Source organism: Botryllus schlosseri, chromosome 3, assembly GCF_051294905.1.
Source record: "Botryllus schlosseri isolate E-star chromosome 3, Bs_hap1, whole genome shotgun sequence".
NCBI classification, from domain to species: domain Eukaryota; kingdom Metazoa; phylum Chordata; class Ascidiacea; order Stolidobranchia; family Styelidae; genus Botryllus; species Botryllus schlosseri.
This window is the reverse complement of record NC_137238.1, coordinates 34,398,166-34,682,408: the sequence shown is the minus strand read 5'-3', so window position 1 is coordinate 34,682,408 and position 284,243 is coordinate 34,398,166. Positions and strand designations below refer to the sequence as shown.

Below are 284,243 nucleotides of genomic sequence, written 5' to 3'. Positions count from 1 at the left end.
GTGCACTGGAAGGTGCTGTCTTAATCCGGAGTTCCTCGGAAAACCTAGTCCACATATGGGACATACAAATGTATTAGACACACCATGAATCTTTATGTGTCTGCACAGATTGCTCCTATACCTGAAGGCCATATCGCATAGCTCACAGGCATATCTTCTCAGACCAGCGTGGATGTCCATGTGCCGATGCAGACTATGTTTCAACGGAAAGAGTTTACCGCAAATATCACACAAGAAGCCTTTGGTGTCGGTGTGAATGTTTATGTGCCTAGTTAGGGCACACTTCCGGGCGAAGGTCTTTTCACAGACATCACATTTAAACTCTTTCACGTTGGTGTGAATGATCTTGTGCCGTCTCAAGTTATGTTTCTTTTGAAAAGCAAGCCCGCAAAAGTCGCATTCAAAGCTCGTACTGCCAATTTCAGTAACGGCCAGGCGATTTAAACATGGTTTCATTTCTTGACTTTGATGATCCATGGTAACTTGTTGGTAGATTATATTGTACGGATAACTGTGACGATTCGATCAGTCTTAAATTATATCTCTATATATATCTGTGAGAATACAGTATAAAATGGGTGAGTTCAAATGGTTAGGGTTTACTAGCGTAATTCTGCAAATAATCATTTCTAAACACAAACGGCCATATTGTTATAAAGTAGTCTGGTACCAAACACCAACAGTAGCGCTTTAATATATATTTGGTCTGCAGATACAGTGTCAAGCAAGAGAAGTGATTCAATGAAACAAAACCTGGTTGGGTATTATTACTGACTGAATGACTGATACATGCAATAAATCTAAAAATAAAAATAAATATGCTTCCGTGATTACTTGTGTATCGACAAATTTGACCGAAGCAGTCATTGGTTCTTAAGTATAAGAAGTAAAGGTGTAAATTTCTACTCAATTACAAGCAGTGGTAGCGGTTTACAGGACAAGTCAAAACAGCTTGTAGTGGATGTAGAACCTCGATTTCACAAAAGCACTGCAAATTAGAGGCAGGCACACTGAAACAAAAGTGACAGCAGATGACATAAAGAGAACGAGCAACAAACATAATATGGCATGCGGGGGAAGTCAAAATAGATGTCAGGTCGTGATAAGATGTCATTTCCGTGTAACAAATGAATTAGTCTATGGAATAATAATATAACAACACAACAGTAATTAAATATTCACATGGTGTAGGGATGCTCTTTTTGGCACATCAGCTGCTGTAACTTTATACTAATCAGAGGTGGCCAACCCTTTTGGCCAAAGCGTAACATGCAGTTTTTCGAACTATCGCGCGGGTCACTTGGGTGTTGATGACTTTTTTTAGTTGTCTGATACGTGCTAGTCGGATAAAGATAACGATGAATGCAGGAGTGATCTCGCTACGCACCAAAATTGCTGATATTTATGTCACAGAATATCAGTGTACATTCATTTACTAGTGTCAAAGTATAAACCAATGATTCATAAACTTTTTTGGGTTGTTGGCACACTGGAAAAGTTTTAAAACACTCACGGAACACTTACAAGAAAGTTGCTTTTTGTGAAACTATTACGTGGCAATGCAATGGATAATGGGTATGCTAAGGTACACGAACACATATACGACTAAAATGTGGTTGCATTGTTGAAAAAATATCCGCATTTCGTCTTTAATTCGAAGCTGCCTTTCACGTTTACAGCTATAAATTTCCAATAAAAAAAGGTATCTTAACATAGTCATGGAGATGGACATGGCAGTAAAATACTGATTGCTGTTCCACCCATGGTATATGATTCGTAAAAAGACAGATATAGCTCATCCATTTTTGTGGAAACAGGGATTAAAGAAAAACAAGGTTTTTTGTAAATCAATGAGTTGTTCTTCTGCAGAAAGATTGCCGGATGCACTATTTCCAACTGGATTGAATACTCATCCAAAGTTGTGAACAACAAATCCTGAGAAGGCATTGTATTGCATTGTAAATTGAAGTAAAAGAGGTGTGCTCAAGTTTTGTGGAGTAATTATTTTCAAGAATCGATTCATCAGGAGCGTGAAAAGAATTAAAGATTTTCTTCAACAGAAAGCGATTAAATTACACAGTGCTGCGTGAATTTTAAGGTTATCAGTGTATTGACGGTTCTTAGTGTACTTTTTGATGCTGAATTTAAAACTGTTACCCGTTTTCTTATGTTTGGCAAATTGCATTTGAATTTTTGAAAAGTGCCTCTTTCAGAGTTATGCGATTAAGATGCACTATTTCCAACTGGACTGAATACTCTAAAGTTGTGAACAACTGAATCTAAAGTTGTGAACAGCAAATCCTGATAAGGGATTGTATTGCATTGCAAATGAAAGTAAAAGCCGTGTGCTCAAGTTTTGTGGAGTAATTTTTTTGAAGAATCGATTCATCAGGAGCGCGAAAAGAATTGAAGACTTTCTTCGACAGAAAGCGGTCAAATTACACTGTGCTGCTTGAATTTGAAGGTTATCAGTGTATTGACGGTTCTTAGTGTACTTTTTGATGCTGAATTCAAAACTGTTATCCGTTTTCTTCAATCAGGTCTGGATGTTTGGCAAATTGCAATTGAATTTTCGAAAATTGCCGCTTTCAGCGTTATGCGATTAAGATTTGCGACGTCATGAAAAGGATTTGGCAATGATGATATGATGAGAAGTTTAGAAAATATTTCAATTATGACAAAGACCATTCCCTATAGCAGTGGTTCTCAAAGTAGGGGGCGGGAAGCCACTATCACCTGGAAAATTGTTCGCGCCTCGCGCGATTTATCTCCAGCTCATGGTTCTTCTATTGCCTGCACATTTTGAATCATAAACGGTCAAAATGAAACAAATAGGTGGACATATTGTTACGTTCAACGTACCGCAATACCCTAACTGAAGCAAGACTGCGTGGGCATTGCATGATGAAAAACTGTGATGTAGACAACATCGTCAGAATGAAGCAACACAGTGTGTCACCTGCAGTGTATGCACAACTTCAGTGTTGTTAGCCAATAACTGCTGCTGTTGAACGTTCTTTCTCCATTCTTGGCAAGTTACTTAGTAATGACAGACACTTTCTACCCGATAATGTAGGAAAGTAACTTTCGTTGTCCTACAAAAAATAATGAACTATTTCAATCATAATACGTAATGTAACTACTAGAATTCTTCAGAGGGCAAGATTTTGGTAAATTACATTTTTTCATGTAGAAATTTGTCAGTTTTTACGGCAAGAAAAGTTTTTTCAGGCCAGACTACTTCAAAAGGACAGACATTTCCAACCAGAAATTAAGATAAGTAGTAAAATTCTAAAATTATGTGGGAAAACACCTAAATTTCATACATTAGGCCAAATTTGGTCAAAATTAAGATTTTAAGGTCAAAATTTGACATTTTTTGAGTAAAAACGCGCCCTAGTTATGACACAACAAATGGTACTTAGTTTGTTATAATTCAAGATGTGTGATTACGCTGAAAGAATGATGATCCAATGATCCATGCACTATACACTATGCAGTAGCAACCGACAATGAACTTACACAATCTGTGTCAGCTTCATAGTTGCTTTTACTATCGTATAAGTGTCCGTCTTGTAGAACATAATAGTACAGAAACGTTGGCAGCAAAAGTGAAATCAATCACTTAAGTAAACGACGAAATTTAGTGTATAGCTTCCTACTGTATTTAAAGAATTATGATACCATTTAAATCATGCATGTATATTGTATAAATATAACACAGTAGTACAGAATAGTATTTATCAAATCGCTGCAACCTGCAGGCATCGAAACACTCTGGGATATTCATACCCTGCAATCGCAGTGAGGTTAACGATAAGGAGCTTAGATAAACCTCCTGCACACAGAAGTAAGGCAGAGCTGGGGTTCGAATCTAGTTCTATTGGTGTTGCGATCGATGACTGTGCCATTAGTTTCCTCCGTTTAGTCTCTATGTTTTAAAATTAAAGATTTATTGTTACGAGATACCGTGGTGGTATAGTTCACAGCCGCAACACCAATGGAGTTGCGGGTTCGAGTCCGAGCGAGGTCGACTCCAGAATTCCGACCGAAGTCTTGAAGGTTTATCTAGGCTTCTCCTCGCCATATCATCTGTGTAAGCGATTTCTTATAAAAGCCAAGAAGTGGGCCCTGCGATAAGTCGGCAGCGACGGAGTAAAAACAAAGAAAATTGGCCTGGTGTTAATGACGATAGTAGTCGGCAAACACCATGAATACCACGAACAACAACAACTACAAATACGAATTATTCCTCGTATAGATGGATAAATCCGTGATTAATGTATCGACTAAGGAATTCGATCCGCCGACTGGTGAAGTTGCCCGCCCCTGTTTTAGAACCACCCTTTTTAAATCATTTCGAATCCCAAATATTCTACCCTTGTAACTTCGCTTCTGTCGGTTAGATTCGGGCCGAATCTGCTACGCACCAAATAAATGTTCAAATGATCCCAAGTTATCTTCATCCTTGTTTCATCCAGGATTCAAATATTCCAATATACTTTCCGCTGCGTGACTGGACAGTGACCAAGACTGACAACGCAGCTTGAGTAACACTATTTTAAATGTATCCTCATGTGTTCAGAAGCAGTCGCTTTTCCCAATAATGACTTTCCGTGGCTTTCACATTCAAACTTCCTCTCTTCATTCGCGTGGGCGAGAAGATGTTTCCGCAAGTAAAGGCGACTCGAAAGCATTACTCCACATTCTGGACATGCAAAATGCCTTTCCGCATGTTGTCTAACGTCACATTGTCTCAGAAATTGCTTCCCGCATACTTCACACAGAAAATTCCTTTCATTACGGTGTATGAGATAGTGAGTTCGCATGTTGCCGCGATTCGAAACCTCTAGTACGCATAATAGACATATGAAATTCTCGTTGAAATGTACTTTCATGTGTTCGCACGTGATATTTTTTCAAAAATGCCTTTCCACATATTTCACATTGAAACTTCCTTTCATTCGTGTGCACTAGACGGTGCTTTTGCAAGTTGTTTTTACTCTCAAGACGTAGTCCACATACGGGACATACGTGATTCTCGGCAGACGTCTTAGGCACATGAATCCTCTTCATATGCACGTACAGATTGTTTCTCGAGGTAACTGCCAAGTCGCAAATCTCAAACGCATATATTTTCAAACTGCAGTGACGGTTCATGTGTCTATACAGATTCTGTTCTGAAGAAAACAGTTAAGAGCAAACATCGTACAAGAAGTCATTGGTGCCGGTGTGAACATGCATATGCTTGGTCAAACCAGCTTTTTGGGTGAACGCCTTTCCACAGACATCACATTCTAACTCTTTTATGGTGACGTGAATGAGTACGTGGCGTTTGAAGGTAGATTTTTATGGGAGAGCAAGACCTCAAAAGTCACAGGAAAACTTTCGTTTGTGTCCAGAGACATGCTTCTGCAAACCTCTCTCAATAAAATACATCTTGCCGCAAACATCACAAAAGAAGTCCATGGTATCGTTGTGTATAGTCATGTGTTTCGTCACATTATACTTACGGGTGAACGACTTTCCATAGACATCGCATTCAAACTCACCGTGAATGAGTATGTGCTGTTTAAGGTGATAATTTGATGGCGAGGCAAGCTCACAAAAAGTCACATACAAACTTTCTTTGGTGTATGGACACTTGCCTCTGCAATCCAATCTTAGTAAGATAAATTTTGCAGCAAACATCACATTCAAAGCTTTCCACCCTGCCACATTCAGCAATTGTTTGATGATTCGTACATGGTTGCATTTCAGTATTTGGAATTTCTTGATCCATGGCACCTCGATGGTGAAGATTCAATAGCGGGGTGATTATTACAATCTGTTTCGTCCTAAATTAATTCGATATTTATCTTAAAAACACTGTACAAAACGAACGAGGTCAAAAAGCTCATGATTATTAATTAAAGAATGGTTTCCATTGCACATTCTCATTCGGACATAAACCCTGACCATCCGTAATAGGATATCCAGATATTCCCGAATCGACTGCTAATTATTATCGTTCTGGTTATGCATCATTTATCCAAAAACACAATACGGCTTAACTAGAAACTTGGGTCTCAAAGGCGAATGGTATAACAACATAGCCACTTATAGGTCAGTCGATATTACATCAAACACACGAAGTCATTCAACGATACAAAATTGAATGCATGCATTAAGAGTGATCAGGTATTAAAAGCTTAATACAGGCAAATGATTTTTTATAAAATATAAACAATTCTGCAAATTATCACACACCGGTCGCGACGTCACACCGAAAGCTTGGTTGGATGCTTGCAATATGATTGGTAACCTAATTTACGATTTTCCGAGTTAGGGCAAATAGACGAAGTTGATATGCGACTGCCATTTTCAAGGACATGACAATATATGTCAAGAATTGCTTCTGACATGCATTCGCAGAAATCTCATCAAGTTAATTTGCTTTAAAACAATAAAAGTCTTCAAAAATTCCACATAGTTTCGTATACATTTCAACTGAAGAAAATGAATGCTTTCAGTACACTAGCCTGTAGTAACGGTTGCAGAACACTTGAACTAAATTTGAATGTACACTCGAGGGCACGGACTGCCTTGACGGATCAAAAGGGATCCCCAAAGACAAAGAGGTTGGGAAGAACTGTCCTAAATCTTCAACTTTGTTTATCAGTTGAATCGAAAATTCCAATCTACTTTTCACTTTGTTACTGTTGCACTGACCATGAACACTGGCACTGGAGCAGGGCTATTTGAAATGTATTTACAAGTGCCTAGAAACATTTGATTTGCTCAAAAATGACATTCTGCATACTTCAAATTGACAATTCATTCAATTTCCTTGTACTAGAAGGTGGTTTTGAAAATTATGCCTCCTCGTAAAACGCAATTCACATATGGGACACACAATATTATCATACGATTTGACAGAAGGGTATTTGGCACAACATGAATCTTTATATACAGATACTTCATCAATGTAAAGGCCATGCCACAAACTTCACGCTCATATCTTTTCAAATCAGTGTGGGCGGCCATTTACCGAGACAGATTATCTCTAAACGGAAAGAGTCTAGTGCTAACTCAGTGGGACACATTTTGGTGCAAACATCACATTTCAAGCTTATGCGGTTACTTCCACTAAGGTGCGAGTAGCGTAAGTGTTTTGGTGGTTACTAAAGGTTAAGAACCACTGCACTAGACATCGACTTGCAGCTTGGCCAGCACTATTTGAAATGTATTTTCATGTGATCAGAGGCATTCCGTTTTCTCAAGAATGCCATTCCACAAATTTCACATTGAAATTTCTTTTCATTATAATGCACGAGAATGTGATTTTGGAAGGTACCGCGACTCGAAATCCTTAATCCGCATATTGGACATGCGATCTTATCGTTGAAATGTATTCTATTGTGTTGTGCAGCGTCATCCTTTCTCAAGAACGCCTTCCCACATATTTCACATTGAAACTTTTTTTCATTCAAGTGCACTGGAAGATGATGTCTCAATCCGGAGTTCCTCGCAAAACCGAGTCCACATATGGGACATACAATATTCTTACTTGGTACAGCAGCGACAGTATTAGACACAGCATGAATCTTTATGTCGGTACAAAGTATTCCATGCTGTAAACGCCATTTCACACAGCTCACATGCATACCTTTTTAAACCGGCGTGGATATCCATGTGTTGAAACAGACTACGTTTCAGTGCAAAGAGTTTGCAGCAAATATCACACAACAAGTCCTTGGTGTCGCTGTGAATGTTCATGTGCGCGGATAGGCTACCCTTCCGGGCGAAAGTTTTTCCACAGACTTCACATTTAAATTCTTTCACGTTAGTGTGAATGAGCATGTGACGTTTCAAGTGTTGTTTCGTTTGAAAAGCAAGCCCGCAAAAGTCACAGGAAAGTTTTCTTTGGCTTCCCGACACGAGCATCCGTGATCCGTTCTTAGAAGAACATGTCTTTCCGCTAACATCACATTCTGAGCTTGCGAGTCCATTTATAGTAACATTCTGGTGATTCAAATATGGTACCATTTCACCATTTTGTACTTGATGATTCATTGTACGTTGTTGGTAGAGATTCTATTATACGGATGATCGTCACAATTAGATCAGTCTATAATAATCTGTGAGAACATAATAAAAAAGGAATGAGTTCACGTTGCTCATGATCATGAATTCAGCAATGAAACATTTCTTTGTATGACATACATAAATCAAGTTGAATAAGACGTCTCACGTCCACATTCGGCCACCCACAGTCGAAGTGTTCAAAACAAGGAGGGTTTCAAAGGTGAATGGACTATCTTGACCATGGTCTGCAGACATCACATCAAACACTCGAAGTGATTCGCCAACATCAACATTGATAAAATAGTGTGCATGCAGTAAATCTGGTTAAGCATTATCACTGGTTGTAGAGATGTAGCAAATCATTTCTTAAATATATAGTTGCGCTACTTCATAGGTCGTCTTGCTAGATGTGGTGAAAGTAGTCATTGGTACTCAAACGGGCTGATATCCCATCAAACACTTGTTGATATTCAATGATATATTCAATGTTACAAAATCGTGTGCCTGCAGTAACCCTGAATAGGTATTATAACAGGTTAATCTATGTAACAACTTATTCGCATATTGCTATAAGAGGTGAAAGTATAGTAATTGGTACTCAAATGAAAGTATATGAAACACTGTTTTTGTAGTAGCCCAACTAGCAGAGTTCATTATCGTAGTCAACCTTAAGTAAAGAGATAGATTGACAGCTTAGTCAAAACTTTGTATTGGTAACTTCACGGCAGTGTAGGTAGTGTAATACTATTGAAACTGCATGATCATGTTCTTCAGTCTGTTGAAACGCCACTATTTGTTTTTGGTATCTTCTACTACATGGCGGTGTTGAATGGATTCCGTTTTCATCAAATTGACAGAAATGCGCAACCTCGATTTGACACACCGACGTCATTGGTGTGTGTTATGTATCATGCTAAACAGTCTGAAAAGTTTTCACAATTCAAACTTTCTAATGTTCCCTCTTCATCAATGCTTCGGCAAATGACTTGAATATTTCAGTCTTACTTTCCATTTCACGACTGACAAATGTGAACAGAAATGGACACGCAGCTCGAGTAGCGCTATTTGAAATGCATTGCCATATGGCTGATCACATCTCCTTTTCTCAAGAATGCCTTTCCGCATACATCGCATTGAAATTTCCTTTCATTCACATGCAAAATAAAGTGACTTTTCAAGTTACTGCAAGTTAATCCGCATACTGGACATTCCAAATTCTCACTGATATGTACTTTCATGTGTGCTGTAACTTTATCTTTTCTCGAAAAGGCCTTTCCGCATATTTCACATTGAAACTTTTTTTCATTCAAGTGCACTGGAAGATGCTGTGTCAATCCGGAGTTCCTTGGAAAACCTAGTCCACATATAGGACATACAAATGTATTAGACACACCATGAACCTTCATGTGTCGGTACAGATTGCTCTTATACCTGAAGGCCATATCACATAGCTCACATGCATATCTTTTAAGACCAGCGTGAATGTTCATGTGTCGATTCAGACTATGTTTCCACGGAAAAAGTTTGCCGCAAATATCACACAAGAATCCTTCGGTGTTGGTGTGTATGTTCATGTGCTTAGATAGGTTACACTTGAGGGAGAAGGTCTTTCCACAGACATCACATTTAAACTCTTTCACATTAGTGTGAATGAGCATGTGACGTTTTAATTGTTGTTTCGTTTGAAAAGCAAGCCCGCAAAAGTCGCAGCTAAAGTCTTGTTGGTGTCTGGACAAATGCCTCTGCAATTCTTTCTTAGAAGAATACATCTTGCTGCTGAAATAGCATTCTAAGCTTGTACTGCCAATTCCAGTAACTGACTGGCAATTAAAACTTGGTTCCATTCCTTGATTTTGACGATCCATGGTACTTTGTTGGTACAGATTAAATTGTACGGAATATTGTGACGATTCAATCAGCCTTAAACTATATCTATCTGCGAGAATACAGTATAAAATGAATGAGTTCGAATAACCTGGCATTATAAATTCAACAAATAATCATTTCTCTGAACGATTTCTATGTATATAATAGAATAAGTCGACTCACATTCTCATTTGGTCACGAACGCTATTATATCAAAATTGAAAAATGATGTCGCATTTAATCACACCCAGCGTGAAGAAAATTTCTAGATCAATTACAGCTCTCAAAGATTGAATTACGTGTCCAAGGCCACAGGTTTGCCACCCATTTACTAGGTATACCTGCGTGCAGTGCTAAATTGCATGCTGGTAATGTCTCATTCAAAACATGTTACAGACAAACTCAAACTCCTCAGGGTGTCAAAGTCTACCGATATCGCATGAAATACGCAAAGTGATTCAATAACGGTTATAATAACTCATGATATAAAACCGTGTGCATGCAGTTAACTTGGTCCCTTGGTCAGGCATTATACCAGGTTACAGCATAAATTACATAAATAAAAAATTACGACACTCACATACACACACACCAGTATTCAGTTACAAGTAGAAGTAGGTCAAGTAACTATTACCAAGACATGCAAAGACTACTTAATGTGGTCGCAAAAATTCAAGATCTGAAAAGTATTGGAAAACGAGGCCTGCACACTGAAAGAAAGGCAACAGGAGATAGCATAAAAAGGACTATAGCGATGAAACTGAAGTGGTATGTGTTGGTAAGAGAATACATGTCAGATTGTGTTTGGGTTATCTCGTTCACAAACAAGATGGGCACATAATAAAGGATGTACGTTATACACTCTGACGATGACAGTTTTCACTAATGTGTCCCGACTCATGACAAATCACCGTTCAAATATGATTTGAATGAACCCAGAACAAGTGAACATTGAATGCAATGATTTGGACTCAGACTCGAATATTAACCCTACGACTTGAAGTCGACGCTCTGCTACCCGACTACGACGTGACTCCGTGGCAACTGGAATATGACGCGAGACAAAATAATTGAAACAAATTAATTGACTTCTCGCATGGAACCGCACGACTTGTTCACTACCCTGCTTCGCCTTGACTCGAAATTTCCAACCCACTTGTTCATATTGTGACTGAACAGCGACCTGCAGCTTGACCAGAACTATTTGAAATGTATTTTCATGTGATCAGAGGCATTCCGTTTCCTCAAGAATGCCATTCCACAAATTTCACATTGAAAATTCTTTTCATTCGCGTGGATGAGCCAGTGTTTTCGCAAGGCTCCCCGAGTCGACACGCTTATCCCACATACTGGACATTCAAAATTATTGTTGAAATGGATTTTCATGTGTCGTGGAACACTATCCTGTCTCGAAAAACGCCTTCCGCATATTTCGCATTGAAACTTCTTTTCAATCAGGTGCAGTGGAAGGTGCTTTCTCAATCCATAGTTCCTCGTAAAACCGAGACCACATATTGGACATGCAATATTCTTACTCGATGAAACAGCAGAGGTATTAGACACGCCATGAATCTTTATATGTTTGTACAGATATAGGTGCATATGCAGAAAATGCCTTCGCAATCCATAGCTCCTTGCAAAACCTAGTCCACATATAGGACATGCGATATTCTTACTCGATGTGACAGCTGAGGTATTAGACACGCCATGAATCTTTATATGTTTGTACAGATTGCTCCTCAATGTGAAGGCCATATCGCATAGGTCACATGCATATTTTTTCAGACCGGAGTGGATGGCCATGTGCTGATACAGATTATGTTTTAACGAGAAGAGTTTACCGCAAACATCACACAAAAAGTCCCTGGTATTGGTGTGAATGTTCAAGTGCCTGGTCAAGGTAGCCTTCTGTGTGAAGGACTCTTCACAGACATCACATTTAAACTCTTTTATGGAGGCGTGAATGAGCATGTGGCGTTGTAACGTGCATTTGTATGGAAAAGCAAGACCGCAGAAGTCACAGGAAAAGTTTTGTTGGTGTTCAGACACATGCCTCTGCAAACGTTTCTCAGTAGAATACATCTTACTGCACACATGACAAAAGAAGTCCTTGGTGGCGCTGTGTATAGTCATGTGCCGGGTCAAATTATACTTCTGGGTGAACGCCTTTCTACAGACATCACATTCAAACTCTTTTATGTCACTGTGAACGAGCATGTGACGTTTCAATTGAAATTTGGAAGATGTAGCACGCCCGCAAAAGTCACATGCAAACTTTCTTAGGTGCCTGGATACGTGCTTCTGGAATCCCTTCTTTGATTGATACTTGATGCCGCAAATATAGCATTCGAAGCTTACGCGACCACTTCCAGTAATGGTCCGTTGATTTAAATCTGGCTGTATTTCTTTATTCTCATTTTCATTATCCATGGAACTTGTTGGTATTGTACAAATAAGTATGACGATTAATCCAGTTTTAACATATATCTAGTTATCTGCGGTAGAACGGTAGACAATGAATGAGTTGAAATGGCTCATGACAATTAATTCGAAAACAAAAATTTTCTCTGTGTGGTTTCAATAAATAAAGTTGAACGAATAAAGTTGAACAAGTTGTCGCTACCGTTGCATTTAAAACGAAAATCAACTTAAAACAAACATATTTAAAACAAGGCCCTTGTTTGAAACATGTTTTTGATTTTTCAGCCTTGACATCAAGACTACTTAATTGTAACGTCACAATGAACTGGCAGTGACAATTGAAAATGTAGGGTAAATACGGCTTCTTCGGCGAAAAGGGCTTCCGATCACTGTCATAAACAGACCAAAAATATCTTTAATCAGGAATACTTCGTTATGATGCATTTTTACGGTCGGCGGTCATGATCATCAGAACACCCATTCTGTGCCCCTAAAAAACTGTTGAGCCGACAACGATTTCCAAGGTTCCAGCCACCTTACATCATATGCGTTGACTATTTTGGGTGCAAATCGTCTGTAGGCTCATATACAGCACGATTTTCCGAAAGTATTTGAACTGTTATGGCAAAATTCTTTTTTTCAAAATGGAATTTGTTCAAAACACCGTTTGTTTTAAATGCAACCCCGGTCGTCGCACATTCTCATTTGGGCACAAATGGTCATATAATTCTAAAAGAAGGTGGATAGTCACGGAGCATTGCAACTTTGGTCTGCAGATATTACATCAAGCACGTCAAGCAAGTTATTAAAGAGTACAAAATTATGTGTGCATTCAACCTGGTAAGGTTTTATCACCGGTTCAAAGAAGGAACGAGATCTAGAAAAATTGATGCTTCAGAGGATGTTACAGTAGTCATTTGTGCTCGAGTAGAAGTACCACTTTTTTCTACTTATAACTAGCAAATTCCAAGGTATGTTGAAACCAGGGCTGTGGAGTCGGAGTCAGAGTTTCGCAAATTCATTCCTTAATGGAGAGTCACGATTTTTTAGCACTCCTTGTAGTTGCAAATATTGCATCAAGCATGTGAAGTGATTAAATATCAAAAAATCTGTGCATGCAGTAAACCTGGTTAGGTTTTATCACTGGTAAAAAGGGGCAAAAAAATTGATGCTTCACGATGGTAAATTACTCGTGTACATACGCCAGAGGTTTTTACAGTACTGATTGGTGCTTAAGTACAATTACCACATTAAATTTCTATTAATAAGTAGTGAGTTCGAAAGATATGTCGAAATCTCTACGAGTGGGATTAGAATTGAGAGAGAGTACACCAGAACATGAAGACCTGTATCAATTAAACGCATGCACACTTGATAGAAAGTAACAGAAGATGACATGAATATGACTAACAGACGATATCATCCGCCCGCGCAGCAATTCTCAGTAGATTGAAAAATTGTTTTTTATCTTATCCAGCAAATTCGTAACAAATTTTAAGATTTTTTGCAGGAAATATATTTCCTGAAATATTCCGACAAGACAGCAAAATGTTCATGGACACCTTTATAACCACTCAAATATGGCGTTGTTAATTTACTCCCTCTAATTCGAGAAGGCAAAAGTGCACACTGAGTTTAGAGTTTTATGGAAAAACGAACCGACGAGTAGTTATTCACAGAAGCGAAAACTCCAACGCGGAACCGTTATATGCCGTTTACATGAAAAATATCATCGTATTGTTAGATGTGGTGAAGGTAGTCATTGGTACCCAAATGGGCTGATATCACATTAAACACTTGTTGTGATTCAATATTATATCCAATGCTCAAAATAGTGTGCATGCAGTATACCCGATTAGATACTGTACCAAGTTAATCAATGAAATAAATAATTCGCATATTTCTGTAAGGTGTTAGGTGGTGTTAGCATAGTCATTATTACTCAAACAAAAGTATATGAACCGCAGAGTTCATTATCTTCAATAAAAAGATAGACCGCTTACTTAAAATTTAGTATTTATAACTTCACAAAAGTGTAGGTAGTGCAATAATATTGAGACTGCATGATCAAGTTCTTTAATTTTATGGCAGTGTTGACCAAATACTGTTTCTACTAAATTTACAGAAATGAGAACCTCCGATTTTGACACACTGACGATATTTGTGTGTGTCATGTATCATGCTAAAAAATCTGAAAGGTTTTCCCAATCCAAATTTTCCTATGTTCCCTCTTCATTTTTGTTTCGGCAAATGACTCGAATATTTCAGTCTTACTTCCATTTCACGTCTGACAAATGAAAACAGAAAAGGACAAGAAGCTCGAGTAACACTATTTGAAATGCATTTCCATATGGCTGATCACGTCTCCTTTTCTCAAGAATGCCTTTCCGCATACATCGCATTGAAATTTTCTTTCATTCACATGCATGATAAAGTGACTTTTCAAGTTACTGCAAGTTAATCCGCATATTGGACATTGCAAATTGTCGCTGACATGTACTTTCATGTGTCTTGTAACTTTATCTTTTCTCAAAATGGCGTTTCCGCATATTTCACATTGAAACTTTTTTTCATTCAAGTGCACTGGAAGATGCTGTGTCAATCCGGAGTTCCTCGCAAAACCTAGTCCCCATATGGGGCATACAAATGTATTAGACCCACCATGAACCTTCATGTGTCTGTACAGAGTGCTCTTATACATGAAGGCCATATCACATAGCTCACAGCCATATCTTTTAAGACCAGCGTGGTTGTCCATGTGTCGATGCAAACTATGTTTCCACGAGAAAAGTTGACCGCAAATATCACACAAGAAGCCTTCAGTGTCGGTGTGAATGTTCATGTGCGTGGATAGGGTACCCTTCAGGGCGAAAGTCTTTCCACAGACTTCACATTCAAACTCTTTCACGTTAGTGTGAATGAGCATGTGACGTTTTAACTGTTGTTTCGTTTGAAAAGCAAGCCCGCAAAAGTCGCAGGAAAATTTTCTTTGGCTTCCCGAAACATGCTTCCGCGATCCTTTCCTAGAAGAGCATGTCTTCCCGCTAACATCACATTCTGAGCTTGCGAGTCCATTCATAATACCAGTCTTATGATTCAAATATAGTACCATTTCACCATTTTGTACATGATGATTCATTGTACCTTGTTGGTAGAAATTCTATTGCACGGATGATCGTCACAATTAGATCAGTCTATATTATTCTGTGAGAACATAATAAAAAAGGAATGAGTTTACATTGATCATTATTATGAATTCTGCAATAAAACATTTCTTAGTACGACTTCCATAAATCAAGTTCATTAGGACGTCTCACATCCACATTCGGCCACCCACACCTGCACTGTTTAAAACAGTGGTTCCAAACCTTTTTCGACCTATCGACCCCTTTTCAAGCTCAACAGGGATCATCGCCCCCAAAATTGAATGTAAATAAAACTGTGCATACAAACTGTAATCACCGGCCCCTTTGCTATTTTCGCCCCCTTGGTCTATTTCTGCCCTCCTATCGCCCCCTTTGTCATTTTCGTCCCCCTAGACCGCCAAATCGCCCACATTGGGAACCACTGGTTTAAAACATGGAGGGTTTCAAAGGCGAATGGACTATCTTGGCTATATGGTCTGCAGACATCACATCAAACACTCGAATCGATGCGACAAAATCAAAATTGACAAAACCGTGTACATGCGGTAAATCTGGTTGGGCATTATCACTGGTTGATGCATGTAGTAAATATTTTTTAAATGAATATTTGCGATACTCAATAACTCGTATCGCTAAATGTGGTGAAAGTAGTCACTGGTACTCAAACAGGATGATATCACATCAAACACTTGTTGATATTCAATGATATATTCAATGTTACAAAATCGTGTGCAATGTGCATGCAGTAAACCTAAATAGGTATTATAACAGGTTAATCCATGTAACATCTTATTCGTATATTGCTATCAGATGTGAAAGCACAGAAATTGGTACTCAAATGAAAGTATAGCACTGTTTTTGTAGTAGCCCAACTAGCAGAGTTCATAATCGTAATCAACCTTAAGTAAAGAGATGGATCGGCAGTTTAGTTATAACTTTGTATTTCTAACTTCACGGCAGTGTAGGTAGTGTAATACTATTGAAACTGCATGATCACGTTCTTCAGTCTGTTGAAACGCCACTATTTGTTTTTGGTATCTTCTACTACAGGGCGATGTTGAATGAATTCCGTTTTCATTAAATTTACAGAAATGCGCAACCTCGATTTCGACACGCTGACGTCATTTGAGTGTGTCATTTATCATGCCTAAATACATGAACAAGTGATCCCCATTGAAATTTTCCAATGTTTCCTCTTCATCCTTGATTCGCCCATGACTCGAATATTTCAGTCTACTTTCCATTTCCTGACTGACAAATAAGAATAGAAATGGACACGCCGCTTGAGTAGCACTATTTGAAATGCATTTTCATATGGCTGGAAACCTCTGCCTTTCTCAAGAATGCCTTCCCGCATACATCACATTGAAACTTCCTTTCATTCACATGCACGATAAAGTGACTCCTCAGGTTAATTTGACTCGAAACACCAAATCCGCACACAGGACATTCCAGATTCTCGCTGACATGTACTTTCATGTGTGCTGTAACTTTTTCTTTGCTCAAAAAGGCCTTTCCGCATATTTCACATTGAAACTTTTTTTCATTCAAGTGCACTGGAACGTGCTTTCTCAATCCAGTGTTTCTTGTAAAACCTAGTCCACATATCGGACATAAAAATGTATTAGGCACACCATGAATCTTTATGTGTCTGGTCAGATTGCTCCTATCCCTGAAGGCCATATCACATAGCTCACAGGCATATCTTTTAAAACTAGCATGGATGTCCATGTGTCGATGCAGATTATGTTTTAACAGAAAAAGTTTACCGCAAATATCACACAAGTAGCCTTTGTTGTCTGTGTGAATGTTCATGTGCCTGGATAGGGAACACTTCTGGGCGAAGGTCTGTTCACAAACATCACATTTAAACTCTCTTGCGTTGCTGTGAACGAGCGTGTGGCGCTGTAAACTGTGTTGGTATTGAAAAGTAAGCCCGCAAAAGTCGCAGCTAAAGTCTTGTTGGTGTCCGGACAAATGCTTCTTCAATACTTTCTTAGAAGAATACATCTTGCTGCAGAAATAGCATTCTAAGCTTGTACTGCCAATTCCAGTAACGGCCTGGCGATTCAAACATGGTTCCATTACTTGATTTTGACGATCCATGGTGCCTTGTTGACTACTGATTATATTGTACCGAAAATTGTGACGATTCGATCAGCCTTAAACTATATCTATCTGCGAGAATACAGTATAAAATGAATGAGTTCAAATAACGTGGGATTATAAATTCAACAAATAATCATTTCTCTAAACGATTTCTATGTATCAGGTTGAATAAGTCGACTCGCATTCTCATTTGGTCACGAAAGCTATTATATCAAAATTGAAAAATGAAGTCGCAGCTAATCACGACCAGCAGGAAGAAAATTTCTAGATCAATTACAGCTCTCAAAGACTGAATTACGTGTCCACGGCCACACGTTTGCTATCCATTTACTAGGTATACCTGCGTGCAGTGCTAAATTGCATGTTGGTTATGACCCCTTCAAAACATGTTACGGACAAACTCAAACTTCAGTCTCCAGAGGGTGTCAACAGTCAAAGTCTACCGATATCGCACAAAGTACGCAAAGTGATTCAATAATGGTAAACTCAATGATATAAAATCGTGTGCATGCAGTCAACTTGGTTAGGCATTATACCAGGTTAAACCATAAGTTATATTATATAAAAAATTACGATATTCACATACACATACACCAGAAATCGGTTACAAGTAGAAGTAGGTCAAGTAACATGCAAAAACTACTTAATGTGGTCGCAAAAATTCAAGATCTGAAAAGTATTGGAAAACGAGACCTGCACATTGAATGAAAAGCAACAGGAGATAGCGTAAAAAGGACTATAGCGATAAAACGGAAGTAGCATGTTTTGACAAGAGAATACATGTCGGATTGTGTTTGGGTTATCTTGTTCACATACTAAATGGGCACATGATTAAGGATCTACGTATATACTCTGACGTTGCCAGTTTTTACTAATGTGTCCTGAATCACGATAAATCACCGTTCAAATATGATTTGAATGAACCCCGAACAAGTGAACATTGAATACAATGATTTGGACTCAGACTCGAATATCAACCCTACGACTCAAAGTCGACCCTCTGCTACCCGACTAGGACGTGACTTCGTGGCAACTGGAATATGACGCGAGACAAAATAATTGACTTCTCACATGGAACGGCACGACTTGTTCACTGCCCTGCTTCGCCCGGACACGAAATTTCTAACCTACTGTTTATATTGCGACTGAACAGCGACCTGCAGCTTGACTAGCACTATTTGAAATGTATTTTCAGGTGATCTGAGGCATTCCGTTTTCTCAAGAATGCTATTCCACAAATTTCACATTGAAAATTCTTTTCATTCACGTGGATGAGCCAGTGTTTTCGCAAAGCTCCCCGAGTTGACACGCTTATCCCACACACTGGACATTCAAAATTCTTGTTGAAATGGATTTTCATGTGTAGTGAAACGCCATCCTGTCTCAAAAAACGCCTTCCGCATATTTCGCATTCAAACTTATTTTCATTCAGGAGCAGTGGGAGGTGCTGTTTCAATCCATTTAGGTGCATATGCAGAAAATGCCTTCGCAATCCATAGCTCCTTGCAAAACCTAGTCCACATATTGGACATGCAATATTTTTACTTGATGCGACAGCGGAGGTATTAGACACGCCATGAATCTTCACATGTTGGTACAGATTGCTCCTCAACGTGAAGGGCATATCACAGAGCTCACAGACATATCTTTTCAGACCGGAGTGGATGGCCATGTGCTGATACAGATTATGTTTTAATGCGAAGAGTTTACCGCAAACATCACACAAAAAGTCCCTGGTATTGGTGTGAATGTTCAAGTGCGTGGTCAACGTAGTCTTCTGTGTGAAGGTCTTTTCACAGACATTGCATTTAAACAGTTTTGTGGAACCATGAATGAGCATGTGGCGTTGCAATATGCCTTTGTATGGAAAAGCAAGACCGCAAAAGTCACAGGAAAAGTTTCGTTGGTGTTCAGACACATGCCTCCGCAAACGTTTCTCAGAAGAATACATCTTACCGCAAACATGACAAAAGAAGTCCTTGGTGGCGTTGTGTATTGTCATGTGCTGGGTCAAATTATACTTCTGGGTGAACGCCTTTCTACAGACATCACATTCAAACTCTTTTACGTCACTGTGAACGCGCATGTGACGTTTCAACTGATATTTGGAAGATGTAGCACGCCCGCAAAAGTCACATGCAAACTTTCTTAGGTGTCTGGATACATGCATCTGGAATCCCTTTTTTGATTGATACTTGATGCCGCAAATATCGCATTCGAAGCTTACGCCACCATTTCCAGTAGTGGTATGTTGATTCAAATCTGGTTGTATTTCTTTATTTCCAATTTCGTTATCCATGGAACTTATTGGTATTGTACAAATAAGTCTGACGATTCAATCAGTTTTACCCTATATTTAGTTATCTGCAAAAATACGGTAGACACTGAATGAGTTAAAATGGCTCATGACAATTAATTCGAAAACCAAAACTTTGTTTTGTGTGGTTTCAATGAATAAAGTTGAACAAGTAGACGCTAGGGTTGCATTTAAAACAATAATCAATTCAAATCAAACGTGATTAAAACAAAGCCCTTGTTTAAAACATGTTTTTGATTTTTTTAGCCATGACATCAAGACTATTTAGTTGTGACGTCAAAATATTGACAATTGAAAATGTAGGGTAAATATGGCATCTTCGGCGAAAAGGGCTTCCGATCACTGTCATAAACAGACCAAATATATCTTTAATCAGGAATACTTCATTATGAAGCATTTTTACGGTCGGCGGTCATGATCATCAGAACACCCATTCTGTGCCCGCACAAACTGTTGAGCCGACGACGATTTCCAAGGTTCCAGCCAGCCTACATCATATACATCGACTATTTTGGGTGCAAATCGTCTGTAGGCTCATATACTGCACGATTTTCTGAAAGTATTTAAACAATTATGGCAAAATTCTTTTTTTCAAAAGGGTATTTGTTTAAAACACCGTTTGTTTTAAATGCAACCCCATTGAAATTTTTTCTGATTCCTGTGGATGAGCCAGTGATATCGCAAGGCTTTCCTACTCGACAGGCTTATCCCACATAATGGACATTCAAAATTCTTGTTGAAATGGATTTTCATGTGTTGTGGAACGCCTGCCTTTCTCAAAAAATGCCTTCCGCAAATTTCGCATCGAAACTTCTTTTTATTCAGATGAATTGGAAGATGCCGTCTCAATCCGGAGTTCCTCGTAAAACCTAGTCCACATATAGGACATAAAATATTCTTATTTGGTGCGACAGCTAAATTGTTAGGCTCAGCAGGAATCTTTATATGCTTGTACAGAGTGCCAATCGATGTTAAGGCCATGCCACACAGACCACATACATATCTTTTCAACTCGGCGCGGATGTTCATGTGTCGAAACAGATTATGTTTTAGTGCGAAGAGTTTGCCGCAAATTTATACCCCCCCCCCCCCCCTATACTTACTTCATCAATTTCTCGCGCCCCCCCCTGAGAGCCTCCCGCGACCCCCAGGTTGAGAACCCCTGGTCTAGGCCTATTTATCTGCAAGAGCATAGTAAAAATAAATGAGTTCAGATGGCTCATGATTATGGATTTAGCAACAAAACATTTTTCTGTATGACATCCATAAATGAAATTGAATTAGACGTCTCACATTCACATTCGGCCACCCACAGTCGAAGTGTTCAAAATAAGGAGGGTTTCAAAAGCGAATGGACTATCTCGGCTATGGTCTGCAGACATCACATAAAACACTTGAAGTGATTCGACAACATCAACATTGATAAAACTATGTGCACTGTGCATGCAGTAAATCTGGTCAAGCATTACCACTGGTTGTAGAGATGTAGTAAATCTCGTTTTAAATAAATAGTTACGATACTCAGTAGCTCGTATTGCTAGGTGTCGTAAAAGTAGTCATTGGTACTCAAACGGGCTGATATCACATTAAACACTTGCTGTGATTCAATAATATATTCAATGCTACAAAATCGTGTGCATGCAGTATTGTATATAGGTACTGTACCATGTTAATCAATGAGACAACTAATTCGTATATTGCTGTAAGAGGTGTTAGCATAGTCATTGATACTCAAATAAGAGTAGGAAACGCAGAGCTCATTATCTTTAATAAAGAGATAGACAGCTTACTTCAAATTTGATATTTACAACTTGACGACAGTGTAAGTAGTGCAATAATATTGAGACTGCATAATCAGGTTCTTCAGTCTGTTGAAAAGTCAAAATTTGCTTTTGGTATCTTCAACTTCATGGCAGTGTTGACGGAATTCCGTTTCCACTAAACTTACAGAAAAGCGCAACCTTCAATTTTGACACACTGACGTCATTTGAGTGTGTCATGTATCATGCTAAAAAATCTGAAAAGTTTTTCCAATCCAAAATTTTTTCATCCTTGCTTCGGGAAATGACTCGAATATTTCAATCTTACTTTGCATTTCACTATTGATGAATGAAAATAGAAATGGACACGCAGCTCGAGTAAGACTATTGGAAATGCATTTTCATATGGCCGAAAACATCACCTTTTCTCAAGAATGCCTTTCCGCATACATCGCATTGAAATTTCCTTTCGTTCACATGCAAAATAAAGTGACTTTTCAAGTTACTGCAACCTAATCCGCATACTGGACATTCCAAATTGTCGCTGACATGTAGTTTCATGTGTCTTGTAACTTTATCTTCGCTGAAATAGGCCTTTCCGCATATTTCACAATGAAACATTTTTTCATTCATGTGCACTGGAAGGTGGTGTCTCAATCCAGAGTACCTCGCAAAACCTAGTCCACATATGGGACATACAAATGTATCAGGCACATCATGAATCTTTACGTGTCTGGTCAGATTGCTCCTATTCCTGAAGGCCATATCACATAGCTCACAGCCATATCTTCTAAGAACAGCGTGGATATCCATGTGCTGATGCAGGTGATGTTTCAACGGAAAGAGTTTACCGCAAATATCACACAAGAAGCCTTTGGTGTCGGTGTGAATGTTCATGTGCCTAGTCAGGGTAAACTTCTGGGCGAAGGTCTTTTCACAGACATCACATTTAAACTCTTTCACGTTAGTGTGAATGAGCATGTGGCGCTTCAAGGTTTTTTTCGATTGAAAAGCAAGTCCGCAAACGTCGCAGGAAAAGTTTCGTTGGTGTTCAGACACATGCCTCTGCAAAAGTTTCTCAGTAGAATACATCTTACCGCAAACAAGGCAAAAGAAGTCCTTGGTGTCGCTGTGTATAGCCATGTGCTGGGTCAGATCATACTTTCGGGTGAACGCCTTTTCACAGAAATCGCATTCAAACTCTCTTACGTCGCTGTGAATGAGCATGTGACATTTCAAATGATATTTGGATGATGAAGCATGCCCACAAATGTCACATTCAAACTTTCTTAAGTGTCTGGATACATGCATCTGCAATCCCTTCTTGGATAGATACTTCATTCCACAAATGTCGCATTCAAAGATTGCGCCTCCATTTCCAGTAACGGTCTTCCGATTAAAATTTGGCTGTATTTCTCTATGTTCCATTTCATTATCCATGGATCATGTTCGTATTGTACAAATATGTATGATGATTCGACCAGTTTTAACCGATATTTACAATGATCTGCGGAAGCATGGTGGACAAGGAACAAGTTAAAATGGGCCATGGCTGTCAATTCGACAAAAAACATTGGCCTGCGTGGTTTCCATAAACATAGTTGCACGAATCAAGTTGAACAAGCCGTCACAAACACTTATTTGGGCATTTGACATAGTATTATGAAGGAGGACGGTATCAAAGGCAAATAGTCACGGAGCATTGCGGCTTTGGTCTGTAGATATTGCATCAAGCGGCACGTGAAGTGATTAAATATCATAAAATTTGTGCATGCAGTAAACCTGGTTCAGTTTTATCACTGGTGGAAACGGGCAACAAAATATTAGAAAATTTGCTACTTCAAGATACTCAATTACTCGCGTACCTACGCCAGAGGTTTTCACAGTACTGATTGGTGCTCAAGTACAATTTTCGCATTAAATTTCTACGAATAACTAGTGACTTCGAAAGATATGTCAAACCCACTACGAGTGGGATTAGAAGAGGGAGTAGACTAGAACATGAAGACATGCATTAATTAGACCAGCCGTGCTCGACCTTTTTTGACACGCGCCACCCTTGGCGATGGTCAAAAAAATCCTCCCTCCCCCCTGACCGTCCTTACATTTATCATCATGTCAAAAAGAGCACATCATCTAATACAGAGGTGGCAACCTTCGTGCCCATCATGGCCGCATTTCGATTACTTATGTAGCCCAAGGCAGCATTCCAGGGCATAGTTGCAATGAACGATCTGGACGCAAAATACCTATGGTAAACTGTCCCTATCCATTCCAGGTGAACTCCCGACTATTCTACTTTTCACAACGGCCTATCGTACGCACCGAAATCGCTAGTGGCAATGTTATGAATAGGTGCTGGAAATGCATATTGTCGCGCCGAGCGCGAAATTTTTTAGAGCAGCGAATGAATTGTTATTTCTTGTCAATTCCTATTCCTGCTCCAATTAAGAAGGGCGTTACTGCATTAAAATCGAAAAATGAAGTCTTGTGGAATTGCGTGGAGCACGAAGAAAATTTCAAGATTAAATAAAATCTCTCGAAGTTTCGGGAGTGAATTTGTAATTGCAATTTGCAGGTCTACGGCTGCCAACCAATACTAATTGAATTAGGCGTCTACAGACGCATGCAGCCGTACGGGCTGCCCACCCTTGATCTAATAGTATACATAAGGTATATCTTACGCCAATTTTGAATGCGCAATCCAGTTGTTTAGTCTTTTATATTGCTGAGAAACTTCCCCAAACTTATTTGAAAATAACAAAAAAAAAACATTGAAAAGGATACCAAATAATTCCAAGGTAGGTTGCACTGAGACTGATCCTGATGCTGGTAGTGACTACAGAGAGCACCGCATCGTTCTGTACTGCCATGCTAAATTTGATCCGTTTTGGAAATGAATAAAAAATGCATTGATTTATAGCCAAATTGAGGCCAAATCCGGACAACCTATATTGCATCTAAGTCTGTCTTAGGCAGTGCAGTACGTCAGCTATCAACAACAGCTACCAAGCGCACAGAGATTTAGGCTACTCTCAAACCTATAAAGTAATGAATGACTTGCACGTAGGAAGTTCTCTAAATCTTCAAAGGATATCAAAAATTTGCTCAAATGAAGTTGAAGTCAGCCTATACTCCGTTGAGCGCGACTGCTGGAGTTTGAGTTTGGCAAGCTTTCTAGAATACGAATTAAGTTTAATCTTCAATAATGGTCTCTTCAGAATGGTTGTGAAACACATGATTAGTCACAATTTATACAGACATTGACAAAATTGACAAAAAATTCTTGCGCCCCCTCCCCCTGAGAGCCTCCCCCCCAGGTTGAGAACCCCTGAATTAGACGCATGCACACTGAATAGAAAGTAACAAAAGATAACATGAATATGACTAACACTGAAAATTAAATGGCTTGAATGACTAAGCACTGTGACATCATAGTCATGATGACTGTTTCACGACATTGACTCGTGTCAAATTAATGCATATTATTCCTTCAAAATCTGCACCTTGGTTCACCAATATCTCGCATATCTTGATCTACTTTCCAGTTTGTGACTGACAACAGTGACCGGTAACCACAACTAGCGATACACGAAACATATATCCGCAGCTTGATTAACAATATTTGAAATGCGTCAAGAAGCATCCGCTTTTCCGTATGTGTAATCCTTCATCAGTAGGATACATTATGCTGCAAACATCACATTGTAAGCTTATGTGGCCTCTTCCAGATGCCTTGTGGTGATTCAAATAAGGTACCATTCCGCAATCTTCAATTTGATGACCCATGATACATTTGTACCTCGCTTTAATGAGAATACGTAGCAAAATAACTCCAAATGGTATGTGACGGTCATTTAAGCAATATAACAGTTCTCTGCATGATGTGCATAATTCATTACCATAAAAGTCAGTCATTACACATTCTCAATTGGACATAAACGGTTGTTCTAAAATTTCTAGATACTCACAAGTCAAGTGCAGGTTTTAATTCCGACTCAATGGTACAAAATCGAGTGCATGTAGTAAATTTGGCAAGATGTTTCCCGGAATGACATATGCAATGAATTGGATGAATACATTCACTTCCAAATTATTCACACATCGCACAGACAAACATCACCACATTGATACAAGATATTTGGAATATGATCGATAGCCTAATTTATGATTCCTGAGCTTGGGCAGGTCAGACAATTTTGCTTCATAAATGCAGGAATGTCAGGGCTCACATGAATGGCCATTCGGGATGATATATCTAATAGAGCAAATTCATTTCAACTGCATGCAAATCATTTAGTCAGCGGATTTTTCTTAAATATTACGTTGAAGCAGTTTGAGTACTTATCATATCAAAGTTGTGGTACAAGCCCGACAAACAGAGTCCATTATCGTAGGCAATCCGTTGTGAGGACACATATGAGCTAAAGTTATCTCCTCGAAATCATATCAAATCGGAGATAATTTTGCTCTTGACATGCAACCGTAGAAATTTCATCAAGCCAATTTGCTTTGAAACAATGAAAGTTTTCAAACATTTCACATATCATGGTATAGGTTAATAATGAATGTTTCCAGTTTACACTAGCCTATATTTAATTCTCGCAAAAGACAGGTGATGGCTGCTGGAAACTTTCGCATAACTTGACGGACCAAAAGTGGTCTGCCTGCGACAACAACGTTAGGAATCCCTGCGAGCGACATAGTGTGATGGTGATAAGTCAGACTTCTCGATCGGTAGGCCGTGGGATCGATCCCCGGCCGGGTCATAGCAAAGACTAGAAAATTCGTATCCACAGCTATCTTACTAGGCGCTCAGCAATCACGGATAGCATGGAGGAGAAAAAAAACAGGGGCATAGACTAGGTGACCGCACGGTCGTATTGCTGCTCCGTCATCAAAGCATCTCGATGGTGCAGGCAAAAAGTAATATCACATATCTCTTTGTTCTAAATCACCAGCTTTGTTTCGTCTCGGACTCGAAAATCCCAACCAACTTTCCATATTGTCACTGTGACCAAGAGTGACAATAGTTATAGCCATGCGACTTGAGCAGCATTATTTGAAGTGTATTTACACATGCGTGGCAGCAGTTGATCTTTTTGAAATCACCTTTCGGCACACTTCACATTAAAAGTTCTTCTCATCCTCATGCATGACAAGATTACGTGTTAAGGGACTGGGACTCGAAACCCATAATCCGTATATTTTGCATTGTAACTATTTTTCATTTAATTGCATATGCAAAAAATGCGCTCGCAGTCCAGAGCTCCTCACAAAACCAAGTCCACATACGGGACATACAATATTCTTTCTCGATGCGACAGAGGAAGTATTAGACACACCATGAATCTTTATATGCTTGTACAGATTGCTCCTCAACGTGAAGGCCATGTCGCATAGCTCACAGGCATATCTTTTCAGACCAGCATGGATGTCCATGTGCTGATGCAGATTATATTTCAACGTGAAGAGTTTACCGCAAATATCACACAAAAAGTCTTTGGTGTCGGTGTGAATGTTCATGTGCCTGGCCAAGGTAATCTTCTGGATGAAGGACTTTTCACAGACATCGCATTCCAATACTCTTACGTCACCGTGAATGCGTATGTGACGTTTCAAGTCACATTTGGATGATAATGCAAGCCCGCAAAAGTCACATGGAAACTTCTTTAGGTGTCTGGACACATGCTTCTGCAATCCTTGGGCAGTCGAATGCATTTTTCCGCAGAAATCGTATTCTAAGCTTGCGTGACCAGTTCCAATAACGGTCTGACAATTCGCATAGGATTCCGTGTCTCCATTTTGAATTTGATGATCTATGGTACTTTTTTTTACAGATTCTAACGTTATCAATTATTTTTACATTTATCTGCGAGAATAGAATAAAAATAAATAGCTGTGATGTTTAATTCAGCAGCAAAACATTTTTATGTGTGGTGTCTATAAATCAAGTCACCGCACATTTTCATTTGAATACGAACTGACGTACTAGGATTTCAAAATATATGCAAGCTGAGTGTTTGTTTTCATTCTGGTTACACCTGCCTCTTTCAAAACACGATACGGCTCAACCAAAAACTTGGAAGCTCACAAAGGCAAATGGCTTCACCCACATTATGACGGCTTCGGTATGCAGACATCGCATCAAACATGCAAAGTGATTCAATTTTAGAAAACAGTATGCATTCAGAAAACCTGGTGAGCTATTATCACTGGTTCAAACATGCAATGGAATTTTCAATAAATAGACACACATCGTAACTTTGGATGTGTCGTACCAGTAAACAGAAGACTCTTGTTTCGTTGGCTTTTACTAACTCAAATCTCAGCGTGAAATACGACAGTAACTGTAACAGTCGCGTTTTAAGTAACAGAGGAATTGGGGACTAACGATTAGAAAAGCAATGATTGCATGATGCACGATGGCTTGAATACAAAAGACTTATATAAATCACCACAATCTCTCCCATCAATTGAAATTGAATACAAATTTGACACATCATCACATCAAAATCATTTCATCACTTTCTAACTCTATTAGATCGGCGCGGCATGGGTGTATGCGATGAATTGTCTTAAATTAGAGAAGTCTCAGTCTCGTGCTCTCTGTCACCCGACGGCTCGGCACAATCATTCGATGTCATGATGATTTCAGCACTTGACGACATATTGGCTCTCACTTCCGGGTTCTCCACATCGATTGTGGTCGGGGTTCGAGCCAAGTCTTTCCAGACACGGCGGACTTTCTTCCATCTTCGTGGCGTATTAGCGCGTACTTAGGATTCATATCAAGCAGTTCGACCGGGTCGCAAAGAGGTTCAGACTTCGAAGATCGATGAAAACGTTGCAACAGTTGGCGAAAAGTAACCAATCAGGAATCGAGGGTCCAATTATCGAGTGTCAAGGAAAACAAAAATATCATTCATGTGATGTCCATCACGGACCATCATGGTTGTAACCAAGTCACTAGGTTCCGAGTCACAAGACGATCTCACTTTTATAGTCACGTCGAGTCATTTTCAATTCACCTCTGAGTCAAGTCCGAGTCCAAGTCTACTAATAGATGGTTAAGTCTGTGTCATAGTGGTCTGACTCGAGTCCGAGTCATTGTGTTCACTCTTCAGTATTGAGTTCAATCCGATTCAACACACTTTTTTCCACTATGCTCGGGTGATACAGAATGGCCTGCATTCATAATATCGTAATTCCCCTCAGTCCGAACAGTTTCTGGCCCTATTTTGCAATTACCAGGACAGATACACGAAATAGCAATACTGTGGTGACTTAACTATTCTTCGAAGTTACAATGAAATGTCTGTTCTGGCCGTCTTACTCTCGAGTCATATGATTTGCTTCAAGTCATTTACAATCACTCAAGTCAATACATTGATTGTAGAGTCTAGTCATTTTACGCATTTGAAAAATGACTCGAGTCAGATCGAGTCACCTAAAAATCGTGACTCGAGTCATTACAACCCTGCTATCAATCACCACAACTTTGCAGGAGAGTAGCGTAGTTTGTCTTATAATATCTCCACCTCTTCATCTCATTGTACCACAACCTAGCAGCCAAAACGGTCAAGTTGAACCAATGCTGCATAGATGTGAAGTGTTCAAGCGTCCGATATTCTGTTCGGTGATACCATCGATGACCCTTTCTCTCTAATCCACTTTTCAAGCGACAGTCCGAAAACCATTCTATGGCGTTACAATTGCACTGGAGAGTTCTACGTAAGCAGGCCTGCAGCTGTATTGTCGTGCCATTATCGCCCAGTCATACATAGGACATCTTAATTTTGTCATCTAATTCTTGTTGCGTAATCTATACAACAAAAATGTCATCGGCTTTTACCATGTCAAGTTTACGTGAGTACATGATACCGCCTGCCAATATGTAATGCCGGTACATATAACCAACTAATTGGTTTTGATAATTCTGCTTTTTACTTGTCCATTCTCGTGTACTTGTATTTCATTAACCACTTTAACAGTAACAAGAGGTTTGAACAAGTCCTACACTTTCAAATCTTGTAATGATTTAATTTTTCTTCAAGACTTCAAAGCATCTGACAAACCTTTTTGGCTCTGCCGAGTGCACACCAGACGTAGGCAGTGCAATAACATTGAGACTGCAGGATCATGTTTCTCTTCTCTTGTTCTTCAGTCACTTCATACGCCACAATTTGTCTTTTGCATTTGTAACTTCACGGCAGTGTTGAACGAATTCCGTTTCCAGTAAATTTGCAGGAGTGCGCAACTTTTTGTCAACAGATCTGAAAAAGTAATCCCTATCCATTTTTTTTGATGTTCATTCTTTATGCTTGCCTCGCCATTGACTCGAATGTTTCAGATTATTTCCATTCCACGACTGACCCATGACCACGACTGACAAATGAAAATAGAAAATGACACGCCACTCAACTAGCACTATCTGAAATGCTTTTTCATATGGCTGGAAGCATTGGCCTTCCTCAAGAATGCCTTTCCGCATACATCACATGGAAACTTCCTTTCATTTAAATGCATGATAAAGTGACTTCTCAAGTTACTTCGACTCGAAACACTTAATCCGCATACTGGACATTCCAGATTTTCGCTGAAATGTATTTTCATGTGTGCTCGAATTGTACCTTTGCTCAAAAATGCCTTTCCGCATATTTCACATTGAAACTGCCTTTCAACCCGGTGCAGTGGAAAGTGCTGTCTCAATCCGGAGTTCCTCACAAAAGTTAGCCCACATATGGGACATACAATGTTCTTACTCGATGCGACAGCGGAAGTATTAGACACGCCATGAATCCTTGCATGCTCGTACAGATTAGCCCTCGATGTAAAGGCCATATCACACAGCTCACATGCATATTTTTTCAAACCGGTGTGGAGATCCATGTGTTGAAACAGATGATGTTTCAGCGCGAAGAGTTTGCCGCAAATATCACACAAAAAGTCTTTGGTGTCGGTGTGAATGTTCATATGCCTGGTCAAAGTAGTCTTCCGGGTGAATGCCTTTCCACAGACATCACATTTAAACTCTCGTACGTCTCCGTGAATGAGCATGTGACGTTTCAAGTCAAATTTGAATGATAAAGCAAGCCCGCAAAAGTCACACGCATACTTCCTTGGGTGTCTGGACACATGCTTCTGCAGTCCTTGGACAGTCGAATACATTTTGCCGCAGACATCGTAGTCCAAACTTACATGGCCACTTCCAATAACGGTCTGACAATTCGCATAAGATTCCAAGTCTCCATTTTGAATTTGATGCTCCATGGTACTCTGCTTTTTCAGATTCTATCGTTATCAATTATCTTTACATTTATCTGCGAGAATACAATAGAAAATGAATGACTGTGATATTTAATTTAGCAACTAAACATTTCTTTGAGTGGCGTCCGTAAATCAAGTCTTCGCACATTCTCACTTGAACACGATAGAAGTACTAGGATTTCTAGCCGAGTGATGATTTTCATTCTGATTACACCTGTCGCTTTCAGAACACGATACGGTCAACCCAAAACTTGGAAGCTCACAAAGGCAAATGGCCTCACTCGCATTATAACGGCTTTGGTATGCAGACATCGCATCAAACATGCAATGTTATAAAACAGTATGCATGCAGAGAACCCGGTTAGCTATTATCACTGGTTCACACATGCAATGGAATTTTTAATAAATATACACACATCGTAACTTTGGATGTGTCGTACCAGTAAAGAGAAGACTCTTGTTTCGTTGGCTTTTACTAACTAAAATCTAAGCTTGAAATACAACAGTCGCGTTTTGAGTAACAGAGGAATTGGAAACTAACGATTAGAAAAATAATTATTACATGATGCACGATGGCTCGAATACAAAATGCCTATACGAATCACCACAATCTCGCCACCAATTAAAATTGAATACAAGTTTGACACATCAGCACATCAAAATCATTTCATGCGGTCCCCGTACAATCCCGGACACTTTCTATCTCTATTAGATCGGCGCGGCATTGGTGTATGCGATGAATTGTCTTGCATTAGAGAAGATTCAGTCTGGTGCTGCCTGTCACCCGACGCCTCGGCACAATCGTTCGATGTCAGAATGATTTCAGCCCTTGATGATATATTGGTTCTCACTTCCAGGTTCTCCACATCGATTGTGGTCAGGGTTCGAGCCAAGTCTTTCACGGACACGGCGGACTTTCTTCCATCTTCGTGGCGTATTAGCGCGTACTAAGGATTCATATCAAGCAGTTCAACCGGGTCGCAAAGAGGTTCAGACTTCGAAGATCGATGTAAACGTTGCAACAGTTGGCGAAAAGTAATCAATCAGGAATCGAGGGTCCAATTATCGAGTGTCAAGGAAAACAAAAAAATTATTCATGTGATGTCCATCACGGACCATCACGGTTGTAACCAAGTCATTAGGTTCCGAGTCACAAGACGATCTCACTTTTATAGTCAAGTCGAGTCATTTTCAATTCACCACTGAGTCAATTCCGAGTCCAAGTCTGCTAGTAGATGGTTGAGTCTGAGTCATAGTGGTCTGACTCGAGTCCGAGTCATTGTGTTCACTCTTCAGTTTTGAGTTCAATACGGTTCAACGCACTTTTTTCAACTCTGCTCGGGTGATACAGAATGGCCCGCATTCATAATATCGTAATTTCCCTCAGTCCTAACAGTTTCTTGCCATATTTTGCAAGTACCAGGACAGATACACGAAATAGCAATACTGTGGTGACTTTACTGTTCTTCGAAGTTACAATGAAATGTCTGTTCTGGCCGTCTTAGTCTCATGTTGTATGATTTGGTTCAAGTCATGCACAATCACTCGAGTCAATACATAAATTGTCGAGTCGAGTCATTCTACGCATTTGAAAAATGATTCGAGTAAAATCGAGTCACCAAAAATTCGAGACTCGAGTCATTACAACCCTGCCATCAATCACCACAACTTTGCAGGAGAGTAGCGTAGTTTGTCTTATGATATCTCCACCTTTTAATCTCATTGTACCACAACCTAGCAGCCAAAACGGTCAAGTTGAACCAATGCTGCATATATGTGAAGTGTTCAAGCGTCCGATATTCTGTTCGGTGATACCATCAATAACCCTTTCTCTCTAATCCACATTCCAAGCGACAGTCCGTAAACCATTCTATGGCGTTACAATTGCACTGGAGAGTTCTTCTTACGCAGGCCTGCAGCTGTATTGTCGTGCCATCATCGGCCAATCACACATAGGAAATTTTTTCATCAAATTCCTCTTGCGTAATCTATACAACAAAAATGTCATCGGCTTTTACCATGTCAAGTTTACGTGAGTACATGATACCGCCTGCCAATATGTAATGCCGGTACATATAACCAACTAATTGGTTTTGATAATTCTGCTGTTTACTTGTCCATTCTCGTCTACTTGTATTTCATTAACCACTTTACCAGTAACAGGAGGTTTGAACAAGTCCTACACTTTCAAATCTTGTAATGATTTCATTTTTCTTCAAGACTTCAAAGCATCTGACAAACCTTTCTGGCTCTGCCGAGTGCACACCAGACGTAGGCAGTGCAATAACATTGAGACTGCAGGATCATGTTTCTCTTCTCTTGTTCATCAGTCACTTAATACGCCACAATTTGTTTGTTGCAATTGTAACTTCACGGCAGTGTTGAACGAATTCCGTTTCCAGTAAATTTACAGGAATGCGCGACTTTTTGTCAACAGACCTGAAAAAGTAATCCCATCCAAATTTTTCTATGTTCATTCTTCATTCTTGCCTCGTCATTGACTCGAATGTTTCAGTCTATTTCCATTTCACGACTGACCCATGACCACGACTGAAAAATGAATATAGAAATTGACACGCCACTCAAGTAGCACTATTTGAAATGCATTTTCAGATGGCTGGAAGCATCCCTCCTTCTCAAGAATGCCTTTCCGCATATATCACATTGAAACTTCATTTCATTCACATGCATGATAAAGTGACTCCTCAAGTTACGTCGACCCGAAACACCTAATCCGCACACTGGACATTCCAGATTCTCGCTGACATGTGTTTTCATGTGTACTGGAATTGTATCTTTTCTCAAAAATGCCTTTCCGCATATTTCACATTGAAACTGCCTTTCACCCAGGTGAAGTGGAAAGTGCTGTCTCAATCCGGAGTTCCTCGCAAAAGTTAGCCCACATATGGGACATACAATATTCTTACTCGATGCGACAGCGGAAGTATTAGACACACCATGAATCCTTGCATGCTTGTACAGAGTACTCCTCGATGTAAAGACCATATCACACAGCTCACATGCACATTTTTTCAAACCGGTGTGGAGATCCATGTGTTGAAACAGATTATGTTTCAGCGCGAAGAGTTTGCCGCAAATATCGCACAAGAAGTCCTTGGTGTCGGTGTGAATGGTCATATGCCTGGTCAAAGTAATCTTCTGGGTGAATGCCTTTCCACAGACATCACATTGAAACCGTCTTACGTCTCCGTGAATGAGCATGTGACGTTTCAAGTCACCTTTGGATGATAAAGCAAGCCCGCAAAAGTCACACGCATACTTCCTTGGGTGTCTGGACACATGCTTCTGCATTCCTTGGACAGTGGAATACATTTTGCCGCAGACATCGTAGTCCAAACTTACGTGGCCACTTCCAATAACGGTCTGACAATTCGCATAAGATTCCAAGTCTCTATTTTGAACTGGATGCTCCATGGTACTTTGCTTTAACAGATCCTATCGTTATCAATTATCTTAACATTTATCTGCGAGAATACAATAGAAATTAAATGACTGATATTTAATTCAGCTACAAAACATTTCTATGAGTGGCGTCCGTAAATCTAGTCATCGCACATTCTCATTTGAACACGAATAGAAGTACTAGGAATTCTAGCCGAGTGATGATTTTCATTCTGATTACACCTGCCGCTTTCAAAACACGATACGGCTCCACCCAAAACTTGGAAGGGCTTAAAGGAAAATGGCCCACCCACATTATCACGAATTCGGTATGCAGACATCGCATCAAACTAGCAAGACGATTAAATTTTAGAAAATAGTATGCATGGAGAAAACCTGGCAACGTATTATCACTGGTTGACACATACAATGGAGGTTTCAATGCATAGACCCACACATTGTGCCAAAACCTAGCAGCCAAATCGATCAAGTTACAACAATGCTGCATTTCTGCGAAGTGTTCAAGCGTAGAGATAATAAATCCATTTTCAAGTGTTCGATATTCTATTCAGCGAGATGATCAATAACACTTCTCTCTCTATATCCACTTTCCAAGCGACAGTCCGACAACTGCTCGATGACGTCACAGTTGCAATGGAGAGTTCTTCGTACACAGGCATTAACGGCCTGTCAATATAGAGTACATGGATACTTCTAATTCATTTTGCTAACTTTGCTCCTAGTGAAGAGAGTTGGGATGGGAGCTACGCAACTTCAATATGCAATTGATTATTATATACTCATATTGAAATAAACCCGAATATTTTCAGCTGACACTCACTCGTCAGGCGTAATCGTCAGCAACTAGTAGAGAATTCACAAGAATTTTGTACATCAATAGTCGAATCCCTAAGTATAACGTCACTGGCATAAAAAGTTCGTCATTTCCCTCATTTGTGTCTCTGAGTCGACAAAATCTACCAACCCAGGTTGATTCAAAAGAAGATGTTCGTGTGTAATATAAAGATGGTGCAATCCGCTTGCCGCGATTGCTTGAATCTCTTATTCCTGTCATGTCATATTTGGTTCAGGACTAAGCAAAAGTAGGAATGCGACTCATTTGAGGTGTATTAATTAAAGCCTTGTAGAAACTAATGGATTGTCAGAAGGCACAATTACAAGTAGAGCTAGAAGTACTCTCATTTCAAACTTGAACTGATTAAAACACAACTAACTGATTAATTATTACTTTATCGGCATCATATCGGCTTTTCACATCTTTGCAAGTTCGAAATGGGACAGGTTTTCATCCCCAAAGCACACCTCTGGGCACGGCAATGTTAGTAGTAACGACTCCGAGGTAGAAATGGCTGAGAGAGCATAACACAACAGCGCACCGGTATCGCGATTCACGTCAAGCGACGACGCTTGTTTTCTAGTTGTTAAATAACTAAATCATTATTAACCAGAACTAGAAACACTCACTTTTCGATATCCACAACTGGAACTAGAACTAGACCGCGACTGTTTAACGCAGAGGAGTCGATATTTAATCCAAGATAGCTAGACGTGTATTGGTCATGAACGATTGCAATCGGTTTGTATGTATAGCTCTTATTAATACGCACACATCAGACCATGTATAGCCTAATGTTGCAATGTATATCCTGCTTGAAGTGCAGATTGAACACGCAAAAATGTTTCCCGCAAAATTGAATTTGTAATGATGTTCGCGTGAGTGACCGCCTGAAATATAAACCATTGTATCTTCCGTTCTAGACGTCATATAACCGATTACAGTTATCTTCTATGACTTGTTGTTGGTGATACTATTCTATGAAAGTCCTTATATCGAAGATTAGCACGTAGAAGATGTTTCAAATTGACGTGAAAGAAGCATACCTTGTTACGTGAAAATCATGGCTGCGTAAGATGACCTGACTCGTTGCGGTTTCAAACAGATGTACAATTGCTTCAGGCAATATCAAATTATACATATGGTTAGCCATTATCCTGGCATATCCATCAATATCCCTATCATGGAGCTTAGTTTTGTATAAGAAAGCCGACACCAGCCCTAACACAGCACAACTAAGCGTGCGAGTTAGGCTATTTTTGTACCCGAGCCTGTGATAACAACATCATATAGAGGCAGTTATATATCTGTTTTAGATGGCACACGAAGTTACAGTTGGCTTCTATGACTACTGTTGATCATACATGGAACATTAGCTGTGTAGAATACAGTTCAAATTGATGCGAAATAAAGCAATGTATCACGTGAAATGACTTCCCGAGCGTATAAGGGCACTGGGCAGTGTCGAATAAGGCAATATGTGTATACTTACGGATCCCTTGCAGATGCAAGTTACATATAACAAGCAACTGGGGTTGATAACACTTCAATAGCATGGAGATGTATACTAACGGCAAAATTGCCAAGGCAGTGACTATGTTATGTAGAACTGGACGCGCGTTGCCTTCAGCGAGAATACGAGATTACGCAATCGATTACTCATCGGCGGCGGCCGCGTGATTGTGCTTATCATCACTACCTTTCCAAGATCGTAGTGCTGGGCTATGAAGCGCTATAGTAGCATCTAATGTCTCGTTGGAGCGTAGAAATTCATGCGGAAGGCAATCAGGTGGTCATATACTAAGAGAGGGCCTAGGTATGACGTCAGGAGATATAGAAGAACAAAATTTTATTTTATTTTCAAGAAATCGAGAACATTTTCTCGCATAACGCTATTCCGTCTGGCGTCTGAGCTGTGAGAGTATCTCAGACCGCTAGGCGGCTACTTAAGGTTTACGGCAATATATCGGGCGTCGATTTCAGCCATATGGATGACATTTTATCGTTTTTTATGTGGATGTAGTAAAATTTTGGTCAGTAGGCCGGCCGGTTACAAAGGGTTAAAAAACGACAGTTAGACAGCTAGATTGGTACTTTGCAGAAGTTTGATTATTATGGCAATTTTTTTTAAATGTCATAAAGTCAAAATTTTGTCAAAATCGTAGCGTTAGGTCAAAAATTGTCAAAATTTTTTACAAAGTAAAAATATTTTTGCAACCCGCATTTCGTTTGTATCGTAGATATTGCACTGTTGGTGACCTTATCGACATTTTACAGCTTTTTGCCTACTTCATAGGCCTACCGTTGTAGACAATCATTGTCTGCTCATTACAAAGCATAAACATTCAAATGAAACAAATAGGTTGACATGGTGTTCATCGCAATATCCTAAATGAAGAAAGACTGCGTGGGCATTGGTTCTTATATCAAGAAGCGCATGATGAAAAATTGTGATGTAGACACCATTGTCAGAATGAACACGGTGTGTCACTAGCAGTGTACGCACAACTTCAGTGTTGCCCGCCAACAAATGTTGCTGTTGAACGTTCTTTCTCCATTCTTGGCAAGTTACTTAGCAAGGACAGACACTTTCTACCCGAGAATGTAGGAAACTATCCTTCATTGTACTACAACAAATTTTTATTATTTCCACCATAACACGTGATCTAACTACTGTGATTCTTCATAGGGCCAGATTTCGTGAAGATAAGGTTTTTTCCATGTAGAAATTTGTCAGTTTTTGAGTCGAAAAAGTTTTTCCAGGCCAAATTACTTCGTAAGTACACACAGTTCCAACCAGAAATGATGAAGATAAGTAGTACAATTCTAACATTATGTGGGAAAACACCTAATGTGCACACGTTAGGTTAAAATTAAGTTTTTTAAGGTCGTAAAAATGTCAGAATTTTTAAGTCAAAATTTTCCTTTTTTTTAGGTAGAAAAAATCGCCGTAATGATTATTCATCATAATTTACTTCACGATACAACACTTACCTTGCCTTTCTTCAATTTCTTCACAAATCTCGAATCGTTTTGCAATTCTTCCAGTTCCTTATCGTCGAATGTCTAAAAGCATTTACACTATTATTCTACAAAGATACTACACAACACAACACAAACGATAGAGAGAAAATAGTGTTGTGACCGTGTTAAAAACCACAATGTGGGACCCACGGGTTCTAAAACGTCACCTATCGAACCCGTCAAAGTAGAAATTGAAAGGCCTGGAAAGTGCTTGTGCAAATATTTTGAAAAAGCAAATTTAGTTCATTGGTTGCACACTAGGATTATTCAAAAATAAGCTTTTTTTTTCAAATTTTTGCGGCATTCCAATAAAATCGTTATGTTGGTTAAAAAACGTTACACACCACGTTTGGCTCGATTCCAATTGGTAGATGTGAGGCTAAACAATGGCAATATTTCTAATTATATTTCGATTTTAATTGTCTTAATTGCATCGTACCATCCACACACTGATGCTAGACTGATGCCGAACCTTGTACTGATCAGAAGATGTCCCCTAATGAAGTGAAACTATTGAATGCGTGTAGCTGTGCCATCTGTTTTCGATTTAGCTTTTGGTCAGGTACGTATGAGCCAAGCTCAAGTGGGGTAATAGAGCAGATTACAATGCATTTGGATTGCTAACATTCAGGCTGCTTTTTTTACTAACGACGATAAGGAGGGCGTGATTTTTTTCACTATCATAAAGGGGGCCTTCTCTAAAAAAGAGAACCACTGCATAAGAACTAATACTAGATTCAGACAAGAATACTTGAATCATTGAGCCCATCCCTACCAATGACCATCTCCAGTTATAGCAGACTTACGTTAACGTACCGGTACTAGTATTGATGTTGCATTCTGCTCCGACCCGGATTTTCAGAAGCTCTCGTTCTTCATCAATTATATCATCCAGTGACACTAATTTTTGCTTTTGATATTGGTAGGCCTTTATGTGACAATCAGCATCCAAAACACAGCCTATACTACAAGTATCCATACTACAAACATAAGTCTTAATCCAATACCGTACTGCCTGTAAAAGTAAAATTGTAATAATATTTCGAAATTCAACAATTTTTTCAACACTTGTTTACAACAATGACGATCAAATATCCACTAATTTTATTGTTGATTTTGAAAGTGCTTTCCAACAGCTTTCCAATGATACCTTACACTTGATGATACCACCTGTTAGCCATGAGACATCTGCAACTAACACTGACGTCACGCATGAGTGCCTTCAAAAGTTATAAGTAAAAGCATGGGTTCGAAGGTCAAACTAGGCAGCCCCAGGTGTCAAAGAAGGTGAAAATGCATCAAGTGTGCTGTAAATGACCAAGTGTGAAAGTTTCACCCTCAACAGCCTTAATTTGATCGAATTATGGAAAATTTAAGTTACATGTATATATTTCTGCCATATTTTCCGCTTGAGAGATCACAAAAATGGCAATTTTTGGACGGTCATAACTTCGGTTCTAGTCAAATTTTTTTGATGAAATTTGGATTTCTGAAATCAGAAAACAAAGCTCTGTAAGCATGCCAATTTTCATGACGTTTCGTGAAGGTGGGAATATGGCATGTAGCACCTGAAATGAACTGACCCGTTAGCCTCCTTCAACTTCCTTTTTCTGTCTTTGTACTCTCTCCTCTTCAACTTCTTCTCGCGTCTCTCCTTATTTTTGGACCAGGACTTGTTGTTGACGAACCTCTTGTGGGCGAACAACTCCGGCTTTTCGTGTTCGTACTTTTCCAAAGCCAGACGACGGGCCTTTTCGGGATACTTGTCTCTGAGAATAGTCGAAATTACCCATAAGCAATGAAACTGATTCTATTGGCACATGTTAATCCAATATCCGTCATTGGTTCTTATTTTGAAGAGTCTCTTGGGAGTAGGGTTAGGGTGAAGTCATATTTTGTGATGCGATTGTTGATATCCAATGTTCTTTCCAATTATCTGCTAGGTGCTGACGATTACCCCTGACGAGCGTCAGCCGAAAATACTCAGGTTCCTTTCAATATCAGTATACTATTCAACTATGCATCTTACTTGTATTTCACTTCACCGATGTTGACGTCTGGGGGCTGGAAGTTGATCACCTTGCAGCCTTTCAATTCTGGCATTTTCGGCAGTGGCAAAACCAGTCTCTAGTTCCCCAAAATCCATGTCTGCGAGTGAACAGCGATGTAACATAACTTGACAACATGACCTAAAACTATGTGAGTACATTTGAGAAATCTAAATTTCGACTTCACCCCAGAGTAGTTTTGAGAGGCATCGGAAATCATCAGGACTGTAACCAAGTCACAAGGTTCCGAGTCACAAGTCAATCTCACTTTTATAGTTTTGACTCGAGTCGAGGCGAGTCATTTTCAATTCACCACCGAGTCAAGTCAGCTAGTAGAGGGTCGAGTCCGAGTCAAAGGCATTAGGTTCACTGTTCAGTTCAGTCCGGTTCAAACCACTTTTTTCTACTCTGCTCGAGTGATCTAGAATGGCTCACATTCATAACATAGCAATTTTCCTCAGTCTTAACATTTTCTGGCCCTATTTTCGAAGTACCAGGACTGATAGACTAAATACCATTGATGAGGTGCCTTTACTATTGTTTGAAGTTACAATGAAATGCCTGTCGTGGCTATCCCAGACTTGTTGCATTAAACATGGTTCGAGTCATGCACAATGACTCGAGTGGACTCGAGTACAAGACGAGTCATTACAACCCTGGAAATCCCACTTCTCAGAACTCACAGCTAGAACTAGAACCACTCAAAAACATCAGTTGCAGGATTGTAATGACTCGAGTAAGACTCCAGACTCGAATCGCATATTTTCGTTGTAAAAAATTGTAAGTTTTTGAGGCAAAAAAAGTTTTTCTTTCAGGTCAAACTACTTCGTAGGGACAGACGGTTCCAACCAGAAATGAAGATAAGTAGTACAATTCTAACATTATATGGGAAAACATCTAATTTGCATAGGCTAGGTGAAATTTGGTCAAAATTAAGATTTTAAAGGAAGAAAAATGTCAAAACTTTGATTTTTTAGGTCACAATCTTCCGTTTTTAGGTAAAAATAAATCGCCCTAGTTATAGCGCTGGTTGTTTTACCATCATTTTACTTCATTGGTAGTTTGCACAAGTCTGCCTAATATACACCGATAATAATATTATATATTAATAATATAATATAATTATTATATATATAAAAATTCACTCACCTTTGAGTCTAAAAATCAAACGCCTTTGTACCGCGTTCCATCATGGCGCGATCATTAATGCCGAGATTGCTAAGCTTGTCCAAATACATTTCACCGTCGGCGGCCGTGAAATCATCTTTATACTCCTGATTAGGAAGAGAGGATATAACTTTTCATATTACGTAGGCGGTCAGAAACGAAGTATTTCTACCAGGGTCGTAATCAAGTCACAAGGTTCCGAGTCACAGGTTAATCACACTTTTGTACGTTTACGCGAGTCGAGTCATCTTCAATTCAATCGAGTCAGTGTTGAGACTCAAATCCGAGTCCAATTCATGTCCAATTCACTTTTTTACAACTCTGCTTCAAAGATATCGAATGCCTCACATTTATAATATACATTATGTCCTCTGTCTCAAGAGTTGCAGGCCCTATTCTTCAAGCACAAATATTGATAGACGAAATAAGAATAATGCTGGGACTTTACTATTCTTCGGGGTTACAATGTCTCGAATCAAATGACTTGATCCGAGGGATGCACATAGATTGAACACGACTCGTCTCAAGTTTTCAGTATATTTCAATATGAGTATAATATTGGCGCTTTCTGATTAATCTCCATAAAATAGACCTAGGCCTGTTTGTTCTCCAGCAGAAATATCAGCGCGCTGCCTTGTTTGCCGATACGCGCGGTCCGACCGCAACGATGCACGAAAGCACTGAAACCGTACCGGGAACATCAAACTTGCCACCCGAGTGGTCGGTAATTATTCACGGAAACCTCGTGACTTAGAAAACTTACGGTGATGACTCGACTGAGTCGGACTCAAGACGCAATATTTTGCTGACTTGCCTTGACGCGAATAATTTTCTTAAAAACGGAGAATGAATCGAATGACTTGATTCAGGTTTAGTGTATCAGGGCTGATATTTGGAAAATAGGCCCAGAAACTTCATTTGGTGTCCGGATGCATGCTTCCGTAATCCTTCATCAGTAGGATACACTATGCTGCAAATATTACATCCCACGCTTACGTGGTCACTTCCAGATGCTTTCAGGTGATTCAAATAAGGTAACGTTTCTCCATCTTCAATTTGATGACCCATGACTCATTTGTACCTGTTTTGATAATTACTATATGTATCTGCGAGAATACGGTAGTAAAAGAATTTTCAATGGCATGTGATAGTCAATTCAGTAAGTAAACATTTTTCTGCATGGTGTCCATAAATCAAGTTGCACAAGTCATTACACATTCTCATTTGGACATAAACAGTCATTCTAGAACGTCCAGATCAGGGGTTCTCAAAGGGTGGGCCATCGCCCACTGGTGGGACACAGAGCATTTTGAGGTGGGCCACAGAGTTATTCAGAAAATTTCAGAATTATTGTGAGTCCAGTTATATTTCTTCTGTTATTCGCTAAAAATATATTCGTGTTATCTAATTATCCGTAGGCTACATAAAGCTTTTCATCCGACTCTGATTAGACGTAGTGGCACGTATGAAGTCAGCATGTAGGCTACAAATCGAAAACGTTAGGGAGAAACGGTGGCTTTTTCTACTGGCTATGACAACCTACGGCTAACAGCAACTAAGATAATTTCAAGCGTATAATAACTGGAAGATAATGCTGAAGTAACCTAGTATTCCGGCAGGAAGGCAATGAAGTGCAATTGATGTACAGATTTACTGTACTTCGGCAGGCCGTATTATTGCAAGCTAAAACTAGCCATAATTGCAAATTATTAGCAACTTCTGGCGGAAGTAAACTGCACCACCGCAACGAATCTTAATGGATTGAGGATTTATCGGATCGCATTAATCTTTGAAGTCAGTTTAAAATGTCGGGCCTGGAAATCATTGTACATAATGAAAGAGTCACAGGAATTGATTGTATCATTGGATTGAATATTCTGACATCGCAACTTCAGTTGTTTTGGTACAAGACATACAAAGTAGCCTACATCATGCATATTGAAAAATCTTTCTCCACTTCTCTGTAGTACCCCATTCACCAATGAATTGTTCGATGCGGGCCCAGAATGATTATAATATCCCCCACAATAGTATCACTTAAGTCCCAATCACACAGTGCGGGGATCTCATCATTGTGTTTCGCGACGCGAATGGAGCAGCGGACAAAAATAATCTACTTAGGAGTTTTAGCTTATGAACTACCAGGGCCATAACTGCCGCCCCGGCACACCCAATTGGGGGAGCTCGAAGGGGCCCAAAATTATTTCGTTGGTCGTTTGTTGGAGGATATTCAACTTGAAATTTTTTTCGCGCTTCGCGCGATTTCATATCCCGGGAGATCGACATTTAAATATCATCAGTTAGAGAAAAATGCGCATATTTTAGAGGAATAGGCATATCGGCGCTGTCCATGACCACGCAATAAACAGGATTATGACTCTAAGATATCAGGTGGGCCACAGCACATTTTTAAACCGGAAAATGGGCCACGGCCAAGAAAGGGCTGAGAACCCCTGTTCTAGATATACCCAAGTCAAATTCTTACTCAATGCTCCAAAATCGAATTCATGTAGTAATTCTGGTGAGGGGGTTATCACAGGATAATACATGTAACGAATCTTATAAATATATACACTAAGAGTGTTCAAAAATGACATTTATTCTCAAATCGTACTGGCTACTTGATAAAACTGTAAGGTTACCTAATTAAAGACTGCACACCAAATTTGGTTCAGTTCCAACCGGTAGCCGCATTGCTACAGGGAGAGAGAGAGAGAGATTTATTCATTATTGGGGCACGTTTTTGCAACTTTTACAACTTTTTTTTACAGTTTCCGGCAGCTTCCTAAATACTGGTAAGATATGTAGAATGCTGTTTTAAACTGTTTGAAGGAATCTTATAGTGCAACTTTTCGCAGCTTTTGTCCATTTTTTTCGTGCTTTCCATGCTTCACACTTTTTGCAACATTTTGCAACTTTCTCGATTTTTCATGAAAGTATGTTCGATTTTGGTGAAATACACGGCCAAATTCGACTGAAACACCGTAAATCAGCACCGAAGTAACGCTTTTACGGGTATTTCGGGAGCTGAGCCGGGAAATTGACCTTTTTTTTAGTCAACCGAGCAAAATGTGGTCAAAATGCAACTTCTGCAACTTTTTTTCAAAAATAAATGCAACTTTCCACGGATTTGACTGCAACAAAAACTTGCCCTATTCATCATCACTACAAAACCGCAAAATAGATTAAACTTCAGAAACACACGGACACGGGACACTACAAAAAAATTGGTTATAGTGTCAATTTCAAAACAAAGAGACGTGCATGATGTACAGTTTATAGAATGAGGGTCAATATACTTGATGATTGCAAGATGAAGCTGCAGCGAAGTGATCTGTTGATCATCGAGTCACCTGATAGGAGTAGATTGTCTATAAACTGCATCACATCGCACTGCGACTGTGAATTGTAAAACTGACAAGATAAATGTTAGAGCACATGTTAGGATAAACGGAGGAAATGAATAAAAAGTGTATCAGCATAGTGTCCTAAATGGTGTGGACACTGCGAGAGTGAACGGCTCACAGCATTTGGGTTACGTCATACTTTCCATTTGATCGAGTTTTGACGCAACAATTCTGTCTGGCAAAACGTGAGTAAAGCTAAGAAAAAAGAGCCAGACTCGATATTTCAGTATATCTTTCCATTTCACGGCAGACACATGAAAATAGAAATGGACACGGCACTCAAGTAGCACTATTTGAAATGAATTCTCATGTGGCTGGAAGCCCCTTTTCTCAAAAATGCCTTCCCGCATATTTCACATGGAACCTTCTCTTCATTCAGGTGCAGTGGAAGGTGCTTTCTCAACCAATAGTTCTTCGAAAAACCTAGCCCACATACGGGACATACTATATTCTTACTCGATGCGACGGAGGAAGTATTAGACACACCATGAATCTTTATATGCTTGTACAGATTGCTCCTCAACGTGAAGGCCATATCGCATAGCTCACAGGCATATCTTTTCAGACCAGCGTGGATGTCCATGTGCTGATGCAGATTATGTTTCAACGTGAAGAGTTTACCGCAAACATCACACAAAAAGCCTTTGGTGTCGGTGTGAATGTTCATGTGGCTGGTCAAGGAAATCTTCTGGGCAAACGTCTTTCCACAGACGTCGCATTCAAACTCTTTTCCGTCACTATGAATGAACATGTGACGTTTCAAGCTACTTTTGGTTGATAAAGCAAGCCCGCAAAAGTCACATACAAACGTTGTCAGGTGTCTGGACACATGCTCCTGCAATCCTTTGCCGCAGACATTGTATTCTAAGCTTACGTGGCCACTTCCAATAACGGTCTGACAATTCGCATAAGACTCCATGTCTTCATTTTGAATTTGATGATTCATGGTACTTTCCTTTCACAGATTCTATCGTTATCAATTATTTTTACATTTATCTGCGAGAATACGATAGAAAAGAGATGGCTGTGATGTTCAATTTAGCACCAAAACATTTCTATGTGTCGCGTCCATAAATCAAGCCGTCACACATTCTCATTTGAACATGAACAGACGTAGTAGGATTTCAAAATATAGCTAAACCGAGTGGTCATTTTCATTCCGATTACCTCTTTTAAAACACGATACGGCTAAACCCAAAATTAGAAAGGTCTCAAAAGAAAGCGGCCCCACTCACATTATCATGGCTTCGGTATGCGGACACTCATCACATACGCAAAGCGATTAAATTTCAGAAAATAGCATGCACGAAGGAAACCTGGCGAGGTATTATCACCGGTTGACACATACAACGGAATTTCAATACATAGACACAAATCCTAACTTTGGAAGGACTATCTACCACCACAACTTAGTGGATAGTAGCGTAGTTTGTCTTACAATATCTCCACCTTTTTTGGTCATTGTACTACAACCTAGCAGCCAAATCGATCAAGGTATAACAATGCTGCATATATGCAAAGTATTCAAGCGTAGAGATAATAAAATCCATTTTCAAGTGTTCGATATTCTATTCGGCGATATGATCAATAACACTTTTCTCTCCAAATCCACTTTCCAAGCAACAGTCCGACAACTGCTCTATAACATCACAATTGCAATGGAGAGTTCTTCGTACACAGGCCTGCATCAGTATTGTCGCGCCATCATCGTCAAGTCACATATCAGACATCTTCATCTTTTCATCAAATTCCTCTTGCGTAATCTATACAAAGACATAAATGTCATTGGCTTTTTGTCATGATATGGAGTACATAGATACTTCTAATTTGTTTGGTAACTTTGCTCCTACTGAAGAGATTCTGGGCGGTACATAACTTAAATACGTCAGGCGTCATTGTCAGCAACTAGTAGAGAATTCACAAGAATTTTGAATATCAACAGTCGTATCACTAAATACAACGTCACTGGCATAAAAAGTTCGTTATTTCCTTCATTTGTGTCTCCGAGTCGACTGTTATCAAAATCCACCAACCCAGGGTGTGTCAATAGAAGATGTCCGTGTGTAATATGAAAATTGTACATGCGCTTACCACGATTATTTGAATCTCTCATTCCTGTCATGACATATTTGGTTCAGAACTAAGCAAAGTAGGAATGCAACTAAGTTGGATTGTATTAACTAAAGCCTCTGTAGAAACTACTGAATTTTCAGAAGTCACAATTACAACTAGAACTAGAAACACTCACATTTCAAAATCCACAACCGGAACTAGAACTAGAACTACTAAAAAAACACCAATTAGTAAACCGTCAACCAGCTAGATTGGTACTTTGCACAAGTCTGATTATTCATCATGCCTTCGTCATTCTATAAAAAATAATGTATGTCACGATACAACACTTACCTTTCCTTTCTTCAATTTCTTCACAAGCCGCGAATCGTTTTGCAATTCTTCCAGTTCCTTATCGTCGAAAGTCTAAAAGCATCCCCGCTATTATTTGATTAAATTATACACAACACACAGAGATGTCCTAAAAAACATGGCGCTACTTCGATATACCCCTGAGAAATCAAAATTTATAATCGGAAAAATAAATTCGTTTTCGCGTTGGGATTGGGATGGGCGCTGTGGGTGCCGGGTATTAGGGTTGGAAGTTGGTTAGGGTATCCCGATATTAGGGTTTTAAGTGGGAGATATTAAGGTTGTGGGTGAGGGATATTAGGGTAGTGAGTGGGAAATATTAGGGTTGTGGGGAAGGATATTAGGGTTGTGAGTGGGAGAAATTAGGCTTGTAGGGGAGGGATATTAGAGTTGTGAGTGGGTTAGAGGATGACGGATGTTATGGTTGGGATAAAATATGTTAGGGTTGGGGGTTTCGGACGTTACTTCGGGGATTTTATCACCCCTAACCCTAATATCGCTCACGCCCAACCCTAATATCTGTCATCCCCTAACCCTAATATCTCTCACCCACAGCCCTAATATCGGGATACTTTTTACTGGCTCATTGATAAAATTGTTAGGTTGCCTAAAAAAAAACGATGCACACCAATTTCGGCTCAATCCCAACCTATAGAAGCATTGCTGGATAAGAAAAACGTTTTGGACTTATTCAGGGCTGTAACCAAGTCACAAGGCTCCGAGTCACAAGTCAATCTCACGTTCGTAGTTTTGACTCGAGTCAAGTCGAGTCATTTTCAATTCACCACCGAGTCAAGTCCGCGTCCAAGTCAGCGAGCAGACGGTCGAGTCCGAGTCATGGTATTATGACTCGAGTCCGTGTCCAAGTCATTGTTTCGACTGCTCAGTTTACGGTTAAAGGCTTGTTGAACCCACTTTTTATAACTCTGTTTGGTGATATCGAATGGTTCGCAATCATAGTATACTAATTGTCCTTGCATTTTCAAGTACAAGTACCAATAGACTAAATCTCAATAGTGTGGTTACTTTACTATTTTTCGAAATTACAATGAAATATCGGTCTTTGCCGTCTGAGTCTCGAGTCATATGACTTGGTTCGAGTCACGCGCAATAACTCGAGTCCAAGTCGAGTCATTTACGTACTTTGAGAAAACGACTCGGGTCAAGTTGAGTCATCAGAAAATCGTGACTCGAGTCATTACAACCCTGGACTTATTTAATAAAAATGAATATGAACTTTTTTATCAATTATACTGGCTAATCCATGGAATTGATAGGTTGCCTGACAGACTTGGACAACTAGATAATTCTAGTTGTCTAATTTCACTAAATTAGAGCGAAATGCCAGTAATCTAATTCGAATCTAATTTGTGAAATGTTGGTATGCTCTAATTCTAATTATAATCTAATTTGTGAAATGTCCGTATTCTCTAATTCTAGTTCTAATCTAATTATCGTTTTCCTGAAAATGCCTCTTTGTCCGAGGCATATTGCACTATTGCAGTGAGTTAAAAAGAATATCCCGCTTGCGCAGGGAAATCCAGTGTCAAGCCTCCATCGCATTACTTACACCGTGCAGTCATAGAAGATATTATGACGAATATAGCCTGCTAGAGTAACTTGTAGTCTGCGAACAGCATTCTAGTTTCTAAAACTTTACGTTAGTACATTGCCATTCTGACTAACATGGGCGATGCCCATGGTTACCATAAAAGAAGTAATATTTTATTAAAGTATAGTAAAAATCGAGCCAAGCTTGGTGTACAGAAGTTAACCAGTCTCATGTTTATGGGAATGCACTATTGTTGTTGTTTATTAAACAAAAATATGTGGCGCCTATCGCCTCACGGCCTTTCGCACCGCACACTGTGATTTGATGTGAACTGCATTTTGCTGTATTCATTTCCCATATACAATTTCATTCCATTTCCAAGTTTTTGCGAACTAAGTATAGCTCTAATTCTAATTCTAATCTAATCTGGAAAAGGCTTAGTAGCTCTAATTCTAATTCTAATCTAATTTGAAAAACCTGTGTAGCTCTAATTCTAATTCTAATCTAATTTGGAAAAACTGTGCAGCTCTAATTCTAATCTAGTTTGAAAAAAACTGTGGAGCTCTAATTCTAATTCTAATCTAATTCAGAAAAGCTGAAAATTTTCTAGTTGTCCAAGTCTGTGCCTGAACAAACGATTCACAACAAATCTAGTTGGAATTGAGTAAAATTTGGTGCGGAGCATCTTTAAGCCCACCTACCAATTCGAAGAAAGTAAGTATTTGTGAGCGACTCCAACCTCCAGTTACCGCAGACTCACGTTAGCCTCTTTCAACTTCCTTTTTCTGTCTTTGCACTCTCTCCTTTTCAACTTCTTCTCGCGTCTCTCCTTGTTTTTGGACCAGGACTTGTTGCTGACGAACCTCTTGCGGGCGAACACCTCCGGCTTTTCGCGTTCGTACTTCTCCAAAGCCAGACGACGGGCCTTTTCGCGATACTTGTCTCTGAGAATAGCCGACATCAACCGTAAGCATTGGAACTGATTCTCTATAGACATTTTTTAATCCAATATCCTTCGTTGGTTCTTATTTTGAAGCGTCTCTTAGGGGCAGGGTTAGGGTGATGTCATATTTCGTGATGCGATTGTTGATATACAACGTTCTTTCCAATTCTCTACTACCGTAATTTTCCATGTATAGTGCGCAAAATTTTACCGATTTTTTGCCCTAAAATAGGGGGTGCGTATTATACATGGGTACAGCAAGCCTTGAAAAAAAATCCCTCGATCAAATACTTGAAATCATCATGTTTGTTTAAATTGCGCATCACCTCTAGCCATTGGGCCCCGTAATTCTAATTATAGAGTGTAACGCGCTGCCAAATAGGGAAGCGTGTTGCCAATGAACGAAAAGCTTGTTTCTAATTAACGAGGGTCGTCTGCAAAGCATTCTTGCTCAGTTGGTTTGCAGTTTGTACGCGAGCGAAATTAGGTCGCCGATTGCTACAAGCGTGCGCGGCAATCCTTGTTGATTCATCGCGTCAACGACATGCCTGAACAATCGCATACACAAGAGGCCATGTACGCAAGATATAATCGCTTGCGTAATCAGTCGCATCTCCGACAGGACTGGTGCGCCCGACATAACCGTTGGCCTGAGCAATCGCATCTGTAATTGTAATAAGCCACGTGCCCAAGATGTCGTATGTCGCTAGCCTGAGCGAGCTATCGCGTCGCCGACCTCACAGGCTTTGGCTACTATCTACTCTCGTCAGAGACAATGCCGTTAATTGTATTATGATTAGAGATCATTATGTCATGATTGTTCAACAGTGACATCGCAAAACAGAACAACATCGAATAGTAAACCGCAACTATTCATATACTCATGTACTGCGAATGCAGGGTGCGTACTATACATGGGTACAGGCTTTGCCCCAGAATATACACGTCATTTTAAGGGTGCGTATTATACATTTGGGCGCACTACATTCGGAAAATTACGGTAGTTGCTGACGATTACCCCTGACGAGCGTCAGCCGAAAATAGGCGGGTTCCTTTCACTATCAGTATGCTATTCAACTATGTATCTTACTTGTATTTCACTTCGCTGATGTTGACGTCTGACGGTTGGAAGTTCACCACCTTGCGGCCTTTCAATTCCGGCATTTTCGGCAGTTGCAACAACGCGAAACCCGTCGCCAATTCCCCGAAATCCATGTCTGCACGAATATTTCAAAGTTTCACGAGCAAAAAAGCGGCCTGTACTAGCAAATGCTGGATTTGTAATGTGACCAGAGGTGGCCAGTAGGGTTGTTCAAAAATGACTTTTTTTCTCAAATTCAACTGCCTACTTTACTTGATGAAATTGTTAGGTCGCCCGCACACCAAATTTGATTCAATTCCAACCAGTAGCCGCATTGCTACAGGAGAAGAAAGTTTTTTCTCGACTTTTTAAAAATGAAATAAAAAATTTCAAAATTCTCTGTTCACCCCATGAAATTATTCAGTTGTCTATTGAAACGATGTTCACAAAATTTGGTTCAATTCCAACAAGCGGAAGCGGAGTTATGGATGTTGAAAAATTCGGATCTGAATAAAATAGTATTTACGGTGGGCACAACTATAATTAATAATTGACGAAGTGGTCGCCGTAAATGCTATTTTATTCAAATCCAAAATTTCTCGACGGCAATAAGTCCGCTTTCAGTGGTTGGGATCGAGCCAAATTTGGTGAGCATCGTTTCTATAGACAACCTAACAATTTCATAGGGTGAACAGGTAATTTTGAGATTTTTTTATTCATTTTTATATAATAAGTAAAAAACTTTCTTCCCCTGTAGCAATGCGACTACTGGTTGGAATTGAACCAAATTTGGTGTGCAGGCTTCAATTAGGTAACCTAACAATTTTATCAAGTAGCCAGTAGAATTTGACAAAAAATTCATTTTTGAACAACCCTAGTGGTCAGTCCTCAGTCTAGATCTACTTTTTTAAGTACAGTAGTCAGGGTTGTAACCAAGTCACAAGGCTCCGAGTCACAAGTCAATCTCACTTATATAGTTTTGACTCGAGTCAAGTCGAGTCATTTTCAATTCACCCCGGAGTCAAGTCAGAGTTCAAGTCAGCGAGCGGAGGGTCGAGTCCGGGTCATAGTATTATGACTCGAGTCCAGTCAAAGTCATTGTGTTGACTCACGAGTTTCCCGTTAAAGTCTTGCTAAATTCACTTTTTCTAACTCTGTTTGATGATATCGAATAGTCAGCATTTATGATATAATAATTTCCTCATTTTTAGCAGTTTCTGGTCGCATTTTCAAGTACCAGTGCCAATAGACGAAATCCCAATAGTTTGGTTACTTTACTATTCTTCGAAATTACAGTGAAATATCGGTCTTGGCCGTCTGAGTATCGAGTCGTATGACTTGGTTCGAGTCATGCGCAATCACTCAAGTCCAAGTCGAGTCAATACCAGCAATGTACGCACAAGTTCAGTGCTGTCAGCAAACAACTGCTGCTGTTGAAAGTTCTTTCTCCATTCTCGGCAAGCTACTTAGTAAGGACAGACACTTTCTACCCGAAAATGTAGGTAAGATCTTTCAGTGACCACAAAAAATTTGAATTATTTCTACCATAATGCGTTGTAACTACTGGAACACTTCGTAGGGCCAGATTTCGTGGAAAGAAAGTTTTTTCGTGCAAAAATTGTCAGTTTTAGAGGCCAAACTACTTCGTAAGGTAAAAAAATGTCAAATTTTTGATGTTTAAGTCAATATCTTCCGTTTTTAGGTAAAAAAAATCGCCCTAGTTATAACCCCGGTTGTTTGACCATAATTTTACAACATTGGTAGTGTACAAGTCTGCGTACTATACGCCGATGACATTCACTCGCCTTTCAGTCTGAAAATCAAACTGCATTCGTGCTTTGCGTACGATTTGACGAACGATACAAAAGCCCTCGTGCCGCATTCCATCATGGCCCGGTCTTTAATGCCGAGATTCCGAAGCTTGTCCAAATAAGTTTGACCGTCGGCCGCCGTGAAGTCGTCTTTATACTCCTGAATAGAAAGAGACGATACTACTTCTATCATGCAGGTGGTCGGAAACAAAGTGTTTGGCGCTTCTTCGATATACGCCCGGGATTGAAACAGTGTTTCACATGACAACAGCGAGTGTTTCCCATAAACACGATACAATTTTATGAACGTCAAAATTTTTTTTTTCACTTTGGAAGACGGATATTAGGGTTGGATGTGGTTTAGGGTCAAATTTGGGGTTAGGGTATCCCTATATTAGGGTTGGTGATATTGTGGTCGGGAAAGGGTGGGATATTAGGGTTGGATATCGTGTCCCTCACCCCAAACCTAATCTTGGGATACCCTAACCCACATCCAGCTCTAATATCCCCTCCCCTAACCCTAATATCCCCCTCTCCCCCAACCCTAATATCCTCCCTTCCCCAACCCTAATATCCCCCTTTTATCACCCGGGATACCCTAACCTCAACTTTGACCCTAACCCACATCCAACCCTGATACTCCCTCCCCCGACACTAATATCCCACTCTGCCCCAACCCTGATCTTGGGATACCCTAACCCTAACTTTGACCCTAACCCACATCCAACCCTAATATCCCTCCTTCACCATAATACCCTCCTCTCCTCCAACCCTAATATGCCCCTCTTCCAACCGTGATCTTGGGATACCCTAACCCCGACTTTGACCGTAACCCACATCCAACCCTAATATCCGTCTCTTCAAATGCAAAAAAATGATTTTGACGTTTATAAAATTTCATTGTGTTCATGGGAATCATTTACGGGTGTCATGGGGCGTATATCGAAGAAGAGCCAGTATTTCAACCAAGGTTGTAACCAAGTCACGAGGTTCCGAGTCACATGTTAATCACACTTCCATAGTTTCGACTCGAGTCAAGTCGAGTCATTTTCAAATCAACTCCACGAGTCATAGTGTTGAGACTCGAGTCTGAGTCCAAGTCATTGCGCTCCCTGTTCAATTTCGACTTCAGGTCACGTTCAAATCACTTTTTTACAACTCAGCCTCGAAGATATCGAATGCCTCACATTCATAATATACTACCGTAATTTTCCAAGTATGGTACGCCCCCATGTATAATACGCACCCTTAAAATGGCATGCAAATTCTGGGGAAAAGCCTGTACCCATGTATAGTACGCACCCTGCATTCGCAGTACGTGAATAGCTGTGTATTAGCACGCGATGTTGTTATGTTTTTCCATGTCACTGTCGAACAATCATGACATAACCACCGCTAATCATTATCCAATTAATGGCATTGTCTCTAGACGATAGTACAGAGCAGCCAGGCTGGCGACGCGATAATTCGGGCCAGCGACACGATGTCTTGCGCACGAGGCCCATTACAGATGTGATTGCTAATCATTATACAAGTACCGATATCGCCTCTATACCACAGTAGATAGCAGCCGAAGCCTGCGAGGCCGGCGACGCGACATCTTGCGCACGAGGTCAGATGCGATTGCTCATGCCAACGGTTATGTCGTGCACACCACGCCTGTTGGAGGTGCGACTGATTACGCAAGCGATTATATTTTGCGTACATGGCCTGTCGATGAATTAGCGAGGATTGTCGCGCGCGCGCGTTCAGCAATCAACGAATGACCTAATTTCGCTCGCGTGCAAACGGCAAACCAACTCAGCGGGAGATTGCGTGCTGTGCAGACGACTCTTGTTAATTGGCAACATGCTTTTTGCTAATTGGTTGCGCGTTACACTGGTAATACAAATTACTGGGCACGACGGCTGAAAGTGATGCGCGATTGGAAACAAACATGCAGGAAGGTGTGATTTCAAGTTTTTTATCGAGGGAGATTTTTTTCAAGCGTGTTGTTCCCATGTATAATACGCACCCCCCGATTTTAGGACAAAAAATCGTAAAAATTTTGCGGATTATACATGGAAAATTACGATAATTTTACTGGCCGTAACTCTTACTGGCCGTAACAGTTTCTGACCCTATTTTTCAAGTACAAATATTGACATAAGAAATAAGAATAATATGATAACTTCACTATTCTCTGAAGTTACAAAGTCTCGAGTCATGCACAATGACTCGAATACAAGTCGAGTCAATACATATATTGACTCGAGTCGAGTAAGTAAATGACTCCGGTCAAATCGAGTCGCCAATAAAACGCGACTCGAGTCAAGTTTTCAGTATATTTCAATATGAATATACTATTGAATTGAATACATATACTCACGTATATCGGCGCTTTCTGATTGATCTCCATAAAGTCGACGTAGGCCCGCTCGTTCTCCAGCAGAAATATGAGCGCGCTGCCTTGTTTGCCGATACGCGCGGTACGGCCGCAACGATGCACAAAAGCACTGAAACGTACCCGAGTGGTAAGTATTTTAAGTCACAAAAAACCCTGTGCCTCGGAAAAATCATCGCACAACTGATTTTTCAAGTTCGTGTAGCCGGAACACAGCCGACCAAGCCAATTGCTACGATCAAAATCGAATCTACAAGAGATGTCATAAAGGGAATTGTAATTTTGTATTGGTATTATATGGGTTGGGCTGGGCAAAATTGAGCTTTGCTATATGAACTGAGTACTGGACCTGAGTACTCGAGTCCGAGTCCAAGTCATTGCGTTTACCGTTCAGTTCCGAGATAATGTCGTGTGAAACCCACTTCTTACAACTCTGTTCGGTGATATCGATAACTTCGAAATCATAATACACTGATTTCCCTCATTTTAACAGTTTCTGGTAGCATTTTCAAGTACCACTACTGATAGACGAAATAATAATAGAGTGATAACTAGGGCAAGTTTTTGTTGCAGTTAAATCCGTGAAAAGTTGCATTTATTTTTGAAAAAAGTTGCGGAAGTTGCATTTTCACCATATTTTGCTCGGTTGACTAAGAAAAAAAAAAGGTCAACTTCCCAGATTGACTAAAAAAAAGGTCAATTTCCAGTTCAGCTCCCGAAATACCCGTAAAAGCGTTACTTCGGTGCTGATTTACGGTGTTTAAGTCGAATTTGGCCGTGTATTTCACCAAAATCGAAAATACTTTCATGAAAAATCGAGAAAGTTGCAAAACGTTGCATGGAAAAAATGGACAAAAGTTGCACTATAAGATTCCTTCAAACAGCTTAAAACAGCATTCTACATATATGACGAGTACTTAGGAAGCTGCCGGAAGCTGTAAAAAAAAGTTGCAAAGCTGCAAAAACTTGCCCTAGTGATAACGTTACTATTCTTCGAAATTACAATGAAATGTCTGTCTTGGTAGACCCAGTCTCAAGTCATATGACTTGACTTGATATCACCAAACTGAGTTATAAAAAGCGGGTTGAACAAGACTTTAACTGGAAACTGAGCAGTCAACACAATGACTCAACACCATGACTCGGACTCGGCCTCTGCTCGCTGACTTGGACTCGGACTTGACTCGGTGGTGAATTGAAAATGACTCGACTTGACTCGAGTCAAAACAGTAAAAGCGAGATTGACTCGGAACCTTGCGATTTAATTACAACCCGGGTTTTATGCGGCAACAAAAAATGTCTGTTCCACATCACATTGATGATAATTTGGTATTTTTTCGACCACATATCACAATGCTGTGTGTTGATCACAACTTCACAGATGCTGCGACACAACTAATCGATGTCGACAGATTTCCAGAGTGGAAAAAAATAGTATCGTAACTATAATTCTCGTGGGCAACTAAACTCTTACTGACAAGGGTCATATAATTACAGTATAAGGAAAAAATCGTTGCTCACTTAACTGCTCAAATCATTAAAATGAATACTAGATTCAGATTTGGGTACGAGAATCATTGTGCCAAGCCGTAAGAATTAAACATAGGCGTTTCTAGAAACAGCAGTTGTAGAAAATTGCTGTAAGCAATATAATAAAGCAATGTAATAAATTGCAACATGCAAATTGGCATTGCACACTTGGTGAAACCAACCGACATTTTATTGGCAGACGAAAAATCAATAATTTGCTTGTAACTTTTTTTCTGTACATTTTCAAGACAAAGTTCTATGGAAGTAAGATAGAAACATGTTGCTTCCGCAGCTTTTGAGCCCAGAACTAGCTTTCTAGCATAAGCGGGTATCAAGATATGGCGAAATTAGCTATTTTCGGCACACTCGGTGAAATTGCACGGCCACTAGAGGGTGCATGAACCTGAAATTATGATAGAGGTAATTCTTTCGAGATTTGGGCACTTTTTGAAATTCAAATTTTTCTTTTTTTCACTCCACCCTATTAAGTAGGTATACACAGAGAAAGAAAACAAACATGCAATCAAACCTGGCACTGCTCGGTGGGTCGAACTGCAGCACCCAGTTTACTTCGGGGATATCAACCCCACGCGCCATCACATCAGTGCACACCAGCACACCGCTGTAAATACATTCGTATGTTACGACTTGAGAGGGTCCCCGATCAATGCTACGAAATCACTCAAATCTTGTGTATATTATATCTAGTTGACGGAGGTGGTCACCAGGACTGTAATGATAAATGACTTGAATAGACTTGAGTCACATTGTGAAAGACTTGCGACATTCTATAAAACAAGTTTTGTACATCAGGACACTTGAAAAATAGGCCCAGAAACTGTGTTTTACCTCTTTGAATAAACATGTTACGAACGAGGTAAATGAGTATACTGTAATATTATAACGAATGCGAGGCCTTCGATACCACCCAAGAGATTTTAAAAATTGCGTTCAACTTGAGTTGAGCCTGATGATGAACACGTGAACACTGTGACTTGGTGGTGAATTGAAATCGACGCGTCTATATGACAATCGCCAGTCAGATATGGAACAAATTCCCAGGAAGAAACATCCGGATGTCACACCTTTCTTTTTCTTTAAAATCGCTAAAAATCTGTAACCTCTTCTTCTTCATTTTACCGTGCAGCAAGGAAACGTTACAGCCGCTGAAAAATTCTGAAAAGCACCAAAAACATGAGGATTTATAAAATCTTGCCAATGACTTGTACAAAATTTCGAATTCCGCTAATTTTTCCGAATGGATAACCAAAGTTCGCAACCGGAAGGGTTGTAATGACTCGATTTGCATTGCGAGCATATGAGTACCGGTACTGTAATTTTCCGAGTATAGTACGCCCCCATGTATAATACGCACCCTTAAAATGGCATGTCAATTCCGGGGAAAAGCCTATACCCATGTATAGTACGCACCCTGCATTCGCAGTACGTGAATAGTTGAGTTTTAGTATTCGATGTCATAGCAGCCAAAGCCTGCGAGTCCAGTGACGCCATAGTTCAGGCCAGCGACACGACATCTTGCGCAACGAGGCCTGTTGGAGACGCGGGCGATTATATCTTGCGCATACGGCCTGTTGTATATGCAATTGTTCAGGCCTGTCGTCGACGCGATGAATTAGCGAGGATTGCAATCAATGACCTAACTTCTCTCGCGTACGAACAGCAAACTAACTCAGCAGATAGTGTGCTGTGCACGTGCAGGCGTCTCATGTCAATTGGCAACACGCTCCTCGCTAATTGGCAGCGCGTTATTTATAATACGAGTTACTGGGCACAATGGCTGAAAGTGACGCACGATTGGAAACAAACATGAAGGTGTGATTTCAAGTTTTTTATCGAGGGAGATTTCAAGGCTTGTTGTACTTATCTATAATAAGCAACCCCCTATTTTGGCGCAAAAAATCGGTAGAATTTTGCGCATCATACGTGGAAAATTCCCGTATATGAGAAGGCCTACATGAGTACATGAGAATATGAGTATTAGGGCTCTTCAAAAATGACTTTTTTTCTCAAATCGAACTGGCTTCTTGATAAAATTGTTAGGTTACCTAATTTAAACCTACACACCAAATTTGGTTCAATTCCAACCAGTAGCCGCATTGCTACAGGAGAAGAAAGTTTTTATTTATTAAATAAATTAAAAAAAAATTGAAAATTTTCTGTTCACCCCATGAAAGTGTTAGGTTGTCCATAGAAACGATGTTCACCGAATTTGGTTCAATTCCAACCAGTGGAAGCGGAATAATTGCCGTCGAAAAATTTGGATTTGAATAAAATAGTATTTACGGTGGGCACCAGTATAATAAATAATTAAAGAATTGGTCACCGTAAATACTATTTTATTCATAATCCAAATTTTCCGACGGCAATAACTCCGCTTCCACATAAAAAATTTATTTTTATATAATAAATAGAAACTTTCTTCTCCTGTAGCAATGCGGCTGCTGGTTGGAATTGAACCAAATTTGGTGTGTAGGCTTCAATTAGGTAACCTAACAATTTTATCAAGTAGCCAGTGCGATTCGAGAAAAAAAGTCCTTTTTGAAGAGCCCCAACGAGTACATGAATTCATACTGAATTCACATTCTAGAACACAAATCATTGCGCACGGCGCCACCCACCTTTGATAGCCCTCCCGAAATAATCAACGGCCGCGCATGTCGAGAAGAACACCAGCACTTTCTCCTTTTTGTGACACTTCAAAAACGAGATCAGTTTGCCGAATTTATCTCTCGACTTGCACACCAGGTAGTAGTTCTTCAAGGTCGTCGGCGTACGCACGCAAGCGTCTTCCGTGTTTGACAGTTTCTGAACAAGGCATTTGGGATACTAGCATCAGGGCGATTCGATTCTGAATTGTGTATTAGGTTTCCTGTTTGGTATTTGAGTAACATCGTAATGACGCCAAAATGTCAAAATTTTGTTGAAATGGTAGCGTTTTTTTGATCTCTGCGTTTCGTTTGTATCGTAGATTCTGCACTATGTGAACTTAAAGGGGCACTGCGCTCACAGAGAACGAACTTTAGATAGTTGTCAGCCGATGTTATGAATGAAAATATGTCCAAAGTTTGTCCTCTGCGTGACTGCCTTATCGCGCCGAGCAGGTGCGGCAGTGAAGACATCGTGCCATGTATCGGGTTAAGCAGCCGCGACAGCTGGAACGTAAAGGTCCTGGGTGTCAGCCAACGACTGCTGCTGTTGAACGTTCTTTCTCCATTCTTGGCAAGCTACTTAGTAAGGACAGACACTTTCTACCCGAGAATGTAGAAAAGTATCTTTCGTTGTACTACAACAGATTATAATTATTTCTACCATAATACGTATTGTAACTAATGGAATTCTTCATAGGGCCAGATTTCGCTAAAATAAAGTTTTTCCATGTAAAAATTTGCCTGTTTCTAAGCCAAAAACGTTTCTTCGGGCGAAGCCACTTCGTTAGGACAGCCAGTTCCAACTAGAAATGAAGATAAGTGGCACAATTTTATAATTATGCGGGAAAACACCTAATTTGCATACGTTAGGTCAAAATTTGGTGAAAATTCTATTTGTTAAGATCAAAAAAAGTCAAAATTTCGATTTTTTAGGTCAAAATTCCCCCTTTTTAGGTAAAAAAGAATCGCCCCAGTCATTACCAATAACATGCGTGGCTTCCACAGTGGCAAAATAATGTACAATTGCTGTGAGCACGAAACTATATTCGTGAGCAGTTTATTACTTCGAACGGCTTAATACTTCGACTAAAACCATGACTACGATACTCGCAACACCAACAGTTAAGACAAGAGCAACATAAATAACGAACAGTTCTCAGTGTCAGACATCGGATGTCGAACGCCTAGGTCTTTGAAAAATTTGAATTTATTATAAAAATATTAACGAGTTTTCACTGTAAACCTATGAAATTGTTGAGTTGTCTGCAACAAAACAAATTTGACCCAGTTTAAACCCATAGAACTGCAATAACTCCGCTTCTACCGCGTGGAAGTGAGCAAACATTGTTAAACATCGTTCTTTTAGACAACTTAACAATTTCATGGGGTTGACAGTGAAATTTGAATAAAAAAATCAACTTTTTTTCTTAATAACTTCAAAATTTTCAAACTCCTGTGCGTTCACATCTACCAGTTGGAATCGAGCCAAATTTGGTGTAGTGCTAGGTCCTTTTAGGCAACCTAACAATGTAATCAGCGGGGCAAGTTTTTTTTTTACAGCTTCCTGCAACATCATAAATACCAGGAAGTTATGTAATATGGTGTTTTAAGCTGTTCGGAGGAATCTTACTTATATTGCGACTTTTTGTAACTTTTTCGATTTTTAATGCAAATTCTTGCAAGATTTTTCCATTTTTTATGCAACCAACTTTTTACGGGAAATATTAGGCACTATATGTAAATAGATCGCTTGATTATATCACTGTCGTTTAAATTTGAGGTCCTCTCCGATTCGAAGTACATTCAGGCTAGACCGCCTGAAATTATATTATCACCGGGTCAATTTTTTCAGGCTATTGCTTTTGCAGTATCTCACACCCTAATCATATCAAGGAACTTGTCCATAAATGCAGCTTTCTACTGCGGCTTTTGTGAAAAATAAATGCAGCTCTCCACGGATTTGACTGCGACAAAAACTTGCCCTAGTAATCAGTGAATCCCATATCCCACGAATCCGGGGAAAAAAAGCTATTTTTGAACAACCACTCCTGGATATAAATCGGACCCACCTGTTTCACGATTATACGGACTGGATTTCTCAAGCCCGCTTTTAATAATTTCTCCGTTTCCTCGGTCTGAGTGGCGCTGAACAAGCCGGTTCGTCTTTGCTTCGGCAGCAAACTGTAACATGTAAATTGTGATCTGAAAATCCGATCGAATCACAACTAAAGCTAACAGTGGGAGATTCGCTCACGATGAAAACGTTGTAATAATGGTAACGGTAACCTACAGGTGAGCACAGGGTTATAATGTCTTGAGTCACAATTTTTCGTTGACTCGTTTGACTCGAGTCATTATCTTAAGAATTGAAAACGACTCGACTGGACTCAAGTCAATTTGCGTCTTGACTCGACTTGTATTCGAGTCGTTGCGCATGAGTCGACACATCTTATATTACTTGATTTAAGTCTTGTGTATCATCAGAACCAATACTAGAATAAAAGGCGCAGAAACCCTATTTCATCTGTTTTAATCTAAATGTTAAGACCGTGAAATAATGTGTGCATTATGAACACGAGGCCTTCGATATCACCCATTCAATTTGAAAAAATACTATATACAGTCACAAATTTTTTAATTGTCTGTTGTAGATCTGCCAACCGTAAATACATGATTAAAAATCATAAATGTTGAACATCAATAACTTCACTTCTACGTGTTGGGATTGAGAAAAATTTTTTGTGAATTTGTGTTCTATTTGACCGACTTTGATAAAATTTACTTTTCACGAATCAGAAAATAAAGCTCTGTAAGCATACCAATTTTCATGAAATTCCAAGATAGCGGTTACAATGGCCAGGAACGACTGACATGGTTTCACTCATCATGGCGTAGCCAGTGAAATCTAACCTTTTTATTGGGTAAATATCTTATATAGCAATACTTCTATAGCAGGGGTGGGCAAACTTTTGAGCTCGCGGGCCGCATTCAACATCTAAATCCGTTCGCGGGCCGCACTATATAAAATTATGATTATAAACTAAAACGCAATATTGATATTTGATTATATATATGCCATATTTGATTATATATACCATGTTAGCTTCAAACACGCTTCTACTATGTGTATATACAATATAAATACCCCAATTCTACGCATACACACAACGAATCTACCTAAGACATGTCCGAATCGTTTTTTATAAGCACATCACTGAAATAATTAAAAATTGAGTGGCCAATCTGAAATCCCACTCGTAATCCAAAGTATGTCATCATCATCATCATCATTGGTTTATTAGCAATTTTATCAGTTCAATACAACACAAAAATGCGATACAATGAAAAGACAGGAAGATGTCGAAGCGACAAGGAGTAGTCTATGGAATCTGACACCCACCTTGGCCTAGGCGATGTAAAGAGGAGGCATGCACACTGAATGAAAGTAAAGAAGATAGTATGGAAAAAGAATGCGACAAGAAATAGGGCGGCATGTCATGGGAAGCGATGTCAATCTCGTTGAAGCTATTCCGCTGTGATATTAAGTATTTACCTTAGATGAGTGGTTCTCAAACTTTTTAAGACGTGCGCCCCCCCCCCCCCCCCCCTCATGATGGTGGAAGATTTCGCGCCCCCTCATCGTCATATCACAAAACGCAACTAGGATGCTAGCAAACCTAATGGGTAGTTTGATGGCATGGGAGGTAACGACTGTGGATGAGAGATTTATAAACATGTAATTCAGACAAAATACAGAGCAATAATAACTATGAATTTGGTGTAAATCGCGCGGAGCGCGAAACTTTTTTTAGTCGAGCTCAACTCCCCCCCCCCCCCCATCATATGCTTTCACGACCCCAAGGGGGGCGCGCCAATCAGTTTGAGAACCCCTGTCTTGGAATTATCATGGTGTAATATACTAAGAAAAAGTTAATCAAGCCCCTGCATTAATTCGATTTTAGTACCCATTTTGTCAATATTTTTTAAAGTTTCTTCAGACTCTCGCGGGCCGCACAGAACGGTGTTGCGGGCCGCATGCGGCCCGCGGGCCGTAGTTTGCCCACCCCTGTTCTATAGGTTGGAATCGACACAAAATTGGTGTGCAGTGTTTTTTTAGGAAACCTAACAATCTTATCAATTAAGCTAGCCAGTCAAATTTGAAAAAAAAAGTTATTTTTGATCAGTGCTAATGTACAGATGCCAATGCAACAAGGATCTGACAATCTTGTAATTTCTCTACAGGCATAAACAATGTACGAGTTAAGGTATATTACAATATAGATTTTTATAGATTTCATTCCAATTGAATGGTATATTCATATTGAAATGAACTGGAATATTTTCGGCTGACACTCGTCAGGGGTAATCGTCAGCAACTAGTAGAGAATTGGAAAGAACATTGTATATCAACAATCGTGTCACAATAGATTTCATTCCGTTCAGTATGGATTGTGAATGATGACTTACAAATCAGGGGAAGTGAATCACAAACAAATTTCAGGCGCGCTATTGATGACTGAATGTGTGTGCATAATCTAGTATGACAAATGGATAATTATAAAGATTTAGGTCATTGAGACTGTGAATAACAACATAATAACAATGTGAACATTATGCAAACGCATTCAGAATACGGAATAAGTAGATTACTCTCTCTCAGAGAACTTTAAGGGATTTTAAAGGGGGAAGATGGATCTTTGATTGACTGCCTACGCCAATGGTAGCAAATATCGATATAAATACCTCAAAATAGAGCTGATGGTTTGGTGAAATCCAAGATCTAACAGCCTGTCTGCTTCGTCCAAAACCAGAGTCTCCAAAGATCGTACCGCAGAGCAAAATTGCTTCGAGTTCTCGAACACGCTGTTGATACGACCTGGTGTGCCGACAACTATATGGGCACCTGTGAAGAATTTTTTTTATGTCAGAACCAGACAAGAGAAATTTACAGACAAGACTATGTTTGCAACGAATGTCATCACAATACCAATTCATTTGGCTGTCTAGATCAGGGGTTACCAACCTGGGGGACATCGCCGCCATGCAGGCTTTGACAACTAGAAAATTTACGGCTTTTCCAATTTAGATTACAACAAGATTTGCAGCTACATTTTTTTTCAAATTAGAATTAGAATTATAGCTAAACGGTTATTTCCAAATTAGATTAAAATTAAAATTCGTTTAGAAATTGGACCAGAATTACTGAATCCGCGAAAACTTGAACTTTGAAACAAGTTTCGTTCATAGCGAATTATATTTCTTTCTTAGGAGCATGTGAATGACAAATGTCTGTACAGTAGGGGTCTTCAAAAATGATTTTTTTCTCAAATCGTACTGGCTACTTGATAAAATTGTTAGGTTACCTAATTTAAGCCTACACACCAAATTTGGTTCAATTCCGACCAGTGGAAGCGGAGTTATTGCCGTCGAAAAATTTGGTATTTATGGTGACCAATTCTTTAATTATTTATTATAGTGGTGGTGCCCACCGTGAATACTATTTTATTCGAATCCAAATTTTTCGACGGCAATAACTCCGCTTCCACAGGTTGGAATTGAACCAAATTTGATGAACATCGTTCTATAGACAGCCTAACACTTTCATGGGGTGAACAGGAAACTTTCAAAATATTTGTTCTTCATTTTTATAACATAAATAGAATCTTTCTTCTCCAGTAGCAATGCGGCTACTGGTTGGAATCGAACCAAATTTGGTGTGTAGGCTTAAATAAGGTAACCTAACAATTTTATCAAGTAGCCAGTACGATTTGAGAAAAAAAGTCATTTTGAAGACCCCTAACTGTACAGCAAGCTTGGCTCGTTTGGCACGATACAGATCTCCTGTAGCAGTGGCATAAGCTGGGGATTGAAACCCCGCCCTTAGCGTAGTGTTTCACGGCCTAATACGGGTTAAGAACCACTGGTCCAGATAAAACTCATACCAAGCTCTTCAAAGCGTTCCGTGTCGTTCGATATATCTCCAGTTCCGCCGATAAACAACATTTGAGTGAAATGAGAAGCTTTAGAACACAAAAATTCACCGATGACTTCCGATATTTGACTCGCCAACTCCCTGGTTGGGCTGATTATGAGTGAAAAAACCTGCGGTAAATAAACAAAGCGAAGGTTTAGCATCAAGTTTCTGTTTTGTCTAAATTCTCAAGCAAATTATTTCTGTGTGTCATACTAAAATATGAGACAACTTCTGTCACTTCTACTCAACCAGCGCAAGTCTATTGAGTAGCAAGCAATTTACAATTGAATAGTCTATGCAACTTGAAATAAACCCAAATATTTTCGTCTGACATTCATCCTGGGTAATCGTCGGCAACTAGTAGGCCTATAGAATTGGAAAGAACGTTGCATATAAACGATCGCATCACTAAATACGTTGTCAATATTCAAAGTTCTTACCAATTCTCTATTACAATTGAACATGAAATTGAACACAAAAATGACATCACCAGCATGAAATTCCAAATAATCGGGGCGGTGTGAGCGCTTAAGCTCAATGTAATGTTTTTAGATGGTACAGAAACTCCTTCTGAAGGCACATGTTTGGTTGGGGTATTAGATAAAAGTAAACACCAAGGCCACCAGATGAAAGTGCGAACGGCCTCTCTCGACAACACAAAATCTGTCGTTCCCATAAGTTTTCACGCAAAGAGGGTTATCGAACAAATGTTTGCCAATGGCAGACTTCATGGCATTTGCCTGTTCTGAATCGAGCTTAACGAGCTGAGTCTAAGTTGAGACTTTCGCCAAGCGTGCGCCTGTTTTAATAGATCTAGGGACACGCTGTTTCGTGTGGTTCTGCGTACTAGTTGCTGACGAATGACGATTACCCCTGGCGAGTGTCAGCCGATAATGTTTGGGTTCAATTCAATATGTATATTAGGGGTGTGCAAAAATGACTGTTTTTCTCAAATTGTACTGGCTACTTGATAAAATTGTTAGGTTACCTAATTTAAGCCTACACACCAAATTTGGTTCAATTCCAGCCAGTAGCCGCATTGCTACAGAAGAAAGTTTCTATTTATTATACAAAAATAAATGAACAAACATTCCAAAATTTTCTGTTCACCCCATGAAAGTGTTAGGTTATCTATAGAAACGATGTTCACCACATTTGGCCCAATTCCAACCAGTGGAAGCGGAGTTATTGTCGTCGAACAATTTGAATTTGAATAAAATAGTATTTACGGTGGGCACACCTATAATAAATAATTAAAGAATTGGTCACCGTCAATACTATTCAAAGACACAGCCTGTCAAAAGGTGTCATTCGAAACAACAACAGATGCAGACAAAAATGAAACAACATATAAATGGGCATTGGAATTCTGATTGCATTGAACTAAAAGCCAGTCATAATTGTTCTGTCAAAAAAAATTCAAAAAATCACAAAACTTACATCATGCTTCTTCAAGTCTTCATTCTTCTTTGTTAACATTTCAATGATCGGAATAACGAACGCCAACGTTTTTCCGCTGCCAGTGACGGCTTCCACTGCCACATCTTTATTTTTCAAGAACAGCGGAATAGTCGCTATCTATATAAGAAACGCGGGTTGATGAGTCACGGTGTTGGGAACAAGTCACTACCTAGGAGTAGAACTGGGCGCAATGATTGGAGTACTCAAATCTGAATTGAGCATTAATTCAAATGAGACGGTACTTTCGAGTACTGAAATTATATGTTACTTGCTACCAGTAGTTAAATTATCAACGAGAATTATAACCAAGCGACAAGGTTCCAAGTCAGAAGTAAAACTCCCTTTTATAGTTTTGACTCGAGTCGAGTCGAGTCATTTTCAATTCACCACCGAGTCAAAACCAAATCAGCTAGTAGAGGGTCGGAGTCATAGTGTTTTGACTTGAGTCCGAGTCCAAGTCCTTATGTTTCCACATCATTCATACTGCTGTGGCGTCATAATGCATGATACTCGACGACTAATACACGATTAGGAATCGAAGCAATCTCGTACGGCCCGGCCTACAAGTGACAAGTCATATAGAGTCACTGCATATTTTGACTCGAGTCAAGTCAAGTAACTCGACTTATAAAGCTTGTACTCAAGTCAAGCTATTCAATTTTTGGAGTCTTTTCGAATACAGCAGTTCTAATTCTAATCTAATTTGAAAAGGCTGGAATTTTTAGATGTCCCACAGTATCAATACCAGAATTTTGAATCCAGCATCGCGATATTTCCTACAATACCATATGCTGTATGATGAAAATATTAATAAACTGATAGTGATATACAAAGTAAATGGGACAACAGCGCCGGTACAAAATAACCATATGCCTTACTGTACCTGTACAGGAGTCATCTTTTCGAACCCCATTCGTTCAATGACCTCCAAGCAGTGAGATCCAATCCCAGCATCACTCCATTTCTCCATGTTTATAGATTCGACTCCAGCGCGTAAGTAGACACTAGACAAGACATAGACATAACACAACACACGCTACTGTTTTGATTTTGCAATACGATGACCAGGTGAATCATTGTGGATGTGCATTGAAAGCACGAAATGTTTCGAGTATTTAGATTTCGAAAAAATTGAATAGTATATTCATATTGAAATAAATATGAATATACTATTCAATTGTATATTGAAGTTCTGTACCTCCAAAAAGCTCTTCAAATATTTCGAAGAAAGTTGAAAATGGGTTTTGACTGGCGAAAGAGAGAGAGAGTCTTTATTTTCATCCAACCAAACTACATGAAAAACAGACGACAATGATGGTGGTACACAAAATATGCTTGCACAGCACCGCATTCGGTCAACTAGTCTGATCACAACCGCATCAAACACAGGTACACTTGTCTCTATACCAGTGGTTCCTAACCTTTTACACGCCCCCCCCCCCCTTTTTTAAGGGGTCCGGAGGAACCGCAGTAAACCTCCCCCCCCCCCCGTATTAGGTCCTCTGTGTCGTAGGACACAGATTTCCCATCTCAGGTTGACTCGCATTTTATCTTCTTTACATATTTTCCGTCATGAATGTGCAACGAGTCTGCACAGCCAGGCTTTGAGGGGCTTGAGTCTGCGGCCCCAAGCTTGTCCTCGCCACCATGGCTATGCATGGGATGCTGCCCCGTCAAGCGGTTTCAGATCCTGATTTGGAATATGAAGGCCAAGGGCCATACTCTTCCAAGGTGTACAAGTGATTGGAAGTATCGGTTGTACCACGAGGGTTTCGCACCGCCCAGCGTCCAGTAAGGCGATGCTTATTCTAATACAACCAAATACTCCCTTTATGATAGTGAAAAATACTTTAATGGCATGGAAGGTTATGACTGTTGAAGAGAGAAGAGATGAAATGAGGAGAGAGGAGAGGTGAGAGGAGGAGGAGATATGAGATGAAATTCGGTCTATAGGGCTTCGCAAAATCGAGTAAAATGCTTCGAGTCGAGTTGAGTGTTCGAGTATCATACTGATTATGACATCACAACAGAATGTACTATATCAAACTCCAAATATGCACCTTTTTATGCCACCACGCAGAACATAATGCCTATTATCCGTCACATTTGATACTTTGGTATTTTTTCGACCATACCGATTTCATTGCACTTCTTGACGATGTTGTGGCATAGCCTTTATAAGTCTTATTATAAAGACTATGGTTGTGGGACGATCATGACTTCGGAAATGTGTTATTTCCAGTAACGTTGGTAGCTTTGTACTATGTCTCTTATGCTGCGGCACGGCCAATCAAGGTTTTAAGGCTTCATCAGTCTCGTTAGCAAATTAACTTTCCGTTGCGAGGAGCGTATAATTTCAGTACTCGAAAAAATCGTATTTTACTACTCGAATCATTAAGATATTAATTATTACTCGAATCAGATTCGAGTACTCGAATCATTGTGCCCAGCCCTATCTATATATAGAGAAACACTCGTGAATTGGAGGTATATCGCGCTGAGCGCGAAATATTTTTCAGTTGACCGCTTCCTCGCGCCCCCCTTCAGGTGCTTTCAACGGGGCTTCACACGCTTTAGCTAGTTTCGATATCCTCCTATCTATTTGTTGTCTTGGAGCGTTTTGAATCGGTAATATTTCAATTAATGACTTATTACTGGCGTAAGAGAATACGGAACAATTTAAATATATTATTTTAGCTAACTGAAAGAAATCTCCACCTCTGTCAAGCCGTAATTCTTCCCTTGTGCAGTGATGGTGCAAATATTTTTAGCTATATCAATAATCGCCAGATAGCACTGTATTATTCTTCCTTCGAGGCCCCTGCCTGTATTTCGAAACAAGTGCGCAGGGTGTCCGACGTATGACATTCTGATATCATCCTAATCTCCAGCATGGAGCGGCATGAGATTTGCCGAGGTGACTTGTGGGGCCAACAAGTATCACTAGTACACTATATCCTAACCCTGAAAACATCACTACTCGGGTCTGTGACTGTCAGTTATCAGGTTTAGTAACTATCCTGTATGACCCCTACTACCAATTATATCGTGAATGCACAAAGCGTTTCAATATAAAAGGATTCATGATTTCCATACTATAAATTCAACATGAATAGGCAGGTGGAAATATAAAACCAAATCAATTCCAACCAGTATACCAGCATTCCATTACCCAATCCGCTTTACGATGCAAAGGGCTTCAAAATTTCGGTAATTCCAGAGTTCACCTCGAACAACAGCGAAAAATACATAGCAGACGATAAAGTACAGTTCATTTTTTACTCTTCAATGGTAAGTTATTACAAGAACCGGAAAATTTCAAAAAGGGAGAAATAAAACGCAGCGATCTTCAACACACGTCCATCACGAGAGAGAAACATTGCATTGCAAGAGACATCAAGTAGGCGAAATCATTGGAAATCATTCGCGTCACGAAGAAAAACGCAACTGGCTGCACATATCCTGTAATACGCATAGGCAAACTGTTAAAGAAACAACCCATAAGTCAGAACTAGGTGGGGGCAGCTAGTCATAACACCAACTTTGTAAATGTAGGTCAACGGATAGACATCATCTCCAATGTCACGCAGAGCACCACCTAGAAGAGTCCTAGACCGCTCATATCAAGTAATAATTCTAATGGCATATTAGCTAGTGCTTATTCATAGATAACTTGACTTATGTAAGTACATAACTAACCAATGAGCCCCATACCAAGGCACCATGGCATGATACTTACCAGTCAGTGGTTAAAGTAATGTTTGGCAATAAAATAATGGAAATGTTGACATCAAATCATACAGATTGTTCACAGGCACACAAGTAACGCATTCAGTACGAAGTTTGCAAAGATATGCTTAGATTTAAAGTCGATTTGCACTAATATATATTTGTCTTCGATTAGCGAGCATAAATAACCCTATCTAAATAAATATTTCATGGAACGCATCGAATCAATTGCATAGCTAACAAGGCGTCTTTTAGAAAGTGCAAAGGATAAGATTCACAGTTCATTTTATGTAACTTGCTATTTGGAAAACAAACATCTATCTACATAGCGATTATATTTAAAAAAATGATTGTTACAGTGACTTGCAGCAATATCAGCACTACAAATATGGCAGCATAGCACCTGAATCTAAAAAACTCGGTGCTACCGAATATCTTTATACAAGCATGTGTATAATCACGTATCGAAATCGCGACAACAACCCGCAGTTACCAAGACGATTTACATGCTTCAAATACCTTACATTATAGAAAATGAATCAAAGATGGGCATTTCATCATATCACTAATATTCATTAATCAGAGGCATTCTAAAATTTGTTATTATCGTCAAACTGCTACAAATATTTATCACAAGTATCATCGCTCACTGCACAAGAAACGCGGCTTAATCAAAACAAGATAATCGCAGCTCTAAATGGCATTGCGTTTTTTATAATTCTAAAATTTGATATTACCATCAAACCATTACAAATACAGAACTTATTATTGTCACAAGCGTCACGGCTCATTGCACAAGAAACACGGCTTAATCGCGGCTCTAAATGGCGGTTTGCGTGTCTCTTCCAGATCTACGGTTTGCCACATTTTATCGCCTGCTACCTCGTCAGATAGAGAGAGAGATACTGTGTGTGGTGCCGGGTTGCGGCCTGGATTTGAAGAAAAGAACAGTCAAGTTTGGTCGCAAAACTTGAAAACACGGCGAGAATGCACGACGCATTAAAAGCCTGGCCACAGGCAACATGACAGGTCCAATGGAAACCGTAACGAATGCATCACACAATTGCAGTATAATCGTATAACGAATGACAGTTCGAATGTTAGATAATTATTATTGTCGGTTGAAATAGAGGCCAGAAAACGAATTTGCAACGATGCAAAGACAGCCCACCATCCATATGAAACAATGCAAGCCTCAATTGTCGAGTGATAAAGGTACAAATGATAAATATTCGATTCAAAACATACAAGAGATTTTTGAAGTTGAGCAGTCTACAGAACAGAAATAGATGTCTGCAAGACAACTCATTTGCTATTTACAACAGTGAAGGCTAGGTAAAACCAGGCTGCACGTCGTCAAATGATTGGTTGATCTTGCAGCGATTTTCAACACTGATTACTTCAATGATTAGATGCGCCAAGATTCATAGAATATCGATAACACCTTACGGGAACATTACATACTTCAGCTAACAGATGACCTCACCGTTACACATCATCGAAAAATCACCCACAGTGCTCAGCGTGCCCGTTTCACTCAGAAAGGGAACAATCCAAAGACCCAATATATTCGTGGGATGAGTTTACTCAAATCTCAAACCCCATAGACGGCGTATGTTTAGCTTGGTGGACTGTTTCGAATTGATACTCTACATTTAACCCTTGCTAAGACTTGAAGCTAAGCGTGTTAAAAGTTATTAACTGAATATAGTCCGGCCAGCCTACCTAGTCAATGATACCTTTATTATTCCATCCACACACAGGCAGCAGAACACAAAACAACACCCACTTATTCATTGCACAAGACGCTCGTTATCGCATACACACGGGGTGCTACAGGGTCAGTACAGCATCCCAGCACCCACCTTACGTGGTCCACATTGAAACAAACGTTTCCAGCATCACTGTCCTGGCGCGGCAGACGCAGCGGGATACTGTCCAGCTTGCTGGTAGTACTGGCTAAACTGCCGATAATACTCGGCCCATGCAGCACTGTAGTCGGCCTGCAGAGCAACAGACAAACATGAGACACTGTCCATAGCTAGTCTGAGTTGTATCTCGAATAAGTATTAATTCTTGCAATTCAAGTAGAAAGAGATGCCCAGGGTGACACTTACTTGCGAGGTGGCGGCTTGCGGAGCAGCCGCGGCAGCCGGCGCCACAGCAGGGGCGGCCACCGGCGTTCCTGCAGCAGCCGCAGCTGCGTTCACTTCGGCCTGTTTCTTGTAGTATTCCTCCCAGGCTTTTGTGTAATCGGGTTGAGCGGCCGGCGCAGCTACGGGCTGTGCAGCTGAAACAATTCGATAAGGAGCTCTTATAGTGGACTTCACAAGCAGTCAGCCCCATAAATTTCAATCCCGAAAGTACATTCAGTCTCTACCAGATTTAAACTCATCAGTAGCATAACTTGCATGATTCAGCAAGTTACAAGGTTCACCATGAATTTAGAAATTTCGAACGTTTGCAATCTACGTTCGACTGCGCATTAGGGCTGCGCAAAAAACTAAACTACTCCCTCAGATTTCACTGGCTGCTTGCTAAAATCGTGAGGTTGGTTGAAAGAACGTTGCACACCAAGTTGGCTCAATTCCAACCAGCAGAAGCAAGATTCTTGCAGTAAAAATTTTTCAATTCATCGTTTAGAAATAAAAAAGGAAAATTTCAAAAATTTTTGTTGACACAATAAAATAGACGAAGTGAAGTTATTGCTGTAGAAAAATTTCTAATTACATCATTTTATAATACATAATTAAATTAGCCACTGTAAATACTATTTTATTCTAATCCAAATTTTTCTACCGATATTGATCAATATATCAATGCTTGAATCAGCATTACCTGCTTGAGTCGGGTAAGAAGCGGCGGCCGCAGTCGCGGATGCCGCGGCCTGCGCTGGTTGCTGCCCTTGGCTTTGGTAGTATTGGTAAAACGAGGCCCACGTTTGCGCGGCTGCCGGATCCTGCGCTTTATCTGTCAATAGGAAATTAGTTAATAACAGGCTGTGGTGTGTCAAATAATTCAAAACTATGCGCAACGTAACATTCGCCAGCTCAGTTTCGGGAAAAGTTGATCATTCAAAGCCGAGGCTCCGAACCACAGGGTTGTATCATCATCGCTGGATCGCTAGAACCTCTGGGTTGGCTCAAAACTACACCGCATACCCTATTTGGCTCAATTCCAATCAGCAGAATCTAACTTATTGCTGTGCATGCAGATAATAGTTGAATTACTAATTACAGAACTACCAAAAATAAATACTATTATGTATTGTTTCAAATATAGAGTGGGGAAGTAGAAACTCAATTACTTAACAAGTACTTTCAAAGAGAAGACTTGGCAGTAGTGCCGAACACGCAACTGTGCACAGTAGTAGGTTGGTATTTCAATCAATATTATCCCGCAAATGTTAGCAAAATTACTAAGGGAGTAGAATAGGTGCAATTTTTATTACATTTCTACTTACCTTGATAGAATGCCATAAAAATGACTTATCAATATCGCCTATATACATAACCACTTCAGCGCGTAGATAAGTCAGCAGACCCTACTCCAGTTACCGAAAGAATCTGTTACTCACGTGGATCGGGAGGGGCGGCACCGTTGTGCTGCGGCTGGCCAGGTGCTCCGGGCCACTGGAACTGTCCCGGGGCGCCCCACGGCTGCTGTCCAGGGAAAGGCTGGTGAGGAGGCTGAGAGGGCGCGGGCGGGGCCTGGGGAGGTCCTCCGAATCCGGGGCCTGGCGGCGGTCCACCAAAGCCACCCTGGAACACAAAAGGAACCTGGTCAGATCAAAGTGTTAATGGTTGCATGCATACCGGATAAGTTTAGGGTTGGTCAAAGGCTCATTTGGAGGTTGTTAAGTCACGCTATCAACTGCCGTGCAACTAGTGTTGACACAGCAAAAATGTAGCAGCTATGCAAAGGGCACCTCAGATAATTGTCGGTTGCAGTCGCATCACAGAATTCAGAAGCAAGACTGGCTAACAACCCATATCATCATAGATGAATACAGAATTCATTTCTGTCGCAGTTCTGAAACATAACCACTACACCCCATTCCATGACACAAACCGAGGTCACAGGACATAACGGATACCTCAATTCTCAACTACATCATACTGAATTTCTTGGAACATTGGTTCATAAACCTTTAAATCCGCCATATTATGAGCAACTCGTGTCGATAATACAAAGTAGACTAAACTAGAAAATTTTCATCTTTCCCAGATTAGATTAGAATTATAGCTGGTCTTCCACAAATTACATTAGAATTACCAAAAATTTAATCTAGTCAAAGTTCATGCCCAAAAGCACGTGAATGACAACGTCAGTACAGCAAGCTGGGCTCGTCTCAAACCGTTAAGTTGTACTGCAGCATTTTCAAGAAAACTAGAAATTAGACTAGAATTAGAGCGAAGAAACATCTCTAAGTAGATAAGAATCACCGGTAATTCGTTTCAATTAGAATAATCTGGTAGTTGCTAAGTCCGCATTCGAGACCGAGTGTCCTACTGCACCAACTCATTTTAGTTGCACGTACGAATTTCATGTCTTGTATCTGACATAACGCGCCTCGAACCTCGCAAGGCTGGCACACACACACACACACACTAATCTATGGTAAGTTTTGCATTGAGCTTGACGACGTTCTCAGAATAGCGAAAATCACATACCATCGGTGGCGGAACGAAGCCTCCGGGAGGACCGCCGCCGGGCGGGCCGTTCATCGGGCCGCCCCTGTGTCCCATCGGCGGGCCCATGTTGTTTCCGCGCATGGGGCCGCCGGGACCGCCGTCCACCTTCTCTTGGATCAGCTGCTGCGCGTGATTAATCTGATCGGGTGAGCCTGCGCAATAGAAAACCGGACACATCAGCTTGTGCTTGGTCAAACATCTCTTGTTGAAGTCATTCGTGAAGGCAGACTTGAAACAACTACAGAAGTTCAGCTTTCCATAACTTCAAGATTAAAATTATAATTATACCTAGTAGAGCTAGTATTACAGCTAGTTTTTTTAGAAATTAGATTGGAATTAGAGAATTGCGGAGTTCGACCAAACTTGTGACATTGAGTCAAGTACAGTTCATATAAAATCATAATTAATTTCGCACTATGTAGTTCTCTGCAGCATTATATATTAGAAATACAGCAAAGAAACATTTCACAAACGAGATTATTATAACAAGATCACCAGCATTTCACTAAAATCAGACAGCTTGAATTATGTAGATGTCCAAGTGTGCAGAAGGATCAGAAGATAAGAGCGTTCATTCAAAGCTTGGCTCCGAACCACAGGTTATTCATCATTATTCCCGCGCAAAACTACAATCCAAGAGCATCGTAACGCGGCTTACCTTTGATGATGAACGTCTTGTAGTTGGGATCGCTGCCGGGAGGCGGGTTCCTCTGTATCTCGACGTGCGCTTGCGATTGCAAATTTATGTTCTTTATCGTTTCGCCACCTGCGGACAGAGGTTGTTGCGTCACACCACAGGTCAAGGTTCGTGCGGAGTCTTACACTGCATGAACATCTCGGCTCTTCAAAAATTCGTACTGGCTACTTGATCTAAGCCTACGCACCAAATTTGGTTCAATTCCAACCGGTAGCCACATTGCTACAGGAGAAGAAAGTTTCTATTTATTATACAAAAATAAATAACAAAAAACTTGAGAATTTTCTGTTCACCCCATGAAAGAGAATTTTCTGTTCACCCCATGAAAGTGTTAGGCTGTCTATAGAAACGATGTTCACCAAATTTGGTTCAATTCCAACCAGTGAAAGCGGAGTTACTGCCGTCGAAAAATTTGGATTTCAATAAAATAGTATTTACGGTGGCCAATTCTTCGTTCATTTATTATAGTTGTGCTCACCGTAAATACTATTTTATTCAAATCAAAATTTTTTGACGGGAAACTCCGCTTCCACTGGTTTCTATAGACAGAATAACACTTTCGTGCGTTAAACAGAAGATTTTCAAATGTTTTGTTGTATATTTTTTTTATAATAAATAATAACCTTCTTCTTTCTTCTCCACCTTTAGTAGAACTACCAACATAGCGTCTCAGATAATCACTGGTTGCAGTCGCATCACACAAATCAGTAGCAAGACTGGCTAACAACCCATATCATCACCGACCAAACCTTCATACGTTTTAAATCAAATTTACGCTCACCTTTGCCAATGACAAGGCCAGTCTTGTTCGCCGGGACATTGTACTCGACAGTGTTGACGCCTGGACCAGACCTGCCGTGACCCATGCCGCCGGGACCGTCCCACTGTCCGAATCCTCCGCCGGAACGACCGCCGCCCATACCGCCGCCGCCGAGTCGGCCTGGAAAAATAAATAGCATCAAGTCATAGGAATACAACTAGACTTTGTATGCCACAAAATTTGGGTTACCATCAGCAAATGGGTAGTGGATCAGTGTCTTCACTGCCAAAGCTCAAATCCAATAACATCACGCGGAGAGAAATTATTCAACCGGGGCTAGGCAAAATGATTCGAGTACTCTATAATCTGAATCGAGTGTCAATTCTGAGGAAACAAGGCGAGTGAGCGACAAATTTTTTCGGCTACTCAAAATTATATAGTTTGAATTATAGTTACAAAGTTGTAACCAAGTCACCAGGCTCCGAGTCACAAGTCAATCTCGGTTTTATAGTTTTGACTGAGTCAAATTAAATTCAAAACCGAGTCAAGACCGAGTATTCGTATTGACTCGAGTCGAGTCCAAATCATTGTGTTGACTGCTCCGTTTCCAGGTAAAGTCTCGTTAAACCCACTTATTATAACTCTGCGTGGTGATATTGAATGGTTCCCATTAATAATATACTAATTTATCCGCACTTTTAGCAGTTTCTGGTTGCATTTTCAAGTACCAGTACCAATAGACGAAATCCCAATACTGTGGTTACTTTACTGTTCTTCGAAACTACAATGAAATGTCGGTCTTGGCCGTCTGAGTCTCGAGTCCCATGACTTGGTTTGAGTCATGCGCAACGACTAGAGTCCCAGTCAAGTCAATACACAGATTGACTCGAGTCGAGTCATTTCCGTATTTTGAGAAAATGACGAGTCCAGTCGAGTCATCAGAAAAACCCTGTATAGTTCCCGCCATGGAAGGTTTGAAACATGTGTACGAAACACGCAGTACAAAGCTACATAAGTTACTGGAAACAACACTTCAGTTATGCCGCGATCTATTACCAGAACTATCACAAGGTATGAAGGCATAATATCAAAAGTCAAAAACATCAACTTATCTTCTATGTGACGGGAACTGGCATTGCATTATTAGTGTCTCATGAAAGGTACCCATTCAACTTCCCACATCATCCATCCTACTCGAAAATTCGAACACAAGCCCAATACTCGATTCAGAATCATATCACTCGGGTACTCCGTTTTGCCCAGTCTCAGAAATAAAACTAGTAATACGCTTACCGCCGCCGTCGTGTTCTTGGACGCTCTGCACCAGTTCGTTGACGCGAGCGATCGCTTCCTGCACGCCGTCCGGGGTGCCGCTAATCGTGCACATCCTGTGCTGCACGTTGGGGTCATCTAAAAGAGTAAATCCGGTAATGATCAAGTATACCGTCGTGTCATAAAGACAGATCTGGAATTTGTCGTATTACAGCCAGAGGTGGTCAAAAGTAGTCAACGTCGCTACTCAAGTAGAAGTAAAAGCGGCGGTTCACAAGTAAGTAGGTATTCTACGCTTATTTTTGCCTACAAAACTGAAACTGTCAAGTAGAAGTACTCTAAAATCATTAACTATCAAAATTAGTGCAAGTAGGAAAAACCTACTTCAAGTACTTCAAAAAGTAGAAGTACTTTGTTACTGACCAGCTCTGATTACAACTACCCCCTCGCACGCATTCGTGGGCTTCACTCGATACAAGTTTCTGACTAACTACATAAAAATGACTTCAAGAATGACACTTATTTCTTTGAGTAAATTTCCAAGTCGTCAATTGATCTACTGCGCAAGGCCACGAGTTCTTTGACTGAATATACCCTTTTTGTTATGGTTGAGCCAAGCAGCAGTAAAATCCTACACAAAATATATTCAAAGTGACAAGGTAATACAATATCCCATTCAAATCAAACAACACAGACTGAAAATATTCCACTCCAAATCTAAAAATCAAAGATGGCCCTCACTTCAAAGACTCCCATAACTGGTAAACTGTAGTCATAATTTGCAGTAATAACACCCATGGAAAGACAGAATACCTCAGATAATTATTGGTTGCAGTCACATCACATAATTCAGTAGCAAGACTGGCTAACAACCTATATCATCACTGGCCAACTCTACCCACCAATACGTGTATAATTCTAATAGAATATTCAAAAGGCAAACCATCCTACCCATACCTTCTTCTTGCTTGAACTGCACCCGCGTGTGGGTCTCGTTCTGGATTCTCGTGATCATCTCGCCCCCTTTACCGATCACGACGCCGACGGCGGGTTTCGGGACCGGAATGCTGACTCGGTTTTGTCCCATACCCCCGCCTTGATGCTGCTGGAAAATCACAAAAGGCATTCAGCCAGCTATACAAAGACTTGTGACTGGGGGTGGTCAAATGAAGAAGCAGATCGAAGTTTTGCAGACACTATCGACCTTTTAAAACCACTGATTTGAGAACTTCTCAGATCATTTCATTTTTATCTAAAGTAGTTTATGTTTGACCTCACCATTAGCACACAAGAAACAAATACACTATAAGTACGTGAATTGCTCTCCTGTGCATTAGGGCTGTTCAAAAAAAAACTTTTCCTTCAGACTTCACCGGCTACTTGATTAACTGTTAGGTTGGTTAAAATACACTGTACACCAACTTTGGCTCAATTCCAACCACTAGAAACGAAGTTATTGCAGTAGAAAAAATTTCAATTCTATGATTTTATATTAAATAATTATAAGTTAGTCACCGTAAATACTATTTTGATAATATCCAAATTTTTCTACTGCAATAACTTCGCTTCTAGTGGTTGGAATTGAGCCAAATTTGGAGTACATCATCTCTACTGGCACCCTAACGACTTTATAGGGTTAAAAAAAAATTTGAAATTATATTTTTCAATGATAAATTCCAAACTTTCTACTGCACAAATCACTCTTTTACTGGTTGGAATGGAGAGAAAGTTGGTGTGCAACGTTGTTTTTAACCAACCTAACAATTTTATCAAGTAGCCAGTGAAATCTGTAAAGTTTTTTTTGAACAGCCCTACTATACATAAATACAACAAAATAGGTTACTCACATCATAACCTCTATTCATGCCGCCTCCCATACCACCACCGCCACCTTGTCGGCCGGATGCCATTTGTGCGTCTCTCTGCGCCATCAACTGGTCCACCGCCTGTTTGGCTTGCTGTGAACGGAATATCTCGGTTATCATACGGATATTCGACAACGCAAAATTGAATCGGCTACGTTGCTTGCCGCCATCAGGAAATGGGTAGTGGATCAGTGTCTTCACTGCCGAAGCTCGAATCCAAATCACATCATGTGGCAACATATAATGCATTGTCAGACTTGCACAAACCAGCACTCCAGTTACTTGACAATCAATGAACTACCGGTTTCGAGTGGGTTGTTAAAGTTTGGAATTTGATAAACATTTAGTTGTTAAAACAACAAGAAAGTAATTTCCAGATCATCAGAGCCATCAGGGCCAGGGGGTAGGTGTCGGGTTTAAAATCTCTTGCATTTCAAAATTCTACAGTTGTGTTGTAGTTGACAAGTTTTAAAGGTCATAAGATCTACTTTCAAGTGCAAGTTCACAAACGCGAGTATTTTTGGTTAAAGCCACATTTTCATTTACAACGCAGTAGCTTGTACAAGTCTGACCGTCGCATGTGAAAAGCAACCATTCACCAAAACAACCGACCTGAACTTTCATAGGGTCTCCCGATATCCGCAAAGGCTTATCGAGTCCCGTGTTCTGAGTCGTGTCTTGAATCAACATCATTTTAACACCGATGTTTTGTTGAAGCTGGAAAAGATACGGCACGTAAGAATTGGAGTACGCTAGGAGCACATATAACCTCTAAAACTACATGGACCACATCTGGAAAAAAAGTGACAACTTCATGCAGCTATTACTTCATGAGACCGAGCATATTCTAAAGCAGGTTCCAGGTACAAAATTTCAGATGGCAGAAAGCCTTACCGATTTTATCGTGTCGCCGCCTTTTCCGATGATCAAACCGCACTTGTCCGGCGGTATCATCAGTTGTATAACAGTCTGAGCGCCGTTTCCGCTCATCTCTTCGAGACCGGCGATGTTACCCATACCCCCACCGCCTCCTCCTCCGCCACCACCACCACCACCAAGGTTGGCGTTTTTGATGACTTCTTGCAGCGTGGCGCGACAGGTGCTGGTAACAAAGGTTCAAATCAGTTATATCAATACGGTTTAGAATTCGATCACCTACAGGAGCGAGCTTCTCCAAGTCAGATTACTGTTATAATTATGCCTTGCATTGGCATTACAGTTACAGCCATAGTTTCAGAAGTAGAGTGAATTACTGAATTTGCGGAAACTTTGGAATTCAATTCAAAATTTAGAAAGAATTACAGTAAAAACACAAGTTCTTGCTTACAGGAATGGGCTAAAATTTGATGGGAAACATAACTTGATGCAATTTTCAAGTCTTCATGATCTCGGTAAGTCAAATTCAATTTGCAAGAAATGAAGTCATTAAGGACACCTCAGATAATTCTCGGTTGCAGTCACATCACAGAAATCAGCAGCAAGACTGGCTAACAACCCATATCATCACAGATGAATACAAGACATTGTCCGGTTTATTATTCTTAATCATAAATCAGTGGATCATGAACTATACTATCATGCCGATATTGTTATATTTTGTGACAAGATTTTCGACGTGCAATGTTATTTACAATTCTTTACTAGTAGCTGACGATTACCACTGACGAGTGTCAGCCGAAAATATTGGGGTTCATTTCGATAAGAATATGCTATTCAATTGTATATTGAAGTTGTGTACTCCCAAGAAGCTCTAGATATATCTTGTTATCCAAACCCCGCACAACAGACGGCAAAGTGACAGGAGTTATCAGCTAACGACAGTATGCTTACGCAATTTGTTCCGGGGTTCCGGTCAACGTGCACGGCCTTTCGTTGTTTTCAGCGCATTCCTGAGCAATCTGTATTCTGCAACCGGTCTGCGCTTGGAGCTTTGTGATGTTTTCACCGCCTTTTCCGATAACTGAAAACAAGGGTAACGGTATAGGTTGACAAACACAGCAACATTGGTTTAGGAAAGTAGATTATGGCACAGGTTCGCATACTAACACTCAACCTATTGTGGCTACTTTGAAGAGGCATCTGCACGACCAACTCATAAAGAGTAAGACACTAGGAATGGGTGCGATCTTTAGCAGCTACTTCACACGGTTCTCATCACAATTTTACTTACAAAAGCAATGCAAATCCCCCCTAAAACTACTATCTACTAGTCAAGTTCGTTGAGAAACCGCCCAAGGTAGAAATGGATTCAGTAGAAAAGTATGACCATTCGATTTGGTACGAAAAACCTACTCGAGAAATCCTTCCCACCTCTGAATTATACACACAGTAAGCAAGTGATCTCAACACCTTGCTATGTACCACCAAACCCAATGCACAAGTTTACAGTAAGCTTGAACGTAAATAGGATGAATTCGGCGGGTCAATCTCCCTCAGCAACTTACCAAGCAAATGTGGCAGGCATTTGCTCAGCCTTGGATAGAGGTTCTTGATTCAATATAATATACAAGGAACAGGGTCAAAATTTTAAATCTGCCAGTTGGTCACAGTAGTTGGTCACAGTAGCACAGTAGCGAGAAAAAAAAACGTGAATACATACTTAATCCAACTAGCTTGTCTGGCAGATGTATGTTCTCGGAAGTCGGAACTCTGAAACGGAAGAGGATCTTAATATTACAGGACACTATCATTACCGCAATCATCGAGACATGAACTCAGATACCGGATTCCACACTGCGAGGGTCAAACTATAAATGGCAAAAACTACCGTTGACAGCAAACTAACTAGTTCTAATCGTGGATTTCGAGTAGTTCTAGTGCCACATCAAAGAAAGCGAGCAGTCATAGTCCAGTCGTTCGTCCAAGTCTGCTCATTGAATATTGACATATACACGAGCTAGAAAGGTGTACAGAATATGACAGCAGATAACGTACGTCTCACAACAGTAACAAGTGGTTGTTTCATCACTCCTATTGTAACGCGATAACCGCGTACTAAATATACAGCCAAAACAAGCAATACTCAGATAGGGGCGAAATGATTCTACATGGCAGACCATCCCGAAGTATTTTGATGGCTGTGACAGAACATTCAATCATCACTGTATTGAATGTTTCGGCGTACTACATGCACATGCAACTACAATGTACAATACAGAAAGGTGTACAGATTACAACAATAGACAACATACCTCCCACCAGTACCAAGTGGTTGTTGCATCGCTCCTATTGTAATGTTGACTGAAAATCAATAAGCGTTAGGAGCAAATCTCAACAAATCGAGACATTGCAACTTACTATCATTTTGGGAAGCCAGCTTTTTGGCACCTGGCTCATCTGAAAAGTTTACAAGGTTAACCAGATGAAGGAATCGCATGTTTACCCGGACGATCACATACTAAATATAGAGCCAAAACACGCAATACTCAGATAGGGGCGAAACGATTCTACACGGCAGACCATCCCGAAGTTTTTTTGATGGCTGTGACAGAACATTCAATCATCACTGTATTGAATGTTTCGGCTAACTACATGTACATGCAACTACGATCTACAATACTAACTACACAAAACAGGAGCATTAAAAGCCCCACAACTTGAATAAATTGACACTTCACACCACTCCACGGATGCTACCTCAACAGAGTTCCACTCAATACTGAGGTAAAGACCACCAACTTCTATGCAGCATATCCGAATGACTAAGCTAAGCTAACCGTGATAGCATAAGGAAGGACTCTTGCATAATACTTCCTCTCATTACAATGAACAGTTCCCCACATAAGAGCTATTGAGAACAGCTGCTATTCATGAATAGTGAGCACTGCACAGCGTACTCACTATAAATTCATACGATTTATATTCGCTACCGTTACTGAGATACCATTTCATGTTCTGTATAAGGGCCATACGATTCTCAAATCTCAACCATTTGGCACATTTTACGGTTTATGAATGTCTAGCTGCCGTCGCCTGGCAAGCATATCTAAATTTATTATTAAATTTCATTCATTGGAATTCAGCATGGATGAATGATGCGAGAGAAAGTTAGTTTTTGCGGCCCTACATTCACAAGCTATATATGGCATCAACTGTTGGTGACTATAGATATGGCAAAACAGTAGCTATCTTATTCATCGAATATTTCAATTACTGGTTATCAATGGAAAAATAATGAGTTTCTAAGGTCAATGACTTGTACATCACGAAGTCTATAATCGATTATGTATGTGAAATAAATATTCGATCACGATGGCAAATGAATCGTATCCATAGTATCTATGTGATGAGCATATGTTGGCTACTACTCAATACTCATTCCAACATGTATCATGCAGCTATGGAATACCATTGATTGGCATGTAAAATATAGGTAGTTTGTACAGTAACAGTTATTATCAATAATAGGAGTTAGGTGACATGCATTAATGAGGTTAGTAATGAGAAAGTAACTAGATGTCGGTTAATATGATATAACACATCCAGGCTACAGAAGTATAATTGAAGCAATATCATTTAAACATTTGTCATATAATGCAGGAATATAATATAGCCTTGAGCCAGTGACAATGATATGAAGCATGGCATAGCATAGGTAATCAATGAGTGTCACAGATGATACAGATATACTTCATAAGAGTTAGGTCATGCACTATGTTGGCAGATGCAACTTTCTTCTTTAGTTCGAAAACTGTTCAGTCAACGAGCAGTTTCACTAGATAATCACAAATCGATAAATTTCAAGGGGATACAGCTGCAATGCATTCTCATTTTTGAATCAATATTGTAAGTATGTCAAAAAGCAAGTAGGTGTGTAATATACTATTGCATAACATTATTCATTAAAATGACAAAGTCTTGAATGCTATGAGTGTAAAGCCATTCATATACATCTATACATATTTGTAGACATCAATTGCATGTGTTAATTGTTAGACATATTTACATGCACATAGTTATAGAAATTACATACCGCTGCAACAGATTTTCAAACAAGTAATATATGTACTGGATATTGAACAGGTGAAGTCTATAATTACCAGAATGTTCACCGGAGTCTTCTAATGGGCGCTTGTTCGAGTAATCTCCCATAGGCCCGGGGTTTTCAGGTTGAATTTTCGATGCAATCTAAGAAACAAAATCACTTACCATTCCAGCATAAACTATGATAAGTTTTCTATATGTAACAGTATTGACAATACTTTATATATGAATCAAGGGCAGATGCTTCGACAGCCCTATATGGAATCTCGGTCCATTTTTTGAAATAATTCCTATGTGATGAGAGCTTTTCTGTATAGAATAATTAAGCAATTCAACAGAAAATCCTGTGTGACGTTGCCACCAATTCCACTCTGGTCGACAGCTATGTAACACATAAAGCGCCATACTACGGGCAAGGGTAATGATCTATTGTCATGTTCACTTCAACATAACTTGGGAAACTTTTAGAGAGGTACACAACTTCAATACACTATTGACGCATATTCATAATGAAATATACACTAATATTTTCGGCTGAAACTCACAGCTTTAGTATCTTTATATTGTGAGACTGGTAATAGCAGTAATTGAGAAAAATAAGATTGTGACCAAGTTCGTTACATCACTATTACACATGGCAGTAACCCTATATGGAATCTCTGTCCATTTTTTGAAATAAATCCTGCGTGATGAGAGCTTTTCTATATAGAATAATTAAGGAATTAAACAGAAAATCCTGCGTGACGTTGCCACCAATTCCACTCCGGGCAGTAACACGACAACGAAATTACTAATGTCACCTATGGTTTTAGGCACATGCTAACTATCACATGCAAACAAGTATACAACTTACCTCACGAGCTCTCTGTAAAGCGTCGGCGTATCCCGGTGCTGTACTTTGAGCGTCTCCTGAAGCGTTGCCAATGACGGCGGCCATTTACCAAAATGTTCGCTCCTCTGCGGGTAAAGCTTCTTTCGACTGTACAGCGGAGAAAATCGAGCGCAGCTACAAATAGCGAGTAAAACGTTGCAGTGGAAGCAAAGAACAGAATCACTGAAAGCTCTTCTGACTCAACGACTATCGAACCACGTGACTGTTGCATTGTGGGACATCCACCCATTTTGGAGATAATGAAAGATAGAAGAAAACAAAACGAGGAGCGAGTCTCACTTGCCGCGCGAAGAAAAAAATGGAACCGACAGAAAGTCGGTCGAGCGAAAAGCAGCGTGTTAAGCGCGAACTTTCAACAGATTCTCTTCCAATACTCGGCGAACAAAACGTGAATCAAGTCCCCAATCGACCCTAGCTAGCTAGGCGTGAGCGAAACTCTCAACCAGTACGCGGTTTCATTTGCGGATGACCTAAATACAATCGGGAACGCCAGACTGGCTACAATTATTCACAAGTGTGAATAAATGTTACGTGACAAAGCGTGCAGTTGCATCGCCATTGCGACTGGCGTGCTCATGAAAGGGTATGAAACGATTGTCCAGCTCTATGGTGGCTGGTGGCGATTGCCCCTGTCAGCCAAAAATATCCGGGTTTATTTCAATACATGGTTCCTGTACCACGCGGGCTTCGCATGCCACGTGGAAGGTGTCGTTGTTATCCGCCACTTTGCGAGGTTGTGAGTCTTGTGACTAGCGCTTGTCAAAAAAGTCCACCGCAAAAAATAGTGAAGTCGCTCGTAAATCGTGAACACGTGGGTTCAGACTGTTTTTTTTCGGCCGCTCCCTATTCCTTTATAGCGACCCACTTTTGAGGCGTTCCGGACTGATGTAAATATAGATCAACACAGTAAGAGCACAGGCACATGCCACTTCATTTGACTTACTTGCTCCATGATGATAATGATGATCCTCTGATACTTTTCGTTGGGTGTTCACTGTTCAAGCGACCAATTTGCATGTTATTTTATTATTTTCATTGGTAAATGTAGACATTTGACGATTCAAACTCCTTTGTATCTTTTTCATTATAGCAATCTTGTGGTGTTTAGAAAATTGCAAGGAATGATGGCGAGAAGATAAGGTGGTGCTACCAAGACGGCTGAATTGCCTGAATACATTGTCACCAGCGACGAAATGCAGGCCAAAATCGGTCGTCGGCAATTATGAACGAGACGTGCGAAGGAGTGGAAAATTCCACGACCATTATTTCTCTTTTTTTTCTTCGCGTGACGTCATCCGATCGACGGCAAATAAGTTGAGCACGTGGTTCGACAGCGAGTAATTCTCGGCCGATGTGCAGCGGGCGTTCACTGCAAATGATAGATTAGGGAGTATAGGCTATGCGATGCAGAATTGTAAGATATTGTCTTTGTGAAACCGGCAGATAGCACATATCCAATCGATTTTGATTCCATTTTACCTGACTACGGAGATAGCTAGGCTTATTTACTGAGGCCCGTTTCATCATTAAAGCGTAGGTGCCGGATAGGTTGTGTTGGTGCGTTGTTTCCGCGACCAGATCAGATATATAAATATTCTGAGGGGCACTTATTGGTTTCTATGATCTACTTCTGTAGTGAGCTTGAAATAGAAATCTTGTATTTACACATTCATGTCTAGAATTTGGCCCGCAGAAACAAGTAGAAAATGCCAGAGATCTATTGAATATTCAAATGACAGCTTTAACCTTATGTCGACAGATTTAATTAAATTCCAAAATCATATCCAACATGGCAAGATCCAAAGTTTACTTCGATATGGCGTTGGATGGTGCTCCCCAAGGCAGAATCATCATGGAGCTTCGTGGTGATGTCGTCCCAAAAACCGCAGAAAACTTCCGAGCTCTCTGCACCGGGGAAAAAGGCTTTGGTTACGCTGGCAGCTGCTTCCATAGAGTTATTCCAGGCTTCATGTGCCAAGGAGGGGACTTCACGAACCACAACGGCACTGGCGGCAAGAGCATCTACGGCAACAAGTTTCCCGATGAGAACTTCACTCTCAAGCACACCGGACCTGGCATATTATCCATGGCGAATGCCGGACCGAACACCAACGGCTCACAGTTTTTCATTTGCACAGCGAAGACGGCTTGGCTTGATGGAAAACACACTGTCTTCGGATCCATCGTTGAAGGTATGGATGTGGTGAAGAAGATTGAAGCAGTGGGATCACAAAGCGGGAAAACCTCCAAGAAAGTGACAGTTGCAGCTTCCGGCCAGCTATGAAAGAATCATTGTCAAACAAATGCTGCCGTCATGTCTAGTTAAATGTGTTTTGTATTTGTTTTTGTATGAGACATTTCCAGCAATGTTTTTTTGTATCCGAGACGTCCAGCAATGTGGAACAGGTCTATCGAATTGTAATCAAGCTTAAGCTTTCCAACCGACCAATCAATAAACATACAGTCCGTGAAAGTGCGAAAAGTTGTCTTGCTGGTTTTATTGCAGCCTGTTATCGATTGAAATCAAGTGCCTGCGTGATGCAATGCATTAAATCAAGTGCCTGCGTGATGCAATGCATTATCTTAAGCCTGTTGTACAGTGACAGAATCGCACAGGAGGCAGCAGTATGTCATAGCTCACTATAATGCTATAGTTAAGTGGTTTTTGACCTCTTGGACCTCAACCTAAAAAACAAATGTTCCAGACCGGTTAACCTAAATTGAAATTAACCCTGAATTTATTTATACAACAAATGTAATGTTGGAAACTCCATTCAATGCTGCCTTACTGGTATTGGGTGTGTCATGTGCTGAGTGTTTGGTACCTGTTAGCTAATAGCGTCAACTTGTCCGAAATTACCTCTAGGCTACTCTGAAGCAGCTTCGTACAACACTTAGGCCTAACATTGTAACCTACGCCCAATTTTGAACAAATTCTTGCATTTCAAAACATATCTAATATATAGGGTGGGCTGGGGGTTGAGAACCACTGCTCTGGTTGCCTCCACCTATGGAATTTGCTCAAAATGTAGTTCAAACTTGTCGCCATTATGCTTGTGACACAAGAAAAATCTATGATCAGTAGTGCATCATAGCTAGCAAGTGATGCTGGAGTTCACTTCATCTGCTGGAAATGATGTAATTTGAGCTGTTACACAATAAAAAAAACGAGCATTAGTTGATCATAGCTTGCAAGTTCAGATATAGTTCACTCCGTCAGTTGAATTTGCGGTAAATGACATGTAATTTGAGCAAGTCATGAATACGCTGTGACAATTGGCACTACAGTGCGTTAGGTTCTGCTGTCTTCTGCCACTTATGTTAAAGGGGCGGTTGATCATGGTTCTTTTGTATCTGTAGCATGACTACAGACCAAGATTTGTGTACATCATGTTTGTTTGTTAGCCTGTAGAAAATGCAGATTGAATTCAAGGCTGTTTGGTGATCTCTACAGTCATTGACGCAAGTCGCTAAATTTCTATCCTTGAATTTAGATCCTCTGGTGACTAGTCCATTAGTAGAGTTGAAATTTGCCATGTCGGGAGAGTGGTGCTTGATCGAAAGTGATCCAGGAGTGTTCTCGTCCTTGATTCGTGACTTCGGTGTGAAAGGCATTCAAGTGGAAGAGATCTTTACGTTAGACAAATCAAGTTTTGAACACCTGAAACCCATTCACGGCCTAGTATTCCTATTCAAGTGTATGAAGGACGAAAACCCAGAAGGCACGGTGGTACAGGACAGTCGGCTCGACCATATATTTTTTGCGAAACAGGTAATAACGAATGCGTGTGCCACACAAGCAATTGTCAATATTCTGTTGAATGTCAAACATGACGATGTCGTATTGGGAAGTACAATGTCTGATTTCAAAGACTTTACTCAAGCATTTGACTCAATTAACAAAGGCGTCGCGTTGTCAAACTCTGATGTAATCCGAGCTGTGCATAACAGCTTCTCGAGACAACAAATTTTTGAATTTGACAGCTCTATGACGCAGAAAGATCAAGATAGTTATCATTTCATCGGCTATATGCCGATTGATGGGCGCCTATATGAATTAGATGGTATCAAAGAAGGTCCCGTGGACCACGGAGCTGTAGGAAATGATTGGCTCGATCAAGCTTTGGACGCGATCAAACGGCGCATTGCAAGATATAAAGAAGGAGAGATTCATTTTAATCTGCTAGCCTTGACATCTGACCGAAAAATGGTGTTAGAGCGTCAAATTGATCATTTGCGGGAAACATTGGCTAAAGGCGAATCTATGGAAACCGACGATAACAGCAAAGTCGATGTAGTTCAATTGGAGATGGCGCATCTGCAGAGTTTGGTCTCGGAAGAGAACGATAAACGTCACAGATACCAGATTGAGAACATACGAAGGAAGCACAATTATCTTCCTTTCATTGTGGAGTTGCTCAAGGTCCTCGCGAAGGAAGGTAAACTTCACGATTTGGTGAAATGCGAAATGGAAAAATCCAAAAAAAGCGAGAAGCAGACACCAAAAGCGGTCAAGGCGTGAGATACATGAGACTGTGACTGATTTGTGAATAAATCCAATACCGGTACAACTGGTGTCAGTGGAACGACCCTTTGTAAACTGTGAAACTAACCCCATGTCTGGCCATGAAGTATTTGCCCAAAAATATCATATGCCTACATGTCTTTCGCTAGCCTTCATTCAAAGCAGTCGTTCTCAACCTTCTTTAGACACGCTCCCCTTTATGATAGTGAAAAATTTCGCGTCCCCCTTATCGTCATATCACAAAATCCAACCAGGGTGCTAGCAACCACAACAGATTGTTTGATGGTATGGGCAGTTATGACTGTCGATGAGAGAATTGAAAAAATATCAAATTCGGTCTATTAATAGAGAAACACGCTTGAATTGGAGGTAAAACGCACGGTGCGCAATTTTTTTCAGTTGACCGCTTCTTCGCGCCCCCTTCCGATGCTTTCACGCCCCCCCCCCCCCCCCCCCCCGGTTGAGAACCACTGATTTAAAAGAATTGTTTTCAAAATTTAAATTGTCGTTAGTTGGAATATTCCAAAGGAGCGTTGTTGTTACATTTTTGTCACTGTTGACAAATAATAGATCCAAGTATGTATGAAATTTAGCTTGTCCTGCTACTCCCTACAGCCTTCGCGTTCGAGTCGAGTGTTATAGTTATTAAAGTTACTTTCGCTGCTGCTGTAGTAGTAGTGTCATTGCTTGCACTAAGAATATCTGTGTTTGCTATAAATCTCTAATATAACAACCAATATTTTACAAAAGCCTACTTCATGGCTAAATAGTAAATATATAGTTAAATTTGAGATGAACACATAATGGCTTCATATTATGCATCTTATTGTTTGGAATGCAACACTCCCAAGTCAGATGAATTAGCTTCCAAGAATGATCATTAGTTGGTAGATAATCTAATGACTGTGTAAATTTGGATATTCCTTGAAATTTCATTCCGACTGCGCCTATCAAAGGACTTGCTTTGTGGTCACTTTCAATTGGGAAGTTTGCATTCGAGTCGGTTCTCTTCCACTTGGACAGCCCCGGTTTTTTGAGTCCATCTCAACCAAATAAGGAGAGTTAGAATCAAATGCTAAGAGTGTAGCATCTTGGAAAGTATTGCTTTTTGTCAGACGAAGAATCTCATAATTTCATCAGTCAACAGTCTACCAAGACATCCAAAGTGCATTACACGTGGTTGGGATCAATAATGAAGCAGAACTGCTGTTAATGGCTACCGCTAAACAACCATTAAATTACAACTGCATCTTCACTTCTGCTGGAGAGCTAAGTCTACGTATTTTTACCAATGCTATCGAAAGAAGCGCGCAGATGGATTGATGTGTATCGTTATCAAGGCAAAATGGTGGATCCATTCATAATCCCACTCGTTAGTCACAATATCTTTTGCAGTTTTTTTCAGTCCACAATATCATTTGCTTCAGGCGTAGGTCGCTCTTAGGAAGAACCAATGCCTTTATTCATGTTCTGATATCAGTCAGGATCAGTAGTAAATTTCTATAAGGATTATGATATCAACAGAATACTTTGAAATCTCAATTTCCGTATCACAGCATTGGAACATGCAGCATGTCGGTGAAAACGACAATTTTGTTTAGTAGTGATCGACATGCAGCTAAAAAATACTGATCAGGTGCCGAGTAACTACTATCTCACATTTTTATCACTTATCCCTTTTCATTCAGTGTACAAGTACATGTATCTTATATAAGCTTTCAGGGCAAGGGGGGTTCTCTCAGTTCGGTATATTAGCAATTTTTATCTGTTCAATACACCACAAAAAATTGCGATACAGCGAAAAGATAGGAAGTAGGGGTCGGATTTAACGGCTACTTCAAGTCGTTTCGACACAATATTATCTTTTCATTGTATCGTCATCCTTCAAATGATCAAATTATATTGAAAAATTCAGAATCATCTCGCCCCACAACACATCGAGCATGTACTTCAATTGAGTGAAAATTCTTTTTCTGATACAAAAAGGAACACACTTTCCGTGCAGATGATGCATTTCTATTACCGGAGAGTCTGCTGGCACTAATTAGAAAATAATATCTCAAGTCGCCAATATATATCATCAAACAGAAATTCCGCGATACAAATCGACTGATTTATTTCGAGCTAGAAGTAAATTTGTAGTCTATGCTAATGAACCGAGGAATCAAATCCGCAGGACCATACATAGGAAATGTGTCAGGGATCCAATCACAGTATGATAAAAGCTACGAGCTAAGAAATCTTCCACAACCAAGTCAAACTATGCATACACATTGCCTACATAAAATTATCTATCCTTTAGATTAGGTCAACAGGATCTTTCACAATGAAGTAAATCGATAGTACAGTATGATGTCACAATCACAGCTATATCTCAAGTTTTCTCCCTCAAGCCAAGCCTACACTTACTCGAGAGGTTATGATTTCAGAGCACTTTCACTTATAGTTGAGTTCTCAGTATTTTAGGCAAAACAAGGCCCGCAATTCTTACTTGGAATTTGATATTTCAGCCCAAGTAGAGATTTATGATGTTCACATTACTTCCACTCGATTACCAATGATGACTACATTAAAGATTTTGAAATAAATATCAAAGATTTGTTTGCCGGAACCCGATCTCAAATCAATACAAGACACGTTTTGGAGTACTTGTATTCTTACAGTACTGCCATCTGGACTGTTGGTGGGTTGAATGAATACATGCTCATGCTCAAATCTACTTGTTCGGTGGCTCACCTCAACCAAATGCAATACCAAGTAGATAATTCTAGTAATCAAATTAGAACGAAAAGCTGGTAGCCGGGTTGTATCCGAGTCACAAGTCAATCTCACTTTTTTAGTTTTGACTCGAGTCAAGTCGAGTCATTTTCAATTCACCACCGAGTCAAGTCCGTGTCCAAGTCAGCGAGCAGAGGGTCGAGTCCGAGTCACGATATTATGAGTCGAGTCCAAGTCATTGTGTTGACTGACCAGTTTCCAGTTAGAGTCTTGTTAAATCCACTTTTTATAACTCTGTTTGGTGTTATCGAATGATTCGCATTCATAACATACTAATTTTCCTCATTTTTAGCAGTTTCTGGTCGCATTTTTAAGTACCAGTACCGATAGACGAAATCCCAACAGTGCGGTTACTTTACTATTCTTCGAAATTACAATGAAATGTCGGTCTTGGCCATCTGCGTCTCGAGTCATGCCCAATGACTCGAGTTCAAGTCGAGTCAATACACAGATTGACTCGAGGCGAATCATTTCCGTATTTGGAGAAAATGACTCAAGTCATCATAAAATTGTGAGTCGAGTCATTACAACCCTGCCTGGTAGTCCAATTATAATCTAATATCTGGTTTTCCTGAAAATGCTGCAGGAAAACAGTATCAGATATGGCCCAAGATTGGTGTAAAGCAGGGTGGTAGGCTAATGACTCGAGTCACGATTTTCTGATGACTCGACTCGAGTCATTTTTTCTAAATACGAAAATGACTCAACTTGGACTCGTGTCATTGCGCATAACTCGAACCAAGTCATTGACTCGAGTCTCTGACGGCCAAGACCGACATTTCATTGTAATTCCAGAGCCAACACACTATTGGGATTTCGTCTGTTGGTACTGGTACTTGAAAATGCGACCAGAAACTGCTAAGAGTGAGGAAAATTGGTAAATTTTAAATGCGAACCATTCGTTATCACCAAACAGAGTTATAAAAAGTAGGTTTACCAAGATTTCAAAGGAAACTGACCAGTGAACACAGCGACTTGGACTCGGACTCAACGCGGTGGTGAATTGAGATGACTCGAGTCAAAACTATAGAAGCGAGATGACTATTGACTCGGAGCCTTGTGACTTGGTTACAACCCTGGTGTACAGACATTTTGCATTCTCCATACTGATCAGATTGAGCTCCGCTTTGATATAAAATGAACTTAACATTTGTCGCATTCCATTCTAATATGGAATCCAACTCAATTTACAAGATGTGACTTGAATTTGAATCAAATTCGGAAGCAACTAGCTATTATTCTAATTCTAATCCTAGTTATACAACTCTCCGTCAGTCGATGAAGATATCAGGCAGTGAAAGCACTACACAAAGTCAGATTTCATCCACATCATTACATTGCAACAACGCTAAAAATCTCACTCCTCTGCATTCTTTGTCATTAAACGTGAGTGAAAATGCACATTATGTTTGCAGCTAGAAAATCATGAATGAAAAGTCGAAATACTCTACAGCACCATAAAAATATCATTAGGATTTTCGTAACGGTGCTGACGACGTCCCCTAGGATTGCAGCAATATGGAGACGTTGGCACCCGTTAAATAGATGCTGGAATATAAAAGCTTGTATCCTTGCATAGCTCGGTCGGAATCGGCATTCCACGGTCGGCAACCTTCGCAAGATGGTCTGAAATGGAATATTGTACACTTTGATGCCGGCACAGACACAAATAGTCAGTTGGGTAGAAATTATACCGCAAACTTGTCGAGTCAAATGAGCCATGATTCAAATCAGTCCATTTTACAAGTTGATTGAACTGCTTATCGAGTCACCATTTATTCTGATTCCAGTATACGATATCGAGTCAATGTGATTACAACAGCGCATTTGCATCATCATGATTTTCACGATGCCTTTCACGGATCTCAATATATGGCAGTGGTCGGGAACCTATGGCTCTTTTGGGTATAAGCTCTTTGCCAAATATTTATTTTTGTACTGAATTGATCATTATTGCAGCGACTTGTTGGTAAATTTTCATCACGGCCAGAATAATTATTCTCGTGGCAGTATAAACACGTCTTTGAGAGGGAAAGACAATGCCGTCTTCGGGTTTAAGGGCTCGGACCCCGTCTTTTCAAAATCATCAAATTTAAGTTACTGTCACGCCGGCGACCAATTCTATGTACCCGACTAGAGATCTTGAATTGTGCGATAAGTTGATTAATCAAAGAGCATAGCAGACATGGCGACGCACATTTCAAAACGAAGTTTTCAAATACACACTGTCTTCCTGATCTACGGCGTGAAATGAACTGTTGTGGATGTGACATTCACAATTACAAACAACGCCATAGCTATCCACGTTCTTGATTGGCAACTAGGTATTGCACTGTGTAGTACCGGCGATAAAATGTATGCGTGTAGCGCAACGTTGTGTTACCGGCACCGCCGAATACTTTGAGGATTGAGCAGTCGATAGGTATTTAGATTTTTGTAATCAATATGACATTCACATTCGATTATTATCAGTTATAATTAATTTTAAACTACATACGATGAATTGTCATATCAATGGTGGGGCTTGGCCGGTCCGTCCCTTACCTCACGTTTCGAGCTTCATTTTTCGAACAATAAATACCAGTTTTTACAGAGAAAATATGGCGCACACGAGGAATCCCACGTGGTGTGTTCGAATTAGTGCTACCATGACGCCACGAATTTTCAATTGTGACGTAACAGTGGGTTGGCATGTATGGCTCTTTGGGAGTTGAGATGGAAAAAATAGGGCCAATATGGCTCTTCTGACAAAAAAGGTTCCCGACCACTGATATATGGTAATCCCCCTATCATACTACGTACACAATTACAACTGCTGAACTACATAGGCATCGTGTATGTATATATAACAGAGGACAGAACAGGAAGCCTTCAGAAAATTAAAACAAATTGATAGAATGCAATACATAAGATATGAGTCTTGTGTTTTTTGCAATGACACGACAACACAACTGCTCCCTGCAACAGGTGAAGACATGCTTCCTGCACATCAACAAAGTAATGTAGTTTGTTGACTGTGATTGTGCCAACATGGGAAGGACGTCAAAGTGTTTGCAGGAACGCATAAATCACCACGTCCCTAGATTCATTAGAACACGCGCACCATGTTCGGTATAAAGCTCACCCTTAACTCATCCGCTCAAGACTGATGCGGAACAATCAAAGGCCATAAATTCTGCAATTGGCAAACACTTGTTGGATAATCCCGCCTGTGCGAAAAATTATCGAGACGACAGAATACGCGTCGTCGGAAGGGGCCGCTCACACTTTCATTTGTGTGCCTTGGAGTCGACTTTTATCAAAATACACCAGCCAAGGCTGTGACAACAGAAGGAGTTCGTTTACCATCTAAAAATAGTACATTGAAAGCTCTCGTATTCGACATTTCAAGCCGGTCACGTCACATTTTGCGATACGATTGTTGATGTACGATGTTCTTTTGAATTCTCTACTAGTTGCTGACGATTACCCCTGACGAGTGTCAGCCTAAAATATTCGGGTTCATTTCAATACGAATATACTATTCGATGATGAAATTATTAATAAACTAAATTATTAATAAACTGATACTTACAGTATTCAGCTCAACGTATCAAGTCGAACATGGCGATTTTGTGCGATATTTTCTTGCAGCCAGACTTTGAGTACAAGCGCAGGTCCTCCGGATACCATCGCAGCTCATCTAGAATCTCGGAGATAGTTTCTTCCGCGACGTACGAGATGCCCTGCCTGCGTAGCTCGTCGATGATGCACGACCGGACGTGGTTCCGTTCCAGCGGCAAGAACGGAACGAAATGGTCGATCAGGTTTCTGTGACGAAACGTAAAATCGTTACGGCAGACAAGGTACGAAATCCGGAGGGGTGCGGCAAAATGATTTCCCGACGGGAAGTGACATCAGACCGGAGACGTTACGAGCGTATTTAGGAGTACAAGGCCATAAATTTCTAGGTCAAAATTTGGTTTTCAAGTTTGTTAAGGTCAAAAACTGTCAAAATTTTGATTTTTAGGTCAAAATCTTCCGTTAAATTGCCCGAGTCATCAGTCATTTGGCGTTAGTCGCAAAGACAGCCTAGACCTTGCAATTTCGAGAGCAGTCACCGCCGTTTAACTGCTAACGCATAGGAGCAAATCTATTTTGAAACTACTTACTCAAGTAGGCCTACCACTTATGCTTATTTTATACGTCCATTTGAAGTAGTTTTGACATGCCTTGCAAATTGTTGCTTCTACAAGTTTGTAATTGAGCAAAGATTTACAGTGTTACTTCTACTTCAGGGGTCACCAACACGCTGCCCGCAAGGTCATGTTTTGCGATCGGCGACCAGATGTGAAATTTCGATAGAACACTTGGTAAAGCATTTTGAAACGCTGAAATTGATTACACGCTAAAAAAACTGTTGTTGTTCAAAATAAACTACTTCACTCCTGTGCCCGACATCATTATTTATCAGTAGCTGACACTAGGGTTACCATACGTCCTCCTTTAGGAGGATTTGTCCTTCTTTTTGAGAATTTTTGTTAAGTATAGGGCAAAATTCGACTGAGATACCGTAAATCAGCACTAACTAACGCTCCGGCGGCAAATTCGGGAGCTGAGCGAGAAAGTTGACCTTTTTTTTAGTCAACCGACCACCAAGTGGGAAAAATTTACCATTTTTCACGATTTTTCTCCGGTATTCTGTGTTTGAAAATTTTGAAAAATTGTCCTCCTTTCCCGATTCCAAAATATGGCAACCCTGGCTGATACGGCTTCGGCGACGGTAACAGCAATCCATGGAGGAAGAAATAGCTGACATGATTGTGCAATGGGCATATTGCATTGACGTGCAAGAGCGCAGACACTGACGAGACCGAGACGTTTAGAAAATGACCTGGGGCTCTAGCACAAGATCAAGCTTTACGAGGAGATACTTTTCCAGCAAATACCGTATCTAGCTAACCCCAATATCGATTCATCAGTCGCTGAAAAGTGTTGTGAGGTATCGTACGCTGCTCATAGCACAGAATAGAATAGAAGTGATCATAATATTCGTGTTGTATTTGTATTTCTTCAAAAAATATTATTTCTTTTGTGGAAAGTATTCCCGTCGCATATGTTAGAGAGCGCAGCGTTGCACCGACGTAAAGTTTTAAAAACGTGTGTGGCCTATTTCATCTCGATATTGAATTCATGTGGCATGCGACCCGTTCCGAGTTGGCGACCTCTGTTGCACTACAACTCGAGTAGCAACGCTGACTATTTCAACCACCTCCCGAGTAAACACTACCCAGTAATCGCATTCTATCTTCGAGACATCGTCAGATTCCAGCATACCTGTGTATCAGTTTACTTTTTTTCAAGCCGCTCTGTTGGTTGTAGGCGCTGATCTCCAGAACCGGCTGAAGATCTCGCAGTTTGATGTCTTCTCGCCTTTTGCCGTTCTCCCACTGCCTCTGTACTGCTTTCACCAGTAAATCTCCTCCGGTGTTGCTGCGAAACATGATATTTCAAAACAGTCGCATTCAAGCAGACTTTGACAACTAGATAATGCTCTAGTCACTTAAGTAGACTTATTGGAGCGATGCAGTACCCGAAATGAAGCTCATGAAAGAAAAATGTTACAATATGACCATTGATAGATATATATGATGATTATTAGGGTGGGTATCTGAGTGATTCAATATGAATCGGGTATTAGGAAGCGTTGTTATTCGAGTCAATCTGTGCAGAATTATCCAGAATTATCAAAGAAAAACAGATATAACTCCACTTCTACGGCTTGAAATTGAGTCAAATTTGTTTTGCATAGTTTTTGAAGACAGCCCAACAATTTCATGGGGTTGGCAGAAAAATTTGAAATTTTTTTTTTTTCTCGTTTCTGGGCAAATTCAAAATTTTCAAACTCTACGTAAACCGCGAATATTGGTTGGAATGAATTCAAATTTGGTGTGCGTCGTTTTTTAAGGCAACCTAACGATTTAATCACGTAGCCCGCAAGATTAAGGAAAAAAGGTTATTTTTGAACAGCCCTAGTGTAGCCTACGTTTAAGATCTGAAATTACAAGGAGAAGTAAGGCCGTAATTTTCAATTGAATCATAAGTAGGGCAAGTTTCTGCCATTTTTGTATCCTTTCATTACAGCTTCCAAGATCATCAGAATAGATGTAGTATTATGTTTGAAGTAATTCTATATTGCAATTTTTTCTATTTTCCACACAAATTTTTACTGCAACTTCTATCACATATTGCTTCAAAAAGATGCTATAAAACTATTTCCAGTGCAGTACTATTCTCTTTGATTTGCATATCAAAGACCTATGTGATGGGTCAGCTGCATCTCAGTGTTATCTATGACGCAATGACTTGCAAACAAGTTTCTGTTCAACCTACATTTTAGAGCTGTGCTTGGGTGATATCGAATGCGCCCAGTTAAATCAAACTAATTTCCTCGCTTCTGACAGTATCTGGCCCTGTTTTTCACTACCATTACTGATAGATGAGATATGAATAATGTGGTAACTATACTATTCTACGAAGTTACAATGTAATGCCTGTCCTGGCCGTCAGAGTCTCGTGTCATGACTTGGTCGAGTCATGCACAACGACTCGAGAACAAGTTGAGTCAATACACGAATTGACTCAAGTCGAGTCATTTGATGTATCAAACAAAATGACTTTATATTGTCAAGTCGCGTCATCAAAAATTGCGACTCAAGTTTTTACATCCCTTTGGAGACTCGAGTCGCGATTTTTTGGTGACTCGACTTGACTCGAGTCAATTTTTGAAATGCGCAATATGACTCGAGGCTAGGGCGACCAAGACAGACATTTAATTGCAACTTAGAAAATTAGTAAAGTCACCCATTTATTGGTATTTCGTCTATCAGACCTGATACTTGGAGAATAGCGCCAGAATCAGTCAAGACTGAGGAAAACTACTATATTACGAATTCGAGCCATTCTATATCACTCGAGCAGAGTCTGAACTGAAAAGCGAACATAATGACTTGGACTCGAGTCAAAACACTATGGCTCGGACCCGACCCTCTACTAGCTGACTTGGACTCGGACTTGACTCGGTGGTAAATTGAAAATGACTCGACTTGACTCGAGTCAAAACTATAAAAGTGCAATTAACTTGTGACTCGGAACCTTGTGACTTGGTTACAATACAAGCCTGGACCAGTCCCATTGTGTAATATATATATGAAGAAATAAATGTAGTTCAGAGCACAAATATATGCGTCAGTTACCAATATAAGCACTTTAACTCACACAAACCTTAAAAATATGAAAATTGCCTTTCTAAAATCGACACCGTCTACTTGCATGCTGTGGCCAAGGAACGGAATTACAACGTCAATCATTCCTTCGGGCATGTGGTCCAGCTCGTCGAAAATAAATATGGATCGCTCGCACTTGGTTACATTGTGATAGATCCACGAGTGCAGTAAATCCTGGAAGGAATGGAAAATTTAGGAGTTGCTTGGTAAGAATAAGGACTATCTCTAGGGGCATATAGACAAAGAAATCGTTTTGATCCTCATTATTACATTCCAGCATAGTCAGTAACGAGATACACCTACTTTCAAAGACTTGTACAAACTAACAATGTAGTTCGTCGAAGGTCAACTAACCATTACCCAGGGTTGTAACCAAGTCACAAGGTTCCGAGTCAAATTGAATGTTACAGTTTTGACTCAAGTCCAAGTCGAGTCATTTTCAATTCAGGGTTACAAGGTTATCTCGTCTTCTTGATTATATACACGCTAGGTTGCCCTGATCTGGTATAGCTCCGTGACGTAGATGGTTACGCATTGAAATTCTGAATCCAACGATATATTACTTGTTGGTTTCGCATCCCACTGAGGTCGTGTTTTACAGTTTTGAAAAGTGAAGCATAATTGTTTGGAAAAATCCGCCAGTGCCAAGACTGCCTTCCGGTTAATTCTAATTGACAGTTTTGAGTTTTTAGGCAAAACTAGGCCTGGAATACTCATTTTTTCACTTACTTGAAAATCCCCCCTCTTACATCTACTTGAGTAGAGATTTACATTACTTCTACTTCTACTTGAGCACCCACGACATCTACTTTGACCATCTCTGTCCAAAGATATACACCAACACGAAAATGAACCATGTCATATGACAAGCCTTGTAACGATATCAAAATGAGGTGACATGTGACGGAAGGCCAGATCTATATGTCAGATCGTGGTACGGACAAACGGTAGGCTTGAGGGCTGACTAGTATTGATTCAGTAGAAACTGCTTGTATTTCGACTTCTACTGGACTCGAACATGTAAGAACATGTTGTGCCATGCATTCGTGCAGAATTGTTAATTTCAGACAACACATGCGCCGAAATGGAGATCAATTCGAACATTACCTTGTAAACATCCACTTTACTGGGATGCTTGAAATGGATTTCGGCGTTGAAGAAATGAACAAATTTACTATTCCACTTCTCCTTATATATATTATCAACAATTATTTGGGAGACGAAATTCTTTCCTGCTCCAGTCCAACCTGTAAAGTATGACATTCAGATTCAAATCACACTGTTATAATCAAATCTAATTGGCGAAATAGTATTTCATACGCTAATACACGCTATGGAATCTCAATACCATCATAATTGCTCAGAACCACAACTAGAAAGATTTTAATGCAGTGGTAGTGATAGTATCCGAATCAGAGCAGCAGAGGCAGGCTCACACGTATAGGTTCCATCTTCAAATTAAAATTATCAACTATAATTTAGAGTAATTTATTTGAAAGGCAATTAGAAAACTACGTTTAAAAATAGTTGAAAATGATAATTACAATAACTTTTGAGGATTTCCTTCATCCATAAAGAATCTATAGCCTTTATTTTATTTGACAAAATAATTCATTATACTTTAAGCGAAACAAGCCACTCGAGTGCTGTAGTTTAAGTACGGACATCCGACATAAAAACACGAAATAATATACTTCCTATTAATTCAGAGGTCTTAAATAGTAAAATACTCACCATGAAATGAAAGGACTAGCGGTTTTTGAGGATCTGCATCATTCATGTGTGACTTGACTGAATTGAGCACGGTAGGAATCACTAAATGTTGACCGTGCAGTCTCGAATTCAAATCATGTCGCAAGCCTAAATAAAGGTGTTATTTATAAATTGGTATCAAGGTATCGTTAAGAATGTTCCCAGGTCAAGGCAGCAAGCATTCAGTTCTTTACTTCATTCAACGGATCTAAGCATCATGATAACTTTGATAAATGCTATATGAATCCTAAACGGACAGGGAGGTCTTGGAATAGGTTGATTAATAAGCTTACAATAACAGGAATATAAAGGGGCAGCGAGCACAAGATTATAAGTACTCGATATATGGTCATCGAACAACATCGCTAGTGCTTATCAATATGCCACTCAAATAGGATAACGTACAAACCTGTGTAATTTAGCGCGACATACGGGTTGTCACAACACTCAGTGAAACTGCACTTCATAAACACTGCTGAAAAAATCGCAGCTATGCCTCCACCAATTGCAAGTGTTGTTGTGATAGGTTCAATGCAAACTGCGATGCATACATGCAGAACTATAACGTAAGATATTGCTAACTTGTTACGCGGCATTATTACAACGCCGACAAAAGCGATTTTCCCATCGGGGGCATTCCGGCAATGGGATCTTGCGCAAACTACCGGGTCAGAACCAGATTTTGTATGCAACGCCGTTGCGGGATCCGGATATCGGTGAAGATATAAGCAAACAATAAAGACATATTATGCTAGGCTTACCATCATCATCATCATTGGTTTATTAGCAATTTTATCAGTTCAATACACCACAAAAATGCGATACAATGAAAAGACAGGAAGATGTCGAAGCGACAAGGAGTAGTCTATGGAATCTGACACCCACGTCCTCTTTTAAGAGGATTTGTCCTCTTTTTTGACTTTTTTGAAAGTGTCCTCGGAGGACGCCCTTTTGTCCTCTTTTTTGAGATTTTTTCCTCTTTTTTTATGAAAATTTAGGTCAGATTTAGAGGAAATTGCGAGTGGTATGCCGCAAATTAGCACAGAAGTGAAGCTCCGGCAGATATTTCGGAGTGAAAAACGGTGATTTTAGCTCTGAGTGAAAAGATGCCCTTTTTATTTTATTTTTATTTTTTTTTTAGTCAACCGATCACAAAGTGGTAAAAATTTACCGGTTTTTGAGAATTCTGCTCCGGTTTTGCATGTCTGAAATTTCTGAAAAAGTGTCCTCTTTTTAGATTTCCAAAATATTGTAAGCCTATATTATGCACGATCATCCAGTTCAGTTTAATATTAATTTTCATCAATTCAAAACGCCAAGACTGCTATGCAATGAAAAGATAGGGAGGTGTCGAAACGACTTGGAGTAGTCTTTGAAATCAAAGGAGTTCGTGTACCATAGACACCCACACGGACCTAGGCCATGTTTGAGAGGAGGCATGCGCATTGCACACACCGTGGAAAGTGGAAGAAGTTAATACAAAAGAGGAGCGACAAAATGAGGTGACATGTGACGGAAGGCCAGATCTATATGTCAGATCGTGGTACGGACGTACGGTAGGCTTGAGGGCTGACTAGTATTGATTCAGTAGAAACTGCTTGTATTTCGACTTTTACTGGACTCGAACATGTCCTGGAAGAGTCATATTTATTCCCTAGACCAGGGGTGCCCAACCTTTTTGCCACCGAGGGCTACTTTTGCGTACTGATTGAAGCGGCGGGCTACCATTTAGTCCCGCCGTTTACCAGTATTCATCACTGAGTTCCCGCTTTGATATTCATAACACTGGGCAGGAATCATATTGTGGTAAGACTTTCAATAGAGTCTTTCAAATCAAAACATCTCATTTCAACTATAGCTAGCCACTAATATTTTTTAGGAAATCATGAATTTTTCGCACAATGTTTGTATAAATTATACAACAACAGTCAACTCAAATTTCAAAATATACCATGTCCCACTTTAGACCTGACATCATGTTGTCTGACTCTGTAGCAGTCAGTGAGAAGTCTGGCATTGAATGATATCAACTAGTGCGCTGTACTCTGGTATGTAACTTGACACTACAACTCTGAGTGAGCGTTCCATATGTGCATTAGTCAAGCGTGTTCTGTGTTTGTTTTTGATGAAATTCATATCCGAAAAGTCTGATTCACAACGATAAGTTGAAACATATACACTCTTGCAACCTTCATAGCTACTCCGCATACACCACTGTACTTTTCCGCATCAACAAAGCACCAAACGTTTGCTGCAGTCGGGTAGGCTTTGAGGTGGAGGTCATTTTTCAGTGATACAATTTCAATCTCCAACTGTTCAGCATCCAGATATGACAATCATAACATAAAATAATTATTTAATCAATCATTTATTCGTCGCACCGGTGAAAATCCGGTACGAACCAGGATGGCGACGAGGGGCCTTAAGGCCTTAGTAAACAGTCACCATATGTAATAATTAGCCTATTTACATCGGTGTTCTACGCGTGCCGCGTTATAACTAGATAATTCCGCCACGCTAAAGTGTTTCCCATACTTCAGTAGCAACAGAAAACTTTGTTAATAACAATATAGGCTAAACCAGTGGTTCTCAAACTGGCGCCTTTGGGCGGCGTGAAAGCATCTGAACAGGGCGCGCGCTCCAGTGAACTGAAATCTTTTCGCGCTTGGCCCGATTCACCTCCGTTTTATGGTTATTGCTCGGTGTATATAGTTTGGATTTCGTATTGGAGAATTCTCTCATCCACTGTCATAACCTTCCATACCATCAAACTATATATAAGGATTGCTAACTATCTGGTTTCAATGTGTGCTATGACGATAAGGGGTGCACAAAATATTCACTGTCATAAAGGGGGGCGTGTCTAAAAAATTAGAGAACCAGTGGACTAAACTAAATCTAATATTTCAAAAATGGATGAACAGCAAATAAAATCTTCTAAAACCTGTGCTGAACCATTTCCTATGCCACGGTCAAAGTTTTTTTTTAAATCTCTGACCAGTACCGAGGCTTTTTGCTACAATAGCAAACAAATTCAAGTTTCCAGCCAACGCTTCATCAAACTTGATCAGTGATCACGCATTTGCGGAGATGTTATCCCAATCTTACCTCCAATCTTGGCCAAATTTACTGGGGCCAGAAACTTTTCGCACCCTGTTCATCAAATACAATCTAATAGTTTCCGAGTGAAAATTTAAATGCGAACCAAAATATTGTAATTCTTAGTTATCAGGAGGTTCTTTCCTCGTGCATTTATTTTAACTTTACGCACCTTATCGGTATCATCCTTATCGCTGACGCCTTACCAATTTCAATCATGACTCAGCTCTGAGTAGCCTAATCGTTTCTGTCCTGTAGCCTATTCGCTGTTAGTCGCTCAAACCTTTGGTTCTTAACAGTCGCTTGAAACATTTTTCTGTGCTTGGAGTTTTCAGTACTCATGATTAGGAATAGTTCGAATACATTCGATTTTTTTTTATTAAAGGGTATTCTACATATCAGTAATGAAACATGAATAGCTTGAGATTGTTGCTAATTACGTCGCTACGGTTGTCAAGAAACACCTCTTTACTGAATCAATTACCTGTTTAAAAGTAATTGTAATTTGATATTTTTAGCGTTGAGTAATTGTAATTGAAATGTAATTGAAACATGCAAGGAAGTAATTGTAATTGTAATTGAATTGAAATATTGTAATTGATCCAACTCTGCTATATATTAGGCCTACTATTGTAATTGAAGATATTTTTTAAGTGTTTAGCCTATATGTGTATCGTCATTTGTAAGTTATTTATTTTTTTTGTTTTGTTTTTTGTAAGTTACATGTTAATGTGTTTTAAACAAGAATTGCGGAATCAATCTATATATTGTAGAGCCCCTGGCTCTCTCTCATATCTATATCACGTGATTTATGTCTTTCTTCTCGTACTACGTGACTGACAATTTATCAGCCCACGCATTTCAATTACAAAGCGAGACTCATCTGCCATATCCTACTGTATATTCCATATGCATATCCGACCAATATATCTATCTGAGGCAATCCTGTCGTTGCCTTCACGTTGAAGTTGTCAGATCAAGGACTTAACGCAGGAACGTACGTCTTACTACCCACGAGGAAATGTATCTACCCAGCCAAACGTTAAGTGGGACTTCGTCAGGTTACAACTCTAGCAGGTTATCAGACGACACACCTTCCCATAATATTTAACAGCTCACTGGTAATAATCTGACGAATATTGGTAAATGCTCTTATTCCATCTATTTTTAGAACGGGCTCGCGGGCTACTCATCTGGTCCTCGCGGGCTACCTGGATCCCGCGGGCACCGGGTTGGTGACACCTGCCCTAGACACTAAATGATCACCGAAGTGCGGCCTGTTCTACAGCCCTAGACGCTTCATGCCAGCATGGGTTCTTCTGATAGTCTCTCAATCCTTAATCCAATCGAAGTTACATTGTGGCATTCTCTGTTGGGGGGCTCTGCCACTGCACTCAAGCCACTGCAAAAACTACAGCATAAAGTACTCCAAATCATAGCTAAGGCCCCAAAGGGGCCTGGCCACCCATCCAACAAGTCGCTGCTGAAGAGATTCGGTGTCCTAAACATAGAAGATATCCGGAAACTAGAAATCGCCAAGTTTATGTATCAGTTCCACTGCGGTCGTTCCCCCGAATATTTCAATGACTTTTTTTACCTCGGAATCGAAAGCGCACAAGTACAGCACACGCGCGTCCACGTCGTCCAAATAACATATGATCGACCGATCGGAACATGCTCAATGACTGTCGGATACCAGGCGAGATACTAGAGTCTACAACTCGCTTCGGGCAAGCTATGTGTGAAAGCTACGGAGACTTTCAATCAAACTTCGTTAAATTCCAGCAGTGCAATTAAACGCATGGCAGTATAATCGAAGCTATAGAAGATAGCAAAGTTGCATTTCTTTCAAACGATACCCAACCGTATCACAGCTAGGGCCCCAAAGGGGCCTGGTTGTCCATCCAACAATACGTCGCTGCTGAGGAGATTCGGTGTCCTAAACATAAAAGATATGCGTAGGCTAAACTAGAAATCGACAAGTTTATGTACCAGTTCCACAGCGGTCATTGCCCTGAATATTTAAATGACTTCTTCACCTCGGAATCAAAATCGCACAAGAACGACACACGCGCGTCCACGTCGTCCAATTATTATCATATGATCGACCGAAAAGATCAAATATGCCGAACCTGACGTGTGGAACTATAGATGACTAACCTACGTAGGTTAGTAATCTACAGTGGAACAGTATCCCGCCGGCTATCCAACAGTTGACGAGCATGTCCACATTCAAATCGAAATATAATCAATTTCTACCAAATGAATACTATATATAGTCCGTCCTCAAGTTAACCGGACCATGACCTGACCTATCGATCTCGCCTTCTATGACGTGCCAACTCATTTTTGTCGCGTGATTTTCTATATTATCTTCTTTTACTCTTCATTCAGTATGCAATGCATGCCTCCTACATCGCCTAGGCGAAGGTGGGTGTCTGATTTTAAAGATTAATCCAAGTCGTTTCGACACCTTCCTATCTTCTCATTGTATCGCAATTTTTGTGGTGTATTGCATGCCTCCTTTTTACATCAACTAGGTCCTAGGCCAAGGTGGGTGCCTGATTCCATAGACTACTCCAGCAGGGCTGGTCAGTAACGAAGTACTTCTACTTTTTTGAAGTACTCAAGTAGTTTTCCTCTACTTCTAGTACTTATAGTCAAGTAGAACTAATTTTTGCTACTTCCACTTCTACTTCAAAATATTTTGTGATCTACTTACTTACTTTTCGCTATTTTCAGTTTGTCAAGTAGAAGTAGTTTATTCCTCCAATTAGGGAGATAGCCTTAGGAATATCGGGGCCGTATTCACGGAGTATCAGCATTTAATTCTCAGAAAAGTTGAGCAAAGCCCAAAATTTTTGTCGCGTTTCGCGCACAGTGGTTATGGAGTGACCAATATGCAGAGGTGGTCAGTAACTAAGTACTTCTACTTTATCGAAGTACTCAAGTAGTTTTCCTCTACTTCTGGTACTTACTCAAGCATGTAGAATCTTCGCTACTTATACTTCATAATGTTTAGTGATCTACTTACTTACTTTTCGCTACTTTCAGTTTGTCAAGTAGAATTAGTGTAACTTTCCAATTAGAGAGAGAAACTTGGTGAATTCTCGGGCTGTTTTCACGGAGTTTTAACTTTCAATTTTAGGAAAATTTATGTCAAACCCAGAATTTCGTTCGCGCTTCACATCAAGTAGATATATTGAGTTACAAATATGTTTTCACGAAAGTGAATATTACTTAGGTTGCAGGTTGCATTGCACCGAATCGTTGCCCATGACATATAATTCCTCACAGTAAAGATGGCCCATCATAACGTTTGAAACTACCGTTTCACAATCTAGCATTCACTCATCATATCGTAATCTAGGAGCCCATGGCGTGTCCTAATCTGTAAAAGTGGGCTCTGACTTTTTGAGCGTTGGATTTGTTTTTCAGCAGACCACCGTTAAAACTGACTCGACAAAAGACATAAAATACATATTCCGCTTCTCTGGTGTAGTATTGGTAGTTCTCGTTCAATTCGCAGTAATCATTACTTAGAGTTCTAATTAGTTTCAGTTCTTTTGACTGGAGAACATACATATTTAAGCAAGTGTAGCATCGCCGTCCATTTTCCTATAATACAATTACACTATATGGCATTTTTACGTCACGCCCTATTTTTTTATCATCGTATACGAATCGCGCAAAGTGCTAACATCGTATCCATACTAGAGTTGGATCAATTACATTATTTCAGTTCAATTACAATTACAATTACTTTCATGCATGTTTCAATTACATTACAATTACAATTACTCCTTGCATGCTTCAATTACATTATAATTACAATTACAATTGCTGCTGTTGAACATGTAATTGAATAATCATAAATTCAACCGTGCTCCTTGACAACCGTAGCGTCGTAATTTACAACAATTAAAGTATTCATGTTTCATTCATGATACGCAAATACCCGTTAATTAATAAAAAGAAAAAACGTTTTCGAACTATTCCAGTATGCAGTATGTCGTTGACAAAAGTATTATAATATATGCACGTGTTGGATATGCGTATATAGTATATATTTAAAGAAATAAATTATTTTAATCGAGGGACGTAGGAATTAGGATGAGGAGTAAAAACAAAACCGTTCTTTGTCAGATAAGACGTTATATAATATCCAGTGGTCTGGTTAGTTAGCCAGACGAAGTAACGATGCAGCATCGTGATCTGAAATCGTATTGTAGATTGCCAACCCACGGATAGATGCGCAAGATGTGAGTCACGGATGAATGCACCGGCAAACGTAGTGCAGAGCCGGCTAAAAGCAGCAAACTTTGTAGTCCTAGAGCTGGCGATCCAAGCGTCCAAATTTGATGCATCTGGTCTTTATCGTAAGCTATTGATGCACTAATTCCAAAAATACAAATTAAAATCTCGTCAGGGCAATGTAACTGCTCCAAAATAGCCGTTTAAGGCCGACTGTTCTGAGAAGTGAGAGCGCCGCAGCAGCATGAACACAACAATGACCAATTACGCCCAGCGATTGTTCAGAACAATGCCGATTCCCAGACTTTCACGACTATTTTGGGATGGTACCATTGCCTGGAAATATACTTTTACTGCGGAATCAGTGCGACACTAGCTTTCGATTAGGATCATACATATCAAATTTCGACGCTTGGATCGCCAGCTATCAATTCTGCTGCTTTTAGCCGGCTCAGCAGTTCGCTTCTCGGCGTATTCAATCGTGAGTCACGTGTTGCGAATCCATCCGTTGGTTAGTAATCTAATAATTGTATACAATGGCAGCCGAGGTAAAAATAAAAAACTTCGCCCGCAAGGGCGCAGTCAAGGGCTTCCGCGAATGGATCCACCAAATTCCTTGTCGACATTTAAAGTAGGCTTACCATATTTTGGAAATGTAAAAAGAGGACACTTTCACAGAAATTTCAGACATGCAAAACTGGAGAAGAATTCTCAAAAACCGGTAAATTTTACCCACTTCGTGATCGGTTGACTAAAAAAAAAAAAAAAGTCACCACTTTCGCTCAGACCTCAAAATAACGTTTTTCTCTCCACTCTGCCAGGTGGATGACTAAAAATAAAAAAGGTCTTCATTTCGCTCAGAGCTAAAATCATCGTTTTTTCCTCCGAAGTACCCGCCGGAGCTTCACTTCTGCGCTACTTTGCGGCATATCGCAATTTCTTCTAAATCTGATCTAAATTTTCAAAAAAGAGGACAAAATCTCAAAAAAGTGGACAAAAGGGCGTCCTCCGAGGACACTTTCAAAAAAGTCAAAAAAGAGGACAAATCCTCTTAAAAGAGGACGTATGGTAAGCCTATTTAAAGAGAATGCATTATAAGTCAATTATTTCATGTTGTGCTTGTCAGGTCTCAATAGCAATTTAATGTAATTGAAATTGTAATTGAGCAAAATTTTTGTCAAATTACAATTACAATTACACATAATAAAAATGCTTCAATTACAATTACATTGAAAAATGTAATTAATTACATTCAGCTCAATTACAAATTACAATTGATCCAAATACAGCTGTTCTCCGTATTGCTCTCCGACTAAACTAAAGGCCGTAATATGCGTGAGGGAACATGCCATTTTCTAAAACGGAATGCTCGAGTAAACAAAAGATTAGTATCTCATTTCCACAGCAAAACTATCATTTGCATCTCACGATGCGGTCAAATGCTCATGCTGTCGGAAATTTATACCTTCCGGGATGCATCAATATGCATTGTACACGAAGCTCCCCAGCAAACACCCGATATCCCATGGAGTTACTGGTATATCCACAATTGTTCCCACTCGTCCCACCTCCCACACTTAGTTACGGAGGACTTGCTCAGCATGCCCAACATTGGACGTCAATTTATGTAACTCCAGGTGACTACCAGAGGAAGTGAATTTTAGAATGCTCCTATGCTAGTCACCAATTATCATTCCAGTGGATGTCATAATGGTGCGATGCCTGGATGCCACCTACACAGGAGTTCGTCAGGATGTCCCTACGTGGAAATCGTTTCTATGAATTCAAGTGTGCAATGTGCAATCAATGCAAAATAAGTTTTCTGAATACGCTCATGATACATTTCACCATTTGTAATCTATCGGAGTGAATACGAGAATGTTGATTGATGATATGGCGATGACTTTCTATCGCGTGGAACTTCAGAAGCCCTGCTATCGATGATCGCACATTGTTAGAGATATAATGTACGATAGAGGCATAACAGCTATTTTATTGTGACATTACTTGATCGAAATGTCCACATCAGGGCAAAATATGTTATTTCAAATATACCGTATACCCAATGCATGTTAAATCTTCCGACATGAAAACTTGACAACCGTAATAATGGTATGGTGACTATTCCAATCACGGAACTACTCAGTCTGCCCGGCTATTAACGATAATTACGGCCGCACTGCGCAAGAGGCCAGCGATAATGCATATGGCGCCTTCCGATACCTGGTGACCTGGTCGAGTGTCGAGCCGAGCACGCCTGTTGCTTGAAATCCATTCAACCATAAAACCAAAATACTGCGTTCTTCTGTCTGGCGAGCAGAGCATGCGCACGTGATTCAATTTGAATTTGCCAGAGCAGGTTTTGTAGTAATGGCGGAGTGACGGATTTATCACAGGAATGGTTTAGGTTAGAATAAGATACTTAACGGCGTGGATCGATTGTGCGTGCAATCATGGAAAACTGAATGGGATAGAACGGTAACTGCGTGGCCTGTCAATCATTCACAGTTGGATGATAATCAGTAGACCAAATTCGCGCGATTCACAAATCCTGGCAATTGGCATTCAGAAAGTTTCTCTTGTATGTTGCTGATCAGGTGTAGCGTTTGACCGTATCTCTATATGTTTTACAGATCTGTATTGGAGCCTAATTACAGCTATCGAACATTGAAAATGCCTGCAAGCAATTGCGCCGTGCCTGGATGTAATACTACTCGGAAAAATAGTAGTTCAGCCCTTTTTGTAATTTACAGGGTGGATCTCGCGAAGAACGATGAGGAAAAGCAGCACCGATCGCAACTACGCCGTTTTATATTGTCCATGCGTGATTCTGCCGACAGAAAAGATAATATAATACTACAGCTCAACAAAGAATCGTGAGTTACGGTTATTCTCTGCTATATTGTGCCTTGTGGCAGGTTATAATATATAGGCAAAATCCTGTATCTCGCTACCGTATGCTTCTTGTATGGACCTTACATTCTCTTTTCAAGAGCCTGCATATGTGATCAACATTTCCTGCCAGAGGATGTTATAGCGGCTGGTGCTTCTGGTAAACGCCGGCTGAAGTTGGGAGCAGTACCTTGTCTCAATTTGCCTAAGAAGTCCGCATCATTCTCTTCCCCACCAAGGAAAGAGCCAGCGCCCAGGAAAGCCTTTGCCGCAAAATTATATTATCAAAATTTTGCCCGATTAAAAAAAGACTTGTGTCATATTCAAAGTAGGTAAACTTTAGTATGAAGTTTGAGGCTAATTTCTGACTCAATTTCTCTTCAATAGGTGGCTGGGTGTCATACGAGAAGAGAGGGGAGCTTTATCTGGATTTTGAGGAAGATGGTCATATTCAACCTAAAATTCGGTCAGTTTGGAATTTACTGTCAAGGCCATAGGACATTTACAAATGCATAAAATTAACAGAATTCCTGAGCCAGCAATCTGAAATAGAGGGTTATAAATTGCAAACATCCCACAATTTCTGTAATGTAATGCTTGGTCTGTGTTAATTTTACAGCATGTGTGTGGCATAATTTGATCTCTCTAATACATCCTCTGTAACAGAGAATGCAAGCATATCGATCTCGTCATCCGGATGCTTCGCAGGCATATTATGGGCTGCAACACCAGACCCAGCGAAAGTCCATAAAGAAAATCAAAGGGTCCAATGCCGGTTCCTCTTCCACGCATGGCACTAGTAATGTTTGGACTACCATCTATGAAGAACCCATTGTCAAGAAGAAGAAAGTGTGATTCGTAATCATTCCAGCGTGAGGTGAGATAGTTGTAGGATCATTAATATTAGCATAGATTGAGACATGCATCATAATATTTTCTTTTCCACGCAGACTTTTGCATAACTGTGATCATTTTTAGACCAAGGATTGCCACAGTGACGATAATAGACAATCATCATGGATGAAGGTGTGGGGTGCTGTCCATAGAAGGTACTAATATATTTTTTCACCTATATTAATTAGGGTTACCATGCGTTCTCTTTTAAGAGGATTTGTCCTCTTTTTAAACTTTTTGTAAAGTGTCCTCGGAGGATGCCCAAATGTTTTTTTGAGCATTTTGGTTCGACTGAGATAAATTAAACCAGCACTTGAGTAACGCTCCGGCTGCTATTTCGGGATTCGAGCCGGAAAGTTGACCTATTTTGTTTTAGTCAACTAACAGAGGAATTCAGCAAAAGTGTGAATTTCAGCAGCCGAGTAGCCACGAAGTCTCCGGACTCTACTCCAGTATTATGTCTGAACATTTAAAAAAGTGTCGTCATTTCAGATTTCCAAAATATGGTAACCCTTTATTGTATATTTGTATCAGTCTGCTAATCTCCTATGAAGCTTTGCCTTCTTGAAATGTGTATTAAGGATGGTGCTAAATTAAGTGTGGTACTCATATTAGGAAATAATAAAGGTTCAGTTTGAGGAAACAATTCCACTCAGTTCAACGTTAATGCATGGCTTGCTCCGATCCTATCCTTGTCCAGTACACTTATTATCAACCACACCGTATGCTGCCGTAGATTTATATTTTCCAGATACAGTCGAAAATGTGCCATATTGACAAGCCGCAACACCACGGACCGTGTAACGATGGATGAGGAGATTACAAAATCGGATGAATAAAGCAAAACTGTCACTGACACCAATCCCTTTTGCTAGTTATGAAAGGGTCATGGCGATCCGGAGATCTTTCATTTTAACCGGGTTTATACTTTGGTCTCCACGGTGTCTTCAAGCACCAAGCATTCACTTCCAGTTGTGCCCCGGATAGTTTTGCATAACTGGCTAACATCTAGCAAAAGGTCGATAATGGTCAATACACAATACCAGAAATGACTGTTGAAATTTGTTTATTGCTTGAGAAAGGATTGCATGCCCAGATACATAATAATATCAGTTAACAATACCTAATAACTATATAGACACTATGCAGTATTATTGTGCCCTCCCTTCCGTGTGGTAGAGAGAGGGTTTGTTGATATACGCATCGTCATCGAACCGTCATACTTTTGATAACGTTTCTTTTAGTGACCCTGCGATGTCAATTGTTACAGTGTAGAGAGTCGGCGGTGCAGACAGAACCTGCAATCCAAAAAATATAGCATATTAGAGAGGAAAAATGGCACTAGTGCTAATCTTTAGGTCTTATCCAGATTCATAAAAACTAGATGGAAAGTAAATTAGAGGCAAGTTACATACTAATAGCTCTGAAATTACCAAGAAAATACTTCATGATTTTTTACTCTACTCAGGTTTTCCCTTCAAATCACCACGTGTTCCCTGGCTTCCCTTATTTGATTCTTTTCCCTTCCAAAGTTTATGAACTAGCTTCTTTGTGAAAGAGTGACCCAACACTCTAAGAAATAATCTAATGATATAATCTACTACTAGTTTAGAATGGACATCAGGACATGTTGCTCTGTTGATGCTGCATATAAAGTTGAATACGTAGGAACTTTTCACAACTCTGTCCTGCAAAATTGAGAAGTTTATTAAATTTGGCGATTTGCTGCATTCCCTCGTAAACTCTCTGTAGACTCTCCTAAAAAGAAAAAGTAGCTCTGAGCTTGGATATATAAGCACCCCGGCCTTTCGCTCCATCAAGGGGATTAATTTGCCGAAGGCTTTACCACGGTTATTTGATAGATATTCAAGCAAGGAACGGTCCAGCTGGTCATTGAATTTTCGAATTGCCTTTCTCAAAGTAAAACCAGCAATGTATTCTAGAATATCGTTCTCCCTTTCAGAAATACTCGCAGACACCAATGACTCTGACTGAGGCGGCTTCAACCCATTATCAATTATTTTTTCCATGAGCTCGAGTAAAAATTTGGCAGAGGAAAGCCTATCGTTTGATTTTGTGAATATTATAGGATCACCGCAAACTTTACTGTAACTAATCACAATATCATCTGGATTTCCGTTGGAATTCATACTGATAATCCATCCAGTAGCTAGTTCAATACCTTTTTTGGAGAGTTCTGGTGGGTCTTTAAAATCCAATGAGTGCAACAACGGTGTGAGGTCAACCGGTTGTTGTATAATATTTGGAACAGTTACAGTGGCCATGCTTTCATCAAAGTCGTTGAAGAGAAGTTCATGGACAATTTCCGGTGGAATATCGTACCATTCCTCAACAACGTCACTGACTTGGGAGGCCATAATTCCAACAGATACAATATAGTTGTGTAGGCCGTGCAATTGATGAAATTAAGACGACGACGATTTTAACAATACTAATATCACCGAGTAGTTCTGCAAAAGATATACATAAAATGAGGTCAAATGCCGCATCCGATCGACGGCAGACAAGAGAAACTTTCTGAGTGCGCCAAGGTTTTGTGTATTGCGCGAATTTTCTCTACTGATTATCATCCAACCGTGGATGATTGACAGGCCACGCAGTTACCGTTCTATCCCATTCAGTTTTCTATGGTGCAATTGATTATTATTGGTATTGTCGCTGTCATGAGTACTGGAAAGGCAGAGAGCACGGAAGCTTGGTAATTGAGTGCTATATTTATTAAACAGCAACACCCTCGATCATCATTAACTGCGATATACCGTAATGAATTTCACTATGATTATAGTGGCACGTCTGCGCCGCGGTTTATGGGCATCCCTAAAAGACGGAGAAGCGGAGGCAGCGGAGGCAGCGGAGGCAGCGGAGAACGGACCCTAAAACGCGGAGACAGCGGAGAGAGCCAAAATGCCGATTCCTAAAACACGGAGATAGCGGAGGAAGCGGAGAGCGGAGCTTTCGGTCATTGACCTTTATAGACACGCTCATACGCAACTCTAAAACGTGTAGACGGCGGAGAATAACGGAGAAGTCAGCCATGCGAGTTTCAGGCCAATTTGGTGACTGATTGCCCATCGATGAGATGACATAGCGGACGGTTATAATACACTGAAAGCGGAGTTCGGGGCGTAGCGAAATACATTTCGAAACAGCAGAGAATAACTGAGAAGTCAGCCATACGAGTTTCGGGCCAATTTGGCGACTGGTTGCCCATCGATGAGATGACATAGCGGACGGTTATAATATACTGAAAGCGGAGTTCGGGGCGTAGCGAAATATATTTCGAAACAGCAGAGAATAACGGAGAAGTCAGCCATACGAGTTTCAGGCCAATTTGGCGACTGATTGCCCATCGATGAGATGACATAGCGGACGGTTATAATATACTAAAGCGGAGTTCGGGGCGTAGCGATATATATTTCGAAACAGCAGAGAATAACGGAGAAGTCAGCCATACGAGTTTCAGGCCAATTTGGCGACTGATTGCCCATCGATGAGATGACATAGCGGACGGTTATAATATACTGAAAGCGGAGTTCGGGGCGTAGCGAAATATATTTCGAAACAGCAAAGAATAACGGAGAATTCAGCCATACGAGTTTCAGGCCAATTTGGCGACTGATTGCCCATCGATGAGATGACATAGCGGACGGTTATAATATACTGAAAGCGGAGTTCGGGGCGTAGCGATATATATTTCGAAACAGCAGAGAATAACGGAGAATTCAGCCATGCGAGTTTCAGGCCCATTTGGTGACTGATTGCCCATCAATGAGATGACATAGCCGACGGTTATATTGCCATAATACAGTGGTTCTCAACCGCCGGTCCGCGGACCGGTGCCGGTCCGCGACGACATTCCTGCCGGTCCGCCAGGTAAATTACGATTTTATACCTTAATTTCAAGATGTAATGTTGAAGGCTTGTCCATTGATAAAATAAATGAGACATCAACTTTTAAACTGATTCAGAACTTCGTGAGGTAACATTAGGGCTGGAAACATGTTCAATTTGACTTGAAGTTCAAGACGTGTCATTTGACGACATGCGAGCGACAAGTACAGAACAGATAAGAGCTGACGCATCGCTAAACAGCGCAGTTTGCGCGATCATTCGTTTTCGATTCATTCGTATATGCAGGACAGTAACTTGGGCACCCCAACCGCCGAGCTTGAAAGGAGCCCAAAATTATTTTGCAAATGAACATAAATCATAGCGTATTTTTTGAAACTTTTTCCAGCAATTTTTAAATTCTTTTTGTGCTTTGCGCGACTTAGTTCCGCGCCACGACGTACCAACACATAATGAAATTTAGGCTAACATGGGACTCAGAAAGGTGTGCCAAAAATTCGGCAGCGAGAAATCCGATTCAGTCATGAATGATCAAAAATTTTCGCTATTGGCGCGACTAAGCTACATAAACTCTCTGCTTAAACCGAGTAGAATGAATGTGCTCACAAGTACAGGTGAACACATCCACCCAACTGTGGGATCTGGGGGCGAAGCGGACGTTTGGTTTATCACCATGTGGGGGCCCGAGACCAACGTTTTTTAGGATGGGCTGGCAAAGTGCTTTTTCGCCCCGGATTTGCGGATTGCCGGTGTAGCTGCTGTAAGTTGTTTTCGTGCGGCGCATTTTATTTGTCCAGAATAGCCTGCGTCTGGTGGTAGTGGGCAATGAGCAAGGTAGCACGACAAGGTGCTTGGTTCGACTCCGAAACGCTTCTTCTATCGATATCGTCAAAGAGAAGAATATTATTAGAGTTGGCGTGGTCGGTTACACCCACGGCCTTCGGCGCGAAAGACTGTAAACGACTCTCGGCAGTAGCCATTTTACCTCGATTCGGCAGACTCACTACCATAAAATCGCAGGGATGCCCTCATGAAGATAATTAATTACGATTAAAACCCTCTAAATGTCACTCTCTATTACCATATAATTGCAAAAACGGTTGTATACATTACATTTTGGCTTCATTTCAATTTTTGATAATCCACCGGTCCGCCAGACATTTTTTGAAATTTTACCGGTCCGCGAGGTGAAAAAGGTTGAGAACCACTGCCATAATATACTGAAAGCGGAGTTCGGGGCGTAGCGAAATATATTTCGAAACAGCAAAGAATAACGGAGAATTCAGCCATGCGAGTTTCAGGCCAATTTGGTGACTGATTGCCCATCGATGAGACGACATAGCGGACGGTTATATAATATACTGAAAGCGGAGTTCGGGGCGTAGCGAAATATATTTCGAAACAGCAGAGAATAACGGAGAATTCAGCCATGCGAGTTTCAGGCCAATTTGGTGACTGATTGCCCATCGATGAGATGACATAGCGGACGGTTATAATATACTGAAAGCGGAGTTCGGGGCGTAGCGAAACATATTTCGAAACAGCAGAGAATAACGGAGAATTCAGCCATGCGAGTTTCAGGCCAATTTGGTGACTGATTGCCCATCGATGAGATGACATAGTGGACGGTTATAATATACTGAAAGCGGAGTTCGGGGCGTAGCGAAATATATTTCGAAACAGCAGAGAATAACGGAGAAGTCAGCCACGAGTTTCAGGCCAATTTGGCGACTGATTGCCCATCGATGAGATGACATAGCCGACGGTTATATTGCCATAATATACTGAAAGCGGAGTTCGGGGCGTAGCGAAATATATTTCGAAACAGCAGAGAATAACGGAGAAGTCAGCCATGCGAGTTTCAGGCCAATTTGGTGACTGATTGCCCATCGATGAGACGACATAGCGGATGGTTATGTAAGATACTGAAAGCGGAGTTCGGGGCGTAGCGAAATATATTTCGAAACAGCAGAGAATAACGGAGAAGTCAGCCATGCGAGTTTCAGGCCAATTTGGTGACTGATTGCCCATCGATGAGACGACATAGCGGATGGTTATGTAAGATACTGAAAGCGGAGTTCGGGGCGTAGCGAAATATATTTCGAAACAGCAGAGAATAACGGAGAAGTCAGCCATGCGAGTTTCAGGCCAATTTGGTGACTGATTGCCCATCGATGAGACGACATAGCGGACGGTTATGTAATATACTGAAAGCGGAGTTCGGGGCGTAGCGAAATATATTTCGAAACAGCAGAGAATAACGGAGAAGTCAGCCATGCGAGTTTCAGGCCAATTTGGTGACTGATTGCCCATCGATGAGACGACATAGCGGACGGTTATGTAATATACTGAAAGCGGAGTTCGGGGCGTAGTGAAATATATTTCGAAACAGCAGAGAATAACGGAGAAGTCAGCCATACGAGTTTCAGGCCAATTTGGCGACTGATTTCCCATCGATGAGATGACATAGCGGACGGTTATAATATACTGAAGCGGAGTTCGGGGCGTAGCGATATATATTTCGAAACAGCAGAGAATAACGGAGAAGTCAGCCATACGAGTTTCAGGCCAATTTGGTGACTGATTGCCCATCGATAAGATAACATAGCGGACGCGTTTCGTATGACAATTTAACTGATGATAGTTGTGGAATATTATACTGAACTACTTTCTACTTTACAAATGGGTCTGAAACTCGCATGGCTGAATTCTCCGTTATTCTTTGCTGTTTCCAAATATATTTCGCTACGCCCCGAACTCCGCTTTCAGTATATTATATAACCGTCCGCTATGTCGTCTCATCGATGGGCAATCCGTCACCAAATTGGCCTGAAACTCGCATGGCTGAATTCTCCGTTATTCTCTGCTGTTTCGAAATATATTTCGCTACGCCCCGAACTCCGCTTTCAGTATATTATAACCTTCCGCTATGTCATCTCATCGATGGGCAACCAGTCGCCAAATTGGCCCGAAACTCGTATGGCTGACTTCTCCGTTATTCTCTGCTGTTTCGAAATGTATTTCGCTACGCCCCGAACTCCGCTTTCAGTATATTATAACCGTCCGCTATGTCACCTCATCGATGGGCAATCAGTCACCAAATTGGCCTGAAATTCGTATGGCTGACTTCTCCGTTATTCTCTGCTGTTTCGAAATATATTTCGCCACGCCCCGAACTCCGCTTTCAGTATATTATAACCGTCCGCTATGTCATCTCATCGATGGGCAACCAGTCGCCAAATTGGCCCGAAACTCGTATGGCTGACTTCTCCGTTATTCTCTGCTGTTTCGAAATGTATTTCGCTACGCCCCGAACTCCGCTTTCAGTATATTATAACCGTCCGCTATGTCACCTCATCGATGGGCAATCAGTCACCAAATTGGCCTGAAATTCGCATGGCTGACTTCTCCGTTATTCTCCGCCGTCTACACGTTTTAGAGTTGCGTATGAGCGTGTCTATAAAGGTCAATGACCGAAAGCTCCGCTCTCCGCTTCCTCCGCTATCTCCGTGTTTTAGGAATCGGCATTTTGGCTCTCTCCGCTGTCTCCGCGTTTTAGGGTCCGTTCTCCGCTGCCTCCGCTGTCTCCGCTGCCTCCGCTTCTCCGTCTTTTAGGGATGCCCGCGGTTTATCATGTACGAACGAAACTAATCGACCCGCTGCTAATCGTAAACTTATGCAGTACTTGTGCGATGAGTATAATGGTGATAATATTTAATATGCAATCATTGAAGTTCAATTTCCTGCACAGTGGGTTTCATGTTGTTGTAATAAATAACTTACTGCTTGATGTGTATATACTATGAAAAGAATTTCCAAAGACTGCACGATCCATTCAGCAAACCAGATGCAGCATCGATGAATGTATTATAGCCTAGTTTATATAGCTACATAATTTGAAAGTGTATTATAGGATGTTCCTTTACGGAATGTGAGATCGCTGAATTTGTGGCTGAAAACTATATAGTTGTACCTATGCTAATGAATATTTGCATCCCATTGACTGGCATATTTATTATCGTATTTGTTGTAATTTTGTGTTGTGTCCACAACAACATTAACCATTGATACTAATCGAGGCTTTCGGTAAACATGTCAAAATGTATGGCTTTAATATTAGTTTAATGTTAGAGTATTCTAGGAGCAATCATTATAGTTAACCGAACTTTAACCTCAGCCTAATTTAATGATACCCCAACGCTAAACCAATTATAAACTACATGAATTTTAACATGTTCATGGGGAAGACGGGTTGTCGCAATGTCACCGTGCAACATACTTAAAATGCTTACTTGTAACTTGCAATATAACGATAAGTTATAATTTACATATAGCTTATCTATATGATATCTTGAAATCCCTGTTAAGTAATAGTAGTCGCAAAAATTATACTCGCATTTAGCTCATTGGATATGTTGCACGTTCGTCGTCATGTATTAATATGAAAGTTAAAAATGGGTGAAAGTAGATAATTATTCCATTTGAATTTTCACTTCTTCTCAGACGTTGAGTTGACATCGACAAAATATATTGCACGACAATAACATTGCCTACATTACAGCGACATTCACAAAGTAGATGGGCCCTAGGGAAAACTGATTGCTGAGTCATGTTGTCGTAAATGAGAAAGCACACTATAGACCCTTATTATCAATGGATTCTTCATACGGTTGAGGCAGGGGCATACCTGGGTCTGCGTATACAACATTGCTTCATTTTTAGCAGGAGTTTAAATATTGAACAGGCAATGTTATATAGTACTTTTCAACTTCGGAGCAACGCATTGCAGTCGTGGATTGTCCATGGATTAAGAAGTTGAATCATGTAAGTTGGAGTGATGAGCTACGAGGAATTATTATTGTTCATGTTCATTAATCAGTGATTAAATTAGCCTGAAAAAAGTGTCATAAATGATGCGCAAATAGACTCTGTGACGGGGGCTCCCGATCAGGATTTCGCCAGTGGTGCTCAAAATTGCTGCATGATATTTTGATATTGTAACTCTACGACTCGATGTCTCGTTGAATCCAAGTGTGCCATAATTCACAGTGACGCTAATCTGGTATGCATGATTTCTATAGATATCTCAGGTTGGCCGCATTACTTCTGTTCTGGTTAGTAGGGCTTGGCAAAATCGAGCACCTGAGTGATTGATTCTGAATCTGGTGTTAAGTGTCAAGTATTCGATAATCACTCATTATGATGCTATAATCATAACAGTATGAGTATTATGGAAAGTTGAAAACGTATCTTTTATGTTTCCACTAAGAACATACAATTATGCCGTGTTTTACATCACACTAAATTACAGATATTTTGGTGTATTTTCGACCGATACCTATTTTATTGCACTTTGTAACTATGCTGTGGGTTAATCATGACTTCACAGATATGTCATTTCAACTAAAGTGAATACCTTTGTACTACGTATTTTGTATGCTACTTATGCATTGGAAAATAGTATCAAAAATATAATTTTATTCGATAACGGTACTCTTGGTGGCAAATAGCGTATAATTTCAGAGGGCCTACCTGAAAAAGTCATCTACTTGGCTCGAATCAATAGAATTAATGGTGACCAGTGAACTCGGCCCATGGTGACTTTGTCAATACAAATTATTATAAATTTCGTGAATTGTATTAATAATTGAAGGCAATGGCGAATTGGTGGTGGTGGATATGTCGTGTGAATGTTATTCCCACAGGGGGCGGTATCGTATGTCGGATGTATAAAATGTTATATTAGACATACGGAGCTGTATAATGTTGACAACGAGTGCAGAACGTCAAGGATCAGATCGCACATGGCGAATTCGGTGTATCCCAAGATTGGGGTGGGAAGGGCTTAGGTTTAGGCCGAGCTCACCGAAGGCCGAGTTCAATGGGCCGAATTCACCATGGCCCGAGTTTCACTGGTAATCGAATTAATACTCGATTTAGATTCGAGTACTCATGTGCCCAGCCCTACTGATTAGTGAGTAGAATGTGCGAATAGCCAAGCTTGTACACCATTGTTTTTGTTTTTTAACAGGATGTTATAGATAACTGGCTTGAGTTCTTGACAAATGCCTTCACTACACCTATTCTAAGTATTTAAATTTTCTAGATCGACAATGTCTTCAATTAATTGCAACAACGTCAAGCAGGCTGTACGAAGAATGCCTTGTAGACTGGGGCCGACATCGTTTGGAAGAACTACTGCCACCTAGAACAAGCGTTGCTTTTACACTACAAAATCGGTGCTGCATCATGCTCGGGAAAAAGTCAAAAAAAAAACAATTGAAGGTATAAAACGTTGAATACACTATTTGGAAACCAGAGGTAGGCAAAGTAATCATCTTTTGTACTGAAGTGGAAGTAACGGCATGAATTTATACACACGTAGATGTAACAAGTTACAGGGTGTGTCAAATCTATTTGAAATACAAGTAGAAAATTAAGATCTGAAATATGCTCAAGTAATTACTTTCAAAAAGTAGATTTGGTCGATGTGTTGCATACGATTGCGCGACATATGAACATGCGACACAATAAAAACGACAGTCGAGCATGGAACACTTTATCATGCGTCACCTAACCCAAGCCTAAATTCAACCGTAACCCGTAATTTAACTCACATGCTCATGTGTCGCATCCTATAATGTCGCATGCTTGTATGTCCATAGACCGTTGCATACTCAATAGTTGGTGGGGTGATCAAAGTAATCATTGTTTGCACTTGAGTAGAAATAGTAGCAACGCTGTTAACTTGTTCTCCGGTATAGGCTAATTAGCGATTCACAAGGCTTGTAAAAGGCTTGTGAATGATGACAAGTTGTATGCAACTTCAAAGACGAAATTACCAATTCTACATCACATCGAAGATTGTTTGGTAAATTTTCGCTCATACCTAGCTCATTGCACTTTATGACAATACATGTGTCATTTACACGAACATGCGTAGCTATATATGTCCTACATGTTTGGTATTCTGCGATTCGACCAATCGAGGTTTCAAGGCCTCACAGTGGTATATAGAATCGAAATTCTAATTCCCCGTAAAGTATTATATAGTTTCGAGTACTGAAAATATATAATACTTTACCGACAATTAGAATTTCGATTCTATATTCGTACTCGAAACTTAGATCTTCTTTCACTTACTCGACTCGAATCATTGGAATTAATACTCAATTCAGATTCAAGTACTAGAATCATTGTGGCCAGCCCTAGTTATTGTAGGTGGTTACTTCCAAACAAAGATGGTCAGAGTAGTCGTCGTTAGTACTGAAGTATCAATAGCGATTTACAAGACATCAAACTACCTTTCAAGTGTAAGTAGAAAGTGAAGTTCGGAAAAGTAGGCTACTGGGGTGAGTAGTTTCAAAAAGTGGACGAAGTTGAAATGTCGAGACTTATGGCATGTAGTCGTAGGTGCATGCTTCTGAACAGAGATGGTCAAAAAAGTAGTTGTTTTCAGCACTCAAGTAGAAGTATTTGTAGTGTGATCAATGGAGTAGAAGTGGTAGTAACGCCATGTATTTCCACTCTGGTACAAGCAGTGATTTACAAGGCTTGTCAAAACTACTTTATGTGAAAGCATAATTTCTGAAAAATACTCAAGTATGTCCTTTAGATGTTTCCAGGGTTGTAACCAAGTCACAAGTCAATCTCACCTATATAAATTTGACTCGAGTAAAGTCGAGTCATTTTCAATTCACGTCCAAGTCAGCGAGTATAGGTCGAGTCCGAGTCATGGTGTTATGACTCGAGTCCAAGTCATTGCGTTGACTGCTCAGTTTCCTGTTAAATTCTTGTTTAATCCACTTTTTATAACTTCGTTCGGTGATATCAACGGTTCGCATTTATAATATAGGCTACAAATTTTCATCACCTTCAACGGTTTTTGGTCGCATTTTAAGTACCGCTACCATTAGACGAAATACCAATAGTGTGGTTACTTTACTGTTTTTCGAAATTACAATGTAATATCGGTCTGAGTCTCGAGTCATATGACCGTAGTCATTGCATAGATTGAGTCGAGTCGAGTCATTTCCGAATTTTGAGAAAATGACTCGAGTCGAGTTATTACAATTACAATTTACAACCCTAGGTGTTGCTACAAGTTAATTTGATTGGCGTGTTGCATACTCCGTATCGCTAGTTCAGAAGCTATCCACACTCGAGTACAAATAGAAGTAGCGATTTACAAGACAAATCACAATTAATGCAAGTGGAAATATATAATGGAGTCTGACACATAGTTCATGTGCTATGAAGAGTGGATCTACAAACTATTTGTTGACATTGTTTTATGTGCTTCAGGCGAAATAAGGACTGAGAAGAAACCTGTTGTTGCAACCAAGTTCATTGCCAAAGACGAATACGCGCTCGCGCTCTTAACATTATGCGGTGCAACCGATGCATCATTTTACCTCTTGCAATGGTAGTTTCTACTTATGATTGCTTAGGTCTGTTTTTAATTGTCTTTACAGTTGTCCTTTGTCAAATTACTGCGACACGTTTCTTTCAAATTTCTCATATGCACCTCAATTGGAACGTTTGTCATGTTAGAACTAGTTGCTGTTACCAAAATTCATGTGACACATTTATTTCATATATATTTGTAATTTTGTGATCGAATTTTCACTTAATCTTTATATACTTTGTTAAATAATAATAGTTCATTATGTTGTACTTGTAATTTGCAATTTTCCAGTAATCCAACATAAACAGTTTGTGAGCTTATATGATGTTGGATTTCATGTAGTTGGAGCAGGTATCGAAGTGGAGGAGGTCATCATGGAAATCATGGAGTATGGCGTCCATAGGGAGTGGCGTCACGTCCACAGTACGTGAACTGGCGTCCATAGGGAGTGGCGTCACGTCCACAGTACGTGGACTGGCGTCAATAGGGAGTGGCGTTACGTCCACAGTACGTGAACTGGCGTCCATAGGGAGTGGCGTCACGTCCACAGTACGTCAGGCGCGTCCATATGGAACCACGTGACGTCCAGGCTAGGTCAGCCGCATCCATGAGGGGTCGCTTCATGTCCACAACACGTCATTGCGAACGTACTCAGCGAGTGGACAGGACGTCTCTAGTTGTCGACAAACCCACTCCAGGGAGGTAACGGCCGGAAGTAACCGGATGTCCTGCCAGCAATTCCACCGGAAGTCAACTGGACATCGAGTGTTTGCTGGGTCTCTACAGCTTCCCCATATAGCTCAATTTGCCACTTTTGAAAGTTCATGCGAACGTATTACGACCTTATTCAAAACTACTTACTTACTTGAGCAGATTTAAAGCCAGCAAATTCTACATCAAGTAGTTTTAGGTTGCTTGGAAGAAGTAGCCTACTTCTACTTGAGCAGCTTTCTTATGACTACTTTGACCACCTCTGCCAGATTTCACGAAAGTATCTTTGAGTAGTGGGTTGGCGTGGTTCCGTTCAAACCGCATTGTCGCGCATATGAAATATTTCATCACAGTATATACTGCCCATCATAACGTTTGAAACTGATGTTTCGCAATCTAGCATTTACTTAGCCTATCATATCGTAGTCTACCAGTCCATGGCGTGTCCTAATCTGGAACAGTGGGCTCTGACTTTTTTGGCTTTAGACCTGTTTTAGCATATAACCAGGGCTGTAACTGCCGCACCCCAAACCCCCCAAATTGGGGGATCGAGCTCGGAGAGGGCCCAAAATTATTTTGTGAATTAGCATAAATTATAGAGTATTTTTTGAAAATTTATGCAAATTTTTTGAAAATTTGTTGCGCTATGCGCGATTTCAAGTCGGCATATATCTTGATTATTGGGTACTTTTACCCCAAGAAAAAATACGCAAGATTTATAAAAATGGGCATATCGGCGTTGGCCATTACTGCGCTACGACGCACCAAGACATACAAAGTTTTAGGCCATGTAACATATGGGACTCCAAAAAGTGTGCCTGAACGATCGGCAGCGAGAAAACTTTGGCCGTAAAGGACGGCCCTTATGCTGACCGAAAACTTCGTTATATATGCAAAATACATATAGGTATAATTGTCCATATGGTAGGCTTACCATATTTTAGAAATCTAAAAAGAGGACACTTTTTCAGAACTTTGAGACTTGCAGAAGCGGAGAAGAATTCTCAAAAATCGGTGAAATTTTTCCCACTTTGTGATCGGTTGACAAAAAAAAGGTCAACTTTTCGCTCAGAGCTCAAATCATCGTTTTTCACTCCGAAATACCCGCCGGAGCGTCGCTTCTGTGCTGATTTACGGCATATCACTCGCATTTTGCCCTAAATGTCACCTAATTTTTCAAAAAGGAGGACAAAATCTTAAAAATAAAGGACAAAAGGGCGTCCTCCGGGGGCACTTTCAAAAACAGGACAAATCCTCTTAAAAGAGGACGTATGGTAACCCTACCACGTGGGCGCCCAAATGACTGGCGCCGAGTGTTCCTGTCTCAGCAATCTGAACCTCACAAGACAAATACCACCCCACAGGTAAAATTTATATGCCGGTGAAGAAATACCACTCTGAAATCGTGTTAACCATTGAGTTTAGTACGTTTGGGCTACTCTATATTTTTAGATATAGCAAACAAGAATAGTCACGAAATAACATGTAACGAAGACATACCAACGGGTTCGCCGGCCGAAGATGTTCAATTATAATTTACGGGCTCTACAGTTTCAAGGACACCTCACTCAGCTCTACCGGTAAATCTGATTACGTGAGCAAATAGGAGGCAAGAAATTGATATCATTATTCATGCAATTCCTGATCTTACAGACCGATTTTATCACGAATTATCGAAAATTTTCGTGCTTCGCGCATTTAGGCGAGAAAAGCTGACTCACTAAACGGACACCCAATGTAGCAGATAAGTAGCGGTAAAAAGAGACCGGCCTGAGGGGGGGTCAAGTAGTTTGGTGTGCCAGCACAGTTAACTAAAGTATATAATTAGTTATTCACCTGTTCGTTTGTTGTAACTTGGTGTTGTGATGTTATATACAAGATTATACTGACTGACTTAACAGGTCGCAAATGCAGGCGATATATTTTCCTTACGACTCGGTGCTCTCTCAAATTGGAAAATATTCTTTGACGATTATAGGATCAAACAAAACACCACAACACGCACTGCCAGTTGTATTTCAAGCCGGAAATAAATTTATAGTCGTTGCTAATATAGCCAGAGTAACTTAAATACTGGACCATACATATGTAAATTTACCAAGGGCCCAATCATAGTAAAAATTACTCACGAGCTAAGATCTTCCGCAACCAAGTTATACATCGTGTAGGCCTATACAAAAATATCTAAAATGACCTTTCGGTCCACATGATCTTTCACAGTGAAGTGTAAAACGATATTAGGAGGATATGATGTCACAAACAGCTTTATCTCAAGTTCCCTCTCCAAAGGCTCCCATACAACAGTTCTACCATGGGCCATCATCATCTTAGGAGGTTATGATTGTATGTAGACTACTTCCACTGCTAGATAAGTTTTTAGTAGTTTATCAAAACTATATAAATAAAACTATAAAAATCTAAAGATTTCCACACTCAAAGGCGGTTGCAACAACCCAGCCTCGTATTGCAGCAATATGGAGATCTTGGCACCCATTAAATAGATGTCGGAGCTTGTATTCTTGCATAGCTCGGCCGGAATCGATATTCCACGTTTGGCAACCTTCGCAAGACGGCCTGCAATGGAATATTTTACAGTTTGATATCGGCCAGGAGACAAATAGTGAGTCGGGCACAATTTATATCGCAGACTTGTTGTGCATGATGTATGGTAGCTTATTTCACTGAAATCCCATCAGCGGCAGAAATATACAATTGTAACAATATTTCCAGAATACACGGCTATAGCAGAATACCGCGTTTCTGAGGAGCCCTGCATCAGTGACTTTAGTTTGTTAATATGTTTGTGCTTTCATAAACACCGCGAGATCGCGATAAAATGAAAAAATGGGAACGTGTAGAAAGACTTGTAGTAGTCTTTCAATCAGATTCCCACCTATGGCTAGATAGTTCTTGACCCTTTGGGTCCGCGGGCTAGTTTTAAAGGGCCAGTACAGACCAGATGAAAGGCCAGTACAACCACCCAAAGAACCTTAGGATTATTGCATGTAAATAAGAGGCATGCACATGGACTGAGGAGTAAGAGAAGGTTACCAGTGAATTCAGCAATTGGTGATGATGATAGTTAATTACTACAAACACCCTCTTTATGGAAGGATGGCTCAAAATATTCATTCCTGCTCTGTCCCTATGCAGTGCTATTGCTGGATGATAACTAGGCATGGGCGAAATGGAGTATATGAGTCTTTTGACTCCGAATTGAATATTAGGCTTCCAGTTAATCTAGAATCATTCATTATGACTAGGGCGATTTTTTGACATGTGAAAAAAGTTAAAATTCTGTCAAAATTGCAGCAAACAATACGTTCATATTGTTAAATTTATTCCACTGGAAGCTTTTCGACTGGCTCTCTTCAGCAGTGAACACGAGTAAATGAGGTAAACCAAGTTCGAAATATAGAAATAATTTTGTCGTTGTGACGTAATAATGACAAGTACACAAGTCGCGAACGGCAGTAAACAGCGCACGGTCACGGTACAGCACACACAAAATCAGCTGTAAAACAGCCGAATGACAAAAGAACACTAATGGAAGATTCCCAGCGTGTAGAGATGTTCCTTCTGGCGGCAGAGGATCGGCTTTTGCAGCTTTATAATGGTTGATTCAAGGACCTTTAAATGAAAAAGAGAACGACCACGAGCAACTCTGGAAAACTGATTGATATTGTAATGTTTTGCACAGTCTGGGTGTTTCAATAGGTGCTGTCCGATGGCAGAATTACATGCTGTTACTTGGTCATAATCATGCATGGCCGTTCGCGACTTGTGTACTTTCCTTTATTACGTCACAACGACAAAGTTCTTTCTATATTTCGAACTTGGTTTACCTCATTTACTGGCGTTCACTGCTGAAGAGAACCAGTCGAAAAGCTTCCAGTGGAATAAATTTAACAATATGAACGTATTGTTTTCTGCAATATTGAAGTTCTGTACTTCGAAAAGCCTATTCTGTCAAAATTGTTTACAAAGTCAAATTTTTTTTGCAATCTGCATTTCGTTTGCATCATAGACGTTTGCACTGTCGGTGAACTTATCATTTGACATTTAGATCGTGTAGCCTACTTTATAGGCCTACCGTTGTAGACGACCCATTGTCTGCACATTGTGGATCATAAACGATCAAATGAAATGAATATTATGACATGGTGTTATACTCAACTTACCGCAATATCCTAACTGAAGCAAGACAGCGTGGGTATTGGTTCTTATATCAAGACGCGCATGATGAATAATTGTGATGTAGACAGCATTGCCAAAATGAAGCAACACGGTTAGTCACCAGCAGTGTACGCACAACTTCAGTGTTGCCAGCCAACAACTGCTGCTGTTGAACGTTTTTTCTTCATTCTCGACAAGCTACTTAGTAAGGACAAACACTTTCTACCCGAGAATGTAGGAAAGTATCTTTCGTTGTACTACATCATATTTTAATTATTTCTACCATAATGCGTGATGTAACTACTGGAAATCTTTATGGGTCCAGATTTCATTAAAATAAAGTTTTTTCATGCCAAACTACTCCGTAAGGAGAGACAGTCACAACCAGAAATGAAGATAACTAGTACAATTCTAACATTATCTGCGGAGACACCTAATTTACATACACAAGGGGAAAATGAGGTCAAAAAATGAAAAAATTTACATTTTTAGGTCAAAATATTCTGATTTTTAGGTAAAAAGAATCGCCCAATTATGACGTCATGTGAGCATGGCTGACGTGGAAAGTTCAAATAAGTGCATTTTTTATGCTTTTATCCTAGTTTTAAAGCACATATAGACAACTTGCTATTTTTTTTTTCGATTTTAGCCTACCCACTTTATTAGACTTGGTGACGACGATGCTGTGGAATGATCATGTTTCACAGAATTGTAATTTCCATGTGTAGCGTCTTAGATGCTGCGATACAACCCATTGAGGTTTCAAGGCTCCACGTTGGGAAAAAAAACATCTAAACCAGGGGGGGCCAAGAAAAATACCAGTAAATCTGATAACATGGGCGGAGAAAGGATAAATATTTGATGTGCAAATACAATGCCAAAGTTCATTCATGAATTTGACAACGGATCACAATTATGCTTCATAACAATTATACCGTACTGGCCATTTCGGTGTGTATATAGCAGGGGTGGGCAGACCTGGTTCATGTGTGAGCCGCATATCAATAACCATAGCTTTAAAAGAGCCACAACACAAAAATTCAAAGATACGAATTTATGACGTCAAAATGAAATATAGGCTATCGAATGAAGTGCCAGCTCCCCCTAAATTTACAAGTCTTGCGTAAACCAGGAAAGAAACAATACGCATATCGGTAGTACACGAAGGAATGAATCAATTTAAAATTAGGTTAATTAAGCCTCTCCAGAAAAATGGTGAAATGCATGAGCAATCATGCCGGGCTCGCGAACCGCAGTTTGCCCACCCTAGGTATATAATTACCCCATATCCCCAGTAGCCAATTTATGGTGTAAACTCAATGAACAGCGTTTCCAATATGAATGTCCGCTGCAATGCGGCCGTACCCTATAGATGTACTCGAAATGCCGGCATGAATAGCAAAAAGAATTGTTGTAGATACCGTAATATAATTCTTGATAGAAAGTGGCGTCAAATTTCAGTACCCCCTATATCACATTCAATATTGATACATCACTTTTATAATAATGATGATCATTACATTTCTAATGACAAATACGTGATAAGTGTCGAGTGTCATATTAACTAAGTGTCGAATTCAACATGCTGAATTTAACGAATTCATTTTTGCATCGCTTCAATATTACAAATAGTTATTACATTTCTAATGACGAACTAGCCAAGTTCCGAATTCACTACCGTAGTAATCAACATAAATACAATGAACATCATATTGTACAGGCACACTCACAGTGTTCAGCTCAGAGGACCAGGCCGATTCTCTGTGATATTTTCTTGCAACCAGACTTGGAGTACAAGCGCAGGTCTTCCGGATACCAACTCAGGTCGTCTAGAATCCCAGAAATAATTTTTTGCTTGACACCTGACAAGCCACGTCTGCGTAGCTCGTCGATGATGCACGACCGGACATGGCTTCTCTCCAGCGGAAAGAACGGAACGAAATGGTCGATGAGACTCCTGAAACGAAACGTAAAATCGTGATGGTAGCCAAGGTATCATCAAAACTATTTATAGCAGGGGCAGAAACTAAGATTTGAAAGTACTCCCGTGGACTCAGTAAATACGTATCATACTTTTAGTAGGAGATCGAAGGTAGCTACTTCGGGAAATGCGGGATGTATATTCGCTGCTGACGCAAAATGACTATAAGTTGCAATCCTAGAAAATATATTCACTTGGACACTTGCCATGGTGGAGACATATTCCAGCTATCTACGTTACAGAATATAAAGAAAAAAGTGCATAGCTTGGCCTGAAAACCTTCGTGAGAGAGTTGTCCGAAATTTGGTAATTTCAAAAGCGTTGCGTTGTAATTACTAATTAGGGGTGAGCAAAATCGAGTACCTGAGACCTTCGACTCCAGGATTCGAGTAAAACTCATTATGACGTATAAACAGTAGGCCTATGTAAGATTCCAAAGTTCAAGTATGTAAGGTAGGCCTACCTCTTATGCTTCCACAAAGAATAAAATGCCCGAGACCCCTCTCCTGGCCTGGTTAGACGGCTCAAAACAAGTCATGTGGGGTACAGCGCTTACCTTCACAATATAGCCTACCAGTCATGCTTTAAAAGTTTTTGTGAAACAGCTTTTTAAAATTTGTTCGTCATGTGTTTCGTAACTCAACATGTCCAATCAATATTAAATCATTATGTGCCACACAACCTACAAGCGCTTACAGAATCCATGCCGTTAGCAGAATCCTTGAACAAATAAAAGCACCTAATCGGCAACGCCGCTGCAGTCACGTTCATTGAAGCATATCCGATTAGCCAATCAAAAGCCATGGTTTCGTGATTGTCAGTCTTCTCAATATCCTATGGTCGCAGCAGGGATATCTAGAACTCTTCTAGATATCCCTGGGTCAGAGGTACGTCAGCTACTTTTAAACACTTTGCGTGAAATCTTAACAACTTTCCTGTGAGCATATAGTGGGCTCATTGACGTTTATGATCAATATTTATTGATAGAAAAGAGGTTCTTAGGTTCGCGAACGCGAAGGGTATAAATTTGGGTCATGACCTCACCACAGCGATCTTATAATATGTACATGTGATACATGCTGAAATGAATGAGACAAATAAATTTCTTCGATCATTCAATCTGATCTTCTGTGGATGGTTTGCACCTACCAAAGGTCAGAGTGTTCGGTACTGTAGCCACTAAGCGAGACACGTAGTAGATTAGCGACAACTTAACTTCATGACTTAATCATGAAAACATGCCGACTTTGCACTACTGCCCACCACAACTACTATTATGACCAATTACTCAATGCAAGGATAATTCTTTCGTGATTTCCTTGAGGAATAGAGATTAATTTAAAAATCCAATTTTTTATCAATCATACTGCTTCAGAGTAAATTTTGCAATAATTTTTTTTTTGTGTAAACGGAATCCCACATGGATTTTCAAGTCCGCTCCCCCCAATTTTGTTTCGTCCGTAACTTTTTTTTCTTAGAGTTTAGAGCCAAAATGTTGATTTTTTTCAATTCCTTGGCCTCAAAATTGTATAATTAGACATTTTAATTGATTCTCCACCTTCAATACAGCAGAAAATATGCATTTTAAAAAATTTTGCGTGCAGCGCCACCTAGTGACATGAGAATTTTGAATCGCATTATCTTTTGAACTGCTGGAAATTTTTCAATCTAATTTTTTTAATGTAGGCTACCGAGAATTCAAAAAAGAACAACATTTGTAAATATTGGACAATTCTGAGGGTATGCATTACAAAGGTCAGAAAATTTGCTAAATTACAATGGAATGAGTCACCTGCCAATCAGTTTACTGTTTTTTAAACCGCCCTGGTTGTAGGCACTGCTTTCCAGAACCGGCTGAAGCTCATGCAGTTTGATGTCATCTCGCTTATTGCCGTTCTCCCACTGCTTACTGATTTCTGTCATCAATAGATTTGCGCTGATTTCCAGAACTGGCTGAAGCTCGTGCAGTTTGATGTCTTCTCGCTTCTTGCCATTCTCTCGCTGCTTATGAACTGCTTTCATCAATAAATCTCCGCCGGTGTTGCTGTGAAACGACGAGCATTTGCGATAAAGCCACATTCAAGTCAAGCGCATCACGTGAGCTCAGAATTTGTTATAGAATCGCTCGATTTCAACAAACTCAATACCGTAACCAGAATATATAAATGGATAAGTCCGGTGTACGCCGTTACCTTCGGTACACATTTGCATAGTAAGCAAAATGAAATAAATGGTATGTCTGGTGTACGCGTTTTTTTGGGCGTGACAAAGTGGATTTGGTTCCTGGATGCTGCTCACAGTTGTCCAATAGACCACGGACGGAGTTAGTAAGTTTACGCAGACTCGTGAAAAATTAGAGGGAACATTGCTTACACTCACCTGCGTTTCAAAATTAATTTTCAAAGGTCGAAGATGTTTCAACTGTTTTTGGATCAATTTTTTGCGCTGAACCCAAAAATGCAACCAGTTTTTCTCAATCAGGTCCAGTTTTTTCTCCACGACATATTCAATCATGCTATCTTTTGGTCATTATTCTACACAAAGAAACTAATTTCTGTGGTATAGCTTAATTGGTCATACATGTTGTCAATTTTTGCAAGATGGTGTTTTCATTTGAATTCAAGGTTTTGCAATGACAGCCCTTTTAATACTACTAAAATATAATAACAAATTTGAAATGAAGGCACTTATGACTAACCAAGAAATCATAATTTCGTTCAATGGCGCTCAACCTAACAGAAGAAGGTAAAACTTAATATGTTACACTATAGATACGTAAACACTTAACATCACAAATGCGTTTTAAATGCGAAATCCTCGCCAACATCAATGTGTGAAGTGTAAAATGACTACTCGAAAAGCTGCCCATGGTCATTTTTCTACTACGCCCATGTGTGCAGTGAAACCGTTGTCTTTGATCAGTTCACAGATCTGTGGCCTATGCCCAAAGGTGATAATTATCCTGAAACTTCTTTACAGTATACTATAGGGCAGTGGTAGACCTTTTTGATAGTGAAAAATATTGCACCCCTTCTCGTGACATTACGAAATATTAAAGAGAGAAATCAGATTGCTAGCAATCTCAACGGATAGTTTTGAGGGCATTAAAGGTTATGGCTATTGATGGGAGAATTCTCAAATATGAAATTCGGACTATAGACAATAGAAATACCATAAAGTGGACATAAATCGCGCAGGGCGCGAAACATTTTTCGGGTAACAGCGGCTTCGCGGCCCCTTCAGATGCTGTCGCGCCCCCCCACTTTGAGAACCATTGCTATAGGGAATGGTCTTGGTCATAATTGAAATATTTTCTAAACTATTCATCAAAACTTCATTGCGAAATCCTTTTTATTACATCACAAATCTTAATCGCATAATGCTATAATCTGCAGTTTTCGAAGATTCAGATGCAATTTGTTAAAAAACTAGACCTGATTGAAAAAAACGGATAACAGTTTTGGAATCAGCATTAAAAAGTACACTAAGAATCATCAATACTTTAGTAGCCTCAAAATTAACACAGCAAAGTGTTATTGGCTATGGTACCGAACACAGTGAGCTTGGAAACGACCAAAGCAACTACAGAAGATCGATCTTAGCGCGAATATATATTTAGAAATAAATTAAGCAAATGTTACATTCATTGAACAATAGCTCTGGGGCGGTAGTGACCAAAATTCATGCCCCTACTTGAAGAAACACTGGCGTAATCGATGCCGTTGCCAGCTTATATATAGGCCTATATATATCGACTTTCAATTAAATTTTAGGGGAAAAGAAAACAGGAAACAAAAGAACATCAAGGTAATCAGTTTCGGGCCCTTGTTAATCGCTTCCAGCTTCAGATAATCAGTTGGTGGGATTCCTTGCTTGAAACGGTAAATATGACGTAACTAAAAATATTTGGCACGCCAGTTGGTAATATTTTGAGATTGACATAGTTTGGCATGCTATATACCACTATACCAGGGGTTCTTACAGTAATTTTGGGCCGGGTCGGCACCAGAGCAATCTTTTAATATGTCTGTAATATTTGTTGAATTTCGAGCAACAACAAAAATTTCTTTGCGCTTGGCGCGATTTCCTGTGGATAATTTATACTTATCCGAGGTCACTGTGTTGGGTGCTGTAGCCAATAAGCGAGACACACAGAAAAGTCGTTACTACAACATGACTTGATCATGAAAATATGACGACCTTTGCATTAATGAAATTGGTTTGAATTCATGATAAAAAATGTACAACATTGGTCTCTCTGGAAAACACCGTCGGAGACCTGGGATGCTTTAGTGTAGGGGTGTGCACCGAGCGGTTGCTGGGCTATGAGACAGAGTTATTTCAAGGCCAGCTCGGGCCACATATAGACACAAGGTTTTGGCCAACATGCGGCTAGGCAAAGTGCGGTGCCATAGAGATCGGAGGTGATAAAACCTTAACCACTATTGACCGTCGCTGGTTGGACAAAACCTTCGATATTGACATGTGTGGCTGTCGAATTGATTTGCACAGAATAGTTCCATTCTGGCAATCTGAGTGGACAGTAGTACAAATGCGAGGCGCAGAGGAAAATAATTTACCCCCAATCGCGTCCGTCAGATATGAGTAGAGATGCATTGTGTACAACTGGTGTCTATGTCATACATGCTCCTAAACTCGTAGCATACGGTACAAATATTAAAATGCATTCTTTTGGTGTGTGAGGCTTGAGTTGCGAGATGCCACTAGAGCTTTGAGATTTGGGTTGCGGGTTAAAAAGTTTACGAGCCACTGCTGTATACGAAAGATTGCCGACCCCTGACGTGGAGAGTAGCCGTTAGTAGTTTGAGAAGTAGATTAGCTCAAACCATAACTGAGCTTCCAAGGCTCGTAAGAGACAGTTCTTCTATAATATCGGCCGACAACTATCTAATATTCGTTCTATGCCATGGTCGAAAAAAATCTCTCGCTACTAGACTCAATTCATAAGAACTGACCGATAGATATAGTGCACTATATAGGTACTTTTCGCGAAAATCGTTTAATTGCAGATCTAATACGGTGACTTTCTGAAGAAGTCCCCTTCAAGATCTTCAGATGCCACTAGATGCACTCTAACTCACACAAACCTTAAAAATATGAAAATTGCCTTTCTATAATTCACACCGTCGACGATCCTGTTGTGGCCGAGGAACGGAGTCAAAACGTCAAACAATCCTTCCGGCATGCTGTCCAGCTCATCGAAAATGAATATGGATCGTTCGCACCTCGTTACATTGTGATGTATCCACGAGTGCAGTATATCCTGGAAGAAATATTAAATCACGTGACAATGCTTTATAAGAACAGAGACTAACCCCCATACACCTAGCAATGAAGTAGCCTACTTCTATATTTTGAAGTAATCCAAGAAGCTTTTGCCTACTTGCACTACTTATTCAGGTGGCTATGATTGATTTTAGATTACTTCTACTTGACCGTTCTGTGTATTTTTGTCGAAAGTTTTGAATTTATCATTAAAATACAACAAAAAAAAAATTTCAAAATTTTTCTGCAGACCCCATAAAATTGTTGTCAGTAGAGATGATGCATACCAAATTTGGCTCAATTCCAACCACTAGAAGCGAATTTATCGCAGTAGAAAAATTTGAATTAAATAGTATTTACGGTGACTGACTCTTTAATTATCTATTATAAAATCATGGAATTAGAAAGTTTTCTAGACTACTGATTCAGTTAGGATATTTCGGTACGTTGAACATAACACAATATCAACCTATTTGTTATATTTGAATGTTTATGATTCACAATGAGCAGAGAATGGGCCGTCTACAACGGTAGGCCCACACAGAAGGCTACAAGCTGTAAAATGTCGAATGAAAAGTTACCTCGACAGTGCAAAATCTACGATGCAAACGAAATGCAGGTTGTAAAAAAATTTGGGACTTTGATTACAATTTTCACATTTTTTGACCTAACGCTACAATTTTGACGTTTTTGATATGTAAAAACAAAAGTGCCCTACTCATTACAATCTCAGTGGTAGATCGAGCGTGCTGCTGTTCCTAGTCGATTTTCGCTAATTGCTGGCACTGACAATACCAATAGCTCAATTGCAAATGAGCTAATCGACGTTAGAGATGCAATCAGCATTTCTAAAGGTTGGGTTTAAATTCTGAAATAGATGAGGTTTCGGATCCTCCCATGGCTACGGTCCTGAATACATGTGCCGAAATTCAGATCAATTTAATTGTTACAATACCTTGTAAATACCGACTTCATTTTTATGCGTGAAATGGATTTCCGAGTTGAAGTAATGAACAAATGTACTCTTTTCCTTCTTCTTATATATATTATCAACAATTATCTGAGAGACGAAACTCTTTCCAATTCCAGTCCAACCTGCAAAGTATTACATCCAGATTCGAATCGCACAAAGCTAATTGGTGAAATAGCATTTCATAAACTAATGCAGACATGAAATCTCAATACCACCATGTTAACTCATAGGCAAAACTAGAAGTGTTCAGAAGTATAGGTAGGGATAGTCTCCCGATTAAGTGCTATGAATTAGTGAGACCTTGACACACAGTAGTGTAATTAATTCATGAATAAATTATTACAGGTGACAATACTATACTATATACTCTGGAATCAGGATCAAACCGTAGGTTTTGTGACTCAAATTATAATTATAACCAATTCAAAAGTCCATCAGCAGAGTCCAATTAAAAGTAGTTCAGAATGAATATATTAACTATTGATGATTCTCCTCATCCACAGAAATCCATAGCGTCTATTTTATTTGACAAGATAATATATTTCACATGAAGCTATCCCAGTGGGGATAGTGGTAGTCCAACGACTTGAGTATTACCATTAGGGACATCCTACTTATACACGCATTAACCATATTGCGTTGGAATTTTCAGATATTTTGTGATACGATATACAATGTTCTTTCTATTTCTCTACTAGTTGCTTACGATTACCCCTGACGAGTGTCAGTCGAAAATATTCGGGTTCATATCAATATGAATATACTATTCAATTTTGACACTATAACACAAGCGAGTATATTTCATTTCCTTGCTATTAATTCCTTAGTCATCAAATAGTGCAATACCCACCATGAAATGAAAAAACTAGCGGTTTTTTAGGATCTGCATCCTCCATGTGCGACTTGATCGACCTGAGTATGGTAGGAATCACTATATGTTGACCGTGCAGTTTCGTTGTCAAATCATGTTTCAAGCCTAAAGAAAGGTATATGTATTTATATATTACTATCGACGTATAAGGATGTTTGCAAGTCAAGATATAGCTCGCACTCATTCCTTTGCCTTTTCAACAGTTCCAACCGTCATAATATCTTTGATATGTAATGTGAGTTCATAAATAGGTCAAGAAGTTGTTGGAGAAGCTTGATAAATATGATTACCTTGGCAGATAGTTCCGAGTCACAAGTCAATCTTACTCAAAATTATAGTTCTGACTCAAGTTTACGATCACAATGACCATTTTTCACTTAACACCGAGTTAAGTCTGAGTCCAAGTGTGGAGAAAAGGGTTATCGTCTTAGAACTTGAGTCCTTTCATAGTGTACCCTGCTCGAATCGAGTTCAAGTCATGTTTAATTCACTTTTGAGACTCATAGATGATATCCATGTCCTCGCATTCATAATTTACTCATTTTTCTCACTCTTAACATGTTTATTTAAACATCTAAAAGATAATTCCTGGGCCTATTTTTCATATAGGGCCTATCTGTCTAGACTCCTGAAGCACAAGACTTGAATAAAGTCATATAAAATGTCTTGAGTCATGCACAATGACTCGAGTCGAGTCATTTTCAAGAAAATTACAGAGTTAAGTCGAGACAACGAAAAATTGCGACTCAAGTCGAGTCAAAACCCTGGATTTATGGTGTAGTTCATAGCCAACAAAGCTACAAGCATAAAAATATCGCTAACTGCTTATAATGTAATAATGGCAGGATTCCCGGCACTTATATTACTGCGATACAAACCTGTGTAATTCAGCGCGACATACGGTGTGTCGCAACACTCAGTCAAACTGCACTTCATATAATATGAAGCTATCGCTGTTATGCCCCCTAATGCCGTGAAAGGATCAAAGCAGACTACGATGCATACATTCCAAAGTAGGATGTAAAATATTACTATCTTGTTATGCGGCATTGTTTTGTTACGCGGCATTGTTACAACGCTGACAAACGATATTTTCTTTCGGGGGCATTCCCGCACACGCAAACAATCCAAAGTCACGCAACAATGACTTTGAAACCATAGTTTCCTAATGTTACAGATGAAGAAAGTCGAAGGTGCCAACATGATAAACGCAAAATCCTAGTGCCAACCAATATGAATATGTGCCAAAATTCCAATATTTTGCATTCAAATATCCCAAATTTCAACTCTGGTATCGGCTACACCTACAAGGTCCGTAGTTCGTACACGGCGGACGTTTCAGAGTAGAGGTCGTCTGATTTTCATTTTTGCAGGCCGATACCGATATATATAGCTCAGCTCAGTTTATATAGCTCAGTGGCCGATACCGATATCGATTATTGACACACTCACAAGTACCGATAACCGATATCATAGGCCGATATTAATATGGAACGAGCAGAGAACCATTTCGCCGAAAATATTATGTATTAGGTAAGATGGCACTTTGTGTAGGCTATACAAGCCACAGAAAGCTAAACAACAATCGAGAAAAATGAAATTAAAAAGATTTATAGCTTAATTGTGCAGATTCATTGAAATTTGGGATAACCCAAAAAGACAGAATTGCAGATCAGTCCAGTAGAGGTAGATTGTAATGCAGGAAGCATATAGTTTCTCAGCATGCTTATTGCTCAGTGCTCACTGCTCACCCAGTTAAACTCGTCCAGCAAGAGTAAATTTGTCACGTATCGCCCTTTGCGTCGTCGATTTCTTGTGATTGAGAACACGGAACATTGAATTTCCAATAATTTCGAATGTTTTTATATATAAAATATCGGCCGCGATATCGGAGTTAATAGGCCGATATCCATAATCGGGAAAGTTCTAAATATCGGCTTCGATAATAATCGGTCGACCTCTATTTCAGAGCAACTGATACTGATAGCGATTCCACTACTTCTTTTTTCTAGGCATAGTGACGTAGGCCTAATCCTCTCGCGTGGGAACATTCTCTCAAACTTTGCAATAGGAACGCATCGGGAGCGTTCCTCCATATCAATCAGGTTTAATTTTTTCATCGTTTCAAAACATCACATGACTGTGGTACAATGTAAAGATAAGAAGGTGTCGAAACAACTTGGAGTAGCCTTTCAGATCAGACACCTAACTTAGCCTAGGCGAAGTAAATAAGAGGCATGCACACTGAATGAAAAGTAATGCAGAGAATATAAGACGCAAGCGACAAAATGAGGTGGCATGTGGCGGAGGGTGAAGTGCCTTATATGGTGCGGACATACAACTAAATCTCGCAGATCAGTGAAATTGGTCTACGACACACTTTTCATTTGGCTAAAGGCAATTTGACGGTAATTTTTGACCGGCTTGCCGAGCATTAAATTTATTAAAACGGGTATCATTCGAAAGCTACCGCGGTGCTGATATTAATTTTTTCTGCTCGTGGCCCTGGAACCCCCAAAAATCAGCCGAGAATCTTGCATTGTAACGATGCCGTCCGAGAAGCTCAGGAGCAAGTGCGCACGAGAGTGAGAGTGTGAATGCTCAATCGGTTGCGCAACAATGGCCATGGCCAATGCAATACGCTTGCGGTTTGCGCTGCTTCTCATCACAATACCAAACTCCGCTACACTGCAACATCCGAGGCTGATTTTGAGGGGTTCCAGGACCACGAGCAGAAAAAAATTATAGTTTCGTAATCAGTACCGCGGTAGCTTTCGATTAATACCCGTTTTAATAAATGTCGCGCCCGGCAAGCCGGTCAAAAATTACCGTCAAATTACCTGCTAACCATAGGCCATATAGTCCTTGTAAACGGTGACATTGGAATTTGGTTTATCATTTTTCAATCACCATTCAGATTTCTCTGAATTTGAGACGCACTTTCACTCTCGCCGCGCAGCCACTCAAATGCTCCTCAGCTGCGCCCCAGAGATGCCACTGAGATATTTTGGAAAAACCCAGATTTGGACGTTAAAAAAACCCAGAAAAACCCAGATCCTCTATTTCACTCACATTTCTATGATATAGCTGTAAAACAGTGACTGAGAGTCATCAATGACAGGTATACGGACATGGAAGAAGTTTTAGCCCTTGATATTGAAATCCCAAAGGTTCATTTCCGTACTATAATATGCATGTTGCTCAGTTAAATGAGCAAATCCATCGAAATATGATGTTTTCCTCTCGACACATTGCTGCCAGGCATTAGGTATGGGGGGTCAATACGTAGTGTATTATATATTCGTAATGTTAGTAACAATCTATCGTGAAGATGATTGTAGGGTAGTTCTAGTGACTGCGAGCTGACCAGATAGGTCGAAAATAGCTTTCGATTCATTAAACCTGGGACAAACACTTTTATCTGGGATGTTTAGTCGAAACAGAAACTGTCAAATCATGAAATTAAGAGTATGTTTGCATTTAATAAACCCCTCTCACTCTGAATAACTTGCCCGGTTGCCCAAACTGTCTCTCTTTGAGTGTCCCTGTTGAAAGTGAATATACTCTGATGTCAACATGGTAAATTAGTTAGATCAACAATTGGTGTTTCCATGTGAATAAATTGCATACTTTACAGCAAAACGAATTTGTTGCAGCGCTACCGGTAGCATTCAAGTCCTAAATCAGAGTAGAGAGAAAGAGGGAGAGAGAGAGAGATCATATTCTTTTTCGCCTGCACCATCGAGATGCTTTGACTACGGAGCTGCGATACGGCCCCATGAGGTCATCTAGTCTGCGACCCCGTTTGTTTTTCTCCTCCATGCTATCCGTGATTGCTGAGCGCCTAGCTGCTTATACCAATTTTCGAGCCTTTGGTATGACCCGGCCGGGGATCGAACCCACGACCTACCGCTCGAGAACCCGGACGCATAACCATTATACTATCTACCTTATGACTTTCTGCGACCTAGTAGTCAGTATTCAATGAAGCTCTATCGCATCACGCCAAGACCTCTCATTTTAATCTAAAATGGGTCTCTTTGGACTCAGCCGTTTCAATCACAGTGGAATCCGTCGACATTAGAAGATCTTACTAATCTAGTAATCAATTTTGCGCCGTAAAATTGACCTGACAAACATTATGCTGAAAAAAACCCAAATTTCAAGCACAAATACCCAGAAACCCAGGTGATGCTCGAAAAACCCAGATCTGGGTGGAAAAACGCAGGAGTAGCATCTCTGCTGCGCCCTCGTCGTTGCGTTATAATGCCATTCTCCAGAACAATGAAACATTCGAGGCTGATTGTGCGGGTTCCAGGGCCATGAGCGGAATGAAATTTACATTTTCGTAATCAGCACAGCGGCAGATTTCGATTGATCCCGTTTTATCAGATTTAATGCTCGACAAGCCGGTAAAAATTACCGTCAAATTGCCTTTAACCAAATGGAAAGTGTGACGTAGATAAATCGCAGTGAGCCGTGAGATTTGCTTGTGTCCACACCATATAAGACGGTGGAGCAGCTGTATCTCTCCGGCTATCCGTCAGTCATCAATCATGTCCAGATTGTCTACACTCTACATTCAAGTCGAAACACAAGCAATTTCTTCTGAATATATAGGCTACTATAGTCAGCACTCAAGTTTACCGGGCCACGACCTGACATATCGATCTCGCCTTCCGCGTCACATGCCACCTCAATTTTTCGTTTGTCCTTCAGTATGATATTCGTTTACTCTTCGTTCAGTGTGCACTGTGCATGCCTCATCTTAACATCGCGTATAGGCCCAGATGGGTGTCTGTATGATTTCAAAGACTATATAGTCCCAGTCATTTCGACACCTTACTATCTTTTCATTGTATCACAGTCTGGTGGTGTTTTGAAACGATGAAAATTCTTAATAAACTGAACTGAATACAAAACTGATTGTGAACATGTGACTGACCGTATTTTGACTAACCTTTGTTGTGAACATCGGACTGACTTTAAATCTACTCAAGTAAGTAAGTAGTTATGAAAACCATCGTAATTCGTTCGCATGGATTGTCAAAAGCTGCAAATTGAGCTATGCGAAAGGTGCAGAGCTTAATTGATTCATATTGATGCATACCTGGAGGTATCCAATTTTAGACAGCGTAAGCATTCGTCCGCATCATGGGATGAAAATGATGGTATTGATATGGAAATACGATACTAATCCTGTGTTTACTGGAACAGCACGTTTTAGAAAATATCATGGTATGGCGCCCTCCCAATATTATAAGCAGAAGTGCTCAAAGTAGTCCCCGTCACTACTCAAGTAGAAGTAGAAGTAATGCCAGAATTTCTACTCAAGTAGTAGGAGTGGTGGTTCACAAGTAAGTAAGTAAGTATAGGTATTCTACGCTTATTATTGCTTACAAAACTGAAAACTGTCAAGTAGAAGTAGAAGTAGTCTAAAATCATAACTACTTAAAAAGTAGTGTGAGTAGGCAAAATCTACTTCAAAAAGTAGAAGTAGCCTAAATCGTTACTGACCACCTCTGATTATAAGGCCCGTAGTTTAGTTGAAGAGCAATAAGGAGAAGTTGTATCGGATAAGGCTTAAACCAGCCTTTTCCAACGTGGGCAATATCGCCCCCGAGTGGGCGATTTTGAGAAACAAGGGGGGAGAAGGGGGCGACAGGGGGCAAAAATGTTAGAACTTCCTGTGAGATGTATTTATAGTTACCACAGCCAAAAGTTCACGTGAAGATGCCTTATTCTGCATATGAAACGAAAGTTGACTTTAAAAAATGTCATAACTATGGCGATACTTTTGACATGTTAAAATCATCATCATCATTGGTTTATTAGCAATTTTATCAGTTCAATACACCACAAAAAATGCGATACAATGAATGACAGGAAGATGTCGAAGCGACTAGGAGTATAGTCCATGGAATCTGACACCCACCTTGGCCTAGGCCAGTGGTTCCCAACCTTTTTCGACTCATCGCCCCCTTTTCAAGCTCAACGCCAATCATCGCCCCCCAAATTTCGTGAACCGAAAAATCGGTATACAAACTGTAATCACCGGCGGGTTGACTAAAAAAAAATGGTCAACTTTGCCGTTCGGTGGCGAATTTTACACTTTTGCAACTGAATTTTCGTGGGATGACTAAAAAAAAAGGTCATTTCTCCGACTTGGCAGCAATATAGCCGTTTCAACGCGTCATCGCCCCCTTCGCAATTTTCGCCCCCGTCGCCCCCTTTGTCCGTTTTCGCCCCCAATCGCCCCCTTCGTCATTTCGCCCCCCTAGACCGCCAAATCGCCCCTTGGGGGGCGATATCGCCCACGTTGGGAACCACTGGCCTAGGCGATGTAAGAGGAGGCATGCACACTTAATGAAAGTAAAGAAGATATAGCATAGAAAAAGAAAGCGACAAGGAATAGGGCGGCATTACATGGAAAGCGAGATCGATAGGTCAGTCGTGGTCAGGTAATCTTGAGGATGGACTGTATTTATTTAGTACTAATTGTTGTGTTACGACTTGAATGTGGACATGCTTGTCGACTGTCGGATGGCCGGCGGGATACTGTTCCACACATCAGGTCCGGCATATTTGATAGAGCGATGATCTTTTCGGTCGATCATATGATATTTGGACGACGTGGACGCGCGTGTGTTGTACTTGTGCGCTTTTGCTTCTGAGGTAAGAAGTCATTGAAATATTCGGGGCAACGACCGCATTGGAACTGATACATAAACTTGGCGGTTTCTAGTTTCCGCATATCTTTTATGTTTAGGACGCCGAATCTCTGCAGCAGCGACTTGTTGGATGGGCAGCCAGGCCCCTTTGGGCCCTAGCTATGTTTCGGAGTACTTTATACTGTAATTTTTGCAGTGACTTGAGTGCAGTATTACTGGCAGCCCCCCAACAGAGGATGTCAAAATTTTGTCAAAAGGATTTTCAGAGCACCTGCTAGGAAAAATGACCTTATTTTTAGTCAATTCAGCAGCGATCTGAGTTAGATAAATATATTTCCCTCATTCATGTCCTCTATTGTGGATCCGTAAATTGGGGGGGGGGGGGGGTGAAAATATGTTTCGAGCTTATTAAGGGGGCGAATATTCGAAAAAGGTTGGGAACCACTACTTGAGTACTTCTGTTCACCACTCGGGGGCGATATTGCCCACGTTGGAAAAGGCTGGTTAACCAGTGATGAGCATCGGAGCGGAGTCGGAGTGGATTAAGAGCGGAGTTTTGCCGATTTTGTGACAGTCGGAGCGGAGTCGGAGTTTACTACAAATATTTTTTCGGAGAATGTCGGAGTATTGTAACTTTTGTCTCCGATATCTTTGGATAGCTCCGACCAGAATACACTATTGATTATGATTACAAACCAAAACGCAGACAGTTGACACCTTGTAAAGTTGTAATATGACGGGTAACATGCAAAAATGATTGCCAAGTGCATACAAATTAGCCATCTGCACTGCAATTGGGGGCTGGAGAGTAAACAATACTATGAGCCAACCACATTATCACATGTACCATGTGTACCATGTACCATGCTTGCCACTGTTTCGGATACTTGACGAGATTCATCGGAGTATCTCGGAGTCTGGGATTGAGCTCTTCGGAGTCGGAGGGAGTTTTCCTCAGACACTAAAGTTGTCGGAGGGATTCGGAGTCTCGAAAAGCACTATCCGCTCATCACTGTGGTTAACGCCGTATCCGATACAACTACTCCGTATTGCTCTTCGACTAAACTACGGGCCGTATAATCAGAGGTGGTCAGTAACGAAATAGGCTTGTTCTTCTTTTTGAAGTACTTGAAGTAGATTTTGCCTACTCACACTACTTTATAAGTAGATATGATTTTAGACTACAGTGCGATACACATGGCATAAAATAACCTCCGACAGCGGCAATCGAGCCCGGGCTTCCTGCTTGGATGACGTCTCCACGGTAAAAATGAACAGGGATACGAAATTTTTTGTCGAAACCTCACGGAGTACGAGCGCTAAAAAGGTTAAGAAAGACTGCTATGATATGTATGAATGACCATCAAATATGCCGGACCTGATGTGTGGAACAGTATCCCGCCGGCCATCCGACAGTCGACGAGCATGTCCACATTCAAGTCGAAATACAAGCAATTACTACTAAATAAATACAGTCCATCCTCAAGATTACCGGACCACGACTGACCTATCGATCTCGCTTCCCATGACATGCCGCCCTATTTCTTGTCGCATTCTTCTTCTATACTATCTTCTTTACTTTCATTCAGTGTGCATGCCTCCTCTTTACATCGCCTAGGCCAGGGGCGGGCAACTTCTCCAGCCGGCGGGCCGGATATAGGAAAATTATGTAGTTGGCGGGCCGGATTGCTGAATCGATGCATTATTCGTCCATTTATCCACATTATACAAGGTGTAAATCGCATTTATTGAATGTATTTAACGACAGCAATGTCATTTCAAAGCCATTTCTCGCTGATAATGACGAAGACAATGTGAATTTGAGAACAGCATTAACATACAGGCGCCGCCATGTCTGCTTCTCTCTGAACAATCAACACACGCAGCAATCACTAACTAAGATTTCAAGGCGTTCGATAAGCCCAGTACCCTAAATATACCAAGATATCAATTCATTAGGGCTGAATAGGTGACGTGATAGCGTCGTTGTTCAACTGTGTGGCCTATTTTATGGCGATATTGAATTCATGCGAATCGCGGCTTCTACGACATTTGAAAAGTGGCCCGCGACCCGGCTACGGAATCAAAAATAAGGAATATCGGGCTGGTGTAAATGACCATTGTAGTCGACAAACACCATGATTACCACAAACGATATTAGGGTTGAGTACATCGTAACTGCCGATAATGCAGCTCTTCCCGTTTCGACGAACTTACGCGTAAGCTCCATTCTCGCACGATGCGCAGTGCGCTTACATGTATTATATATGATAACATACAGTTACTAAAATTTGACGTAGTAAGCAAGTAGCGGGGAATCTCGGCAGACTGTAGCCGCGGGCCGCATCATACAAGACGGAAAACTGTCCGCGGGCCGGACAAAATCCCTTCGCGGGCCGGATCCGGCCCGCGGGCCGTATGTTGCCCACCCCTGGCCTAGGCCAAGGTGGGTGTCAGATTCCATAGACTACTCCTTGTCGCTTCGACATCTTCCTGTCTTTTCATTGTATCGCATTTTTGTGGTGTATTGAACTGATATTGAACTGATGGGGAGAATCTTCCAAATTTTTGACAATGGGCACAATGATCAGCTTGAATTAAATAATCACACGCTTCAGTGATCTCAAGTTCCGTCGTTTACAAATTTCAGGTCCTGTCTCTGCGTTTCTAATGGCGACAAGTGTGGGCGAAACCAGATTACAGCGCTTACGGGCTGGGCTGTCTTTATTTTCATGTGGTAGCTTTACCCGAGCGACGCAACAAATAATTATGACATGGTTATTATTCTTATTTCCTATGATATTTTACTTACAGTATGTGATTTCGTAATCGTACACCTCCTTGATAATTGATATCGGTGGGCTTAACTTCTTCAGCCAGTCATTATACTGAATATCGTGCTCTATTCACTTGCTCATGTATAATGGTTCAGATGCATTCATCCAATACTAGAGAGGAGAATTGGACTAAATAGACGTCAATACTGTGGCGTAAGCCTACTGTTTATTAGTTATAGTTGTTTTGTTAACACTTCTTTATTGGCTTCTGTATGGTGTGGTGAAGATTGTTTTTTATTTAGATACTATCATATCTAAATATATGTATCTAGATATCGTCCTTTAGCATACGATTGTTCGCATGTATCTCACGTTAGTTCTACAAATGGCCTGGGGTCCGCACCTCAAGATTTAATGAAGGAGACTGTTTAATGAACAGTTATTTGTTACGTGGATTCCGATTTTTTTATTTGATCAAGGCACAGTACTCCCCCCTCCGACGATCCCACTCATAAATGAGATTGTTAATTTCCTGAACAATCTGTGACTGGCAGATTAATGCACTGATGATTGTTTTATAGGCCTAATGATGATTTGCAGGGATTCGGGAATTGTTGATTCAGGAATTGACGAACTTGGTGGTTATGTTTATAGACTCTATTTGCTTGTACTTGGACAGTTTTTAGGCAAAACCAGTTATTACACTCCAGATTTAGAAAAGTGCGAATTGGTTTTAGGATAAAATTGCATCACTTTTATAAATGAAACTTCTGTCACAACTCACAAGAACCGCATGAAAAGGCTTGCCCCTGCCATATATCACGCAACCTGAATGTATTTTTGAAGATTCTACCTATCTGTTGTACATTGTCATTAGTCACTTTGCATTATTCGCGTCGATGCATGCATGCGACCCTTTGGCAAATCTAACTTTTGATACTACTCGGCCACTTTTACTTATAATTAAGTATAGAAATTTACACCAGGGTTGTAACCAAGTCACAAGGTTCAGAGTCACAAATCAATCTCACTTATACTTCTGACTCGGGTTGAGTCGAGTCATTTTCAATTCAACACTGAGTCAAGTCCGAGCTCAAGTCACGGAGTAAAGTGTCGAGTCCGAGTCGTAGTGTTTTGACTCGAGTACGAGTTCAAGTCATTGTGTTGACTGTTTAGTTCCGCGTTGATGTCATGTGATTGATGTGAAGCCCACTTTTTACAACTCTGCTGGGCGATATCGAATGCTTCGCATTCATAATATACTAATTTTCCTCACTTTTAACGGTTTATAGCAGCATTTTTACTATTTTTTGAAATTACAATGACATGCCTGTCTTGGTAGACCCAGTCTCGAATTATATGACTTGGTCCGAGTCATGCGTAATGACTCGAGTCCAAGTCGAGTCAATACGCAAACTGACTCGAGTCAAGTCATTTCTCATTTTCAAGAAAATGACTCTAGTCGAGTCGGGTCACCAGAAAATCGCGACTCGAGTCATTACAACCCTGATTTACACCCTTTGTTCTACTTGCACTTGAGTTGCAACGCTGACTACGTGACCACCTCTGGTGCTTTGTCACCAATTCTATGGTTATCGAGTGTCAGCTGGAAATATTCGGGCTTATTTCAATTTGAATATAATATTCAATCGTATATTGAAGTTATGTACATCCAAGGAGTTCTCGCGATCGTACTTTGTGCCAGCCTCATACAAACAGTGTCGAAACTTGTATTTTAATTTTTAGCTGCATCATTTCGTGTACAATTATTCTGCTTACAATGACGACTGAAACATTATCGTCGACAAGTCGACACGAAAAATCTCTCGGACTTCTGACAACGAAATTTGTCGCTCTCTTACAAGAGGCGAAAGACGGGATTTTAGATTTAAAAGTAGCCGCCGATCAACTGGCTGTACGTCAAAAACGACGCATTTACGACATCACAAACGTGCTCGAAGGCATCGGCCTTATCGAGAAACGATCGAAAAACAGCATACAATGGAAAGGATCGGGGCCGGGCTCCAGTAATCAAGAGTTATCGATGCAGCTTAATGCTTTACGTGCTGAGATTTACGCTCTCGACGAGAAAGAAAAAAAACTAGATCAAGAACAGCAATGGGTACATCAAAGCATTCGTAATGTAACTGAAGATATTGATAACAACCGTCTCGCGTACGTCACTCATGAAGATGTGTGCGAATGTTTCAAAAACCAAACACTGTTAGCAGTACAAGCCCCTTCTGGCACACAACTCGAAGTCCCAGTGCCCGAGCAGATATCAAACGGAGATCGTAGATACCAAATCCACTTGAAGTCGAATTCCGGGCCTATCAGCGTGCTACTCGTTAACAAAGATGTAGCAGAATCCCCACCGGTCGCAGTCCCGGTTCCCCCGCCTGATCAACCCCAACCGTGTTCGTCATCTAGTCTACCACCGCCTGATGAGATCGTAGAAACTAATGAGCTTGATGATGTCATGATACCGCAAGCGTCACACCAAGTCGAACCGACCCTAGCTAAAATACCGGCTAACGTACTAGCTCACGATAAAATGGACGCGCCGCCTTCCATGAGCGATCTTTTCGATCCGATCGCGGATTCTAACGATATTTTGGACTTACTGAAAACCGACGACATCACGCCGTTATTGAGATTGTCCCCACCGCCTACATTAGACTATGTCTTCAATTTGGAACCTTTCGAAGGCGCCAATGAGCTTTTTGATTTGTGTGGCGTATGAAGCATATGTAAGCTTCCGTATTTGCTCAAAGCTGATTTGTAACAATGTTTCAAGGTGTGATGGAGCGTTATTTGCTCCTATTTACAATTTGTTATCTTATCGCGGTCAAGAAATAACGATAGGCTTTGTTTGATACCAGTTTTTAATTCTTTTTGATATTGAATGAAAGGGCTTACGTCCCGAGAAAATCTTTTTACTGCGTTAGTGTTCTATGGCAGACTTGAGCAACTAAATTATTCTGGTTGTATAATTAGACTAATTAGTTGAAGCGAAATGCAGGCAATCTAATTTGTGTAACGTTTCCATGCTCTAATTTTAATTCTAAACTACTTTCTGGTAGTCCTAATTCTAATCTAATTTGGAAAAAACCTGTAGCTATAAATCTAATTTAAATTGAATTCGGAAATAAACGTGTAGCTATAATTCTAATTGTACTCTAATCTGGAAAAAACTTTGTAGCTGTATTTGTAATTCTAATCTAATTTGGTGAACCTGAAAATTTTCTAGTTGTCCGAGTCTGTTCTAAGGGCAGATGTGGTAATTCATATTTGCTGCACTGCCGATTGGGTATTTGTGTTGATAAGTGGTGTTAATCCCCTGAAATCAATCGTCACTAACTAAGCCATGATAGTAAATCAGTTTCCATACTAAACACGAGTATGGACCCAGTAATATTCTTGCCGGATAAAGCATAGATCACTGCCATCATTTTCCGCTTTTTGGTTAAATCTTCGACTGTTGCATCAAATCACGTTTCGGTCAGATTGGTAAATAATGCTGTTTTTTATGTACTAACTTGATTTGATATGTTTTGGTATGTAGATTAGCGTATAGTTTCTGGTAGGATGTAATTGTTAGCGATGTAGTTGAGTTTATTACACTTGTAACAATGGTTTAGAATTTAGTCAAATTAACAGCTATTCTTCCCAATCACCATTTTGAGGACTTTCCAGGTTTTAAGTCCAATACTATCCGTGTTTTGACGGCCAATTCGGCAAGGTAGTGTCACTAACAGGCAAGGAAACAAGGTGCGCTCGCCAATTTTAGTCTTGAAGTTTTAAACTTGTATGGTTTAGTGTTCTTGGTCGTTTTTAAGTTTGTGTAGTTTTTAGTGTTTGTTAATAAAGTGTGTCGGGTTGATATGTGTTGTTTGTTTTTGTGATGTAGAATTGTGTAAAATGTCATGTCATTTACCTTGGTATTACCTCAAAACTATTGCCAAGTTTCTGGATACTTAAATCAATCCTGTTCACTGGAATGTAGTAAAAATTTCCTTGGCTGTTTCTATTCTGTTTGAGATTGCCACTGTGGTTCTGGCCAATTATCTAGTCCATGTCTGAGCTCCATGCTTGATTTATATTTGTCCAATGTTGATTCTTGATTGACAAAAACAATGTTCATGGCCTAACACAGTGATTCCAATTTTCAAGCCATTTCATCCATCTATTTGAAAATGAAATACCTAGCTGCTAAGTAGTCCATTCGCGCAGCTTTCATTGTACAATGTAGGCCTACGTTGAATATTACTATTTGTAAAACGAGCACCAGTTCTTTGATAAAGTGTGACTTGGTTTTGACGTTCTGGCCAAATCCTTGGCCCTATGTGTATGTATGTGTGTGTTGTTTTTGCTTGCTTGCTTGTCCGTTATATAAACTCTTCCTTGCTCCAATGGCCTTAGTTGAAAACGATTGTTTCCCATATTCATCGCCTTGCCAATTTAAATGCAAGGTAAACTAATGGCCCTATTTTAGCTTCCAATGGAAAGGCAGTTTACCTGTAAAAGTAATTGGACGCTGGCTTGAAAATCTGCACACCCCACTTTGTCATTGAAGCTGTCTTTGTTATTTATTAATTCTTCGCATTTCTCGTTCTCGCGTTATTATTTTCCGTACTAATTACCGTTTTTCTCTCAGGTCGGTCTGCATTTTCAAAGGTGCGCCGACATCTTGATAATTTATGTGTGAAATAGTGTGTTTCCGACAATATTTTGGTCTTTACGAACGTTAAAGTGTGTTGCAATAGCGCGGCTTAGTGTGAATATGTAATTCGATATTTGTGTGTGGATTATCGGCAAATTTTTGTGTGGTTAACAATACTATTTCATTTTATGTAGCGGTAGCGTTATCGTATAATATCCCTGGTAGTACCTCCTTCCTTGTCATTTAGGCTGTTAGAATCGTGCTAGATACGAAATGTTTGATGCAGTTTATGCAAAGGATTCTTCCGCGAATTAGCGACTACTTCAATTCTTGTGCCAATTCCCAGGAGCTGGTTTTAATTGCGGTAATCAAGCATAGGCAATTAGGCATTGATTCTACTGTGTTGGCATCGGTCTGGCATTCTGAAGTAGTTCTCAAATAATGAGTGTCTACGTTCCACACTCTACAGTGCTTTAAATGTATTTATTCTGTCTGTTTGACAATCCTTTGTGGTATTAAATTGAGCTGCCGGTTTTATGTTACGTTATGGCTTTCGTGCTAAACTGCCTGAAATGTTTACCCTAATTCAATCATAATGAGCTTTTTGAAACTCTTCCTTGCTCTGTTAATTGTCACGATGATGCTAATCCTAGTTGTTAAAAGTTTTAGATGTTTCTAAACTCTAGAATACCAGGTCTGAAAAAAATGATTGTGACTTATATTGACATGACCTCGGGAATTTAACCAGTACTAAAAGCTGTGAATAATATTTTCCACAAAGTGATGATGTGATGCTTCAATTTCAATTCGGAACTGCCTTTGAGCATACATTAGTAGGGTATATCATTTTACAGTTTTACAATGCGAATCGCTTGCTATTTCATTCGATACACATTGCGACGCATTCCCTATTAACAAGCAAATAATATGCCGACGATCAGAGATTGCGAGTTTCCTTTCAAACCAATTGAGCGCTCGATATATTTTGATAATTTCTCTTTCAATGATACTTTCACGATTACGTTCTTTTTTTTTATCCAGACTATCTCTACTGTAACATGTAAAACAGAACTGTGACGCGACAATGGCACGGGACGTGCGAAAAAAGTATGTCTTCGGACTGATTCAAAATCACTTCGATGATGTCGAAGATTTGAGTGGGAAATACGGAAATGCCGTGGAATTGAATGCATTTCTTGACGATGGAAACCGGAACACGCTATCCGTCATTCAAAACACTGCGAATTCGCTCGTTTTCAGTAATTCTATCAGCGGAGACGTGAAATCTCAGCATAACATGTTAGTGTTCTATAAATCGAGACCTGAACCTATCACAGACGCGAATTTCAGGTCTAATATCAGCGTTTCGAGCATGTCAGACCCCGTCAACGGGTTCTATCATATTCTGCAGAAAGTTTTCGCGCCTGTGCTGCTTCAAAACACGCGTAATTTAGATCCGAAACTGCAGAAATTATTGGGCGATTTAGAACGAGGGTTTGGACATCACGTACGCAAAGGTATGTCACCCAGACACAGCGGAGACACGGGTGATTCTGATGTGTCCGATATACTTGTGCCTATGGATGAAATTAAATACTGGGAGAGTGCATCTACGCAGTCTAATCGTTCAGAAGCTAAACGCGGAGAGCGTTTCGGCGAAATTCTCGAGCCTCTCTCGAAATTATTCTCTACTTTAGACACAAACGCGTTAAGTGACGGGCCTGAACTTGTGAACCAAACGCAAGACGCTCTCGATGACTTATGGAAGGAAACTGAGGTGGACAGGGAATACCCGGAAGCTAGAATGGTCCATTTTTTGGAGATAATTGGCGGAGAATTTTGCCGCTTTGTGCAACGCAGGCTAGGAACTTTGTTCAAATCTGTCTGGTCTGACCCGTATCCGAATGTGAAGGACGCTCTACGACAATCTATCATGATTTGTGAGCGCTGGGTATCATCTTGTGAGCTGTTGACGGAACATATGTGGCGACAATACCCTACACACCAGTGGAAATCTGGAAAAGTATCGATGGCGTACGTCGAAAACGTGATCTCTCGGTTGAAATCTATCAGTGAATTACGTACCGTTAACGAACAGTTGATGCAGCTTCTCTCTCCGATGGAGAGAGAGCGTTTGTCAATATCGAATCAATTGGAAGACTCTTTCAAAAACGTGTCTCCTCTTTACTACAACGCTTACACTGAGAATGGATATCAAGCGGCTGTCGCAAATTATCACCGTGACATGCGTCCTGCTGAAGATGCAGTCGCCAACAAGCTCCGGTTACGTTTGAAAAACACGACTGGGCAAGTGCATCAGCTTTTGAGAGAGTTTCAGCAGTTTCGCGACTTGATAAAGCGGCCTAACGTCAGTCAGGCTTTGACTGCGGAACGCGAGACTCTGCTAGGGCAGTTGGAGGATTATTTGAAGACCGTGAAAGCCGATTTTCAAGCTAAATCGGCGGATCCAGATCAGTTACCGAAAGGTAAAAATCTTCCGGAAGTCGTGAATAACATAGTGTGGGTTCGTCAGTTGCAGTCTAAAGTGAAAGAATTGCTGAAAGCTTCAACCGAGCTGCTTAGTTCTCTTCGTAGATTTGAAGATTTCAAACGTTTGGCGGAGAAATTGTTGGAGACTATGAAAATATACGAGGATGACTTATTCCAAAATTGGTGTGAAGAAATGAAGGCTTCTCTAAACGACAGACGGGATCCTTTGAATATTCAACGTTCCAGCAGGGTGATGGAGTTGGATCACAGAGATGGGAAGTTAATTGTGCATTACAGCGAAAGACTTGTCGGTTTATTACGTGAAGCGCGCCAGCTTGCTGCGTTCGGGTTTAGAATACCAGGCAAGATACAAGACTCTGTCACGTACGCCCAGCAGTTTTACAGGCACGCGGTTGTTCTGAAGCAAGTCGCTAATTTCTACAACACCATCGATCAACAGATGATACCCAGTCAGCGTCCCATGATGTTAGACATGGCTCTAACGTTCGAAAAGCTGATCAAAAACCCGAAAGGCGCCAGCAGAAACGAGGAAAACGGAAAAATGCACATAACCTGGGAAAAACCTGACGAATTGGACGGGCACATCAAAAAACTGCAGGAAGTCGCGAACAAGTTAACCAAACAGAACCGGCAGTACAGAAAACAGCACGCGATTATTCGCGACAAAGTCGTCACGTTGATGAGCGTTGATTTGTTGCAGAACAACTCGAAATGGAAGGATATTTTGGGTGAACTGCGCAGAACCATCGGAGAGATCAAGGTACGGAATTCGATTACTCCGTCCGACATACAAACTTGGAAAGCGCACTGGAACAGACAGCTGTATAAGGCGTTGGAGCATCAGTATCAAGTCGGATTGGAAGCTTTAAACCGTAATTTGATCGAGATTAAAGTCGATTTGGTTTTCCGCCAAGAAAACTTACAGTTTCGGCCGTCTTTTGAGGAATTGCGGTCAAGATACTACAAAGAAATGAGGCGTTTCATCAACATTCCTAACGTTTTCAGGGGGGTGACTGACCAATCAGAGGATGACCCGCACGCGACAGGTCAAGTCGTGTTTCCCGCGATGATCGACAGAAACGCGGAAGGCTTTTACACGATTTTCTCGAAAGCGGAAGACCTTTTTCGGCGTCTCGGCAAAGTGAAGAGCCAGTTCGAAGACTGGGTTGTCATCGGAAAGGTCAAAGTTGAGGATTTGGTGGCGAAGCACTGCAAGACGTACGCTGATTTTGAGCGTAATTTCAGAATGGTTAAAGCGAAAGGACGAGATTCTGAAAAACTACCGTCTCAGTGTAGAGTGGATTGCTTTTTGATATCGACTTCGCCTGTAAAGTCTGCGATTGACGATCATTTGCAACGTTTGTTCGACGCACTAATCGATGGGCTTCGTGGTAACGTAACAGAACTAGTGAAGGAAGCTGATAAGTTTGTGAATAACGCAGCAGAAGCTCTTCAGAAAAAGCCAGAAACCGTCGAGGAGATCGGAGAGGCGAACGCGAGACATTCTGAATTGAAAAATTCACTACCGGAAATGAAAGGGAAGTACGAAAGCGCGGAAAAACTCAATAATTTGTTGAGAAAAATGGGTGGCGAAGGCGTAGGCCCGGCTATCTCCACGCTGAGATCGAAATGGGACACTTTAGACGTGACTATGGAGTCTCATCACGAAATCATCCAAGGTCAGATAGCGGTCATGAAAGCCGGTGTTGAATCTGGGATTCAATCTTTCGTGACTGACTTGGAAAAGTTCGCGGAACGCTGGAAGCAACTCAAACCGGGCGATGACATCATCGAAAGCGGAGACAGGTCAAAGTTTAAAGCCGCGATAAACGATTTGAAAAATCGCAAGGAAGAATTTTCTGATTTACAAAACAGACGTGATAAACTTTTGACTGATTGCGAACATTTCGAGATACCGCGCCCGGATTTGGCGCTAGTCGATGATTTACGCGTCGATATCGAAGGCTGCGAAATGACGTGGCTCTTGTACGAAGAATTCAATAACGGACTGGATGAAATGGCCGACGAGGATTGGATTTCTTTCCGTAGCAAGACTTTGAAATTCGAGGAATTTCTCACTTCGTGGGATGATCGTTTGAGAGGCGACCCTTCGTCTATGACTGTGAAAATACAAGAAGAAGTCACTACTTTTAAAGAATTAATCCCGGCTTTGAAATATGTACGTGGCGAAAACTTATCGGCCGATCATTGGATTGAATTGTTTCAAATTGTGGGGCTGCCTCGCGGCACTACGCTGGAAAAACTGCGATTTCGTCACATATTATCGGTTGCCAGTAATATTGTCGGCAAAATCTCAGAGTTGAAAGAACTTAACGGGCGCGCCCAAGGCGAGGTGTCTATTCGCGAGGCCCTGCATGATTTGGATATGTGGGGCGCAGCGGCCGTCTTCACCCTGACCGATTACCAGGACTGCGAGGGCAAAGGCTTGAAAGTGGTTAAGGATTGGAAAGAAATTGTCAGCGAAGTCGGGGATAACCAGTGTCTTTTGCAGTCTTTGAAAGATTCCCCGTATTTTAAGGGGTTTGAGGACAGGGCAGGAAGTTGGGAGAAAAAACTGGCTCGTTTGGACGAATTTCTGCACAAACTCAACTCGATTCAAAGAAAGTGGGTGTATTTGGAACCGATTTTCGGACACGGCGCGTTGCCTCAAGAGCAAGCCCGTTTTGGACGCGTGGACCAAGAATTTCGGGTTATACTCTCCGATATAGTCAGAGACAACCGTCTTGTGTCGTTAGCGGGCCGGTCTGGCATGCAGACTCAGCTGACTGAGATGCTCGATCAGCTGCAACGTTGTCAAAGATCCTTAAACGAGTATTTGGAAGAAAAACGTGACTCGTTCCCGAGATTTTACTTCATCGGAGACGATGATTTGCTGGAAATCTTGGGACAGTCGACCAAGCCTCAAGTGATACAGTCTCATTTGAAGAAGCTTTTCGCCGGTATACACAAGGTTGTGTTCGATAGCAACCAGCAGAATATAGAGTCTATGTGCAGCTTGGACGGTGAAATCGTGGATATGAAGACTCCGGTACGTTTGACGACGAACGTCGAAGAATGGTTGGAGGATTTGTCAAAAGGAATGAAAGATACTTTAAAAGATTTACTGAATACGTGTCTTCGTAGTAAGAATAACGTAGATTCTACAGGGTATCCGTCTCAAATACTCTGTGTCGCTGAGCTGGTGAATTTCACGAAACAGTGTGAAGACGCGATTGCGAACCACCGTTTGACACACTATGAGAAAGATTTGGCCGTAAAACTCGAGAGTTACACTAAATTTTTCTCGAATCTTGACGAAAAAGACTCCCAAGCCGCCGTGCTGAAGTTGAAGCTGAAAGCTTTAATCTTGGACATCATTCACAATATAGATGTGGTGCAGCAACTCATCAAGTGTAACGCTGGTGCTACTAATGATTGGATGTGGCAAAAACAGTTACGGTACTACCCCGGCGGAAATTGTGCTAAAATGCGAATGGTAGACGCAGAATTCGATTACACTTACGAATATCAAGGTAATGCGCCGAAATTAGTGCACACGCCTTTGACCGACAAGTGTTACTTGACTTTGACGCAAGGTATGAGGATGGGTCTTGGTGGCAACCCTTATGGCCCTGCTGGAACTGGAAAGACTGAATCTGTGAAAGCCTTGGGCGGCCTGTTCGGGAGACAAGTCCTCGTTTTTAACTGTGACGAAGGCATCGATGTAAAGTCAATGGGACGGATTTTTGTGGGGCTCGTCAAATGTGGAGCTTGGGGCTGTTTTGACGAGTTTAACCGGCTTGAAGAAGCGGTGCTGTCTGCCGTTTCGATGGATATTCAAGTTATTCAAGCTGCGTTAAAGTATAGAGCTAAAACGGTTGATTTACTCGGCAGAAAAGTGAGCATAGACCCGAATTCGGCCGTGTTTATCACCATGAATCCGGCCGGAAAGGGGTACGGGGGCAGGCAGAAATTGCCGGACAATCTGAAACAGCTTTTCAGGCCGGTGGCGATGTCCAGACCAGACAACGAGCTTATAGCGGAAGTGATCTTGTTTTCGGAAGGGTTCAAATCGGCTAAAGCACTAGGAAGAAAAGTGGTGGCTGTATTTAATTTGTCCCGCGAATTACTCACACCGCAGCAACACTACGATTGGGGATTACGTGCTTTGAAAACAGTTTTACGTGGAAGTGGACAAACGCTACAGACATTGAGGCAACAACATGGAGATAATGTAGATACTGAAAAAGAAACCTTGGCTGTAGTGCAAGCTCTACGTTTGAACACAATTTCGAAGCTGACTTTTTCAGACAGTGAACGATTTGACGCGCTAGTGCGTGACGTATTCAAAGGCGTGTCTTTCGTGGGTGTTGCTCAACAGAAATTGACGGAAGCTATCGAGAAAACTTGCGAGGAAATGAAATTATCGACGCAAGAAAGGCAGGTGAAAAAGACTCTGGAATTGTACGAACAGTTGAAACAGAGAATGGGTGTTGTAGTGGTAGGTCCCAGCGGGTCTGGTAAGTCTACTTTGTGGAGAATACTGCAAAGCGCTGAAGCAAAACTTGGGCACAAAATCAAGCTGCATACCGTCAACCCAAAAGCAATGCCGCGAACGCAATTACTTGGACAAATTGATATTGACACTCGCGAATGGACTGATGGTGTTCTAACCAACGCGGCTAGAGACGCAGTCCGTGTGCCTCAAGGGGAACACACTTGGATTATATGCGACGGTGATATCGATCCTGAATGGATCGAATCGTTGAATTCTGTATTAGACGATAATCGTTTGTTAACTATGCCTTCCGGAGAGAGAATACAGTTTGGTCCCAACGTAAACTTTCTCTTTGAAACACACGATTTAAGCAGTGCATCCCCTGCTACCATTTCCCGAATGGGCATGATTTTCCTAAGTGATGAGGACGCAGATGTCAAAGCTCTGGTTCATACGTGGCTGATGAAACAGCCTGCTGAATTGCACGGTAAATTTGAGACTTGGTTTCACGATTATTTCCACCGAGCCTTGGAGTGGGTTTGCAGGTCTGGGGATAAAGTGGTTGAATCGAGCCTGGTTGGTACCGTGCTGAACGGGCTGTCGTATTTACACGGGGTTACCACAAAAACTGGGTTTTTGGTCGCGATTTTGAAAGGGCTTGGTGGTAATCTGTCTACAACCGCGAGACAGGATTTCGCGAAAGAAATTTTCCAATGGGGACACGAAACACTGCCGGATCCGAGAGACGCGCTGAATATTAGCTACAATCAGAAAAGAGATACTTTAGACAGCTTCCGTGTTGATTTATCGCAGACTGAATCGTTCTCTGAAGGCATACAAAATCTTGACGAGTTACCGGTGATTCAAACTGTCGAAATGCAAAGAAATATTGACTGCGTCTTGCCGTGGTTACGTGAAGGTAACAGGCAACCTTTCGTGGTGGTCGGTCCTGATGGGTGCGGAAAATCGATGCTTTTGAAAGAGTGTTTCGCGAGAGAGCGCTCCACGCAAGTAGCCATGATACACTGCAACGCGCAGACTTCGCCCGTACATTTGGTGCAGAAATTACAGCAAGCTTGCATGGCTGTAAGCGGTGGCGCTTCTGGCGGACGTGCTTTGAGACCAAAAGACTGCGAAAATCTGGTGTTGTACTTGAAAGATATCAACTTGCCGAAGCCTGACAAATGGGGCACAAATCAGATGATCGCTTTTCTACAACAGATTCTGACTTACCACGGTTTTTACGACAGTAACAACGAATGGGTAGAGCTCAAAGGAATTCAAATTGTGGCCTCCATGAATGCTGCAAGCACCTTAGGTAGACACAAGTTAACATCGCGATTCACATCACGCGTACGAATTCTGAGCGTAGATTATCCTACAGGCGAGGAATTGTCTGTGATTTACGGAGCGTGCGTGGGGCCTGTGTTGCATCACAATCAAGCTTTAAAGCAGCATCCTGTGTGGGGATCTAAAGGCAAAGTTCAACAATTGGCGGACGGGATGATTCGCTTGTATGAAGAAGTGCGGAAAATCTTTTTGGCTGACGATCACGGACACTATGTGTTTACTCCAAGAGATTTATCTCTATGGTGTATGTCTTTGCTGAGGTACGATGACAATTCTGTGTGTGGTAATGACGGCCGAAGCCCCGATGCTTTGTTACGGGTCTGGGCTTATGAAGCTTCCAGAATATTCCGCGACCGTATTGCGGAATCGAAAGGACGCGATCGTTTTGACTCTATCGTTTCTGGGATTTTAGCCAACGATTGGTCGTCGAGAGTGTTGGAAGATAAGGAGGGTTCGTTTTTTGTGTCGTGGGGAGCACGGCAGGAAACTGTGGCAGAAGGGGCTCTTCCGAAACATGGGAAATTGCTTGGCGTTTTGCCTGTGCCTGATTTCAAAGAATTCATCTCAAAAGGCATCAAAGCGTACAACAGAGACGTCCGTGAAATCGATATTTTCATATTTGAGGAAGTTTTGGAGTATATGGCTCGCGTGGACCGTATTTTGACTCGACCTGGCGGTAGTTTGCTTTTGGCTGGCAGTGCTGGTGTCGGCAGGCGCACTGCCGTGTCTGTAGTGGCTAATATGCACCGTATGACTGTTTTTACCCCGAAAGTGTCAAGACAATACGGACTGAAACAGTTCAAAATTGACATCAAAAACTTGATGCAAAAAGCAGCTATCGATGGCGAACAAGTTGTGTTGATTCTCGAAGACTTTCAGTTGATGCAAAGCTCGTTTTTGGAGTTGATTAACAGCTTGTTATCAGCCGGTGAAGTTCCAGGGTTGTATGCGTCTGAAGAATTGGACCCATTACTCGCGCCATTGCGAGATGAAGCCCGCCAAGCTGGACATCGCGGACCTATGTATAATTATTTCGCGAAACGCGTAGCTGCTAATCTACACGTAGCCCTGATTATGGACGTAGCCCGTGAGACTTTTTCTATCGATTGTGAAAGCAATCCGGCCTTGTACAAAAGGTGCCAGGTGCAGTGGATGGACGGTTGGGGTAGAAAGAGCATGGAGCAGCTCCCGAAAATGATGCTGAGACAAGAATTGCCAGACGATCCTCAGATCGGGAAGATCCTTGTGAAAAATTTTGTGCGGATACACGATTCTGGAAAGAAACACTCCAAAAAAGACGTGACTCCTAGAAAATATGTGACTTTCCTGAAAACCTACCAAAGCGTGTATTTGGAGAAAAGGTCATCTTTGAAACAGAAGCAGTCGCATTTGCAAGCTGGGCTGTCAAAATTGAACGAAGCCGCTACTCACGTTGATGATTTGAAGCGTAAAGCAGCGGAACAAAGCAGATTGCTGGCTGAAAAACAGAGCGAGGCAGACCAGGCTTTGAAAGACATCACCGTGGCCATGGCTAACGCCGGAGAGCAGAAAAGCGAGATGGAAAACCTAAAGCAAAAAGCTGCAGAGGAACGTGTTAATATCGACAAGCGCAAAAAGAAGATTGATATCGAACTGAGTGAAGTACAACCGTTAATAGATGCTGCGAAAAAAGCTGTCGGTAACATAGGACAGAGCACTCTGGCGGAGATAAGAGCTTTGAGAATGCCGCCTGATGTAATCAGGGATATTTTGGAAGGGGTTTTGAGGCTGATGGGCATTTTCGATACTTCTTGGGTTAGCATGAAGAGCTTTCTTGCGAAACGTGGAGTGAAAGAAGACATTATGTCTTTTGACGCGCGCCGCATCACCCCTGAGATTAGAGATTCCGTTGATGAACTGTTGGAGAAGAACAGATCTAGTTTTGAGACGGCTAACGCGAAAAGAGCCAGCGCTGCGGCCTTACCTCTTGCCGAATGGGTGAAGGCTAACGTCAAGTTTTCTAAAGTTTTAGAAAAAATCGAGCCCTTGGAAAAAGAACAGGAAAAACTACAGAGAAACTTAGAAAAAGCAGAGGCGCGCACGAAAAAACTCGCCGAAAAGCTGAAAGTCGTGGACCAACGCGTAGAGGAATTGACGGACAGGTTCAAAAAGGGCACCACCGAGGCCCAGGCTTTGAAATCGGAACTGGACAAGGCTAACGAGACTATTGTAGCCGCGGAAACTTTGGTCGGGATGTTGTCAGGGGAACGCGATCGCTGGGACGGTCAAGTCAAGACGCTGTCCGATGAATTAGCCACGTTGCCTGCCCGTGCCCAACTTGCTGCGGCGTTCATTAATTACTTAGCCGCTGCCCCGGAAGACGTGCGACGTGACAGGGTGGCTGAATGGCAAGAAATGACTGGACTTGCAGGGTTTGATGTGAGAAGGTTTATGAGTACCGAAAGTCAACAGCTGGAATGGAAATCGGAAGGTTTACCGGCAGATGATTTGTCGAGAGAGAACGCGTTAACTATCTTACACGGTAGACTGCAACCGTTCTTGATTGATCCATCGTCAAGGGCTACAGCCTGGCTCAAAACGCACTTGAAAGATTCGCGATTGGAAATTATTAATCAACAAGATTCTAACTTTTCAAACGCGATCGAGCTTGCGGTTAGATTCGGGAAGACTTTGATCATACAAGAAATGGATAAAGTCGAACCTATCTTATACCCTCTACTGCGAAAGGACCTTGTAAGCATGGGGCCTCGGTATGTAGTGCAAATTGGAGAAAAAGTCGTTGATTATAATGAAGAATTCCGGCTATTTATGACTACAAGAAATCCGTCGCCTGACATAACTCCTGATGCTGCCGGTGTTATTTCCGAGATTAACTTCACGACCACAAGGGCCGGGCTTTGCAGCCAACTGTTGGCTTTGACTATTCAGCACGAGAAGCCAGAGTTGGAGCAGAGGAAAACAGAACTCCTTGCCGAAGAGGAAAGGAAGAAAATCGAACTTGCTAAGTTGGAGGAGAGTTTGCTTGAAAAACTGGCCAAAGCAGAAGGGAATATCCTCGAAAATAAGGCGTTATTGGACAGTTTGAATCAAACTAAAAGCAGCAGTAATACGATCGCGCAATCGCTTGCGGCTTCACACGAAATGGAGGCTTCTTTAGATCAAGAACGCAACGCTTTTCTGCCAATCGCAGAAGCCGGCAGCACCATGTTTTTCGTGATATCTGACTTGTCCAAAATCAACAACATGTACCGATTCAGCCTCACTTCGTTTTTGAGACTGTTTCAACGCGCTTTGGAGCTCAAATCTGAATTTGAGAACACAGAGCAGAGGATTAAGAATTTACACCAGCGTTTGACAGGATTGGTGTACGAAACTGTGTCTGGTTCCTTGTTTAAGACAGATCGACTGATGTTTGCTATGCATCTGGTTAAAGGCACGCGTCCCGAGTTATTTAAACGCAACGAATGGGAATATTTCCTTGGGATTTTTGTGCCTGCCGGGGCAGCGTCAGGAGATGCCTCAAAGTCTCACAGTGATGTACCAATGTGGATAGCTCAAGACCGCCACAGAGCAGTGTCAGAGCTTAAAACCACATTCTCGTCACTATACCAGGCTTTGAGTTTGGACGACACTGGCGTGTGGGTGAGGTTTTCTCAGAGCTCGAAATGCGAATCTGACATGCCAAAACAGATCAGCGGTAGAACAACACCTTTTCAACAGCTTCTAGTGATACAGACACTACGGCCTGATCGTTTGCAAAGCGCTATGGCTCGTTTCGCGTCTCAAACCCTACAAATCGGAGAAATAGCGACCGCGGGAGCTAGTCTCAAACGTGCGTACAAAGACACACTATCTTACGAACCGATTTTGATTGTGATATCACCTGGTGCTGATCCGTCTCAAGAGCTACAAGAACTTGCTGTAAATGTCGTAGGTGCTGAAAATTATTATCAAATCGCGATGGGACAGGGGCAAGCTGACGTAGCAATGCAGCAGCTTAAAGAATGCGCACGAAACGGATATTGGCTGTGCCTAAAAAATCTACATCTAGTCACTGCCTGGTTGCCTGTTCTTGAGAAAGAACTGAATTCTTTAAAACCACACGATGGATTCAGGCTGTGGCTTACGACTGAGGTACATCCGAAATTTCCGACGATACTGCTACAATCGAGCGCGAAAATCACTTACGAATCGCCGCCTGGCGTTAAAAAGAACATGCTGCGTACTTACGACGGCTGGGACAGAGACTTTGTCCATGGCGGCGCTGGGAAATCGTCAGTGATCAGATCGCAAGCGCTGTTCGTGCTGGCGTATTTTCACGCAATCGTACAAGAGAGAAGGAATTTTATCCCGCAAGGTTGGACCAAGTTTTACGAGTTCTCTCTGGGTGACATGCGTGTCGCAGCTGACGCCGTGGATAGATTGTGTACGCAGGACAAGGTACGGTACGATTTTGTGCATGGATTGATGGAGAATGCGATATACGGTGGCCGCGTTGATAATAATTTTGACATGAGAGTGTTAAATTCGTATTTGAAAAAGTATTTTGACCAAGGGTACATCGGTGGGTCGCGTAGTGGAGCTAAAATTTGCGGCACCGTTTCAATCCCGGTATCAACACGTATCGACGATTACACAGACGCAATCAACCAGATCCCGGAAGACGATGATCCTTCCGTATTCGGACTACCTACAAATATAGACAGTTCAGCACAAGCCGTCATTTCCAAACAAGTCATCTCGCAGCTTAAAGTCATGATGAGATCTGTGGAAGTGGGGGGTAAATTCGACCGTGACGCTTGGAATAGAGAACTAGGACCTGTGTTGAATTCGTGGAAGAGACTGAATCAAGGCGCACGTCCTGGGTTGATTCAGGCGCAAAACCAAGCGCCTTCGACCGCGAAAGACAGGTCTCCGATTTTGGAGTTTGTCCAGCTTGAAAAATACAATGCGGTAGAACTAGTGAAATCTGTACACAAGACCTTGTCTGCTTTGAGTAAAGTTATTAAAGGCGCAGCCTTGCTTACTACCGAAGTACAGCAGTTGGCAAACTCTTTACTTCTGCAAGAGACACCGTTGAAATGGCAGTCTTTGTGGGAAGGACCTGATGATCCCGTGATCTACATGCGTGCTATCGTGTCTAAAGCAACTGCTCTGCAAGGATGGGTGTCTCGGGCAGAATCGGGTCGCGTTATTAAAGAAGAAATTGATCTGTCTGATTTATTGCATCCGAATACGTTTTTGAACGCGCTACGCCAGCAGTCGGCCAGAGACTCGAACATTTCGATGGACGAATTGAAATTCGTGTGCGCCTGGAACAGTAATCATCTGTCCAACGGGAAGAACGCGGTTAAAATCGGAGGGCTGCTGCTCGAAGGGTGTACTTTTGACGGTAATCGGCTGTCGGAAAACCACAGAGATTCGGCGACTGTGTCTTCAGTGCCGCCTTGTGTTGTGGCTTGGGTGCGGAACGACACACCTGGCCCGTACGCGAAGTCTGATGCAATCTCCTTACCTGTGTACACTAGCTCCACTCGCGAGAGTGTGGTAACTTGTTTGGATGTGCCTTGCGGAGGAAATGTGAGCGTATGGGAGCAGTGCGGCGCCGCGCTGTTTTTGAAGCAGTGTTAGCGGGTTTGGCGGACATTCGGTTACCTTGGTGTATTGCGGGTTGCCGTACATTTTCCATGTGACCAAAAAGTATCCCATACCTAAACACAGACTTTTGAAATGCTTTAAGTAGACTTAGACTTTGTGTACTTCTATTTCTGCATGACAGTTCTGAATTTGAAATTACTACTACGTTTTTCTAAAGCAATGTTAGTAAGTTTGGCGGACATTTTGGTTACTCTGGTGTGACGGTTGCCCTACATTGAGCAAATCAGTACTTCTTCTTGAGTATCAATGGTCATTGCTCAGACCTCACCCAAAATATAACTGCAATCGAACCCTAACCCTAAATTTAACCCATGCTCAAGTGTCGCATGCTCGTAAGTACAGTACAGTATCGGACTATATTTTTCGGTGATGAAATATTACCCTTCACTTGAAGAAGTATGTTTTAATTACTTGAAATGTTACAATTGATACATACTGTAATTGTTTTTCTCAGCCGTAATCACTGATTGTTAGTGTGTATTTTCAATTCTGTAAAATCTGTTGTCTGATATCACTATCTGCGACATTTTAAACCCAATTTTACCTTTGCTGTCGACCCATAATTTTTACCTACCAAGTCGCGAACTTACAGCTGGTCGCTTCGTGTTTTGCGACAGAACAAACTGCACAGTTAATCTCTAGTATATTTACTCAGTAGCGATCTGCTGTCCTTGTTTGATTTAACCCTGTGTCTGCATTTGCAGGCTATGTATTGTGTGCACGCTACTGGACAGTATTAGTGTCTTCAAATTTGTTTCAAGATGATTATTTGCATTGACTGTAGATCACACTTACTTCTGTAAACAGTAGTTTGTGATTAGGCTTTTATGATGGTGCTATACGCCTATGACCCGTGTATGGTACATTAGCTATATTAAGAATACTGTGTCTGAAAAACTTGGTTAGTTTCTGTGTTAAGTGCAGGCCTGAGCCTAGTTTGTGTAAACTGTTTCGTCAATATTTCGTAGTCGAATGTCACTGTTGTATACTTTGCACTGTGATGTCTTTATATAGAGTAGAATACACATATAACTTTGTTTAAAGCATTTGTATAGAAATTGTAATTGTGAACTTGTGTAGTATATTTTGTTACTGTTGTGATAGTTGGGAAATTATAGTTTAGTTCGAGCTCTATAAAATCAGCGATGTATCTGCGATGCCAACGTCTGGTTGTTTTGTGCGTCGTCGTACTCGTCGAAGGAGTTCTGTAATACATGATCAGTTTATGTGGAGTTAGATTTGAGAATAAGACCCGCCTGTTCGGCAAAACTTCATTAGATTCAACCAAGGGCAGCTTTATGTTCGTGTTAGCAGGGAGTAGGCCATTACGGCAGTCCTTCAGCAAAAGATTTGACGTTAATGATCAATATTCGTTAAAATGAGTTCAAAAGAAATTGGTTTTGTAACTTGGAGGTACATAACTTCAATATACAATTAAATAATATATAGACATATTGAATTGAACCCAGGCTAGGACTCGTCAGGGGTAATCGTGAGCAACTAGAATAGAATTCAAAAGAACCTTCTACATCAACAATCGTATCACAAAATTGAAGAAATAATCGAGTACAGCCAATCTGATGTACGTCTGCCGTAAGGAAGGCCGTTAAATTGTGTTTTGTTTACCTTATAGTCTGACGAAATATCCGCAGAAAGCAAATATATCATATCCCTAGGGTTCAACAAAACAGTTCATATTTGCTAGATTCTTGCAATCTACTGGTATTTGCCGGGTTGATTTGCACCTTGTGTTCTGTGGTCTTGGAACGATGCATTGGATCTTGCACGGTTGCGTGCACAAGGTGACGACAGTCGACAGTAGGCAATCGTGGAAAACTTGGTGACATCAGAACGCAGGCAAACAGGTTGCAGAGACCGCACAATTATTCATTTTATAAACATTTCTATCATGTCAAAACACTACAGGATTGCGATATTCTGTAAAGATGGACGCTGTCGAAACGACTTGGAGTAGTCTACAACTGATATACAAGCGAGCTGAAAAGTCTCATGGCGAGCTTTCTGTGTAATTTTCTAATTTATAACAGCAAATTAGGCCTTGACGTGTGTAACATGAAACGGTCTGTGAGAAAATCAGCTCGACAACGTGACACCAGCAAGCGCTCGAAAACGAATCGGGGCGAGGTCGCGTCAGTCACTGAGCCAGCCAGTCAATCTACGAAGGAGACATCGGAAACGGAATATGCACATTTGAAAGAGAACGTACCGCCCCGGCCGGAGATATACACTGTCAAGCCACCGCAACCTAAGGAGAAGAAACCCGGGCAGCTAACGGAGGAACAGTTGAACCAATTCTTTGAAAAAGTAAGCCGGTGCAAGGGCGTAGACAGAAAAGAAATGGGGGTGTTTTACGAGCTGTAGGGGGCGTAACAGCACTTTTTAAGCCCCCCCCCCCCCCGAAACAACGGTCTTGGACCACCCATTGAGTTAGAAATTATAATTAAAGCGTCTTTTCAGCGTATGGACATCCAGACATCGCAAGTTTCGACCAACACGCGTCTGTCATTTCGGCCAAGATTTTGTCGCACTTCAAGTAGCATGTTAGCCGAAACTTTACAAGTCTTGGCTTGGTATGTCCTGGCACGGAGATGGCATGTGCCTACACTAAACCATCTCAACGGTCTCAAGCGACGCTAAGAATATAACGTTCTCTCCCATAATTGCGAATGCAGTCGGACTCAAATATGCCATATTTGTCGGCATGGGGTACCCGCATTAAAACAAGAAATCTAGAGATACTAAATCGCGAAAAAAGCGAAGAAAACTTTAAAGCTAAATAAATCTACGTCAAACTACATTACTGTATGTTAATTTACGAAAATGTAACAATGCTGGTTAAAGTGCACATTAGGCCTACAATACAAAATATGAACAGTGAGTGTTAGGGACTTTCTAAAGCTACGCCATTACACGAAATCGTAGTATAGGTCATGGTGTGATTTCGAATATGTGTTTAGGGCTATGTTGTCGTGGAGAACTACCTGGATAAAAAATTGCTGGATGACGCGAGAGAAGATGTGAACCGCTTGGTTGACGACTTGGCGAACATATTGTTCGGCATGGGACTCATAAAAAGTAAGAACAAATCGATCACCGTACTGCAGCGCTGCCACTGTCCCAGTTAAGAGACTAGGCCTGTATAGTCACAGTCTCAGCCGGACCAGTCTATTTTTGCGAAGATATCCCTAAAAACTTTTGAAAACCTGTCCCGAGGCCAGAGGCGGTCAGTGACGAAGTAGTTCAACTTTTCCGGAGGGGTGTAGTAGGTTTTACATCTAGTTATTAATGTTATTATATTTTAGACTACTTTCACTTCTACTTAACAGCATATAAACCTACTTTTAACAGGAAAAATAGCCCCTGTATCATGGTAACAGTATATACTTTCCAAAATTGCTTTATTTGTCAGCCATTCTGAATGTATCTTGAAATTTCGGAAGTAGTATACCTTCGGATTAACCGCTAATAATATACCACACCTCGATCAAATCTAGAAGCTTAGAATATCTTTAAAATGGCTCTTCTATTTGAAATTGTGGAGAAATATTCCCCATTACTTCTACGTCTACAAGAGTATCATAGCTAGGGCTGCATTTAAAACAAATGGTTGATTAAAACACTTTATTTAAAACATGTTTTAAACAGTGTTTTAAACAAAGGCCTTTTAAAAAAAAAACATTTTTTAAAGTTGTATAATTATGCCATAATTTTGTAATTGGCATTTTCAACGAAAGCCTTGGGCGGTAGCACATGCTGCTACGCCACCGCGTATACGACATCGCATGGTTGGAACCCTCAAAATAGTCGGTTTAACAGCTATAGTACGTAGATATTTCGTCTATTTCGAGCAATATTTACCATATATTTTCAATTAGCAGTGTCAATCCACTATGACGTCACGATTGAGTATGCGTGATGTCTTGGCTAAAAAAACAAAAACAAACAAAAAACATGTTTTAAACAAGGGCATTGTTTTAAACATGCTTGTTTTAAATTGTTTTTTGTTTTAAATGCAACCCTAATCATAGCTAACTACGGTACTTCGTGCGCCTCTGGATAGTCTACTGTAAAATACATCATTGAATTTACCTTCGTCGTGTGATGAGGACCTATAATAATTAATAACTAATCCTATATCAGAGCCATTTCCCGACTATTTTTCCAGGCAAATACGAAGACAAAGGCTTTTCCGACCGCCTAATTTACATCAACAAGGAATATCCCGGCGCTTCGGTTGTTATGCATAAACTAGGCGTGTTACCGGAAGCGTTCAAACGCATCTGGGCTAGCGATCACCTTCTGAACGCGGTCGAACAAATGATCGGGCCGGACATAGCCGGACATCCCGTGTGGAACTTGCGAACAAAGGTATGAATGAAAATAATAATTTGCACTGCGATATATTCAGTATACAAATTAATATATGGATACGTTACAGACGCCGCATAACCCTCACGCTACCGTACCATGGCATCAAGGTAATTTAAGCTAGAAAAAATAGGATGTTAGGCCGACACTCAAGTGTTTCGGTTCCTTATCTGGACTGCACATTTCTATGAAATATCAATCCCATTTCATTATTACCCGACGTCTTACTAAAACTTAACAAGAAATCCGAATCTGTTTGTGTTCAGCACAGCCCAGCTAGAGAAATCGCAGTTCTATTACTTTCCTTCGCTCAAGACACACTTTAATGCGATACACAAGACACAATGCGATGTGATGACCAGATAGGATGATCTCGAAATGACCAATTACTGCGTCTCAATTTAACACCACCTCGGCCTGATGCCGGATGTAACGTAGTGTTCAATCTTTCGGCTGTCTGTGTTCCTTTATATTAGGGTTGTGTTTAAGACAAAAATCAATTTAAAACAAACATGTTTAAACAAGGCCCTTATCGGGCGTGTTCCTTTGTATATTACTTCCGTTTCGTTTTCTATTTACCCCAGACCTGGGCAAAGTGCGGCCCGCGGGCCAAATGCGGCCCGCGAAAGGTTGCTTGGAATTCAAAACACAAAAACTTGCTTTTTGAATGTATCTACTGAATCTACTGAACCGAAAATTCGTTTACTCTGAAGCCTGTTCATTAATAAGCCACGATTATGCTGCCTACGTACCAGAGATGAGCATGGATTAGGATTAGGTTTTGAAAAAACAGGATTTGTGAAATTTTGTCGGATTTGGATTGGATTTGGATTAGATATTTTTTTCAGAACGGATTAGGATTTGGATTGGATTTACCTATTTTCTGGGAGATTGAAATGTCATCTGGCGAATGGCGACAAACTTTATTCAGATCAGTTATTAATGTACTTATGGTTACTAAGTTATCTTGAATCAAGTGAATCGTTGGTTGTGAAAGAAAATTTTCGAATCCTTCCATTGCATAAATTAGTATTTTTTCTGAATTTCCAGTTGGAATCGGATTAGGATTGGACATGGACTTGAATATGAAAAAATTATGGATTAGGATTAGGATTTGAATTTGAAAGTTCGGATTTGGATTGGATTAGGACATAGAAATTTCAAATCCGCTCATCTCTGCTACGTACCTCGCATGCGTAATCCAGATTCAAAATAAAGGCAATGTGGCAAAGCACGAGTAGCAATTAAAAGATACAAGCAATCACTCTTTCCATATAGTTTAGTTCAAACATTCTTTGTTGCCATTGTCACATTACGTAGTATACGGTATGTGTTTAAAATTGTTACGTGATACGTTTCCAAATACCTATTTCGTGCTCGCGATTACTATATGACTCATCATATTTATCGCCCATAAAGGATTACCGGGCATGCCAAAAAAATAATGCTGCAAACTGAAATTCAAAGAAGATTTATACCGGGGGCCGACAACCCCCGTCCTTTTAGCTTTTGCAGAGCATGTCGCCGAGATTAAGCATTTTAATTAAAGTCGGTCTTATGACAAACACACGAAACACTCGGTTCAGAAAAACTGCAAGCTTCGCTCAGCATCAAGGCTATAAGCTGCACACTGCTCGAAAGGTAGCGACCGCGAAAATATGCTTCGTACTATTGTGCATGCATTTCAGTGCAGTGGTTCTCGAACTGCGGGACAGAAAAGCATCAGAAGGGGGCGCGAAGCCGAAGTTTATTGAAAAGTTTTTTTCGCGCCCAACGCTATTTACACACTGCTTATAGTTATTGCTCTGTGTATTGTCTGTCTTTGATATTTCATCAACAGCCGTAACATTCCCTGCCATCAAACTACCCGCTGGGATTGCTAGCATTCCAGTTGCTCTTTTTAATATTTTGTGATATCATGATGACGACGGCGCGAAATTTTTCACTATCATAAAGGGGGCGCGCCTAAAATGTTTGAGAACCACTGTTTTGGAGTCTTAATAGAAGAACGTTGATAGGAATTTAAAGAGAGTTTAAAACGTATCATGTTTAACATTGTTTCGAATCATTACGGCAAATAGATATTTTCTTAATTAACTGTCACTTTCTCATTACCTAACTTCAACACATTCACTGAGCGGTATTTATTACCAATGTAACTTAGAAATAAAAATAAATCCTCTGGCGAATATAGCTAAAAATTTTCACTCGGCCCGCCAACGTATTTTCTACTTCTCATTTGGCCCGCGGAGGAAAATAATTGCCCGCCCCTGATTTACCCTATTACTCCTACACAATCAACCCATTTCGAACGCTGGCTAACGCAGCCCAGTTAGCTCAGTCGGTATAGAGCGTTGGACTTTTAACCTAACGGTCAAGGGTTCAAGTCGGGCGTGTTACATTGTACATAAGTTCAGTTTTGTTTTATAATTACCCTATTACTTCACAACAATCAATCCCTATCAAAGTCTGTGTAATGCAGCCCGGTTAGCTCAGTCGGTAGAGCGTTGGACTTTTAATCCAACGGTCAAGGGTTCAAGTCCCTTATCGGGCGTGTTCATTTGTATATTACTTCATTTTCGTTTTATAATTACCCTATTATTCCTGAAGCATCAACCCCTATCGAGCGCCGACTAAAGCGGCCCGGTTAGCTCAGTCGGTAGAGTGTTGGACTTTTAATCCAACGGTCAAGGGTTCAAGTCCCTTATTGGGCGTGTTACATTGTGCATTGGTTCAGTTTTGTTTTGTAATTACCCTATTACTTCATAACAATCAATCCCTATCGGAGGCTGTGTAATGCAGCCCGGTTAGCTCAGTCGGTAGAGCGTTGGACTTTTAATCCAACGGTCAAGGGTTCAAGTCCCTTATCGGGCGTGTTCATTTGTATATTACTTCATTTTCGTTTTATAATTACCCTATTATTCCTGAACAATCAACACCTATCGAGCGCCGACTAAAGCGACCCGGTTAGCTCAGTCGGTAGAGCGTTGGACTTTTAATCCAACGGTCAAGGGTTCAAGTCCCTTATCGGGCGTGTTCATTTGTATATTACTTCATTTTCGTTTTATAATTACCCTATTATTCCTGAAGCATCAACCCCTATCGAGCGCCGACTAAAGCGGCCCGGTTAGCTCAGTCGGTAGAGTGTTGGACTTTTAATCCAACGGTCAAGGGTTCAAGTCCCTTATCGGGCGTGTTCCATTGTGTATTACTTCATTTTCGTTTTATAATTACCCTATTATTCCTGAACAATCAACACCTATCGAACTAACGCAGCCCGGTTAGCTCAGTCGGTAGAGCGTTGGACTTTTAATCCAACGGTCAAGGGTTCAAGTCCCTTAACGGGCGTGTTCCGTTGTATATTATTTCAGTATTGTTTTATAATTACTCTATTACTTCAGAAGAATCAATCCCTATCGAAGGCTGTTTAATGCAGCCCGGTTAGCTCAGTCGGTAGAGCGTTGGACTTTTAATCCAACGGTCAAGGGTTCAAGTCCCTTATCGGGCGTGTTCATTTGTATATTACTTCATTTTCGTTTTATAATTACCCTATTATTCCTGAACAGTCAACACCTATCGAACGCGGCGACTACGTAGCCCGGTTAGCTCAGTCGGTAGAGCGTTGGACTTTTAATCCGACGGTCAAGGGTTCAGGTCCCTTATCGGGCGCGTACATCTCTATATAACTTCATTTTCGTTTTGTATTTAGCCTGTTATTCACAAACATTCAACACCTATCGAATGATGTCCAACGCAGCCCGGTTAGCTCAGTCGGTAGAGCGTTGGACTTTTAATCCAACGGTCACGGGTTCAAGGCCCTTATCGGGCGTGTTCATTCGTATATTACTTCATTTTCGTTTTATATTTAGCCTATTATTCATAAACGATCAAACCTTTCTATAATTACCCTATTATTCCTAAACAATGAACCCCTATCGAATGCTGGCGAACGCAGCCCGGTTAGCTCAGTCGGTAGAGCGTTGGACTTTTAATCCAACGGTCAAGGGTTCAGGTCCCTTATCGGGCGTGTACATCTCTATATAACTTCATTTTCGTTTTGTATTTAGCCTGTTATTCACAAACATTCAACACCTATCGAATGATGTCCAACGCAGCCCGGTTAGCTCAGTCGGTAGAGCGTTGGACTTTTAATCCAACGGTCAAGGGTTCAAGGCCCTTATCGGGCGTGTTCATTCGTATATTACTTCATTTTCGTTTTATATTTAGCCTATTATTCATAAACGATCAAACCTTTCTATAATTACCCTATTATTCCTAAACAATGAACCCCTATCGAATGCTGGCGAACGCAGCCCGGTTAGCTCAGTCGGTAGAGCGTTGGACTTTTAATCCAACGGTCAAGGGTTCAAGTCCCTTATCGGGCGTGTTCATTTGTATATTACTTCATTTTCGTTTTATAATTACCCTATTATTCCTGAACAATCAACACCTATCGAACTAACGCAGCCCGGTTAGCTCAGTCGGTAGAGCGTTCGACTTTTAATCCAACGGTCAAGGGTTCAAGTCCCTTATTGGGCGTGTTACATTGTGCATTGGTTCAGTTTTGTTTTGTAATTACCCTATTACATCATAACAATCAATCCCTATCGGAGGCTGTGTAATGCAGCCCGGTTAGCTCAGTCGGTAGAGCGTTGGACTTTTAATCCAACGGTCAAGGGTTCAAGTCCCTTATCGGGCGTGTTCCATTGTGTATTACTTCATTTTCGTTTTATAATTACCCTATTATTCCTGAACAATCAACACCTATCGAACGCGGCGACTACGCAGCCCGGTTAGCTCAGTCGGTAGAGCGTTGGACTTTTAATCCGACGGTCAAGGGTTCAGGTCCCTTATCGGGCGCGTACATCTCTATATAACTTCATTTTCGTTTTGTATTTAGCCTGTTATTCACAAACATTCAACACCTATCGAATGATGTCCAACGCAGCCCGGTTAGCTCAGTCGGTAGAGCGTTGGACTTTTAATCCAACGGTCACGGGTTCAAGGCCCTTATCGGGCGTGTTCATTCGTATATTACTTCATTTTCGTTTTATATTTAGCCTATTATTCATAAACGATCAAACCTTTCTATAATTACCCTATTATTCCTAAACAATGAACCCCTATCGAATGCTGGCGAACGCAGCCCGGTTAGCTCAGTCGGTAGAGCGTTGGACTTTTAATCCAACGGTCAAGGGTTCAGGTCCCTTATCGGGCGTGTACATCTCTATATAACTTCATTTTCGTTTTGTATTTAGCCTGTTATTCACAAACATTCAACACCTATCGAATGATGTCCAACGCAGCCCGGTTAGCTCAGTCGGTAGAGCGTTGGACTTTTAATCCAACGGTCAAGGGTTCAAGGCCCTTATCGGGCGTGTTCATTCGTATATTACTTCATTTTCGTTTTATATTTAGCCTATTATTCATAAACGATCAAACCTTTCTATAATTACCCTATTATTCCTAAACAATGAACCCCTATCGAATGCTGGCGAACGCAGCCCGGTTAGCTCAGTCGGTAGAGCGTTGGACTTTTAATCCAACGGTCAAGGGTTCAAGTCCCTTATCGGGCGTGTTCATTTGTATATTACTTCATTTTCGTTTTATAATCATCATCATCATCATTGGTTTATTAGCAATTTTATCAGTTCAATACACCACAAAAAATGCGATACAATGAATAGACAGGAAGATGTCGAAGCGACTTGGATTTGTCAATGGAATCGGACACCCACCTTGGCCTAGGCGTAGTAAAGAGGAGGCATGCACACTGAATGAAAGTAAAAAATACAGTATAGAAAAAGAAAGCGACAAGAAATAGGGCGGCATGTCATGGGAAGCGAGATCGATAGGTCAGTCGTGGTCCGGTAATCTTGAGGATGGACTGTATTTATTTAGTAGTAATTGCTTGTATTTCGACTTGAATGTGGACATGCTCGTCGACTGTCGGATGGCCGGCGGGATACTGTTCCACACATCAGGTCCGGCATATTTGATGGAGCGATGATCTTTTCGGTCGATCATATGATATTTGGACGACGTGGACGCGCGTGTGTTGTACTTGTGCGCTTTTGATTCAGAGGTAAAGAAGTCATTGAAATATTCGGGGCAACGACCGCAGTGAAACTGATACATGAACTTGGCGATTTCTAGTTTCCGCATATCTTCTATGTTTAGGACGCCGAATCTCTTCAGCAGCGACTTATTGGATGGGCAGCCAGGTCCCTTTGGGGCCCTAGCTATGATTCGGAGTACTTTGTGCTGTAGTTTCTGCAGTGGCTTGAGTGCAGTTTTACTGGCAGCCCCCCAACAGAGGATGCCATAATGTAACTTCGATTGGATTAAGGATTTAAAGAGTATCAGAAGAACCCATGCTGGCATGAAGCGCTTAAGGCTGTAGAACAGGCCGCACTTCGGTGATAATTTAGTTTCTAGTGACTGAATATGACTCTTCCAGGACATGTTCGAGTCCAGTAAAACTCCGAGATATTTGGCATTATCTGTGTTGGAAACGGGCTGACCAGCGATATTAACGGTTAGGTTATTTTTTGAATTTACTGTCAGCAATTGCGATTTCGAGGCGTTTATGCAAAGGTTGTTCTGGGCCGTCCACTCATGGACTTTGGGCATTTGGTCACCAGTCAGGGCATCCAGCTCTGCCGTCGAAGATGCGGAAGAGAGGAGGTGAGTATCATCAGCGAACAGTGTGGTGTTCAATGAGGAGGTTTCGAAAATGTCGTTGACATATAAGGTGAAAAGGACCGGTCCAAGTACTGAGCCCTGGGGCACACCACAGGTCACCGGGTGAGGAGAAGACAAGGTGTCTGAGATCGCAACCATTTGTTGGCGTCCAGTGAGGTAACTTTTCATGAGCTCAAGTTGTGGGCCCCGAAGTCCGTAACGCGCCAATTTCGAGATGAGAATTTTATGATCTACGCAGTCAAACGCCTTTTTTAGGTCGAGAAAAATGCTACATCCCACATCTCGCTTCTCTGAGATATCATAGTACTGTTCGGCCACTGTTAGGAGGGCATGAGCGGTTTGGTGTTTGTTTCGGAAGCCAAATTGTTGAGGGGAAATGACAGACATTTTGGCGAGGAATGAGGACAGGCGGGAGAGGAGCAACTTTTCGAATACAATCCCGATGCATGGGAGAACGGATATCGGACGGTAGTTGGTGACATTAGTTCTATCCCCAGCTTTGTGTACAGGGACTACTCTGGCTTTTTTTAGATAGCTTGGGTAGACTCCATTTTCTATCATGAAGTTGAAAAAATGGGCCATATATTGACCGATATGCAGGCTTATCATTTTTAAAAACCATGATGGGATTTGGTCATAGCCGTCGGCCTTGTGCGATTTCAGTTTGTGGATGGCTACTTCTACTTCGTATTTGGTCGTAGGTTCAAGCACAATTGACTGGGATATCGATCTCACCTCTGACCTGGCCGACATTAATTACCCTATTATTCCTGAACAATCAACACCTATCGAACTAACGCAGCCCGGTTAGCTCAGTCGGTAGAGCGTTCGACTTTTAATCCAACGGTCAAGGGTTCAAGTCCCTTATTGGGCGTGTTACATTGTGCATTGGTTCAGTTTTGTTTTGTAATTACCCTATTACATCATAACAATCAATCCCTATCGGAGGCTGTGTAATGCAGCCCGGTTAGCTCAGTCGGTAGAGCGTTGGACTTTTAATCCAACGGTCAAGGGTTCAAGTCCCTTATCGGGCGTGTTCCATTGTGTATTACTTCATTTTCGTTTTATAATTACCCTATTATTCCTGAACAATCAACACCTATCGAACGCGGCGACTACGCAGCCCGGTTAGCTCAGTCGGTAGAGCGTTGGACTTTTAATCCAACGGTCAAGGGTTCAAGTCCCTTAACGGGCGTGTTCCGTTGTATATTATTTCAGTTTTGTTTTATAATTACTCTATTACTTCAGAAGAATCAATCCCTATCGAAGGCTGTTTAATGCAGCCCGGTTAGCTCGGTCGGTAGAGCGTTGGACTTTTAATCCAACGGTCAAGGGTTCAAGGCCCTTATCGGGCGTGTTCATTCGTATATTACTTCATTTTCGTTTTATATTTAGCCTATTATTCATAAACGATCAAACCTTTCTATAATTACCCTATTATTCCTAAACAATGAACCCCTATCGAATGCTGGCGAACGCAGCCCGGTTAGCTCAGTCGGTAGAGCGTTGGACTTTTAATCCAACGGTCAAGGGTTCAAGTCCCTTATCGGGCGTGTTCATTTGTATATTACTTCATTTTCGTTTTATAATTACCCTATTATTCCTGAACAATCAACACCTATCGAACTAACGCAGCCCGGTTAGCTCAGTCGGTAGAGCGTTGGACTTTTAATCCAACGGTCAAGGGTTCAAGTCCCTTATTGGGCGTGTTACATTGTGTATTACTTCATTTTCGTTTTATAATTACCCTATTATTCCTGAACAATCAACACCTATCGAACGCGGCGGCTACGCAGCCCGGTTAGCTCAGTCGGTAGAGCGTTGGACTTTTAATCCAACGGTCAAGGGTTCAAGCCCCTTAACGGGCGTGTTCCGCTGTATATTATTTCAGTTTTGTTTTATAATTACTCTATTACTTCAGAAGAATCAATCCCTATCGAAGGCTGTTTAATGCAGCCCGGTTAGCTCAGTCGGTAGAGCGTTGGACTTTTAATCCAACGGTCAAGGGTTCAAGTCCCTTATCGGGCTTGTTCATTTGTATATTACTTCATTTTCGTTTTGTATTTAGCCATTCATAAACATTCAACCCCTATCGAATGCTGTCCAACGCAGCCCGGTTAGCTCAGTCGGTAGAGCGTTGGACTTTTAATCCAACGGTCAAGGGTTCAAGTCCCTTATCGGGCGTGTTCCGTTGGATATTATTTCAGTTTTGTTTTATAATTACTCTATTACTTCAGAAGAATCAATCCCTATCGAAGGCTGTATAATGCAGCCCGGTTAGCTCAGTCGGTAGAGCGTTGGACTTTTAATCCAACGGTCAAGGGTTCAAGTCCCTTATCGGGCTTGTTCATTTGTATATTACTTCATTTTCGTTTTATAATTACCCTATTATTCCTGAACAATCAACACCTGTCGAACGCGGCGACTACGCAGCCTGGTTAGCTCAGTCGGTAGAGCGTTGGACTTTTAATCCAACGGTCAAGGGTTCAGGTCCCTTATCGGGCGTGTACATCTCTATATTACTTCATTTTCGTTTTGTATTTAGCCTGTTATTCACCAACATTCAACCCCTATCGAATGATGTCCAACGCAGCCCGGTTAGCTCAGTCGGTAGAGCGTTGGACTTTTAATCCAACGGTCAAGGGTTTAAGTCCCTTATCGGGCGTATACATCTCTATATTGTGATTGTGATTAACGTAATGATTATGTGTGTGCTCCCGACGCTCCTGTCACGCGATCGACAGAACGGGCTCGAAGGCGAGAGGACTGGTTGTGCGGTTTTTACTGAAACGTTTTAAATACATTGAACTATATTACAAGCTATCGCGGCACAATGGCGAATATGAAGTTAACTGATATTGTGAGGAGTTATGAAGATTATCCAACATCTGGTGATTTTGCAAAGTGGGTTGAGAAACTGGAACTGGTCGCCGAGCTGCAAGAACTGACGGACAAACTGCCAACTATTTTCCCATTGCTGTTGGATGGCCCTGCATTTGCAGTGTTCAAGCAGTTGCCAGAAGGCGACAGGAAGGATTACAAGAAGTCGAAACAAGCTATTTTGAACGCGTTTGGAGTGAATTGCTATGACGCGTATAGCGAATTCCAGCGAAGAATACTGCTGGATGAAGAACCTGTCGATGTGTACCTTTCCGACCTAAAAAGGCTTGCGCTATTGATTGGGATGAGAGTGGATGCATCCGAGGCGTTAATTCGGTGCGCGTTTGTAAATGGTCTCCCCCCAGAGGTTTCATGTCAGTTAAAGTCTGTAGCAGAAGTGGACAAAATGAATTTGAGTGATCTCGTCGCGCGGGCACGAGTAATAATGTCGGTCAGGAGCAGCTTCAATGTATCGTGCGCGGTCGGTTCGCGTCAGCGGAAGGACAACTGTTTTTTCTGCGGGAAGCGTGGTCACTTTGCTAAAGAATGCCCTATTAAAGAGCCAAGAAATGACGGTAACGAAATGGCCTGGAGACAACCAAGATGTTTTTCCTGTGGTAAGCTTGGTCATATAGCTCGCCAATGCAGAGCCGATGAACGTCACAAGATCGCAGCAGGAAAATTACCAAGGAGAACCGTCAGCACCGGACGCGTTCTCCCGTATTCACAGGTTGGAAAAAGGGTGCTGCCGTTTGTTGTGGTTTCAATTGATGGAAGACCTCTCAAGGCTCTGGTGGACACTGGGTGCCAGCAATCTGTTGTTCTTGAAGACGTGTGTCGTAATATGGGACATACCGTTTCGGGTCCGAGAAGGATTGTGGAGATGCTGAACGGGGAAAGCACTAGTTGTTACGGAGAGACCATGGTAATGATGGTTGTAGGCGGGACCAACGTCAGGGTGCAATGCTTGGTAGCCTCGGAGCTCGTATGTGCTGCTGGCGTGATTCTCGGTATTGATGTTATCCAGCAATTGGGCGGAGTATTCGTTGATTCAAATCTTGACGTGTGGTTTGGTGCAAAGGTGTGTGTAGCAAGTGCGGTGGCCGCGACGAATAAACGGTTACAAATTGACGATAAAGATTTCATTGCAAAATTTGATGGAGCGAAGTGGACTATGGAGTGGAGATGGGAAAATGGCGAGCCTGAGTTGACTAATCAATGTGGGGGATATCAGATGCCGTCGGAGTGTCGTACATCGTTTGATGATGAACTCAGCCAATGGATCAGAGACGGGTGGTTGGTGGAGTACGATCCTGCCCGTCACGGTTCCCACGGCGGAATAATTCCGCTGTTGGCGGTCAAGCAACCAAACAAGAAGCAGAAGGTACGGCCAGTGATGGACTACCGCGAGCTGAATTCCCATGTCATGAGTCACCCCGGACTGGATGCGGCAGTATGCCAAGAAAAATTGAGAAATTGGCGCAAACGAAGTAATCGTGCATCGATCTTGGATCTCCGGAAGGCATACCTACAGATTCACGTGTCCGAGAGGCTGCAAAAATTCCAAGTAGTGCGGCATCAAGGAAAAGTTTACGTTATGACACGAATGGGGTTCGGTTTGAACATCGGTCCAAAGGTGATGACCAAGATCATTTCTACCGTATTGTCACTGGAAGACGACATAGCAAGGGGAACCGACCATTACATCGACGACATCTGGGTTGATGAGAATGTTGTAGCGGTTGAGAAAGTGCGCAGGCATTTGGCAAGTTATGGGTTAGCGACGAAGGATCCAGTTCCGTTACGTGATGCACGTGTACTTGGATTGCGGGTGAATGAGACCCAGAATGGAGTACTGGAGTGGAGGAGAGATGGTGATCTGCCGAGTTTGAACGGCCGCATGACGAAGAGAGGGCTATTTTCTGTGTTCGGCAAGCTCACAGGGCATTATCCCGTGGCCGGGTGGTTAAGAACTGCATGCAGTCATGTAAAACGACTTACTAACGAGATAGCGTGGGATGCGGTAATACCGAATCCAGTTATGCATTTTGCTGAAGAAATCTTGACGAAGGTACGAGAGAACGATCCAGTAAGAGGGGACTGGAGAGTATATCGTGATGGAAGAGCGCAAATTTGGTGCGATGCGAGCAATATGGCGGTGGCATGCTGTTTGACCGTAAATGGGAAGGTTGTCGAAGATGCAGCATGGATGAGGAAAGAGGACGACGGAACGCATATAAATGTCGCGGAGCTCGACGCTGTCGTAAAGGGATTAAGTTTGGTGCTGAGATGGGGTTTCACTAATGTAGAAGTTGTGACCGACTCGGTCAGTGTGTTCCATTGGGTCAAGTCAATATTGGAAGATTCGCGTCGACCTAGAGTCAGTGGGCTAAGTGAAATGATTATTAAAAGAAGATTGGGAATTATCGCGCAGCTCTTTCAGGAATACTGCATGGAGGTCACAATCCGTTGGGTACCATCGTCGGAGAATCTCGCAGATGCACTAACGAGAGTCCCGCAACGCTGGCTAAAGAAGGTGTGTCTTGGAGTAAACCGGCGTAATGAGAACGTGATTGAACAGGTACGGGCTCTTCATAACGTGCATCACCTAGGTGTGAATCGGACGCTTTTCGTGGCCAAAAGAAGCATTGGCGAAGCTGTTACTCGTGATGTTGTTCAACGAGTAATCAATGAGTGCAACATCTGTCGCAGAATTGATCCGAGTCCCGTGAGATGGGAACACGGGCAGCTTTCCGTTCCCGTTGTCTGGGAGCGCCTGGCACTTGACATTACTTACGTAAACACTCGACCATACCTGAGTTTGATCGACTGCGGGCCTAGTCGATTTGCGATATGGCGGGCGGTGCGAAATGAAACGGCCGATAAAATCATCCAGATCCTTGAACAAGTCTTCTCGGAAAGAGGTGCGCCGAGTGAAATTCTGAGTGATAACGGACCTTGTTTTACTAGTCAGAAAATGCGCCAGTTTTTGAACAGTTGGGGAGTGGAACATGTGTTCAGCTGCGCCTACCGGCATTCTGGAAATGGTATTGTGGAGCGGAATCACAGAACTATCAAAAGAATGGCCGCGAGATCTGGAGGTAGTGTTGAACGAATGGTGTATTGGTACAATCACACTCCGAATTCGGAGGATATTGTACCTGCGGATAAGGTGTTTCGCTATGAATCTGGTTTGCCATCTTCAATGATCCGCGCAAGCAGAAAGAGATTGGACCGACAAAATAGTTCCAACCCATTCCGAGTCGGTGATGTAGTGTTCGTGAAGCCACCAAATGCTCGATGTACTACTCAATGGAATAGAGGTGTCGTTACCAGGGTTGTCGCCGACGTGGTGGTCGAGGTTGACGGGATGAATCGACATCTTTCTGACGTTAGACTCGCCGTCGGGGATCTACCTAACCCACCAGGAAGTGTCACGACGCGCGAAATTGACTTGAATTGTAGCAGAGAAGATGATGCCATTGATACGGAAAACAGCGGTAACTCGGGTGAAGCTAATGACCCAGTCGGTACGGAAGAGAATATCACCGATGGGAATAACTCAGCTGATCTGGATCAACCTGGTGATGACAATGTCGACCATGATATTGAAAGAAATAACTCTGACCATTCGCGACCAAATCGGGATCGAGCGCCGCCACAATGGTTGGCTGACTTTTATGTAGGCTAGATGTTGAGTGTATCTGTACTAAGAATAAGTGATTTTTTACATTTTGATTTGTTCGCGCGTAAATGCTTATGCCTTGTGATGATTGCATATACCTTGCAAGTTTTAGCCTTCAAGTACGAATTATGTATGCTACAAATTCCAGTTATCATCGCTTTCGTCCATCGTTTGAGGCACACCTACACCGCAGTTTTTCGTTTTTTGTACGCCAGTATGTTTTAGTTGTGGGATCCACTTTGTGTGCTTCTAATAGCAAACGACTCGTGTTAATTTATTCAGAATTAGCCCATTGGCTTATATAGGCTACACTGCGGGGTTACACTCAAAAGCTTTGAATTTGGGTCAGTGATCAATAGATCACGGGGGTAGGAAGACCAAATGACCCCCCGTCCCCGTCAATAGATCACATCAGGCATATATCGAAATTTAACTTTCAATTTGATGTATCGATATGTGTACACTGCGTATTAGTTTGTTTTTGTGTCCACATTTATCACGTTGACTTGGCTTCCCGCGCGATCTTCAGACCAAGGGGAAGTTTGCCTTTTCATGTAGGCTATACACTGTTTTAGAATTGTTCACCTGATTTTCACGTTTGAAGTTACATCGTTGCGTTATGTGTTGGTTTCCCATGTGATCTTTAGATCAAGGGGAAGTGTGATTGTGATTAACGTAATGATTATGTGTGTGCTCCCGACGCTCCTGTCACGCGATCGACAGAACGGGCTCGAAGGCGAGAGGACTGGTTGTGCGGTTTTTACTGAAACGTTTTAAATACATTGAACTATATTACATATATTACTTCATTTTCGTTTTGTATTTAGCCATTCATAAACATTCAACCCCTATCGAATGCTGTCCGACGCAGCCCGGTTAGCTCAGTCGGTTGAGCGTTGGACTTTTAATCCAACGGCCAAGGGTTCAAGGCCCTTATCGGGCGTGTTCATTCGTATATTACTTCATTTTCGTTTTATATTTAGCCTATTATTCATAAACGATCAAACCTTTCTATAATTACCCTATTATTCCTAAACAATGAACCCCTATCGAATGCTGGCGAACGCAGCCCGGTTAGCTCAGTCGGTAGAGCGTTGGACTTTTAATCCAACGGTCAAGGGTTTAAGTCCCTTATCGGGCGTATACATCTCTATATTACTTCATTTTCGTTTTGTATTTAGCCTGTTATTCATACACATTCAACCCCTATCGAATGCTGTCCAACGTAGCCCGGTTAGCTCAGTCGGTAGAGCGTTGGACTTTTAATCCAACGGTCAAGGGTTCAAGTCCCTTATCGGGCGTGTTCACTCGTATATTACTTCATTTTCGTTTTATATTTAGCCTATTATTCATAAACGATCAAGCCTTTCTATAATTACCCTATTATTCCTAAACAATGAACCCCTATCGAATGCTGGCGAACGCAGCCCGGTTAGCTCAGTCGGTAGAGCGTTGGACTTTTAATCCGACGGTCAAGGGTTTAAGTCCCTTATCGGGCGTATACATCTCTATATTACTTCATTTTCGTTTTGTATTTAGCCTGTTATTCATACACATTCAACCCCTATCGAATGCTGTCCAACGTAGCCCGGTTAGCTCAGTCGGTAGAGCGTTGGACTTTTAATCCAACGGTCAAGGGTTCAAGTCCCTTATCGGGCGTGTTCACTCGTATATTACTTCATTTTCGTTTTATATTTAGCCTATTATTCATAAACGATCAAACCTTTCTATAATTACCCTATTATTCCTAAACAATGAACCCCTATCGAATGCTGGCGAACGCAACCCGGTTAGCTCAGTCGGTAGAGCGTTGGACTTTTAATCCAACGGTCAAGGGTTTAAGTCCCTTATCGGGCGTATACATCTCTATATTACTTCATTTTCGTTTTGTATTTAGCCTGTTATTCATACACATTCAACCCCTATCGAATGCTGTCCAACGTAGCCCGGTTAGCTCAGTCGGTAGAGCGTTGGACTTTTAATCCAACGGTCAAGGGTTCAAGTCCCTTATCGGGCGTGTTCACTCGTATATTACTTCATTTTCGTTTTATATTTAGCCTATTATTCATAAACGATCAAACCTTTCTATAATTACCCTATTATTCCTAAACAATGAACCCCTATCGAATGCTGGCGAACGCAGCCCGGTTAGCTCAGTCGGTAGAGCGTTGAACTTTTAATCCAACGGTCAAGGGTTCAAGTCCCTTATCGGGCGTGTTCATTTGTATATTACTTCATTTTCGTTTTATGTTTAGCCTATTATTCATAAACGATCAAACCTTTCTATAATTACCCTATTATTCCTAAAGAATGAACCCCTATCGAATGCTGTCGAACGCAGCCCGGTTAGCTCAGTCGGTAGAGCGTTGGACTTTTAATCCAACGGTCAAGGGTTCAAGTCCCCTATCGGGCGTGTACATCTCTATATTTCTTCATTTTCGTTTTGTATTTAGCCTGTTATTCATAAACATTCAACCCCTATCGAATGCTGTCCAACGCAGCCCGGTTAGCTCAGTCGGTAGAGCGTTGGACTTTTAATCCAACGGTCAAGGATTCAAGTCCCTAATCGGGCGTGTTCATTCGTATATTACTTCATTTTCGTTTTATATTTAGCCTATTATTCATAAACGATCAAACTTTTCTATAATTACCCTATTATTCCTAAACAATTAACCCCTATCGAATGCTGGCGAACGCAGCCCTGTTAGCTCAGTCGGTAGAGCGTTGGACTTTTAATCCAACGGTCAAGGGTTCAAGTCCCTTATCGGGCGTGTTCATCCCTATGTTACTTCATTTTTGTTTTATAATTACCCTATTATTCCTAAACAATGAACCCCTAGCAAATGCTGACTAATGCAGCCCGGTTGGCTCAGTCGGTAGAGCGTTGGACTTTTAATCCAACGGTCAAGGGTTCAAGTCCGTTATCGGGCGTGTTCAGTTATACGGTAATTCAGTTTTGTTTTATAGTTACTCTATTTTTCCTAAACAGTGTTTTATTCTAATCAACCCCATCCCTATAATATTTCCTTTCTACCAGACAACGCGTATCTGGAACCTTGCGCTCAGAACGTTCTGCAACCTACGGCCTGGATTCCGCTCATCGACGCCACGAAAGTAACGGGATGTATGGAGGTTTGAAACCCATCTTTGAGAGTGAATATAAGTAGTTTTAGCATAAGTTTCCATAGCTTTTATGAGTGAATCTCTCGTTAAACCCGCGTTAAATAGCCCTTGTCATTAGTCATTTTGCTTCGGTCACGAAGATGCATCTTGCAATCCTACAAGCAACTTTTCAAAGTCGGCGACCCCGCGACCAGATATACTTTTTGAAACTACTCACCTGAGTATATTTCTGGACTTTTATTTCCTGCTTCGACTTTAAGTTGTGTTGACAGGTCTTGGATATCGCTTCTTCTTCTTGTAATTGAGATTTCTGCGTTAATTCTATTTCTAATTGAGCAATAACCGTGAGTACTTCGAGAATCTCGGATAATCTTGTCATAGATGGTTGCGTATGGTCACAAGAAGGGCATAACCGCCAACCATACTTGCTGCGCTGGCGGGACTTGGTACGTGGAACTTTCGGAAGAGGAAATGCAGGAGAAATTAGGCGTTGATCTGGAGAAAAATCGGGAAATATGCGAAGTACCGTACGGAGGTGTGTTGTTCCTCAACAACACCGTGCCTCATAGAAGGTAGAAACAGCACATTCGCGTGCGTTTGGTTCGATGAAAATAAAGACTCTCTCTCTCTCGTTACAATTTTAGTGAGTTTGACGTCACGATATACCCGCAAGATGTCGCTCGTGCGTCATCAACCAGAGTAAAATTAGGGCCGAGTAGATCAGTAATCTGTAGGCTGGGATGATTCGAGTAATTTAGATACTATTTCCACTGTGGAAGCCTATCGTATCACAAAGTTAGGCAAGTTAGTGGAAATGACATTTCTGTCGCCTGAAATCGTGAACAACACACAGCATCCTCACAAAGTGCAATGGAATGAGCATCGCTCTATCAAATATGCCGGACAGTATGTGGAACACTATCTCGCCGTCTATCCGACAGTCTTTGAGCATGTCCTGTCCAGTGTCCACATTCAAGTCGGAATACAAGCAATTTCTGCTGAGTGAATACTAGTCAGCCCTCACTATTTACCGGACCACGACCTGACACATCGAGCTCGCCTTCGCCAATTGCCACTTTATATTAGCTTCTTTTACTTTCATTCAGTGTGCATGCCTCCTCTTTACATAGCCTAGGCCCAGGTGGGTGTCTGATCTTAAGACTACTCCTAGTCGTTTCGGCATCTTCCTATCGTTCATTGTATTGCAGTCATGTGATGTTTTGAAGTGATGAAATTTATGAGTAAACTTGAACTTGGTCTAAGAACTAGCGAATTCCAACAACACCAAATTATTTTTAATGTGAGCTGGTGCTAATTTCTTTATATAATCGCATCAAGGGTGTATATTCGAACTTTCCGCATCTTTCATACTGTTATGACGTCTTAAAGTAAACAAAATTTGTTTTTCATTTTTCGCTTGGTAAAATTGCAGCCTAAGAAATTTAGTCATACTACCACAGTCCCACAACTGCGCTGTATGTGGCCACCGAATATATAACTCATCCCCTGAAGCTTGGTTCGGAACAGGCAAACGCCATCAATTCTAACATTGGCGAACATTAGTTTGCCCTGATATTATCACGGAACTCGGATCTAATATTTGAATTTCCTTAAGAAAATATCAAATTTTGGACCAAGATATTTTATTTTGAAGTTGAATTCATGGCAGGAAAAAACTAAAAAAAATTGGTCGTGAAAACTCCGTATGAATGCCCCGCGGTCCTTGTACGTTCAGTCGCACCGATCCCGGACGCAACACCTCGCTCGATCTGAATCTTATGCCGCGTTATTGCATCTTCAGCTTGGAGAACCACTCAGATATCATCCGTTGGAGTATGGACCTGCGCTGGCAGCGCCCTGACTTTCCCAACGGCTTTCACGGTATCGCAGACAGCGTGCTGATGAGAACGTCCAAGGACCCGGACTACAAGATAGACTGGTCAAAGATCGAAGGGTGCCGGCGTACTGACACAACAGACCTGGTAAGAAACGATCTTGGCGTATCTATTTCGCCAACCGCCACATGCCACTTCGTTTTCATCGCTTGTCTTTTTTATGTCATCTTCTGTTGCATTTTATTTAGTGAGCACGCCTCTAAATTACATGTTCTAGGCTAGTGGTTCTCAACCTGGGTGCAATTTGGGCTGATCAAAGGCGGCCGCGAGATAATGAGGTCTTCGAGGACTACGATCATAGCGAAAAAGAGTGTTTATTGACAATCAAAAGGTGGTAGCCTACACGATAACAGAACCTGACTCAGACTTCATAAACCCTGTTCACGGGTGTCAGAGAGTCTTTATTTTCATGCAACCAAAATACATAACAAACGGCAGTGATGGTGGTACAGAAAATATGCATGCACAGTATTCGGTATTAGATAGGAATGATCGATAAGACCGTGAAGGTCATCTAGCCTGATCACACCAGCATCAAACAGGTACACTTGACTCTGAACAGTCTGGCTGTAAAAAATGTTAAGTTAAAAAAGGAAAATAGTATAAAAATTAAACGATGGTAGCAAATGATCAATGAAGCAATGTCTGGGCGAGGTAGGGCAACAGTGTTAGTGGTATAACGACAGGAGGTGGTCAAGTAGGTCTTTTTTGAATCTATTATAAGGCAATTCACGGATATGTGGTGGTGTCGATGGAATATGTCATCGGACTTGTTTAGGAATGAACAGTATTTCCTTATCTGTGTGTTGCAATTAAATTATTGAATGGTTTGAGGCAATAATCATCATCCATCGGCGATTTTCTTTCTCTGTATGTGTTCAATCGCTATGGCTTAGTTAGTGTCAGCTGAAAAGCTTCGGGAATATATAGGAATATATGAACCGAATGTGTTAGTAGCTTAGTTCTGTGGGCTATTTTGCGGAAAAGACGTTTCTGATTCTAAACTGTAAACAAAGCATTGTTATAAATCCTGCATGCCTATTGCCTACGATGCATACCTTCCTACGTCCTTACGTTCCATTCGTACTCCATTCGTGTATCACCATCATCATTTATACCACGGTATAGTTCTAACTTCTAAGGAAAGTTCTGGGCGCACAGGCCAGCACTCTTTCGTTGAGTTTCACTTTCATTGAGTTTACGCTAAGAGAGTACGTACTATTTTCCTTTGTTAAGCTTGACCAGATAGGTGCAGATTTTATGTATTTAAAACCTAATAACGTTTGCGGTTCGATATTGCTCCGCGTTACAACGTAAGACAGTACGGAAACATGATAGTTTTCGTGTCACACAGTACAATTGTGGAGTGGCACTAGTCTAAAATGATTGTGATGTTTCTGGAATTAAAAGCGACAGTAGCTTTCAAATATTACCAGGTGTTGCTATTGGTGCGACACCACATATTTACTGTATATTAAGGCAATATATAGCCTATGCACGTTCCATTTACTGGAAAAATGTCAAGATTACTGGATGGTAGACCAGTGTATGTATAGTAGGGCTGTTCAAAAATAACTTTTTTTCCTGAATCTTGCGGGTTGCGTGATTAAATCGTTAGATTGCCTTAAAAAACGACGCACACCAAATTTAAATTTTTTTCAAATTTTTCTTCCAACCCCATAAAATTGTTGTAGAAGCGGAGTTATTTGAGTTTTTCGATGACAATTCTGGGATTATCCCCCAATCAAGGATAATCCAAGAATTATCATCGAAAAACTCAAATAACTCCGCTTCTACGGCTTGGAATTGAGTCAAATTTGTTTTGCATCATTATTGAAGACAGCGCAACAATTTTATGGGGTTGGAAGAAAAATTTGAAATTTTTTTTTTCGCATTCATAGGCAAATTCGAAATTTTCAAACTCTACGAAATCCGCGAATATTGGTTGGAATGAATTCAAATTTGGTGTGCGTCGTTTTTTAAGGCAACCTAACGATTTAATCACGTAACCCGCAAGATTCAGGAAAAAAAGTTATTTTTGAACAGCCCTAATGTATAGCCACGCTTTCATGACGTAAAATCGTCAGAATCCTTTAGTTATTCTTATTTAGATAATGCTGCTAAGTGCTAAGATTACGCTCGGTATTGCCATAGTTATAAATATCCGATTCATCCAATCGAGTGTATGTATTCACCGCATGAATTTTCTCATAATGCCGACTCATATTACATTTCTTAAGGCCTGCTTGGTGCTCACCATAAACTAAAAAGATCGGTTCACGGCTGACTTCAGTAAACAAATATTTAGTGCTCCGAATCTTGTTGAAATGTCGGCCTTCAGCCGCATCTTTCATTGCTTGACATAACACCGTTTGTGAGTGAGGATGGCCGCTATAATCACATGCTCTGATAGCATTATTTTACGAGTTGGGATTTGGAAATGTATGACCCAACAGTTTGAAGCGCATACCTGGAAACAAACAAGATTTGAACTTCAATATGAAGACAGTGACTTTAATTGTTACGGCATAATCAGCTGCATTGGCTTTATTTTGAACCTGGATTACTCACGCAACGTACGTAGGTTACGTAATCACGGCACATAAATGAACTAGACTTCAAAGTAAACGCATTTCCGGATCAGTTTACATTGTAGTTTTTGTCCACGCATTAACAGTAAAAAATTCCAAAGAACATCTAAATTCCAAGGAACTTTTTCGGGCATCTCAGAATCGCGTCGCCGGCTGCACGATGCCCAGGTCTGCCTTGCGTTTTAGCTCGCACGACGTAGCGTCGTGGCGTATCCTAGTTAAATCTCGTGCTTATTCTCCGCAGATAAGTAACTCTAACATTTTTGCAGTCTCCCGATGACGACTTCCTGAAGCCTATCATTGTTGGACCTTGGATGCATCGCTGGGAGCGAACTCATGATAATCAACACACCGCCGCTCTTGCAATCAACAAAACCAATTGGCACGGCCACGCCGATGATGCTAAAGACAAACCGTAGCCTGCGCGTGACTGTGACAACGCTTCACATTAGCGATAATTCATATGCAATTTGTTACTGCTTCAAAACGTAAATAAAACTTGTTGTCCAATCACCATACGGTACGCAAATTTGGATTGTGATGCACATTATACGTTTGAGAGGGTACCAATGAAATGAATATGTAGGCTACTCATATGCCGTATTGCATTTAATAATGACCGTATTAGGCTCCTACATGTAAACAATGAACCCACTATTTCGTGATCGCAGTAACCCGGTTAGCTCAGTAGGTAGCGTTGGACCTTTCATCCAAAGGCCAAGGGTTCAAATCCCTTATCGTGCGTGTTCTTTGGTCAGTAATTTCAATTTTGTTTTATAATCACGCCATCATACCTAAATTATGAACCTCAATCGAACCCCATTCAGCACACCCTGGTTAGCTCCGGCGGTAGAGCGTTGGACTTTTAATCCAACGGTCAAGGATTCAAGTCCCTTATTGGGCGCGTTCTGTTAGTCTGTAATTTAATTTATTTGGGGTGTTTCAAGTATTTTATTCGTCCATGTATCATGGGAAAAAGAAACATGAAATAAAGAATAAATACGTTTGCGACTTAGGTCACCTCGAATATAACTGAATAACCCTGCTGCACCTAAGGATTTAACCCCTACCAAACCCTTTTCAATGCAGCCCGGTTAGCTCAGTCGGTAGAGCGTTGGACTTTTAATCCAGCGGTCAAGGGTTCAAGTCCCTTATCGGGCGTGTTCATTTGTATATTACTTCGTTTTCGTTCTATAAATACCCCATTACTCCTAAACAATCAACCCCTATCATACGCTGACTAAAGCAGCCCGGTTAGCTCAGACGGTAGATCGTTGCGCTTTTAATCCAAAATACCAGTCCCTTACCGGGAGTATTGTAATCGCTGTGATTTCAATTTTCTTTCATAATTACCATACTACCCCTAAACCAGTAACCCCTATCGGAGAGCAGTTATCGAAGCCCGGTTAGCTCAGTCGGTAGAGCGTTGGACTTTTAATCCAACGGTCAAGGGTTCAAGTCCCTTATCGGGCGTGTTCATTTGTATATTACTTCGTTTTCGTTCTATAAATACCCCATTACTCCTAAACAATCAACCCCTATCATACGCTGACTAAAGCAGCCCGGTTAGCTCAGTCGGTAGACTTTTAATTCAACGGTCAAGGGTTTAAGTCCCTTATCGGGCGCAATTGAACTAGGTTTTATAATTGCTTCTACTGTTCTTTCAATAATATTAAATAATTGCCCTATATCAACCACATCTTCGTACCTGATCGCGATTTCCAAAGTAAAATCACAAACTCCGCACACAATGATGATGGTGAACAACCTTTTCTACTCCGGCCACAACTTTAATGCTACTACAGCTTTAGTTTAGTCGGGATTGATAGAAACACTCACATGCGGTTTATTGTCACAGGAAAGTATCAACGAAAATGGACACCGATAGGTAGAGCTTCAAAGGTATTAATTACTACACCACGCGATTGCATTATTGCAAAATTACTGACAGTGATAACCATGCTACAAAATGATTTTATCGAAAATTGAAGAACGAGAAATATGAAAACGTGATAGCGAATGTCATGTACTATCACACAGAAGATCGCGATGAAGATTGGCAATGCGCATGAATAGAAAACCAATAAGGCAACGCCTAAAATAGATAATGAAATAGACACAAGTTCCATTGCACTTCGCTTCATTCAGGAGTGATCACCAGCGACCAGGAAGAGTATAATGCATCTACATTCTACATCACATTAAGTGGGGTTACCATATGTCATACTCTAGGAAGATACGTCCTCCTTTTTCAGGAAATCGAAAATGACCTCTGTTATAGCTGACGGAACTAAAAAACGCCAAAATTACGTGAAATCTGTAACGCGGACGTTCGAGCGGGTCATTCGAGAGCAGGGCCGGAAAAAATGTCATTATGTTAGTCAACACGACAACATGTCCGGTACAGATTTTAGAATCAACGGTCAATATGACTTTTTGATTTGTAAAAAGTGCCAAAATATGGTAACCCTAACCAAAGCGAATTTGGCATCATCTCGGCCACGCATATTACTTTGTGACAACGAAGCAGTGTTGGGATCAAGTCACCACCTTCGAGTCACGAGTCATTTCGATTCATTGCACAGTTTGACTCGAGTCAAGTCAAGTCAGTCGATTTTCAAAGGTGACTCGAGCCAAGTCAAGTCACTCGATTTATCGAGGTAACTCGAGTCAAGTCAAGTCAAGTCACGAGACAAGTCACAATTCAAGTCAAGTTGCATTTTCGAAGTATGAGGCATGATTACGTCATTGCATTTTCTGTCTGAAATACAGATTGAGATGGTCATTGATTCTGAACCGATGAACGAATATACAGTTAAATATACGCCAAATAAGGCGCTGTATCGCTCGCATAGACGTATAGAACTGCTAAACTACGTAAGTAATTGCTTAGCCTCAGTTTATAATTACCAGCCAAAATAGAGAATAGATAAACTAATTGATAAGATGCAATACAATAACCATTTACATATTGATATGATACAATTCAAGCCTGCGCCAATGGTTGAACAGTATTCGAATTCAATTTCAATGAAACAAGAGGTTTGGGTACTACTACTTTACGACAACGTAAGCTGTAAACTTAGATCACTTAGTTTGTGGTCCGTTTATTTGTGACAGAACAATGCAGGCTCAGGAAAAGGCGCGATCATTGGGTGATTGGTCGCTCTCACGGGTTAAACCAGCGTTTCGCGAGCAATCCGAACATATGCAAGATACAGTGATTTTTATCGACAATGATTAGTTGATGACTTGAAATTGACTCGTGGATTTTGCTCCGAGTCAATCCACATTTTTGATACGCCGAGTCAAGTCAAGTCAAGTCATTTTAGCAAAGTGAGTCGAGTCAAGTCATACGAAAAAGGTGACTCGAGACATCCCAACACTGCAACGAAGTCTCATTTTCACTAACGTACGGTGCGTAGCTTTGTACTACGCTTCGTATGCTGCGGTGGAAAATACAGTCGAGACTATAATTTTCGTTGATAAAATAACTCTAAATAGCAAGTAGTGCATAATTTCGGCACTAAAATGACTCGTCTCTCGCTAGCCGACTTGAATCAATAGAATTAATACTAGGATCAGAATTCACGCTAAAGATAAAATTACGTGACTTCTTCAATGTACCAAAATTGAGTCCACGACTTACAGAAGCATTTGAAAAGTTGACAGGGGCCGAATTTTTTTTCAACCATAATGAGAAGTTACGGTGGTCAAAGCAGCCAGTGTTGCTCTGCCACTCAAGTAGCAATAACACCGTAGATTTATATCTACTCCATTACAAGTGAAAATTTCAACGACATGTAAGTAGCCTACAACTTGAAAGGTCTGAAAAGCACTCCGGTAGTTCAGAAAGGTATATTTGGTCGAGTGGTCTCATACTTTCAGCATCTGAAGTGGATACTTCCGAAATGAGCAAGACGTATCTACTATATTCGCTACTAACACAAAATTACTAACAACACTATACGGATAGGTAGCATCTTCGAAAACACGCTCAGTCTAGTAATACAGAGGCTATTTCAAGCGGTTCATATGGCAAATTGTAAACAGTAAGTAGTTTCGCCTAGAAATGATAAAACAGAAGTGGAAGTAATCAAAAGACCTATAACAACCGACTTGAGTGCTTCGGAAAAGTAAAAATGCTTCGCTACCGACCACCTCATATCTTTCTATGCCGGGTCAATCACAGAAGTTTTCATAACAGTGGGAAGCACATTCACATTGGACATTTCCGGTAACCTGTTAAACTTGCATCGCTGCAGAATCGCAGTCTTTGTTTTGGTGCTTCGAAGACTTTGCAAAGCCAGTTTGTTTCCCCATCATTTGAACCCGTTCCTCGTACCGGTACATGGTCTTGTATTCGGTCCAGTACTGGTCGACAATTCTCAGGTACCACAACCCGAAAACGAGACCGATTATCTGAAAATAGTACGGCCGCTTTGGAATGTAATGCTCGTGAAGAACTGCATTTTTTTTAAATCATGCAGACTTGTACACCGAGATAACACCGACTGTGCGGCAGTGTGACAAGGTGATATTTGATGCCACTATCCCAGCGATACCACAAGGTTTGAAAATGACCAGTCAGGAGTACACAAGTGGATTTCAATATAAATTTATATTTCAACTTTCAAGTACCACATACATCAGTATAATTAACCCCGTCAGATCACAGATATATGCCTACTAGTGAGAGTAAGGCCGAAAAATGATTCATACATTAAAACTCAGGTAGTAGTGTTATAATTATAAGTAGTTGAACAATATGAAATAGAATTTTCCACAGTAAAGGCGTCTTTGAAATATAAATCCAGTCACTATGACAGTACACATCACAATGTCGAAAATATTGGGCTGCGACTGCCTCAATCCTTACTGTAGTGCAAAAAAAGCAGATCAGTCATTAATTTATAGTCACGAAATCAAAATTGATGACCCTTTTTTGAGCAGAAACACGCCGCCCGCCGGTATTACAGAAATTTGGCTGACAAAGCAAACTTGCCCAGGTCCGAAATTTCGGGAACGATTTTTGATTCATGATTCGAATTTGTGAAGTATACCTCATAAGGGGAACACTGTTTCGCAAAAGATAGATGAGCAATTGAACATGAACACATTAATTAGGACTTTTGTCACTGCCACAGATATTCGTTGCAATGAGTTGATACCCAACTTGCACAGCACATGCAAATGACATGCATGCATACAGTTTGCGGGCAAGTAATTACCTCACAAATCATGCGGCCTCCCTCCCTAGTGTTTTCCATGAACATACACATTACGTTTATGGTTAGCGACCCAAAAGAATTTACAATTGACAGAAATAGTATCCACAAGGTATCACGATGAACACAAGAATGCAACAGCTGACATGGAAATGAATGATTAAATACAATGGTAAATCAATGAGACCTCATATGAATGCATAGATTGTAAGACAGTTGATCGCATTGAAAAAAACACAAGAAAATATATACCCAACTTACATGATGCACAAATAATACAGTAGGCCTACCATACAAATTCTCATAAAAAAAGGTAGTTCACGCAGAAGATATCACACTGAATGGAACAAATTTAGGTAGTAAAGCTATAATTACATGTGGTTGAAGAATATAAATAGAATTTTCCACAGTTGATACGTCTCTGAAGTATAAACCCAATTAATATAGGTGTTCTGTACAGTGTTACTTTAACGTCATCACAATGATTGCTTCCTACTTAAATTGAAAATTGCGAGCTATCACCAATATCAGAAATAATATAACATAATATACTATCGATATCATGGGTATTATCAGTTTTTCAAATGCGTAAAATGTGCATGACTCGAGACTAAGATGGCCAAGACAGACATTTCATTGTAACTTCGAAGTATAGTTAAGTCACCCTTTTATTGGTATTTCGTCTATCAGTACTGAACCTGATACTTGGAAAATAGGGCCAGAAATTGTTAGGACTGAGGAAAATTACGATATTATAGATGCGAGCCATTCTATATCACTCAAGCAGAGTTGAAAGGGGGTTGAACCAGATTGAACTCAAAACTGAACAGTGTATAATGACTTGGACTCGAGTCACAACACTACGACTCGAACTTGACTTGGGTGGTGAATTGAAAATGGCGCGACTTGACTCGAGTCAAAACTATAAAAGTGAGATTGACTTGTGGCTCGGTGCCTTGTGACTTGGTTACAACCATGAATAACACTTGTAGACATTCGGCTATAGGGTCAAGAACGGCATATTAACCATCACAGGTCTGTAATTTCATCACTGGACGATGTCACTAATGACAGCAATACGTCTCCTGCCGGGATATTATAATTCTCGTCCGTAAGGGCACACGTCTGATCGCTATTTTCATCGGTGATGTCGCTAGAAGATCGGTTGTCTTCCGTAAGGAAACTCGGTTGTCTCATGTATTTCGGATAGCTCATTCTCTTTTCTTCGTCGGTATAAAGGCTCTCGTAATCAAGCGCGCGTATGCTGACGGTGTGCATTTGACGGAACTCCTTGTCGTTATGTCTCGACAGTATTTTCTCGATCGTGACAACGTAGGACATTCCTAGGAACACGCCCGTTACCTGGAGACAAACACGGTAACAGCGCTACACGCAGAGTTAAGTCGCAGTGGTTGTCAGCTCTCAAACTGAAATTAGGATCGGAAACTGAAAAAGCTCTTGCTTACTGATGCGCTTCATTTCCAAGAAAAAATGTGCTGTACCGACATAGCAACAATGAATTCCAAGACTTTTATATAAGAGTCATTTACTACAAATACCATAGTGTAATAGAGATTCATTTTTGGCAAAATATAATGCCAAAATCAATATGCGTAGACTGCATAATGTCTTCTATGGTGTGAATAATTACAATTATTAGCCAGTCACTTTTCGGCTGAGTATAAGTTAAGTATCCAAGTATACTCCCTATTACATAAAATGCAGAGTGGCAAGTAGCTCACAAAAATATGACATACCGGCACCGCACTATTTCAAAAGCTTGCAAGGTCTCAGAAAAGAATTCGTAACAGATGTGCAATAAGTTCGATTTCGTTAAATGCGGAGATTCACTGAGCAGTGAACCAGCTTATCAATGGGAAGCGTGCTTATGAGCAAACGAAAGTTAACAAGAAAAAAGCGTGTTTTACATACGAGTAATCAAGTACACTATAGCGCAAATATGTCGAATTGATCTAGGTAGGCGAAAAGTGAAATAATTTGCTGTAAACGGAAAATAGAAATGGAAGAACAGCCAAGTACATAAATGATTAACAAAATCAACTGATTTCAGTGTTGCACACACAAATTTTAATGTTATTGTGTCCTCAAATATTCTACAGCCTCTATGAACATAAATTTGACTTCAGACGTAAAACATTCATGCACATAATTCTCATGCAGATATCCGATGACAAAATTAACTTTCACCGAAATGAAATAGGATGCAGGGAAGCTGTGAACATGAAAACATAAAAAGTGAAGGTGCGCGTGCAGAAACTTAAATCATTTCATCGCATCGCGCAGGATAAAAGTAAGTCGCTCTTACCTGAGGCAGTAGTATTCCCAATAATATCCCGGCGAGTATGTTTAGATTCGCAAATAAAAAATCCAACACCGAATTCAAACAGCCTTCGACGTAGATAATCTGGATGGCTTCCAACTCCTGTTGGGAAACGGCTCAAAGTTAAAGTACGTTTTTCTGTCCAGAGCTGTGCATTCTGTACATTTAAAAAACTTTAATTTTTGTCAATTCGAAAAAACTAGGAAATGGAATTAAAGTCCCAAAAATCAGGTTCAGTACATATCGGCAGACAAAGAAAGAGAAAATGTTTTTATTCATTATCGCAAAAAAAGAAAAAAATGACAAAAACTTCACATGATACGGAAAGTATTGACATATCGAAGTAATGAAATGAAGTTAAAAACGAAAGAATAGTAATACAAAATGCATAAATGCAAATGAACATGCAGTCGCATAATGTCTACGCCTTTTAATTGTGAGATGAAGCCGCAGCGAAGTGATCCGTTTATCATTGCAATGCCTGTACAGTAGGGCTAGCTTCAAAAATGACTTTTTTTCTCAAATCGTACTGGCTACTTGATAAAATTGTTAGGTTACCTAATTTAAGCCTACACACAAAATTTGGTTCAATTCCAGCCAGTGGAAGCGGAGTTATCGCCGTCGAAAAATTTGGATTTGAATAAAATAGTATTTACAGCACTGTACTTGACCGATTCTTCGTTTATTTATTATAGTTGTGCTCACCGTAAACACTATTTTATTCAAATCCAAATTTTTCGACGGCAATAGCTCCGCTTCCACTGGTTGGAATTGAACCAAATTTGGTGAGCATCGTTTCTATAGACATCCTAACACTTTCATGGGGTGAACAGAAAATTTTCAAATTTTTTATTATTTATTTTTATATAATATATAGAAACTTACTTCTCCTGTAGCAAAGCGGTTACTGGCTGGAATTGAACCAAATTTTGTGTGTACGCTTAAATTAGGTAACCTAACAATTTTATCAAGTAGCCAGTACGATTTGAGAAAAAATGTCATTTTTGAAGAGCCCTACTGTACAGTATACACTGAGCCTGGCTCGTTTTGCACTACACCAGAAATTAGATTAGAATTAAAATTAAATCACAGAAACATTTCACAAATTACTTAGTCCAGGCGTTCTCAACCTGGGGGGCGCGGCAGGCTCTCAGAGGGGGCGCAAGAAATTGATAAGTCTGCATAAATTGTGACTAAACATGTGTTTCACAACCATTCTGGAATAACGATTGTTGAAGATTAAACTTATTTCGTATTCTAGAAAGCTTGCCAAACTCAAACTCCAGCAGCGGCGCTCAACGGAGTATAGGCTGACTTCAACTTCATTTGAGCAAATTTTTGATATTCTTTGAAGATGTAGAGCAATTCCTACGTGCAAGTCATTCATTACTTTATAGCTTTGGCAGTAGCCTAAATCTCGGTGCGCTAGGTAGCTGCTGTTATAGCTGGCGAACTGCACTGCCTAAGACAGACTTCGATGCAATATAGGTTGCCCGGTTTCGCCTTCAATTAGGCTATAAATCAACACAATTTAATTCATTTCAAAACTGATCAATTTTAGCATGGCAGGACAGAACGACTCTCTGTAGTCACTACCAGCATCAGGATTAGTCTCACTGCAACCTACCTTGAAATTAATTGATGTCCTGTTCAATGTTTTTTTGTTATTTTCAAACAAGTTTAGGTAAATTTGTCAGCAATGTAAAAGACTCAACAACTGGAATGCGGATTAAAAATTGCCTAAGATATACCTCATGTATACTATTCGATCCCAGGTTGGGCAACCTGCGGCCGTAGAAGGGAATTTGTGCGGCCGTCGACGCCTAATTCAATTAGTATGTGTTGGCGGCAGTTTGCAATTACGAATTCACTCCCGAATTTTCGAGAGATTTTATTTAATCTTGAAATTTTCTTCGCGCTCCGCGCAATTCAGCAAGACTTCATTTTTCAATTCTAAAACAGTCGTGCCCTTCTTAATCTGAGCCGGAATGGGAATCGTCAGGAAATAACAATTCATTCGCGGGTCTGAACAATTTTCGCGCTCCGCACGACAATATGCACTCCCAGCAACTATTCATAACTTTGCTACTCGCGATTTCGGTGCGTACAATAGGCCGTTGTGAAAAGCAGAATAGTACGGAGTTCACCGGGAATGGATATGGACAGTAGGGCTCTTCAAAAATGACTTTTTTTCTCAAATCGTACTGGCTACTTGATAAAATTGTTAGGTTACCTAATTTAAGCCTACACACAAAATTTGGTTCAATTCCAGCCAGTCACCGCTTTGCTACAGGAGAAGAAAGTTTCTATTTACTATATAAAAATAAATAATAAAAAATTTGAAAATTTTCTGTTCATCCCATGAAAGTGTTAGGTTGTCTATAGAAACGATGCTCACCAAATTTGGTTCAATTCCAACCAGTGGAAGCGGAGTTATTGCCATCGAAAAATTTGGATTTGAATAAAATAGTATTTACGGTGACCGATTCTTTGTTTATTTATTATAGTTCTGCTCACCGTAAATACTATTTACTTCCAATCCAAATTTTTCGATGGCAACAACTCCACTTCCACTGGTTGGACTTGAGCCAAATTTGGTGAGCATCGTTTCTATAGATAGACAGCCTAACACTTTCATGGGGTGAACAGAAAATTTTCAAATTTTTAATTATTTATTTTTATATAGTAAATAGAAACTTTCTTCTCCTGTAGCAAAGCGGTGACTGGCTGGAATTGAACCAAATTTTGTGTGTAGGCTTAAATTAGGTAACCTAACAATTTTATCAAGTAGCCAGTACGATTTGAGAAAAAAAGTCATTTTTGAAGAGCCCTAATGGACAGTTTACCATAGGTATTTTGGGTCCAGGCCGATCATTGCGGCTATGCCCTGGAACGCGGCCTTAGGCTACATAAGTAATCGAAATGCGGTAACCTCTGTATTAGATGATGTGCTCTTTTTGACATGACGATAAATGTAAGGGGGTCAGGGGGGGCGCCATTTTTTTGACCATCGCCAAGGGGGGCGCTTGTCAAAAAAGGTTGAGAACCGCTGACTTAGTCGAATAGACAACCAAAATTATCTAGTCGCATAAGCCCGATTGTCGTACCTTCATTTTAAGGGTATCGTATCCGCACATAGAATTGATGTTGACGGTGAAATTTTCCGGTCTGCAACAAGAGTACGGCACGCCACAAGCCTTGGGTCCCGGCGACGAGCAATTGTGATAAATATTCGCTTCCCAGTCGCGATAATAGTCTCCTCCGCAGCATTCGAACTGAAGATATTGATTTTATGGATTATTATATCATGATTGCTACAGTTGATACATTTGGCGGCGAATAAAACGTCATAATGTACTTCAGCATTGTGGTATAATGTGGCCTGCGTCGTCGCTAAGTTTTGTGTACAATGTACATAAATATATCAATTCACTGAAATGTAGGATTGGAATTAGCGATATGACGCCACATGACGTCACGAGGTTCACGTTCGCACAGAACCTTTCAAAAAGGTTCGCGTTCACACGAACCTGAACCTTTCAGAGGTTCACACCGTCACTGACCAGTAGCATTGGTAAGAAATTTAGCATTACTCACTTCTCTCTGCACGTAATCAACCACATCCTTTAAATCTTGGTCCTCGTAATAGGTGGCGAGCCCCTTTGTGATGTACCGATTCACAAAATCTTTTGCCTGATAAGAGTACAATGTGTGTACTTACGGAAAATGGCTACTAGAGTATCCAGTTCAATCAATAATAGTCCTACAATATCTGCATGTCAAAGGATTATGGGAAACTCAATTTGCAAAATACTCAACTTGAATTTTTACAATAAAGTAACATCACTCATTTCACTGAAATATAGACAACTGATTTCAGATAAAAGAACTGAAGCCTTTTCATTATCAAGGGCAATACATAAAATAAATAGGGAGAAGGTGAAACAGATTTTACATCCATTGATTCTACATGTAAGAAGAATCTCGTTTTGTAAAACCCAAACTTTTATGAAAGTTCATATCATATATAATTATTTGCATTGATTCCCAATTGTTTATATTCCTCGAAATGAGAGAGAATTTGGTTCAATATCATTTCAATTCCTAAATAAGTAAGCGGTTGCATTGGACGTACTGTACATGATTTTAACAGCAGTGTTACGTTACAGTCCACAACTTTGAGTATGAGTGTATGACGCTATGAATAACACCGCTAAGAGATAGTTCACGAACCTGGAACCAGTACATTTTAGTCACAACTATACTGGATTTTGGTGTCCAAAGCAAGAACCATTCATCATTCATACGCCATCAAGTTTCAATCGTGAATTTGGACGATAGGCTACCAGGTTTGACAGTATCCAATTCATGGCACCAATAAAATTCACAGTAGGCCTATTACATAAGAATTCACAGTAGGCCTATTACATAAGAACTCACAGGGTCCTTGAACACAAAAGCCAGTATCCCGCACACCAGCTCCACGACCACGAAGATCAATATTGAATACACAAACTGAAAAGAGACACGTTCAGATTTTAAATTTCGCAAATATTTGATAACGCATGGGTCCATCATTTCCCGCGGTTGCCGTGAATCAAATTATTACATATTAGGCGTGTCCATGTCCAACCAGAGTAAACACTGTCGTAAGATATGATGTCACTGTTAGCCGATGTGAGTAATGGTGTAAATTTGTCATCAGTCTCAGTCATACAACCTAACTTGTAGTAATAGGCGTCATGAGATTACCTAAAAGGATCTGAAGAGCTTCTTGGAGGTACAGAACTTCAATTTACAATTGTATAGTATATTCATATTGTAATGAAACTGAATAGTTTCGGCTGACACTCGCCACGTGATTATCATCGTTCGATAATTAGTAGAGAATTGGAATGAACATTGTATATCAACAATCATATCGCAAAATATGAAGCCACCGGCACGAAATTTTGAATGATCGGAGCAAAGAGAGCGCTTAAGCTCAATGTACAATTTTTAGATGGTACCGATGGACATTGACACTTTCAGTTGGGGGATTTGCAGTCGACTTTCATCAAAATACACCAACCAAGTGTGCGCCAACAAAATGAGTTTGTGTACCATTTAAAAATAGTACACTAAGCTTAAGCTCTCTCTTTGCCCTGATTATTCTAAATTTCATGCCGGTGATGTTATATTTTGTGATACGATTGTTGATATGCAATGTTCTTCCCAATTCTCTATTAGTTGCTAACAATTACCCCTAACGTGGGTCAGCCAAAAATATTCGGGTTCCTTTCAATATCAATACACTATTCAATTGTATAAAAAGATCATGTTGATGTACACTCCAAATAAATTGAGTGTACAGTAGACCGACGCTGATGAAGTTTTGAATTACCGTCTCAAACTATAGAGGAAACAAATTCATAATAATAAGCTTGTGTTGGTAGAACATTTTCGCACATTCTCTGAATAATTACTGGATAGCGGTTCATTTAAAAGCAGAGTTGGTCAGCATGATTATAATGACTCGGGTAATTGCGTACGACTCGACTTTAACGAAATATATTGTTCACGCCATACCTTACCTAATTCCCTGAAGTGAAGACCCGATAAGACCTTTGTGAGTCGTATATTTTGTCGTGTGAACGTAGATAACAATTTGGGCAAGTACTCTCTCGTGGCTATGAGAGACGGTCATTCTATTCATGATTGTTCGCTGATTCGGAAGTCGATTGCATTGCCGTACGTCAGTGGTTCCCAACCTTTTTCCGCCCACGTACCATTTAGCGGTTTTATGCAGTGCTCGCGTACCACCTGTACTTAAGTTCCATTATTCATGACGTCATAATCACGTATGTGACCCATGTGAGGTGTAATCAGGGCCGTAGCAGCACTTCGTTAGCCCCCCCCCAAAAAACCGTTGACCTTTGGCCCCCCATATGATGATAAATCGAACTTATGTGGGGATTCACCCCCAGACCCCCCTCAGGCTACACGCTGTTTACTGCTACTTAACATGTACTTTGGGGGCGTTTACACAGTCAGTTTTTCTCGCCTAAACGCTCCAAGCGCGAAAAATTTCTATAATACATTATGGAATCGGTTAATATGATCGGGAATTGCATATATCTTGCTCTCAATTTTTATCCTCTCTCTGCTCACGTAATCAGATTTACAGGTAGAGCTGAGTGAGGTGTCTTGGAAACTGGAGGGCCCGTTGTTATGACTCCGTAGCATGATGTTATTTCATGGCCTACTGTCTGCTATATCAAAAAATATAGAATCGCCTAAATGTAGGCTACTAAACGATTTCAAATTGGTATTTCTTCATTGGCATATAATTTTTCCGTGCGGGGTGGTATTTTTCTTGTGAGGTTCAGATTGCCAAGACAGGAACATTCGACGCCAGTCATTTAGGTGCCTATGGACAATTGAACCTATATATGTATTTTGTATATATAACGAAGTTTCCGGTCAGCATAAGGGCAGTCTTTTTCGGCCAATATTTTCTCGCTGCCGATCGTTCTGGCACACTTCTTTGAGTCGCATGTTACATGGCCTAAAACTTGTGTGGTGGTACATCGTGGCGCGGTAATGGCCAATGCCGATATGCCCATTTCTATAAATCTTGCGTATTTTTTCTTGGGGAAAGAAATCAAGATATTCGGCAACTTGAAATCGCGCGTAGCGTGAAAAAAAAAGGGAAAAAGTTGCATAAATTTTCAAACAATACTCTATAATTTATGCTAATTCATTTAATAATTTTGGGCCGCCTTCAATCTCGCCCCCCCTCCCCAACTGAGGGGTTTGTGGTGCGAAAGTTACGGTCCTGGTTGTATTAACAACAAATGTCAATTTATTTATTGCGATTGCTGCATTTTGTTTATTTGTCTATATGCGTGGCATATACGTTTGCTCACAGCGTATCGAAAGTCATGCGTGTGCGCAAGTCGATTTTGTTTCTTCGACTTGATAGTCATCGGGGATGAAAATCCTTGCTCGCACTCCCACGTAAAAGGGAAAATTAGCAGCTTGGGAATAGCGCGAGAACCTATAGCGTTGAGTACGAGGAGGCCATGCTACGCCAGGAGTTTATTCGAGAACAATCTTTGTGTTTCGTCTTTGCTGTCTGGTAATCTTGGATATCTATGACCCGACAGGAAGGTCTGCTGGATTAACAGAGGATGGATCGGTCATTTAGGCACAACATGTCCCATCCGGAAAGTAATGCCTCAACTCAGCATTGAGCAGTGAGAGGAGATCTATGATTTCACGGGAAACTACTCGCGTACCACCTGGAATGCCTTCGCGTACCACTAGTGGTACACGTACAACAGGTTGGGAACCACTGCCGTACGTGATTCAATAAAGTACAAATCGTGGAGACAGGAACAAAATATATTCGTCAGTGTGATTCATCGAATAAGTGTGAAATAGACAGGTCGTGGTACGTCAGCCAACAAGGCCGTACGGCGTGGCTACGCCGGTCCGTCGAACGAAAGAAGAAACACGCAGCGAATTGTAAACGCAACCTTCTGGAGTCAGATATAACACAACTATAACATCTACAAACATTCGCTCTGCGTTATATGGTGACCCCGACGTGATGGCAAAGTATAGTTTAGTAAAGTAACTTGCAATCATTGGTTTCTAAACCCAGGTAGGGGTGGCATTTCCTGCGGGTCAAATACTGCGCTGCTTGCAGATGTAGGACGCAGGTTCTTATATAGAATGATGTTTTGTTAAGAGATGTGTGCGGATAAACCCGTAGCAAGAAGGCTACCCTATTTATTCGATGCCATGATGCATCCAATAGCGAAATAGCTTGATATGTATGTGTGATGAATAATGATATATTGCAAGTCTTATGAAGAGATATTAGGCCTCTGCTATACGACGATACTTTATGTTGACTATATCATTGAGAAAATATGCACCGCGGTAGTGCATGATATTTGCAAACATTGCTTTGCATGTAATACAATAAATAGGGCACACTCTCGTTCTGTTGGTATATACCTATGCTAAATGCTACGTGATATGAATTAGGAAGTTTCATATCAATTTAGAATAAAATGATTGCAGGTGGAAATTCGATTTTTTTTTGACCACTTCTACCTACCGTAACAGTTTTAGGATTTTACGCAAAACTAGACCTACAATAGTAGAATACTGCTTTCAGCCTTTCATCTTCTATAACTGTTGAAAGTAATTTTGACATGCCTCGCAAATTGCTACTTCTACTTGTAATTAAAAATAAATTCATAACGTTACTGCTACTTCTAATTGAGCAGCAACGAGGACCACCTTAACCACCTCTGTTTAACAGCAACAAACTAACAATTCAAGTACAAACATCCTTGAAATCAATCACAATTAGAAATCACACAGAATAGTACATTCGCATCGAATAAAAAACCTGAATATTTTCGGCTGACACTAATCAGCGGTAATCGTCAGCTACTAGTAGAGAATCGGAGAGAACATTGTCTCCTGATGATGAGAGATTAGGGACATACTCTTCTACGAGAAGATTTATTAGATTATAAGAATTTAATCCCAACTACATCTGCTGTGTTCAAGAGGTCTTCCCAACAGCGCATTGTAAGGCAAATCTTGTTAATTTACTGTTTCAATAATCGGGATAAAACATATATCAACAATCGTATCAACAAACATGACGTCGAGGGCTTGAAATTTCGAATAATCAGGGCGAAGAGATCGTTTAAATTCAGTGTAGCCTACTATTTTCAGATGATACACAAACTATTTGTGTTGGCATATTTTGATAAAAGCCAACTCCATGGCACACATATCAAAGTGTGATTATTTGTCTTATTTTTGTATATTGAAGTTCTGTACCTCCAAGAAGCTCTACAAATCACAAAAAATGAAGACAGAATCCATGCTATCGTCAGCAGTTATGTATCAATTACAATATAAATTCTAAATCAAAATCTCACCACTTTCAGAAAACATAGGTTGTCTCGCAGAGCCCCGACAAATCCAAGTGTTGCGAACACCAACGAAAACGTTCCCATTAAACACAGAACCACGGAAGGCGTAAGTAAAACAAAGTCGGCATGGCTGGAGTATTCTTGTCGCATTATTCCCGAATATATTCCTAATAAGAGGAAAACGCATCCTAGAACCTGTAAAGGGACATATCTTTCTTGTAATAACTGCATAGTGTTGGATAAACAAAGTTTCAAGTCATAAATTCAAATGATAGTCCTACAATTTTGCCGTAACGGAATACCATATAACTTAATGGTAATGTGAGATGCATATTGCATATACTAATGTTAGCCAGCCTACAAACTTGGTACAATAATTCTTCTCCAGCTTCAATAGGAATTATGCAAAAACTTGCACCAACTGAAATAGTTTTTAGGTTCTGGGAAAGGAAATTCCAAATAATATCTCCTAATACTAGTGTAATTTCGACTCTTTTTCAACAAATAGCTGCAACTATGATGGATTGCAAATTGTGCACTTATGACAGCACAGGGAAATGGCACAAGAATATAAGGTATATAATGAAATACAGGAAATAAAAACTTATCTAAGTTCAGGTAATACATCTCGAAATAAGTTAGTCGCGAGTCTTGACAACAATATATTCAAAACACTTTGGTGTTATTACCCAGAAAAAGAAGTTGTACAAAAGCAGGAGGTTTTTCAGCCATATATAAACACCTTCGTCGTTACATCCCATGCACCAACAGCACAGGCAGACTTTTAAATGACGGCGACTTCCATCCACAGTGTCACCTTCGGAAAAAAATGCCAGATTATACAAAGAAAGGATATATTTATTCTGCTAATTACTGTCAATGTGTAAGCAAAAGTGGATGCATTCAGGCTGAATATTTCTTAAATTTCTATTTTGATGTACCGTAATTCTGACATTCGCTACTGATGAGAGTCAGTTGAAAAGCTTTTATTAAATATATTTACTGTATGAACATATTGCTTCATGAAGATCAAATTGATACAAAGATTTTTTTCATAAATATAAACGTAAGATACATTGATGTAATATCTTATGCATCATATATATATAGGCTAAAGCAATCAGCTGATATATAGGACAAGGACAAGATAGCCTATGTAAAAGAAATGCTGTTGACGGCAACCAATGCACTATGGGTAGGGCTGAGTACAGCGATTTAAAAAGGCTACTCCAACCAATCATGTATTAAATGTAGGTTACTGATTCGAGCATAAAGAGTAGATATTTCAGAGTAACAAAATTCTAAGCCCTTCGTACTAAGAGTAATTTTATCAACAAGAACTGGAATTTCTATATTTTGTTTTCAAGATGATAGCCTTGAAACGAACACACACAGCATATGATTGCAAAGTACAATGAAATAGTCATGGCCAAGAAAGAAATAATTTATTTTGATGAAGTGTGCCTGGTGTTAATTTCTTTGTGGTCGTAAATCTTACATATTTGAACTTTTCAATTATATATTTTACTGTTACATGGCATAACAGGCCACACTCAGATACTCGAGTCTGAATGGAATCAGTTGGGTACTCGCATATAGGCTACTTTTGGCAAGTTATTGGTTCTAGACTGATTTAGGTACCACAATCTATACACCATAGTGTTGAAGGTCTTAGTATATTAGGAGTCACGGTCACAACCAATGTTCCCTCTAAGCTGGGCACGTGCGCAAAAAATCTGAAGTGATGACCTTTTTTAGTCGTTACAGACTGTTGTCCAAGGGTCTGCGCAGTGGAATGGTGAGTGTGCGCAGACTCGTCAAAAATTAGAGGGAACATTGGTCACAACCTTTACACACAGGGCTGGTAATGCAACCAGTCAACCAAGATTTAGGTCAGTCCAACTGAAAATTGACAAACACAGCTTACCATCTGTTTGTACAACATTCTCTTGCCTGCCTATGATTCCACAGCAGCAAACGCATTCACTTTGTGTATCTCCTTCTTTGTATGGCATTGTGTTACTGCAAGATTTCAGTGAAAGTACCTAAAACAAATTTACTGGAATGATACATATGCTGCATCATTGTGAATAAATGAGAAATACGGTATACCTACAGTGCTGACTGACACTGCTGAGTGGCGGGGAGTGCTCTATCTACTATTTAGAACCAACTAAATTTAAACAAACTACACATAATCCCTCCAGTTGGCAGTTGTGAGGACATACTCAGGCTTTATGTGAAAGTCGGTAATTTCAGAACGTATAATCTACTACTATAGCCATTCAGGTCATAGTTTGAAACAAATCATACCATCAAGCCCCGAGGTCAACAAATTACTATATTTCTGTTTGGCTGTGCGCTGAACAGCTCATGTCTAATAATCTTACGTAGGTGACGCGTTATCCTGACTTGACACACGTGGATATCGCAATGTGCTGGCAAACTTGATGCAAACGGGAAGCTTCCAATTTTATATATATACCTTGCAGCTTTTCGAACACTTTGACTTGAATATGGCAAGTTTTTCAGCGACGCTGTTAACAAGATTAAAGCCTAATCATCCAGAAGTTGTCGGTAAACTACCCCGTTCTTCCATCATGAGGAACTCCATTTTGTTTACATTAGTTACGATATTTGTTTTGGATGAATGATTAACAAACTTTAAATGAGAAATCGGTCGGTGCGAGGTATACGATCACGATGGGGTGGTTAGGGGTGATTTATGCGATGGAATTATCATAAATTGGTCTACGGATGGTAAGGAGGCAGGAAATACCCATATTTATTTATGCGGGGGAGTTAACGTAGTACGTATTAACGATAATCTAAGTAAATCTACCAGGGCGGTCCGGGCTGGATTCCAATTAGGAGGTTTTTCTGGCTCCCCCTTCCCTCGAACTGTGACATCGGGCCAAATTAAGAGACCGCAACTGGTCTTTAAGCATCCTCCTATCTGTTCATTACATCGCATTGTACATTGTGTGTCTTGATCATATGAAAATATGATATATGATCATTTGAAATATCGGCAAGAATATATTTGTACCGACTCCAGAGTCAGATAATTGCATCTCGACTCCAGACATGTGGAGAGAGTGGACCGAAACGGCCGCACCCCAAACCCCCAATGGGGGATGGGCTTGAGCTCGAAAGGGGGCCCAAAATTATTTCGTGAATAGCATTTACAAATTATGGAGTGTATTTTTGAAAATTTCGTGAAAATTTCGTGTTGCCGATTTCATGTTGCCGAATATCTTGATTATTGGGTACCCTTCCTCCAAGAAAAAACACATGATATACAGAAATGGGAAATTCTGCGTCGGAATTACTACTTTTCGGTACCGCGAAAAAGTACCATAGTTTAAAAAAATTTCCAGCAATTCGGGTGGGGCATATCTAAATTGATAGAGCAAAGCAAATTTGTTATAGGCCTATTCTATCGGGTTTTAGATCAATGCGATTATGAATTAAATCACACTGCCTTGTCGGCGTAATCCCAGATGGTCCAGGACAGTGGTTCCCAACGTGGGCGATATCGCCCCCCAGGGGGCGATTTGGCGATCTAGGGGGGCGAAAATGACGAAGGGGGCGATAGGGGGGCGAAAATGGACAAAGGGGGCGACGGGGGGCGAAAATAGCGAAGGGGGCGATAGGGGGGCGATGACGCGTCAAAACGGCTGACCTTTTTTTTTTTTTTTTTTAGTCATCCACCTAGCAATTCGGAGAGAAAAAACGTTATTTGCAACTCTGAGCGGAGAAAGATGACCTTTTTTTTTTTTTTTTTTTAGTCAACCCGCCGGTGATTACAGTCTGTTTGCCCAATTATCGGTGCACAAAATTTTGGGGGGCGATGATTGGTGTTGACCTTGAAAAGGGGGCGATGGGTCGAAAAAGGTTGGGAACCACTGGTCCAGGAGGTCAGGGTTCAGGCGGCACGGGTTGGATTCAAGGTCTGTGAACTACAATTTTCGCTATCGAAACTATAAGCACGTTATAAATTCGTTTTCGAGAATTTTGGGTCATGCAAAGCGATATTATAACATAATCCTGGTCTACTGTTCGAATTCGGTAAACTTCGGTAAACAGAGTCCTTTTAGCACAATGAAGTCAAGTCATGTTTCCTGGGCATTCCCAGATGGTCAAAGAGAGAGAGAGAGAGAGATGATATTCTTTTTCGCCTGCACCATCGAGATGCTTTGACGACGGAGTTGCGATAAGGCCCCATGAGGTCATCTAGTCTGCGCCCCTGTTTTTTTTCTCCTCCATGCTATCCGTGATTGCTGAGCGCCTAGCAGGATAGCTGCGGATTACTTACTTTATTTTCCCGGAATCATTTTCGGGATCATGGATTGTAAAATTCATTTACAGCAATTTTCAATGGTGCATAGTAAAATTAGAACATGCCTATACTACCAATACAGAAGAATTTTTATAGCGCATTTTAGTCCAATGTAGTTCTGAAGTCAACCATTACGTTTCGCCGGCGCAATATCAGATGGTAGACCTATATCTGTTGGGATTTGTGGATTTCTCCAAGGCGGCACGAGTTCAATTCCCGGCCTGGGAAATGCTTTCATTGTTACCACAAAGCAACACCATTGCCAGCAATCTTGGGTGATGCATTCCCAATTTGAACATACTACATGTCCAGTAAATGTCTTACAGTGCATTTTAGAGCAATAATGCACTCACATATTCTACCATCCCACCCCACCAACGCAATCGCAGTAGGTATAGCGGTCATGACTCTCACCCAGGTGGCCCGGGTGTAGGCCTGCACATTGAATAAAAATCAAGAAAACGGTTCGATTCCCGAACTGGTAGCGAAGGGACAACATGCACTGAAATTATTTTGCCGAAATTTAGTATATTATGCATGCCAAAAAGTTAATGTCTTATGTTGCATTTTAGACCAATACAATTATGGATTTTTCAATTCTAAGTCGTGACGCAGTCACGAATGGTGTGGGGGTTAGGATTTCTGACTTTTACCAGAGGCCTCTCGCGTTCAATTCTAGGTTGCAGGGGTAGTTTATTCGTCGGTACCTCCAAATAAAACATGGAATAAATCAGTTCCCAGCAATTTTAGGTGATGCATATATACTACGTATACTACTGCATTTAACAAATCAATACACAAACTTGGCAATTCCTAGTTTCCCCTGACAAGTGTCGGCCAAAAATATCCGGATTTATTTCATCATCATCATCATCATCATCATTGGTTTATTAGCAATTTTATCAGTTCAATACTCCACAAAAAATAGCGATACAATGAAAAGAATGGAAGATGTCGAAGCGACTAGGAGTTGTCTATGGAATCAGACACCCACCTTGGCCTTGGCGATGTAAAGGGGAGGCATGTACACTGAATGAAAGTAAGAAAGATAGTATAGAAAAAGGAAGCGACAAGAAATAGGGCGGCATGTCATGGGAAGCGAGATCGATAGGTCAGTCGTGGTCCGGTAATCTTGAGGATGGACTGTATTGTATTTTCAATATGAGTCTATTATTATTCAATTGGATACTAACATTCCAGTAACTTACACCCCAATTTAGAGAAATGCAATTATGATTTCAACTATTCTGTGCCCGTAACGTAATCCCAGATGGTCTAGGGGTCAGGATTCCTGGCTCTCACCCAGGCGGCCCGGGTTCGATTCCCGGTCTGGGAAAATATATTATTGTTATCGCGTCGCGAAGCGATACCATGGAATGGAATTCTTGCACCGACAAAAAACAATAAATTTACTGGATTCAAAAATGTGAAGAAATCACAAAATTTGAAAATATATACACCTCATCACACAAAATATGCGGTAAATCAGAATTTATGCCATCGAAGCTCCTCCAGTGCGGTCATGGGAATTAGTACTTTTCGGTACCGCGAAAAAGTACCATAGTTTAAATTAATTTCCAGCAATTTTAAGTGGTGCATATCTAAATTGATAGAGCACAGTGAATTTGTTATACGAGGTTTTAGAACAATGCAGTTATGAATTAGACCAGAGGTCTCAAACTCAAATGCGCTCGCGGGCCAATTTCCTAGTTTTGATGACGCCGCGGGCCGCAGCCTCAATAATAGGGATATTCAGTGTATAACTTCCAGGTAGGCCTAATTTGACGGGGACCTTGCAGACAGGCATTCCACAAACATTGAGGAAATGTAATTTACTATTGTACTATTCACGCTTGACACAAAAAAAATAATATTTTGAAATATTTGAATAACATTGTTTTTGTGCCGGGCATACTTTTTTAAACTAATTAGTTATAGATATCATGCGAGAGGATGCATCATGGCATCATAAAACTGTCGGGTTATAATTTGCAGCTATAGTGGACCTTTGACGAGCCACAACTTTACGCAGAATATTTGAAAATCTACTGAAGATTGATCTGATATCAGAGCATTTGAGCGGTGTAGCCTAATCCTGGTGTTGATATAGTCGTGATAAGTATAGGCTGTTGTTACCAGTGATGGGATCAAGTCACTGCCTTCGAGTCACGAGTCATTTCGAGTCATTGCACATTTTGACTCGAGTCAAGTCAAGTCAATCAATTTTCAAAGGTGACTCGAGTCAAGTCAAGTTACTCGATTTTTGGAGGTGACTCGAGTCAAGTCGAGTCAAGTCAAGTCAAGTCACGAGTCAAGTCACATTTCAAGTCAATTTGCCCTTCCGAAGTATGTATGATGCATGATTACGTCATTGCAATTTGCTAGCTGTCTGAAATACAGTTTGAGTGGTCATTGATTACGAAACGATGAAGGAAAATAGAGCTAAATATACAAGCAAGAAGGCGCTGTATCGCTCACATATACGCAGAACTGTTAAACTACGTAATTGCATAGCCTCAGCCTCAGTTAATATAGTTACCAGCCAAAATATAGAATAGAGAAACGAATTGATAAGATACAATACATTACTAATTTTCAAATAGATATGATGCCATTCGAGCCTGCGCCAATGATTGAGGACTATATAAACTATATTTTACTTCAATTTCAATAGAACAAGAGGTTTGGTTAAGGTAAGGACAGAGAACAGAAATTAACATTTTGCTGTTCTATTACTTTACTTCTAGAGTTACGACAACGTAAGCAGTAAGCTTCGGTCACTTCGTGTGCGGTCAATTTATTTGTGAGAGAACAGTCGAGGCTCAATGAAACGCACGGTCATTAAATGATTGGTCACTCTCACGGGGTACGCAAGCGTTTCGCGAACAATCTGAACATATGTAAGATACAGTGATTTTTATCGACAACAATTACTTGATGACTTGAAATTGACTCGTGAATTTAGCTCCGAGTCACGAGTCAATCCACATTTCTTATACGCCGAGTCAAGTCAAGTCATTTTAGCAAAGTGACTCGAGTCAAGTCAAGTCATGCGAAGAAGGTGACTCGAGTCTGACTCGAGTCAAGTCATGACTCGAGTCATCCCAACACTGGTTGTTACTGTCATTGCCAAAGCCAAATTAAATAATCGCTAGATTTTGCCTTCAATTATTATTGAAACAAATCAATAACAACTTGAATATAATCATTATTGAGCCAGAGTAATAGCATTGCTTCTTAACCTTAGAGATCGTACCCATTGTGCTTCCAATAAGATTTCTTGTAGCCCCTGTCCATTTTCAACACAATTACTGATGGAACCCATATTGAAATCAGAAAACCCATTCACATGAAATCACGCCTAGAGTGAAGATTATTTTATAGTTGAATAAATTGACCAAGAAAATATTCCACAGAATATAGGCCCGATTCCACAATGAATCTCGTACACCCTGATGTGGTGCTTTGTACCCCGATGGGGCCTGCGGACCCTGGTTAAGAACCCCTGGAATAGAAATATCCAATCAGCGAAGAATTCATTGGTGTTACAGCTGTAGAGCGTACTGCTACCTTACTCGTCCCCGATAATAACATGAATAAAGAGAGCAAACAACACCCAGCATATAACCAACTATACGTCACGGGGGTCACATAATACCAATGGTTGCCATACTTACCTGATTAGATAGCTATATACCCTACGCAACGCAAGCTACAACCTTTTAATGTATTATTATTGCCCATGACAGTTTCATGGATTGTTGCGTCCGTAGGATTACCAAGTCACCGTTCCCAGTCACAAGTCCATCTCTGATTTTACGTTTGACCCGACTCAACTCGAGTCATATTTATTTATTCACCCAGTCAATCCGAAATCGAGTCATTTTACGAGAAGTTCACACCTAACCAAATCACAATTTTCCGTCACGAATCATCAACGGGTCAAGTTTCACCATCATGAACTAGAAATGTGACGTAATAGCTGATCTTTTACCGCAAGGTAGCTTTGAAAAGTGATGGGATAGTGAAGTTTGTTGAGATTTCAGCGATTTTTATAGTAGTTTTAGCGTGAACTTTAGGTTCATATATCTAAAAAAGATATACGGCACTTGAATATATTGTTGAACACTTGAAAATACAAAATGCCGTCGCAGGCCGCACAAAATGCGTTCGCGGGCCGCGTGTTTGAGACCTCTGAATTAGACCATATTGCCACAACGGCGTAATCCCAGATGATCTAGGGGTCAGGATTCCTGGCTTTCACCCAAAGTTTGTTTATTCCGTTACCAATTTCACAAGATCTGAAGCAATTGAAGATATGATTACAATCATTCACAATTCATATACAAGCAGTTGCATGAATGCAATGTGTCCAGTACACGCTTTTCACAGAAAACACCCAGCAGGGGCACGAGAGATCTGATACACTCTACACGGCGATAAGTATTTGCACTGCATTCAAATGTCGAATTATAATGAACGATTGGGACTAATTGTCTGTGTCATCAAGATTGTTCGCTGAATTGCACATTGTTCCCTGCATCAACCACAAATATATCATGCCTATTGGTCAATTCGCAGGCTTGGCATGGGCATTTTTTCATAGATCGATGGCGCTGCATTTGATGTCTCTCTTCGCATCGATCGATGATGCTGGTTTAGATCAGTGGTTCTTAACCTTTTTTCCTCCAGCGCCCCCTTTCAAAAATTATCGTGCTCCAGCGCCCCCCAACCGCATATTGTAAGGAATGTAATAAAGACAATGAGTAAGAGGGAGGGCCGTAACTGCACTTCGTCATCCCCCCTAAAAATGATTGCCTTGCGCACCCATAGCGTGATAAACCAAACTTCCGAGGGCTTCGCCCCCAAGAACCCCGTAGCGTGATTTCGATGGTCAGCAAAGTTCGTGTGGCATGGTCGCCCTAGGTAACAAAATTTTCCATAATGCATGAATGAATAGGTGGTAATTACATATACAAGTCGCTATAAACTTTTTATCCTCTCAGCCCACGTAATCAGATTTACCAGTAGCGCTGATTGAGCTGTTGTATGGGAAGATGGAGGGCACGTAATTATTAATTAAACATATTCGGGCGTGCCCGTAGGTACAATCAATTCGTTACCAGGGCCGTAACAGCACTTCGTCAGCCCCCCAGAAACGTTGGTCTTAGCCCCCCACTATCGGGTGATAAACCAAACTTCCAGGGGGCTTCGCCCCCAGACCCCCTTTCGGCTATCCACTATTTGCTGATACTAGTCATCTACATTGGGTGTCCATTTACTGAGCCAGGTATTCCCGCCTAGACGCGCGAAGCGCGAAAAATTTCAATAATTAATGATTGAATTGGTAAATATGATCGGGAATTGCATGTATATTGATATCAAATTTTATCCTCTCTCTGCTCACGTAAACAAATTTACCGGTAGAGCTGAGTGATGTGTGATTGAAAAGGTAGGACCCCTTAATAATAATTATACATCTTCAGGCTTATACCCGTTGTCAGGATCGCAACGGCACTTCGTCAGGCCCCCCGAAAAAAACTTGGGTCTTGGGCTCCCATAGGGCGATAAACCGACCGCCCCCATCACGTTGTTCGTTTTGCCACGAAATAAGCTGTACTGTTTAGCGAGCCAGTGCGAAGTGCGAAAACTTTCGATAATTCATGATAAAATCGGTCAGTAAGATCGGGAATTGCATATATATTGCTAATAATTTCTTGTCCTCTCTGCTCACGTTACCAGATTTACCGGTAGAGCTGAGTGAGGTGCAATGTTCCGTCTAAGCTGCTCACGTGCGCAGTGCGGACATGGTATCTGTGCACAGAAAATCTACGTTGCGTACAACTAATCCGAAGTTTTGACCCTTTTTTAGTCGTTACGCACTGTTGTCCAAGTGTCTGCGCAGTGAGTTTATTGAGTGTGCGCAGACTCATCAAAACGTAGAGCGAACATTGTTAGGTGTCTTGGAAAGTGTAGGGCCCGTAACTAATAATTGAACATATTCGGGCGGGTGAACCCGTTGGTATGACTTCGTTGCATGATGTTATTTCGTGACCTCCTGTTTGCTATATCAAAAGATATAGAATCGCCCAACAGGGATATCGCCCAACAAGAATATCTAGTTTTAGATATCCCTGTCGCCCAATCGTACTAAACTAAAAGACGAACACGATTTCAAATTGGTATTTCTTTACTGGCATATAATTTTTCCCTGCCGGATGGAATTCGTCTTCTGGGGTTCAGATTGCCAACACAGGAATATTCGGTGCCAGTCATTTAGGCGCCCATGGACAATTAAACCTAGATGTCTTTTGTAGGCTATATATAACGAAGTTTTCGGTGTTCATTTTCTCTGAATACTCATTAAGGATATGTCATACCACCACATCATCTACTGCGAAGCCATTTTTCTCCAGCGCCCCCCATACCGCCCCCCTGAGCCCAGCGCCCCCCATATCGCCCCCTGAGCGTTTCCGCCCCCTTTCAAAATCGCCAGCGCCCCCTGGGGGGCGCTGGTGGCAAGGTTAAGAACCACTGGTTTAGATGATGCAAAGTATCAGAAGTGATCTATTATTATAACAGTAATTTAATTATATAGCAGGCACATTTACGTCCTATGCCCACCACATCGGTTAGCAGCTTGATCTAACAACGACATGTGATACAAAACGATCCTTGCACCCATGGTAATCAAGTATCCTCTGGCATACACGGCATCTTTAGTGACTGCGACATGCATCTCATTCGTACATTATTTGCTTCGACCTGGAAGAACGGCACCTAGTTGGATATACAATATACATTATACATACCAATTATATAGGATCGGAAACGTGACCAAAATCAAATTTCTGGGAACAAAGCCCCACATTTTACCAGCAGTATTACCGGAAGGTTAGGCTACATCGTTGCCTTTATTCTACATCTACGGCACATCTGCAGTGTGTCAAGTTCACGTGTTGCTACAGCATAGAAATATTCTTAGATTCATCGACACAACGCTCATCGTGCAAATGAGTGCAAGCTCCATTGATGCTGAGGATCTCGAACGTCGTATGTATTGTATAGCAGTACGATAATCAAATATGTACATAACCGTATATCGCGGACTCATCATAGACCTGATACAGAAAGGAAGGATTGTATCAGCCTGGCATTATCCAATTCACAGCTATTGAGCTATACGAAAGATAACAAACTATGGAATTGTTTGCAACTAAGACATATCAGATCGGGGGAAGCACCGGCCACAGCAGCTGCTCTGTGGCCGGCCACAGAATGTAATGTGGATTTCACAGCTTTTCTGGAACTTGAAATAGTATTTTCCACATATTCTTGGTTCTTTGATTCCGTAATTGTTTCGTTCGGGTACTTTCATTACGGTATTTAGTATTGAAAACAAGAAAACAGGTAAAATGACGGCATATTGACCGATCCAGTATCTCGATGGAACAGATTATGCATTCAAGGAGGTATATAGTCGAGTCTACTTAAGCGTAAATCGAAAATCGGCAGTGAATTAAGACAAATTCCCAGTACAGTATTGTATTATTCATAAATTCATCAGGGCAATCCATTAAAGAATTTAAACTGCCCCTACAAACATCCTTAAACTGCATGATCAAATATATATGTATTACTTATGCGCACCGCAGACTCATCATAAACGATAATCATGGTTGAAAAATGAAGGGCCTTATCATCATCATATTGTTACTCGTAGGTTTGCATATTTACAAAATAAAACTAACTATACAATCGATTGCAATTGCAACTGCAACTGCACAATGCACAATGCACATTCACATCATACGGTTGAAAATCAATATCAGAACGGGGGAAGCACCGGCCACAGCGAGCTCTTATCTGTTCTGTGGCCGGCCACAGAATGTCATGTGAATCTCACAGCTTTTGGGGAACTTATAGAGATTTTCTGACGGATATCTGGTATACATTGTTTTTTCCAATTCTATGCAGTTGCATACGATTAGCTGTGACGAGTTTCAGCCGAATATTTAGTCTATTTCTATAAAAAAAAAGATACAAATTAACACTTACCATCAGTTACCAGTTTTGATAATGTCTTCATCGCCTCTATCCTTCTATACCATTATTTCCTGTTTCATTTAGAGGATATCCTCCTTTTTAATGCATTCTTTACATAATTTTTTGTGTTTCTAATTGATATATAGAGACGATCTCAGATCGTTTGATCTTTTTCCCATCTTTTCATTGTATTTCTATTCTTCTGGTATTTCGGGTGAGAATGCATATAAACTGAGCTAAACTGTCGCTCTCACCTAGTTCTATTTACTGTAAGCCCATAATAGAACATAATTGATTTTGCATTCGACCACGATTGGGTCACATACAGTGATACTAACTTGATATATTGCAGCTGGCCATGAAATTTGGATATGGCCGGCCATGAGAATGAGTTTGACATGGCCGACCATAGAAATTTCATGGCCGGCCATGCTGAAATTTCATGGCCGGCCATGAAAATCACCATGGCCGGCCACAGAATAGCACTTTTCATGGCCGGCCACGGAATATCTGTGGCCGGCCACGAAATTATCCGTGGCCAGTAAGTGGCCACGGGAATGCTGAAAGTCCGTCTCGTCTGGGAACTACAATTTTCGATATCGAAACTATAAACATGGTATAAATTCGTTTTTGGCAATTTTGGGTGGTGCGTATCTAAATTGATAGAGCACAGTGAATTTGTTATACGAGGTTTTAGAACAATGCAGTTATGAATTAGACCATATTGTCTCAACGGCGTAATCCCAGATGGTCTAGGGGTCAGGATTCCTGGCTTTCACCCAGGCGGCCCGGGTGCGATTCCCGGTCTGGGAAAATCTATTTTTGTAATCGCGTCGCGAATCGATACCATGGAATGGAATTCTTGCACCGACAAATAACAATAAATTTACTGGATTCAAAAATGTGAAGAAATCACAAAATATATACACCTCATCACACAAAATATGCGGTAAATCAGAATTTATGCCATCAAAGCTCCTCCAGTGCGGTCATGGGGATTAGTACTTTTCGGTACCGCGAAAAAGTACCATAGTTTAAATCAATTTCCAGCAATTTTAAGTGGTGCGTAGCCTATCTAAATTGATAGAGCACAGTGAATTTGTTATACGAGGTTTTAGAACAATGTAGTGATGAATTAGACCATACTGTCTCACCGGCGTAGTCACAGGTGGTCTAGGGGTCAGGATTCCTGGCTTTCACGCAGGCGGTCCAGGTTCGATTCCCGGTCTGTGAACTACAATTTTCGTTATCGGAACTATAAACACGGTATAAATTCGTTTTTGGCAATTTTGGGTCATGCAAAACGATATTAAAACACAAGCCTGGCGTAGTGTTCAAATCCGATCAACTTAAGTATAGCACTTTTAGCGCAACGATGTCAGGTATTTATTGTTGCCGGAGCATTCCCAGACGGTTTAGGGGTCAGAACTCCTGACTTTCACTCAGGTGGCCCGGGATGGATTCGGGATGTGAAAAATTCGGGATGGATTCGGGATGTGGGAAAACTATTTTAAATTTTTTGAAACTACAACATGCACTTACATTATTTTCCCGGAATCATGGATTGTAAAATTCATTTCCAGCAATTTTCAATGGTGCATAGCGAAATTAGAACATTCCTATACTACCAATCCAGAAGACTTTTTATAGCGCATTTTAGACCAATGTAGTTGTGAAGTCAATCATGTTCCGCCGGCGCAATATCAGATGGTAGGCCTGTATCTGTTGGAATTTCTGGATTTCAGCAATCTTAGGTGATGCATTACCAATTTGAACATACTACATGTCCAGTAAATGTCTTACAGTGCATTTTAGAGCAATGCACTCACATATTCTACCATCCCATCCCACCAACGCAATCGCAGTTGGTATAGCGGTCATGACTCTCACCCATGCAGGTGGCCCGGGTGTAGGCCTGCACACTCGAATAAAAATCACGAAAACGGTTCGATTCCCGAACTGGTAGCGAAGCGACAACATGCACTGAAATTATTTTGCCGAAATTTAGTATATTATGCATGCCAAAAAGTTAATGTCTTATGTTCCATTTTAGACCAATACAATTATGGATTTTTCAATTCTAAGTCGTGACGCAGTCACGAATGGTGTGGGGATTAGGATTTCTGACCTTTACCAGAGGCCTCTCGCGTTCAATTCTAGGTTGCAGGGGTAGTTTATTCGTCGGTACCTCCAAATAAAACATGGAATAAATCAGTTCCCAGCAATTTTAAGTGATGCATATACTACGTATATTACTGCATATTACAAATCTATACACAAACTTGGCAATTCCTAGTTTCCCCTGACAAGTGTCGGCCGAAAATATTCGGATTTATTTCATCATCATCATCATCATCATTGGTTTATTAGCAATTTTATCAGTTCAATACTCCACAAAAAAATGCGATACAATGAAAAGAAAGGAAGATGTCGAAGCGACTAGGAGTTGTCTATGGAATCAGACACCCACCTTGGCCTTGGCGATGTAAAGGGGAGGCATGCACACTGAATGAAAGTAAGAAAGATAGTATAGAGAAAGGAAGCAACAAGAAATAGGGCGGCATGTCATGGGAAGCGAGATCGATAGGTCAGTCGTGGTCAGGTAATCTTGAGGATGGACTGTATTGCATTTTTAATATGAGTCTATTATTTAATTGGATACTAACATTCCAGTAAATCTCTTACACCCCAATTTAGAGAAATGCAATTATAATTTCAACTATTCTGTTCCCGTAACGTAATCCCAGATGGTCTAGGGGTCAGGATTCCTGGCTCTCACCCAGGCGGCCCGGGTTCGATTCCCGGTCTGGGAACGTATATTTCTGTTATCGTGAAGCGACACCATAGAATGGAATTCTTGTAACGACAAAATAACCATAAATATACTGGATTAGAAAATGTGAAGAGATCATAAAACTTAAAAAATATACACACCTCATCACACAAAAAATGTGGTAAATCAGAATTATGAAATAGAAGCTCCTCCAATGTGTTCATGGGAATTACTGCTTTTTCGTACCGTGAAAAAGTACTAAAATTTAAATTAATTTCCAGCAATTTTTGGTGGTGCACATCTAAATTGATAGAGCACAGCAAATTTGTTTTACGGGGTTTTAGTACAATGCCTTTATGAATTAAATCATGTCCGATGTAGTCCCAGATGGTCTAGGGCAGTGGTTCCAAACGTGGGCGATATCGCCCCCCAGGGGGCGATTTGGCGGTCTAGGGGGGCGAAAATAACGAAATGGGCGATAGGGGGGCGAAAACGGACGATGGGGGAGATGGGGGCGAAAACAACGAAGGGGGATATAACGCGTTAAAACGGCTATATGGAGTCAGGACCGTAACTGCCAAACACCAAACCCCCCAATTGGGGGCGAACTCGAAGGGGGCCCAACATCATTTCGTGAATTACCATCAATTATATAGTAGTTTTTTAGAAATTCATGCAAATTTTTCAAAAAATTTTTCGCGCTGCACGCGATTCAATATTGTCATATATTTGGATTCGGGGACACCTTTCCCACAACAAAAATACGCATGACTTATGGAAATAGAGACTTCGGCGTCGGCCATTACTGCGCAACGACACGCCAAGACATATGAAGTTATAGGCCATGTAACATCAACAAATCAAGCTAAATAATCAAAGCATACTAATCATGCAACAACTGAAACATGCCTACGTACAGAAACTCTTTATGTAATGATTGTGATGTTTTATCGCTATAACGGTATTTAGAAGTCATATTGTCGATTTACGGGCAATATGTATGTAACCTCAAATTTATAAGTTCGAGCCTAAATCGAAACGTGATTATATGGCAACATTTGGGTTATTATTAATTCTATTTTTTGACGGTTGCGACCAAACATTCTTCTTTGGCTTGCTGTAGCTTAGATTATAATACACAGCAAGAAACGTTGTCACATCTGAGTTTTTGAGAGTATGTTTCATAGTTTCCCGGGTCGTTTGCCATTGGACCCATTGGGTGGGGCCCGATGATGCGTTCGAGCAACAAATCTTGAACGTTCATAAAGATATTTGGAAAGACGGACATTCATGTATATATGCGCGTTAGGTAGAGGTTGTATCAAAGTGTTGAGCCAGCAAAAGCTCTGCTGTTATCGGCTGAAAATTTTGGGGCCAGAGATCATTTTACAATTTTTGATCCATCGGTACCACATCTCCCCTATACATATATGTTTAATTCTCCATAGGTGCCTCAATGGCTGGGGCCGAATATCCCTGTCCTGGCGATCTGAACCCTACAGGACAAATGCCATCTCGCAGAGAAAAATTATTTCCCAGTCAAGAAATACCAATTTGAAATCATGTGCGTCTTTCAAGTTTGGTACGTTTGGGCGAATTCTATATATTTTGACATAGCAGACACAGGAGGTCATGAAAAAGCATCATGCAACGAAGTCAATATAACAACGAGGCAGCCCGAAGATGTTTAAATATTATTTAGGGGTTCTACCTTTTCTAACACACCACACTCGGCTCTACCGGTAAATCTGAATACGTTAGCAGAGAGAGGATAAAAATTGATAGCAATACATCTGCAATTCCCGACTATATTGACCGATTCGAACATGAATTATATAAATTTGTCGCGCTTCGCGCGTTTAGGTGAAATTAGGTGTCTCACCAATCAGTACATGAAATAGGGTATAGCTGATATGTAGCGACAAAAATCCCACTGACTAAGGGGGGTCTGTGGTTGGTTTATCGCCCTATGGGGACCCAAGACCAACGTCTGTGGGTGGGGGCCTGGCAAAGTGCTGTTACGGTCGTGATTGGAGTCAAGCTGGAGAAATGACTTTTTTTGTAGTCAACTCACGAAAATTTAGCTGCAAAAGTGTATTTCCAGGTCGAGCGGAAAAGTTGGCCTTTTTTATTAGTCAACTCACCGGTGATCCCAGCTTCTATGCCCATTTTTCGATTCCCATTATTTGGGCGGCGATGATCGGTGTTGAGCTTCAAAAGGGGGCGATGAGTCGAAAAAGGTTGGGAACCACTGGCCTAGGGGTCAGGATTCCTGGCCTTCACCCAGGTGGCCCGGGTTCGATTCCCGGTCTGGGAACATAGATTTTTGTTATCGCGAAGCGACACCATAGAATGGAATTCTTGTAACGACAAAATAACCATAAATATACTAGATTAGAAAATGTGAAGAGATCATAAAACTTAAAAATATACACCCCTCATAACACAAAAAGTGTGGTAAATCAGAATTATGAAATAGAAGCTCCTCCAATGTGTTCATTGGAATTACTACTTTTCCGTACCGTTAAAAAGTACCAAAATTTAAATTAATTTCCAGCAAATTTCGGTGGTGCACATCTAAATTCATAGAGCACAGCAAATTTGTTATACGGGGTTTTAGAACAATGCCTTTATGAATTAAATCATGTCCGATGTAGTCCCAGATGGTCTAGGGGTCAGGATTCCTGGCTTTCACCCAGGCGGCCAGAGCTGGATTCCCGGCCTGGGGGAAAACTTCTAAATTTTGCGAAACGACAACATGCACTTACAACATTTTCCCGGAATCATTTTCGGGATCTCGGATTATAAAATTCATTTTCAGCAATTTTCAATCGTGTGGATTCCTGGATTTCTCCCAGGCGGCACGAGTTCGATTCCCGATCTGGGAAATGCTTTCTTTGGTACCGCGAAACAACACAACATTGCCAGCAATCTTGGGCGATGCATTCCCAATTTGAACATACTAACCCCGGGGCAGAAAAATGTTGTTTCGGACCTGATTAAAACACATAATCAGATAGTCGCACCGACCCAACAGTATACCAGGACTGTCAAACACAATCCCGACAGGCCACACACGGCCCGCCTGACGATTTCATTCGGCCGGTGTAGAAATCTATTTTAGATCCCACCAAGTAGCAATCACCAGAGCTCACATTACAGATGGCCCAATTCATGACGTATGTTCCACTCCATTCCTGCATACCAGTGGTTACCAACCTTTTTTCACCCACGCACCATTTCGAAGTTTTAGGCAGTGCTCGCGTACCACCTAGATAAGATAATCGCGTCAAAGGCGGTCAAAATGTTTTCACCGTGTTCAGCTGCCGAAGGCAGCGAAACAGAAAATAAACTGCCCATTTTAAGGCGCAGTATATGATTTCTGTAGTGGATCCATTTGGAATTCTAGTGATCGAATATAATAAAACGGAATTTGGTTACGTAAGAATCCAAATGCTTTGCGACTAAATTTCTTTTTCGTAGGCCGGCATTGGTGAAATTGCCCCTACAAACGACGACGGCAGCTTCTTCAAACTAAAAATCATGACCCACCTGAACTAATTGCTACCCTCGGCCGAAAAAAGAAACAGAATCTACTCTCGTACCACCTGGAAGACCTTGGCGTACCACTGCTGTATATAGTCGATTGGCATTGGGCAAGAGTTTGCTAGTGTGACGTCATATTGACAGATAATGTGTTAAACCTCATTTTTGAATCCGCTAGTGGGCGCTAAGGAATGTACGGAATTTGCTTTACAAAAATACCGTAACCCTAACTGACAGATTATACCATTCCATCTCACCAACGCAGTCTCAATTGGTCTAGCGGTCATGACACTCACCCAGGCGGCCGGATGTTGGCCTACATACTTGAATAAAAATCACAAAAACGGTTCGATCCCGATCTTGTAATTTTTTTGAAGTATAGCGAAACGACAGCATGCACTGAAATTATTTTGCCGAAATTTAGTATAGTATGCATGTCAAAATTTCATTAGTATTAAACCAGTTAATGTCTTAGGTTGCATTTTAGACCAATACAATTATGGATTTTACAATTTTAAGTCGTGACGTAGTTACAAATGGTGGGGAGTTAGGATTCCTGGCCCTCACCCAGGCGACCCGGGTTCCATTCCCGGTCTGGGAATTTATATTTTTGTTATCGCGAAACGATAACATGGAATGAAATTCTTGAGGCGACAAAATAACAATAAATGTACTGTTTTGTTAACGTGAAGAGATCACGAAAGTAGAAAATATACAACCTCACCACACAAAAAATGTGATAAATCAGAAATTATGTCATCGAAGCTTCTCCAAAGCGGTCATGGGAATGACTACTTTTCGGTACCGCGACAAAGTGCCACAGTTTAAATAAATTTCCAGCAATTTTAGATGGTGCATATCTAAATTGATTGAACTCAGGGAATTTGTTATACCGGGTTTTAGAACAATGCAATTATGAATTTAATAATACTGCCTCGCCAGCGTAATCCAAGATGGTCTAGGGGTCAGAATTCCTGGCTTTAACCCAGGCGGCCCGGGTTCGATTCCCGGTCTGGGAACTAAAATTTTCGCTATCGAAACTATAACATGTTATATAATTCGTTTTCGGCAATTTTGGGTAATGCAAAACGATAATAAAACACCGGCCTGGCCTACTGTTCAAATCCGGTAAATTTAACAGATATCTTTTAGCGCAATGAAGTCAGGTATTTGTTGTTGCCGGAGCATTCCCAGATGGTTAAGGGGTCGGGATTCCTGGCTTTCCCTCAGGCGGCCCGAGCTGGATTCCCGGTCCGTGGGAAAACTATTTCAAATTTTGCGAAACGACAACATGCACTTACAATATTTTCCCGGAATCATTTTCGGGATCTCGGATTATAAAATTCATTTTCAGCAATTTTCAATCGTGGGGTTTTCTGGATATCTCCCAGGCGGCACGAGTTCGATTACCGGTCTGGAAAATGCTTTCATTGGTGCCGCGGACCAACACCATTGCCAGCAATCTTAGGCGATGCGTTCCCAATTTGAACATACTAACCCCGGGGCAGAAAAATGTTGTTTCGGACCGATTAAAACGCATAATGAGATAGTCGCACCGACCCAACAGTATAGCAGGGCTGTCAAACACAATCCCGACAGGCCAGACACGCCCCGCCAGACGATTTCATTCGGGCGGTGTGGAAATCTATCGTAGATCCTAACAAGTAGCAATCACCAGAGCTCACATTACAGAGGGCCCAATTCCTGACCTATGTTCCACTCCATTCCTGCATACCAGTGGTTCCCAAACTTTTTTCACCCACGCACCATTTCGAGGTTTTAGGCAGTGCTCGCGTACCACCTACATAATATAAGCGCGTCAAAGGCGGTCTAAATGTTTCTACCGTGTTCAGCTGCCTAAGGCAGCGAAACAGAAAATAAACTGCCCATTTTATGGCGCAGTATATGATTTCTGTAGTGGGTCCATTTGGAATTCTAGTGATCAAATATAATAAAACGGAATTTGGTTACGTAGGAATCCAAATGCTTTAAGACTAAATCTCTATTCCGTTGGCCGTTATTGGTGACATTGCCGCTACCCAGGTCGACGGCGGTTTCTCCAAACTAAAAATCGATCATGACCCACCTGAACGAATAGCTACCCTCGGCCGAAAAAAGAAACAGAATCTACTCTCGTACAGGGCTGTGGAGTCGGAGTCGGAGTCGGTGGAGTCGGAGTCGGAGTCTGGGTAATTTTCGCTTGATGGAGTCGGAGTCGGAGTCGGAGTCGTGAAAACTATAATAGCGGGAGTCGGAGTCGGAGTCGGAGTCGGTGGGAAAATACTGACTGGAGTCGGAGTCGGAGTTTGTGAGAATGACCCTGACTTCGACTCCGACTCCGACTCCAACTTCTCTATCATGAAAACATTTGCTTTCAAAGAATTTTCAATATAATTTTTATGTACCACCAATCACTGTTATTAATAACCATACAGATCACGTGCGGCAAGCCCATGGCACGCAGGCCAAATTTGGCACGCGAGAAGGTTAGGTGTGGCCTGTGAGGTAATTCTCGAAATTATTTATGACATCAGGTACAATTGCAAGGCCAACCAAAATTTGAATAGCATGACCGCGAAATTTGATGATGACTAAAACAACAGTTCTGACGCATTGGCGTATCCAGGGGCCAGCCACATTTATCCCAGATCTTCGTATATGACCATAAAGTAGAACTTTTTCATAGCTGATTTATTTGACTTGAAATTATTCTCTGTACTTCGCGTGATTCATTGTCACTAGATTTCTTGCATTCAGTAGGTCTATTTGAGCCCCCTTCTGAAAATTAAAAATACATATTATTCACAGCATTGAGTCTAACTATATTCGCAAAAAGGAGATACGGCTTCGCTTGTGCACTCGCAGCGAGATCGTCGACAAAACATTTGCACAAAATGATAGAGGCATGTTCACTGATACCATGGATTTTGCTATTTCTAAACATCGAATAATCCTGTCCTTGCCAAATGAGCCCAGTGGTATACAAATGCGACCCCCAATGTATGTTAGCAACATATTTATTGATATAATTCAGGCATTATATTGCAAAAAAATTTCGCGCTTCGCGCGACAAGGGCCTGATTGCGCAGTGCACAGTTGCATGATATATTATCAATTTTAGAGCGTAACTATTGTTTGCAATGTTACCTAATTCGGTTTGCTCCTATCGGACGACTAAAACAAGGTTATCAACATCCCAGTTGCCCGCGCAATGGTTCGTAAATCTCATGTTTCCCTCTGGCCGACAAAGTTGCCCACCCCTGATATAGATAAAATTAGACATTACTTACTACATTAATTACAACTCGGTTGCACAGGGGAAGAAAATCGCAATATGCGTTTTCGCGATGCAGTCGAAATTGATGCAATTCTTGGAATTATACCATGATACTGTGACAGAGCAAACGCATCGGCTGGTTTTGTAAAATTGTAAAAATGATGTAAATATGACCAAACGATGCTTCCCGCTTGACAAAATGAAAAATATTTGTAGTGTAGCTTAGCTGTTTGGGTCGAACAAATGATTAAGAAAGACTGCAAGTCCCAATCCTTGAATACGTGTAGACTAGACATAGGCTATGGTCTTTGACTACTTAACTAAATTCTATTTATGACCAATGTCTATTAGTAGTTAGAGTGTGTGTGCTTGTAATCAGGATAGTGTGCAATGACAAAATTAGTAAGTTCAATCTCTTTTATTAGTTGCTACCTCATACACAAGAGCTACACTTGGATTTTTTATCTACATTTTATCATACATTATTGGATATCTGCCATATTTGAATGATTCATACATTTCAGGATATTAGAGAGTCCACGTTATAAAAACTTGAAAAGGGAAGGATATTTAGCAAATCTTTCTTTCATGTTAATTGCATAGTGGATAATTCGAGCTGTTCCACAATGAAACAATTTAACATGCCACCGTTATTCATATGTTTGAATATGTTTAATGGTTGTATGATAGTCATTCAACCGACAATGCGGCATATAATTTTCGAAGTAAATTGGTAATATTGCTGGAGTCGGAGTCGGAGTCGGGAGTCGGAGTCGGTACGTTTAAAGACCCAGGAGTCGGAGTCGGAGTCGGAGTCGGTACGTTCGAAGACTCAGGAGTCGGAGTCGGAGTCGGAGTCGGTATATTGAAAATGTGTGGAGTCGGAGTCGGAGCCGGAGTCGGTGGTAAAATTTACCGACTCCACAGCCCTGCAGTCTCGTACCACATGGAAGACCTTCGCGTACCGCTGCTGTATGTAGGCGATGGGCATTGGGCAAGAGATTGCTAGTGTGACGTCATATTGACAGATAATGTGTTATGAATCATTTTTGAATCCGCTAGTGGGCGCTAAGGAGTGGGCGGAATTTGCTTCACAAAAATATGGTAACTCTAACTTACACATTATACCATTCAATCTCAAAAACGCTATCGCAATTGGTCTAGCGGTCATGACTCTCACCCAGGCGGCCCGGGTGTTGGCCGACATACTTGAATAGAAATCACAAAAACGGTTCGATTCGCGATCTGGCAATTTTTTTTAAGCAGGTCCATAGCGAAACTACAACATGCACTTTGCCGAAATTTAGTATATTAAGCATGTCAAAATTTCAATAGGACTAAACCAGTTAATGTCTTATGTTGCATTTTAGACCAATACAATTATGGATTTTACAATTATAGGTCGTGACGTAGTCACGAATGATGGGGGGTTATAGGATTCCTGGATTTCACCAAAGGCGTCCCGCGTTCAATTCTAGGTCACAGGGGTAGTAAATTCGTCGGTCCTTCGAAAAAAAATCAGGGATTAAATTGTTTCCCAGCAATTTTGAGTGATGCATATGCTACGAATACTACTGCATATTACGAATCAATACACAAACTTGGCCATTTCTATAGTTTCCCCAGACAAGGGTTGGCCGAAAATATCCGGATTTATTTCAATATGAATCTATTATTCAAGTGCATACTAACATTCCAGTAATTCTCTTACACTCCACTTTAGAGAAATGCAATCATCATTTCAACTGTTCTGATCACGTAGCGTAATCCCAGATGGTCTAGGGGTCAGGATTCCTGGCTCTCACCCAGGCGGCCCGGGTTCGATTCCCGGTCTGGGAATACAAATTTTTGTTATCGCGAAGCGAAGCGATACCATGGAATGGAATTCTTGTACCGACAAGATTAAAATAAATATACTGGATTCGAAAATGTGAAGAGATCACATAACTTGAAAATATATACACCTCATCACTAGGGCGATTTTTTTTTACTTAAAAAACGGAAGATTTTGACCTAAAAAATCAAAATTTTGACTTTTTTTGACCTAAAAAAACTGAAATTTGACCAAATTTTGACCTCACGTATGCAAATTAGGTGTTTTCCCACATAATGTTAAAATTGGACTACTTATCTTCATTTCTGATTGGAACTGTCTGTCCTTACAAAGTAGATTGGCCTGAAAGAACGTTTTTGGCTCAAAAACGGACAAATTTTTACATGAAAAAATAGCATTTTAACGAAATCTGGCCCTATGAAGAATTGCAGTAATTACATTACGTATTATGGTGGAATAATTAAAATTTGTTGTAGTACAACGAAAGATACTTTCCTACATTCTCGGGCAGAAAGTATTTGTTTTGTGGTATTCATGGTGTTTGTCGACTACTGTGGTCGTTTACACCAGGCCGATATTCTTCATTATTTTCCGTAACTGCCAACATATAGCACGGCCCACCTCTAGGCTTTTTTGTAAGACACCGCTTACGCGGATGAGGTGGCGAGGAGGAGCCTAGGTAAACCTCCAACACTTAGCTATCCGAATTATGAAGTCGACCTTGGTCGGAATCGAACCCACACCCATTGGTGTTGCAGCCGCGGATTATACCACTGTGCTATGTCGGGTGGAAAGTGTCTGTTCTTACTAAGTAGCTTGCCAAGAATGGAGAAAGAACGTTCAACAGCAGCAGTTGTTAGCTGACAACAGTGAAGTTGTGTGCACACTGCTTGCTGGTGATGCACCGTGTTGCTTCATTCTGACAATGTTGTCTATATCACAATTTTTCAGCTTGCGCTTCTGGATGTAAGAACCATGCAATACCCAAGCAGTCTTGCTTCAGTTAGGATATTGCGGTACGTTGACCATAAAACCATGTCACTATTTGTTTCATTTGACCGTTCATGATTCACAATGAGCAGACGATGGGCTGTTTACAACGGTAGGCCTATAAAGTAGGCTACAAGCTGTAAATTATCAAATGATAAGTTCACAGACAGCGCAAAATCTACGATACAAACGAAATGTAGAGGTAAAAAAATGTTTGATTTTGTAAACACTTTTGACAAATTTTGACCTAACCCCTCAATTTTGACCTAATTTTGACTTTTTTTGACATGTCAAAAAAAAAATCGCCCTACCCATCACACAAAAATGCAGTAAATCAGAATTTTTGCCATCGAAGCTCCTCCAATGTGTTCATGGGAATTACTACTTTTCGGTACCGCGAAAATCTACCATAGTTTAAATTAATTTCCAGCAATTTTGGGTGGTGCCTATTTAAATTGATAGAGCACGGCGAATTCGTTATACGGGGTTTTAGAACAATGCAGTTATGAATTAAATCAGTGGTTCCCAACCTTTTTCATCTCGTGCCTCCCTTGGCCGAAATTTAAGCCGAAATTCCCCCCTTAGGAGAAATCTGCCCGATGAATAAAAATGTCGTTTTTACCGCTCAAACACCTGTTGACTGAGAGAATAAGACGGGCGGTACCGAGTGTTTGTTTCCAGCAGTGCTGTAATAACACTTTGTAGACCTCCAAAAACAATGGTCTTGGTCTCAATCAAACAAATTCTGGAAGGCTTGACTCAACAGACCCCCACATCACTTCCATTTGTGTTTTCGGCTTACCATGCACAAATCGATAATATAACTGCTGTGAAAAATCAGTATGCATAAATTTACTGGTCTCGAGATTTTTTTCTCAAGTTTGCGTATGCATTTCTCCAATATTATTGGTACTTTCATATATAGCAGGGTTGACCACTATGACCGGACTCGAGTCTGACTCGAGTCACCATTTTCTGATGACTCGAGTCATTTTCTGAAAATACGGAAACGACTCGACTCGAGATAATCTGTGTATTGACTCGACTTGGACTCGAGTCATTGTGCATGACTCGAACCATGCCATATGACTCGAGATTATAAGACGGCCAAGACCGACATTTCATTGTAATTTCGAATAACAGTAAAGTGACCACCCTATTGGAATTTTGTCTATTGGTCCTGGTACTTGAAAATGCGACAAGAAGCTGCTCAAAGTGAGGAAAATTAGTACGGTATATCATAAATCCAAATCATTCAATATCACCAAACAGAGTTATAAAAAATGGGTTTAGCAAGACTTCAACTGGAAACTGAGCAGTCAACACAATGACTTGGGCTCGGACGGACTCGAGTCATAATACCATGACTCGGATTCGACCCTCTGCTCGGTGACTTGGACTCGGATTTGACTCAATGGTGAATTGAAAATGACTCGACTCGAGTCAAAACTATGAAAGTGAGATTGACCTTGTGACTCGGTGCCTCGTGACTTGTTTACAGCCCTGATATATAACATACACGTGATCAGATTCCCTGCTGGAGCTCAATGAAATTTAGGACACCCATTGCGTTTCGGCAGCATTGCACCAAGTTTAACATGTCTTTTTTCGATCAGGTAGCTGTTCACTAAAAATAAAGCAAGGCTAGCGATCTCTTTGGCTTGAATCGATGTCGTTGGAATATTTTGTCACTGTCTGGAAATGTTGACTTGAAAATTTAAGATAAATAGGCTATACTTTCACTAGAGGCCTTGTTGTGACAGATACAGCACAACATTTGCTCGCTTAGGATATATTTGATTGAGGGGCCGTCGCTGGCCTTCAAAATTGTCTTACAAACTGCAGCACATCTGAACTAGTTAAAAAAAACAAGGGGGAATTTGTATGTGAAAAAGAGATTTCAAATAGAATTTGAACATACTTTCAGCATAAAAACAGCCATAAAGGAGCATACGCTCGGATATAACGGGTTGGCTACATGACAGTTCGGACATGAACATGGGAAATTCGTTGCAATTCTAAAGTGGAATTCCTCCCTAAAAATCGCAAAATTCCCCCTAAGGGGGGAATTCCTCCCCGGTTGGGAACCACTGAATTAAATCATACTGCCTTGTCTGCGTCATCCCAGATGGTCTAGGGGTCAGGATTCCTGGCTTTCACCCAGGCGGCCCGGGTTCGATTCCCGGTCTGGGAAATATAATTTTCGCTATCGAAACGAGATCACAAAACTTGAAAATATATACATCTCATCACACAAAAAATGCGGTAAATCAGAATTTATGCCATCGAAGCCCCTCCAATGCGGTCATGGAAATTACTACTTTTCGGTACCGCGAAAAAGTACTATAGTTTAAATTAATTTCCAGCAATTTTGGGTGGTGTATATCTAAATTGATAGAAGAACACAGCGGATGTGTTATAGCGGGTTTTAGAACAATGCAGTAAGGGGAAGTTCATGCACAACATTTTTGTGCAGAATTCGAACCCTGCAAAACGTTGCGATACGGCTGATCTCATCTATACCTTTAAGTACCAAACTATCGCCTTACTACCGTAAGCACCGAATTTTGCAAGTTGACAAACTATATCGCTACGAAGTATCAAAAGTCATTCACAAATATTTTTCCATGTCCATTCCCATTACACGAGATCGTCGTCTAAAGGAAACATCTACTTACCCCCACCCAATAGCAACCTAGCTAAGAGATCTATCGACTACTCGGGACCTATCATCTGGAATGCATTACCACCACATATCCGTGAATTGCCTTATAATAGATTCAAAAAAGCCATACTTGATCACCTCTTGTCGTTACACTAACACTGTTGCTCTACCTCGCCCAGACATTGCTTCATTGATCATTTGCTACCATTGTTTAATTTTTTTCTATTTTCCTTTCTTAACTAAACATTTTTTTACAGCCAGACTGTTCAGAGTCAAGTGTACCTGTTTGATGCTGGTGTGATCAGACTAGATGACCTTCACGGTCTTATCGATCATTCCTATCTAATACCGAATACTGTGCACGCATATTTTCTGTACCACCATCACTGCCGTTTGTTATGTATTTTGGTTCGATGAAAATAAAGACTCTCTCTCTCTCTCTCTCTCCAATAGTTTGCCTCATGCGTTTGATGACTTTTTCATGCCTGCCAAAATGTCCACTTCCACTACACGAGATCCTCGTTTAAAAGAAATATCTACTTACCCCCACCCAATAGCAACCTAACAAAGAGATCAATAGACTACTCGGGACCTATCATCTGGAATGCATTACCACCACATATCCGTAAATTGCCTTATAATAGATTCAAAAAAGCCCTACTTCCCATCAATTTTAAGCAATGCATATCTACGAATACTGCTGCATCTGACGAATCAATACACAAACCTGGCCATTTCTAGTTTCCACTGACAAGTGTCGGCCGAAAATATCCGGAGTTATTTCAATATGAATCTATTATTCAATTGCATACTAACATTCCAGTAATTCTCTTAAACCCCACTTTAAAGAAATGCAATTTTGATTTCAACTGTTATGATCCCGTAGCGTAATCCCAGATGGTCTAGGGGTCAGGATTCCTGTCTCAAACCCAGGCGGCCCGGGTTTGATTCCCGGTCTGGGAATATAAATTTTTGTTATCGCGAAGCGAAGCGATACCATGGAATGGAATTCTTGTACCGACAAGATTAAAATAAATATACTGGATTCGAAAATGTGAAGAGATCACATATCTTGAAAATATATACACCTCATCACACAAAAATGCAGTAAATCAGAATTTTTGCCATCGAAGCTCCTCCAATGTGTTCATGGGAATTACTACTTTTCGGTACCGCGAAAATCTACCATAGTAACATAACATAACATAACATTGTTGGGTTATTATTTTTATCTGAACAAGTCACACACAATGTACAATGCGATAAGACACAATGCGATGTCATGAACAGATAGGAGGATGTCGAACGACACGCATCAGTAGCGATCCTTTACACTAACATCCACCTCGGCCTAGAGTGCCCGATGTTACAGTTCTTTTTCGATGTTGATCTTCTTTGAAGCCGGGTCCATTTCTACTAGTTCTTTCCATTCCTTGTGAGTACTTTCTTTCGTCGGGTCTTTTACTGGGCATTTTTGTCGCCGTAAGAACGGCAACGGCGGGGGAAGAGGAGCCCAGATAAACCTCCGACGGGAATCGAACCCGGTTCTCCTGCGAGCTGGGCGCTTATCGTAACCACTACACTATCTCCCCCGCCGTTTAGTTTAAATTAATTTCCAGCAATTTTGGGTGGTGCCTATCTAAATTGATAGAGCACGGCGAATTCCTTATATGGGGTTTTAGAACAATGCAGTTATGAATTAAATCATACTGCCTTGTCTGCGTCATCCCAGATGGTCTAGGGGTCAGGATTCCTGGCTTTCACCCAGGCGGCCCGGGTTCGATTCCCGGTCTGGGAAATATAATTTTCGCTATCGAAACGAGATCACAAAACTTGAAAATATATACACCTCATCACACAAAAAATGCGGTAAATCAGAATTTATGCCATCGAAGCCCCTCCAATGCGGTCATGGAAATTACTACTTTTCGGTACCGCGAAAAAGTACCATAGTTTAAATTAATTTCCAGCAATTTTGGGTGGTGCCTATCTAAATTGATAGAGCACGGCGAATTCGTTATATGGGGTTTTAGAACAATGCAGTTATGAATTAAATCATACTGCCTTGTCTGCGTCATCCCAGATGGTCTAGGGGTCAGGATTCCTGGCTTTCACCCAGGCGGCCCGGGTTCGATTCCCGGTCTGGGAAATATAATTTTCGCTATCGAAACGAGATCACAAAACTTGAAAATATATACACCTCATCACACAAAAAATGCGGTAAATCAGAATTTATGCCATCGAAGCTCCTCCAATGTGTTCATGGGAATTACTACTTTTCGGTACCGCGAAAAAGTGCCACAGATTAAAAAAATTTCCAGCAATTTTGGGTGGTGCGTATCTAAATTGATAGAGCACAGTGAGGTTTTAGAACAATGCAGTTATGAATTTAATCATACTGTCCTCCCCGTCGTAATCCCAGATGGTCTAGGGGTCAGGATTCCGGGCTTTCACCCAGGCGGCCCAGGTTCGATTCCCGGTCTGGGAATTATAATTTTCGCTATCGAAACTATGTTATAAATTCGTTTTCGGCAATTTAGGGTCATTGAAAACGATATTAAAACACCAGCGTGGCCTACTGTTCCAATCCGATAAACCGTGTCAGAGCACTTTTAGCGCAATGAAGTCAGGTATTTGTTGTTGCCGGAGCATTCCCAGATGGTTTAGGGGTCAGGATTCCTGGCTTTCACTCTGGCGGCCGAGCTGGATTCCCGGTCTGCGGGAAAACTATTTTAAATTTTGCGAAACGACAACGTGCACTTACATTATTTTCCTGGAATCATTCTCGGGATCATGGATTGTAAAATTCATTTACATCAATTTTCAATGGTGCATATGGCGAAATTAGAACATGCCTATACTATACCAATACAGAAGACTTTTTATAGCGCATTTTAGACCAATGTAGTTTTGAAGTCAACCATTATGTTTCGCCGGCGCAATATCAGATGGTAGACCTATATCTGTTGGGATTTGTGGATTTCTCCAAGTCGGCACGAGTTCGATTCCCGGCCTGGGAAATGCTTTCATTGTTACCGCGAAGCAAAACCATTGCCATCAATCTTTGGTGATGCATTCCCAATTTGAACATACTACAAGTCCAGGAAATGTCTTACAGTGCATTTTAGAGCAATGCACTCACATATTCTACCATCCCATCCCACCAACGCCATCGCAGTTGGTCTAGCGGTCGTGACTCTCACCCAGGCGGCCCGGGTGTAGGCCTACACACTTGAATAAAATCACGAAAACGGTTCGATTCCCGAACTGGTAGCGAAACGACAACATGCACCGAAATTATTTTGCCGAAGTTTACTATAATATGCATGTTAAAAAGTAAGTGTCTTATGTTGCATTTTAGACCAATACAATTATGGATTTTTCAATTCTAAGTCGTGACGCATTCACGAATGGTGTGGGGGTTAGGATTCCTGACTTTTACCAGAGGCCTCTCGCGTTCAATTCTAGGTTGCAGGGGTAGTAAATTCGTCGGTACCTCCAAATAAAACATGGATTAAATCAGTTACCAGCAATTTTGAGTGATGCATATTCTACGAATACTACTGCATGTTACAAATCAATACACAAAATTGGCAATTCCTAGTGTCCCCTGACAAGTGTCGGCCGAAAATATCCGGATTTATTTCAATATGTGTGTATTATTCAATTGCATACTAACATTCCAGTAAATCTCTTACACCCCACTTTAGAGAAATGCAATTATGATTTCAACTATTCTGTTGCCGTAACGTAATCCCAGATGGTCTAGGGGTCAGGATTCCTGGCCCTCACCCAGGCGGCCCGGGTTCGATTCCCGGTCTGGGAATTATAATTTTCGCTATCGAAACTATGTTATAAATTCGTTTTCGGCAATTTAGGGTCATTGAAAACGATATTAAAACACCAGCGTGGCCTACTGTTCCAATCCGATAAACCGTGTCAGAGCACTTTTAGCGCAATGAAGTCAGGTATTTGTTGTTGCCGGAGCATTCCCAGATGGTTTAGGGGTCAGGATTCCTGGCTTTCACTCTGGCGGCCGGGCTGGATTCCCGGTCTGCGGGAAAACTATTTTAAATTTTGCGAAACGACAACGTGCACTTACATTATTTTCCTGGAATCATTCTCGGGATCATGGATTGTAAAATTCATTTACATCAATTTTCAATGGTGCATATGGCGAAATTAGAACATGCCTATACTATACCAATACAGAAGACTTTTTATAGCGCATTTTAGACCAATGTAGTTTTGAAGTCAACCATTATGTTTCGCCGGCGCAATATCAGATGGTAGACCTATATCTGTTGGGATTTGTGGATTTCTCCAAGTCGGCACGAGTTCGATTCCCGGCCTGGGAAATGCTTTCATTGTTACCGCGAAGCAAAACCATTGCCATCAATCTTTGGTGATGCATTCCCAATTTGAACATACTACAAGTCCAGGAAATGTCTTACAGTGCATTTTAGAGCAATGCACTCACATATTCTACCATCCCATCCCACCAACGCCATCGCAGTTGGTCTAGCGGTCGTGACTCTCACCCAGGCGGCCCGGGTGTAGGCCTACACACTTGAATAAAATCACGAAAACGGTTCGATTCCCGAACTGGTAGCGAAACGACAACATGCACCGAAATTATTTTGCCGAAGTTTACTATAATATGCATGCCAAAAAGTAAGTGTCTTATGTTGCATTTTAGACCAATACAATTATGGATTTTTCAATTCTAAGTCGTGACGCAGTCACGAATGGTGTGGGGGTTAGGATTCCTGACTTTTACCAGAGGCCTCTCGCGTTCAATTCTAGGTTGCAGGGGTAGTAAATTCGTCGGTACCTCCAAATAAAACATGGATTAAATCAGTTACCAGCAATTTTGAGTGATGCATATTCTACGAATACTACTGCATGTTACAAATCAATACACAAAATTGGCAATTCCTAGTGTCCCCTGACAAGTGTCGGCCGAAAATATCCGGATTTATTTCAATATGTGTGTATTATTCAATTGCATACTAACATTCCAGTAAATCTCTTACACCCCACTTTAGAGAAATGCAATTATGATTTAAACTATTCTGTTACCGTAACGTAATCCCAGATGGTCTAGGGGTCAGGATTCCTGGCTCTCACCCAGGCGGCGCGGGTTCGATTCCCGGTCTGGGAAAATGTATTTTTGTTATCGCGAAGCGAAGCGATACCATGGAATGGAATTTTTGTACCGACAAAATAATAATAAATATACTGGATTCAAAAATGTGAAGAGATCACAAAACTTGAAAATATATACACCTCATCACACAAAATATGCGGTAAATCAGAATTTATGCCATCGAAGCTCCTCCAATGTGTTCATGGGAATTACTACTTTTCGGTACCGCGAAAGAGTGCCACAGATTAAAAAAATTTCCAGCAATTTTGGGTGGTGCGTATCTAAATTGATAGAGCACAGTGAGGTTTTAGAACAATGCAGTTATGAATTTAATCATACTGTCCTCACCGTCGTAATCCCAGATGGTCTAGGGGTCAGGATTCCTGGCTTTCACCCAGGCGGCCCGGGTTCGATTCCCGGTCTGGGAATTATAATTTTCGCTATCGAAACTATGTTATAAATTCGTTTTCGGCAATTTAGGGTCATTGAAAACGATATTAAAACACCAGCGTGGCCTACTGTTCCAATCCGATAAACCGTGTCAGAGCACTTTTAGCGCAATGAAGTCAGGTATTTGTTGTTGCCGGAGCATTCCCAGATGGTTTAGGGGTCAGGATTCCTGGCTTTCACTCTGGCGGCCGGGCTGGATTCCCGGTCTGCGGGAAAACTATTTTAAATTTTGCGAAACGACAACGTGCACTTACATTATTTTCCTGGAATCATTCTCGGGATCATGGATTGTAAAATTCATTTACATCAATTTTCAATGGTGCATATGGCGAAATTAGAACATGCCTATACTATACCAATACAGAAGACTTTTTATAGCGCATTTTAGACCAATGTAGTTTTGAAGTCAACCATTATGTTTCGCCGGCGCAATATCAGATGGTAGACCTATATCTGTTGGGATTTGTGGATTTCTCCAAGTCGGCACGAGTTCGATTCCCGGCCTGGGAAATGCTTTCATTGTTACCGCGAAGCAAAACCATTGCCATCAATCTTTGGTGATGCATTCCCAATTTGAACATACTACAAGTCCAGGAAATGTCTTACAGTGCATTTTAGAGCAATGCACTCATATATTCTACCATCCCATCCCACCAACGCCATCGCAGTTGGTCTAGCGGTCGTGACTCTCACCCAGGCGGCCCGGGTGTAGGCCTACACACTTGAATAAAATCACGAAAACGGTTCGATTCCCGAACTGGTAGCGAAACGACAACATGCACCGAAATTATTTTGCCGAAGTTTACTATAATATGCATGTTAAAAAGTAAGTGTCTTATGTTGCATTTTAGACCAATACAATTATGGATTTTTCAATTCTAAGTCGTGACGCAGTCACGAATGGTGTGGGGGTTAGGATTCCTGACTTTTACCAGAGGCCTCTCGCGTTCAATTCTAGGTTGCAGGGGTAGTAAATTCGTCGGTACCTCCAAATAAAACATGGATTAAATCAGTTACCAGCAATTTTGAGTGATGCATATTCTACGAATACTACTGCATGTTACAAATCAATACACAAAATTGGCAATTCCTAGTGTCCCCTGACAAGTGTCGGCCGAAAATTTCCGGATTTATTTCAATATGTGTGTATTATTCAATTGCATACTAACATTCCAGTAAATCTCTTACACCCCACTTTAGAGAAATGCAATTATGATTTCAACTATTCTGTTACCGTAACGTAATCCCAGATGGTCTAGGGGTCAGGATTCCTGGCTCTCACCCAGGCGGCCCGGGTTCGATTCCCGGTCTGGGAATTATAATTTTCGCTATCGAAACTATGTTATAAATTCGTTTTCGGCAATTTAGGGTCATTGAAAACGATATTAAAACACCAGCGTGGCCTACTGTTCCAATCCGATAAACCGTGTCAGAGCACTTTTAGCGCAATGAAGTCAGGTATTTGTTGTTGCCGGAGCATTCCCAGATGGTTTAGGGGTCAGGATTCCTGGCTTTCACTCTGGCGGCCGGGCTGGATTCCCGGTCTGCGGGAAAACTATTTTAAATTTTGCGAAACGACAACGTGCACTTACATTATTTTCCTGGAATCATTCTCGGGATCATGGATTGTAAAATTCATTTACATCAATTTTCAATGGTGCATATGGCGAAATTAGAACATGCCTATACTATACCAATACAGAAGACTTTTTATAGCGCATTTTAGACCAATGTAGTTTTGAAGTCAACCATTATGTTTCGCCGGCGCAATATCAGATGGTAGACCTATATCTGTTGGGATTTGTGGATTTCTCCAAGTCGGCACGAGTTCGATTCCCGGCCTGGGAAATGCTTTCATTGTTACCGCGAAGCAAAACCATTGCCATCAATCTTTGGTGATGCATTCCCAATTTGAACATACTACAAGTCCAGGAAATGTCTTACAGTGCATTTTAGAGCAATGCACTCACATATTCTACCATCCCATCCCACCAACGCCATCGCAGTTGGTCTAGCGGTCGTGACTCTCACCCAGGCGGCCCGGGTGTAGGCCTACACACTTGAATAAAATCACGAAAACGGTTCGATTCCCGAACTGGTAGCGAAACGACAACATGCACCGAAATTATTTTGCCGAAGTTTACTATAATATGCATGCCAAAAAGTAAGTGTCTTATGTTGCATTTTAGACCAATACAATTATGGATTTTTCAATTCTAAGTCGTGACGCAGTCACGAATGGTGTGGGGGTTAGGATTCCTGACTTTTACCAGAGGCCTCTCGCGTTCAATTCTAGGTTGCAGGGGTAGTAAATTCGTCGGTACCTCCAAATAAAACATGGATTAAATCAGTTACCAGCAATTTTGAGTGATGCATATTCTACGAATACTACTGCATGTTACAAATCAATACACAAAATTGGCAATTCCTAGTGTCCCCTGACAAGTGTCGGCCGAAAATATCCGGATTTATTTCAATATGTGTGTATTATTCAATTGCATACTAACATTCCAGTAAATCTCTTACACCCCACTTTAGAGAAATGCAATTATGATTTAAACTATTCTGTTACCGTAACGTAATCCCAGATGGTCTAGGGGTCAGGATTCCTGGCTCTCACCCAGGCGGCCCGGGTTCGATTCCCGGTCTGGGAAAATGTATTTTTGTTATCGCGAAGCGAAGCGATACCATGGAATGGAATTTTTGTACCGACAAAATAATAATAAATATACTGGATTCAAAAATGTGAAGAGATCACAAAACTTGAAAATATATACACCTCATCACACAAAATATGCGGTAAATCAGAATTTATGCCATCGAAGCTCCTCCAATGTGTTCATGGGAATTACTACTTTTCGGTACCGCGAAAAAGTGCCACAGATTAAAAAAATTTCCAGCAATTTTGGGTGGTGCGTATCTAAATTGATAGAGCACAGTGAGGTTTTAGAACAATGCAGTTATGAATTTAATCATACTGTCCTCACCGTCGTAATCCCAGATGGTCTAGGGGTCAGGATTCCTGGCTTTCACCCAGGCGGCCCGGGTTCGATTCCCGGTCTGGGAATTATAATTTTCGCTATCGAAACTATGTTATAAATTCGTTTTCGGCAATTTAGGGTCATTGAAAACGATATTAAAACACCAGCGTGGCCTACTGTTCCAATCCGATAAACCGTGTCAGAGCACTTTTAGCGCAATGAAGTCAGGTATTTGTTGTTGCCGGAGCATTCCCAGATGGTTTAGGGGTCAGGATTCCTGGCTTTCACTCTGGCGGCCGGGCTGGATTCCCGGTCTGCGGGAAAACTATTTTAAATTTTGCGAAACGACAACGTGCACTTACATTATTTTCCTGGAATCATTCTCGGGATCATGGATTGTAAAATTCATTTACATCAATTTTCAATGGTGCATATGGCGAAATTAGAACATGCCTATACTATACCAATACAGAAGACTTTTTATAGCGCATTTTAGACCAATGTAGTTTTGAAGTCAACCATTATGTTTCGCCGGCGCAATATCAGATGGTAGACCTATATCTGTTGGGATTTGTGGATTTCTCCAAGTCGGCACGAGTTCGATTCCCGGCCTGGGAAATGCTTTCATTGTTACCGCGAAGCAAAACCATTGCCATCAATCTTTGGTGATGCATTCCCAATTTGAACATACTACAAGTCCAGGAAATGTCTTACAGTGCATTTTAGAGCAATGCACTCACATATTCTACCATCCCATCCCACCAACGCCATCGCAGTTGGTCTAGCGGTCGTGACTCTCACCCAGGCGGCCCGGGTGTAGGCCTACACACTTGAATAAAATCACGAAAACGGTTCGATTCCCGAACTGGTAGCGAAACGACAACATGCACCGAAATTATTTTGCCGAAGTTTACTATAATATGCATGTTAAAAAGTAAGTGTCTTATGTTGCATTTTAGACCAATACAATTATGGATTTTTCAATTCTAAGTCGTGACGCATTCACGAATGGTGTGGGGGTTAGGATTCCTGACTTTTACCAGAGGCCTCTCGCGTTCAATTCTAGGTTGCAGGGGTAGTAAATTCGTCGGTACCTCCAAATAAAACATGGATTAAATCAGTTACCAGCAATTTTGAGTGATGCATATTCTACGAATACTACTGCATGTTACAAATCAATACACAAAATTGGCAATTCCTAGTGTCCCCTGACAAGTGTCGGCCGAAAATTTCCGGATTTATTTCAATATGTGTGTATTATTCAATTGCATACTAACATTCCAGTAAATCTCTTACACCCCACTTTAGAGAAATGCAATTATGATTTCAACTATTCTGTTACCGTAACGTAATCCCAGATGGTCTAGGGGTCAGGATTCCTGGCTCTCACCCAGGCGGCCCGGGTTCGATTCCCGGTCTGGGAATTATAATTTTCGCTATCGAAACTATGTTATAAATTCGTTTTCGGCAATTTAGGGTCATTGAAAACGATATTAAAACACCAGCGTGGCCTACTGTTCCAATCCGATAAACCGTGTCAGAGCACTTTTAGCGCAATGAAGTCAGGTATTTGTTTTTGCCGGAGCATTCCCAGATGGTTTAGGGGTCAGGATTCCTGGCTTTCACTCTGGCGGCCGGGCTGGATTCCCGGTCTGCGGGAAAACTATTTTAAATTTTGCGAAACGACAACGTGCACTTACATTATTTTCCTGGAATCATTCTCGGGATCATGGATTGTAAAATTCATTAACATCAATTTTCAATGGTGCATATGGCGAAATTAGAACATGCCTATACTATACCAATACAGAAGACTTTTTATAGCGCATTTTAGACCAATGTAGTTTTGAAGTCAACCATTATGTTTCGCCGGCGCAATATCAGATGGTAGACCTATATCTGTTGGGATTTGTGGATTTCTCCAAGTCGGCACGAGTTCGATTCCCGGCCTGGGAAATGCTTTCATTGTTACCGCGAAGCAAAACCATTGCCATCAATCTTTGGTGATGCATTCCCAATTTGAACATACTACAAGTCCAGGAAATGTCTTACAGTGCATTTTAGAGCAATGCACTCACATATTCTACCATCCCATCCCACCAACGCCATCGCAGTTGGTCTAGCGGTCGTGACTCTCACCCAGGCGGCCCGGGTGTAGGCCTACACACTTGAATAAAATCACGAAAACGGTTCGATTCCCGAACTGGTAGCGAAACGACAACATGCACCGAAATTATTTTGCCGAAGTTTACTATAATATGCATGTTAAAAAGTAAGTGTCTTATGTTGCATTTTAGACCAATACAATTATGGATTTTTCAATTCTAAGTCGTGACGCAGTCACGAATGGTGTGGGGGTTAGGATTCCTGACTTTTACCAGAGGCCTCTCGCGTTCAATTCTAGGTTGCAGGGGTAGTAAATTCGTCGGTACCTCCAAATAAAACATGGATTAAATCAGTTACCAGCAATTTTGAGTGATGCATATTCTACGAATACTACTGCATGTTACAAATCAATACACAAAATTGGCAATTCCTAGTGTCCCCTGACAAGTGTCGGCCGAAAATATCCGGATTTATTTCAATATGTGTGTATTATTCAATTGCATACTAACATTCCAGTAAATCTCTTACACCCCACTTTAGAGAAATGCAATTATGATTTCAACTATTCTGTTGCCGTAACGTAATCCCAGATGGTCTAGGGGTCAGGATTCCTGGCCCTCACCCAGGCGGCCCGGGTTCGATTCCCGGTCTGGGAATTATAATTTTCGCTATCGAAACTATGTTATAAATTCGTTTTCGGCAATTTAGGGTCATTGAAAACGATATTAAAACACCAGCGTGGCCTACTGTTCCAATCCGATAAACCGTGTCAGAGCACTTTTAGCGCAATGAAGTCAGGTATTTGTTGTTGCCGGAGCATTCCCAGATGGTTTAGGGGTCAGGATTCCTGGCTTTCACTCTGGCGGCCGGGCTGGATTCCCGGTCTGCGGGAAAACTATTTTAAATTTTGCGAAACGACAACGTGCACTTACATTATTTTCCTGGAATCATTCTCGGGATCATGGATTGTAAAATTCATTTACATCAATTTTCAATGGTGCATATGGCGAAATTAGAACATGCCTATACTATACCAATACAGAAGACTTTTTATAGCGCATTTTAGACCAATGTAGTTTTGAAGTCAACCATTATGTTTCGCCGGCGCAATATCAGATGGTAGACCTATATCTGTTGGGATTTGTGGATTTCTCCAAGTCGGCACGAGTTCGATTCCCGGCCTGGGAAATGCTTTCATTGTTACCGCGAAGCAAAACCATTGCCATCAATCTTTGGTGATGCATTCCCAATTTGAACATACTACAAGTCCAGGAAATGTCTTACAGTGCATTTTAGAGCAATGCACTCACATATTCTACCATCCCATCCCACCAACGCCATCGCAGTTGGTCTAGCGGTCGTGACTCTCACCCAGGCGGCCCGGGTGTAGGCCTACACACTTGAATAAAATCACGAAAACGGTTCGATTCCCGAACTGGTAGCGAAACGACAACATGCACCGAAATTATTTTGCCGAAGTTTACTATAATATGCATGCCAAAAAGTAAGTGTCTTATGTTGCATTTTAGACCAATACAATTATGGATTTTTCAATTCTAAGTCGTGACGCAGTCACGAATGGTGTGGGGGTTAGGATTCCTGACTTTTACCAGAGGCCTCTCGCGTTCAATTCTAGGTTGCAGGGGTAGTAAATTCGTCGGTACCTCCAAATAAAACATGGATTAAATCAGTTACCAGCAATTTTGAGTGATGCATATTCTACGAATACTACTGCATGTTACAAATCAATACACAAAATTGGCAATTCCTAGTGTCCCCTGACAAGTGTCGGCCGAAAATATCCGGATTTATTTCAATATGTGTGTATTATTCAATTGCATACTAACATTCCAGTAAATCTCTTACACCCCACTTTAGAGAAATGCAATTATGATTTAAACTATTCTGTTACCGTAACGTAATCCCAGATGGTCTAGGGGTCAGGATTCCTGGCTCTCACCCAGGCGGCGCGGGTTCGATTCCCGGTCTGGGAAAATGTATTTTTGTTATCGCGAAGCGAAGCGATACCATGGAATGGAATTTTTGTACCGACAAAATAATAATAAATATACTGGATTCAAAAATGTGAAGAGATCACAAAACTTGAAAATATATACACCTCATCACACAAAATATGCGGTAAATCAGAATTTATGCCATCGAAGCTCCTCCAATGTGTTCATGGGAATTACTACTTTTCGGTACCGCGAAAGAGTGCCACAGATTAAAAAAATTTCCAGCAATTTTGGGTGGTGCGTATCTAAATTGATAGAGCACAGTGAGGTTTTAGAACAATGCAGTTATGAATTTAATCATACTGTCCTCACCGTCGTAATCCCAGATGGTCTAGGGGTCAGGATTCCTGGCTTTCACCCAGGCGGCCCGGGTTCGATTCCCGGTCTGGGAATTATAATTTTCGCTATCGAAACTATGTTATAAATTCGTTTTCGGCAATTTAGGGTCATTGAAAACGATATTAAAACACCAGCGTGGCCTACTGTTCCAATCCGATAAACCGTGTCAGAGCACTTTTAGCGCAATGAAGTCAGGTATTTGTTGTTGCCGGAGCATTCCCAGATGGTTTAGGGGTCAGGATTCCTGGCTTTCACTCTGGCGGCCGGGCTGGATTCCCGGTCTGCGGGAAAACTATTTTAAATTTTGCGAAACGACAACGTGCACTTACATTATTTTCCTGGAATCATTCTCGGGATCATGGATTGTAAAATTCATTTACATCAATTTTCAATGGTGCATATGGCGAAATTAGAACATGCCTATACTATACCAATACAGAAGACTTTTTATAGCGCATTTTAGACCAATGTAGTTTTGAAGTCAACCATTATGTTTCGCCGGCGCAATATCAGATGGTAGACCTATATCTGTTGGGATTTGTGGATTTCTCCAAGTCGGCACGAGTTCGATTCCCGGCCTGGGAAATGCTTTCATTGTTACCGCGAAGCAAAACCATTGCCATCAATCTTTGGTGATGCATTCCCAATTTGAACATACTACAAGTCCAGGAAATGTCTTACAGTGCATTTTAGAGCAATGCACTCATATATTCTACCATCCCATCCCACCAACGCCATCGCAGTTGGTCTAGCGGTCGTGACTCTCACCCAGGCGGCCCGGGTGTAGGCCTACACACTTGAATAAAATCACGAAAACGGTTCGATTCCCGAACTGGTAGCGAAACGACAACATGCACCGAAATTATTTTGCCGAAGTTTACTATAATATGCATGTTAAAAAGTAAGTGTCTTATGTTGCATTTTAGACCAATACAATTATGGATTTTTCAATTCTAAGTCGTGACGCAGTCACGAATGGTGTGGGGGTTAGGATTCCTGACTTTTACCAGAGGCCTCTCGCGTTCAATTCTAGGTTGCAGGGGTAGTAAATTCGTCGGTACCTCCAAATAAAACATGGATTAAATCAGTTACCAGCAATTTTGAGTGATGCATATTCTACGAATACTACTGCATGTTACAAATCAATACACAAAATTGGCAATTCCTAGTGTCCCCTGACAAGTGTCGGCCGAAAATTTCCGGATTTATTTCAATATGTGTGTATTATTCAATTGCATACTAACATTCCAGTAAATCTCTTACACCCCACTTTAGAGAAATGCAATTATGATTTCAACTATTCTGTTACCGTAACGTAATCCCAGATGGTCTAGGGGTCAGGATTCCTGGCTCTCACCCAGGCGGCCCGGGTTCGATTCCCGGTCTGGGAATTATAATTTTCGCTATCGAAACTATGTTATAAATTCGTTTTCGGCAATTTAGGGTCATTGAAAACGATATTAAAACACCAGCGTGGCCTACTGTTCCAATCCGATAAACCGTGTCAGAGCACTTTTAGCGCAATGAAGTCAGGTATTTGTTGTTGCCGGAGCATTCCCAGATGGTTTAGGGGTCAGGATTCCTGGCTTTCACTCTGGCGGCCGGGCTGGATTCCCGGTCTGCGGGAAAACTATTTTAAATTTTGCGAAACGACAACGTGCACTTACATTATTTTCCTGGAATCATTCTCGGGATCATGGATTGTAAAATTCATTTACATCAATTTTCAATGGTGCATATGGCGAAATTAGAACATGCCTATACTATACCAATACAGAAGACTTTTTATAGCGCATTTTAGACCAATGTAGTTTTGAAGTCAACCATTATGTTTCGCCGGCGCAATATCAGATGGTAGACCTATATCTGTTGGGATTTGTGGATTTCTCCAAGTCGGCACGAGTTCGATTCCCGGCCTGGGAAATGCTTTCATTGTTACCGCGAAGCAAAACCATTGCCATCAATCTTTGGTGATGCATTCCCAATTTGAACATACTACAAGTCCAGGAAATGTCTTACAGTGCATTTTAGAGCAATGCACTCACATATTCTACCATCCCATCCCACCAACGCCATCGCAGTTGGTCTAGCGGTCGTGACTCTCACCCAGGCGGCCCGGGTGTAGGCCTACACACTTGAATAAAATCACGAAAACGGTTCGATTCCCGAACTGGTAGCGAAACGACAACATGCACCGAAATTATTTTGCCGAAGTTTACTATAATATGCATGCCAAAAAGTAAGTGTCTTATGTTGCATTTTAGACCAATACAATTATGGATTTTTCAATTCTAAGTCGTGACGCAGTCACGAATGGTGTGGGGGTTAGGATTCCTGACTTTTACCAGAGGCCTCTCGCGTTCAATTCTAGGTTGCAGGGGTAGTAAATTCGTCGGTACCTCCAAATAAAACATGGATTAAATCAGTTACCAGCAATTTTGAGTGATGCATATTCTACGAATACTACTGCATGTTACAAATCAATACACAAAATTGGCAATTCCTAGTGTCCCCTGACAAGTGTCGGCCGAAAATATCCGGATTTATTTCAATATGTGTGTATTATTCAATTGCATACTAACATTCCAGTAAATCTCTTACACCCCACTTTAGAGAAATGCAATTATGATTTAAACTATTCTGTTACCGTAACGTAATCCCAGATGGTCTAGGGGTCAGGATTCCTGGCTCTCACCCAGGCGGCCCGGGTTCGATTCCCGGTCTGGGAAAATGTATTTTTGTTATCGCGAAGCGAAGCGATACCATGGAATGGAATTTTTGTACCGACAAAATAATAATAAATATACTGGATTCAAAAATGTGAAGAGATCACAAAACTTGAAAATATATACACCTCATCACACAAAATATGCGGTAAATCAGAATTTATGCCATCGAAGCTCCTCCAATGTGTTCATGGGAATTACTACTTTTCGGTACCGCGAAAAAGTGCCACAGATTAAAAAAATTTCCAGCAATTTTGGGTGGTGCGTATCTAAATTGATAGAGCACAGTGAGGTTTTAGAACAATGCAGTTATGAATTTAATCATACTGTCCTCACCGTCGTAATCCCAGATGGTCTAGGGGTCAGGATTCCTGGCTTTCACCCAGGCGGCCCGGGTTCGATTCCCGGTCTGGGAATTATAATTTTCGCTATCGAAACTATGTTATAAATTCGTTTTCGGCAATTTAGGGTCATTGAAAACGATATTAAAACACCAGCGTGGCCTACTGTTCCAATCCGATAAACCGTGTCAGAGCACTTTTAGCGCAATGAAGTCAGGTATTTGTTGTTGCCGGAGCATTCCCAGATGGTTTAGGGGTCAGGATTCCTGGCTTTCACTCTGGCGGCCGGGCTGGATTCCCGGTCTGCGGGAAAACTATTTTAAATTTTGCGAAACGACAACGTGCACTTACATTATTTTCCTGGAATCATTCTCGGGATCATGGATTGTAAAATTCATTTACATCAATTTTCAATGGTGCATATGGCGAAATTAGAACATGCCTATACTATACCAATACAGAAGACTTTTTATAGCGCATTTTAGACCAATGTAGTTTTGAAGTCAACCATTATGTTTCGCCGGCGCAATATCAGATGGTAGACCTATATCTGTTGGGATTTGTGGATTTCTCCAAGTCGGCACGAGTTCGATTCCCGGCCTGGGAAATGCTTTCATTGTTACCGCGAAGCAAAACCATTGCCATCAATCTTTGGTGATGCATTCCCAATTTGAACATACTACAAGTCCAGGAAATGTCTTACAGTGCATTTTAGAGCAATGCACTCACATATTCTACCATCCCATCCCACCAACGCCATCGCAGTTGGTCTAGCGGTCGTGACTCTCACCCAGGCGGCCCGGGTGTAGGCCTACACACTTGAATAAAATCACGAAAACGGTTCGATTCCCGAACTGGTAGCGAAACGACAACATGCACCGAAATTATTTTGCCGAAGTTTACTATAATATGCATGTTAAAAAGTAAGTGTCTTATGTTGCATTTTAGACCAATACAATTATGGATTTTTCAATTCTAAGTCGTGACGCATTCACGAATGGTGTGGGGGTTAGGATTCCTGACTTTTACCAGAGGCCTCTCGCGTTCAATTCTAGGTTGCAGGGGTAGTAAATTCGTCGGTACCTCCAAATAAAACATGGATTAAATCAGTTACCAGCAATTTTGAGTGATGCATATTCTACGAATACTACTGCATGTTACAAATCAATACACAAAATTGGCAATTCCTAGTGTCCCCTGACAAGTGTCGGCCGAAAATTTCCGGATTTATTTCAATATGTGTGTATTATTCAATTGCATACTAACATTCCAGTAAATCTCTTACACCCCACTTTAGAGAAATGCAATTATGATTTCAACTATTCTGTTACCGTAACGTAATCCCAGATGGTCTAGGGGTCAGGATTCCTGGCTCTCACCCAGGCGGCCCGGGTTCGATTCCCGGTCTGGGAATTATAATTTTCGCTATCGAAACTATGTTATAAATTCGTTTTCGGCAATTTAGGGTCATTGAAAACGATATTAAAACACCAGCGTGGCCTACTGTTCCAATCCGATAAACCGTGTCAGAGCACTTTTAGCGCAATGAAGTCAGGTATTTGTTTTTGCCGGAGCATTCCCAGATGGTTTAGGGGTCAGGATTCCTGGCTTTCACTCTGGCGGCCGGGCTGGATTCCCGGTCTGCGGGAAAACTATTTTAAATTTTGCGAAACGACAACGTGCACTTACATTATTTTCCTGGAATCATTCTCGGGATCATGGATTGTAAAATTCATTAACATCAATTTTCAATGGTGCATATGGCGAAATTAGAACATGCCTATACTATACCAATACAGAAGACTTTTTATAGCGCATTTTAGACCAATGTAGTTTTGAAGTCAACCATTATGTTTCGCCGGCGCAATATCAGATGGTAGACCTATATCTGTTGGGATTTGTGGATTTCTCCAAGTCGGCACGAGTTCGATTCCCGGCCTGGGAAATGCTTTCATTGTTACCGCGAAGCAAAACCATTGCCATCAATCTTTGGTGATGCATTCCCAATTTGAACATACTACAAGTCCAGGAAATGTCTTACAGTGCATTTTAGAGCAATGCACTCACATATTCTACCATCCCATCCCACCAACGCCATCGCAGTTGGTCTAGCGGTCGTGACTCTCACCCAGGCGGCCCGGGTGTAGGCCTACACACTTGAATAAAATCACGAAAACGGTTCGATTCCCGAACTGGTAGCGAAACGACAACATGCACCGAAATTATTTTGCCGAAGTTTACTATAATATGCATGTTAAAAAGTAAGTGTCTTATGTTGCATTTTAGACCAATACAATTATGGATTTTTCAATTCTAAGTCGTGACGCAGTCACGAATGGTGTGGGGGTTAGGATTCCTGACTTTTACCAGAGGCCTCTCGCGTTCAATTCTAGGTTGCAGGGGTAGTAAATTCGTCGGTACCTCCAAATAAAACATGGATTAAATCAGTTACCAGCAATTTTGAGTGATGCATATTCTACGAATACTACTGCATGTTACAAATCAATACACAAAATTGGCAATTCCTAGTGTCCCCTGACAAGTGTCGGCCGAAAATATCCGGATTTATTTCAATATGTGTGTATTATTCAATTGCATACTAACATTCCAGTAAATCTCTTACACCCCACTTTAGAGAAATGCAATTATGATTTCAACTATTCTGTTACCGTAACGTAATCCCAGATGGTCTAGGGGTCAGGATTCCTGGCTCTCACCCAGGCGGCCCGGGTTCGATTCCCGGTCTGGGAATTATAATTTTCGCTATCGAAACTATGTTATAAATTCGTTTTCGGCAATTTAGGGTCATTGAAAACGATATTAAAACACCAGCGTGGCCTACTGTTCCAATCCGATAAACCGTGTCAGAGCACTTTTAGCGCAATGAAGTCAGGTATTTGTTTTTGCCGGAGCATTCCCAGATGGTTTAGGGGTCAGGATTCCTGGCTTTCACTCTGGCGGCCGGGCTGGATTCCCGGTCTGCGGGAAAACTATTTTAAATTTTGCGAAACGACAACGTGCACTTACATTATTTTCCTGGAATCATTCTCGGGATCATGGATTGTAAAATTCATTAACATCAATTTTCAATGGTGCATATGGCGAAATTAGAACATGCCTATACTATACCAATACAGAAGACTTTTTATAGCGCATTTTAGACCAATGTAGTTTTGAAGTCAACCATTATGTTTCGCCGGCGCAATATCAGATGGTAGACCTATATCTGTTGGGATTTGTGGATTTCTCCAAGTCGGCACGAGTTCGATTCCCGGCCTGGGAAATGCTTTCATTGTTACCGCGAAGCAAAACCATTGCCATCAATCTTTGGTGATGCATTCCCAATTTGAACATACTACAAGTCCAGGAAATGTCTTACAGTGCATTTTAGAGCAATGCACTCACATATTCTACCATCCCATCCCACCAACGCCATCGCAGTTGGTCTAGCGGTCGTGACTCTCACCCAGGCGGCCCGGGTGTAGGCCTACACACTTGAATAAAATCACGAAAACGGTTCGATTCCCGAACTGGTAGCGAAACGACAACATGCACCGAAATTATTTTGCCGAAGTTTACTATAATATGCATGCCAAAAAGTAAGTGTCTTATGTTGCATTTTAGACCAATACAATTATGGATTTTTCAATTCTAAGTCGTGACGCAGTCACGAATGGTGTGGGGGTTAGGATTCCTGACTTTTACCAGAGGCCTCTCGCGTTCAATTCTAGGTTGCAGGGGTAGTAAATTCGTCGGTACCTCCAAATAAAACATGGATTAAATCAGTTACCAGCAATTTTGAGTGATGCATATTCTACGAATACTACTGCATGTTACAAATCAATACACAAAATTGGCAATTCCTAGTGTCCCCTGACAAGTGTCGGCCGAAAATATCCGGATTTATTTCAATATGTGTGTATTATTCAATTGCATACTAACATTCCAGTAAATCTCTTACACCCCACTTTAGAGAAATGCAATTATGATTTAAACTATTCTGTTACCGTAACGTAATCCCAGATGGTCTAGGGGTCAGGATTCCTGGCTCTCACCCAGGCGGCCCGGGTTCGATTCCCGGTCTGGGAAAATGTATTTTTGTTATCGCGAAGCGAAGCGATACCATGGAATGGAATTTTTGTACCGACAAAATAATAATAAATATACTGGATTCAAAAATGTGAAGAGATCACAAAACTTGAAAATATATACACCTCATCACACAAAATATGCGGTAAATCAGAATTTATGCCATCGAAGCTCCTCCAATGTGTTCATGGGAATTACTACTTTTCGGTACCGCGAAAAAGTGCCACAGATTAAAAAAATTTCCAGCAATTTTGGGTGGTGCGTATCTAAATTGATAGAGCACAGTGAGGTTTTAGAACAATGCAGTTATGAATTTAATCATACTGTCCTCACCGTCGTAATCCCAGATGGTCTGGGGGTCAGGATTCCTGGCTTTCACCCAGGCGGCCCGGGTTCGATTCCCGGTCTGGGAATTAAAATTTTCGCTATCGAAACTATGTTATAAATTCGTTTTCGGCAATTTAGGGTCATTGAAAACGATATTAAAACACCAGCGTGGCCTACTGTTCCAATCCGATAAACCGTGTCAGAGCACTTTTAGCGCAATGAAGTCAGGTATTTGTTGTTGCCGGAGCATTCCCAGATGGTTTAGGGGTCAGGATTCCTGGCTTTCACTCTGGCGGCCGGGCTGGATTCCCGGTCTGCGGGAAAACTATTTTAAATTTTGCGAAACGACAACGTGCACTTACATTATTTTCCTGGAATCATTCTCGGGATCATGGATTGTAAAATTCATTTACATCAATTTTCAATGGTGCATATGGCGAAATTAGAACATGCCTATACTATACCAATACAGAAGACTTTTTATAGCGCATTTTAGACCAATGTAGTTTTGAAGTCAACCATTATGTTTCGCCGGCGCAATATCAGATGGTAGACCTATATCTGTTGGGATTTGTGGATTTCTCCAAGTCGGCACGAGTTCGATTCCCGGCCTGGGAAATGCTTTCATTGTTACCGCGAAGCAAAACCATTGCCATCAATCTTTGGTGATGCATTCCCAATTTGAACATACTACAAGTCCAGGAAATGTCTTACAGTGCATTTTAGAGCAATGCACTCACATATTCTACCATCCCATCCCACCAACGCCACCGCAGTTGGTCTAGCGGTCGTGACTCTCACCCAGGCGGCCCGGGTGTAGGCCTACACACTTGAATAAAATCACGAAAACGGTTCGATTCCCGAACTGGTAGCGAAACGACAACATGCACCGAAATTATTTTGCCGAAGTTTACTATAATATGCATGTTAAAAAGTAAGTGTCTTATGTTGCATTTTAGACCAATACAATTATGGATTTTTCAATTCTAAGTCGTGACGCAGTCACGAATGGTGTGGGGGTTAGGATTCCTGACTTTTACCAGAGGCCTCTCGCGTTCAATTCTAGGTTGCAGGGGTAGTAAATTCGTCGGTACCTCCAAATAAAACATGGATTAAATCAGTTACCAGCAATTTTGAGTGATGCATATTCTACGAATACTACTGCATGTTACAAATCAATACACAAAATTGGCAATTCCTAGTGTCCCCTGACAAGTGTCGGCCTAAAATATCCGGATTTATTTCAATATGTGTGTATTATTCAATTGCATACTAACATTCCAGTAAATCTCTTACACCCCACTTTAGAGAAATGCAATTATGATTTCAACTATTCTGTTACCGTAACGTAATCCCAGATGGTCTAGGGGTCAGGATTCCTGGCTCTCACCCAGGCGGCCCGGGTTCGATTCCCGGTCTGGGAATTATAATTTTCGCTATCGAAACTATGTTATAAATTCGTTTTCGGCAATTTAGGGTCATTGAAAACGATATTAAAACACCAGCGTGGCCTACTGTTCCAATCCGATAAACCGTGTCAGAGCACTTTTAGCGCAATGAAGTCAGGTATTTGTTTTTGCCGGAGCATTCCCAGATGGTTTAGGGGTCAGGATTCCTGGCTTTCACTCTGGCGGCCGGGCTGGATTCCCGGTCTGCGGGAAAACTATTTTAAATTTTGCGAAACGACAACGTGCACTTACATTATTTTCCTGGAATCATTCTCGGGATCATGGATTGTAAAATTCATTAACATCAATTTTCAATGGTGCATATGGCGAAATTAGAACATGCCTATACTATACCAATACAGAAGACTTTTTATAGCGCATTTTAGACCAATGTAGTTTTGAAGTCAACCATTATGTTTCGCCGGCGCAATATCAGATGGTAGACCTATATCTGTTGGGATTTGTGGATTTCTCCAAGTCGGCACGAGTTCGATTCCCGGCCTGGGAAATGCTTTCATTGTTACCGCGAAGCAAAACCATTGCCATCAATCTTTGGTGATGCATTCCCAATTTGAACATACTACAAGTCCAGGAAATGTCTTACAGTGCATTTTAGAGCAATGCACTCACATATTCTACCATCCCATCCCACCAACGCCATCGCAGTTGGTCTAGCGGTCGTGACTCTCACCCAGGCGGCCCGGGTGTAGGCCTACACACTTGAATAAAATCACGAAAACGGTTCGATTCCCGAACTGGTAGCGAAACGACAACATGCACCGAAATTATTTTGCCGAAGTTTACTATAATATGCATGTTAAAAAGTAAGTGTCTTATGTTGCATTTTAGACCAATACAATTATGGATTCTAAGTCGTGACGCAGTCACGAATGGTGTGGGGGTTAGGATTCCTGACTTTTACCAGAGGCCTCTCGCGTTCAATTCTAGGTTGCAGGGGTAGTAAATTCGTCGGTACCTCCAAATAAAACATGGATTAAATCAGTTACCAGCAATTTTGAGTGATGCATATTCTACGAATACTACTGCATGTTACAAATCAATACACAAAATTGGCAATTCCTAGTGTCCCCTGACAAGTGTCGGCCGAAAATATCCGGATTTATTTCAATATGTGTGTATTATTCAATTGCATACTAACATTCCAGTAAATCTCTTACACCCCACTTTAGAGAAATGCAATTATGATTTAAACTATTCTGTTACCGTAACGTAATCCCAGATGGTCTAGGGGTCAGGATTCCTGGCTCTCACCCAGGCGGCCCGGGTTCGATTCCCGGTCTGGGAAAATGTATTTTTGTTATCGCGAAGCGAAGCGATACCATGGAATGGAATTTTTGTACCGACAAAATAATAATAAATATAGTGGATTCAAAAATGTGAAGAGATCACAAAACTTGAAAATATATACACCTCATCACACAAAATATGCGGTAAATCAGAATTTATGCCATCGAAGCTCCTCCAATGTGTTCATGGGAATTACTACTTTTCGGTACCGCGAAAAAGTGCCACAGATTAAAAAAATTTCCAGCAATTTTGGGTGGTGCGTATCTAAATTGATAGAGCACAGTGAGGTTTTAGAACAATGCAGTTATGAATTTAATCATACTGTCCTCCCCGTCGTAATCCCAGATGGTCTAGGGGTCAGGATTCCTGGCTTTCACCCAGGCGGCCCGGGTTCGATTCCCGGTCTGGGAACCACGATTTTCGCTATCGAAACTATAAACAAGTTATGAATTCGTTTTCGGCAATTTTGGGTCATGCAAAACGATTTTAAAACACAAGCCTGATCTACTGTTCAAATCCGGTAAACTTTCACAGAGCACTTTTAGCTCAATGACGTTATCTGAAGTCAGGTATTTTTTGTTGCGGGATCATTCCCAGATGGTTTAGGGGTCAGGATTCCGGGCTTTCACTCAGGCGGCCCGGGCTTGATTCCCGGTCTGTGGGAAAACTATTTCAAGTTTCGCGAAACTACAACATGCACTTAGAATCATTTTCGGGATCATGGGTTATAAAATTCATTTTCAGTAATTTTCAATCGTGCATAGCAAAATTAGAACATGCCTATACTACCAATCCAGTAGACTTTTTACAGCACATAGTAAATTTGTCGGTACCTCAAAGAAACATGGATTAAATCAGTTCCCAGCAATTTTGAGTGATGCATATTGTATATACATCATATACAACATTTTTGAAAGGTTCTGTGTGAACGCGAACGTGAACCTCATGACGTCACGTGACGTCATATTGCTAATTCCAACCATACATTTCAGAAAAGTGATGGCCTATATTAATGTTCACGATGCCTAGCGGCGACTCGGGCCACATAATGCCACAATGCTGACGTTTTAAACGTCGGTAAATGTATCAACTGGGGCAATCAAATGACATAATAATCCCATAAAATCAATATCTTCCGTCGCTTTGCCAACAATTTCGATGAGGACTTGCAAGGGGATATAAGCTTACGCCTTAACGGTCTATGCTAGACCGGACAATGCATTCGGCGTCTGAGTATTGCTAAGTTGATATTGAGCAGAGTGTAAAACGGGTTTCTATACTTGCTACCGATATTACCCCATTAACAAGTTATACAGCAGTAGCCAAATCCCCAATTGCATGGATTTGGTTTTAATGATACAATAAACCTATGAAGTCAATATTGTCCCTGGCCCTGTATGCCTGCTAGATTTGTTAAATCAGGCAACGATATCTATTTCATTGATTCGTGGAATAAGCATCATTTGCTGGCTACCTCTTTGTAGAGTATGTCACTCTTAATATTGTGTGATTGCGGGTCAAGAAATACAATAAATTTCAACCAAAGATGTTATGATGAGGCGAAAATTGTTATATATTAAAAAGGTTCACAGTGCAGAACCTACCAAGGTTCGTTTGTGAACGTGAACCTCTTAATTTCCGAGGTTCACTCACAGAACGCGAAGGTGAACCTCACGTTCACACCATCCCTAGACTCCCCACCCTATAATCATTGTAATTGAATTGTAAATAGTCCACTCGAGGATGGTATTGATTCAACAAATATGTGCCATTATATACCCTGATACAAGCCCGACGATTCACATCAAAAATTATTGTGGGTTTGTTAGTTTGTTAGTCTGGAAGGTGATATAGAAAAATGTATATGTCGATTCAAATTTACTTTGCACCCCCTAAAATGTAAATCATTTGTCACAGACCCCATAACTCACGCAGGTCGAAGTTTTTTGCATGCGAGGAAACATTCTGCCAGCATGCCATTGTATAGACAAAGTCGCGTAATGTAATCATGGGATTATCACAGATAATTTTTCAAGTATTTTCGGTCCCAGTGTCTCATCGGTACCACATCTCCCCTATTCAAGTATCACTCATTATTACGTCATTACGTACTACATTTTGACAAAAGTTCAACTATGTACTTTTTATGTGACCAAGAACAATATAATGCCTGTTATCCATCACACTAAAGATATTTTGGTGTGTTTCGACCATACCGATTCCATTACACTTTGTGATGATGATGTGGGATGATCATGACTTCGGAAATGTGTTGTTTCTAGCAACGTTCTTAGCTTTTTACTATGTTCTGTACGCTGCGATAAGGGGAATCAAGGTTTCAAGGCCACGGGGAAAAAAACACAAACAATGTAATTTCGGAGGAAAACGGGTGTTTGTCCGTCTAATCGTGAGAAGATAAGACGTTTTGGCATATTTGACAAATTCGAATTAGTATGTGTTCGCATGAAAGCTCAATCATGAACAATGTACACGCACAGCACATTATGCACGGATTTAAGTTGGTTCACATCGGTTTATTAACAGTTTTATCAGATCACTACACCAAAAGATTGCGATACAATGAAAAGATAGGAAGGTGTCGACGACTTGGAGCAGTCTTTGAAATCAGACACCCATTTGAGCATAGGTGATGTAAAGATGCACAATGCACACTGAATGAAAAGTAAAAGAAGATACGTAAAAGGACAAGCGATAAAATGAAGTGGTTTGTGATGGAAGGCAAGATCGATATGTAAGTCCAGTAATCTTGAGGGCTGACTCAGGGTTGTAACCAAGTCACACGGTTCCGAGTCACAAGTCAATCTCACTTTTATAGTTTTGACTCGAGTCAAGTCGAGTCATTTTCAATTCGCCCCGAGTCAAGTCCGAGTCCAAGTCATCGAGCAGAGGTTCTAGTCCGAGTCATGGGATAATGACTCGAGTCCGAGTCCAAGTCATTGTGTTGACTGCTCAGTTTCCCGTTTAAGTCTTGTTAAACTCACTGTTATAACCCTATTCGGTGATATCGAATGGTTCGCATTTATAATATACCAATTTTCCTCACTTCTATTAGTTTCTGGTCGCATTTTCAAGTACCAGTACCAATAGACGAAGCCCCAATAGAGTGGCTGCTATACTATTCTTCGAAATTACAATGGAATGTCGATCTTGGCCGTTTGAGTCTCGGCTCAAGTCATATGACTTGGCCCGAGTCATGCGCTATGACTCGAGTCCAAGTCGAGTCCATACACATATTGACTCGAGTCGAGTCGAGTCATTTCCGTATTTTGAGAAAATGACTCGAGTCAAGTCGAGTCATCAGAAAATCGTGACTCGAGTCTGACTCGAGTCGAGTCATGACTCGAGTCATTACAACCCTGGGCTGACTAGTATATTCATTCAGTAGAAATTGCTTGTATTTTGACTTGAATGTGTATTGTACGTAGGCTGCTCGACGACTTTCGCATAGCCGGCGAGATACTGTTTCACACTTAAGGTCCTGCTTATATGATGGAGCTATGATCTTTCAAGTCGACTATATACTAATGTGACGATGAGGACGCGCGTGGGTTGTACTCATGCGCTTTTGATTCCGAGGTAAAGAAGTCACTGAAATTTTCGGGGCAGGGACTTGGAAATTTATAGTTTCCGCATATCGTTTATCCGTAAGACAACGAATCTTTTGAGCAGCGATTTGTAGGACGCACAACCTGCCCCCCTTAGGCCCCTGGTTATGATACTGAGCAGCTGATGTTGTTGTTTTAGCAGTGGCTTGAGTGCGCTAACACTGGTAGCCCCCAGCAGCAAATGCCATATTGAAACTTCGATTGGAATACGGAATTAAAGACCACCAGAATTACTCTGAGCGGCATTTAATGTCTGAAACTGTAGAACAGGCCACACTTCGTGATAATTTTGTTTTAGCTTAGCGACTGGATGTGACTCTTCCAGGACATCTTCAAGTCCAGTAAGACCTCGAGATATTTTGCATTTTCCGCGCTAGAAATAGGGTGACCAGCGACGTTAACTTATAAGTTTTCCCCAGAATTTAGGCCAATAATCGGGATTTCGCGGCGTTGACGCTCAATTAAACGATTTACCAGAAAAGAATTGAGACAAACTCAACCCAAACGTGCACTTGGCACTATGCAACCCACAGTGAATTGTCACATCAAGCTCTGCCGACATGACGTCAGGACAATTAGTCCATCGACCAGGCTCGTTATAGCTGAACGTTAATGGTCGTAAATTTCCGAATCATTATACTCGCGAACGGTGATTGTCAGGGATTATGTTCTAGATAGCTAGATATCCTTGGGTGATTTTCTGACGTCTATCAAAGTCAATTAATGAATCACTCGGCCGTCTACATAAAAGTCGTGGCTTCCACAGTCATTTGAGGTTTCCAGCATCATATATCCAGTAAGCAGTAACCTGCAGTAGTAATTAAGTAATGACATATAGTATTATATATATTTTTTTAGGGGTAACCGTAGGAACCGCAGTAAACCTACCCCCGTTACGCTTGTGACAGACTGTGGTGTTTCACACAGCACAAAGTCACAAGCGCCGTAATAGGGCCCTTTTGTGTCGTATGACACAAAAGCACCCATCTCGGTGGTTGCTTCATTCTGTTTTACTTCCCTTTTTTGCGTCTGGTTAGGGGTTCAAACAGTTGGCACAAGTAGGCTTTGGCTGGGGGCGTCTGCGGCCACTTGTCCCGCCTCCACCATACTTGTGCCTGGGATACTGGTCCGTCGGTGCGGTGCCAGATCCCGGTCGGACTATGAAGGCCTGGCGGCCATACTCGTCCTGGGTAGTAAGAGTGATTGGACAGTAATGGTTGTACCGCTAGGGCTTCGCATCGCCCAGCGTCCAACAAAGCGATGCTGGCCGTAATACAACCAAATACTCCAGCATCATATATCCAGTAAGCAGTAACCTGCAGTAGTAATTAAGTAATGACATATTCTTATAAATGTTGATTTGGCGTCGGCTTCCTCAGCAGGACTGCAGGGCACAATGATTAGACCATCAATTTTAATGATTGAGTCGAGTAGTGAGAGGCATGGTCATTTTCAGTTGTCAAATGATACGCTCCATGCCAATGAGAGTTAATTTATGAGCGCGAAATAAAGTTTCTATACTATTTCCCAATGTAGTAAGCTGTAAACATCGATTGCTCGTGCTCGTACAGCAGCATACTAAACACGCGGCACGTAGCCGCGCACGTCCGCGACAATGACATATCTTTGAAATTGTGATTAACCCACCGAATTGTAACAAAGCGCAGAGAAACAAAACAGACACAAAATTATTTTTATTGTGATGCGGTGTCCTTTGTGGTCGCGTAAATCAGTGTTTCCAACCTCTTTCAGTTCGCGACCCACAGGTAACAGTGATGAGCATCTGGCGGACTCGGATAAGTTTATGATCGGATTTTGCACCATTTTGATAAGGTCGGATGGGATTCGGATTCTATTGCAGGTTTTGTTTCGGATATTTTCGGATAGTTGTAACTTCTGTTTCGGATATTTTTGGATAGTTCTGACCAGACGTCACTTCTGATTTCAAGTCAAAAGAGAAATTCGTCCTCTCGACAAGCAAACGCGGACAGCAAACGCTTTCTGATAGCAATGGTGGCACTGTAAAGTTGTTTTGTAAAAGTTCCAAGCAAATATAAATCAGCCAATCCTAACCTTAGCCTTTATAAAGACTTCTCTGCTCAGATCTACAATTAGAATTCTTCGGAATACAGTTATTCGATTCAGATTTTTCGGATTCTGGATGGCATTATTCGGATTCGCGTGAATTTTAGGTTGACATTGTTCGGATTTGGACGGATAGTTCTTCATAGAATCGAGCTGTCGGGCGGATTCGGATTCTCAGAAATCAAGACCCGCTCATCTCTGATAGGTAACGTGTCTTTGTGCGACTCACCATGATCAATGGAATGAGAACGTATATTTCGACGTACAATAAGTGGTATGTATGAGTAACGAGATAAATTAGACGCCCAGGAGTGAAATTGCTCGACAATGCGAGTGTTTCAAGCATACAAGAATACACGTAGTAGATGATTACTAACGAGAACGTATTTAAGCAGTAATTAGTCTTTTACGTCGAACACAAAGTAGGCCCTAGTAGAGCTTGCATCGCATACGGCCGTAGAAGGACATTTGTGCGGCCGTCGACACGTAATTCAATTATAGTGTTGGCAGCCGTCGATATACAAATTGAATTTGCGAATTGACTCTCGAATTTTTAGGAGATTTTAATTTGTCTTGAAACTTTCTTCGTGCTACGCGTGATTCAATGCGACTTCATTTTTCGATTGTAATGTATATTAGCGCGCTTTGCAATCTGAGACCCACAGTATACAGATGCGAACAGCATAGGAAAATGATGCGCCCGCTATAGATGTACCAACTAGAAATTGTGCGCTACGAATTAAAGAAATCTGTTCCTGGAGCGTTGCGGCGATTCCAATGTATTTTCACACCGACAATCCTGATGGGAGGTCAAGAAATAAGAGTATGCAACAAAGTGACTAAAAACAATTGGTCCACCCAAAGAAGCATCATCGTATACCAGTGAATCTCATCACATGGGCTGAGAAATGTTAAACGTTTTTGGTAATAATATGTGAAGCTACTAATATCAATGACGAAATTCATTCGTGAATCTGAAACCCACAACCATTCCCAAATCATGATCACTCGCGATTTCCGTGCGCATATAGTAAGCCGGTATGAATAAATAGATTAGACTGGAGTTCACTAAAAATACATACAGACACTTCAACATGGGCATTTGGCGTCCAGTTAGTTTTTACGATTACGGCTGGGCAAAATCGAGTTCCTGAGTGATTCGATTCTGAATCACGTGTTATGCTTCGAGTCGAGTATTCGAGTACCATTCATAATGACGTCATAACAGAATGTAATATGTCAAAATTCGTACCTTTGATGCCACCACCAAGAATACAATGCCTGTTATTCATAACATAAAAGATACTCAGGTATATTTTCGACCATACCCATTTCATTGCACTTTGTGGCAACGTTGTGGGATGATCACGACTTCGTAAATGTGGCCGTTTAAAGTTTTTTACTATCTTTTGTATGCTGCGATACGGACAATCAAGGTTTTAAGGCCACCATAGTGGAAAATAGTATCGTAAATTTAATTCTCGTTTATGAATTAACTTTAATTGGCGAAGAGCGTATAATTTCAGTACTCGAAAAAATCGTATTTTACTACTCGATTCGAATCGTTAAAATTAATACTCGATTCAGACTCGAGTACTCGAATCATTGTGCCCAGCCCTAATTACGGCTATGCCAGGGAATGCGGCCATTGACTAGATCACTACATGATTAATTGAAATGCGGCCATGAATAGCAAAAAGGTTTGCCATGGTCTATTTAGATAACTATAGAATTATATATTGTCCAAGTCTAGCTGATTTACAGGACAAGGAAGGTGCAGATATAGCCTTATAAGGCTTTCTGAGACTTGCACCATCGCTCCACGCTTTCCCGGTGGAACGTAGGTACTCAGGTCATCATATATTGGCCTCAGGCACATAAGTCTATGAGAAGGCTATATAGTTCAAACTATACCGGTGACTAATATTTACGCATAGCGTATATAGTACTTCCGCCCAGATGGCATAGCATCGATAATTTCACTTAACTCAGGCATATCTGGTCAAAAATGTGCTGTATATTGAGGTGTCAGAGCATTGTTAGGCGTGTTGAGATAAGTCTTGAGATTTTTATTGCTCAATATAGAAGTCGCGCGTGATAGGCCTATTGCGGGGTTGAAATAATTCTTTGTCCGACAGGTACATCATCTGTATAATTGAATACATATGTTGTCAATATATAACGTATCGAATGAATTAACTACAGTCCACGTCGCTTGATTCGGACACTTTGCCTCCGCTCGCATTTGTCCGAATTAAGCGGAAATCGATTGTTCGTTGCATAGTCATGCGTAAAGGCAGACAGCGCATTGAGAATACGGTTATGTGGCGTATTTAATGAGTTGCAGCTGCGCTACAATGTGGTAATTGGCACTGATTGCATAAAACGCACATTTCATGTATACTGTATTTTCGATATCAAACGATTCAAGAATTTGAATGTACTATTTACTATATTACTGTATAAATCACACATATAGGATTAAAATATTACAGTAACTCTTAAAGGGCTGAAAGAATATTTTCACCTGATAGAAGTACCTACCCCTCAAAACAGCAGGGAATTGGAAGCAAAAAGCTAGACAGAAAACTTTTCTGTACCAGCCTGTTCTACAAGACCGACCAATTGTGCCGACGTTAAAGCCACTATAAGTCTGGCACGACAGTTTATGATTCATTGTAGATTGTTCACGGATGCATCGACTTTATTTCACCATCATCACTGATCTTGTGTTGAAACGAATGAAGTACTGTTCATTGTGTCATAACTAGGGCGATTTTTTTGACATGACAAAATTTTATCAAAGTTGTAGCGTTAGGTCAAAAAATGTCAAAATTGTTTACAAAGTCACAATTTTTTTGCAACCTGTATTTCGTTTGTATCGTAGATTTTGCATTGTCGGTGAACTTATATCATTTGACATTTTACAGCTTGTAGCCTACTTTATAGGCCTACCGTTGTGGACGGTCCATTGTCTGCTCATCGTGAATCATAAACATTCAAATGAAACGAATAGGTTGACGTGGTGTTATGCTCAACGTACCGCAATATCCTAACTGAAGCAAGACTGCGTGGACATTGTATGTTTCTTATATCAAGAAGCGCATGATGTAAAATTGTTATGCAGACTCCATAGTCAGAATGAAGCAAAACAGTGTGTCACCAGCAACTTCATTGTTGTCCGCCAACAACTGCTGCTGTTGAACGTTCTCTGTCCATTCTTGGCAAGCTACTTAGTAAGGACATACACTTTCTACCCGAGAATGTAGGAAAGTATCTTTCGTTGTACTACAACAAATTTTTATTATTTCTACCATAGTATACGTGATGTAACTATACTGTAATTCTTGATAGGGCCAGATTTCGTTGAAATAAAGTTTTTTTATGTAAAAATTTGTTAGTTTTTGAGTCAAAAAAGTTTTTCAGGCCAAATTACTTCGTAAGGATAGACAGTTCCAACCATAAATGAAGATAAGTAGTACAATTCTAACATTATGTGGAAAACACCTAATTTGCCTACGCAAGGACATAATTTGGTCAAAATTAGACTTTTTAAGGTAAAAAATGTCAAAAGTTTGATTTTTTAGGTCAAAATCTACCGCTTTTTAGGTAAAAACAATTGTCCGCTCATAACCTAACGATTAGATGGGCTGAATAAAGTGGTTGTCCGGGTTATCCGGTGTCAGAATTGAGCGCATCCGACTGTAGTCGCACCATAAAATATTATTTTATGAAATATTTCGCAATCACGAACAAACAACAGTAGTGTCGACACCTTGAAGACCGTGTCGACACCTTCCTATCTTTTCATTGTATCGCAGTCTTGCGGTGTTTTGAAATCATGAAATTATTAGTAAACTGATCCTAACAGTGAAGTATTCCGAGAATTTTCTTCCAACACTATAATAGTTACAACGCTGACTCAAACAATCCCGTGCGTAACATAGTCGAAATTACTGTTACATGTAAATTTGCAGCGGATTCGTGTCATGCCACGTTTAATGCCAGCCTAATGCCTCAAAACTACGCTTATAGCTGTATTGCATTCGCGTTTCGATAAGTTATATTATTTCTTTGGTCTCAAGTTCTGCTAGTATAGTGATACGCGGAGATTCGCACGTTTATGATGAACAGTACTATCTACGGAGTCTCTGTGAAATCGTCTGTACCTCCGGTAGTCGTAACAAATTCGACGCATTGGTGGATCCCACAAGTCGAGATTCCGTATCTGCTCGCCCTGTTCCTTGTCGGAGTTATCGGGAATGTCAGCATCATTGGAGCTATAGTGCTGGAAAAGAAATTGAAGGTATCGCTTGTCATACGCACGAAACTTTTCGTACATAGGGGTAAAATAGTTACCGGTACTCTATCTTAAAGAGACACTTGGAGGCAGACTTGGCCAACTTGCTAATTCCAGTTTTCTAATGAGAGTAATTAGAGCGAAATGCCTGCCATCTGATTCAAATCTAATTTTTGAAATATTTCGCTCGAATTTTTATTCCAATCTAATTTTCGCCCCCCCCAAAAAAAAAACAAAAAAAAAACAAAAAAGCTGCAGAACTGTATAGTGCGAAACGAGCCAAGCTTGCTGTACAGACATTTGCCATTCTCTTGCTTATTAGGATGAGCCCTGATTTGATATAAAATGAACTTACATTAATTTCCAATTGTTCTCGAATTCAGTAATTCTAATTCTAATCTGATTTTGGGAAAGAAATGTGCAGCTATAATTTGAACTCTAATCTAATTTGAGCAAAATGTGCAGCTATAAATTTAATTCTAGTCTAATTAGGAGCAAACTGTGTAGCTATAACTCTAGTTCCAATCTAATTTGGAAAAGCTGATAAATTTTCTAGTAGTCCAATTCTGCTTGGAGGTACATAATTGCAATTGGATTATATACTGATATTGAAATGAACCCGAATATTTTGGGCTGACACTCGTAAGGGCTAATCGTCAGCAACTAGCAGAGAATTGAAAAGACCAATATATATCAAGCTTGGTAGTACAGAAATCCTCTACCTTACCAGACGTAATGTAATCATCATATCACACTTCCCTAATTGTGACGTCAAAGCTCATTAATGTGACGCGGCTACTGCATCAGGCAATACGGCGCGGTAAGTAAATTAATCTCAGAATGACAGAGATTTAAAGAAGATATAATGTGATTGAGAAGACTAAAGATCAGAAGTGGTCTATGACGAAGTACTTCTACATTTTCGGAGTGCTGAAGTGCTAAAGTAAGTTTTACCCATGCATTTTCCAGTCCATTTCCTTTCGCACTATACAGTTCTCCTGTAGCATTTTCAGGAAAACCATTGATTGCATTAGATATAAAATTAAAGCGTATAAATATTTCACAGATTAGATTAGAATTAGAAAATCTCAATGTAAATTAGGTTTGAATTAGAATTAGATTCTTTTCCTTACGAGAATGAGCTCTAATTTAATGTGAGCTGAACTTGTTTTTGAAATATTTCTCTCTACTTCAGAATTTAATTCAATCTCCAAATTTTTGTGAATTCAGTATTTCTATTTCAAAGCTAATTTGGCAAAACCTGTGTAGCTATAATCCTAATTACAATGTGATTCGTAAAAGCTGAAAATTTTCTGGTCGTCCAGCTCTGGTGGCGACGCTGACTACTTCGACGACCTTGTATGTTAGCAGCCAGACTTTTCCATGCACTCAATCTTCATTCTTTTTGCAGTTTATCGGAAACGCCTTCATTGTCAATCTCGCCGTGGCCGATCTCATCGTAACGGCCTACGTTGTGCCAGGTGTTCTCGCTAACGTGGTCGCGAACAAAAACCTATTCTCTGTGGGCATGTGTAGTTTCACCGCGCTGGTCGTGTCTCTCAGTTGCCTATCGTCGATGTACAGTTTGATGTTTGTAGCTCTGAATAGGTCAGTACCTAAATCGCTATACACTGGGGCTGTTCAAAAATAACCTATTTTCCCGGATTCCAGCCATTCACTTATTAAATTGTCAAGTTACCCTAAAAAACTCTGCACGCCTAATTTGGTTCAATTCTAACAAGTATAGGACTCCGCAGATCCAATTAAAATTTTTAATTTATTAGGTAAAATTAAAAAAAATTCAAATTTTTCTGCCAACCCCATGAAATTGTAGAGCTGTCTCCAAAGACGATGCAAAACAAATTTGACTCAATTCCGACCAGTAGAAGCGGAGTTATGTGAGTTTTCCGTTGATAATTCTCGGATTATCCACCGATCACGAGTTTTTTTTTGGGGATCTGCGGAAACCTATACTTGTTAGAATTGAACCAAATTTGGTGTGAAGCGTTTTTTAGGGTAACCTGACAATTTAATAAGTGAATGGCTGGAATCCGGGGGAAAAAGTTATTTTTGAACAGCCCTACTATACACGGTCAACGTACAGTGTACACACTATACGCAGTACACCCTAGCACTAGCGGTTTTTCGATATTGACCACATATTCACCTTCTCAATCCACCTTCAATTGGTCACTCCCAAGTCACTGGTCTAGCATTGACGAATTCAGACGATTGTTTCACAACCATAACGGTATTTTGTAGTCACAACCAAACATGCATACTACATTGCACACTTGCAAAGATTTCTAGTTGCCTAGCCGCACACTATCGGCATGATCAATAGGCTATACTCTCAAACCGCCATTACTACAAATTAGAATTTGATACTCACTCCACTCCACTCCAACAACAGTTGAAGCAAGAGATTAACGATTCGATCTGATTTCGACATCGACTTTACAATATCGTCAACGTTATTCCAGATATACTGCCATAGTCCACGTGAACAGATACCACAACATATTTACAAAGAAGAAAGTCGGTATGTTTATCATCATGATTTGGATATGGTGAGTGTATTGTACAATACAGCGACCACTATGCTGAACTTCAGGCTGTTCATGGGTTTAAGAAATTCATTTCATAATTATTAGTATTATGCAATTACTAAACATAGTAGCCTATGTATGGTGCAGTGAGGGTATTCCGATGAAGAATATAGCATGTCGTGGCATATCTAGTTCAAAGTATCACGATTAATTTTCGGGAGGTTTCCAACTACGATTTTTCCTTGCACGCTCAGTCGATATTCGTGCGCACTTGCGCAGCGTCATCACAGCGACGATACGGTTTTCTTGCGAAGCGCGTGACATTAAAATATTCTGTGTTAGCGGCAATACTATGGGCGGAAAGCAAATATGTAGATACAGAACCATTGATGTACAATGTATCATCGGGCATTAGGGCATTGAATTCTGGCAGAGATTAGGGCAATGATATAAATGATATACAAGATATTCATTGTGTAAATATGTTGAAACTTGGTCCCGGAGTTTGCAAATGCTTTTTGCGGTACAGAACTATTATATACATTCTGATAAGACATTGATTATGTAAACATGGTAAAACTCTGGACCAAATACCCCTATCTCTCATACCGAGAGACATGCGTCTCCGTGCTCTTGTGTATACGGCTTTGCCACAGATTTTTTACTCCGCAACATTCACGTAGGCCTATCTCTGCTGTGCTTTCCAAGAAATTTCCTATGTGGCGAAGTGCGCGGCGGCAAAGAAGAGCAAGTAACTTTTAAACTGTAGCCCATATGTGACAGATCGTAGGGATGCGTTTGTTGATATGGATATAAGCTGTATCATCAAGAGTCTTCAAAATCTTGAGCATTTTATTTCGTTCAGGTCATTCATACTCTCCATACCTCCGGCGTTCGGATGGGGAGATTACAGATACCACGTGAAAATACACGTCTGCATGTACGACTGTGACACGAAGTAGGTCGATATACAATTATACAGTTTATTAAATACTTGTCGAGAAAGCATGTCAAATTGATTTTGCTTTGTTTCATTGTTTTCCATCCATTAATCTTTTATACACGAATGTAAAATTGAAAAAGTTGACAGATTATATTGCTGGTTTGCAAAACCTTAGAACAGGAGTGGGCATGCGGCTCGCAACACTATTTTTTGCGGCCCGAGAAAGTCTCAAGAAACGTAAAAAATATTGATAAAATGCGTAGCCTACTAAAATCAAATTACTGCGGGTATTTGTCTAAACTATTTCTTAATATATTTCAACAAACTAATGATAAGTTATAGTCTTACCATAGAATTATTTTTATTGATGGTGCGATAATCCGAACTTCATGCACATGCATTTTGAAAGGTTTCAATTGCTAAAAATCACAGAAAGTGAAGCATAAATGACTTAATTCGGACCACGAGTGTGATTTTAGATTGACAAAACAAGTGCATTACTTTTAGTACTTGGCAAAAACGATTCGCGAGTGTGTTAGATAGATTCGTTATTTGTATGTGTAGAAGTATTTATATGTATGGTGTTTACATATTGTAGGAGCGTATTTAAAGGTAACATGGTTATGATGCTGTCAGCATTGTATGTCCTGGACTTGAACCAAACGTACAATCAGCAAATCTATGAACAGATCGCTGCTCACAGACTTAAATTTATATCACGTCGTAAGAATAGGAACTATCCGACTTTCATCCCTAATTAATGCTCCTCACGCGTGCACGTACGTACGTCTTCGTCAAATCGATGTGTGGTCGGTTTTAAATATACAAATACATATATTATTCCCATGTCATCGAACACTATATAATCAAACACCAATATTGGAGTTTGACTTAGTATCGCAATTTTATATAGTGCGGCACCAAATGGATTCAAATATTGAATGCGGTCCGCGAGCCAAAAAGTTGCCCGCCCCTAACTTAGAACCTTCTGCCTTTCCCATAACTCACTTTCACAATGCACTGTATATTGGCGCGGGTACATAAATGAGCAAATTTCCCAATTGATTCCGATATCGTCGATTGCAGGTTTATCGGTTACACAACTACATTTATCGTGCTGTCCATATTTCTTCCCTTCGCAATCACCTGTCTCTGCTACATCGGATTATTCCGGGTATTCAGAAACAACAGGTATGTCGATGGTTATGGTCCTTGCATTGTGGAGCTCCGATTTTTTAAAACAACTCGAAATGTCGACTTTTAAGGGCACTTTCTGCGTAGTTTAAGCGTCAGGACTAGATTATAATTTATATTTTTGGAATCAGTGCGACAGTAGCTTTCGTTCTAAACCACTTGGTATATTTTTTGCTTGGGTCGCAAGCTGTATCATTACTGTATCTGTTTACGAAGCCACCAGAAATGGATAGTCCTACCTGGTTGCTCAACCGTGCAGTTAAGTGTTTCGCATCTATCCGTAGATTTTTCATCTATATTTTAACTATACCTTACAGAGCTCGCCGGAAGACCTTAATCAACAACGTGCCTATGTCGACTGTCTCTAGCGCTTGTACGACCAATGGCGTCGAACCTGACGCCAAACGAAAAAAATCGTAAGTACATGCACGAATTGCATTAGGCTATTTCAGTAGACTACACAACAGACCGCGGTCCATAATGTTTAAAAATTCGCAGATTTTATCGCATTTCCACGTAGTACGATTCGGTTATCGCAAGGCCTATTAGATAGGCTACGTTTACGGCGATTTGTTGATATACCAATATGCCTAAGGCCATCATTTGAAATAGTACTTTTCTTGCAGCAGGCAAATCATTTTGTGTGAGCATGACCGTATAACCAGAAGACAAATTAAATCTGGGGTATATAGGGAATATCTTCAGAAATAGAGTAGATATAGTGGGTACAAAGACATTTGCCGTTCTAAATTGCAAGATCTTGTTCCTTTATTTTTAGGCGCATCGATTTTGAACATGTCTAGATTTAGTTGCGGAGTAAATGTCATCGTGAATTTTAACCGATTGTCAAATGATTTTACTGTCATTTGACTTGTAATTGGAAACTCCCACATGCACTTACAATGGCGGAATGTCACACGGTCGTGAAGGCTTCTTTTCTGACATTTCCTGAACAGAATTCTCGATTATCTTTGTCGATTCGAGTGATAATATAGTAAGCTGATCCGATAGAATGCTAATCATGTGAATAAAAACTGCTAATCGGGTGGCATTTTAGGCGGACATCATAAAGTTAGCTGATCCGGAAGAATGCTAATCGTGACACGTAAAGTTGGGTAAGGTTACGCTCGATGATTACTCGAGGTGTCACGAGTTTTCAAGCAAGTGTTGTTATATGTTGCATCACAATGCGAAAACGAGTTATTGGCTGTCAGTTGTCAATTTGTTGAATGAAACAGCAGCCTGCTGATAAAGATACTGCCACAGGTAGAATTATCACCTTCGCTAAATATAAGTCGTGTCCAGTTAGTAGGGTACAGCTAAGAAATGGACTACAGAATATTGATATCGCTCGGCAATGGTGGGTACATAATTCGGTGATTGTTTAGTGAAGTCATTACCTAGGAGACAATCGGCAAGTTATTATCGGAAATATTTGCGCGTAGGAATGGTACGGAGTGTACGCAGTTTTTTTATAGTTAACTAGTGATCTATAGTTTGTTCCGGTTTGATCATGAGATAAAAACTAACTTTATGCGCTGCGATCAACCGGTTTCCACATCATAGGCATATAACATACGACACTAGACTTGATATTTCCCTCTGATTCAGAGTCGCATTGATGAAGCGTGAAGATAATGAGCGCCGTCTAGTGGTCACGTTGTTCTCTGCTGTGTGTCTCTTCACGGTCTGTTGGGTTCCGTACGCGCTGATCATCTTGATCAACCACAACGCCTACGCTATTTACAAGAGATCGGCCGTATGGTTAGCTTTCGCTAACAGGTAAATAGACTGAAGCGACTTAAATAGGACTTGTTACGAAGATATCTACCACCAAGATATCCCACTGCCATGCGGATCGTGGACTTTTTACTGGAATTCAATATCTGTACCACTGTCCTGAGTAGACCATGATGGCGGACTTATCCGTTAATCCCAACTAGTGAAATTGAAAATATCGCGATATATGTATAATCGAAGGATATTTATCATTTTTCGGAGTACTCAAGTAGGCTTTGCATAGGCCTATACTTGCACATGCACGTCTTACTAATGTGTTTATGTTATTACTTCTACTTAACTAATTTTTAGGCAAACCTACTTGATTTTTACACTTTGCATTTCAAAAGTAGAAAGCTTTTTGTGATATGTTTTGATCACTTTTAAAGAGTACAATTGTCACGGCGACTTGGGCGAAATGGCCCTTGTATCACGGCAACCGAATATATTTTCGAAAAATGCGCCTTTTGTAGTGACATTATTCGTCTTTCGTTATTCCCGAAGACGCATCCTGCAATTTCGAGAGTGCAAACCACCTCCGAATAACTGTTAAAAGTACGACACCATATTTGCAGTAGTTATGACATGTCTACAATCTACATACATTGTGCTGAAGTCTTGATAGAGTAGGCATAGTACATCATCATCATCATCATCATTGGTTTATTAGCAATTTTATCAGTTCAATACACCACAAAAAATGCGATACAATGAATAGACAGGAAGATGTCGAAGCGACTTGGATTTGTCAATGGAATCGGACACCCACCTTGGCCTAGGCGTAGTAAAGAGGAGGCATGCACACTGAATGAAAGTAAAGAATACAGTATAGAAAAAGAAAGCGACAAGAAATAGGGCGGCATGTCATTGGAAGCGAGATCGATAGGTCAGTCGTGGTCCGGTAATCTTGAGGATGGACTGTATTTATTTAGTAGTAATTGCTTGTATTTCGACTTGAATGTGGACATGCTCGTCGACTGTCGGATGGCCGGCGGGATACTGTTCCACACATCAGGTCCGGCATATTTGATGGAGCGATGATCTTTTCGGTCGATCATATGATATTTGGACGACGTGGACGCGCGTGTGTTGTACTTGTGCGCTTTTGGTACAGGCCGTTGCTTTGAGTCCTTGCTTTGAGTCCTTGCTTTGAGTCCTTGAATACATAATTAATCCATGCTCAATTTGCTCCTTATGTTCAGCGCGATGAACAGCATACTATACGGGGCATTGAACAGAAACTTTCGAAACGGATACAAAAAGCTGTGGTCACCACTTTTCCGCCGCTGTTGCAAGAAAGAGATCAGTCCCAGAACAAACGACACCTCGACATCGCCGATATGTGACAGCGTAAGTAGTCGCGCTTTTTCTCGGGACCCGAATACTATAGTCAGATCTCAGGATTGGCGGACCTCGATCTGACATATCACATACTAATTCTAATTGGGACATGCATAATCTGAAGTTAATGAAAACGCCAAAACACGCATATCCCAGATCTGTAATCGTACCCGGGCCACCTGGATAAAAGCTAGGAATCGTTACCCCTATAGATCATCTGGGATTATGGCAGGAACCGAAATTGTCGAAGCGATAATGTATCAATTTAAAACAGTGCCTCCCAACTGGTGGATCGCAAAGAACTTCTACACGTTACAAATTACAGTTTTTCTGTTCATTGTATCGAAGTCTTGTGGTGTTTGAAAAGATAAAATTACGAATAAACTGATACTGATGAGTTATTGGAAGTATAACCAGAGGACGGCATTAACGAATTCCTTCTACTTTTTCCGAATGATCACGTCTTTTTGCCTATGTACTACAATGCTTACTGAAGTGTTTATGTCAGCCGAAAATGTTCGTGTTTATTTTGAATTTGCGTATGGCCTATTCCGCACCGTGAATACACGACACATGTCCATTCCATCATTTGAAATCCCATTCCAAAGTCCGAATTTGTAAAACAGTAGAGCAAATACGATGCGAAAAACCGACTATGCTTCGAAGTATAATGCCATGATGTTTGTAGTCGCCCTGGAGACAGGTAATAGCCCTGGAGACAGGTAATAGCGACATCGGCCCATGTTTCCGGTGGGTTGGCTATACAGGCGGGGTGCGGGTGATAGGCCAAAATACAATGGTGGTTCGAGTCAGAACGCTATTAGCAGACGATAGCTTGCTATGGTGGAGTTGTATAATATATATGCCGACTCCAGTATTAAGCTCCGAGTCGAGCATATATTCGAGTGCTTGAGAGTCGGTAATTACCGTGATACATGGAAATACATATTTATATGACAACTTCACTTTTAGCAATAAAGTGTGTATTCACACCCGTGTACCCCCCTGATGTAAGGGTGTGAATATGCAACCGCGGTACACCAAAGCAGAACATACCTCAGACCTATAACGCGGTATCAATTGAGTACAACATTTTAATCCGAATGGACGTATAGGAAGGTATGTAGGCCTACGTAGACAGGTAGGATGGTCCGCCAGATATTAAAATTTTAATACTCAATTCCAAAACGCAAGAAGCTGTACGCTGTGGCGAGATAGCGCAGTGATATAATCCGCGGCTGCAACACCAACGCCAACGGGTTGCGGGTTCAAGTCCGACCGAGGTCGACTTCTGAATTCCTATTAGTGCTGGGTGTTCACCTATAGGCTCCTCCTGGCCATAGCATCCGCGTAAGCGGTGTCTTACAAAAAGCCTAGAAGTGGACCGCGCCGTGCTATATAAGTCGGCAATTACGCGATAGAAATGATAAATATCAGCCTGGTGTAAATTATCATAGTAGTCTACAAACACCAAAAATACCACAAAACCATACCAAGTTGTACACTAAATAAAGAAACAAACATCAAATTTTGAACTTATATAGAAGTGTGGAACGTATGTTTTGCATGTCGTCGAGATATTGAGTTCCGGGTCTACTTTAGTCGTTCGTCACAGTGGTACAAGTGTTATAAGAAATTGTCTAAAAGCAGCCTGTAACTCCTTTTGGACGTATGTGGAAAGTATGGAGACTTTTAAACATACTTCCATTAAGCAACTCGCTGTGCAATAGAGCCTATAGCAAATAGCAAATTCACATTTCTTTGAGACTCCGAATAATCACAATCAAGTTATTGGTATCTTACAGGACTGCGCCAACTGCACCTTGCAGAAACTTCAACAGAACTTGGTATAAATATTCAGTGTTAAAAGGCATCATTAAATAGAGTTTCTAATCTTATATTCAAGTTGTCAAAATTAGATTTAGGGTGAAATTTAGTTTTTGAAGGTTCATAGGTCCGCGAGATTTGTTTTAAAGTTTTACCGGTCAGCGATGTTAAAAGGTTGAGACCCATTGGTCTAAAACGGAAGTCTCTGAGAAAGTGTTACAAGTTGGTAAAATTTACTTGATCACTCCGAAAAAGTAGAAGTAGGCTTCGTTTAGGACCACCCCTTGTAGGAAGATAATTTCACAGCATTAGTCCGAAGACCAGGGTTGTAATGACTCGAGTCATGACTCGACTCGAGTCACGATTTTCTGATAACTCGACTTGACTCGAGTCATTTTCTCAAAATATGAAAATGACTCGACTCGATTTGGACTCGAGTCATTGCGCATGACTCGAGACTCAGACGGCCAAGACCTACACTTCATTGTGATTTCGAAGAATAGTAAAGTCACCACACTATTGTGATTTCGTTTATTGGTACTGGTGCTTGAAAATGCGGCCAGAAACTGCTAAAAGTGAGGAAAATTAGTGTATTATAAATGTGAATCATTCAACATCACCAAGCAGAGTTGTACAAAGCGGGCTTAACAAGACTTCAACTGGAAACTTTACAGTCAAAACAATGACTTGGACTCGGACTCGAGTCATAATACCATGACTCGGACTCGGCCCTCTGCTCGATGACTTGGACTCGGACTTGACTCGGTGGGAATTGAAAATGACTCGACTTGACTCGAGTCAAAACTATAAAAGTTAGATTAACTTGTGACTCGGAGCCTTGTGACTTGGTTACAACTCTGCCGAAGACAGACTCATGACTGTTCACAGTCACATTTCACATTGGCTGGCAAAATTGTAGATTTATTCACTAATTCAACATAATCTGAATTGGATCGCTCAACATATGAGCATGCGACACAATGAAAAACGACAGTTGAGCATGGGACACTTTACCACTCTTCACTTCAGCATGTGAGTTTATAACCCCAATCATAACAATAGAATTAACGCTGTATACATCCTAAACCCTCCATTCAATTCGACCCACATGCTCATGCGTCATTACGTAGTAGGCTCATACGTTCCGTTACCTCTGAATTGGTCAAAACAATGAATGTATCATCGATATTGTCCCCTTACTTCCAGGAGTATTCCACGAAGAAAACAGACTACAAATTGCACACCAACGCCTGACTCATCTTCAGCATGTCCTTCTACATTGCCGGAATTGCCAGATCTCAAGCATCGTATGAGGTGGTATAATGCGAATGCGAAGGAGATACCTTATTTTGAAGAATGAATTCTCCAGTTCGAAGTTCTCCTGTGACATGACGTGAATGATATGCATTCTTGAAGTCCGCCCTTATAATTCCGCCATCACTGTTTCGTTTAGTTTGTGTCGGCCCGAATTATGGAAGAATTCTCTCTGTACGCATGAATATCGCTTATCTGTAGGGCTGGGCAAAATCGAGTACCTGAGTGATTCGATTCTGAATCACATATTACGTTTCGAGTCGAGTGTTCGAGTATCACTCATTATGACGTCGCAACAGAATGTAGTATGTGAAAATTCAAATATGTACATTTTATGCGACCACACAGAATATAATGCCTGTTATCCGTCACATTGAAGATACTTTGGTATTTTCTCGACCATACCAATTTCACTGCACTTCTTGACAAAGTTGTGCAATGATCATGACTTCGGAAATGTGTTATTTCCAGTAACGTGCGTAGCTTTGTACTATGTCTCGTATGCTGCAACACGGCCAATCAAGGTTTCAAGGCTTCTTCAGTGGAAAATAGTATCACAACTATAATTCTCGTAGGTAAATTAACTTTCAGTTGAGGGGAGCGTAAAATTTCAGTACTCGAATTAATCGTATTTTACTACTCGACTCGAATCAATAAAATGAATGCTCGATTCAGATTCGAGTACTCGAATCATTGTGCCCAGCCCTACTTATCTGAGACAATGTATAACATTACGTATATCCTTTAAGCGATTTCTCATAGTCTGGACGGGTAAATACTATCACTGGGCGCATGACTGAGAGTTCTTTATATCCCTGAATCAAGTACCCGACTGAGTATTCGAGTAACACTGCATCACATCATGCATGATAAGAGCGAATTGGACAGTTAGTACAAAGTAGAAACATGTATCTTCCATACGATCGCAAATAAAACAATGCAAGTTGCACTTGGCAAAATATATGTTTCCTTCTTTGTTAACCATAACTATGTCACGCCAATGTTCTGGATTGTTTTTGTGTTGTTCTGATGTTCATGAAGTTTCGTCGACATGGGTCATTCTACACCATGCCGATATTCATTTTTGTGATTTTCGATATGCCGACGCATAGCACGACCCACATTAACCCTTCCATCATGGTAACTGCAGTATACATTTTTAAACAATTGCACCCATTTGTAGTGGCATTAGTAGAGCAGGTTTTCGCAACTTTTTTACAGCTTCCGCGAGCTAAAATTTGTGAAGTATTATGTTGCTGTTTGAAGAAATTTTATATTGCAACTTTTTGCAACTTTTTCTTATTTTTATGCTACATTTTACGGCGACTTATATCGAGTATTGCACAAAATGTAAAGTAGTGATTAAAAAAAACATTCTATAAAACTATTTCTAGTATATAATTCTCTCTTTGATTTGCTGAACAAAGAGCTATATGTGATTGATTAGCTGCATCTCACTGTTACCTATGACGCAATGGCGTGCAAGCTAGAAGGTCAACAACCCCAGCAAAGCACGAGAGTGACTGAACTATATGTAAATACACAGCCTGATTGACTCACTGTCGTTTCAATTTAAGGTCCTTCCCCATTTGGCGGACGGCCAGGCGAGACCGCCAAAAATGACATTATCACTGGGTCAGGCTATAGATTTTGTTACAGTCGCCAACACTGGGTCTTGCTGCAATGCCATGTGTCAAGTTTGCAGACCTAGGAGATTTGGGGTCTTCGTCTTGTTTTGGCTTTTGCGGAAAATTATATCCGCATTGCGTTATTTTCTTGCTGCGTACTGGCAAAAACTGACGGCTCTGCAGGAGCTGACAGCGACATGATGTCATGTAGGTTTCAAACCTAAAGAACATTAAAATGTATGCATGAACGATTGAATAGCGAAGAAAGAAACGGAACAAGCGGACAGCCTGCAAATCTTAAACTGCTGGATGATACAATGGAGCCTTTGGAGTATCTCATACTCTAATAACTCCAGAAAATTATAAATGCAACTGTTTTACTGCAACTTTTGTTAAAATTAAGTGCAACTTTCTCACGATTTTAGTGAAACAAAAACGTGCCCTAGTCATTTGTCATTATAGCCGTCCTCCACGAAAGAAAATGTTGCACCTCGTATCAGCTCTTCTCGATCAAATCTACGTTTCGAAACTATACTTGATTTGATCATCTTTGGTAAATGTACACCACATATAGACCGGTCATTGGTAAGTTGGGTTCGAGAGACTTGTTGAATTTGGCTAGACTGCATGCATATTACAGCTTGCATATGACGCCGCGGATGCCTGTTACTGTGATGTCATCTGTTCCAAGGAAGTGTTAGGGTAAGTCGTATTTGTGTGTGTCGCTTCTTCGCAAAGCGTTACAATGACAGAATTCGAGGAAATATATGCTTGATATGGTCGACATCACGGCGTTGTCAGTATATTTACTGCAGTCGGGTGGCGTCTGAAAGGGCGATTTAATTCGGCGTCTTTATAATCAAAGTATGAGCGCGAAGATCTTGCAGGATAAACCTGCTATAATTTTCCCATAAGGTAGCCAGGGATTCTATTCTCAATACGGTAAAAGTATTGTATATTGAGAGTAGGCCTATCATCTTTTCAGCACCATCAAAGAGGACATTTTTGCCGGCAAGTAAACGAAAATGGAATTGTTACGTTTGAGTTTGACGGTGTTTTACATATCCTTGCTTAGTTGCAGGCAAAAGTTAAAGAAATAAAGCCAAAGCTAAAGTTAGAAAAACAGACACAAAATCAACAAATCAAATTTACTTTATGGATTCAGTCCATGAATATTGTGCGGTACCCTCAACTTTTGCCAGTACGGGAAAACCGTTGATCAACCAATCAATCAATCAGGTTTATTAATATTTTCATCGTTTCAAAACATCACAATACTGCGATACAATGAAAATATAGGAAGGTGTCGAAACAACTTGGAGTAGCCTTTGAGATCAGACACCCACCTTAGCCTAGGCGAAGTAAATAAGAGGCATGCACACTGAATGAAAAGTAATGCAGAGAATATAAGACTCAAGCGACAAAATGAGGTGGCATGTGGAGGGCGAGGTCGATGTTAGGTCGTGGTCCGGTAATCCTGAAGACTGGCTAGTAGGCAATTGAATCATAGATTCATATTGAAATAAATCCGGATATTTTCGGCCAACACTTGTCAGGCGAAACTAGAAATGGCCAAGTTTGCGTATTGATTAGTAATATGCAGTATAGTATTCGTAGTATATATGCATCACTCAAAATTGCTGGGAACTGATTTAATCCATGTTTTTTTCGGCGTACCGAC

At 40.8% G+C, this 284,243-nt stretch overlaps 18 protein-coding genes, 4 long non-coding RNA genes and 58 other non-coding genes across 91 annotated transcripts; 65 read left to right on the top strand and 15 right to left on the bottom strand.

Moving 5' to 3' along the window:
* Positions 1–8,109: 8,109 nt before the first annotated feature.
* On the bottom strand, positions 8,110–10,049 carry LOC145436399 (uncharacterized). Its single transcript, XM_080313746.1, has one exon. The coding sequence runs from the start codon at positions 10,047–10,049 to the stop codon at positions 9,129–9,131; it is 921 nt and encodes a 306-aa protein (XP_080169872.1). The 3' UTR covers positions 8,110–9,128.
* Positions 10,050–15,547: 5,498 nt separating this feature from the next.
* LOC145436400 (uncharacterized) lies at positions 15,548–17,610 on the bottom strand. The gene is made up of 2 exons (XM_080313747.1): positions 15,923–17,610; positions 15,548–15,698 (listed from the first exon to the last, which is right to left on the bottom strand). Exon 1 carries the CDS (start codon positions 17,604–17,606, stop codon positions 16,794–16,796), a length of 813 nt encoding a protein of 270 aa, XP_080169873.1. The 5' UTR covers positions 17,607–17,610; the 3' UTR covers positions 15,548–15,698; positions 15,923–16,793.
* A 67-nt stretch (positions 17,611–17,677) lies between these two features.
* On the bottom strand, positions 17,678–20,033 carry LOC145436397 (uncharacterized). The gene has a single exon (XM_080313743.1). It carries the CDS (start codon positions 19,906–19,908, stop codon positions 18,784–18,786), a length of 1,125 nt encoding a protein of 374 aa, XP_080169869.1. The 5' UTR covers positions 19,909–20,033; the 3' UTR covers positions 17,678–18,783.
* A 1,077-nt stretch (positions 20,034–21,110) lies between these two features.
* LOC145436398 (uncharacterized) lies at positions 21,111–26,909 on the bottom strand. 2 transcript variants are annotated; one of them, XM_080313745.1, is made up of 2 exons: positions 23,649–26,909; positions 21,111–23,551 (listed from the first exon to the last, which is right to left on the bottom strand). In XM_080313745.1, exon 2 carries the CDS (start codon positions 23,124–23,126, stop codon positions 22,071–22,073), a length of 1,056 nt encoding a protein of 351 aa, XP_080169871.1. In that variant the 5' UTR covers positions 23,127–23,551; positions 23,649–26,909; the 3' UTR covers positions 21,111–22,070. The 2 variants fall into 2 exon arrangements, with proteins under 2 accessions (XP_080169871.1, XP_080169870.1); XM_080313744.1 differs by having other exon boundaries at positions 21,111–23,718; positions 25,037–26,909.
* Positions 26,910–27,817: 908 nt separating this feature from the next.
* LOC145436404 (uncharacterized) lies at positions 27,818–35,039 on the bottom strand. The gene is made up of 2 exons (XR_013914303.1): positions 34,602–35,039; positions 27,818–31,170 (listed from the first exon to the last, which is right to left on the bottom strand). It is a non-coding gene; the product is annotated as an uncharacterized LOC145436404 (long non-coding RNA).
* Positions 35,040–37,106: 2,067 nt separating this feature from the next.
* On the bottom strand, positions 37,107–40,388 carry LOC145435422 (ATP-dependent RNA helicase DDX55-like). Its single transcript, XM_080312699.1, has 5 exons — positions 40,268–40,388; positions 39,822–40,007; positions 38,864–38,936; positions 38,209–38,280; positions 37,107–37,127 (listed from the first exon to the last, which is right to left on the bottom strand). The coding sequence occupies exons 1-5, from the start codon at positions 40,339–40,341 to the stop codon at positions 37,107–37,109; spliced, it is 426 nt and encodes a 141-aa protein (XP_080168825.1). The 5' UTR covers positions 40,342–40,388.
* Positions 40,389–41,451: 1,063 nt separating this feature from the next.
* On the bottom strand, positions 41,452–46,335 carry LOC145436401 (uncharacterized). The gene is made up of 2 exons (XM_080313748.1): positions 45,317–46,335; positions 41,452–41,560 (listed from the first exon to the last, which is right to left on the bottom strand). The coding sequence occupies exons 1-2, from the start codon at positions 45,804–45,806 to the stop codon at positions 41,553–41,555; spliced, it is 498 nt and encodes a 165-aa protein (XP_080169874.1). The 5' UTR covers positions 45,807–46,335; the 3' UTR covers positions 41,452–41,552.
* A 74-nt stretch (positions 46,336–46,409) lies between these two features.
* On the bottom strand, positions 46,410–67,782 carry LOC145436403 (ATP-dependent RNA helicase DDX55-like). The gene is made up of 14 exons (XM_080313749.1): positions 67,572–67,782; positions 66,668–66,805; positions 65,196–65,355; positions 63,997–64,156; positions 61,323–61,434; positions 59,224–59,410; positions 57,670–57,760; positions 57,114–57,206; positions 55,040–55,166; positions 52,666–52,831; positions 50,870–50,996; positions 49,597–49,780; positions 47,267–47,338; positions 46,410–46,623 (listed from the first exon to the last, which is right to left on the bottom strand). Exons 1-14 carry the CDS (start codon positions 67,656–67,658, stop codon positions 46,576–46,578), a joined length of 1,752 nt encoding a protein of 583 aa, XP_080169875.1. The 5' UTR covers positions 67,659–67,782; the 3' UTR covers positions 46,410–46,575.
* A 1,970-nt stretch (positions 67,783–69,752) lies between these two features.
* On the bottom strand, positions 69,753–85,755 carry LOC145435133 (far upstream element-binding protein 3-like). Of its 4 annotated transcripts, none has more exons than XM_080312413.1 (19): positions 85,542–85,755; positions 84,745–84,832; positions 83,003–83,041; positions 82,897–82,945; positions 82,305–82,354; positions 81,536–81,665; positions 80,600–80,807; positions 80,318–80,422; positions 79,688–79,798; positions 78,792–78,945; positions 77,862–77,978; positions 76,590–76,748; positions 75,770–75,877; positions 75,091–75,263; positions 73,995–74,178; positions 73,256–73,387; positions 72,535–72,707; positions 72,283–72,420; positions 69,753–71,346 (listed from the first exon to the last, which is right to left on the bottom strand). In XM_080312413.1, the coding sequence occupies exons 1-18, from the start codon at positions 85,623–85,625 to the stop codon at positions 72,319–72,321; spliced, it is 2,166 nt and encodes a 721-aa protein (XP_080168539.1). In that variant the 5' UTR covers positions 85,626–85,755; the 3' UTR covers positions 69,753–71,346; positions 72,283–72,318. The 4 variants fall into 4 exon arrangements, with proteins under 4 accessions (XP_080168539.1, XP_080168540.1, XP_080168538.1 ...); XM_080312414.1 differs by having other exon boundaries at positions 69,753–70,150; positions 78,792–78,942; XM_080312412.1 differs by having other exon boundaries at positions 69,753–70,150; positions 85,542–85,754.
* On the bottom strand, positions 79,870–79,940 carry LOC145436679 (small nucleolar RNA SNORD83). The gene has a single exon (XR_013914400.1). It is a non-coding gene; the product is annotated as a small nucleolar RNA SNORD83 (small nucleolar RNA).
* A 1,565-nt stretch (positions 85,756–87,320) lies between the features above and the next one.
* On the top strand, positions 87,321–88,062 carry LOC145435161 (peptidyl-prolyl cis-trans isomerase-like). Its single transcript, XM_080312466.1, has one exon. The coding sequence runs from the start codon at positions 87,370–87,372 to the stop codon at positions 87,862–87,864; it is 495 nt and encodes a 164-aa protein (XP_080168592.1). The 5' UTR covers positions 87,321–87,369; the 3' UTR covers positions 87,865–88,062.
* Positions 88,063–88,215: 153 nt separating this feature from the next.
* On the top strand, positions 88,216–90,854 carry LOC145435154 (ubiquitin carboxyl-terminal hydrolase isozyme L5-like). The gene has a single exon (XM_080312454.1). The coding sequence runs from the start codon at positions 89,116–89,118 to the stop codon at positions 90,100–90,102; it is 987 nt and encodes a 328-aa protein (XP_080168580.1). The 5' UTR covers positions 88,216–89,115; the 3' UTR covers positions 90,103–90,854.
* Positions 90,855–92,105: 1,251 nt separating this feature from the next.
* LOC145435151 (torsin-1B-like) lies at positions 92,106–102,571 on the bottom strand. Of its 2 annotated transcripts, none has more exons than XM_080312449.1 (7): positions 102,310–102,571; positions 101,883–102,008; positions 101,256–101,395; positions 100,147–100,322; positions 98,200–98,355; positions 96,458–96,693; positions 92,106–94,509 (listed from the first exon to the last, which is right to left on the bottom strand). In XM_080312449.1, the coding sequence occupies exons 1-6, from the start codon at positions 102,494–102,496 to the stop codon at positions 96,468–96,470; spliced, it is 1,011 nt and encodes a 336-aa protein (XP_080168575.1). In that variant the 5' UTR covers positions 102,497–102,571; the 3' UTR covers positions 92,106–94,509; positions 96,458–96,467. The 2 variants fall into 2 exon arrangements, with proteins under 2 accessions (XP_080168575.1, XP_080168576.1); XM_080312450.1 differs by having other exon boundaries at positions 92,197–94,509; positions 102,452–102,545.
* Positions 102,572–111,768: 9,197 nt separating this feature from the next.
* Positions 111,769–112,699, top strand: LOC145435160 (uncharacterized). 2 transcript variants are annotated; one of them, XM_080312465.1, is made up of 4 exons: positions 111,771–112,129; positions 112,247–112,473; positions 112,533–112,611; positions 112,671–112,699. In XM_080312465.1, the coding sequence occupies exons 1-4, from the start codon at positions 111,876–111,878 to the stop codon at positions 112,690–112,692; spliced, it is 582 nt and encodes a 193-aa protein (XP_080168591.1). In that variant the 5' UTR covers positions 111,771–111,875; the 3' UTR covers positions 112,693–112,699. The 2 variants fall into 2 exon arrangements, with proteins under 2 accessions (XP_080168590.1, XP_080168591.1); XM_080312464.1 differs by having other exon boundaries at positions 111,769–112,129; positions 112,533–112,673.
* A 52-nt stretch (positions 112,700–112,751) lies between these two features.
* On the top strand, positions 112,752–197,295 carry LOC145435167 (uncharacterized). The gene is made up of 3 exons (XR_013913728.1): positions 112,752–113,022; positions 113,124–113,461; positions 197,282–197,295. It is a non-coding gene; the product is annotated as an uncharacterized LOC145435167 (long non-coding RNA).
* On the bottom strand, positions 114,089–115,683 carry LOC145435163 (uncharacterized). Its single transcript, XR_013913724.1, has 2 exons — positions 115,222–115,683; positions 114,089–114,337 (listed from the first exon to the last, which is right to left on the bottom strand). It is a non-coding gene; the product is annotated as an uncharacterized LOC145435163 (long non-coding RNA).
* Positions 131,176–140,408, bottom strand: LOC145435149 (torsin-1A-like). Of its 2 annotated transcripts, XM_080312446.1 has the most exons (7): positions 140,193–140,408; positions 139,294–139,419; positions 138,426–138,565; positions 137,293–137,468; positions 134,162–134,228; positions 133,977–134,062; positions 131,176–132,160 (listed from the first exon to the last, which is right to left on the bottom strand). In XM_080312446.1, exons 1-7 carry the CDS (start codon positions 140,380–140,382, stop codon positions 131,944–131,946), a joined length of 1,002 nt encoding a protein of 333 aa, XP_080168572.1. In that variant the 5' UTR covers positions 140,383–140,408; the 3' UTR covers positions 131,176–131,943. The 2 variants fall into 2 exon arrangements, with proteins under 2 accessions (XP_080168572.1, XP_080168571.1); XM_080312445.1 differs by having other exon boundaries at positions 133,977–134,228; positions 140,193–140,407.
* Positions 149,004–154,467, top strand: LOC145436395 (transcription factor E2F5-like). The gene has a single exon (XM_080313741.1). The coding sequence runs from the start codon at positions 150,543–150,545 to the stop codon at positions 151,503–151,505; it is 963 nt and encodes a 320-aa protein (XP_080169867.1). The 5' UTR covers positions 149,004–150,542; the 3' UTR covers positions 151,506–154,467.
* On the top strand, positions 154,509–168,605 carry LOC145436393 (cytoplasmic dynein 2 heavy chain 1-like). Its single transcript, XM_080313739.1, has one exon. The coding sequence runs from the start codon at positions 154,510–154,512 to the stop codon at positions 167,413–167,415; it is 12,906 nt and encodes a 4,301-aa protein (XP_080169865.1). The 5' UTR covers position 154,509; the 3' UTR covers positions 167,416–168,605.
* On the top strand, positions 169,464–193,239 carry LOC145436394 (1-deoxypentalenic acid 11-beta-hydroxylase-like). Its single transcript, XM_080313740.1, has 8 exons — positions 169,464–169,767; positions 170,421–170,538; positions 171,629–171,831; positions 171,902–171,941; positions 188,139–188,233; positions 188,606–188,796; positions 190,026–190,206; positions 192,980–193,239. Exons 1-8 carry the CDS (start codon positions 169,516–169,518, stop codon positions 193,127–193,129), a joined length of 1,230 nt encoding a protein of 409 aa, XP_080169866.1. The 5' UTR covers positions 169,464–169,515; the 3' UTR covers positions 193,130–193,239.
* On the top strand, positions 174,313–174,385 carry Trnak-uuu (transfer RNA lysine (anticodon UUU)). Its single transcript has one exon. It is a non-coding gene; the product is annotated as a tRNA-Lys (tRNA).
* Trnak-uuu (transfer RNA lysine (anticodon UUU)) lies at positions 174,473–174,545 on the top strand. The gene has a single exon. It is a non-coding gene; the product is annotated as a tRNA-Lys (tRNA).
* On the top strand, positions 174,633–174,705 carry Trnak-uuu (transfer RNA lysine (anticodon UUU)). Its single transcript has one exon. It is a non-coding gene; the product is annotated as a tRNA-Lys (tRNA).
* Trnak-uuu (transfer RNA lysine (anticodon UUU)) lies at positions 174,793–174,865 on the top strand. Its single transcript has one exon. It is a non-coding gene; the product is annotated as a tRNA-Lys (tRNA).
* Positions 174,953–175,025, top strand: Trnak-uuu (transfer RNA lysine (anticodon UUU)). Its single transcript has one exon. It is a non-coding gene; the product is annotated as a tRNA-Lys (tRNA).
* Trnak-uuu (transfer RNA lysine (anticodon UUU)) lies at positions 175,267–175,339 on the top strand. Its single transcript has one exon. It is a non-coding gene; the product is annotated as a tRNA-Lys (tRNA).
* Positions 175,946–176,018, top strand: Trnak-uuu (transfer RNA lysine (anticodon UUU)). Its single transcript has one exon. It is a non-coding gene; the product is annotated as a tRNA-Lys (tRNA).
* On the top strand, positions 176,144–176,216 carry Trnak-uuu (transfer RNA lysine (anticodon UUU)). Its single transcript has one exon. It is a non-coding gene; the product is annotated as a tRNA-Lys (tRNA).
* On the top strand, positions 176,458–176,530 carry Trnak-uuu (transfer RNA lysine (anticodon UUU)). Its single transcript has one exon. It is a non-coding gene; the product is annotated as a tRNA-Lys (tRNA).
* On the top strand, positions 176,977–177,049 carry Trnak-uuu (transfer RNA lysine (anticodon UUU)). The gene has a single exon. It is a non-coding gene; the product is annotated as a tRNA-Lys (tRNA).
* Trnak-uuu (transfer RNA lysine (anticodon UUU)) lies at positions 177,137–177,209 on the top strand. The gene has a single exon. It is a non-coding gene; the product is annotated as a tRNA-Lys (tRNA).
* Trnak-uuu (transfer RNA lysine (anticodon UUU)) lies at positions 177,335–177,407 on the top strand. Its single transcript has one exon. It is a non-coding gene; the product is annotated as a tRNA-Lys (tRNA).
* Trnak-uuu (transfer RNA lysine (anticodon UUU)) lies at positions 179,498–179,570 on the top strand. Its single transcript has one exon. It is a non-coding gene; the product is annotated as a tRNA-Lys (tRNA).
* Trnak-uuu (transfer RNA lysine (anticodon UUU)) lies at positions 180,017–180,089 on the top strand. Its single transcript has one exon. It is a non-coding gene; the product is annotated as a tRNA-Lys (tRNA).
* On the top strand, positions 180,171–180,243 carry Trnak-uuu (transfer RNA lysine (anticodon UUU)). Its single transcript has one exon. It is a non-coding gene; the product is annotated as a tRNA-Lys (tRNA).
* Positions 180,492–180,564, top strand: Trnak-uuu (transfer RNA lysine (anticodon UUU)). Its single transcript has one exon. It is a non-coding gene; the product is annotated as a tRNA-Lys (tRNA).
* Trnak-uuu (transfer RNA lysine (anticodon UUU)) lies at positions 180,648–180,720 on the top strand. Its single transcript has one exon. It is a non-coding gene; the product is annotated as a tRNA-Lys (tRNA).
* Trnak-uuu (transfer RNA lysine (anticodon UUU)) lies at positions 180,808–180,880 on the top strand. The gene has a single exon. It is a non-coding gene; the product is annotated as a tRNA-Lys (tRNA).
* Positions 181,129–181,201, top strand: Trnak-uuu (transfer RNA lysine (anticodon UUU)). Its single transcript has one exon. It is a non-coding gene; the product is annotated as a tRNA-Lys (tRNA).
* On the top strand, positions 186,170–186,242 carry Trnak-uuu (transfer RNA lysine (anticodon UUU)). The gene has a single exon. It is a non-coding gene; the product is annotated as a tRNA-Lys (tRNA).
* Positions 186,330–186,402, top strand: Trnak-uuu (transfer RNA lysine (anticodon UUU)). Its single transcript has one exon. It is a non-coding gene; the product is annotated as a tRNA-Lys (tRNA).
* Positions 186,688–186,760, top strand: Trnak-uuu (transfer RNA lysine (anticodon UUU)). The gene has a single exon. It is a non-coding gene; the product is annotated as a tRNA-Lys (tRNA).
* Positions 187,046–187,118, top strand: Trnak-uuu (transfer RNA lysine (anticodon UUU)). The gene has a single exon. It is a non-coding gene; the product is annotated as a tRNA-Lys (tRNA).
* Positions 187,244–187,316, top strand: Trnak-uuu (transfer RNA lysine (anticodon UUU)). The gene has a single exon. It is a non-coding gene; the product is annotated as a tRNA-Lys (tRNA).
* Positions 187,442–187,514, top strand: Trnak-uuu (transfer RNA lysine (anticodon UUU)). Its single transcript has one exon. It is a non-coding gene; the product is annotated as a tRNA-Lys (tRNA).
* Positions 187,800–187,872, top strand: Trnak-uuu (transfer RNA lysine (anticodon UUU)). Its single transcript has one exon. It is a non-coding gene; the product is annotated as a tRNA-Lys (tRNA).
* Trnak-uuu (transfer RNA lysine (anticodon UUU)) lies at positions 193,799–193,871 on the top strand. Its single transcript has one exon. It is a non-coding gene; the product is annotated as a tRNA-Lys (tRNA).
* On the top strand, positions 194,111–194,183 carry Trnak-uuu (transfer RNA lysine (anticodon UUU)). The gene has a single exon. It is a non-coding gene; the product is annotated as a tRNA-Lys (tRNA).
* On the bottom strand, positions 196,529–211,867 carry LOC145435147 (tetraspanin-15-like). Of its 3 annotated transcripts, none has more exons than XM_080312442.1 (9): positions 211,710–211,867; positions 211,152–211,269; positions 209,914–210,041; positions 209,231–209,419; positions 204,720–204,794; positions 203,877–203,972; positions 203,387–203,554; positions 200,265–200,381; positions 196,529–197,132 (listed from the first exon to the last, which is right to left on the bottom strand). In XM_080312442.1, exons 2-9 carry the CDS (start codon positions 211,237–211,239, stop codon positions 196,956–196,958), a joined length of 1,038 nt encoding a protein of 345 aa, XP_080168568.1. In that variant the 5' UTR covers positions 211,240–211,269; positions 211,710–211,867; the 3' UTR covers positions 196,529–196,955. The 3 variants fall into 3 exon arrangements, with proteins under 3 accessions (XP_080168568.1, XP_080168566.1, XP_080168567.1); XM_080312440.1 differs by lacking the exon at positions 196,529–197,132 and adding an exon at positions 198,543–199,300; XM_080312441.1 differs by lacking the exon at positions 196,529–197,132 and adding an exon at positions 198,543–199,300 and having other exon boundaries at positions 211,615–211,856.
* On the bottom strand, positions 197,313–198,525 carry LOC145435169 (uncharacterized). The gene is made up of 2 exons (XR_013913730.1): positions 198,067–198,525; positions 197,313–197,962 (listed from the first exon to the last, which is right to left on the bottom strand). It is a non-coding gene; the product is annotated as an uncharacterized LOC145435169 (long non-coding RNA).
* Positions 211,868–214,830: 2,963 nt separating the features above from the next.
* Trnae-cuc (transfer RNA glutamic acid (anticodon CUC)) lies at positions 214,831–214,902 on the top strand. The gene has a single exon. It is a non-coding gene; the product is annotated as a tRNA-Glu (tRNA).
* Positions 214,903–222,353: 7,451 nt separating this feature from the next.
* Positions 222,354–222,425, top strand: Trnae-uuc (transfer RNA glutamic acid (anticodon UUC)). Its single transcript has one exon. It is a non-coding gene; the product is annotated as a tRNA-Glu (tRNA).
* Positions 222,426–224,353: 1,928 nt separating this feature from the next.
* Trnae-cuc (transfer RNA glutamic acid (anticodon CUC)) lies at positions 224,354–224,425 on the top strand. The gene has a single exon. It is a non-coding gene; the product is annotated as a tRNA-Glu (tRNA).
* An 8,550-nt stretch (positions 224,426–232,975) lies between these two features.
* Positions 232,976–233,047, top strand: Trnae-cuc (transfer RNA glutamic acid (anticodon CUC)). Its single transcript has one exon. It is a non-coding gene; the product is annotated as a tRNA-Glu (tRNA).
* A 3,107-nt stretch (positions 233,048–236,154) lies between these two features.
* Trnae-uuc (transfer RNA glutamic acid (anticodon UUC)) lies at positions 236,155–236,226 on the top strand. The gene has a single exon. It is a non-coding gene; the product is annotated as a tRNA-Glu (tRNA).
* A 1,362-nt stretch (positions 236,227–237,588) lies between these two features.
* Positions 237,589–237,660, top strand: Trnal-caa (transfer RNA leucine (anticodon CAA)). The gene has a single exon. It is a non-coding gene; the product is annotated as a tRNA-Leu (tRNA).
* Positions 237,661–238,423: 763 nt separating this feature from the next.
* On the top strand, positions 238,424–238,495 carry Trnae-uuc (transfer RNA glutamic acid (anticodon UUC)). The gene has a single exon. It is a non-coding gene; the product is annotated as a tRNA-Glu (tRNA).
* Positions 238,496–238,774: 279 nt separating this feature from the next.
* On the top strand, positions 238,775–238,846 carry Trnae-uuc (transfer RNA glutamic acid (anticodon UUC)). Its single transcript has one exon. It is a non-coding gene; the product is annotated as a tRNA-Glu (tRNA).
* Positions 238,847–239,113: 267 nt separating this feature from the next.
* Trnae-uuc (transfer RNA glutamic acid (anticodon UUC)) lies at positions 239,114–239,185 on the top strand. The gene has a single exon. It is a non-coding gene; the product is annotated as a tRNA-Glu (tRNA).
* Positions 239,186–240,451: 1,266 nt separating this feature from the next.
* Trnae-cuc (transfer RNA glutamic acid (anticodon CUC)) lies at positions 240,452–240,523 on the top strand. Its single transcript has one exon. It is a non-coding gene; the product is annotated as a tRNA-Glu (tRNA).
* Positions 240,524–241,789: 1,266 nt separating this feature from the next.
* On the top strand, positions 241,790–241,861 carry Trnae-cuc (transfer RNA glutamic acid (anticodon CUC)). The gene has a single exon. It is a non-coding gene; the product is annotated as a tRNA-Glu (tRNA).
* Positions 241,862–242,202: 341 nt separating this feature from the next.
* Trnae-uuc (transfer RNA glutamic acid (anticodon UUC)) lies at positions 242,203–242,274 on the top strand. Its single transcript has one exon. It is a non-coding gene; the product is annotated as a tRNA-Glu (tRNA).
* A 1,266-nt stretch (positions 242,275–243,540) lies between these two features.
* Trnae-cuc (transfer RNA glutamic acid (anticodon CUC)) lies at positions 243,541–243,612 on the top strand. The gene has a single exon. It is a non-coding gene; the product is annotated as a tRNA-Glu (tRNA).
* A 1,266-nt stretch (positions 243,613–244,878) lies between these two features.
* Trnae-cuc (transfer RNA glutamic acid (anticodon CUC)) lies at positions 244,879–244,950 on the top strand. Its single transcript has one exon. It is a non-coding gene; the product is annotated as a tRNA-Glu (tRNA).
* A 341-nt stretch (positions 244,951–245,291) lies between these two features.
* Positions 245,292–245,363, top strand: Trnae-uuc (transfer RNA glutamic acid (anticodon UUC)). The gene has a single exon. It is a non-coding gene; the product is annotated as a tRNA-Glu (tRNA).
* Positions 245,364–246,629: 1,266 nt separating this feature from the next.
* On the top strand, positions 246,630–246,701 carry Trnae-cuc (transfer RNA glutamic acid (anticodon CUC)). The gene has a single exon. It is a non-coding gene; the product is annotated as a tRNA-Glu (tRNA).
* A 1,266-nt stretch (positions 246,702–247,967) lies between these two features.
* Trnae-cuc (transfer RNA glutamic acid (anticodon CUC)) lies at positions 247,968–248,039 on the top strand. Its single transcript has one exon. It is a non-coding gene; the product is annotated as a tRNA-Glu (tRNA).
* A 1,266-nt stretch (positions 248,040–249,305) lies between these two features.
* On the top strand, positions 249,306–249,377 carry Trnae-cuc (transfer RNA glutamic acid (anticodon CUC)). The gene has a single exon. It is a non-coding gene; the product is annotated as a tRNA-Glu (tRNA).
* Positions 249,378–249,718: 341 nt separating this feature from the next.
* Trnae-uuc (transfer RNA glutamic acid (anticodon UUC)) lies at positions 249,719–249,790 on the top strand. The gene has a single exon. It is a non-coding gene; the product is annotated as a tRNA-Glu (tRNA).
* Positions 249,791–251,056: 1,266 nt separating this feature from the next.
* Trnae-cuc (transfer RNA glutamic acid (anticodon CUC)) lies at positions 251,057–251,128 on the top strand. Its single transcript has one exon. It is a non-coding gene; the product is annotated as a tRNA-Glu (tRNA).
* Positions 251,129–252,394: 1,266 nt separating this feature from the next.
* Positions 252,395–252,466, top strand: Trnae-cuc (transfer RNA glutamic acid (anticodon CUC)). Its single transcript has one exon. It is a non-coding gene; the product is annotated as a tRNA-Glu (tRNA).
* Positions 252,467–252,807: 341 nt separating this feature from the next.
* Positions 252,808–252,879, top strand: Trnae-uuc (transfer RNA glutamic acid (anticodon UUC)). The gene has a single exon. It is a non-coding gene; the product is annotated as a tRNA-Glu (tRNA).
* A 1,266-nt stretch (positions 252,880–254,145) lies between these two features.
* On the top strand, positions 254,146–254,217 carry Trnae-cuc (transfer RNA glutamic acid (anticodon CUC)). Its single transcript has one exon. It is a non-coding gene; the product is annotated as a tRNA-Glu (tRNA).
* A 1,266-nt stretch (positions 254,218–255,483) lies between these two features.
* Positions 255,484–255,555, top strand: Trnae-cuc (transfer RNA glutamic acid (anticodon CUC)). The gene has a single exon. It is a non-coding gene; the product is annotated as a tRNA-Glu (tRNA).
* Positions 255,556–256,821: 1,266 nt separating this feature from the next.
* Trnae-cuc (transfer RNA glutamic acid (anticodon CUC)) lies at positions 256,822–256,893 on the top strand. The gene has a single exon. It is a non-coding gene; the product is annotated as a tRNA-Glu (tRNA).
* A 341-nt stretch (positions 256,894–257,234) lies between these two features.
* Positions 257,235–257,306, top strand: Trnae-uuc (transfer RNA glutamic acid (anticodon UUC)). Its single transcript has one exon. It is a non-coding gene; the product is annotated as a tRNA-Glu (tRNA).
* Positions 257,307–258,572: 1,266 nt separating this feature from the next.
* Trnae-cuc (transfer RNA glutamic acid (anticodon CUC)) lies at positions 258,573–258,644 on the top strand. The gene has a single exon. It is a non-coding gene; the product is annotated as a tRNA-Glu (tRNA).
* Positions 258,645–259,902: 1,258 nt separating this feature from the next.
* On the top strand, positions 259,903–259,974 carry Trnae-cuc (transfer RNA glutamic acid (anticodon CUC)). The gene has a single exon. It is a non-coding gene; the product is annotated as a tRNA-Glu (tRNA).
* A 341-nt stretch (positions 259,975–260,315) lies between these two features.
* Trnae-uuc (transfer RNA glutamic acid (anticodon UUC)) lies at positions 260,316–260,387 on the top strand. The gene has a single exon. It is a non-coding gene; the product is annotated as a tRNA-Glu (tRNA).
* Positions 260,388–269,698: 9,311 nt separating this feature from the next.
* Positions 269,699–283,346, top strand: LOC145436392 (melatonin receptor type 1A-like). 3 transcript variants are annotated; one of them, XM_080313736.1, is made up of 9 exons: positions 269,701–269,993; positions 271,399–271,595; positions 272,471–272,557; positions 273,402–273,494; positions 274,566–274,670; positions 274,991–275,089; positions 276,285–276,455; positions 277,655–277,802; positions 280,827–283,346. In XM_080313736.1, exons 1-9 carry the CDS (start codon positions 269,811–269,813, stop codon positions 280,872–280,874), a joined length of 1,131 nt encoding a protein of 376 aa, XP_080169862.1. In that variant the 5' UTR covers positions 269,701–269,810; the 3' UTR covers positions 280,875–283,346. The 3 variants fall into 3 exon arrangements, with proteins under 3 accessions (XP_080169864.1, XP_080169862.1, XP_080169863.1); XM_080313738.1 differs by lacking the exon at positions 276,285–276,455 and having other exon boundaries at positions 269,699–269,993; XM_080313737.1 differs by lacking the exon at positions 272,471–272,557.
* Positions 283,347–284,243: the final 897 nt, after the last annotated feature.

Bases quoted from the DNA above. Each gene is read 5' to 3' on its own strand.
- LOC145436399 (XM_080313746.1), bottom strand. From the start codon at position 10,049: ATGCCAGGTTATTCGAACTCATTCATTTTATACTGTATTCTCGCAGAT.
- LOC145436400 (XM_080313747.1), bottom strand. From the start codon at position 17,606: ATGGATCGTCAAAATCAAGTAATGGAACCATGTTTGAATCGCCAGGCC.
- LOC145436397 (XM_080313743.1), bottom strand. From the start codon at position 19,908: ATGGATAACGAAATTGGAAATAAAGAAATACAACCAGATTTGAATCAA.
- LOC145436398 (XM_080313745.1), bottom strand. From the start codon at position 23,126: ATGGATAATGAAATGGAACATAGAGAAATACAGCCAAATTTTAATCGG.
- LOC145435422 (XM_080312699.1), bottom strand. From the start codon at position 40,341: ATGCCAGAATTGAAAGGCTGCAAGGTGATCAACTTCCAGCCCCCAGAC. The intron at 40,008-40,267 runs GTAAGATGCATA...GACTATTCTCAG, and splicing joins ATCGGTGAAGTGAAATACAA to AGACAAGTATCCCGAAAAGG. The intron at 38,281-38,863 runs GTTAGCAATCCA...AAATGCTTTTAG, and splicing joins GTAAAAAAAGCAGCCTGAAT to ACATTCGACGATAAGGAACT.
- LOC145436401 (XM_080313748.1), bottom strand. From the start codon at position 45,806: ATGAATCATCAAATTCAAAATGAAGACATGGAGTCTTATGCGAATTGT.
- LOC145436403 (XM_080313749.1), bottom strand. From the start codon at position 67,658: ATGGAGAAATGGAGTGATGCTGGGATTGGATCTCACTGCTTGGAGGTC. The intron at 66,806-67,571 runs GTACAGTAAGGC...TTTCTTATATAG, and splicing joins AAAAGATGACTCCTGTACAG to ATAGCGACTATTCCGCTGTT. The intron at 57,761-59,223 runs GTGGGTGGCGCC...GGTGCTTTTCAG, and splicing joins TTTCGGGAGGGCTATCAAAG to AATTTTTCAGCGGCTGTAAC.
- LOC145435133 (XM_080312413.1), bottom strand. From the start codon at position 85,625: ATGGCCGCCGTCATTGGCAACGCTTCAGGAGACGCTCAAAGTACAGCA. The intron at 77,979-78,791 runs GTAGGATGGTTT...TTACTCTTTTAG, and splicing joins CAAGCAAGAAGAAGGTATGG to ATGACCCCAACGTGCAGCAC. The intron at 76,749-77,861 runs GTAAGCGTATTA...TTATTTTTCCAG, and splicing joins CCAAGAACACGACGGCGGCG to GCCGACTCGGCGGCGGCGGT.
- LOC145435161 (XM_080312466.1), top strand. From the start codon at position 87,370: ATGGCAAGATCCAAAGTTTACTTCGATATGGCGTTGGATGGTGCTCCC.
- LOC145435154 (XM_080312454.1), top strand. From the start codon at position 89,116: ATGTCGGGAGAGTGGTGCTTGATCGAAAGTGATCCAGGAGTGTTCTCG.
- LOC145435151 (XM_080312449.1), bottom strand. From the start codon at position 102,496: ATGCCGCGTAACAAGTTAGCAATATCTTACGTTATAGTTCTGCATGTA. The intron at 102,009-102,309 runs GTTTGTACGTTA...ACCTTTATTTAG, and splicing joins TGTCGCGCTAAATTACACAG to GCTTGCGACATGATTTGAAT. The intron at 100,323-101,255 runs GTAATGTTCGAA...CATTCCTTCCAG, and splicing joins GTAAAGTGGATGTTTACAAG to GATTTACTGCACTCGTGGAT.
- LOC145435160 (XM_080312464.1), top strand. From the start codon at position 111,876: ATGTTTTACAGATCTGTATTGGAGCCTAATTACAGCTATCGAACATTG. The intron at 112,130-112,246 runs GTGAGTTACGGT...TCTCTTTTCAAG, and splicing joins CTACAGCTCAACAAAGAATC to AGCCTGCATATGTGATCAAC. The intron at 112,474-112,532 runs GTAGGTAAACTT...TCTCTTCAATAG, and splicing joins AGACTTGTGTCATATTCAAA to GTGGCTGGGTGTCATACGAG.
- LOC145435149 (XM_080312445.1), bottom strand. From the start codon at position 140,382: ATGCCGCGTAACAAAACAATGCCGCATAACAAGATAGTAATATTTTAC. The intron at 139,420-140,192 runs GTTTGTATCGCA...ACCTTTCTTTAG, and splicing joins TGTCGCGCTGAATTACACAG to GCTTGAAACATGATTTGACA. The intron at 138,566-139,293 runs GTGGGTATTGCA...AATACTTTGCAG, and splicing joins GCTAGTTTTTTCATTTCATG to GTTGGACTGGAATTGGAAAG.
- LOC145436395 (XM_080313741.1), top strand. From the start codon at position 150,543: ATGACGACTGAAACATTATCGTCGACAAGTCGACACGAAAAATCTCTC.
- LOC145436393 (XM_080313739.1), top strand. From the start codon at position 154,510: ATGGCACGGGACGTGCGAAAAAAGTATGTCTTCGGACTGATTCAAAAT.
- LOC145436394 (XM_080313740.1), top strand. From the start codon at position 169,516: ATGAAACGGTCTGTGAGAAAATCAGCTCGACAACGTGACACCAGCAAG. The intron at 170,539-171,628 runs GTAAGAACAAAT...CTATTTTTCCAG, and splicing joins CGGCATGGGACTCATAAAAA to GCAAATACGAAGACAAAGGC. The intron at 188,797-190,025 runs GTAGAAACAGCA...TTGCATCTTCAG, and splicing joins AACACCGTGCCTCATAGAAG to CTTGGAGAACCACTCAGATA.
- LOC145435147 (XM_080312440.1), bottom strand. From the start codon at position 211,239: ATGCCATACAAAGAAGGAGATACACAAAGTGAATGCGTTTGCTGCTGT. The intron at 203,555-203,876 runs GTGAGTAATGCT...CAATATCTTCAG, and splicing joins TTGATTACGTGCAGAGAGAA to TTCGAATGCTGCGGAGGAGA. The intron at 199,301-200,264 runs GTAAGAGCGACT...GTTTGTCTCCAG, and splicing joins TGGGAATACTACTGCCTCAG to GTAACGGGCGTGTTCCTAGG.
- LOC145436392 (XM_080313736.1), top strand. From the start codon at position 269,811: ATGATGAACAGTACTATCTACGGAGTCTCTGTGAAATCGTCTGTACCT. The intron at 269,994-271,398 runs GTATCGCTTGTC...TTCTTTTTGCAG, and splicing joins TGCTGGAAAAGAAATTGAAG to TTTATCGGAAACGCCTTCAT. The intron at 272,558-273,401 runs GTGAGTGTATTG...TATTTCGTTCAG, and splicing joins ATCATCATGATTTGGATATG to GTCATTCATACTCTCCATAC.